This window comes from Lagenorhynchus albirostris, chromosome 10, assembly GCF_949774975.1.
Source record: "Lagenorhynchus albirostris chromosome 10, mLagAlb1.1, whole genome shotgun sequence".
In the NCBI taxonomy this organism is placed as follows: domain Eukaryota; kingdom Metazoa; phylum Chordata; class Mammalia; order Artiodactyla; family Delphinidae; genus Lagenorhynchus; species Lagenorhynchus albirostris.
In genome coordinates, this window is record NC_083104.1 from 95612089 (window position 1) to 95900446 (window position 288358).

Genomic DNA, 288358 nt, shown 5'->3' on the forward strand with positions numbered 1-288358 from the left:
CCGTTCTAATCATCTTTAAATTCAGTCCTTGTTCTCTAGAATGTTATCATGGCTTAGTTACATGCTTTGCTAAGCCCCAATAATGTTTATTCCCTTTGTCTCCATACTCCTTTAAGCTTCTTGCACCTTTACTTGTGTGTAATGCTGTTGTGTGTACAATCCTGGATTCGAGTACCAGCTCCAGCACCTGCAAGACCAAGTTTCATAACATTGTGAGATGCAGCCTCCTTGTCTCTAAAATGGGAGAATAACACCTGCCTGGAGCATTGATGACATTACAAGTGACACATAGTAAGGATGAATATTGGTCCCCTTCCACAATCCTTCTGTCTGGAATCCCCTTCCCTTCTATTTTTCACCTTAGCAAAGTCACTTCAAGGTCAAGAGTAATGTCACCTGTTCCATAAGCATCCCCCGGATCTACTCAGCCCCGAGCTCTCCCCTCTGTGCTCACCTCCTGCTCTTGGTTGTAGCACTTTTATGCCCCTTATGATACGGTACTTTGTGCCTGGTTGTGCTCTTCCACTAGAACATAAGCTTCCTGAGGGTAAGCACCATTTAACTTGCATTAAATTAGCATCTCCAAAGTGCTTCCTACCTCGTTGGTGCTAAATAAATATTTGTTGAAAGTCTGAATGGATCCTCTCTCTTCCACTTAGACCGGTTCCCCGGCATAATTTTAAATAACATATTCACCTCCACCTTCATTACTCTATTGTTCTGCTGTTTGGCATCATCTCTGTTCTAGAGTCTAAATCCTACATCATCTCCTTCAAAAATACAGCAATCCCCAACATACACAGCTCATTCTTTAATTATTAAGGCAATAACTTTTCTACCTTTCGAAATGTTTATAGTCTGTGGTTTCTGAGATGTATGTGGTCTAGTATTATTCTCCAGTTTCTATGGCCTAAATCTTAAGAAGGCCTGCTCCTCTAGGGTAGAAAGTGTGCTTTCTAATTCCTTTTGTATCTTGCATAGTAATGGAGTTGGTTTATACTTAAACTATTCCTGGGTTTTGGATGCCTGAGAGTCTTCTTCAAATCCACTCCTGATTCAGAGAAGAGGGAACACCTGAGGGCAGGTACCTCTGCTTTAACTCATGCCTACACTGCCTTGCACAGAATCTTATGTATGCACGGTTCTAGATGAAACCAATATATGTAAGAGCCTCATGATTTTCAGATGATACAATCTGTAGAGAAAAATATTTTACTACTCTTGCTTTAAATTTATTCCCTGCATATCTTTGGGGCGTTACGACAGCAAGGAGTTACTGTCATTAAAATACATATTCATATTATATATTAAATATATTATATATATATATATACAATAACCTTTATTGAATATTAAATAGATAATTCTCCTAAGTCGTGGGAAGTCAGTTTGGGAGAAGATTCTTATTTTAGGGACATTTAATATCCCATGTTTCGAATGTATAGATGGTTTGGAAACAAAACTACTCCAACGAAAGTCACCTTTCTGGTGTTGCTTGATCTCAAAATGATCTCAAGTCGATCTCAAACTTCACCCTAAAACGTAATGCTAAAAACAGAGAAGTGAAGAAGAGCATGTACTTTGCCCTGAGCACGCATCATGAAAGAAATGTTACCTATCTTGACAGTCTTCCAAGGAAAATAATGATCCCTAATCTTTGTTAAGCCCCACCATTTAAAATTCAGGTCAGAGATCAACTAATAAGAAAAGTGTTGTTTATACCTTTTCCGTGAAAGGAAAATCATGCCTATATTATGAAAAAAGATGAGAAACAAAATCTCTATATAAATATTATCAGTTGATCATCTCATTCTGAAATAATTATTGCTGTAGCCTAAAACTTAAGAGAATAAAAATAAGCTACTTTTGTGCCATTGATTTATGTTAACTCATAGCAAACATTCATAAAACAGATGTACTAATCTGTAAAAACTAGACAAATGACTTTTGTTCTTTTGCTCTCTCCGACACTTCTGATGGTTTCAGTGGATTCATACAAGAAGATATTGAAGTTGTTTCACATTATGGTTTTCACCTGTTTTGATAATAATTTAAAGAGATTTGCTGGGTCCTTGCATTCTAGTTCTCTACTGACCTGGGTCTTTCATGAGAGTACAACAAAATAAAAGTCAAATGTAGTTTCCCAGCTCTCTGGATTACTTGTAAGTAATTTATTCAAGTCATTATTTGTAAGTCATTAATATCTGAGAATGACTTGCTCCTTGGGAAAAGAAGACTCTGGAGAAACAGTTCAGAATTATCCCCTTATGTTTTGCTCACGGGACTATTTCAAAATATAATGGCACAAACTTTGATAATGTTTCTGAGTTAGCTGCATATTTCAAATGCCAGCAAAATATTTGAAAGCCACATGAAGGCATTATAGCCAGTGATACTAAAGATATGTGTACAGTGTAATGAATCTTAAAAAGTCAAGAGTACAAAATAAGCCTATGGTATGTTACGGCATTATGAGATTTTCAAGGGAGGATCCAAGCATATCACAACATTTAGTATTTGGTTAAATACAGGAATTCTTCAAATTAAGAAAATTCTATTTATATAAACTAAAAAACAAACAAACAAAAAAATCCCTCAATGCCAAAATTCTTAGCATTACTTTTGAATTTAGAGAAGTCATATGTACCTAAAATGTGATTCGGAAACAAAAATATGTTTATTATTCTGCTTTAGAATTTTAGGCAACAAAATTGTAATAAGAGGTGTGACACAAAGTTAAAACTTATTTTGAGAAATCTGACAGATAATGGACCTCATTTTCAACAACTCTATTGTTAGAGCAATACAATTCCTATGACAGAGTGTCCAGAATTCTTTTCAAATACATCTTGGAATATAAAGCGTAGTTTTATTGTTTTTGAGAATTTTGTTACTATCTGTGGAAAAGTATAAATGTAAATTGAAGCAAGCATCAAAAGCATCACTGATCTATTACAGCCTACTGGGGCTGGGGCGCATTTTAGAGATCATAATTTAGGTTAGAGCCCGCAGGCCCAGATGACAGGCACTTTTCCCAAAGTCCCAGATTTGAAGCAGGGGCTGGCTAAAAGGAGGACTCCAAATTCCTTAGAGTATTTCCCTCATGCACTGTTGTCTCACCAACTTCGTATTGCTGAAATCTTCACAGCGTAGGCCTTTAAAAACATGAACACGTTGCCTTAATGACGTGCTAAGTATTCAAATTCCAACATTAAAACATTTTTTTCACAAATGAAGCATCTACAACGCTCAGGTAATAATGCAAATCACTGCAGTGGTAATTGTGGGTACCCTCCCCATTTTTCTGAATAAGTTAAGCCTCTCAGGACAGGGAGTAATCATTTCTAAAGAGTCAACTGAAGTAATTTTGAAGTCTGAATTTGGTTCTTCTGTAAATCCCGGACCCCCTGTAGTTTGGTACTGGACAGAGGTCTCCGGGTGTAACGATCAGGGCTGAGGGAAAGAAGAGGCCAGGCTCAAGCCCAGACCTGGGGTGATACCTGAGGTACGGGGTTTCATGCACCTCACCCAAGCCGAGCTCTCCGGACGACTGTTTTGTAACTTAATTTACAATTCCCAGAAGCTGTCATATTCACCCTTAGGAACTTTGCCCATTTCTGTCCGTATGCTATGTATACTTACAGAAAGTGTTCTCAAGTACTGAATCTCCTCATAAGTTAACAGCTACAGAATTACTCCTCACAAGTTGGAAAAATTGGTCACTTGGCTAAATGGATTTCAGTGAGTTTCACACAGCAGTAACACCACTATAAAGCCCCCATTTCTCAAAAATACGGGTGGAGGGGGGCGAGTGTGGAAGGAATGTTAACCTAGGGCTATCTTCCGAATGTAGGTTGCTGGCCCCTACATGACATAAAGAAAGCACAACTAAAGCGATGGTAAAGTCAGTAAACGATATTTTACTGAAACATAACACAGAAACTCTGTCTGAAGTGTAAAGTTACTGTCTTACGCAAGAAGGACAGACCCATTTTCAAAGACTAATATGAATACAATAAATATGGAGCTCACGTACTAATTTATACACAGAAACTCTGTCCCACAGCCATAAAAATTTATATTTAACAGTGCAACATATAATTTAATCATTGGATTTATTTGACAGGTTTTTTTGCTAAACACAAATAACTACCTGGTTTTCATATACATATATAATATATATTTTATGTATATAGATATTCAACAATCTGTACAGTCTCTAAACATAAAACTCCTAAAAGGCACAATTGTCTATACAACATGTACAAAAATGGCTGGAGCTGACACAAAACAACGATTATTGGTCAAAAGTTCATGATTGCACAAAGATTAGTCATGAGTTTATGTCAGAAAAATGTGCTTTAAGGAAAGGAGGGTTTTCAAAGAAACCTGTAAGTGTTCTATAAAAAAAAAAAAAAATTCCAGAAAACCAAAACCCAAACAAAACCCCAAACCCGCAAATAAAACGCCCCTAGGTTGCGATCACGAGCCTGTCCTCGTCCTCGTCGCTGCTCACATCGCTGAACTGCGCGGCCTGCCTCCGGGCCGGGGGCGGGGCCGGAGGCCGGGCCGCGGGTCCCTCCCGGTCCAGGGGGCGAGGCTGCCGGCCGGATGGCGGGGGCCCGGATGCTGGTTTGCCCGGAGCCGCAGGGAGCTCGTGCCGGGGCTTCGGGTGATTCCCGGAGGCGGCCGTCCCTGCGTCCAGGCGACTGGAGCCGTCCCGCCTGGCGTGGTCTCTGGCCGGGGCAGGTGGGTCTAGACCCTTCGGTGCGTTTTCCCGAGGAACTCGGGGCGAGCCCTGCGGCGACGCGCTCCCACCGCCCGGGTGCGCACCGGCGGCCGAGGGCTGCTTGGGCGGCGCCTCCCGGGCTCTGTTTGGGGGAGCGGGCCTCTCGGGGGCTCCCTGGGCGTCCACGGTGACCTGGCCGACGGAGGGGATCAGCGTGGGCAAGGCGATGTTCAGGATCTGGAGGCCCGGGATGGGGGGCGGGGGGGCGGGGCCGCTCTGGGAGGAAGGGCTGGCGGTCACCACCTGCAGCCCCACGGCGGCGTTCAGAGCGAGCCCGGGCGGGCGCACCTGCGGGCCGAGGTTCGCGCTGGCCAGGCCTAAAATGTTGACGGTCTCCATGCTCAGTGCCGGCAGGGGCTGCAGGGCCGGCGGACTCGGGTTCTGCAGGCCCGGCACGCGGATTTGGCCGATGGGAATACAGGGCACCACGCTGCTCAATTCAGCCACTCCGGAGGGGCTGGTAGCGCTGGACACTTCGGCGGTCAAGTCCCCGGGGGTGCCCACAGTTCTGTGAATGACGTTGACAGCGGGGATCGTGAGTTGCACTGGCCCAGCTTGGATGGGTACGAACGTGGAGTATGTGAGGCCGGCAGGGACCGCCTGGATCCCCCCGACCGGAAGCATATTATACGGTGTCCTTGACTGCAGCTGGGAATGCAGAGGAAGGTGGCTGAACAGATGCGTCTGGGGAGAAGGCAGGCCTGGAGGCGGATGGAGAGCGACTTGCTGCTTCGGCTCCTGAGCGCCGGGCCGAGGCGAGGTCGTGCAAGGAGGTGCCCCTGCCGGCTGAGGGCTGCGCTCAGTGCCCCGCGGAGGAAGGCTCACGGATGACGGGCCCTAAAAGACAAGACGGAACGGTCCTTGATGGCAGAGCTTCCTTATTAGTCACTGAGCTAAAATCTTTAGCTCCTGTAAAGTCTATTCCTCCTGAGGTAAAAGTATGTACACTTGTATTTTATAAAAATGATAAGCTTGCTAAAAGTTGTATTTTGATTTAAACAATAAATTTCCAACTTAAAACCTATTACACTCTTCATCTCTTTCCAAAGGTCAGCAACAAGTTTTGTAGAGTACTTTACATTTTTCAAACAAATTTCCTGGATATCATCTCAGTTATACTGAAATTAACCCTGAGAGGGGCCATAATTCTTCTTCCATTGTTGTTGTTTCTATTATTGCTGCCACCACCGGCTCCACCCTATTTTAGAGATTAGGAGTTACTGAGAAATTCTGAGATATTAGTTGGCTATGAGTATCGACTCGGGGGAAGATTAACTGGAGGACTCTCCATTTATGAAATAAAGAGCTGCCATTAACGGAAAGGTCTGCAGTTTTCATTTGTTCATTTATTCTAAGTGTATGAAATGTCTACTGGAAACCAGATTTCCAGCCATTGGCAGGTGTGTGAGCGATTTGGGGATAGAGAAGGTTAGAGCACAGGTGACTAATGTGAGAGTAATGAAATGTTAGTAGAAGGGATAAATCTCACCAATCCTCCCTTCCACCCAAGATTATCATATAAATATTAGCTTTTTCCTGATATATCCGTATTATGGAACTACATTAATGTACATACTAATTTAATTAATGTTACTTAAATAGGAACGTAATTTAATTAAATTATATTAATGTAGGATAGGCTACAGAAATCCAATCTTTTCACAGTCTTTTTAGTTTTCTCCAGTGATACCCAGCAATCCAAAATCTGCCGCATTTAGAAATAAATCCTATTACAATTATCAGTCCATACCAGAGGTAAGAGAACTGTCAATGAGAGAGAAGAACGGATTCCTCACAAGCCCACCAGGGTTTGTAAAAGCAGGAAATCATTCACAGCACACATGGAGGGTGACTTTCCCGAGGCCTGAGTCTGGCCCTGAGCTAGTTCTTGGGCAGGAAGCTTTCCTAAGCTGTCACAGCAATTTGATCATTCAAGCAAAGTGAACTTCTTAATACGTTTTTTGGGTCACATTAACTTTGCCATGGAAACTGGTAGCTGCCTGCTAACAGGGGCAAAATGCAAAATGTTCAGATAATTTAGTGCAAATCCACCACATCGATGCCAGTGGAAGATCATCTCAGAGGAAGCCGGGGAATACGTAGGTCCCAAGACTCACATTCTCTGTTGGCGCACACGTATTTTTTATTCCAAGATTTTTTTAAAAAAAACCAAATAATAACAAATGAGTATACTGTAAATATACTGGTTCTTTTACAGACTTATAATACAATATACAAACTCTGACTAAAATACCTAACGAGAATCCAAAGGACATAAATGTCCTTTGGCCTTAAATCAAACAAAAAAATAAGGTTAAAGAAACTGCCTTAGCTGTAAATGAGTAATTTAAGTGCACTGATTTCTTAAGTCAGTAGGTTCCCCATATTCAGTAGGTTAAACGAAAAGAAAACCACCAAGTTATTACCTGTGTTAAAGCAACAGCCTTTCCTGCCACAGAACTTCCCAGGATCTCTTCGGATTCGGGGTAGTCCACAGACATCTGGTGACACGGGGACCTGGGCGCAGCCTCGGGTGACCTGGCAGAGTCTCCAGGAGCGGCCGCCTCACCCTCGTCCCCCGCAGCCCGCTGCCTGGTCCTAACCGGAGACCCCGGCTTCCCGCCGTAGTCCGACTGCACTGTGCTAAGCACGGTCATCTTGGTGGGCAACGCTCTCGGGAGAACATCCATCGGGTCCGTGTGTCCCCCAGAAAAGCAATCAGGAATCCTGACGTCCTCGTCAGCACCCCGACAGTCCTGGAGGCCGCTTCTAGCCGGAAGGCGCTGCGGGCTGGCCGTGGCCGAGGGGGCTGCCGACAGGACCGACTCGGCCTGGCTGTCTTCATCCTCGTCTTCGTTCTCGTTCTCGTCCTCATCTGGGCCATCGGATTCTTCAAGATCATATCCAGACCGCTCGTAACTGAATCTTTGTTTTTCATCTGATAAAAACAACCGGGAGGGTATGTTACAGAATGTTTTGCAAGTGGTCGAATGCAACCTTTTCTTTTTTGTAAGCTTGGCAATACTGTGAGGAATGTTCAAGGCAAGGGCTCTACCCATAAAAAGGCTACAGTTTAGTCAAGAAGAATGCCATGCGGAGGTCAGTCTGTGCAGCAGGAATCAGAGGAGTGAGGCGCCGACAGAATGGGGCGTGGCCAGGGAGGCTTGTTAGGGATGCAGAACGTGAAATGAACCTCGCGGGAGCGGACAGGCAGAGGGTGATACACAACGAAAACCAGAAATAAAGGCCTCAAATATTATACTCGTAAAACCTGCAAAAGAAAACTGAACTATATAAAGAAAATTAACAAAGAGTTCACTGCAACTCTTTTTCTGAGCTCTTTTTCTCTATATACTTGTTTGTATCTCCCTTTTATTGAACAAATGAAAACAAAACCAAAAAAATGATGGTATTTCATATTTGCAAACAGAATAATTTTCCTTTATATTTGAATAGTAGTTTAGGCATATTTCCACTGTCCTCTGAGTAGTAATATTCTGTAATATTTAATCCTTGTACATTTTTTTTTTTTAAACTGAGAAAGGTACTAAATTTTCCCATCATTTTTTTCTATAATGACTCAACCCACTTCTCACAGGAAGGGGAACATTAATTAAAAGTCATTAATATCAGTCTTATAATGTCATGTGAGACTATGTTTAACAAGGAATATTCAAGATAATCTAGGGAATAGTTTCAGATATCTCATAAGCTCATGTGAAATTGGATTTAAAACCTTATCTATTCAAAATCTTGCAAAATTAGAGGTACTTTCCCTTAGAAAGCTAATAAAGTTTAAAAAGTTAAATGGAGGAGGAGTGCAAAATCTCTACCCCAATTCATTGTCACTGAGCTATAATAAAGAAGGCATCAGACCAAGTTCAACTTAGCTGTGATACAGTCTGCATTTATATGTTCTTTTTGAAGAGAAAAAAACGTAAACAGAAATAATTGATAGGTATATTTCCTGGGTTTTCCAAATGGTTTGCATATTAATTTATTACTCTTTCTATATTACAAAGATAAGTTCTTAGAGAAAAGTCTTGAAGCATCAACACCAACACATTTGAGGATGTTTATTTCTAGGAGATAGAACAGACTAGAACTTTTATGTTTTTTTTTAATCTCAAGCATATGTTACTTTTATAATTAAAACATTCAAACAGAAAACATATACGTTTAGATTCCTTTAATATGTGATTTCATGTCTTTTGATTTATGGGTTCTACTATTTTGCTGTAAAATCATACATAAAATAACACCAATCTATTGAATCCCACCAGATGCCCATGCTGGACGTGGAATGGGTGACTTCTGGGTAGATGCCCTGCCTCCTGCCTCATAGATCCCTCTCTGATACCTTGTCTGATGTTTGAAATGCTAAAATTAGAGAGTCATCCCCCATATATTTTGAATTTGCTACATGAATGCCGAATCAGATATATTTTTAGAGATTTTATTATGAGAAAAAATTTTTCTTTCAAAGGAGAAAGTAAAAAAAATCAAAACAAAACAGAAGAAACCGGATGACTGACGAGAGGGAACAGGTTACTGGAGAGGGAGGCTGATTTCATCAGAGGCCAACCCTGCCGCAAAGTCTGACTAGGGTGAGACTTGCTTTATCGTAAAAGCTATTACTTCTTTTCTTTTCTTTTTTTTTTTTTTAAATAACAGGCCTAACTTTAAATTTATGACTTTCCTTAAACCCATTATAAGGTTGAAGTCCCAGGCAATCTAACAGCCCAAACTCTAGAGACAGTGTCTGTAGGAAGATTTCCTTAAACCCATTATAAGGTTGAACTCCCAGGCAATCAAACAGCCCAAACTCTAGAGACAGTGTCTGTAGGAAGAGAGGAGACACATGCTTGTGTCATCTGGGGCAGATGCAGCAGGACACGGGTCGGGGGAGGTCAGCTAAATGGTTGACAGACTGGTTAGAGCCAAGCGTGGGCTGGGAGGGCTGTGTGACTCCTCTGGGGCTACATTCTCTTGCAGGCTCTATGTCATGAACACCATTCAAGCACTCACAGAAAAGAGCACTAAGTATCCATTGTGGTCCAGATCCGGGGGAGAGCAGCAGCATTTAGGAGGGGCAAGGAACTCCCCCTAGGTCCCTCTCCCCTCTCTCCACTAGGGAACAAACACTTTGTCCTGTGAAGAGGAGGGCAACAAGCATTGCTGCCCTTGGGAGCTTTGGTGACAACTTACTGCAGTAGGGAAAGGGAATGAATAACAGAAAAAACACAGCTCTATTCCTTAAGGAGGGACAAGGTTGCCAGCTGAGTCCACCACAACAGCTGAGCTAGGGAAGGAGAACAAGAGGGCCACAGTCCAGAAACCTGAGAACATGGTGCACGTAGAAGGCTGAGGCTGCATCAGAACAGAGGTGGCATCCCATCCTCCTCTTCACCCCCTAATGCCAAGTTAAGGAGCTTGAAATGAGAGGTAACAGCAAAATACTGCTGGAAGAGGACCAGGAGAAGAATAGAATGTGTAGAGCACCCTCTCTGAGGCATAGCACAAAGGAAACACCTAAAACTGGAAAGGAACAAGCATTTCTCTTATAACCCAACCCCCACCACAAACAAGAAGTGGCTCTATAGGAATCTGAAGGCTTTGGTGCTCTGATGGTAGCCTTAACAACAACAAATCTCTCCAACCCAGTCCAACTCTTGACTAGAAAGGCTCTAACTCCCACACAAATGGCCTTGCTAGGCATAAAAACCATTTACATTAGTCTCTACTGTCTTATGCAAGATGCCTAGCTTTCAACAAAAATTACAAGGCATACAAAAAGGCAAGAAGAAACATACACAGAAGAGGAAAAGCAATCGGAACCAGTCAGATATGATACAGATGTTAGAACTTTCAGAGAATTTAAAATAATTGACCAATATGTTAAAGGCTTTAACGAGAAAGGTGAACAATATATACTACCAAGCAGGAATTTCATCTGTGAGATGAAACTATGAAAAAAAAAAAATGCTAGCAATGAAAAACACAGTAACAATGATAAGAAAAGGAAAAAAAAAAAAAAAAAGAAAAACCAAACCCAAAAAACCCCTGAATTCTATGTTCTATGCTCATTGAAAATAATTTTCAAAGATAAAAGAGAAGTACAGACTTTCTTAGAAAACAAACACTGAGGAGATCCACTGCCAGCAGACCTACTTGACAATAAATGTTAAAGGAAGCTCTTTAGGCACAGGGAATATGGTATCAGATGGGAACTCATATTTACCCCCAAAAAAGAAAAGCAATGGAAATACAATAAATGAAGATAAAATTAAAGAAAATTTTAAGTGCTTGTCCTAAAAGATAATTTAATGTCTACAGTAGTAAAAATGTGCTATATGTTTAGAGCATGTGTAAATGTAAATGGTGTGACAATAATAGCACAAAGGATGAAAAGGAGGAATTGTGAATACACTGCTATATAAAGTCTTTACACTACATGTAAAGTAATGGAACATTATTTGAAGGCAGATGACTAAATTTTCTTAAAAGACACAAGTAAGTCAACAGAGGAGAAAAACAGAACCATAAAAATGCTTAATTAAGGCATAAGAAGAAGGAAAAAATGAAGCAAATAGGAAACAGCTGGTACGATGATAGATTTTATTCCAACTACATGAGAAATAAAAATAAAAGGAAGGGTCTAACACACGAATTTAAAGAGAGAGACTGCTAGACTGGGTAAAAAAGCAAGTCCCAAGTATATATTACGGATGAGAAATCCATTTTAAATATAAAGACATAATAGGTTGAAAGTAAAGTTTGTAGAAAGATATACCTTTAAAAATTAACTAAAATACAGCTGCAAAAACGATATGCTAATATCAGACAAAGCAGACATCAAAACAAGGAATATTATCAAGGATGAACAGGAACATTAAATAATGATAAAAGGGTTACCTTTCCACGAACATATAACAATCCTAAATGTGTAGCAGTGAAACCAGAGCTTCAAAATAAATGAGGCCAAAACAAAAAAGCAATAAACAAATCCACAACTGCAGCTGAAGACTTCAACACTCTACCCTCAGTAACTGATGGAACAAGTATACAGAAAATCAGTAGGAACACGGAAGACTTGAAAAATACTGTCAACCGTCTAGACCTAGTTAACAGTTATGTTCCACCCAAAGAGCAGAATGTGCTTTCCTTCTAAGTGTACGTGGAACATTCACCAATGTGTATATTCTGAGCTGCAAAGCCAACCTCGACAAATTTCAATGAATAGAAATCATACTTACGTTTTTGCTTGAAAACAGAATAACCTAGAAATCAGTTACTGGAAGATATCTGAACAATCCCCCAATATTTCAGAATTAAATAACACATTTCTAAACAATCCATGAGTCAGAAATGAAAGTGTCAAAGAAAAGTTAGAAATATTTTGAACTGGATAAAAACCAAAATATAACATTCAAAATTCGTGGGATGCAGCTAAAGCAGTGGTTAGTGGGAAATTTATTGTATCCAACACTTCTATTAGAAAAGAAGAAAGGTCTCAGATAAATAATCTAAGTTCTCAGCTTTAGAAATTAGAAAAAGACAGTCAAACTAAACTGAAAGCAAGGAGCAGGAAGGAAATAACAGAGGCATCTTTCAAGTGGCCAGTGGCTACGAAGCTATAGCACATCAATACGACGGAATACTGCTCAGCAATAGAGAGGAATGAACTACTGACACCCACAAAAACATGGACAAATTCACATGTATTCTGCTAAGTGAGAGAAGCCAGACCCCCAAAGCTCCTTATTCTGATTCCTTACGTATGACACTCTGGAAAACGTACGAATACAGGGAGGAAAAGAGATCAGTGGCTGCTAGGGGCTGTGGGATGCAGGGGGGAGGTGTCTATACAGAAGTGGCGCAGAGGAATTTTGGGGCGATGGAACTGTTCTCTGTGGAACTGTGGGGCTGGACACACGATTGTACACATTTGTCGAAAACCACAGAACTGTGCACCCTAAGGTGAATTGTAGGGTGTGTAAATACAAACAGAACTAACCAGGATGTGGTGGAAATCTAAGATGAAATGCATGCTGAGACGGATGGCTGAGTACAAATGAACTCCACAACCATGACCTAGGTAACCCTGGCAAAGGGGGTTCTGACCAGACAATGTGAAGGCTAAAGACAAAAAGAGCTGCATACAAACACTACGCTGTGATTGTAAACCTGTTTTTCACAGGTGGGTCAGCATTTCTGGAACTAGTTTATTGGTATGCTAGAGTTGAACAAATAAGTGAACATACTGTAGATGAGAAGGTTTCTCACTGTTGGTGAAAGAAAAAAAAAGGAAATGGAGCAGGCTAAAATAAACTCTGTGGGACTGGACTGGAACTGGAATTATCAGTATGGACTCATGTTCTCGTTTGTGTGTGTGTGTGCGTGTGCGTGTGTGCGCGCGTACACATACACAGATACAGAAATAAACACAGATGTACGTATATGTACGAGTTAGCATAAATATGCATATTTCCCAGCTCTATCCAACGAGAGGGGCTAGAAGCAGTGACAGGTTAGTAGCCAGAAACACACCACCTAGCGGCTAGATCTTGGTTCCTAAATACCATTCTCCAGTAACGTGAACCAGGGGTCCCTGGGGAAATGGTGAACTCCATGGCTGGAACACCTTGGGTATCAAAAAGTAAGGAACTGGGACTCCCTGGTGGCGCAGTGGTTAAGAATCTGCCTGCCAATGCAGGAGACATGGGTTCAAGCCCTGGTCCAGGAAGATCCCACATGCCTAGGAGCAACTAAGCCCATACGCCACAACTACTGAGCCCGTGCTCTAGAGCATACAAGCCACAACTGCTGAGCCCACATGCCACAACTACTGGAGCCCACACGCCTAGAGCCCGTGCTCCACAACAAGAGAAGCCACTGCATATTGAGAAGCCTGCGCACTACAACGAAGAGTAGCCCCCGCTCACCACAACTAGAGAAAGCCCGGGCGCAGCAACAAAGACCCAACACAGCCAAAAATAAATGAATAAATAAAATAAAAATTAAAAAAAAAGTAAGGAACCACTTAAAGAAAAAAAGAAGCAGGATGTTGAAAGGGCATAGGAACGGACCTCAAAGAGCTCTCAATGGTCAATGAGAACTTGAGCTGCACAACAAATAACTGGATTATAACCCAAAGAATAAAATACATAACCTTGAGTCCATACTGATGTAAATGAATGAACGGATGAATGAACGAATGGAGAAATGGTACCTTTTCCTTGCAGAAAAATTCTAATTGATAAATTAGAACACCACAGCAATACTTACCACAGGCAAGATCCCTCAGTGCATAAACAGGATATCTGCAGAGTTTTAAAGTATCTCCGCAAATATGTAATATTTATAAAGGGAACAACAGTAAGTTCACAGTAGCTAGTCCTGGCAGACATCACCTTAGCCGAGTAAAGAAGGTTAACGTGACCAGTAATACACACTGACATGCTGTACCCCCGATATGATGCACTAAGAAAAGCATAACCACCCTATGGCGCCTCCCCAATAATGTATACCCTCAATCCAGCTGTGAGCATATATCAGCAAACCCCAAATTGAGAACAGTCTACAGAAAAACTGATCAGGACTCTCTATAAATGTCAAGGTCATGAAAGACAGGAAAGACTGAGGGGCACGGTGGAGGAGCCACGACGACTAAGTGTGATGTGGGATCCTGAAGGGGAGCCTGGGACAGGAAAAGGACATCAGGGGAAAAACTGGTAAGTCCTATGCTTTAGTCAGCAATCCTGAGCTGACAAATGTTCTTGGTTATGTAAGATGCTAGCACAGGGGAGGCTGGGTAAAGAATATACAAGAACTCTCTCTACTAGTTTTTCGACTTTCTACAAAGACCAAAATAATCTTTTAAAAAATGACATTAAGGAAAAACCTATTTGCCAATGCTCCAGGACCTTTATTTTACTCTACTGACACCAATATGCTGTCTCATTCAGATAAGCCTGCACAATCTCCATCTCCCTGCTGTTCTTATTATACTCATCAAGACTTCTCTTTCTGACAAGCAATTTTTTCTTTCCCATTATTTAATAGGAAACTATTAATTGAAACAAATTCCAACACTTCTCTTGTTTAATTTAAAGGCACAGGTAATTTCTCCAAAATACATCCTAACACACACACACACGCACACACACACACGCTCTTTAAATATCTGGCACTAACACTATTCTTACCTTGTATCTTGTACCTATTTTTGCAGTTCTTATTCAGTTGTACGTATGATGCCTGAATGCCTCTACTCCGGTTCTAGCCATCGAGACTGCGAGAGAACCCAGCTTAGTACTACAGACAGACCAGTGCTATCTGATCATAACTAAAACAAGGACTAATTAAGGACCTGACTTTTTATCAGACAATGATTTAAAAAAAATTTAAAAAGCAGTTAATTATTTTAAAGTGTGAAGCCCACAGCTCAGAAGCGTCAGAGCCAAGATTTAAACCCAGGTCTCCACATTCAGATGTCATATTATAAAAACCTAACCACAGAATGATCTGAAAGAAAGGTCAACAATGAACTACAGTCAATAACCTAGCTTATAAATATGCATGAGTGAGTTGAATATTTACAGGTACAGACATTAAAAGCTTCAAGTAATTATTTCATTTTGAAGAGTAGAACATATAAAATACAATCCCCAAGGAAAATGTAAACTAATAACCTTTGTAATTTCACAACAAATACACTGTATTTTACAGTAAGTATGGAAGTTTAAGAATAATTAGTTATACTATAAATCTTTAAAGTTTTTAATTTTACATATAGATACAAAATTTCAGTGTATGCAACGTATGAGAAGGATTTATAAAGAACACCATACGCTTTTTAACGGGGAAGGGGGTAAAACTACTTGGCTCCCTTTTAATGTTCTTTGGCCTTGATCGTCCCATACTTCAGATCAAGGTTTGAAGTATTCTGGGTGGGAAGACGTACAGGCTGGTGCCCCTGGACCTTTCTTTCTCCCTGGACAGAGCCACATGCCTACAGCTCACAGAGGACTTGAGAAGAGCTGGGATTTCTTTCTGTAGTTTTCCTTCCCCAAGACAAGGACTGAATAATGTTTATCTCTCTACGTGCACTGGGTCGTAAAACTCCTGAAGGGGAAGACCCCTGTCAAAGTTTGGGAACCTGAAAATGAATTTGGGGTCATTACATATTTGTTAAACAGGGTGGATATTCTAGGGTGACCGGAACAAGATACAATGGATAACGTAAATGAACCTAAGACAATGGCAACCTTTTAAAGATGCACAGCACCAAAACAAAGCCCAGACACCTCTGCTCTCTGGATGCGTGCTAAGAAAAGTCCTTTCGTGTTACTGCCCTGTCCCCTTAACCCCTAACCCCCAGCGAAGACTGCTGCTATCCGGTCAGAAGTTGTGCAGGGTAGAAGACCCAGAAAGGAAAAGTGACCCGCCCATGACAAGTCAGCAAGGTCAAGAACACAGACGTGTTAACTCCTCCAGAACCTGCCATTTTGTACTTTGTGATACTGCTTGTTTTGCTACAGCCTGTTACTGAGCATAGTAACTACGACGGCATACTACACTGAGTTCCTATTGTATCAGGGGCTGCCAAACCATAGTTGCTGGCCTCACGCGGCTCCCGCCTGTTCTTTTAAATAAAGTTTTACTGGAACACAGCCAGGCCCATCATTTACATACTGTCTATGGCAGCTTTCCTGCCACACTCACAAAGTTTAGTTGTCATGCCAGAGACTGTGCGGCCCACAAAGCCTAAAATACTGATTATCAGGCCCTTTACAGAAAAAGTTTGCCAACATTTTACTCGTTATGTTTAAACCTAACAGCCACTCGTGACAGCGCTGATACCAAACTCATTTTACACAGGAAGTTAAGAGACTTAAATACAGCTGGAAAGCATCAAAGTCAGAATTTGGAAACAGGTTTTTTTTTTTTTTGTATTTAGGAGTCTTGTCATTACTCCAGTAAGATATACTCTATGACAACTGTTCCTTCCTTGCTTTGTACAATGTAGACTGTACTATTCCAGCAGGGGGAAGGCTGTAGCTCACCCCTCTGCATCCCCCAAGGACCCTAGAACAGGTATAAGGAACCCATACTTACAGAACAAATTCATAAATAAATGGCCTATAAAATTTCTATTTAATTTCTGTCCTCCTAGATACATTCCCAACTCATTATAAATAAAATTTCTACTACTCAGTACAATTTTACATATGTGTAAAATTAATTCTTCTATTTTGTGAATTTGGGAAAAAGAAGGTAAACAATGCAGCAATATTGTTTTTCAAAAGTAATTTATGTCAAACCACTTCCCTAAAGATGTGTTTCAAAATCTGATTTCAGTTGGATGAACCCCAGGCTGCCCTCCCATCGCTGCCCGACAGTGACCCCTGCTGGCTGAGCCAGGAGGGGCTTCCCTCAGACAGGCTCCCCTGGGAGGTCAGCAGCACCTCCCTCTTCAACATTCTGCTACTGCTGTAATTGGTCTGCTTTTGTTTTCCTCATGTTTAGAAAAATTACTCTGAAATCCAGACAAACAAGGGAAACCTGGGGAAAAAGTCTTTTAAAGCATGCAACTACTGCAGTAATGGGTTTTTGTTTAGGGTTTTTTATTAAACTATGTTTTCATCTTAACAACATAATGAGCCAGGGTTTAACGTTTGTTAACTTTAGGCAGTAAACCAAAAGGCAGTGGTATCTGCACTGTTCATTAACGACACACACACTTCTTTAACTGTAAGTCCCAAGACCTATCATGGTTTCTTATTGTGCGTGGAAGTTTCTCTTAAAAGAACTAATAATGTTTTCTGTAAACATCCCAGTGACAAAAACATATTCTACAGGTTTCATTTTGAAAGCACTTCATTTAGAAAAATTCATTAAATTTGTTTTAAGGGTAAACGTGATACAGGTTTTAAATCCTGTGATCTAATGCCATCCTCTTACACGCATCATCCTAAGTACTTAACCTCCAGCGGGAACAGTGTTTCCAGTTGCACCTTGCCACACTGAATGGTTCTCCCAGTCTGGCAGTGGAGGGCACATGTTAACATTCCGAGCAGTCTGTTGACAAAAACATTCTTCGGATCAAGGACATGAAAAGCAAATAGCCAGCAGCATGGTTTTTGACACAAAAGGTGAAAAAGAAAAAGTACTTACTAATACCCCAAGAACACAGGAACGCAATTCCTGAGACTGTATCGTTTTGCACGGCAAGAATACAGGGACACGTGCAGCTGGCTGGAGGGATTAGACTTTTCAGGAACACCTACTGTAACTACAGCTTGAGTTGCTAGTTTTAAACTACACAGAAACTCCTTTGAGATGTCAAATGTCCAAATTTTAATGGCTGCCTTAGATAAATTTATAGTCCCCTCTGCTTAATTCAAAATAAATGTTTCCCAACATCTCTAAATTTACTCCATTTGAAAATTGGAACAAGAATTCATCTGCCGAAGGATAAAATGGGCAGGGCTTCCCTGGTGGCGCAGTGGTTGAGAGTCTGCCGGCCGATGCAGGGGACACGGGTTCGTGCCCCGGTCCGGGAAGATCCCACATTCCGCGGAGCGGCTGGGCCCGTGAGCCATGGCCGCTGAGCCTGCACGTCCGGAGCCTGTGCTCCGCAACGGGAGAGGCCACAACAGTGAGAGGCCGGAGTACCGCAAAAAAAAAAAAAAAAAAAAAAAAGGGCAGCCATACAGCCCACTGTTCTAAGGGCAGTAAAGCATCAAAAAATCAGGGGTCTTTGCTCCTGCATCACAGCTTCTTCACGCTGACCTTTAATAAGCACTCTATCAACCAGGGAACATGCACATTCTGCTGGTGAATGACATTCAGAGTATCAAGTTGGTAGAGAGTAGAAAACAGGTTTAGGACATTCAAAAAGAGAAAAAGATTGAAGATAATACCAGGAAAAGAAATACTGTAGATAAGTAGAAATAAATATACAGTAAACCTTTGATGAAAATAAACAAAACAAGGCAGATATTAAGGAAAAATTAAATATGAACATAGAACAAAAAGACTTGGGACTTTTCCCAGAAAACCAGAAGCTGACCAAGACATTACCGAATGGTAATGAGTTTTCAAAAATAAATATGGTGGGATACTCTGTAGTAACACTGGCCTTTGGAGAGCCTTTAACAAATTTTGTTGAATAAATGAAAGCTCAGAGATGATATTTCTTGATGATTATGTATGTGCTACAGAAAAGATCAAACGACCAAGCCCCCTAATCTTTCCTCTAAACCTTAGAAACACTATCCTTAGGTTTCTGGTTGCTATTCCGCAAAGCCTGGCATTTAGAATCAGGGTGCCCAAATAATATCCTTGTGGGGTTCTTTTCTTTAAAATGTTTACCCCATTTCCCAGATGTCTGAGATAATCAAGGTGTAAATATCTGGAACAAGTTCTTGCATATCCTGTTAGCACTGGCTGTTTAGGTATATGTGACTTTCATATAAGTGTGCTGAATTCAATAGTCCTTCCTAAGGTGCTGTAGGACTCCACTTCTGACAGAACTGCCCTGCTGTCAATGTGAAATATGAAGGTGGCTATCAAAACTACTTAAGGATTTTATTCAGTATCTAGAGAAGACTTAATGTCACAAATTTTCGTATTGATCAAGACGATGTGTCAGTGTACTGGTTTCCCAAGAGACACGTGGCTCCTGTACTTGGCTACTTATTTTTCTTTAATCACCGTTATTTGGTAGCCATCTGTAATCTAGTTGCATAATTAAGTGAGGAACTTCGACTGTGTTTAGGAAAGCCTAGGTGACAAAGGAGATTCCGCTGATAAGAGTTTACTCAGTAATTTCATACTTGCGTATTTCACGTAGTAGATCAGTCACGTCCCTGGATAAATGCAGCCGTGAGGGCAACATGAAAGGCATCGGAAGAGCCACTGGAATCACTACCTTTTGGGACACAGGTAAGAAACTGCTGTGACACCTAACTGCTGGCCAAACCTTAGCATCTTCCTGAATTTTTACGTAGACACGCAGCAAATGGAATCTCAGTGCGGTTTCTAGCAGTGCACTGTGCAGTGGGCTTAACACCAGAGTTACATTAGATTAAGAGTATGAGAAATGACAGTACGACCCTAGGATGCCACAAAAGCACTTGATAAAACTGTTCATCATTAAAGGGAAGAGACAGCAAGTTATGCGTGGAAAGACCCTACATTACACGATGCAATTTCATCACTTATTTTCATTTGTTGGGCCAGGAAAATAGGGAATACACTGTCAGGCAGCCATCTCGAGCTGGCGGCTGAAGTCTCAGAAGGAACCGCTGCCATGAGCCTGATCCCTGAGAAGGGGGAGGCTTCCAGGTGTGATCAGGGAGGCAGGAAACTCCTACGGGCAGGGAGGAAGCAGGGGGAGAGAGAACCCAGCATGTCAGATCACTCGGCACTGACCAGATTCTGGACCGCAAGCTTCCTTCTACGAGCAGATGTACACCTCAAAGATTAAAACTATGATAGTTGAAAATATTCTCCCTCCTATTTTTTTTTAAAGTTAGTCACTACTTCTACTACTACTATATGGCTGATAATCTGTAATTTTCCTTGGAAAATTAAATTGATAGTAAAATGAAACACTTCGTAACACACGCCACTACTTCGTGCAACACCCTTATGGAGTTGATAAGGGCACGGTTTTAAAACATACACGGAAACACTAAGGTAGGAAAAAATCAAGTCCTTATCTTTTATGATAGTCTAGTCTGTGGGGAAAGTTCTACACCTTGGTGCTGCTCAGCAGAAATGAATTCCAGGAGAAATAATGCTCCCTAATTTAATAAATGAAGAGCAAGATTTCTAAATGAGTCATTATACATATATACATACAAAATTGGGTGTCACAAGGGAAAAAATCGTACCAGACTTTCCACCCAAACCTGTATACTCCATCTGGTAGAGAATGAGGGATGCTGAAATGCTGAGGTACTTTGTTCATAAAAACACCCTTTCAGAAAAAGATTAAAAAAAATAATTATTTATTTAGCTGCACCGGGTCTTAGTTGCAGCACATGGGATCTTTAGTTGCTGCATGCGAACTCTTAGCTGTGGCATGTGGGATCTAGTTCCCCGACCAGGGATCAAACCCGGGCCCCCTGCACTGGGAGCGCGGAGTCTTAGCCACTGGACCACCAGGGAAGTCCCCCCCCAAAAGATTTTTGCTCTATCGTATTATTTATTATTGTTGCTGCTGAATGGGACTAACCACTTAAAGAAATCATGCTTCTTTTAGTCATTATTGTCTAAATTCCCACTACAAAATAAAACAGCAGCGGCAGAAAGAAAAAACAAACAAAAGCTCAGCAATGAAAATTCCTGGGGACACAAATTAAAAGCCTACTATTTGTTGTTTGCTTGTTTAAAAAACATTTGAGAAAATAATCCAGATTAAAAGTCAGATGTATATGGGACTAAAGAGGTAGTGGCTTTAAATTACTTTAGATGATACAAGAAAAAAAAAAAAATCCCTCAGACTTTCTTAAAGGAAGGTGCTAAAACTCCCCTGCATAGTAGGACCTGTCCCCCAGCGCCCTGCCCAACTCTCTCATCCTACCCTATTTATACTCCTGATGCCCTATTCCCCTCTCCCAACCTCTGGGCTTTTGCTCAACAACTCCCTCGGTCCAGAATGCTTGCCCTCCTTTATCCCACCCCCTCATCAATACTTTTTCAAACAAAGCAATATATGCATAATTATATTTTGATATATTTCCTTTCTTTTCGTTCTCCTAGGATACCCTTAGTCATCCTTCTGTTCCAGACGAGGCCGTCACTGTCCTTCCCAGATCCCAGCCTTGAGGAGTGAACCCTGCCAAGTCTGAGCTCACTCCAACGTCCCAACATCACAGCCACAGGCGAGGAGCTCCTGAGGGCAGTGACTGTGGACATACTAGACAGTTGCTGCTGTGCTAAATAAATAATCAATCACAAAGAGAATAAACTCTTCTTCTCTGGAACCACTGAAAAATGGAACAGATATTTATCAGTCTGCACAGATCATTACTGAGGATGAAAAAATGGAATCGTCAGGATAACTTAAAATATCTTCTAGTCTTCTGATCTAATAACCAATGAATAAGAAATTAACAAATGAGTGGCCATCATCACCTTGAAAATTCCTATATCGACCACGGCCGAATCATGTAAACACTATTCATAGGTAAAGGCATTAAATATTGTATTACAGCTACCCCTGAATGGTAGTGAAGGAATGTAATGGAAAACTAGTATATCATAGTCTAAAAACAACAATATTGAATGATTTCCTGACAGATTATAGGTCATTTTTTTCCAGTCATCCATTCAATCTACAACTGTTTACTATCGATGGTTTGCTGCTAGCCACAATCCCAGTAAGTGCTGGCGACACAGCAGTGACCACAGGGAGATCGCCGTCCTCATGTCCTATTTTCTAGTTGAAAGGAACAGATGATAAATACACACACTCATCTGTAAGTTGTTAAGTGGTTGTAAGTGCTATACGGAAAAGTAAAGCAGGTCGGGGGCGTGAGTAATGCTGGCAGTAAGAGGGTGAGGTGCTCTTTTCTCTAGGGAGCTTCAGGAAGGCCTCACTGATAAGGTGACATCTGAGCAGAAGAGCACTGAGAGACGATGGGGTGTCTTGCAGCACCTGGTGGGGGGCATTCCAAAGGGAGGAAAAGAGAAAAGGCCCTGGAAAGGGTCCAGCTCGGTGCGCTTGCCACCGAGGCAGGCGATCAGGGTGGCTGTGGCTGAGGGGCAGGGGAGGCGGGAGCGGAGCTGCGTTCCAGAGGCGTGGTGCTCGCAGGGGGCACAGACCACGGCTCCGAACGAGACAGGAAACCGATGGAGGGTTTTAAGCAAAGCAATGACGTAACCTGTAGAAACCACTTTGGCCGCTGTGTTGAAAGCAGGCTGTAAAGAGGCAGGGGCTGAACCATGGAGACCAGTGAGGGGCTACTGCAAGCAACTTAGAAGACGTGATGATAGCTCTGACCAGGGCTGGGAGGAACAGGTGGTTCAAAGCGGTAGGTTGCCGAATACGTTTTGAAGGAAGAGCCAAAGGTTTTACTGGTGGATTGGAGCCAAAGGACACCAAGTATGACTTCAAGGTTTTTGGTCCAGCAGCTGCAAGGATGGGAGAAGGACTCCAGGGAAGCGTGCTTCTCAGAGTCACATAAGGGGGAAACCAGGAGTTTGGGGCACGTCACACTCTAGATGCCTATTAGACATCCAAGTGGAGATGGTGAGTGGAAAGATGGACATGCAAGTCTGGAGCGGATACTGGAATCATCAGCATATAGATGGTATTTAAAGTCGGAAGACTGCATGAGGCTACCTGGGGAGGGAGCACAGACAGAAGAGATGAGAGATTAGAGACCGCAGCCCTGGGCACTGCGTTCAGAGGCTGGGGAGATGAGGAGGATCCAGTAAAGGAGAGTGAAAAAAGAATGCCTAGAATATTCTAGGCTGGTGTTGGACTAGAAAACAGTACACCCTGCGGACACGCAGCATCACACTGTGGGCTTCTGCGCTTTCCTCTCTAAAAACATAGACATCTAAAGAATTGCTAAGCAAGATCCCATCTCTTAACTACCATCAGTTTAACAGAGTGAATCTTCTTCCCGAAGAATAGTAAGATCCAAACTTAGGACAGCAGTCAAGAAAATATAAGTAAAGACAGCAGACTATCAAGGTGGCCCCAAACTAAAACGCGTGTAGCACCAGGTATAGTTAAGGATGTGCAGAAACAGAAATTATCCTAGGCAGCAATTTAAAATGATAAGGCAAAATCAATTCCCTAGGTGTCTACATACAAGGTGGTACTGTTCCTGCAACTCTGGAATACAAACTTAAACAAAACCATGTGCTATGTGTGGATATACACACGTATGTGAAATGAATTGAAAGAAAGCCCCTAAGTGCAGTTAGTGTTTGCCTCTGGGAGGGAGTGTGACGGGCAAGGGCGAGTTAGGGATACTGCACCTAATGTGTCATGCCTTACTTAGCTTGTTTTTTTCCAAAAATACAGATTTATGAAAATACACTTTTCAAAAACACAATTTATGAAAAAGACTTGAAGCAAATGTGAGAAAATATTTATAATCCCCAACTCTGGTGTGAATACCTGAGTGCATGTAATAAGACTCTCTGTAATCTTTCTGTATTTTTAAAAAACATCTCAAAATATTTTTAAAAGCACAAAAGACAATAATAAAGGGAAAACCAGACCATTTGTTTGAAACAGCGTTTGCCACATTTATACCTACATTCCAAGCCTGTAATAAAGCAAAAGTGGAGGAATATATTTTGTTGGCATGTTATAAAGAACTGCGAGGTATGACAGCACTTGGCAAAATCCACCTATGTGCTATAATTTACTATTCAATTAAAACCGTGAAAAAACTTTGAGTATACCACGGATAAGTACAGTAATTAAAAAAAAAAACAACACAGAAAAAACAGGTAAAACTACCTAGAGTTTAATCAGAGGATCTCATCTGAATTGGGAATTAGGCTATCAAGTTTGAGTTATAGTCTAAGACCTGCTTCAAGTGTTTCTGGAATCAGGTGAGAAATAATAAAAATGAACGGATAGATATGTAAGTCCATCAGTCAGCTGGCCAATCTAAACGATGCATGATAATTAATGGAAACTACACTTAATTCTCCTACGTAAATTTGGGATATAAACACTACCTTCCCTTGACAGTTTAGAAGATTCTACATTTTACTTAATTTTGATAAGACTCATCTTCTTAAAGAAGCAAAACACCTAAGAGTATATATTATAATAATAATGCTTTTAACGTTTATACATTTTTCAGAAGTCAGTATTTCATATTATAGCCTCTACTTTGTGCCTTTTCTAGTCTCCGGGTAACAAATATACTCACTGAAAGCGTTACTCATTTTTCCTAGCTTTTTAATTCTGAATTGCTCAGCGTAACAGCAATAAAGCAAATAAATAATAAAGAGGGATTTTTTTTTCACTTAAATAGTTATGGTAGTTAATTTACTGCATGACTACTAAGAGCAGAAAATAAATCAGACTATTTACATTAGAAGTAAATTAATTAATTTTATTAAATGTGTGTCTTTATACAAAGACATCAACACAGAATTCAATTCCTAGCCATTCAAAAATCAGTTTTTAATATGTATGTTCCTAGGACAAAAATTACACATATGTTAATTTGATACTTTTAAATCCTGATACTGCCATCCCCAATATGTATCAGAGCATCAAAGTGTCTATAAAGCACTAAAAACCTCCTTATTGTCCTAAGTTTGTTATGATTATATTTTCCTTCTACTGATAATACATCCACTTATTTCCGAAAATTCAAGTTAAAGGCAATCCTCTCCTTGTGCTTAAAATACGAAATCATATCAACTGTAGCACTTAAGATGTGAGTCACTTCTCTTGCATATTTAGAAACAAATTCAGGCTGATTCATTTAGTGTGTTACTGGTTGTCCGGTGGAATGAAAAGCATTTGCTTTTTTTTAACCTGCATTTTCAAAGATGTCCTCACCATTTTCTCTTTGGAAATTTTTTCTACATCAAACTAGTACATACTAACTAAAACAGAGCAAGCAGGTAAATGTTTAATTTAGGGTGTTTTTCAAAAAAGCAACAGGACAACTTTTTTTTAAAAAACTTATCTCTTGTTGATAAATTCTTGGGTTAAAACAAAAAGTCTTACAAAAAAATAATTCTATTGTCTGACTAGTCGGAACAGATGAACAGCTTAATTTCCCCTCAAAATTGGTTAGAGATAAATACTTCTACTTGTTGAGTTAATATCACTAAGAAAACAACCAGTTAACCTTTTTTCAAAATAATAAACAATTTGGGGAAGCAAACAAATGTTTTATTCCCCAAATATTTCCAGACCAGCTGCCACGAGCAGGGCACTGCGCTGAGGTGCGGGCACAGCGAATAGCACTCAGGCATCAGTTTTACTCATGACACGCTTGAGAATCAGCGAAGAGGTAAGGGAGGAAGCATGTAAATAATAATAAAAAAGTTATGGCAGAAAGGGATTCAATACTCTCAGAGAGTGAACTCTAAAATATTACAGGCGTTGAGAAAAGGGAAAAATTGCTTCCCGCAAGTGGTGTGGGAAGGGAAAATCAGAGAAGGCTTCATGACGGCAGTGGATTTGAGCTAGATCTTGAAGGAAAATAAGATTTTGACCAATGCAGACGGGGAGCCACGTTTGTGTGGGGATTGAGGGTGAGGGCTTTACAGGCAGAGAGCCGGATCAGTGTCATGTAAGCAGGAGATTCAAGCATTAGGGCAGGTGAAAGAGAGAGAGATGAGGGATAAAGGTGAAGAAGTAGGCAGGCATCAGATTATAAAGGATTCTGAGGAATTACTTGAGGTCAAGTAGCTCATATTCTATTTGGTAGGCAAATGGAAACCAATGGAAGACCTGGAGCAGAGGAATAGTATGATCAGACACATGCTTCAGGAAGATTAACTTAACATCAGTGGGGATAGATGCAAAGGAAGGAAGACAAAGGGAAGGTGAGAAAACTGATTAGGAGTCTATCACATAGTATAAATAAGAGGTAATGAAAGGAGGAACTGAGCAGTATCAGTGGGAATGGAAAGAAGAGTATGGATGCAAAGAAAAAAAAGAGTACATTGTAAATAGCATTTATGAAAAATATGGAATAAAGCCTTACCTGATTCTTCTGTATCTTGTTCATCTATTAAACCTACTGAGACGCCTAAATCCACACATTTCTTGCTATGTGTCTTGGACTTCATGTGTTTTGTCAGATTTCCTTAAGGGAAAAGAATGTTTACTAAGCTTACATAGTATTATTTTGCTATTGCATTTGTCAACACTGGCAAATTCCATTCCTATTTCAAGTGAAAGTACAGATTGTGGTTATACAATTCCAATGACTAAAATTTGCTCAAAAAATAATATTGGTGTCTATAGGCTGTAATAACCTTGTTATTGGTAATAATCTCTCTCTCTTTCAAATCTGCCTCCTCAACTTTGATAATGTCTACTTTTGCCTATGGTTACTATTCTCTAGTCCCTATTTATTCCTTAGAACGTTTTATATACACTTAAAGTCCCTTTCAGATTGCACTATGATCTGTGGTTTCTGAATCCTCCACCAGTTGTGTGCGCTGGCTTTCCCTCATAGTACTTCATTTCCTTGCACATTTTTTAGTTTTTATTGTAAACTTATATTCAGCAAGATTGGTTCCGTGGAGTCTTACGTACCCTGGGTTGTAGACACATCTCTATGGGTCAGCCTTCCAATTGCTTCTGCCTGGGACCTTAACAGTTTCATTACACTAATCCTGGATCAGTTTGTGAGGTTTTTTTGGCATGGCACAGGTATAGGGTTTTGCTTTTTAGCAGGTAGCTTTTCCCCCACATGGTCCAAAGTCACTGGACAGGCCAGGAGAGCCATGCTTATTTCAGAGGTCTCAGATGCCATTCCAGGACCAGCATTAGACCCCAGGCCCGTGGGCATATATCTGGCAGCATTAAATCCCAGGCCTGTGGGCATATATCTGGCTTGATGTCCCTATGGACTTTTTTTTTTTTAATATCTGTTCACCATTCTAGTTTGGAGTTTCCTTAGTTTTGGCGGCTGGGAGTCTTTCTTTCTAAATTTCAAGCTTGGCTATGTATTTAAAACTACAGTTGGTTGTTGTACTATAAATAGTAGTTCTGTGTGTTTGGAACAAGAGAAAGAATTTCCTACATTAATTTTACTTCACCATACTGACTACAAGTCTCATAATAGTATCCCTAGAGGTGTGTTTCCTCTGGCAGCTGGTGTACACCTCTGGAAGTATCACCAGATTAACTGGGAACCATTGGGCGTGCTGGCCCCAAGTGATCATTAATGCAGGGGGAGAGCTCAAATTCTCGAGGATACCAAGCAGCTTGAGTAGATAATGCCACACACACAGAATTGCCAAGAAGGGAAAATCGTCTCTTTCGAAAATAAAATCTAAATGCTGAGTTTGGCGAGCAGGGCAAATTAGTATTTCAGAATAAACCTTCAGCAGAGCGAAAAATGTTTGAATCATTGGTCCAGATTTGAGTCTGCAGTAGCTGAAAGACCTGCAAAATTGCACTATTTATAGAGCCTCACCTTCACTAAAATTGCACGAAGCCCGTGGGACTGGTCACACCCGTTTAGGCCAATTCTTGCACTAGTTAGTACGCACAGCATCCCAGAGCTTAGCGCTCAAGGGGTTCCAGTATAAGAGAGGGCCCGGACCAGGAAATGTCTAAGATCCAGCAAACCTTGACCTCTGTGATTCTACAGGTAACGCCCGGCTTAAATGACTTGGCCATGTCTCACATTTACCTTAAATACACTTTAAAAGTAAACTATGAAGCAAATATGGCGAATTATTAACAATTATTAAAACGTGATGGGCATACTGGTGTTCATTATGCAAATATCTACTTTTCTGTATGCTTCAAAATTTTCACATTAGAAGTTATGAAAAATAGTTTTCCCATCTTATTGTAGCTGAAATTTCCACTTATTAGTCAAAACACTTTCTAGTATGATGACAATATTATAAACCAAATCACAAGGTCCACTAATAGTGCTTTCAAAATGCTTTTGTTCCCTAAACAGACAGCCATGAAGGTCACTTGCTTTCTGAGAAGTTAATGTATAATGGTAACTAGGCAAATTTGGGAATATGAGTTTTTAATAAGCATATTTTCTCATAACTTGGGCTATTACTTATTATTAACCAACTTCTTAAATAATTTAATATAAAACAATTTGCATTTCAATATGCAAAGTATGTACATTCAAATGCAAATATCCCCTAGCAAGGCTGTGCATTAACTTAACAGATAAATTTTTCAACAGACTTAATAAACAGTAATATAAATCCTCTGGAAAGCATGAAAGGTTTTGTTTCTGGGTTCCTATAGCTATATATAAAGTCCAGCTTTCTGTGATATAAATGGAACTAAATCCTGCAGAGATGCAAGCTCACTGACGGAGCTGACTGACCTTTAAAGCAGAATAGTGAAAACAAACCAATTAAAATTATTTTGAAAATGCATTCATAAAATAAACCGAGAGGACAAATGATGAAGTACAGATTTACGAGCATTACCATCAGAAGCATCAATTTCTAGGAGGGCAGATCATTCCTTTGATAGTACCATGCTATCTTTGCATACTCCTATTTATATAGCATGCCATTACATCACTATTACCTTCTGTTAATAACCAGACACATTCAAGAATGGGACAACAAAGTAAATCAGAGTAGGGCAAAATTTACAGCCTAATCTAAAAACAAGTCTTTTATTATTTAGCTACCTTTACAAGGTACTATGGAATCTGTTTGACATATATTCATAAAAGGTAGACTTCTACAAGGAAGTGACCATAAAAAAGAGAACTGCCATGCTGAGAATAGGGAAATACTGAATTTCTAATATTTTCTTCACCAGTCTGCTTAGCTAGGGTAGCTTTCTTCAAATAAATATTTATCACATAATTCCAATGAATTATCTGACAAAACAAAAAAGTTAATGTAAATTCAGGTATCCAGCATATTTGAGAAATGAAAGACATGAAAACTGCTAACATATACTGCTCACTCTTCAAAGATCATTATGCCCTGTCCACCATTTAACAAACATTTATCTAATATTTTACATGATGTTGGCTTGAGTTATTTCATTAGGATTAACACTTGATGATTCATAATATTTTTCTTTGCCAAGAAATCTCTGTAGTTTCATTTTTTTTCCACATCAAAGTTTTCCTTCCTTTCTTTGCCCTTACTTTATAAAATTTCCTGATTCCTTTTCCTCCTTCTTTTGAGAAACACCCATTTCACATTATACCTGGATCCTCTTTTATGTGGTTTGGTAACATCATTCTGTAACTGGTAATGTTTTGGTTGTAATATTGGCTCCTGGTCTCACACTGGAAATTATTCAACAGACGGACTTTTCTTAATCATAGGATCAACACCAGTGTAAAAGCAGTAAGTTGGGTTAAAAGATCAAAGCACTTAATCCTATCAAAGCCTTCACACAAGATCAGGAAAATTATCCTGAAATGCACCCTCCGTTTCCAGAAGAAGGTTCTATACCACAACCTAAGAATGACAGAATTAGGGTTCCTTCTGACTTATGATTTCTTGAAACTTTAGAAATATTCAAGGCTACCTGAAGAACAGTTTTGTTTTTTCCCCCATCATTCTTGTTTCAGATTTTACTGGCATTTAAGGAGAGCTAATTTGAAGCTATTTAGTTGCTATATACTCTTTAAATGCCAATAAATACTGGCCAAAATATAGAATAAATTTTGCTAAAGAGTTGATCAATTTTTAAAACAAAAACTGCAAAGACAACCAATATAATCAGAAAAAAAAGCAAATGTTAACTGAAAAGGTATAAAAATAATGTAGTTCTATTAAAAATATTGATTAAATATTTTTCACAGATTTTGTCCTTTCAGACAAATAATTTCATGATTATATTGCTTTGTATTTGCGAGATTCTTACTTTCTAAAGGGTGGTATATGAAATTAAAGTCTCAAGCAAGAAATGTTTGTATAATGATTCATAACAAGGAACCTAATGGAGAAAGCAAACATTTTATGATAGTGTATTTATTCATTATATGTCACAGGAAATTTGTAGAGAGTAAAATTACCTTAACTATAATAAAGGCTTACAATTTAAATAAAAACATATAAAGAATACAGAAATGGTACTAAATATAATTTTAATTACTAGTTCTGAGTTCCACAAACATTAAATAGTACAAAATTTAGAAATTTTTTGAAGCTGACATTCAACAGTACTTCAGTAAAAGAGCTTCATGGGAAAGAAAAAGAAATGGCTATGCATGAGTAAAATTAGATAATAAAACATGAATGTAATCAGTATAACTTTACTGCAGTTATTATTTTAATTTTTTCTTTAATCTTTTAGCACTGAAATGCATCTACAATGTGATCGTGAAAATTTTTTTCTTCTTTAGCTCCAAAGTAAGTATTTTTGAAAACGTGTTAGTCATCATGTTATACAACTCTAATTTGGGAAGTAAAAGAAAAAAGGGCAGTTGCTCCTTTTCAAATGTCATATTTATTACGTATATTCTAAAAGTGTGTAATTTAAAACTTTTTCTCAAGAGGTCTAGAAATATCTAAAGAGATATAAGACTACGATGTTGACAAGATGTAATTTATATTATTCTATTTAAGCTACTGCATCCTTGGTCAAGGAATATGTAAAGTTGGGTCTTAGGTCTACTAACTCAATGCATATAATAAAGGACCATGAAGCGATGTCATCTCATACCTTTAGTCTTAAAGGAGAAGTTACAGTAAGTGCAGTGGTAGGGGCGGACATCTGTATGGGTTCGTATGTGTTTCTTTAACATACTAGGTTTCTTACAACGGATTCCGCATTCTTCACAAATGTACTTTCCTCTTCCCCTGCCTCGGACATATACATACTCTTCATTTGATTTGTATCTAATTTAAAGAAAAGGAAAATGAATAGGGCAACTGGATACTATGCCTTTGAGAAAATACTGATGATTGAAATTCAACCTAAAAAATAAAACAAGGCACAATTTTTACACTCAATAAATATAAATGTTATGCACATGTAAGTAACAGAATATTCCAGCTTTTCACATCGACACAATATTCTAATAGCTACTTCTTATCAAACAACTTTATTCAATACCAGGTTTGATTTTAAAATAGCTCCTCTAAGTGACTGCTCTAAAAGTTTCCTTTATTGTTAAATTCAATCACAGCTACAGGTACTGAAATATTTCTGAGCTTCATTTTAACTACAGTTGGCTTTTACAATTTTTCTCACAACCGAATTCACAGAAGACATCAAACAGGCAATGATTCGTCTCTTTTAGAGCAGATTTTTTCAGTTCACTCCTTACTATGAAGCAACGTGAAACCCAGGGTTCACTCTGAAAACTCAGTGCTCAGCTGCCTCCTAGAACCTACAGTGTTTTCTAAATAGTTCTCATTTTCTTGATCAAAATGGCATTAGTTAACATAATACCTAACATGTATTTTGCCATGAAGATTCTGTTAATAAGCTGAGAAACCTTGCAACGGTTATATAAAATCGGCACTGGTAAGTGTTCATTCACATGAAAGCAAATGTACATTTAAAAAGTAAGTTTAAATGTACATTTAAGAAGGAAAAGTTGTACTTGCCCTCCATCAAATATTTTAATTCTTCTTGGTTCACTTTTGATTAAGGAATTTTCTTTATCTTGCTCACTGTTAATTTCAGAGGCATCTTTATTGCTGAATTCAACTACTGTGGACTTTTGATTACCTAATGCTCTCTGAAAGGGAAAAAAAAAAAGAGAGAGAGAGAGACACTAATTTAATAAAACTGAAAACACAAACATGCTAGTGTTTCACTTGGAAATTAAAACATGGCCGAGTACAGTGCATGCGGTTAGCTTAATGGAAGGCATTTCAAGGACGTAACAGCTTTAAAGGTCATTGCTTTATCTCCTCCTTTATCTGTCTGAATCACAGCAAACTGACACATCGCATGCTACTTAAAAATCCCACCACATTCCACTGACACCCCCAAATAAAGACTCTACAACCCTCCACTCTGGTATTCCACGAGTTTAATTTTAGGAACTTCTTTTAATAAACTAAATATTCTTTCTTATAGCTAACGAACCACTCAGACTACAGTTTAAGTATACTTGTTAAAGAGTTTATTATTTAAAGATGGAAAAGAGCTAGCTACCCCATTATGGTACAATGTCTCATACTCCTGAAAAACATGACTAACTTCCCTTCAGCATCAATGCAGTGTAAAGCTAGAGCCGAAGCTCCATTTCCCAGTATTTTATTTTCCCGTCTCCCATCATTTTAAACCATAATTACGTTTCCTCTCTATATCCTGACTATATCAAAAGTTATCAAAAGTTCCTGAATACTGATAACTGTGAATTATAGGTCAGGTCAAAAGTTAGGTCTTGGCCTGATAATACTAAAATCTCTAGAGAAAAAGTAGTGAACATCAGAATAATAAACAGTGTGTGCTTTTCCTACAGAAACTCTGTAGTGACGCGACCTTATGATTTTATACAACCGCACTATTTACAACCTCTTTTCTCACTCCCCAGCCTACTCTGCTCTCACATATCCTTGTGAGGCAGCCAGCACTGGTGGATCACATCCCAGTGAGGAAGGACACGCGTAGGGTTAAGTCACTTGTCCAACGTCAAGTGTTAACAGCAAGAGCTCAAACTCCAGTCCTCTGGCCAAGCCCAACACAAGGCACAACTTTTCTGATCAAGGTCCTCTTTGTTACAAACTTCCTTTAAAAATTACACCACCAAGTAGAAAGCTATCATACTGCGATGACATAACAACAGTAAGTGACAAGAGAGTATGTGCATCATGGACCCAGGGGCCTATGTGGCCTCGGGAAGAACCTCCTGGGAAGGCCCTGTCCTTCCAAGCCCAGGCGTAAAGAAAAGCTGCTGGCCTGAGTGTCTCAAAAAGGTGGTGTGAAGAGGTAACGACACTGACCCTGACATGTACAAGTGCAACTGTCTCCTCTTTTTCTGGCAAACACATCAGGTTTGGAATACACACATACCCTTCCTTGACATTATACCTCTAACAGTAATCCTATTTCTTACCTTCTTCTCAGTACCAAATTCCCACTTATCTTTTGCTCACTTTCTTGCTATCAAATCTGACTTCTATTCACCAACAAGCTAAATGCCAAAATATTTACTACTTCCTTAGTTCATATGTTTGACCGCTCTATACACTGTATGTTGTTGACACCTTGCTTCTCTTAGAAATGCTTTCACTTTGCCATCGACCTGTTCTCTTCCATTTTGAATTATAAATACATGCACATTTGGGTTGTGAGTTAACAGTCAACCCAGTACCGAGTCCTCCACAGCCACTTGCCCATATAACTCACGTCTCTGGGACACTAGAACCCTTCAGTCCAGAAACCATGTTAGTCTTCATCTTTGTTTGGCCTCTTGCCTTGAACAACTCTCTTTAAAATATCTTCTTCCTTGATCTGTGTGATACCACTTTCTCGTAGTCCCCCTCCTTCCTTTATGAACAATCTCTCTCATCTCCTATGTGGACTTTCTTCATCCACTCAAGCCTTTGAGTAGTAGGGATCTCGGGATCCATTCCAGGCCCTTCTCTCTAAAGGCCTCATTAATTGCACCTATGCACTGAACGATCTCTACACCTTCCGCCCGGAGCTCTCTCCCAGCTCCAAATCCAGATGTGCATTCCCCAAGGCATTCCTACCAAGGCACTTGGTACTGAAGGAGAGCCACTTTTCATAGGTACTTCAGGGACATACATACACGAAGCGCTGTTTAAATTCTCACGCTCAAGTCTCATTTTCCATCTGACTTAGTAGACGTAGAGCCTGAGCATTTAAAAATTAAATTCTGAATGGTTCGGATGCACCCTCCTCCGCTGAGAAAGCATCAAAGGCTCTCTACCACCACGCGTATTCTTTGGTCTTTATCTACGTTTCCAACTTCAAGTTACATCAGTGTTTCAAACTTCCAACACCTTCTAGCCATGTTGGACTCCTCGGGGCTCTTTAAATGAACTAAGTTCATTCTCACTTCCCCATCACTTGGCAGACTATTAAAATTTCTCACTCTTGTTTGCCTGAAAAAAAAAAAATCCCTACTTTTTTTTTTTTCTTTTTTAAAGACTCAGCTGAAGTATCACCACCTTTGGAATATCTTCCGTGTAACCACACCTCCTGCTCAAGCTACTGGCAGTGTTAGAGACTTCCTTCTTTTATTAAAGTTATGGGCACTTCTGTTACCATACTGATCCTGTGATATTTTCTTATTGATAAATAAATATTTATGAACCTGCATTATGTGCTTGTGAGCCTACAGAGATCAAGAACTTAATCTATAATTCTGAATGTCCAGAGTCCAACCTAATACCCTTACCTATTTATTCTTAATCATTTAAGTGATTTTCCCCATTTTATAAAGGCAACAACTCTAATTATAGTTTTATTCCACAAATAACCCCAAATCATCGTTTTACGACCTTACTGTACAAATCCTGACCAAACCAACTTAATTATCAAGTGTACAGTCATTTTGTGAACCTTCTCTCTAGTACTAAGATGATTCTCAGAGCTACACAGGAAGAGAGTTGGGATCAGCACGGTGAGGGGAGGGTGGTCAGATTTGCATAAAACAAGGATGAATGGGTCTCTGCTTATATTTTTAAATGAAATAGAACAATCTCTAGTATCCACACCTCTGTTCCCCTTCATTAGCAGGGATAAAGCATAAACATAGTCTTCTCTCACCTAACAAGAAAATCAAACCTTAGAGGACTCTGGGTAATCTTTATCAGTATAACTCCCTGGGTAAACTTATCATTCTTTCTTTCAAATAACTGTACACTTCGAAAGCACAATTTGTCATTCAAAATTAAAATACAACCTCCCATCGAAATCTTTAAAGGCATCCAGACATGTTGGAACTAACTCGCACAGACTAGTTTTCAAGATAAATGATATTTCAAGTACCTTGCTTAAGCTGCTTTTCCATTTGTTTGAATAGACCAATAAATCTGACTTGAAATGGGTCGTTATTGCTTGACAATATAGAGATTTTCCGGTCTTCTGTTTTGAGTTCAGGAGAGAAAGAGCCACTTTGGTAGGCAAGCTGAGTGGATTTGGATCACTGGCGTTCACGGTCCAGTCGGTGTAGGCCGAAGTTTTTTGGTCGTTCTGGGGCAGGTGCAAGGCCTTCTGCCTCAACAGGTAACACCACGTGAAGCTGGTTGCAGTCTTCAGGCTGGGGAAGGACGGCTGCTGTGTGTCACTGGCTTTACATGCGGAAGGAGTGGTGGCTGCTGGCGGACTCTGCTCTTGGATGTTCGCTTCGTCGCCTGGAGTTTTAACCCCTGGTGACTTCCTTTCTTGGTTATTGTCGACATGTTCCGAAGAAGAAACGTGAGTTTTCTCTGCAGGGACAGCTGAATTTCTAACTGTCAGAGTCAGCGATGTGGCCGACGGGATGCTTTCAAATTCCTGCAATTCTTTTACAGGTTCTATAACCACAGGCTTGGAGTGTCCTGATGACAAATTATCAGCTGGTGAAACATCAGTCAAACGCAGAGCCTCACTACTAACTTCAGGGTGAGAAAAAATATCCTGTTCCAATATCACAGCTTCAAGGGGCTCCGTAGTGCAAACCTGCCTCACCAGAACTGGCTTCTTCTGTTTACTGACTTCATGAGCTCTTGAGCTCAATGCTTCCAACTGTCTAGTATCTGTGGCACAAACGGCTCCATTTTCATCCTTGGCCCGCTTCTGGTGCTTTTCCATGGCAATGTCTAAACTATTTGCTGGGGACAGCATCCTTTTGCTTGAAGCTGAAGATTCTTGCTGGGGGGAGAGTCTACCAACAGACATTTTCTGAGTTACAGGCAAGGATTCTGATGGCGACGAATTTTGGCCCATCTCTGAAATAACGTTCTCGCAGACAAGTTCTCCCTCTGGGTTTGGCAAAGCATTCCGGTGAGCGTATTGCGACTTTGGCACGGAATTTTGCTCTTCGCTGATTGGCACCATACTATGATTAGCCTGGCCAATCGGCTGACTGGATAGATCTTGGGTCACTAGGATCTGCGGCAGAGCTGTGGCTGTGGCGAAACAGTACGCTGGGACCCGACTCTGCAGATGCAAGGGCAGCGCAAAGGACGCCGGCACCTTCGGCACCTGACTGCCGAGAGGCCCGACCTTCAGTGGTGGCAGAGGACACGAATTAGACGTGGCTTCTACTAACTTGGCTGGTAATGTCAACGAGGTCGCACGATGGTTGGCCCCAGCTGGGTCTGAAAGAACTTGCTTTGGCAGAGGATGTACAGCGTTAGAAGTGCAAGGCTGGGTCGAAGGGACCACCTGACACTGAAGTTGGTACTTGGGAGCAAAGCAGTCCTCACTTTTAGAAGATACATGTCCACCGGGGCTTGCATCTGCTTTGACACTCTGTGTAGACACCTGCAGAGACATCTGTGTGTCTGGGAGGCTAAGGGGCACGTGGATTTGATTTAACAAATGGATACCAAGAAGCTGTTGAACAGGAAAGATGTTTGGAGAGTTGGAACTTGAAGTTTCTGCTCGCAGATCCTTAATCTGAGTCTGGGAGTCCAAAGTATTTGCAGGAAACTCAGGTGAAGGTGCATGAGTGAGCTGAGGCCCCTGAAATGGCACTGTGTTCACACCAGGGCGAGCGATAGTTTGGAAAGAGGATGGGTTCCCAGGAGATAGATGACCCTCCGGAATGATGTTTAAAGAGATCTGCCGTATCAGCGGGCCTCTCCGTCTTTCCAAGAGAGGCACATGCCCGGCGACCCCCATGCCAGAAGGGGATGTCGGAGGCTGCAATTCAGCAAGCGGGGCTGGCTGAGGTGGAGTCATGCTTCCACAGTCGAATGATTTACTTCTGAAATCAGAGACCTCCATCGACATTTGCAGGCAGTGAATCTGTTCCGATGCAGCGCGCCTCATTTCCCGGTGACTCCCAGGAACGTTCAGGGTATTAGAGCCAGGTGGAATCATGAGAAACTCCGCTTTGTTCGGAAAATCGATTTTGGGGGAGGCCTCAGTCTTAGAAACGTCCTCTACGTCTAAGGAAGCAGAGAAACTCGAAGTGTGAGATAAACTGCTCTCCCTGCTTAGACTCCTGGAGAGAGTGGAGTCCAAGCTTGACTCGGTTGAGGAGTGCTCGATCTCTGCAAGACGGAGCCGCTTCTTTTTGGGTGGCAGTTTCTCTGTTGGCAGTTTGGACAAGGTTTCGCTCCGCTGAGGCCAACTGAACTTCTCAGACTTCTCCTGATCGTGGCCTTGGCCTTCCGGGTCCCGATCGGGCTCTTCTGTGACCAGGATTTCTGGGACTTGGATGTTGTGCTGCCGAACGAGTCTTGAGGGCTGCCCTAACACGTGTCGCTCACCTGAGATCTTTCTGGAACCTTCCTGAAGTTCCCCTCTCAGAGCATCGGACAGTGCAGGCTCGGCGGGCTGAGACGTGTTCCGGGGCAGGCGGCCTTCCTCTTGGGAAATCCCTCTTATGTGCAGAGACCCGGGCTTCCCTGTTCTCAGCTCCTGGAAAGAAATGGGGGAAGCGCCTTCACAAGACTCCAGCTTGTCAAGCGCACCGGGTCTGCCCAGCGAGTTTGTGTGCTGGATGACGGAGATGCCGGCCCCGTGTCTCTTGGGCTCTGTCCTGTCCTGGGCAGCCGAGCTCACCTGCTCTTCCACGACGGAGGACGGCTTCGGGTCCGGGGGCTGTTCGGGGCCTCTGGCCACGAGCTGAATCGGGGAGCTTTGCAGCTGGATATTTCTAGGCGGCTGGTCACCAGTTATGGCAACGTTCTGCTGAGACAAACTGGGAACCGAGCCCCTCGCGCTCTGAAACCGGAGGCCCTCGGAGCTCTGGGGAGATGCTCCACTTTCGTTTTGCTGAAGTTCGTCGTCATCTCCGACGCTTTTCATTTTCCTCCTTTTTCGTATCTGGGGCGTCTGCTCCCAGACCCCGGTGGCACTGGCGACCCTGTAGTGCAGAATGGGAGGCTGTGTGCCGCTGGGCACCAGGCTGTGCTCGGGGTCCCTCAGAGCTACCTTGGTTTTTGGTCCGTGCAACTCTGAACAGTAAAATTTCTTATGGTTTTCAAAATTTTCCAGTTTCCTATACCTGTTTCTACAGGTCTCACACTCAAACATGGTCCCTCGCCCCTGATGAGACTTCTTCTTTTCCAAGTGTGAACCCGGGGCCGGGGGCTTGCTTCTTGCTGCTGTGGTCTCACCAGCGGGGCTGCCTCCGTGATGGCTCTCGTCCAAGGACTGCCCGGCACCCAGAACATGATTTTCATTTGCTGAGGAGTCTTCTACTGCTGCTTGTCTGACAAGAGTGCGGGGATGTCCATTTTGGGGCACAGAAGTGTTAGGCCCTGGTACGAAGACATCGTCGTAGAAAGCACCAATTTTGTCGTCAAAGGACTGACTTCCTCTCAGTGGGTGTGGGGGAGGGATGATGCTCGCAGGTACTGCTGAGTACCCTGTGGTAGGCATAGAATTACTTCTGGTGATGGGCAGACAGTCGAGGGAAGGTACAGACAGAAGAAACACTTGCTTTGATTTCTCTGTGGGAGTGAAAGGGGACTTTGGTATATCAGAGCTTGAACTTGTTCTCCGTCCCATTGGTTTTAAATCAAACTGGAAAGAATCCTTAAATATGTACGATTTGGGGGAATCGATGCTTCCCCGTCGTGAGAGAGAGGTTCTCCGTGGCTTTACACTATCCAGTTGCTTGTCATCTACCAAGGCTTCGTTGTCTGAGATAAGCTTTGATATCCGTTCCTCAAGCGTTTTTGTCGCCAAAGGTGGGCGCATCTGACCTGGGAGGAGTGACGCTTTTTCACCTGCTGGAAGAGCCGAAGCTGCTGGTGTGCTGACACGAGGTGCAGAAGACCCATTATTCTTGTTAGAGTCCTGCTCTGGGGCGGGCAACGTTCTGGCAAAGGGGGTGGGTGGGCTCACTGTTTGGTCGGCACTCTCAGAACGTGAAAAGTAACCCGAGTCCGTACTTCCTAAACTGCGAGGACTCAGGAGAAGTTTGCCTTGCTGCTCTCGGGAGTAATCGGTGGCCTGCTGCCTTTGGAGCTGGGCATGTACCGTTCCCACGTGAGATTCCTGTTTTCCCTCGGGCTGACTCACATCGCCCTTCTCATGGGACTTGTCATCCATCTCCAGGGAGCACGCCCAGGCTGAGTGGGACAGTATACTGGTTACCTGAAGGTCCTTCTGTTTCTGTGCACTAGGAGGTTCAGGCTTGGAATCCGTAACCTTCGGGCTGTCAGCTCTTAAAGGGGACACACTGATGGGGTGGACCACAACCTTGGGTAACTCTGTCACAGCCTGTGCTTCTGAAAATCTGTCCTGTAGTGAAAAGTCACCTACCACAGGATCTGGATTGCTTGGAATGGAACCCAGTTTAGGTAAAGCTTCCGAGCTGGATACCATCTTCATTATCTGCACGGGCTGCAGGTCCATGGAGCCCGGGTCGTTCTGCCTGTCGTCAGCAGCACCCTCCTCCTCGCTCTCCCCACTGTCTTCCACATCCGAATGGATACTAAGTGCTTTGGGGGACTCGTGAGACATGAACAAGCCGCCAGCATCTGGCTGCAAGACGAGACCCAGTTTGATAGTATGTGCATGGGACTTTTTGTGCTTGTAGAGGTTACTTTTAGTCTTAAATGAAAACCCGCAGGTCACGCAGGGATAGGGTCGCTCTCCAGTGTGGGAGCGGATGTGCTTTAAAAGCACACTGGGCTTTGCACAGGCTCGATTGCAATACTCACAGATGTATTTTCCTTGTTTTTTTGGCTTCTGATCTTTCAGAAGAAGATTGCACATTTGTTCCACGCTGTGATTAACAACAGAGGCGACAGGAGTTGAGTTGTAAACTGGCGTGGGGGGTGACCGCGTGGAAAGGGCGGGGCTCACTGACAGCGGCAAGGCAGCATCCACTTGCTGGTTTGGAGGAGAAACCTGAGTTCTACTGGAGGGTGACGTCACACCTACGGATGACATCACTGCTGCGTTACAGACGTGTTCAAGTTGGGCGTTCTCCTGATTCTGCAGACTCGTGAGTGATCTGGTGAAACCCGAACACGCTGGAAGCTGCTGATTTCGTTGGCCAGGTTTAGAAACAGAGTGTTCGCATGGATTATACGAAGGAGAAACGGCCTGAAGTGCCGCTTGGTCGTTCTTCTGAGCGGCAGACACGTGCCCGGCGTATGAGGTCCGAGGAGGCGGCTGTGATTGGGCAGCCGGTTCTTGCGGGGTCGGATCGGGGGCATCCATCGGGCTGTTGTTCAGGTGAGAAGGGGGTCGTACAGTTTTATTTGGTCTCAGTTTTTCGCTCTTAACCGCACAAGAGGAGCCCTTTTGCGACAAGGTGTTCAGTTCTGGCTCCATGGCCTTCAGTAAGACATCGAACGCGGTGTTTGCATACGAGGAGGGCGGGGGGCTGCAGTGAGAGGAGATACATTCACGGTGGTCAGTCCTGCTTTTACTGGGCAGAGAACTGGAGTCACATTTTCCCTCGGGGACACCGGGCTTGGCGGGGTCGGAGCCCTCCGACCTCCACCGGCGCGGCTCGGATGGGGGCTGCAGAAACGAGGGCTTCTTCGGGGAGACAGCCTCTTGCAATTTAGAGACCTCGGCAATTAGCCCAGGGGCTTCTCCATTGTGTTTGGTAAACTGCTTCCCGTTTTTTACAGGACTGTGATTCTGCTTCTTGTGGGACTCCGCCACACTCTGAAGAATGGCAAAAGATGACTCTTCTGTATTTTGTTTGTGTTTTGCCTGAAGAGGATTTCTCAGTGGGGATTTTGGTATTTTTTTCAGGTGATTCTCGGCTACAATCTTTTTTCGTTTCACACCTTTAAGTGATTCTGAAGTTCCTTTAATACCAGCCTCTAAGATTTCTGTTCAAAGAAGAAAAAAGAAAACCAATTGGTAAAATGGTATGTACACCAACTATGATGTTTTTAGGTTAACATTTCGATCACAAGGGTGTTATGACAACTGAAGAAGGCAATTTAAAGGAAAGCCGGTTTGGATAAAACTGCATTCCTACATTCTGGCAATATTAAGAAGGCTGGCCATCAACATCTGTTGAAACAATCATGCGAAGACCTTAGTGCACATTTCTAGAAGGCTGTGTTCCGTTCTTGACCCCCTATCTCACCACAGTCCTGGAACCTGATGTTTCAAAACTAAATTATCCTCCCCCTTCACCCTTGCAGCTGAGGACCCTACACAATAGTCTTAAGAGAGCTGGCCCACAAAGAAGAAAATTCAACCTTTAATGCTGGGTATTTGTCTTATCACATTTAGTATCTTTTTTTTTTGCGGTATGCGGGCCTCTCACTGCTGTGGCCTCTCCCATTGCGGAGCACAGGCTCCGGACGCGCAGGCCCAGTGGCCATGGCTCACGGGCCCAGCCGCTCCGCGGCATGTGGGATCTTCCCGGACCGGGGCACGAACCCCTGTCCCCTGCATCGGCAGGCGGACTCTCAACCACTGCGCCGCCAGGGAAGCCCTAGTATCTCTTAAAGCAAACTTCTCAGCAAGTTTCTACATAACAGTATTGCTCCAAAATAGGCAATACTGATATTCTTACGAGAACAAAGGTTACTATACAATAATTTTTAGACACAGATACCTCAGATGATCATGGGATATTCACTGATAGAACCCTGAAGAATTGCTAAATAGCAGTTATATCAATAAACAGAAAAATATGAAAGTAAAATAATATACTTACTTGTGGTTCTTCACCAACACAATTTTAAAGTCCTAATGTTGTAATGGCCCTTAGTTTTAAAATAAAAATCACCATTTTAATTGAACAAAATATTCAATGGCTATGTTTCTTTGCCACTAATGACAGGTGCGTAGGTAGACAGACAGAACTTATAACAGGAGAGAAGAGATGAAACTACCTCCATTTCTTGCTGTGTTGAAATAAATCACCATTTAAATGGCATCAACCACCACAATCTCTGTCAAGTGTTGTAGTTTTGAGCAATAACTGCTTTTGCCATAATTTCGTTTGTTTTGATTTGTTGGATCCTCGGGCACGTAAACAAAAATTATTCAAGCTTATATTACTTACTTGTAGAAAAGCCAAATACTCTAATTCCTCATTATTTTCAAATAGCTGTTACAATGTACCTATTAAAAATTCATATTAGACCAAAATGTCTGTACCAAAATAACCGCTTTGCATTAACAGAAGAATTTACATAAAATAAAATATTCTGGTCATCTTGTGACATCAGTTTATGTGATTTCATGTATTAATTTAATTAAAAATTGCATACTAATCCACTAAAGATACATTTACCCACCATAATCAGAAGGGCAAATAAAAGGGTGGGCGGGGTGTCTCATGATGAAACTATTTGAGCTAAAGAAAAATAGAAAAAAAAGTATCATATTGTTGATACCTCTACAAAATGATGTTGAGCAAACCTTTTTTATTCTTCAACCCACTCATTTATAAAATGATGTTTGCCCAGTGGTTTTCCCTCTTCAGGATGAATGCAATAAAGTCGGTGATGTACTTTATGCCTCTCGTTAACTATACAAGAAAGCAGGCAAAACGAAAAATGATGATCAGCGTCTCGGGTGCTTAGTTTCCCTACTCACTTCCCGGGAGCTCGGAGGTGGGTTGAAACAAAAGTGAGAGCCACTAGGCTGTTAAAATAAATACAAAAGCAGAGCCCAGCAGCCACCTGGAGGAACAGCAGTTCCCAACTCAGGCAACTGTCAGAGCAGAAACACAAGAGATTTTTAAAAAATCTGCCCATGCCAAGCCCAACCACCACCCTATGCAACCAGAGCCTTGGGTGGGGTAGATAGGTTTATTTTGTTATGTTTTACATACTTTCTGTAATAAGATTTTATTTTTAGGTAAAGTTATGTGTAAAAAAAAAAAATAAATTAAACAATGGCTTACACTCCAAAGAAAAAAATGCAAAAATTCAACCCACAGCTAAAACCAGAAATACCACATTAAGTTTTTTTTTTTAAGAAGATGTTGTGGGTAGGAGTTAATTAATTAATTAATTAATTTTTGGCTATGTTGGGTCTTCGTTTCTGTGCGAGGGCTTTCTCTAGTTGTGGCAAGTGGGGGCCACTCTTCATCACAGTGCGCGGGCCTCTCACTATCGCGGCCTCTCTTGTTGCGGAGCACAGGCTCCAGACGCGCAGGCTCAGTAGTTGTGGCTCACGGGCCTAGTTGCTCTGCGGCATGTGGGATCTTCCTGGACCAGGGCTCGAACCCATGTCCCCTGCATTAGCAGGCAGATTCTCAACCACTGCACCACCAGGGAAACCCTACATTACGTTTTAAAGGGAACATTCTAGGTATTTTTTTTGTTTTAAGAAGTACAATTCAACTTTGTACTTAAAGAAAATGAAGCTGAAGTGAAAAGGAAGGAATGACTTAAGATCCCTATTTCTTTATAGACATAATTCCTCTAAAGTTAAGAATTTGAAAAAACGCATTTTAAACAGATTTTACGCACCATGTTTCAATCTTAGATGAAGACGGACTCATCTCTCTTTGATGAATGTTTATAACATTTACATTCTATTTGCATAGTTGTTTACCCTTCGTTCTCTATTTGAATTTTAAGACCTGGTGCTAATATACCACTTCTTTCCTTCAAAACTTTGCACACTCCTTTGCTTTCTGGCAATGAAGCTTGTAGAGAGAAGCCTGCTGCCAGCCTGACTGGTAGTTTCTCCTCCTTGAGGTGACTTGCCTTTTTTCTGCCAGCGTATCTGCAAAAACCTTTATTTTCAAAGTCTAATAACATCACTAGAAGTCAGCTCAGAGTTTACCACCGTACAACGTTTCATTTTTTTCCTGGAACACAATGACCTCTAAAAGAAAATTCGTTTATTTCAGGAAAATTTTCTTTTATTATTTCTTCAAATACATTTTCTGGCCAATTGTTTTCTTTGGGGTTGGCTCTTTTACTTTACTGACATCAATTGTCTTTATGGGGTTTCCCTGGTGGCGCAGTGGTTAAAAATCCACCTGCCAATCCAGGGGACACGGGTTCGAGCCCTGGTCTGGGAAGATGCCACATGCCGCGAAGCAATTAAGCCCGCACACCTAGAGCCCAGTAGCCCCCACTCGCCGAAACTAGAGAAAGACCGCGTGCAGCAACGGAGACCCAACGTAGGCAAAAAAAAATGACCTTTGTGCAGGACCACCCTTATGATGATCTAAATCTCTTCAATCTTTTTGTTTTTCTCCTTCGCTCTTTCTAGAATTATCTAACGTTTCTTCCCTTACATCAGTAATTTGATTTTCAGGCCATTAAATTCCTTGCTGTTTCAAATTCGTTTATTGGTTTTGGACTGACGTTGCTTTGTTCTCATTTTGTTCCCTAAGTTCCACATTGCCCATATCATCTCCTTTTACTGTCTCATATTATATTTGAACTGTTGCTTTAATAAATTTATGTTCTTATTAAGTTCAATGCTTAAAAAAAAAGCTTCTGTTTCTGAAGTAATGTTTCCTTTAAGGCTGAGTTTCTGGTCTGTCTTTTCACATTCTCTTCATCACATCAGGCTTTTCTATTGCCTGAGATCATGGGGCATCACAGGGAGTGGCATTCAATGGAGAATATGTTCCCAACAGTGTTTTTCTGAGTTGTGTTCGCTCTTCTAAGATTTGTTGGATCTCCTTTACCAGGGTTCACTCCCCTCATTCAAGGGGTAACGTCCACTCCATCATGGGTGGTTGAAAGGGGATGACCTTCGATGCTGGATTAGTCTCTACAGGCAAGGAGCTTGTTGTTGCTCTTGCTGCTATCAGGAGGGGAGAGGGTGGTGGAGCAGATGAGACCGATGTAAAGAGGGAAGGTGCCAGGCACATCTGAGGTGAATCCCACGTTATTATTCTAGAGGTGGAATTAAGGCAAGTTGCATGGGATCGTTACTCTCCATCCCTTGGCTGGAGTGCACAGAGTGAATGGCTAAGGCTTCCGGCTAGGAATCAGGGATACAAGCCTCCTCTGGGGAACCAATGCCCTGAAGTGTGAGGTAGCAGACCCTTGGGTCTTGGAGAATCATACACTCAGGATAGTTTTTTCAACTCAACTTAATCTTGATTAATTTCAAACCTATCAAAGCGTGACTGGAGTTATTTTCTCCCGCCCTTACAGGAAAGAATGTAATAATCAAACATTGTGGCTACGTCAACAACATACGGTATACAGTTACCATAGGCCATAGAGTTAAGAGAGGGTATAGACCAGAATGCCTCAAAGCAGAAATACAGCTTGGGGTGGAAGATGGGAGGGGAGCAGCTCTTTACCATCAGTGCTTAGGTTTTTCATTACTTTTAAGGGCAATTTGTTATTTTGGTAGACTAACGTGAAAATAAATTAAAGGAAGCAGAAAGAAAGACCGTGAGACAGTGGTGGAAGGTGTACAAGGATGATGCTCACTCGCCCACCTCCCAGTGCACAGGCCTTCCCTCTGCCTCACGGGACAAACGCTGCTTTATAGTTATCACCATGTGATTCCAGAGCTGCTGCTTTTTACCAACACTAGGGCTGGACATCCTTGGGGGCCCATAACCCTCTCTGTGTGAAGGATGAAGCACAACCCTCTTTCCTTACACAGTGAGCATGCACACTCAGACCAGGAAGTGGGTGGGAAAGGCTCAAAATCAAGGTCGACCAACTGCTGAAAATTATATTCTGGTCAGCATGCTGCTGGAAATGGCTGACAATCAGGCAGAAATTCTGAGGCATCAACAGGTCAGAGATCCAAATAGGAATTCATTTAAAAGACACAAATCGCACTTAGAAGAGGGACCAAAATTGGCAGCATAGCCACTGTCAGAATCCCTGACTTGCTGGGCTTTATAAACAAGCCAGCTCTCCACCAAGTAGGAGGTTGAGAACAGCTTGGAGAGATTGCAGAGGCCACCTGACTGGAAAAAGGTGAATGGTTAGGGAAATAGGAGCTAAAGTATGACAAAGGATATTCTCACGTTTGGATATTCTCAAGTATGGTGAACTACAATCTAACAGTGTGTTTAAAACCCTGCCTTGACTGAAGGTGAATATCTTTTTCCAGCTGACTCCAAGACACATCAGTGTGAAAAGCTTCAGATCTCTCTTAGGTCTTGGGGACACAAGGACCACCTGTTTTCTAACAATTGATGGCATACTGTGTCAGAGCATCAAGAGATCAGAGGTAGGGGGACCATTTAGAAGGCCTTTCAGTCATTCATGCGAGAGTTAAAGTGCTACCTTGAACTCACGTAGTGACAATGGGCCTCTTAGCTGATTCTCAAAGCAAGAAAGCCTGAGAAAGGTTTGCCAAAGATTCTGCTGACGTTTCCTGTTCTCTGGGAGGACTGAGCTAGTTTGGGAGGGGGAAAAAACTCAACTCACTTTCCGTTCCACCAAATCTCAAACTCAATATCCATGTGTACAATTATAAATTGGAGCTGCAGAGCCTGGATTAGAAATTTTCAGCAGGAAATGGACAGGCTAACTACGGCACAGCCACTTAACATTATACATCCATGTAAAATAATTACAGAGATTACACAGCAATGTGAAAACTATGACATATTAAGTATATATGCATATTCTTTCCTTTACCTACAGAGAAGTCTGGGCTAGAGGCATAGATCTGGGAGTACGTAGTGAGTGCCGTTTTTATAAAAGTACAGAAATGATAAGCCACAGAGAATAGACAGTAGAGAGAAGTCTGGCATCAGAGGCTTGGGTAATCCCTATAATTAAGGGTGAGCTAGAAACGACAAGAAACAGGGAGCAATAAGAAACGTAAGACAAAATATGTGACAGTGAAGTGCTCAGGAAGCCAGGGTTTAGAGACTTACAAGGAGGAAGATGTGGGCAACAGTGTTAAGTATCACATTCAGATAAACAGGACGAGACACGAGGCTGCTGGGCTTGGGGGGCTGTTATCTCAGAGCAGTCGTCACTTGGGTCCGGGGGGTAAAAACCATATCACAAAAGGGCAAGGAGTGAGGGAGGGCCTGGGGCAGAGCAGGGCAAGCAAATACAGACCACGCGCTGGGAATCTGGCCGTGAAGGGAGGGAGAGAGAAAGGCAGGATGCCAGTACCAGAGGAGAGGAGATCATAGCAAGGTTTCTGTAGGATAAGGGGTGTTGAGTGGGCTTATAAACAGGAAGTAAAAGTCAGCAGAGAGAAAGAGACTGAAAATGCAAGACGGATAACAAATAAATTAATGTGCAATGAAGAACCACACTAGAAGTACAGCAGCCAGGGACCGACCACGTAAGATATGGGAACAACTGATTTCACTTAGCAAGCGACAGAAAGCCACATCCATCTCCAAGTTCTTCCCATTCCTCATGGAATGGAATTCAAACATCTAAGACACCAAAAGACAGCGTGGTCCTCTACCCAGCTTCCCAAGCCCCCTCCACACCGTTCCCCTCTCCTCACTATGCTTCAGCCGTGGTGGGTGAACTCTGATGCCTCAACAGGCCTGTCTCCTTCCTGCCCCTGGGAACTTGGACTCGCCATCTCTCGAAAAGCCTTCCCTACTCTCAACTCTAAATGCTGGGATCACTTTCAACCTTTAAATCCTAACATCAGTGTTACCTCCTGTCTACCTGCCTACATTAGTTGCCCCATACTGCCCAAACCCTGTTTATTTTTCATAATTATGATCACAATCTGAAATGCCCTATTTATCTACTTATATGTTTTGTCTACCTTCTGATTAGAATATAAGATTTATAAGATCTTATGTTTACTATTCATCCCTATACATCCGGCCCTTAATAGGTGTTAAAAAAATATTTGCTAATGAAAGAATTCTCTGAGTAAGAGAAAATAAGGGATGAATTTAATATCAGGCAACCTATTGATATACTTCACCACATCAGGAAGAATAAATGAGAAACTCACATGACCATTCTGAATAAGGGTGAATGATATTTAATAAAATTCAACATCCATTCTTGCCTGAGGATATAGAAACTCGAAAAGCATTGCCCTGACACAAACAGTAAGAAAAAGCCAGAAATATCACAAAAATCAGAACTTCTCTCGAGTCCACCATAAAGCAGAATCACAAAGCAACCAAACAGCCTGAACCCCACAGAGGGAGGTGTGGGCCAGCTCCGCTGGGGCAAGCGGGGAGGAGAATGTGGAGGAAGACATGCCAGCCTCGCGAACGAGTGAGAAAGCATCACCCCGACTGCAACAAACTGCTGGAGGCTGAGCGTGGGGTGGACAGGCCTGGCCTTGGACACAGGGGGCTTCACACCCACAGCCAGGCTCTGTTCTGTAGGCCTCCCCCAGGTGCTCATGGCGGGCACGCAGGAGGGGCTCAGCTGCCACTGCAGAAAAGGCGCCAAGCCCCGGGCCCTGCCTGAATGCTTCTCTGATGTGGAGCAAAAGCCTGAAGGCTTAAGCTGCTGGGAAAAGAGCAGCAGCCTTGGGTACAACCCACTGTGACTTGGGGGAGAGCAGACCAGGAAATCTCTATCCCAGGGGAGGTAGGAAACTGTCCTGGGACCCAAATCCCATTCCCGTACAATGAGAGGTCTGCTACCCTGGGAGAGCAGCAGGGAACACGGAACTGCCTCCGACTGAGGCTGCACCAGGATAAAGAGCAGTCCTCACCTGCCCGACGACAGCCTTGCACGGCACTCTACTACGAGCAGAGGGGCAAGGAGGGGGAGACTCCATATCCCAGCATTGCTATAAGCACAGGGAAAGGGCAGGCCACTGATAGAAGAACTGGAGGCCAGCATGGTGCACTGAAGATAAACACAGTGGACCAAAATCCTAATGCAGCCCCACTCCTGAGCAGGTTGCCTCAACTCCCCACCTGATGACCTGACAGAAGAGCAGTGCCCATTTCCAGCTATTAAAAACTACTGAACTCAGTATCTACTGTGAGGCACGCACTTTCCAAAATTCAATAAAAAGTTAAGATACGTGCACTATCAACCCACTGTCAAGAGACAGAGCAACCAAAAGAACCAGACTCAGAGATGATCCAGATGTCAGAACACTCAGACGGGGAAGTTTAAATAACTATAATTAATATGTTAAAATATCCATGGAAAACGTTGACAACATACATTCACAAATGGGAATTTAAGCAGAGTGGGAGGGTCAACCAAAAACGCTAGAAATAAGACAAAGGAATAGAGATAAAGAAAGCCTTTGATTGGCTCATTAACAGACTCAACGAAACTAAGGAATAAGTAAACTTACAGATAGGCCAATAAAAATAAACCAAACAGAACACAAAGAAGAAAAGTAACATGGGGGGGAAAAAACAAGAACAAAACATCTAAGAGCCACAGGACAATATCAAATGGTCTCATGTATAATTGGAATCACAGGAGGAGAAGAAAGAACAAACAGGGAGGCAGAAATATGTGAGAAATAATGGCCAAGAATTTTCCAAAAATAAACAACAAACCATAGATCCAAAGAGCTTAGAGAACCCCCATGGAATGAATAAGAATAAGAAAGAATGAGGAAAGAATGAGGAAAGAAGGTGGAAAAAAAACAAAAAAGCAATAAAAGTTAAAAAAAAGAAAAGGAGAAAAACCACCTAGACAAATCATATTCGAACTGCTGAAAACTAAAGGTAAAGAGAAAAGTTGGGTAAAGGCACCCAGAGGGTAGAAAAATTATACAGAGAATCAAAGATAAAAATTAAAGCCAAATTCTCAACAGAAACTGTGGAGTGACATTTTAACACTACTGAAAAAAAAATAAACTGCCAACCCAGAATTCTACATCAAAAAATTATAGCTTTCAAAAAATGAAGGCAAAGCAGACACTTTTTTTTCTTTTTTTGCGGTACGTGGGCCTCTCACTGTTGTGGCCTCTCCCGTTGCGGAGCACAGGCTCCGGACGCGCAGGCTCAGCGGCCATGGCTCACGGGCCCAGCCGCTCCGCGGCATGTGGGATCTTCCCGGACCGGGGCACGAACCCGTGTCCCCTGCATTGGCAGGCGGACTCTCAACCACTGCGCCACCAGGGAAGCCCAAAGCAGACACTTTTTTTGGGAAAAACAAAAGCTGAGTGCATTCACTGCCAGCAGACCTGTACTGAAAGGTTAAAACTTTAATGTGGAGCTATACATATAAATAAAGAAATAAAGAGCTCTGAAAATGATAAAAACGAAAGGAAATTTTAAAAAGAATTTTAAAAATGTCATCGCTTTAAAATATAATACGACGTAAAGTTGTAGTGCACAATACAGTAGTTTGGTAGGCGAAATAATGGCTCTGTAAAAGTCCACCCTAATCCAAGGGACCTGAGAATAAGCCCCTTTACGTGGCAAAGGGGACTTTGCAGGTGTGATAAGGTTAAGGTACTAAAGTGGGGAGACTATCCTGGATTATCACAGGACCCCTTCAAACTTAGTCAATTGACAGAAGGGGCAGGAAAGAGATTTGAAGTATGAGAGACTTGACCTGCCATTTCTAGCTTTGAAGAGGAGGGGAACCAGGCTTCAAGGAACACAGGTGAACTCAAGAGGCTGGGAATGGCTTTGAACTGAGAGGAGGAACTCAGGCACACACAAGGATTTAATTCTGCCTAAGAGCAAGGAAACAGATTCTCCCCTAGAGCCTCCAGAAAGAAACATGGCCCTGCTGACACCTCGACTGCAGCCCAGTGAGACCATGTCAGGCTTCTGACCTACAGAACTATAAGATAAGAAGTGTTTCTTGAACTGCTAAGCTTATGGTAATTAGTTAGGCAGCAATAGAAAACTATCATAGGGGGCCACTGGCCACATATGACTATTTAAACTTAAAAACAAAGTCTGTTGCCCCAAAAAATAACTTTCTATGTTCTCTGACCACAACAAATTAAATGAGAAATAAACAGCCGAAAGACATCAGGAAAATCCCCAAATATTTGGAAATTGAGCAACATATTTCCAAATAACCTAGGGGTTAAAGAGGAAGTCGTAGGGGAATTAGAAAAATCAAAACAAACATTCAGAGCACTAGGAAAACATGATAAAGAATATTTACCACACCAATGACAGGCAATACTCAAAATCAAACACGAGAGAAATCCCTAAAGTCTGGGACAACTAAAAGATTCTTGTAATAATCTCTATAATTTTTAATCCATGTCTCCAAAGTATCTAGCTAATACAATAACAGAATAAAAAGAAATAAGATACAAATGACGGTAAGGAAGAAAACAGCATTATTTGCTGATAACATAATGGTCTCCTGGAGAACCTAGGAGAAGTAACTGAAACTCTACTACATCTAACAAGAGTTCAGTAAGTCAGCTGCCCACCCAAAACATACATGTATGAACCTTTTTGCTTATACCAAAAACAGTTAGAAAATACAATGAAAAAATATTCTATTTATAACAGCAATAAAAATAGAAAAATGCCTAGAAATAAATTTAGCACAAAATATTCAAAACATACAGAAAATTTAAAAGTCTTCTGATATGATTTCAAAAGGTACTTACAAAATGAAGAAACACATCATGCTCCTGGAGAGAATCAATATTTTGAGGATATCAATTCTTTCCAAATGTCTAAATTTTATACAATTTCAAACAATTTTTAAGATTTGCTCTTTAAAAAATATGACATGACTCTAATCTTCACCTGGGAGAATATTCTAAATTAGACAATAAAATTCTGAAAAAGAATTATATAAAGAAAGAGATTAAATAGTAAAGTATTTTCTCAAAATTAATGGTTAAGGGCTTCACTTGTGGCACAGTGGTTGAGAGCCCGCCTGCCGATGCAGGGGACACAGGTTCGTGCCCTGGTCCGGAAAGATCCCACGTGCCACGGAGCGGCTGGGCCCGTGAGCCATGGCCGCTGAGCCTGCGCGTCCGGAGCCTGTGCTCCGCAGTGGGAGAGGCCACACAGTGAGAGGCCCGCATACCGCCAAAAAAAAAAAAAAAAATTAATGGTTAAACTGAAAATCCATAGAAAGACTATATATGCGTTTACTATATGAAAAAGTGGCATATTTCAAAATCTTGGTGAAAGGATAATGTAGTTCTAAAATACGCAATGCAGGTTTCACAATGAGACAATAAAGTAAAGTAGATGTTAAGCAGACACCACGTTCCAAAATAAGTTAAATGAATTCAGTTAAGAAATAAAACCACAGAAAGAACTGGAAAAATATGGATAACTATTTAGCTAACTTTGAGAGTGGAAACACATTTACTAAGCAAAACAAACAAACGAACAAAAAACCCAAAAAACAAGCAAAAGAAAAACCACTTTAATATATAAAAGTTAAACACTCTCAGTGTATATAGAAAACACTTCAACATAGAAAAGCAAATGACAGAGAAAAGTATTGCAACATATAGGCTGACAACAAGTTAGTATTCTAACTATAATAACATTTATAAGGGACTCCTAGTAATGACAAATTAAGTAAATCAAAATGATCCTCCCTGAGAACATCAGAATTGTTAAACAAAATATGAACATTATCAGTTTAAAGGCACCAAACCACTAAGAAGGCAATGAAAAGGTACTCGGCCAAGATCTAGGGGAGGATAAAAGTCCAAAAAGTGAAATCAGCATCTGGGGCTCCTTTTGCTCAGAGAGGTTTTGCTTAACCAGAAGGAGCAATGAAAAGCTGAGCAGCTCTTTGGACAATCCAAAGAAGTGAAGGGTATAAATGACAGAACCCAGGGCAGGCCACGCATGGAGTCCCTATGAAAACCTACGTTTCCAGTCGAGATCTGGAAGGGCTTCATTCTAGGAACGCGAGAACTGATGTAGACCAACCTTTGCATGAACTGTAACTCACTTTCAGGGACCCAGAAAATCCACAAATCCCAGACTTGATGGAGTTGATACTGTATTGGCTAGTCCTCCTAGGAACCTGGTAGGAGCAAACTAAAACCTTCTTTGGAGGAAGATGTCATCAACTTAGGCATCAAACTATTTCATTAGTTTTTCAAATAGAATGTCTAACTCATATTCAAAGATAACCAGGCACCTGAGAAGAGAATTCAACATGAAACAACCAACATTACAAATAAATTGACAGGGGTTCAATATATTGGAATTAATATAGAGACTTAAAAATAGACGTGCTTATTTTGTTCAAGGACAAGCATACTGAAAATTCCAGAGGAGAACTGAGAAGTATGAAAAGAGAGACAACATATTTGAAAAGCCAAATATAAATTACAGAACTGAAAAAATACAATCAAATTTAGACCTCACTGGAGGGATTTAAGTTCAGAACGTAACAGCTGAAAACAATAGGAAACTGAGACGGAAGTCAAAAGAAACAACACGGAATAAAGTATTGGGTTGGCCAAAAAGTTCGGTTGGGTTTTTCCATAACATATTATGGAAAAACCCAAACGAACTTTTTGGCCAACTCAATGCTAGGAGACAAAGGAATGCAAAATTCAGGAGCTAGATCTAAAACAAAGAGGATAAATTGCAAAGGCTGGAAATGAAATCTCAGAAGGTGAGGAGATAAATAATTGGGCAGAAGTAATATCTGAGGAGATAAGGTCTAAAAATTTTCAAAAACTAATGAAACACATGAATCTACAGATTTGAGAGTACTATAAACCACAAGCAAGATAAACACAGAGAAATCACACCTATGCAGCACATCGCTATGAAGCTGCAAAAAGTCAGAGACGAGGCCAAAAGTCTTACCAGTAACAGAAAATTTAATTATAAAGACAGATTACCTTCAAACAAGCAATAATTAGGCTCACACGTGACAGCTCAACAGCAACAATGTACTCAGGGAAATAAACTGCCAAGCTAGAATCCTATGCTTCTGTACTCAGAAAAAGTATTTTTCAAGAATGAAAAAGAAATAGACATTTTCTAATAAATGATACTTGAAATAATTTGTCATCTGAAATGTCACAACAGACCTGCACTAATGGAAAACTAAAGACAATTCTTCATATAAAATAAAATTATCCCACATGGGAAACTAGAGATGTAAGACGAAATGAGTCCCAAAGTGATTAATGAGTGTGAAAAATGAAGATGAATAGCAACTGCATAAAAGTAATAAAAGATATATGTGGAATTCAAATACACGATAATAATAGCATGTAAGTCAAAAGCTGAGTACATGGACACACCCATAAGAGAGGAAGGAACAAATGCTGTGGATGCAGAGCCCCAAAAGCTTGGAGCCAGCATCTGACACAACAGCAGCCCCTCGGAGCATCACCATGCTTCACTAAAGGCACATGGAGAGGAAGGTCAGTGTTCTTGCAGCATTGAGTGAAGAATAAGTTTAGTTTTACTAACCAAAATAGATTCAAAGCTTTGACAATATTCCTAATGGGGGAAATACACTACAAAACAATCAGAACATAGCAGCAACTCTGAACAAGAACCTCAGCCCTGAAAAGAAAAGCAGGAATGGGATATAAGTGGAATTTGAGATCAACTCCTCCAAAGTAACAAGAATCATTTAGTCAAGGGTTTACACAATGCAAGATACAACATTAAACTTTTACAGCATAACAAATAGGCAACAGAATACATTTTAAAGAACTGTTCATAAGAAATAGAAAAAGAATTACGGGGTGAGGGAGGGAATCTGAATTCACCATTAACAGGCTATGATGTAGCAAAAAAAAATCAGGAAACAGAAAAAGAATATAGGTTTTAACAGAAAAGGAAAATGTAGGAGAATAAAGACATACTAAATTTTATACATTACAAAATCTTTGTTAAAATAAAAATTTCGTTAAGTTTCAAAAAAAATTAAAACACTATGGGATCGGAGTATAGAGATGGCACACCTCTGTCACCTGGAGTTCTGTATTTTTAAATTCATCATGCACGGGTATTGTTCACATACAAATAAATGTGTAATGAAATACTCAACCCCAAAGCAGGTAGTGAGCAAATTAAGAACCCAACAAATAACTGCTTATTTAACAATAATTTAAAATATAGACCAAAACCTAGCAGATAGAGACAAAATAGGTACTCAAATATTTGTGTTAGTAATCATTCAAAGGCAAATAAATCTGCAGAACTATTTTTATATATAAAAGAAAATTTCTTAAGCAGTCAATATAATTTCAGAGAAAGAATTTTGACTGTAGGAATAAAAAATAAAAACAAAAATAAAATCAGAGATAAATCAAATTGAAAAATTTTTAAATAGAATAACAACTATGTTTGAAAATTTTAATTAAATAAAAAAGTCAGGGCTTCCCTGGTGGTGCAGTGGTTAAGAATCCCCTGCCAATGTAGGGGGACGTGGGTTGGAGCCCTGGTCCAGGAAGACCGCACATGCCGCAGAGCAACTAAGCCCGTGCGCCACAACTACTGAGCCTGTGCTCTAGAGCCTGCGATCCACAACTACTGAGCCCACGTGCCACGACTACTGAAGCCTGCACACCTAGAGGCCGTGCTCCACAACAAGAGAAGCCACCGCAACGAGGAGCCTGTGCACCGCAATGAAGAGTAGCCCCTGCCCACCACTAGAGAAAGCCCATGCGCAGAAATGAAGACCCAACGTGGCCAAAAATAAATAAAATAAATACATTTATTTAAAAAATCAATCTAATCAATAATAAATGTTCTCAGAAAGGAAAAAGGGGGACTTCCCTGGTGGTCCAGTGGTTACGATTCTGTGCTTCCACTGCAGGGGGTGTGGGTTTGATCCCTGGTCAGGGAACTAAGATCCCGTATGCCGCGCAGTGCGGCCATAATAAAATAATAATAATAAAATAAATAAAATACATTTTTAAAAAAGAAATGAAAAAGGGTAGGACATAACAGAAAAAACTATTTAAAATTATAAGAGAAGGTTATACTCCATCTTAAAATATTTGGATACTTGTATAACATATAGAATATAAGAAGTTATAAATGCAATCGACCCAAGAAGGCACAAGCTTGAACAAGCCTCTAATTAAGGAAGAAAATAACAATACGTCTACTGAAGACATATACATGCTCTTCTTCCTTTGCAAACATTCAACTTTCAAGTAAGTTACAGTAAACTTTCATATTAAACATAAGGAAAACCACCCAACACAATCAATTAAGTCCTGACACATCAAAACAGATTTAACATTACAGGCCAACCTCAGTGCATGGCACAGCCATTCCAAAGCCAGAAACTATCCTAGATCCATCCTTCTCTTGTACCCAGTGATCACTGCTGCTTGTTCTTTCACCAAACCATCATTACGCAAATATGTCCCCGGTGGCCTTTGGACAGAAGAAAGCCTGGTTTTAAGTCCTGGCTTGACCACTTACTAGCTATGTGACCTTAGGGAAGCTCTGTCACTGTGCTTCTTCATTTGTAAAACGCACATAATGGCACCTCATAGGGTTGTGAGGATTTTTTGAGATAATACATGTAGAAAGCATGGTGTGGTGTCCAGAACTTCAATTTAAGCTCATTAACATTGCTATTGTTGATGATATTATTATTACCATTATTATCATTATATCATCATCATCGGTTGAATTGTGATACTAGAACACAATACATAAACCAGTATTTTAGCATTCATTTTCTATAATACCAAACTGAATACTGAATAATACTGATGAACACGTGTATTTTAGCTTCAGTGAAACTAAATTTTACTACTCTTCTAATAAAAAATCATAAACATGTATTTTGTTTGATGTCTTAGTTTATAAAAGAGCTTACATTATTCTAATATGTTCCATGTATTAGAATATAAAATAAGAATTATTATTTGAAATAAACTGAACACCATTAAAATAAAGAATATTAAATCAACATAGAAAAATAAAATTATATCTCTTTCAGTAGTATATCCTTAAGAAATTATATCTCTTCAGTAGTATATCCTTAAGACCCAAGGTAACCAAACTGGGTCACAAGTTTATTTTTCTGCTAAAAGTTTCAGCAGCTAAGATGTTCTGACTCTATCTTACTCAAAAGAAAAGAGATGAGAGAGTTCCAAATATATTTCTCTGGAGTGTAGAACCAAATAATCCCCTTCTTGCTACATTACTTAAGGAAATGCTTTAGAACAATTCTATGTTCTTTTGGAGCAATTGTAGTCTTTAAAAAAATTGTTAAAGCAAGTTGTATTTTTGTTTCAAAGAAAGTATTTCCAGTGGGCTTTTATCTGTGTTAGCTTCCTCATGTGTAGATAGAGAATCTAATGTAGAATCCCTTTTATCAATTTCATAGCAATGTTCAGTCTACTTGTTTTGAAAATCTTTGAATCATCTGCACATAAAAGTTTTACTCTACTGACTACCATAGCATCAGAAGGACATTTTCAGATAAGTACAATTTTTGTTATTGATTTCTAATTTCATTCCATTGTGGTCAGAAAACAAACTTTATATTATGTCATTCCTCTTAAACTTACTGATAAAAATTTTTATGGCCTAGGTTATGGTCTATCCCAGAGAATGTGCCATGTACACTGGGGAAGAATGTGTACTCTGCTGATGTTGGATGGAATGCTCTATGGATGTCTGTTAGGGCTGCTGGTTTATTGTGTTGTTCAAGTCTTTCATTTCCTTGTTGACCTTCTGCCTAGTTGTTCCATCCATTATTGAAAGTAGAGTATTGAAGTCCCCAACTATCCTATTGAATTGTCTATTTCTCCCTTCGTTTCTGTCAGTTTTATCTCATATATTTTGGGGCTCTGTTATGTTTATAACTGTTGTGTCTTCCTGAGGGATTGACACTTTCATCATTACAAAATGCCCCTGTTTATCTCTAGTAACATTTTAAAATTTAAAGTCTCTTTTGTCTGATATTAGTATAGCTATTTCAGCTTTCTTAAGCTTACCATTTACATGACATATCTTTTTCTATCCTTTTACTTTCAATCTACTGGTTTTTCCATCCTTTTACTTTCAATCTATTGGTTTTCAATCTATTGATAGTTGTGTCTTTGAATCTAAAGTTTGTCTCAGCATAGTCAGTATATAGCTGGATCTTGTTTTTTTATCCAGTCTGACAATCTCTGCCTTTCGGCTGGACTGTTTAATCCATTCACATGTAATGTTATATATTGACATAGCTGTATTTATCTCTGCCACTTTACTTTTTGTTTTTAATACATGTTGTGTCTCTTTTGTTCCTACATTTCTGCTTTACTGCTTTATGTTACATTAGGTGGTATTTTCTAATATAACATTTTAATTTCTTCAATGATTTTTTTTCCCTATTTTTTTGAGTTATTTCCTTTGCAGTGCTTCAGCGCTTACCTTACATTTTAACTTATCTAACTTAATTCCAGGGAGACATGGAAACATTACAACTATATAGCTCCTGTCTCTTTCTCCCTATTTCTGTGGAATTATTGTTATACATATCATATCCATAAACATTACACTCCAACAATACTATGATATAATTTTTACTTGACATAACTCTGTCTTTTAAAGATACCACTAAGAGAAGGAGAGCAAGTGCATACTTATAGCATTTGTTATTTAAACTTCTTATTTGCCATTTTGATAAGCACTTTCAACCTGACTTTTAAGGAGCACCTCAGAGAAAGTGGAAAGAACAACCTTGTACTTCGAAACAGGTCCTCTTTGGCTATGTTCTAGCCAAGTTAGCAAAGAAGGTAATAGAAAATTGACAACAATCGAGATGAGGTGTTACAAAATAAGTATATTTTCTATTTTTATAACTTGTTCTAATGTCTTATAATATGGTTTGTATGAAAATAGTGAGTTGAAACAAAAGATAAAAATGTGAATGTTGCCAACAAGATAGCTGACATTAATAAAAACCAAATATTCTGATATATTTCTGCAGGTTTAAAAAGATTACCTGGTAGAAAGCTGATTCAGACTTTGATTCAAACAATAAGTTTACAAAATAACAATCATACTTCCCTGACCAAAGAGTAATACAAATTCATATCCTTTTGCTTCGTTTTCATTGAGAAAGATTCCAAAAACCTTGGTGATTTTTCTAAGAAAGTTCCTCAATTCTTCAGAACATCACAACTTCCCACCAGGTTAACGAAAATGTTATATAAACATTATAAACTACACCAAGAGTAGTCTTAATCTCAGTGTTCAGAAAAATCAAAAGAAAGGATTCATTTGTACTAGATGTCCACAGTCTCTACTAAAGACTAAAGAATGAAGCTTTTATTTTTGTTAGAGAGACATACAGAAATGATTTTTATATATCACTGCAGTTATATACAATTAAATTATATAGGTTAAATTTTGGAGATAATTTGATATAATCAAACAATTTACTTCAGATATGCAATCTAGATTACAGCAGGAGAAATAAAATATATCGATTTAAACACACTTCAAAAACAGAAGAAAGTAAGAGTATATATTGTTTCAAAGCCATGCCTGCTGTGTAAAGGAATCCATCCGTACCACACCTCCATCCACCCACCCAGCCATCCATCTTCACTTATTAATAAATATTTGCCAAATGCCTACTGTATGCGCTAGGAACCATAGAAGGTGCCAGTATATGATGTTGGGCAAACTGAACTACAGCATTCATGAGGACACTTGTGTGGCAGCGGTGAGGGGAAGAGCTTAGGGATGAGATCTCATAGGCTGTGCTAGGGAGCTTTGTCTTGTCTTCACACTGAAGAGACACAGGAAGTCATTAAAGAGGTTTGTCAACAGTTACTAAGTGGCTAACTTCATGCTAGGTGGTCGGCTTCAAGAAATAAACACCCATAGCAACACCCCCATTCTTGGTTCCCTTGCAGAGCTGTACTTCCAATACAATCTGTCAAATCCTTTCCACATTAGCTAAACATCCAACTAGGCACACGTTACTATATACATTTGCTCTCATTTAAATTTTCTTCAGTCCTCTTCCTGCCTTTTCTCACTCATCAAGAGAGTCTCATTTTCTTCTTCCAAATCTTTTCTTGAATGAAATAGCTACTATTGTATCCCATGCTTAGTGGTTAGTGCAAAATTCTAAATTATCATCCTTAAAATTTGATATTCTTCTTATATATAGCATAGCCCAACAAAACACACTCTGAATACTGAAACAGTAGCAAAAGAATGCCCTGTTTGGGTGAAATGGTACTTTGTTGTTTCCACAGCTGTTTGCTTTCAATTTTTTTAAGATTTATTTTCTAGAATTTCACACAATCGTTTACCTATCTTCAACTGATTCTGCCTTCCCATTGCTTTTATTTTCTATTCTTTCTTCCCCAGAATTATATCCCTGACTTCCACGCAACACGTGTACTGCTTTCTCTGATCTGACTAAACATGAGAAAAAAGAACAAGTCTCCATGTAGGCAATAAACATCTGAGCCCGCCTCTCTTTTTTTTTCTTTCTTTTGCCCCATACATAGGATACAGAAGCAACGCTGGAGAAAAGCTTAAATAAATCAACAGCAATACACACATTATCCTTTTAAGTCAGCCTGCAACACGATTCATATAAAAAATAATAGAGGCATATGCATGAGGTCAATTATCTAAGAAAGTGAAGATGGTAAATTAAACATAATCTGGGCTTTTCTCCTTATCATTCTTCCATGAATCCCCAAGTGAACCAACAGAATGAGACCCATTTCTTTGGTTTCCACAGTCCTGAGAGATGCTGTCCTCAAAGCAGCTCAAATCCATACATCATAATCTGAACTATTTCATATCTCTCTTGTGAAAAAATGAAGCAGTGGACATAAACACACACTTTATAGAATCTTAAACAAATGTGTTTTGAACATTTTAATCTCCCTGAAACCCTGGGGCACCTTCCAATCAATTATAAAGGCGCTGTGTCCTGACTTAACTGGCAGTGACTTTTTCCATTCCTAAATGGTGCATGAAACCCCTTTGCATCTTATAATCAATAGCATTTTGAAGTCAACAGAATAGGCTATAAAACTGCAAAAGAATGCAAGCCTTTCAATGAATTCTATAACAGTTAATCTTGCTAACTATTTTAGCCTCTAATTTAATAAATGATTACACCATAGAGTGTAATCAGTAAGATTCATAGGAAATATACTGAGGGTTTTTGCCTCTCATAATTTGTAGGAAGCAAAGTTTTACTTTTTGCATTTAAAAACCGTGAACAGAATACTTACAGACATTTATTTTACATAACTGTACTAAAAGGTGCTTTGTTTAATCATTATGCAGATCATCTTCCATAAAGCTGGCACCAGTCTAGTTGCAAAGCAATGATCTCTGGGGATTTAGTATTTTTAAATCTCGAAATATTGACAGCATTGACATATGATACCTTTAACTCATATACATGGCACAAATAATTAAAATAATACTAATTTTCCTGTTACGTGAGCCATTAGCATTGCCTATTACACTAAAAAAGAACACTTCAGGAGACCTGAATATTTAAATTTGAAATTCCAAGTAATATAGCATGAGAAGAAAAAAGAGATGACTTTTTTTTCTAAAAAACAGAAAATCTGCTCCTGTTTTCCCAAGGGAAATTAGTTAGGCACTGCTGTCAGACTACAGAAAACCTCATGAATTTTGATTCTACCAATTCAGAGTTTATGATAATTTGGGCAAGAGCTGAGTTAAACAGGTTCCGTTAAGGTACAGGCTTTTTCTTTCCTATCTATTTCCTAGGGCTAAAAAGAATGGATGATGCATAATAAAAAATTACTGATTAAAGGAATGAACTAATAACAACTTTACAAGGAAAACATGATGATTTTTTGAGCATTTAATATTAAAAAGTAGAATTTATAAATATATTTATTTAAAATAAACAGCCATTGAGCTCTACCGACCACCAGTCCCTCCCATCAGGAAGCTTGCACAAGCCTCTTAGATAGCCTCATCCAGAAGAGAGCAGCCAACAGAAGCAAGAAGAACGAGAATTCTGTAGACTGTGGAACGAAAACCACATTCACAGAAAGATAGACAAAATGAAAAGGCAGAGGACTATGTACCAGATGAAGGAACAAGATAAAAACCGAGAAAAACAACTAAATTTAGTGCAGATAGGCAACCTTCCAGAAAAAGAATTCAGAATAACGATAGTGAAGATGATCCAGGACCTCGGAAAAAGAATGGAGGCAAAGATCAAGAAGATGCAAGAAATGTTTAACAAAGACCTGGAAGAATTAAAGAACAAAGACCTAGAAGAATTAAAGAACAAACAAACAGAGATGAACAATACAAAAACTGAAATGAAAAATATACTAGAAGGAATCAATAGCAGAATAACTGACACAGAAGAACGGATAAGTGACCTTGAAGACAGAATGGTGAAATTCACTGTGGCAAAACAGAATAAAGAAAAAAGAATAAAAAGATATGAAGGCAGCCTAAGAGACCTATGGGACAACACTAAACGCAACAACATTTGCATTATAGGAGTCCTAGAAGGAGAAGACAGAGACAAAGGACCTGAGAAAATATTTGAAGAGATTATAGTCAAAAACTTCCCTAACATGGGAAAGGAAATAGCCACCCAAGTCCAGGAAGCGCAGAGTCCCAGGCAGGATACACCCAAGGAGAAACACTCTGAGACACACAGTAATCAAAATGACAAAAATTAAAGACAAAGAAAAAATATTAAAAGCAACAAGAGAAAAATGACAAATAACATACAAGGGAACTCCCATAAGGTTAACAGCTGCTTTCTCATCAGAAACTCTACAAGCCAGAAGGGAGTGGCACGATATATTTAAAGTGATGAAAGGGAAGAACCTACAACCAAGATTACTCCACCCGCAAAGGATCTCATTCAGATTCGATGGAGAAATCAAAAGGTTCACAGACAAGCAAAAGCTACGAGAATTCAGCACCAGCAAACCAGCTCTACAACAAATGCTAAAGGAACTTCTCTAAGTGGGAAACACAAGAGAAGAAAAGGACCTACAAAAACAAACCCAAAACAATTAAGAAAATGGTAACAGGAACATATATATTGATAATTACCTTGAATGTGAATGGATTAATTGCTCCAACGAAAAGGCACAGGCTCGTTGAATGGATACAAAAAAAAGACCCATATATATGCTGTCTACAAGAGACCCACTTCAGTCTTAGGGACACATACAGACTGAAAGTGAGGGGATGGAAAAAGATACTCCATGCAAATGGAAATCTAAGGAAAGCTGGAGTAGCAATATTCATATCAGATAAAATAGACTTTAAAATAAAGAATGTTACAAGAGACAAGGAAGGACACTACATAATGATCAAGGGATCAATCCAAGAAGAAGATATAACAATTATAAATCTATATGCATAGACTGTATCCAACATAGGAGTACCTCAATACATAAGGCAACTGCTAACAGCTATAAAAGAGGAAATCAACAGTAACACAATAAGGGTGGGGGACTTTAACACCTCACTTACACCAATCATCCAGACAGAAAATTAATAAGGAAGCACAAGCTTTAAATGACACAATAGACCAGATAGATTTAATTGATATTTTTAGGACATTCCATCCGAAAATGGCAGATTACACTTTCTCCTCCAGTGTCCACGGAACATTCTCCAGGATAGATCACATCTTGGGTCACAAATCAAGCCTCAGTAAATTTAAGAAAATTGAAATCATATCAAGCATCTTTTCCGACCACAACGCTATGAGATTAGAAATAAATTGCAGGGAAAAAAACGTAAAAAACACAAACACATGGAGGCTAAACAATACGTTACTAAGTAACCAAGAAATCACTGAAGAAACCAAAGAGGATATCAACTATACCTAGAGAAAAATGACAATGAAAGCACGAAGATCCAAAACCTATGGGATGCAGCAAAAGCAGTTCTAAGAGGGAAGTTTATAGCTATACAAGCCTACCTCAAGAAACAAGAAAAGTTTCAAATAAACAATCTAACCTTACACCTAAAGGAACTAGAGGAAGAAGAACAAAGAAAACCCAAAGTTAGTAGAAGGAAAGAAATCATAAAGATCAGAGCAGAAATAAATGAAATAGAAACAAAGAAAACAATAGGAAAGATCAATAAAACTAAAAGCTGGTTCTTTGAGAAGATAAACAAAATTGATAAACCTTTAGCCAGACTCATCAAGAAGAACAGGGAGAGGACTGAAATCAGTAAAATCAGAAATGAAAAAGAATTGACAACGGACACTGCAGAAATACAAAGCATCATAAGAGACTACTAGAAGCAACTCTATGCCAATAAAATGGACAACCTGGATGAAATGGACACTTTCTTAGAAAGGTATACTCTTCCAAGACTAAACCAGGAAGAAATAAAAAATATGAATGGGCCAAGCACAAGTAATGAAATTGAAACTGTGATTAAAAATCTCCCAACAATAAAAAGCCCAGGACCAGATGGCTTCACGGGTCAATTCTACCAAACATTTAGGAAAGAGCTAACACCCATCCTTCCCAAACTCTGCCAAAAAACTGCAGAGGAAACAACACTCCCAAACTCATTCTACAAGGCCACCATCACCCTGATACCAAAAAAACACAAAGATACTACAAAAAAGGAAAATAACACATCAATATAACTGATGAATATAGATGTAAAAATCCTCAACAAAATACTAGCAAACAGAATCCAACAACACAGCAAAAGGATCATACACAATGATCAAGTGGGATTTATCTCAGGGATGCAAGGATTCTTAAATATATGCAAATCAATCAAGGTGATACACCATATTAACAAATTGAAGGATAAAAACCATATGATCATCTCAACAGATGAAGAAAAAGCTTTTGACAAAATTCAACACCCATTTATGATAAAAGTTCTCCAGAAAATGAGCACAGAGGGAACCTGCCTCAACATAATAAAGGCCATATACAACAAACCCACAGGAAATACCATGCTTAATGGTGAAAAAATGAAAGCATTTCCTCTAAGATCAGGAACAAGACAAGGATGTCCACTCTCACCACTATTATTCAACATAGTTTTGGAAGTTTTAGCCACGGCAATCAGAGAAGAAAAAGACATAAAAGGAATACAAATTGGAAAAGAAGAAGTAAAACTGTCACTGTTTGCAGATGACATGATACTATACATAGATAATCCTAAAGTTGCCACCAGAAAACTACTATAGCTAATCAATGAATTTAGTAAAGTTGCAGAATACAAAATTAATACACAGAAATCTTTTGCATTCCTATACACTGACAATGAAAGATCAGAAAGAGAAATTAAGGAAACAATCCCATTCACCATTGCAACAAAAAGAATAAAATACCTAGGAATAAACCTACCTAAGGAGGTAAAAGACCTGTACTCAGAAAACTATAAGACACTGATGAAAGAAATCAGAGATGACACAAACAGATGGAGAGATATACCATGTTCTTGGATTGGAAGAATCAATATTGTGAAAATGACTATACTACTGAAAGCAACCTACAGATTCAATGCAATCCCTATCAAATTACCAATGGCATTTTTTACAGAACTAGAACAAAAGGTCTTAAAATCTGTATGGAGACACAAAAGACCCCAAATAGCTAAAGCAGTCTTGAGGGGAAAAAAAGGAGGTGGAGGAATCTGACTCCTTAACTTCAGACTATACTACAAAGCCACAGTAATCAAGACAGTATGGTCCTGGCACAAAAACAGAAATATCGATCAATGGTACAGGGTAGAAAGCCCAGAGATAAACCCATGCACCTATGCTCAACTAATCTATGACAAAAGAGGCAAGGATATACAATGGAGGAAAGCCAGTCTCTTCAATAAGTGGTGCTGAGAAAACTGGACAGCTGCATGTAAAAGAGTGAAATTAGAACACTCCCCAACACCATGCACAAAAATAAACTCAAAATGGGTTAAAAACCTAAATGTATGACCGGACATTATAAAACTCTTAGAGGAAAACATAGGAAGAACACTCTTTGACATAAATCACAGCAAGATCTTTTTTGACCCACCTCCTAGAGTAATGGAAATAAAAACAAAAATAAACAAATGGGACCTAATGAAACTTAAAAGCTTTTGCACAGCAAAGGAAAGTACAAACAAGACAAAAAGACAACCCTCAGAATGGGAAAATATTTGCGAACCAATCAATGGACAAAGGATTAATCTCCAAACTATATAAACAACTCATGCAGCTCAATATTAAAAAAATAAACAACCCAATCCAAAAATGGGCAGAAGACCTAAATCGACATTTTTCCAAAGAAAGCATACAGATGTCCGTGAGGCACATGAAAAGCTGGTCAACATCACTAATTATTAAAAAAATGCAATCAAAACTACAATGAGGTATCACCTTACACGGGTCAGGATGACCATCATCAAAAAATCTACAAACAACAAATGCTGGAGAGGGTGTGGAGAAAAGGGAACCCTCTTGCACTGTTGGTGGGAATGTAAATTGATACCGCCACTATGGAGAACAGTATGGAGGTTCCTTAAAAAACTAAAAATAGAATTACCATACGATCCAGCAATCCCACTACTGGGCATATACCAGAGAAAACCATAATTCAAAAAGACACCTGCATCCCCAGTGTTCACTGCAGCACTATTTACAATAGCCAGGTCACGGAAGCAACCTAAATGCCCATTGACAGACGAATGGATAAAGAAGATGTGGCACATATATACAATGGAATATTAGTCAGCCATAAAAAGGAACAAAATTGGATCATTTGTAGAGACGTGGATGGACCTACAGACTGTCATACAGAGTGAAGTAAGTCAGAAAGAGAAAAACAAATATCGTATATTAACGCATATATGTGGAATCTACAAAAATGGTACAGATGAACTGGTTTGCAAGGCAGAAATAGAGACACAGAAGTAGAGAACAAACGTATAGATGCCAATGGGGGAAAGTGGCAGGGGGGAGGAGCTGTGGGTTGAATTGGGAGATTGGGATGGACATGTATACACTAATATGTATAAAATAGATAATAAGAACCTGTTGTATTAAAAAAAAAATAAAAGAATGGGTAAGAGGATACAAACCCCAAAGGAAACAACCACACACACACACACACACACACACACACACACACACACACACACACACTTTCTCTCTCTGTCTCCCTTACTCTCTCTCTCCCTTTCTCTCTCTCTCTCTCTCTCTCTCTCTCTCTCTCTCTGTCTTTCCCACTAACCAGAATTCATCTCACAATTGAAGATAAGAAATATTGGGGATTAACCATACTTTTGGTTAGGTTATAAAAATAAAATAAAAAATAAACAGCCATTAATGCTCATTTAATTACACTATTTCCTGGTAATTAATTTATAAACTAGCTAGCATTATTATAATACTGAAATAATTAAACTGTGTTCCTTTAAAAAATTCAATAGTTCAGACATCTCACTAATATATTACACTAGCCCTTCCATTGACTGTATCCGTGTGAGCTTTCATTTTATAAATTGCTAATGCCTTTCCAAGTTTATAACATTTTAAGTAACCCAACCAAGTTTTGTTTTATTGCACATACTTTCTCTCAGGCTGTTTTAAAACATTTTAATCTTATCTTATATTTAATCTTATCTTAACATTATTCATTTTAATTTAATAAAAATCAGTCCAACTTTTCCAGTATGCCACCTAAAGTTTAGTCTCACTTAGGAAGGACTTCATCATCCCTAATTATAGGAACATGCTCTTATATTTTCTTAAGTATTCTTAGCAGAATTCTTAAGGAAGAGAATGTCACTGGCATTAAAGCATAACCTTATTAACATAAAATACTATTCCAAATGAAACTTCATTTCTTTTTTTTTAATATCACATGTGCTATTTAAAAAAGAAAAAGGAGTGTTTTTCACTCCTTGCAAACCTATTCATATTATAAGGAGCTTAAATTTAGGAAAGTAGGTGAGCAAGCTCTGGCTTTCATATTTACCCACTAATTAGAGTTCACAATCTAGTTTTTTGCTCATTAGTCTATCACGTTCACTTCTGAATTACTCAATCTAGTTTTACATAGGAACCTAACTTCCCTCAAGCTTCCCCAGATAACAAGAGGGTAATTCCAGGCCATTCATTATGCCTATGTCAACAAAAATCCTACTTGTCAAGTGACTCCTTAGAGCAAGCCTGAATATCACAGAGTTATTTCAGCAGGACAGATTCCTTAATGTATTTCTTAAGCCATAAACTGCTTATATCCTTAGGAATGGTAAAATAGATGATTAACTGAAATTATCTTTTAAATAAAAATTTTCTGGTGGCTAGAGTATATAATTTCAGAGTGACGGCTTCTAAAAGGAAACTATAGGTATTATGGTGGTGATTTCAGGATTTTGCTGTTTGAGACAGAATAATATGAAAAAATCCCAATGCAAGCTGACCTAAAATCTCCACCTTTTCCTATACCCATTGTTTGACTCCTATTTTTTCCTGAATCATTACAATATTCTTTTAAAAGGTGATCTCTTTATTCAAAGGCTTAATTTAGAACAGGGCTAACTGTACTACAGATTCAACTATCACTAGAACACAGCTCTCATCCAGTTATGATGCAGAATAATATTAGAATAACACAGACTAGAAAAGTCCTCATGCCACTTTCTGGTTGCAGTCCCTGGGATAAGGTTATTTAACAGGTTTCAACTTCAGCTTTTCCATCTTTGTAAAATGGTGAGTTTATCTGTAAAATGCTGAATTCTAAATTTCTAACATAAATTCTAGGAGCATTTTTATAGAACATTCCCTGAAACTTTTGACTATACTGTATTCAGAAACAGAGAGTAAATTATTTTAGAAATACAAACTGGTTTTAAAAATCAGTTAACATAACAATGCAATTAAGTTAGAAATCACTAACAAAAAAATAAATAAAATCCCCAACCATCCCCAAGGGGAAAAATATTCTATCAAGAGAGGGAAAGAAGAAACCAGCACAGAAATTAATGAAAGCAGCGAACATGAAGTCATATTTAATACAGCTAAAGCAAGGTCTACAAGGAAATCAATAGCTTTAACTGATTCTAACAGGAAAGAATAGACTTAAAAATGAATAAGCCCAGTTTCCAACTTAAGAAATTTCATAACAGAATAAGCTCAAAAAAGAGGAAAAGATAATAAAGAGAAAAATGTAATGAAATGGGAAAGTATGATACAAGAAAATATCAAGAAACTCAGAAGTTGGTACAATAAAAGGGGAGTGAAGCAGACAAACCTCTGGCAAGATTAATCAAGACAGAGAGAAAAGGCACAAATGAACGGTATTAACAGTGAGAAAATGGAGACACAACTACAGATCCAGCAGCAATGAGAGACAGTAAGAGAATACCACGAATGACGTTTTGCCAATAAATGTGAATAGTTAATAAAATGGATAAATTATAAGAAGAATATCTGATTGAAGAGAAAAAAGAAAACTCGAATAATCTCATATTATTAAATACATTGACTTGGTCAACTGATCTATGACAAAGGAGTCAAGAATATACACTGGAGAAAAGACAGTCTCTTCAATAAGTGGTGCTGAGAAAACTGGACAGCTACATGTAAAAGAGTGAAATTAGAACATTCTCTAATACCATATACAAAAATAAACTCGGAATGGATTAAAGACCTAAATGTAAGACTGGATACTACAAAACTCCTAGAGGAAAACACAGGCAAAACACTTTTTTTCATAAATCACAGTGGTATTTTTTTTGGATCCATCTCCTAAAATAAAGGAAATACAAGTAAAGATAAGCAAATGGGACCTAATTAAACTTAACAGCTTTTGCATAGCAAAGGAAACCATCAACAAAATGAAAAGACAACCAACTGAATGGGAGAAAATATTTGCAAATGATGTGACCTATAAGGGATTAATATCCAGCATACATAAACAGCTCATACAACTCAACATCAAAAAAAAAAAAAAAAAAAAAACCTGATTAAAAAATGGGGCAGAAGAACTGAATAGACATTTTCCCAAAGAGGAAATGCAGATGGCCAACAGGCACGTGAAAACATCACTAATCATCAGGGAAATGCAAATCAAAACCACAGTGAGGTATCACTTCACACCCAGCAGGATGGCTATCATCAAAAAGAACACAAATAACAAATATTGGTGAAGATGTGGAAAAAAGGGAACCCTTGTACACTGTTGTGGGAATGTAAAATGGTGCAGCCACTGTGGAAAACAATACAGAGGTTTCTCAAAAAGCTGAAAATAGAACTACCATGTGACCCAGCAATTCCACTCCTGGGTATATATCCAAAAAACCAAAAACACTAATTTGAAAAGATACATGTACCCCAATGTTCATAGCATCATTATTTACAATTACCAAGGTATGGAAGCAACCTAAGTGTCCATCAACAGATGAATGGATAAAGAAGATGTGGAATGCATACACACAGAATGGAATACCACTAAGCCATAAAAAATAATGAAATTTTTCCAACTGCAAATAATATAATTTTATTTTTAAAGCTCAAACTCAGACAAAACCAAAAAGGATATTGTTTGAGAATACACAATTATTTTTAAGAAGCACTAAAATGATGATGCAAACTTAAGAACACTTAAATATCTCTATCAAGCAGATAGTGGGATGAAATGCAGACTAGCATGTAGGCTGATACAACAGCACATATTAGCAATATGCCAGTTCCTAAACTGGGTTTTGGAATCAAAGATTACCATGCTATTCTTATGACCTATAATAATGCATGCCACATATACTGAGTATTATGTATTAAGTGTACGTGATAATATATAATATTACACATTATATATGTAATAATATATGATATATGTGATAATATATGATATTACATATTACATATGTAATAATATATATTATTTATATATTATTTCATGTGTCAAATATTGTGTGATAAAAATTTAAAGCAAAGTATTAAAATTAAAGTTTATTCATGAGACAGCATATAAAAGCTTTCCTAACTGATCTATTTATTTCTTCCCAGTTTATTTCATACATATTCATCACTACATCTGTGACATTCACTATTTATTTTATTTAAATCTCGTGCAATAATTTTAGAAATAGTGTCAGGCACAGTGGATGTTTAGACCAAGTAAATAGTGCTGTAAGGAAGAAAATAAGGACATTATAGAGAACTGTATGAATGTTGCATGCTATATTTATCCCCAAATTGGTTAAAATCAAAATAAATCACATTCTAGTCATCTGACTTTCATTCATAAGCGGAGAGAAAGAATAAAAAAGAATATTACCATAATTTAGTGCACTTCATTATCCTATTGGTGTATAATGAGCCAAGTCAGTTTCTTTGCCACCGTATTATACTAAACAGATGAATCCTTCCTTAAAATGTTAGAAAACAGGAAAGCTATCTTTTTTAATCTACCAATAAGCAAGGTTTGTCTTCCTTAAGAGCCTACCGGTATGCTAAATGCTTCTGAAGATAAATTAGTTACTTGTCCTAATGGTTAAAGAAAGAAGCGGGGGCGGGGGGGGGGGGGAAGAACCTTGAATAGGTTAAGGACCACAGCATCTTCAATGGAGATGAAGCCTTAGAAACATGAGCAATGTAGAAAAAAAGGCAGATGTAGAAAAAGTTAAAATGTCAGGGGAAATAACCAAAAGCATGTTGGAAAAAATAGTGAAAAAGTGGTCTATTCTATATGACTTAAATTAATCAATAAAAATAAATAACTCTAAATTTTTAAAGTATATTCTTCGAAAGAATAAATGAATTTCCTTTCACCAAACAGACAGCTTAGCAAGCAAAGACCTGAGAAATCTCAAGACGTTTATTACTCAAAAATTTTATCTCATGTTGTTAAAGACAAACTGATGTTACTCCTCAATTATATTTTGGAGGAAAACTATTTTATTTTTAATTTGCCCAGAATGCGTATGTAAAACTGAAAGCTGAGTAGAAATTCTAGGCAGTGAATTGCACAGAACAATGCTCACTTGGTATTCATCCTAGGTCTTAAATAAGTGTAGCCTGCCAAATGCAGCCCACTGGACTATTTTCAACTTCATTATCCAATTTCTTTTTCTAGAACCTCTGTTTCATTTCCTCCTTCCTATCAGACATTTAGTTCATGGTTTTTAAAGCTCTTTGCCACAGGGGTAGGAAAGAGGGAAAAGGAAGACAAGAACAGATTTATTTCCCTAACTGAAGCAGCTCTAAACCATCAGTAGATGTGGAAAAGATTGACCATGACAAAAACTTTAAATTGTTAGGTTCTTATAGCCTGAGTGTCTCAAATGCTTCATGATTTCAGCAATGTGGGAAGGGATATTCAGTCAACCTTTCAAAGGAATGGTGTGGCTGTGGTGACTTCTCTGCTCTTCTTAGACTTGTGTTTCTGCAAAGAGTGTCATTAAAGGGTCATATTTGATATGGGCCTCCCAGAGATCCCATGGTGGGTGAGGGGAGAGAAAAAAGAAGGAAGACACTTTAAGGTGTCCGCGCATCACAGCGTCACTACTCAGACAAACCCCAGACAACCCTGGAGACTTCACAGGCTGGTCCAAGGGATAGAGAAGCTGGACAACCGGAAATTATTTCCACTAATGATACCTAGTTAGGAAGCTAACTAGATTTAAAAAAATGACTTTCCATTGGAATCCTACGTAGCTAAATTACTCTGCCAAAATATCCCACTGTAATTAGAAGATACAACAAGGATAAAGCAATAAAAAATCATGAAATCTAAATGCCATAAAGAGAACCATAGATCCTTCCATTCAATTCTACGCATTAACAGAGAGTGTTGGAACTCTACCCACCTTCCTTTCTTCCTCCCCTCCCACAGGCTGTTGTACATCGAAAGCATTTTTTCATATTACCTGGGAAAATAATCAGTATGCTTTCTGTGATGAAAACTGATTTTTGCCTTTAAGCTTTTTATTCTTTACACAAAATTTACCCATTATGACTAGTGAAAGAACAAAATCCAGATAAATAAAAGTTAATCACCTTCCTCTGCCCCTTCTCTCACCATTGCAACAAATCACCACAGTCAACTGAAATAATTAACATTTTCTAAAAGCTGCATAACATCCCAAAATATGAAGGTACTACAATTGATGCAATTATTCCCGGCAATGACTAACAGTTGGGTTATTTTAGTTGTCTTAGGTTTTTGTCATTTCACAAAGAATACTGCACCACGTGAACACACATATGCACACACATATGGGAACACAGTACCATCAGTACTCATTATACTGGTGACTTGATTGCTATGGGACAGTCTCCCAAACAGGACTTTCAGAAAAGCTGCAACCATCTTTCATATTCCCACCAGCAAAATAGTAACATGTGGGAAACAGTTACAGAATATGCTATGCAGTTAAAACATTTCACAAAGCAAAGTCCATAGACTTTTAGGTATCCATCAGTTTAAGGTGATTTTTAACTTTGGGATATGTTTACACTGATTCATTTAGAGAGGCTGCAATAATAAGATATTTATACAGGAATCTCTGCAAGAATAAAGCCTATACTGGGGTTGATTTTAATTTACCTTTTTTTGACACTTCTGCCCCATTGAGTTCTTTTTGTGCTTCTTCAATTTTGTCTAAGAAAAACAGCAACAAAAAATTATGTCAATTCATCATACACAAATAAGAATACAGTAAAACAAATATTATTACTTATAAACAGTACCTGACGCATAGTAATAAATATTTGTTGAATGAATTATTTATGAAACAAATATGTGTAAACTGTTAAAGTAATAATAAAGTCCTTTTAAAAATTATACTTATAATTTTATGTCTTAGTCACAAGGACTACTTACAATTGTTTCCACAATGCAAGTAATTAGTGCATTTTAAATACTGAACCATAGTTTAAAAATGTTTAGCTGAGTAATAAAAGTATGTAAACATAATGCTTTCTTTATGAAGACACACAGATTTTATTAGAGAGATACAGCAAATGCCTACTGGCTTAGAAACAAGTCTAAGCAAAGTTCATAGATAGCCTCAGACCTAAGCCAAACATGGAAGAGATAAAAGAAAGGATGGAAAAATAAAGGAAATGATGGGCTGAAGAGCAGCAACACAATACCCATCACTTTTGCCAACCCTTGATTACAGAATAGTTACCCATGAAGTGTGAGGGTGGAATACTGCATTGAAGAGATACCAGATAAAACTAATGACTACAGAAGTGCTATATATGCACACAGTTTTGAAAGAAGCAATAACTAACGAAGAGCTGGGATGGCTGCCTCAGGAGTGGTTGGGAGAGGGAGGCACATGGGCCCAGAGCCTGTAGGTCTCCCATGTGAGCTTTGAGCACAATTAGATTTTGTAAATAAGCACATGTTCTACTTTGGTAACAATTAATTTAAATTTTATAAGGAGATATATATTTGATGATTTATGACAGCAACCAATTCCAAATTTAATACAGTGGTCTAAGTGCTAATTATAATGGTAAAAGTAACAAAATTCCTAGGGTACTATTTTGTACTGAAATGAGTACAGTAACCATAATTATGCAACATTTTAGATAGTCCCTTGGCATACAGTTTAAATGCTTTCAAAATATTGGTATGTCAGCCATTCATGCCTCCCAGCATCCACCAGCAGCTCCCCAAATGCCCTCTACTGGCCATGGAAGATGCAGCCTCCAAAATGGCATCCTTCCCCAACTAAATAGGGCACAGATCCCACCATGTGCCCTTCAAGCTCTGGTTCTATCTGCCTTTTCCCCATCAGCCTTTCCAGAAAAGCCAGAAATCCACAGAACCTTCGATTTACTGATCAAACTTCTTTCAATTGCATGTTGATCCATCCATCCTGCCATATCAGGGCAGCGGGGGGGGAGCATCAGAATAAAGGAAACAAGCAATGGTTAATCGTAACTAAATCTTCATCCTGACAAATGCACTCCCCACAGCAATGTCCTATGTGCTTCCTGCTAATCACCAGATCCAGGATAAGATTTGAGGGGAGAAGAGACTATCTTTGGAAATAATACAATTTTTTCTCATTTACAAACTTTAGTTATTTCTCCTGAAATGATGAGTGAAATTGGAAACAGTACTGAAAAAAAAAACACAAACCCTTATTAAATGCAGAAAGTAGATCCTGCGCTTAGCAGTACTTTTACTTCAAAAGGAGAATTCCAAACGTATGGGTGAAACCTGGATTAACACAAGTAACAAAAAGACAAGGCCCACTTTTTCAAAAAATAAAATGTACTAAGTACATTGGAGACATTCAAAATGTAAATAAATATTAAATATACAGTCTTTGAGAAACATAAAAATGAAAAGCGCTATTATTTCTCTGCCAGCAGTTTGTCCAAACTTGAGAACCATAAATAATATATACATATATATTATGTATATTCATAGTAGTAATGACTGTTTAAGAGTTTATGCACACATAATTTGGCATTATACAATAAAACGACTTCTTATTAATAGAACCAACTGGGGCTCAAGGCAGCAAAAACTCATGACTTGACATAATGTTTAAAGAATAGCTTCTATTTAGTATATTGAGGTTTGGCCACCTTCTATTTGTACTTTAACATAACAAATTCTTGCAAAAATGACCTCAATTTACATTTGTGTATAAATCAGTAGATTTAGCATATCTAGTGTGTGAGGTATAGGCATCTACTTAAATGCCTTTACCTGGAGCTCCAGTTCAATAGGTAAATACAATCTTCAATGAGAGAGCTTATAATAGCCATTATAAGATTTTGCCTCAATTTTTAGAGAAAGTCCTGTTTATAGTTAACCTATGTTTTATAATTCTCCTGATAAAAGATGATGTTTTAAAGACACTCTCCAAAACTACAGAGAAAGTTCTCATTTATTATATGCTCTCTATTGGTTCAGACAAGGCAATTCACTAGTATTTAAAAGCAACATTTATCATTTTTTTCACTATGACCCAGAGTAAGAAAGATATTTTTACATTCCAACCAATTACACATGTGTATCTTTATTATGTATATACATAATTCAGAAACCAACTTACCCACACTCTAATTTCTATCCTTTCCTAGTAAAAATGGAAAATGCTGCCTTGCTCAAATACACTGATTTCACAACCCACTGCTGGAGCAAACCTGCAGCTTGAAACTCACTGATAGAAAGAGCAGTCCTCAACCAAGGGCAACACTTCCCAGCCAGGACATATCTCATTGTAAGCCCTGATTGGCAGGGGGGTGCGTGTGGTTTATAATGGGATCTCAGATTCTGAGACATCTTCCATCATGCCCTCCCCAGTGTCACTGTTATCTGAGGTAATAATTTCACAAAGACTACACATTCAGAAATAAACAGTAGTTTCTCTGTTGCTTAAAAATAAAAACAGATATATATGCAAAATTGACATTCACACCAGTGGTGAATCTAAAATAAGTAACATATTCTTACTGTAATGAGTTCTTACCGTATTTAAATTAAGATGTAATTCTAATTAATTCAGTTTTTACTAAATACACTTGGAGTTGTTACCTGGAAAAGATCCCAGCAACACATGAATGGATCCATAATTGTCCCTAAGATCCAGAAGGGCCCATGGCTGAAAGAGTGGCAGGCTGAGAGGAAGGGTACTGACAGTGTAGGTTAGATTTTGGTTCTGCAACTATTAAAAATGTACACCTTCTTACAGTTTTTCTTCTCTGGTAAAGCACAGAAACTATTTGTTAATGGTAAAGGCTATGAACAATCTTGTTTAATGCCTTACATATTTTAAAACTTTTGTTTGTACAAGAAAACAATGCAAAACATTTTGTTTTCATCATAGGTAAATAACTGTAAATAAAGAAAAAAATGTTGATTTGTGGAGCATAATCTGAAACCACTGAGCCAAAAAAAAAAAAAAAAAAGTCCTGGAGCCCTTAGGAAACCACCGTTCTTTTGGGGTTCTGGGAAGAAGACTAGATAATTAAAAACAAATCATTTGGAAAAATAAAGCAATCTTCAAATGAGAGCTCACAGCAAGTGCCCGTCTCTGACCCTTCTCACCCTGCGGTGAAGTGGGGGCGATGGGCCTCCTGTACCATCTCAGATCCTCGACACCACTCCTCAAGAGCCCTGCGACTCAGTACATACATCATAGCTTTGGGGACCGACTCATTAAATTGTTAGGATTTGGTTCAACAACTGCTGAGGGTTTTATATTGCACTGAATGTCTGCCTGGTGTCAGGTACAAAAGGAAGAACCAGAAATATAAAGCTAAAAGAATGGCTCCCCTGGAGGACCTTACGGATTATTCTACCTCTTAAACAAGCATTTTAACATCAATTTGACGGTAAATATAAAGCCTGATTCCCTGTGCAGCGAACACAGTTGTCTGTCATCCCACTCCCTCCTCTGCAGCTCCAGCCACACCCCTGGCGCAGGCTCCCTCAGGTCCCTGAGACTCTTCCAGCTAGCTGCCCTCCCACCCCATCCCTTCAGGATGTCACCTCCTCTAGGAAACCTGCTCTGACACCCTCCTCAGAGCCATTGCTTCCTTCTCTGTGCCACCACCCCTGCGTGTAGGATCCGTCTTTCCACAGCTATGTATCTGGTGATCATTAGTAACAACGACAGTAAGGCGGACTGAGTGATTTACTGGCCTAAGAAATGCTGACGATAACCTGGCCAAGTGACACACAGAAGCAAGGGTACATTCTGGAAAAGGGAAAAAGGCGTATCTGCACACAAACTGAAACTGGCATTAGGTGGTTTCACGTAAGAGCCTGGCGTTTTATCTTCCTTAATGTTATAAATGATTCCTACATTTGGGAAATTGCATCAGTGCACTGAAAGCACCTGAATCAACTGTTTATCACTCCATTAGATTATCAAGGAGTTAAATGATCTCTCCCCTAATTCTAGTAGCTCATCCTTCTCTCCTGCTGTTCTGACAGGCACCCATAACTTCTGCTCTGACACCTAGAGGCTCTCCTTCTTCACTGAGCCCTAAAAACATAAAGTGGAAACACTAACAGTAAATTTTACGAAGTAGATCCTAAGGAACTGTAAAAGGCTGAAGAGATACCATCTGATTGAAAAAAGATCACCATATGTGACTGCACTATTTTTACTACTGAATAAACCTAACTCCCATGTCCCTCATCACACGTCAGTACAAGCCCCCTGTTCTCACTGGTAACTGAGAGCTATTTCAATAAGACTAAATATATGACAATGACGTAATGTTAAAAATGCATCCAATACCCATAACCACGTATGCATGGTCGTCTAAATGATGATCCCAATGTTCACTACTAAATCAGCTAAGGAAACCTACCTTTATAAGTAACACGTTTCAACCTGGAAGTTACACATCTTTCCTATCTCTAGACCTATGTCTTTCAGGGAGGCAGACTCTACAATAATGCCGAAAATGATAGTCTAGACTAGTAATATTTCAAACTGAAAAATATTGCTTGAAATAAGTAAAAAAAAAAAAAAGAGAGAGAGACTCAACTCGGCACTCATGAATTTGAAAACTGTGATTTACTAGTAAAAATTCTAGAAAAAAATAAAATTACTCAACTTGATCCAGAAAGAGAAAAACTCAACTAGAATAACGAGGGATGATTGAGAAAGTTACCAGAGAACAACACAGAATTACTTTTTTAGAGGTTAAAGGCCAAGAAGGTTTTATTATCAAATTCTTACCAATTCTGAAGAATAAAGCATTTCCTAAACTATCCCAGAGTACAAGCTAACACAAAAGGTGTTCTAAACCATTTTTAAAAACTGCTATAACCCTGATATCAAAATGTGACTGCAGGGGCAGAAGAATCAACACTCCATACAAGGCTCACAAACGAATATGGATGTAACAACCTACATCCAGAAGTACATTCCACAATTAGAAAGCCACGTCCAAGGAGGGTGCACAGTAAGCATGCAAAGACATTTCAGTATTAGGAAGCATGTTATTATCATTTGTAACAGGACAGGACGGGGGTGGGGGGAAGGTAATTTAAATAATGTCCAACATGTCCTTGATTAAAACACCTATCTCTAGTGTAAACAAAAACAAAACAAAAAACCCTCCATGATAAATAAAAAAGGATATGCTTCATCATATTAACGAAGTGGTATTCTAATAAACACCCTAAAACAGAGAAATTAGCCAATAACCTATCACTTCCTTTAGGAAGCCTTCCCTGGCCCTTCCCCCAGGCCCTGGTCTGCGCCCCCAGCACAGTGTTCTAAGGCCCAGAGCAGCATTCATCACGGGATATTCCGAGAGCCTGCATGCTCACCCGCTTTCTTCATTAAAACTATATCTTATTCAACAGAGTACACAGGTGCTTAGATCACTAGAGCCTCAACACATATTTGTTCAATAAAGGAACTGCTATTGCCATATTTACGGTAGCATTTATGTTAAATTAACAATTACTTGTGGACAATTTTACATGTAAAACAATAAAGGACTAGTTAAAGAACTATGGTACTTCCATACAACAGAATATTATTTAGCCATTAAAAATGTTTTAAAAATACTTACTGATAGAAAAAAATGCTCAAAGTGTATTACGTAAAAACATTTTGTGCCACATAGATGTACATGTACATACACACACAGATCTATAAAGAAACAGGCTCAAATGTAATGATTATCTGAGGGTAGAATATTAACAGTTTTAATGTTATTTCTATTTTCTTCAATTACTCAATTATCTATAATAAATATTTTAATATAAAAATAAATATTATTTAAATTTAATAAAAACTAAAAACCCTAAAAATGTAATCAAATTATTTTTTTAAAATATGTCGGCTGGCTATAGGTTCTAAATTCCAAATTTCCAGATCATATGAAAGACTCTGGGTAGTTTCTAAAACATAAAAACATTAATATAGTGAATGGTTCATTCAGTTCAGAATATATTTATTAGCTCCTGTGGGCTAGCCCTAAGGATACACAAAGATGAATAATCTTACAGGTAGGAACTTATAGAAGTAAATGAGCAATCCCTCTACACGCAGTAACTGTGTGACTAAGTCCGTGGGGTCCTAGGGGAACACTGAAGGGTGTGAATGTGTTTGTCTTGGAAATAGGAAGACTGGTCCTGCAACACCTTCATGGAAGAAATAATACATGGGCTGAATACGCAGAGAAGAAAAGGAGAGATCTTGTCTAGAGGAGGAGGAAATTCAGGGAGGGAAGCATGAGGCGGATGGAGAGGCAAAGACGCAGAAAACAAGACAGAGTCGGGCACTCCCAGCGGTCTGCAGCGTAAATCCGGAGACAACACATCTAAGCACACAGGATTTGAGAGCTACCGTCTTACATAACTGGTTGCTAAAACCATACCACAGGGTAGGTGGAAGCAAAAATATAACTATTCTATGAAGTAATTTGACCATAGGCATCAAGATCCTTGAAACCCGTCTCTGCATTTTAATATATTGATTCAACTACTGGAAATCTAGACTGAGGCTATGAAAGGATGGAACAAAGGCTATTCATCAGAGTACTTTTCATAACAGAAAAAAACCTAAATAACCAATGACACCGGAATATAGCAGATGCTCAATAAATATGCGTCGAATACTTGAGAAATGGTTAAGTAAATTATGGTACCTTCATATAATAGAATATCAAAGAAAAACTATATTATAGGCTTCTAGAAGGACCTACTGAATCAGAAACTATAGAAATGGTGGCCCAGACTGTATAAGTTTTGAAAGCTTTGACAAGTGGTTTTAATGGGCCACCTACCCTCCAGTTAAGACTCCTTGGGATGAGAAGCAGAGAAACCCAAGAGAAAGACAAAAAAGAAAAAAAGAAAAGAATGGCTGAAAAAAAATTAGGAGAACCAAAAACAATTTGGCCACAGAAGTCAAGAAAACAGTGTTTCATTATCAAATCAGTAGATGATGCAACTGATAAAGACTGAAAAAGCTTCACTGGATTGAGCAATTAAGAGGTCCTGGTGATGCTTCCCGGAGCCTGCAGTGGAATGAGAGGGCGGAGGGCAGAGGGCTGAGAAAGTGATGGGACAGGAGGTGGAGGACAGAATAGAGCAGAACTGTCTTTCAAAACACTCAGCAAAAAACAAGAGAGTGAACTTGGGGGCCAGAGAGAAACACACGGTCAAGGGTGGGTTGTCTGATTTGACGTGTTTTTCAAAGATGTTTATAAACCCAAGGGAAGGAACCAATAAAAAGGGAGTAAAGATACAGGCGAGAGTGTGGGATGTGAAGGGCAAGGCACTGAAGAAAGTGGGGGCCAGCGTCAAGTCCGGTCAGAGGGCTGGTTCTGAATAGGGAAACACCCAGGGTGATTCCCTGAGGTCAGAGGGAAGAGAAGGAGAAGGATGTGTTGGGTAAAGTCTGCTGATGAGAAGGATGAGTTAGAGGGAGTTCATATCCAACTTTCACAAGTTTATTGAGGTAAGACGCATGGTTGTCTACAAAGAGTTTAGCATTTATGTTAAGGGGTCTTAGAGACCGGTAAAAATTAGACAGAGTTATTGATGGGAATGGAAGAACTGACCAATATTAAGGACAAATAAAAGCACGGATGAATAGCAACTAGGGATCCATGAATGTAGAAATCCACATTCTTCCTTGAGCCCCTCCCACGAAGTTAGCAGACATAATACAGTCATTATCTGATGCATAGCTACCGGGACCTCTCATAGTTGTCTTTAATTTTATCTATTTTGTCTTGTTTTTTCTTGTGAATTTTTATTTCAAAGGGCATCCTATACTTCAAATCTGCAAATGTAGGTTGAAAGCCATAAATAGAGTGATGTTAGCCAACGAACGCACGTTCAAATATAATCTGATGATACCTAAAGAATATCTGGAAACTTAAAGCCACCAGTTAAAACAATTTTTAAAGCAATCTATTTATATATTTGCCCATTTAAGAATGAACCAATAATGAAAAATTCTACAAGACGAAAAACCTGGTTTCTCTGACAAATAATCTGCAAAGAAAGAGAACTGGAAATGGTACCTATAGATCAAAGAAACATAAAAGACATATCAAACTACAGAATATGTGGACCTTATTTGCCCTAACAAAGTGTTTAAAAACTTGTATCACTGCAGAGAACTGGAAATTTAAACACGGATAGGATAACTGATCATTAATATGATCAGTTATGAATTACTTTTCTTCAGTTTCCTAAATGCATTGTGATTATGTGAAAAAAATATTCCTTGTCTTTCAGAGCTTACATAATAAAAACCTATCAATGAAATGCTATGTCTGAGGTCTTAAAACACTGTGGGAGGGGACGTGCCCAGAGGAGGCAAGGAAACCAGACTGGCTATCAGGTGTGAACTGCTAAACTGGACGATAGGTGAGCAGAGGTTATCACACCATTCTATTTGTAATCATTTTGAAACTCTCATTATCAAAGGTATAAAAAAAGGAGAAAAGAGGGAGCCCAATCTGAAAATTAAAAAAACTAATTACCAAAGTATTCTTCACGTATTGCTAGTGTTATAGTTCAAATAATGATCACAAGCCAGAAACAACATAGAACAGTGGGAAGGAAATGAAGCTAAGTAGCTAATGGCCGAGCACACAGTAGGCCTTTAATCAAGGTCACTGCCCCCAGACATAATTGGAGCCAAGAGGAAATTAAATAATTTCTAAGCTACCACTAGGAGTCCGGTTTGTACACACCAAAGTTGAAAAGGATAATAAAAAGAATAAATAATGATTTCTAGAAATATGATCTCCAGTGTTCTTAATTCCTTTTGGTGGGGCAGGGGGAGGGTAAGAATTTGAAGACTGTAAAGCTTTCCAAGATACAAAGTTAAAAAAAAACAACAAACAGATCAAAAAACAAAACCTAAGGAGCAGAACAATGTATACAGTATACATCTATTTGTGTCAAAATATAAAAATGGGTGTGTTTGTGTGTCTCTGTGTGTGTGGGAAATGATACTTAAATCACTCACTGCTGCTGGCGTTTACAGTCACCCCTGGGGAAAGGGAACCAGGTGAGAAAGACATATATTTCATTGTATTTTTTTACTTTCTTTTCCGTTTGAATCAGTTAACCTCGTGAGATTTACTTTAGATCTGAAATTTAAACAATGATATATGGTACAAGAAGGGAACAGTATTTCAACCAAATTAACCTGGGCATACTGGCGCCTTAGGTTCCAAGTCATTTTGCACCTTTGTGGGCACACACACACGCAGACACACAAACATGCGCACACACGCACATACATACACACACACACAAACCCCCCCCCCCCACATCACTTTTTAAAATAAAATGACACAAAAACTATATGGACACTGTCTTCTTTTGTTTTAAAATCAGAACATCCCCATCCTATTCCAATACTGTTCCAATACTGATCCATCACTTTTTCAATTAAAAAAAAAAAGCTAGTTTACTAAGAAGAAAATGAAACTTCAAAATGTCTCTATTAAAAAAAAATCCATATGATCACTGTGTATAGCCTCTCCTAGGAAGTGAATGATACACACACACAAACACACATGCTCTTTGCACACCATCTCAGGAACGGCAGGATCTATGGAGACCCTAAATCCAGGTTCTGATAGAGACTTGATCTACACTGTCACTGTTCTGCATTCTGGACGAGGATTCAAAGGTACATTTTCACAGTAATAATGAACATGTTTTTATTTTTTCAGTTGTTAAATTTCTTAATTTCTCCCCAAATTATATAACAATGTATCTCTTACTAGTATAAAACTATTTTTATTTGGCCACATGAAAAAAAGAGGGGGACAGGTAGGTAATTGGAACAAATACTGTTCCTTTTCCTCATTTACCAGCCTGATTACATTTAACAACAAGAGTGGAGGAGAGTAGACAAGAAAGAAAAAAGTACTGGTATCAATACATCAGGCATTGTGCTCGGCACAGCACATCTCATTCCATCCTTAGCACCTACCATGTGCAAAGCTTTGAGCTATAGGCAGTGTCTTCCCTTGAGAACCCAGGCTCTAGCGGAGATGAAAATACACTAATGAACTAAAATATATTAGTGTATAAGTACCTCTAATGTACAGTAAACAATGATACCCTCACAATAACAAAAGGAAGAAAGGACAAAGAAGCAAAGCTCTCATACTACGTACCCCACCATAATCAATCTACTTCTGCTCACAATGGTGTACAGTGCAAAGCACTGTAGTGGTGAGATCTCCCACTGGGTGTCCGTCATCCTGGGATAGCAAACTCAGGAACCAAAGGATCAGAGCGCTCTCTGATTCCTCCACCTCACCAGCCTGGGAGGCTTCCCGGAGTCTCTTAACTCTTTTAGACAACCATCTGCTTAACATTATAAAAACTTCCACTGATAGCAAGAATGTATTATCTACTCATTTAGAACTTCTGGCTTCTGGTAAGGGCAGAGCGGCTTATATGGGACTCTCGTATCAACACAATAAAACTATGCACAAAATATTTAAATAAATAAACAGGAAGGTACTGGAGAGTGACCGAAAGCAGGCAAAAATCGGATGGGATTTGACCCTAGAGGGATGAGAAGCAAATGACGTAAGACCCACATTTCGATGACTCTTTCCAGAAGGGCAGTCACCAGTCTGTGAAGAGCACGCCTCAAGTAGAAAGCAGCAGGCATACTGGGCTGAGGAGGCAGAGCGAGAGTGTGGGGTGCTGCAAAAGCTGCAAATTGAGTGGGGAAAATCCCAGAAAAAGGGAGGCCCAGAGGAGAGTCCAGAATCTGGGAACAAGCCCTTCAAGTCTTTCGCTGAGTCTTGAACTGCTTGTGTGGAGGGTGAGACTCCAAGGAGCTTGAGGGAAAGCAAACACAGGCAGGCTGAAAAAAAACTGAGCAAAGTATCAGCGGAAGCTTTCAGTATTGGTACAGAGAACACAGAATTTGGAATTCAAGTCCGGCCACGAGAGACAGGCCAGGTAAAAACCCTGTTATTTCCACTGAAATCTCAGAAGGCCACACCTTAAAATTAACTTCGCATCCTGGAATCAGGGCAAATCAAACAGACGACTCTGAAAACCCTAAAATCCATCTTCTACAAGTTTCAGAAGATCTAAGAGTAACTCAACCGTCTGCTAAAACAAAACTCAGCGATCTTCAGATGAAGACGACAGAATCCAGAGCCTATAAAACATAACCAACCACATTGTTCTTTATATAAGAAAAAATGACTAGGCGTGTGAATCATGAAACTCTGACACACAGAGTGAGAAAGCAGGAAAAAGAATTAGACCTGCACACGACAAAGATGTTGTAAATAATGACAAGAAATTGAAACTATAATATATACAGTAAAGAACTTAACAGAAGGAAAAAAAAAGATGGATTTTGTGAAGGATAAGAGTAGAGGAATTTCAGAAGAAATATAGAAACTCTTAAAAGAATGGAAATAATATAACAAAAGCACAATATCTAAAATAAAAAAACAAATGAAACAGCAAATCTTAGTACCTTCAAGTTATTTCATATTATTTCAAATAAATCTTAAAGTACTAGATTGAAATGATTGTTTTTTAAAAAACGCAAAACTTAAATAGATGATTTTTCCCCCCAATCTATTCTCCAGTACACATTACAAATAGCAGGCAAATTATCAGCTCTGAAAATCTTTTGAAAAGCTGAATGCACTCTTCTTAAAGTTCTTTTTAAATAATTAGTTCATCCTATTAAATACTGGCAAAGTGTGAGAGTTGACATCAATTCCAGGGGAAGTGAAAAGGCTTCTGTGAGGAAAGAGCATGAAGAAAGTTATAAAGTAGAACTAAACATACAGTATATGGGACACCATGAGTAGGTGTTAAATGGCAGAAAGTAAATATGCAGAGTGAGAGGAGAATGTGGTGAAAAGTCCGCATATTGAGTAAGGAATCAGAGAGTCTAAAATGACATGGGAAATTCAGGTTTTGATGGCTGGACCAAAGATGGTACCAGTCTATGTGACACAAAGGCAAATGACCTGCTTTCACCACCATGTATTCACACCTAGCACAACACACACATACAACAGAGCGAGCATTTTATTAACATCTAGGAATCATTCAATCACTTAACTATATGAACAAAGGAATAAAGAACCAAAGCTGGTCCTCTAGGGATGAGAAGTCCATCTGCAGACGTGATACTGAATTTTGCAACATGAGACCGAAGGGATTAGGGCTTATTCCAGGAAAGATGCTTAAAGAGAAGCCAAATAGAACACGATTGACTGGTTAAGGCTGGACATACAGATTTGGAATTGAGTCTAGACTTCTTTTTATTTTAATAGATTCTGGTTTTATCATGTTTGGTCACTAGAGAACACTGAAAGTGCTTTGTTCTCATACTATTTCAAGTGCATTCTGTAAATAACACTACTATCAGTGAAAAGATTAAAAATCGGCAATAAACTGAAAAAGACACTTCTGGGTGAGAATAACTGGGTACCTAAAATCACACAAGAGGTTTGCGTAGAGCCAAACTTTATCAGTTCTCACTAGTAGACGTTTTTCTACGGTTATGGATTTTGCTTTCAATTTTTGCTCCTAACTGCGGGGATTTGGGCAATGACTTTTTGGAGTGTGAAAATCTTAAATTTTAAAAAAGATCAGGTTCAGGTCAGTAGATATTATGTAATTCAATTTTTTGTGGACATGTGTGCATATTTTTAAAAATGATGTTGCCGTGTCTGCATAAACATTTCTGAAAAAGTGACAATGATTATAAATTTTAATCATTATTTATAATGATTAACATGGGTGGTTACTTCTGAGAAGAGGATAAAGAGCAGGGGCAGGAAAAGGGGGAAATGCTCATTTTTAAAACTGTATATGCTTCTATACGAGTTAATTTTTAAAATTAAGTTTATTACTCATATTGAAGAAGATGTATTACTTACTCATTTAAATATATATGTATGTATAAAAATGTATGTATGTATGTATAAATATGGGTAGCCAAATCAAAAATAAAACTTGAATGCCTCAATTCCCTAAAAGTATATAAGTGCTTATTTACTTACATGCTTAAAAAATACATATTATTACTTATGTGTGTGTACATATATATACACACACATATATCTGTAGATACATATGTATACATATGAATATATATGCATACTTTCAGATTCCTTTTTTCAATATTCTCACTTAAACTCTGTATTCTTTCAAATTATTTGATGCCTGTCTCCTCCTTCCAAATTGAGGCTATTTTAACATTTACCAATCAGAAATAATACCATTATAAATATTGCAATCCACTATTCTTTACACTTTAATTTACCCAATTCAACATGTTAAGTCAAAATATTCAGAGGTCAGTTAAGAAGTCTGTTTTTTCAACTCAAAACAGTCCAATCTGCATCCCTTCTGAAGGGTAATTCCCTAACCAGCAAGAATCAGAAGGTAAAAGGCTATGAAAAATTCGAAGTAGGTGGTGGAGGGGAAACAACTAAAGTGAAAACAGACAAAGTCTAACAGTTTTAGTCATCACCCACGGATAACGATCTTTATGGCGGGAATTACAGTCAAAATAAACTAAAACACCCTCACATTCTGTCGTTCATCAAGACTGTCAGGGGCCACTGCTAAGTAATTGTGTAGCACCTTACGCCGTCCCTGCCACTGCTGTCACCTCATTTTACTGTGAGCAATTCTTGTTTTAAGGTCTGACTCCTCACCAGCCCAGCAGGCCCACGAGGGCAGGGCAGGTAGGTGCTAACCACTGAGTCCGCACACCATGCTGGACACACGGCAGGTAAGCTGTCCAATACTCTTAAAACTGGCATCAGACAAATGTCTTAAGTCCTAACCATTCTATACCTTATAAGGCTACTCAAAAGCAGGGAAGAATTAAAATTTGATAACAAGAAAAACAGACCTTAAAAAAAAATCCAAACTCAAAAAGTTTAAATTAACTACATCTTTTAAACAATCTTTATTATCTCTTCTGTGCTATAGGTTCATAATTGGCCTAGAGTAACTTAGTTCCCCAACTTTTCATAGCTTCACAGAGAAAAACAGAAATAGAAGAAAATATACAGCATATAACAATTTCCAATTACTAATATTCTATGCTATAATTTTACATGTAAAAGATATGAACTACTGAGTGACCTAGTTCATTACAAAGACAAAATGTAAAGAAGTGCAGAAATCTATAGGTGGTCACCTGTGTGACCCACAATATTAATGGTCAACCACGAACTTAAAAGTTAGCCTTTTATCACTGGCCAACACATTCAGAAAGAGTCCCTAAACTGATTTTCAGAAACAAATTTAACACTTAGAAAACACATCATTAAATCTGCTGATTACACTATATTAAATTTTATTTTAGGAAAATAAATTATTTGGGAACCATTCACATTACTGTTTGAGGCCATTAGCCTAAATAATCAAATAACAGTTCATACAATTTTGTATACGTCTGCAAGTGCACGTTTATAATGGATGTGTGTGTTTGTATAATATATAGTGTGTATGTATCTACTACCTGGTTTGAAATATACCCACCACTCCATTATATGCGTACATGCACATGTCCTCTATTTATTTGTCTTCGCCATTACCTAGTATAACAGCTCACAGAAGATAATAGCAGCATCGGGCCCTTAGTACAGTTAAGTGGTTACGAACAAACATTTATTTATGACAAATTTTACAATGCATAAAATTCCCAATCTGCAACTCTACAAACCAATCAGTAAAAAAAAAACCCATATGTTTGCAGCAATCATCACGACTGAAACAATGAACAAATGTCATTTTTTCCACAAAGGAAGTACTTGGCTACCTCCCTCACTGGCAAGGACTCTGGCCAAAAATAACAGTGGTTAGGCTTGTGACCTAGTATGTATGGATCTGATCTGGTCAAGCCAAAAATAGCTCTGGTCATTTATCATCTGCAGGCATTTGTTTCAGAGGCTAACTCTATCACACAGAGCAAGTTAGGCAAATTACGGTGAAAACACGCAGAAATATAATTGAGCTTGAGAAAACTTAAAGCTCTTTTCAACATGATTGAAAGCTCTTTTCAATAACATTGTAGCACATGAGAATACCCAGGATACAATTATTTTGGATAGCGAATAAGGTTAACTATTTCTTAAACTCCCTGAAAGATACGTTAAACAAACCAGCAAAACAGAATTAACACATTTACCCATTTCTGGGGGAGAAACGACAAGTTACCTGTCCGTTACCTGTCCGGACGCATCGCCAGAATCCTTCCCCCCCCCCCGCCGAAAAGCTTCTTCTAAGAGGAGAAGCAGCGCTGCCTTTGGGGGGCGCCCACCTGCAGCTTGCCTGCCCCCAGCGCTGCTTCAAACTCGCGGGTTCCTTCTGGGACCCGCCTCCCCATGCTCCCCTCACACCTGCCTGGGAAGCCCTCATCGTCCTTCTGACCCTACTGGGGAAAAATCTATCAATACCACCTAAAATCTAAGTGCTTGCTGTGTACGGGCACTGCTCTAAGGACCGGATGATACTCGCTCATTCAGCCCTCCCCAGAAAGGAGGGAGGAACCGCCCTTGACCTCTGTTTGACAGAGGAGCGAACCATGGGTCACGGAAGCAAACTTCACAGAGCTAATAAGGAGAAGCCTGTCTGCCGCGCTGAAACCCAGGCACGTGGCCTCCAGGATGTGAACTGAACACTACGCTACACTACTTCTCCATATTATTTAAAAGGGTGTCCTGCCTGAGGTGGCAATTCCTCATCTTTCACGTTTGAGCTTGAACACCACGTACTCTTGAAGCCTTTCCTGATCCCCGCGGGGGTCACCACAGTGTGTGCCAACAGCACCCTGGCTCCTCCCGCACGTGTGTGCGTGAGGTTGCTCGTTGCAGGCCTGTATCACCTGCTAAAATCATAAACGCCATGATAAACATCTATCACGGTCACCCAACATCCTGGCCTGCAGTATTTATCCATACCTTCCCAATTTTTCACGACCAAGCTTAAATCCCAACTCTCTGAAACTTCTATGCATAAATCCAGAAAAGCAACACTTTCTTACCTTCCTACACATCCCACAGAAGTTCATCTACTCCATACTACTGTATGGAATAAAGCAGCTATGTAATGGTATTTAATTGTATCCCATTTGCCTGTTGTTACTTGTGGTCTCACTTATTCCTTAAATTCTCGTGTAAATCTCTCTTCCGTCTCTGAGATGTTTAAGCTACCTAATGGTAGGAAAAGGGATCCCCACATCACAAATGCAATCCTAGAGACACAGCACGTGTTCAAACGTGGTTGAATTCACATCCTTCACTAAAAACGTCTCGACTACTTTTACCCAGGCCCACTGGGAGGGAGGATGACAGTGGATGGAAACTTGAGTTGAAAATGTCTTCTCCCAGAGGAAAATGAAGCAGCCAATAACTGACCTAACCGATCAACAGAAGTGGAGTGGGGAAGTGGAGGAGGGGAGGGGGGGCGGAGAAACAAGACTCCAGGAAGCTGTCAGGAGACGCAGCCTCTCTCTCCTCTGGCCCCTTTGTCCTCCCTTGGGCTACAGACTTCACAACCGACAGGCCTCAGTTCTGGCTCAAAAATGAATTTCCATTTTACCGTGGTAGAAATCCCTGACAGACACACTCAGATACACACAATTTCAACAACCTAATTTCGTGGGGGAAAAAAAGGTTTTATCATCACTGCTGAGGAAACGGGCATGACAATCTTGTAATATTAACATTTAAGTTGCAATTACAAGTCAGCGATTTTACTCACTACTATTAACAAAAGTTCATTAAATTAGGCTTATGACGATCTTACTAAAATAGCACCATTAAACAGCCTGTTGAAGTTATCTGCTGTGGAAAGAGAGGAATTCCCATCAGGCTTCCCTCAATGCTGCGCCACAGAAAGGGCCTGGAATGCCCTGCTCTTACCACTTGTTAAACTTGGGGTATATACTGGAGTCACCATAGGGACGCCCTGCTTTAAGGAGTCTGGAAGCTTCACAGTTGTGACTCAAGAAGCAAGATAATCATTTGCTGTCCAAAGAATTGATTGCGTTACAAGCGGCTGCACTTGGAGGAGAAATCTCCGGGGCCAGGACAGAAACCTAGGTAGGGACGGCAGGGGCACGCACGGAGGCATGCCACAGTCAAGCGTGAGAGCTCTCACCTCTCTCAAGAGCACATCTGCTTGGTAAAGCACGGCAAAGCATTCAGGTTTTAAATATGCAGTCATTTGGCAGTCACAGACGCTAAGACTCAGGTTTCCAATATTCATGAAGGTCTAGGACATTCAGTAATTTCTAACTTTGCCAAGAAACACATGTGAGTCCCGTGCACAGCGACGCAGGCACACAGGGTTCGCCGGGCCGGCGAGTCAGCCTGCAGACTGCCCTGCGTCCACTCCTCAAACCACCCTTTGTTGTTACGGGTGCAGGATTCCAGCAAACCCCGAGCCCTCTGATTCTCCCTTTAAAAACCTCTCTAAACTGTCCACTGTCACCAGCGGGTCCAAGCCCGCGCCTCTCGCCGAGACCTCGGCCACAGCCTCCACTCAGGCCTGCGCGCCTTTCATGCCCCTCCCTGCTGGACTCCACACGCAGCCACACCTGCCGCAAACGCCAGTCTGCTCCCTCACTGTATTCTCAGTTACAGCATCTTAGCCTTGTCTATTAGCACACTCTGTAATTACATTATGTTTACTTATTTGATTAATGTCTACATAGCTCTAGCAGTGGTTTTCGGCCAGGGATGTTTTTGCCCCTCAAAGGGTATCTGACAAGGTCTGGAGACTTTTTTGGTTGTCACAGTTGAGGGGGAGGGATTGGCATCTAGTGGGCAGAAGCCAGGGAGGCTGCACACATCCTACGACACACAGGACAGTCTCCCTCAGCAAAGAGTTATCCAGCCCAAACCATCATCAGTGCCGAGGCTGAGAAACCCTGCTTTAAAAGGATACATACTTGTGTGGGTATCCGAGAAAGGTTCAATATTACTTTAATCATATTCTCTACTCCTCTTTTATCCTAGTAATTATTTCCAAATGAAGTAATAAAACATAATTTGGATTACTATCTTATATTTTAATGTGATGAATGATAATACATTATAACAGTAACTACTACCATGGGGGTGAGGGGAAGCAGGCCTCCCATCTGCACTAGAACTAAAGTACTCACATGTATTCTATTGTTAAGTATCTATGAAAAACACCGAGGCACGGAGAGGTGCAACTTCTGCTATCAATCACTTGGCTAAGGTGTGGAAAGCTGGGATTCCATCCCAGGATACCTGGATGGAAAGCTTTTCACACTGCCAGGCTACAGTTTTAACATGCAACAAACAGTGTGGTGGTTAAAAACTTTCATGGGTTCAAATCCTGGACCACCCCCTTCTTATCTCTGTGACATCAAATTACCCTCTAGACATAGCTTCCTCATCTATAAAATGGGTAAAAACAAAACAAAACAAAACAAAACCACCTGCCTCGCAAAGGTGTGTGAGATTCAGAAAAGTCAACAAGTACAAATGTTTAGTACTTAGCTTGTAGTTAACATTCATTAAAAATTACCTATTATTATCTAATGCATATGCAAATATTGTACACCTCATCGCCCTTTGGCTTCCATGAGTACTCGAGAAAACTAATTTTGGTTTCCTGTTGAATAGGTGTACCTGAGAATTAATTTAAAAATTAAGAAAAATAAAGAAAATGTCAACTCCATCAACATCTGTACCTAATAACTTATTAACTTTTATGCCTTTAAATATTATATTTAAAAAGTAAGGAAATCTATCCTTAATATATAATATTCCAAACACAAAATAAGTAGGTTTTAGTAAGCAAAATAAGGTTAACACTTAAGAAATAGTTTATATATACATATAATCTCTACATTTAGTGAACAATTTCTGAAATACCTTAATTTGAATTTGCTACTTTCCAAGTAAATTCAGTAATAAAGCTGTACATCTTACAAATCTTTACAGTAGTACTATGTACCTCTATGTATGACACTATGTCTAGATTTTTACATAAATAGCACTATCTTTATAAAAAAAAAAGACTTGGTTTGGCATTTCCTTCATGGATTTAATTAGGCGATTGGTTATCCTTCTTAAGCTAAGTTGCAGTATGCATTAAGCAATCAGTGACTATCACAGCCGTACAATGTATATTCACGCAAACCATTTCTGACTCAACTACTATAAAACAATCATTCAGATTTCATCGGAAAACTGGGATGTCAAATCAGTTTCTTTATGCTTGGTAAATTTAACGTATTATATGATTTCCTCAAGAGAAACATATTTTTATTTAGAAATATTCTAAATAGCAGCTCAGAGTTTAAGCTAAAATTACCAATCACATTTGTTTTTAAACAAAGGCGTTATCCACAATGACAGCCACGAGAAATCAAAAGACTAATATAATCATCATATTCAATTTATCACTGATGTCAAGAAAACAAGCCAGTAAGACCCCACAAAATGATCATACTACAAACTCATTAATAAGACTTTTCTATTTGACATAAAACTATTCCCAATAAAATCTATTAACAGCAATGACAAAATTCCTAAAATTCATCTCTTAAGATACAAGCACATTTATCTATAAAACACACAACTGATTTTCTTCTACCTGTTACACAGAAAAATTATAACTTTCATTGTTCCATTTTTCTCATATTATCTAGCTACACGGCTCTATAACATCCGTTCACTAATGATTCCAGGTTAGTAACACATTCATTTCTGGTTACAGTCTCACCTACCATATTAGATCTTTCTGAGTGTATTAGTCCCATCAGCATTTATCTGACTTGCTGTTATGTCATTTCTTCTTATAACAAGGGCATACATTTGGTTTAATATGTTTACACTCTTTCCATCAAATCTTGAGTGTAAGGAATCATGAAGGGTGGGAATCCATACAACATTACAATCCTTTCACTTCACATAGAGTCCACAGGCACTTGCACAACCGTGTCTGTCACCCCCAGGGGTCTCTGCACCGTCCCGCTCCCAGCCACGACAGGTCAGCCGCCCCGTGATCTGTGCCGCTGGCATGCCCGAGCTCCCTGCCCTGCGCGCCACATTCTGCAGCAGCAGCGTGGAGACAGAACTGCTCGCACAGGCTGTGGTCCTGGGAGTCCTCCCCCACTACCTCTCCATGGCAACGCAGCTACAGAAAAGCCAGTCCACCTCTTACGCAAATGAAAAGAGGCCACAAATGTCAGCAGTCACAACATTCACCTCTTCCCTTCCTACTTAATTTCCTTCTTAAAGTAACAGCAGTGCATTCTTCTTAGTTTTTATTTCAGAACACCTTCCACCGTTTAATGGATGGGAAAGCAATTTAGGATAATCAGAGTTAAAAATCCATCCGTATGACCACTTACATAACGTAACTGAGAATCCAAAGACGGTTATGATTTGCTGAGGTTCATTTACCGAGGCAGTACCTCAGCGAGTGCCCTTTTGTATCTGCGCATCCCAGTATTTGAGATAAGCATCCTTTAAGATACGAACTATCCTGTAATTTGGCTTTCTTAGAGAGAGACACAGAGAAAGAGAGAAAGAGAGAAGGAGACCAACCATTATGATTACCAGGAAACACTCAGCACTCAATATGCATTGTTTCTTCTGCGAGTTCATATTTATTTAGAAAAATTAAGGTTTGTTTTTACCTTTTGACCAAATAGTCAATTATCTATTAATCATGCTACAGAAGGGAAAAGCTGAACAGATTATCCTTCAATTGCTATCAGGTTTAGCTTATATTGTAATCCAACAGTTTCCTTTCCTAAATATATTTTAAAGAAACAAATATATAATGGCTAGTTTACACCTCATATGGCTACAGAGATTGGAGAACAGGAGTAATTCTTGTCCATAAGACCATGACTAACAGCAACTGATAAATTTTAAAATACCTTATTTTAAAATACATGTTTTAATCCATAGAATGCAACAAAATATCAAATCCTGTAAACTGTCGTCCAACGTGTGATTATTTATTAATAAGAATTCCAACTGAACTTGCATGGAGCAAGCTCCCATTGGTGGTTGATGAAGTATAAAATGTGCTTGCTTTAATATCCTCTAAAAGATGTATTTTCCAAGGAAAAACAATACAACAGAATAATCAGTAAAAAAATTTTAAATACACCCAGGTATGTGGAAACGCTTTTACTGTCTCATGAAAAAGGCAGTTTTAAAACTTTTTTTCTTTTTAAACATGAGGCATTTTCACAAAGGACCACTCTGGGGTGGTCAGTGCTGTCCTTCAACTAGACCGGCCCAGGGTTCTGGAAGATTCCCAAAGGCGAAGCTCTCAGAAAGAGGTATTAGTCCACAGCAGAAGTGGAGTCAAGAGGTCCTGGGCAAAGCATGAAGGTTGAAAACAGCACGTCAAATCGGTAGAACCACAGGCAGGTAGGCATTTAGCCTTTCTGAAGTTCAAGTGTAAAAGAGGGATCACAGAGAAGGATGTGGCTGCGGAAGCAGGCAAGATCGGGAAGGACGAAACGCCACAGGAAGGGTCTGAGCCTTGGTCCTGAGGTATATGGTCAGAGAGAACACGTGACATGATCAGATGAAAAACTACTCAGATGATCACTCCAATTGCTTCTGGTTCTAAATGCTTAGTGGGAATTCCTCCCCCATCAAAAAAAAAAAAAAGTGTGAGATAAGAACATAGGAATACCTATGCATCTCAGTGGAACAGCTGTTAAGTGCACAGAGCAAGCTACTTTAAACAGAGGTGCGAAGTGTTCTTTTTCGAAGCCTAACAGGTCAACCCAGGGTGAACCAGATCATGAGACGTGTGTCAAGAGACCAGGAATCCAGACTCAGCAGCGCCATCACTACAGCACTCTGGAGCTGTGTGAGCCTGGGCTGTCTGCCCAACTGTGGGAGTGACACCCACAAAACCTGGGAAATCCACCTCCAGCCGAAGGGTTCCATTCCAGAATATACTATCCCCAAGTAAGCTCTTGATTCAGGTTATCTGTCTCTCAGGCTAGACTTTACAGGCGAGAGCCATATTCTATTCATTTTTATAAACTTAACATCTAGCAAAATATTTGCTCCATCAGAAATGTCCCAAAATATTTTGAAAAAATACTCTCCAGGTTCCTTTCAGCTATTAAGAGCAACGATCCTAGAATTTTATTTGAGAAGCAACTTCAAAAGAGCCAGCCAGCTTGCAAGTGGGCCTAAAATGTAATTTACGTCACCAATTGCTTTCTTTCACCTTCTTTTGACTATCTGTATTTCACTAAACACAGGACTGGGAGAAGGCTATTTTCAAAAAACTATAATTGTCAGAATTACTTGTAAGCACTTTATAAATGCAGCAAACGAAAATTTTACACAACGTTTTTCAAATCACCAGCAATACTGACAACTAGCACATGCTCCCAGATCAAAACCCCCTACGTTACAGCAGCATTTTGGTTTTAAATAATCTTCTTTCTACAATCCACGCATTTGGCTTATAGATTCTGTAAAAAGGGGAAAGGAATATACCCAGACATCGCAGAGATACGGAGGCATTTTTAAAAACAGACAATAGCTGTGAGAATACATCTGATCATCTGCATTCCTTCCTTCCCACACTAAAAAGACATGACAACCCAACATTCGGGCTTCAGGGAGTTATTAACTCAAAACCTAATATCCTTCACATTTTACAATTACTATGTAATGACTATTGATTGTTAGGAGGGATTCTGAAGAAATACCAACACCCCTCCCATCCTCCAAAAATAAATTTCATATTCACAATTTAATCTATTTAGAAAATATAACTGAGATAACCTCTTAAAATCCCTTTTATGTCTGAGATTGTAGGATGTGCAGGTTAACTTTAAGACCATGTTCTAGACAACAGACTCATAAGCAAAACTACCAGGATGAGGAGGGCAAGGGTGAGCATAAGACCTGCTTTTAAGTTCCTAGATGACTGATCCCCAACCATTTCGACTGTGAGGACCTCTTTTAAACAAAAAATTCTGCAGTTCTCCCAGTGATCGTAGTTATACTTTTACTATCTGGTTGATGTTGGAATCTTATCAATGATAAAAATATACAAAAGTGGGGCTTCCCTGGTGGCCTGCCTGCCGATGCAGGGGACACGGGTTCGTGCCCCTGTCCGGGAAGATCCCACATGCCGCGGAGCGGCTGGGCCCGTGAGCCATGGCCGCTGAGCCTGCGCGTCCGGAGCCTGTGCTCTGCAACGGGAGAGGCCACAACAGTGAGAGGCCCGCGTACCGCCAAAAAAAGAAACAAAAAACAAAAAAAAACAAAAGTAACTCTTAAATGGATCTGTATTTCACTAGTCACAACAGCATCTATATTCACTGATCTAATTAAAATAAAGTAGCACCAAAATACATTAAATGATCAAAAGATCATCACACCAAGTTGGATTTATCTCAATAACGTAAGGTTAGCTTGATATCAGAAAAATCTATCCCTACAATTCACTACACAGAAATAGTAAGGAAAAATATCACCATAGAAGTCAAAACAGTGCTAAAATTGCCTAACAATGCCTACCAAAAGGCCCAGAAAGTTATAATTAGAAGATAATTTCTGAAACTTCATAAATAATATGCACAAGAAGCTAACTGCAACCGTTGTATTTAACTGCAGACTATCGGGAGCATTCCCATCTAAGTCAGAATTTTATCAGTGATACTACTTACTACTTTGACTAGAGGTCCTGGACAATTCAATAAAATAGGAAAAGAAATTTTAAAGAGGCGTGAAAACTGTAAAGGAAGAAACAAAATCGTTTCTTTGCAGTGATGTGATAATCTAATGAGAAAAACCAAGAAAAGCAACTGAATTGTAAGAAAGAGTAAGAATTCAGTAAAGCGGCCGTATACAAAGTCAACTCACAAAAACAGACAGTTTCAATGTACTTTCAAATGTACCACAAGCAAAACCAAAAATAGTACATAGAGAGAGAGATAAGGCAAATGTGGCAAGATGTTAACAGATGAGCATCTGAGTGAAGGAAACATGGGGATTTAAATTTTATTACTTTTAAGAATATCACACTCCTTCCATGCAAGGTTCCGTACAAGATGGGAAGTTTAGGGCTTCCCTGGTGGCGCAGTGGCTGGGCGTCCGCCTGCCGATGCAGGGGACACGGGTTCGTGCCCCGGTCCGGGAAGATCCCACATGCCGCGGAGCGGCTGGGCCCGTGAGCCATGGCCCCTGAGCCTGCGCGTCCGGAGCCTGTGCTCCGCAACGGGAGAGGCCACAGCAGTGCCAGGCCCGCATACCGCAAAAAAAAAAAAAAAAAAAAAAATCTTCCAACGTTGCCCGGTTACCCTACTGGCAGTTTATTTATCCTGTTTTGCCTCCAAATAAATCTGAGGGCATTTAAACTTACTTTCTGCTCTGTATTCTTCACTCGGGCTCTTTATTAACTAATCACTCTAGGTCTCAGCTTTTCTTCCGATTTTTGCACAAGATGGAGGTTAGATCTAATCTGGATCCCTAGAACCTCCCACAGCCTTTCTAATCCAACACATGACTTCTGTTAACTAAATTGCTGAGCAATCAAATGTATAATAAAAGAAGCAAATGTTACGTCATTCTTTCCATGAGTATTCCGCGAGGCACAGTTCCCCTAAATGATGTACTGAGACCTCCACGTCTCACTGCATTACCTTTATAAACAGCACTGGTTTAATCCGATCCTCGTCTTGGGTACGTGTTTATCTAGGTCATTTTGCTCATTTTGTGTTTAACTTACTTTGTAAGCAGGTGAACGCTTTTTAATCATGATGATGAAATCTCATACTTCAAAACCACAATGCTGGCTGAAAGAATTCAACTTATACCCTGAAATTTGTTAACTCAGAGAATATTCCAGCTCAGAAGTCAAATACGCAACCAGAAGGATTAATGATTTCTTCTCCCCCAGACTGGGTATTTGGTGAGAGGAAAACACATAAATAAAGTGTCTGCTTTATATCCTCTGGTTTGTGGCAGCTCCTCAAATCAAGCACAGAGGTTTTCTATTTTAAACAGAAGCCACAAAAGATAATAAAATTAATAAGAATAATTTTAATTTAAGAATCCTCTTTTCTTTCCAGTTCAGATTCCTCAAGTGTATGTTCTAATAGCCCACTGAGACTTTTGGTTTGTAACATTTATTACAACTGTAATTCTATAATAATTTAGGTAATTATTTCATACTATACTTTCCCACCAGGCAATAAGCTCTACACGAACAGCAACCTTGTCCATCTAGTTCTGCATCGTAGTCTGACTACTTGGCATGAAGACACTCGATCTGTATTTCATGAAAGAGTGCATGAAAGTACAACAGATCAAACTGAAACTAATAAAGATAAGTTTCTAAAATAGGTATTTAAAATACAAAGTATTTTTCTTAAAATTATTGCAGGATAAATACAGAAATGGAATATTAACAGTCCTGAATCAGCTTCTCAAATGTTCAGACTTTTTAATGAACAAGAAGCAAGACATATTTGATCAAATAATATGCTATGCCATTAAACCATGTTAATTAGAAAAGTGAAAAAAGAGGTTCCACGATAATGATTAGATTAAATGGAAATAAACCAACCACAGAACAGCATGAGAATGTTAATTATGGCAAAGTCATAGGATGCAATATCATGTTACCATTTGAAACAATGTCTAAAAGGAATACTGATGACATTGAGAAATACTAGCGACAGATACCATTAAAGGGGAGCATATGAGCCTAAATGTGTTTTAAAATTTACACATATATAATTATATGTTCATATGCATATGTGTGTAAATGTGCATGTATATAGTCTGGATACGTGTATACATATACACATAGGAAATATATCAGATGGTTAGTAGTTATTTCTGGATGATACAATTATGAGTGACGACAAGTTTTGTATGTGGATCTTTCAAATTTTCAGCAATAAACATATCAACAAATAATACTTTTTGCTAACTCTACCTACAGAGGGAGAAAGATGGACTAGGAAATTAAAGATGGACTAGGTTCTGTTCTTCCTATCCTAATTTCCACAGCATAAACGTTGGTATCAATCTAATTATTTACAGAGTCATCAGTCAAATGTGTGAACCAAATATATAATACTCTAAAATACCGCACACCGGCATCACAACTGACTAAAGGAGCATCAGATTAAAGTTAACTGAATACAGAGCAGACACTTTATACTTGCTGCTGAGAGCTAAGAGCTCTAAGAGTTTGAAAGCTATTAGCTTTCAAGTATAGTAGTCTCTTCTTGCAATGCAGAAAGAAAGAGAACCCATTTTTTTCTGATTTTAACAAGATGTAGCTCTTATTTCTAATGGGGAATGATGAAAAAGTACACTCTCCTTCTGTTACCCTACTTGTGAGATTCTTCACTGAAAAAAAAAAAACCTTAAATATGGAATCAGCACTATGCATCCACGTATCCATCATAATAGTATTTATTTTGGAAGAGAACGGGAAGCCACCACATAACAGAGCTGTGTGTCTTTATCTCTTATGCTCTTATGTCATCTCTTGTTTTGTGTGGGGTTTGGGAAAACTGGGAAAGGAAAACTGGTGTTTTATTTTCTCTCCAAACATATCCTGGCTGAAGCAGTCCATAACCCTCACACTCATCCCCCTACTGCCAACACACTAGCTTCAGTGAAGCCCTGACCTAGAGCTGTAATAGCCTGAGAATTCCCTACAGGGAATTAGAACATCTCCCCAGGGTCTGAGGACATTTCTATTGGTCTCTTGCCCCAAGACTTGCAGCATCTATTTATGTTTTCTGTTATATCCAAACATTTGGGTGAGTTTATAATTAAGAACGTTTTCCTATGATAAATCTTTTTTTTCCCAGAGCTTATAACACATTTTTATGCTATTTCTCTTATTTTTACCCTTGGTAAACTTTATCTTCTAACTTGACCAGGAGAAACCCTCACTCTCTTCTTTTAAACAAACCATAAATTGATATCAGGAGATCTCAATGTTTAAAGAGCAGAAAATAAAATTTGACTAGACCTGCCATAGAAAATTCCAATCCACACACACAAAAAACTAGCACATTAGAAAGTATTTGTAATAATTTTGTATCTCATTGCAGGCAAATCAGTATTCTAAAACATCATATACTTGAGACACATATCCTTTTAGATTTTCCCCAAAATGGGTATGTGAATTAAAGCAGCTGCACAGAAAGTCTTGTGATCTAGGGAAAAATTATAGCTGTGAAGTATAATAGGCACATGGCCTAATTATAGGAACTATACAGCTTTTCCAATAATGAAAATCAAATTACTTTAAAAACTAGATTATTTTAAATATTATTTTAAAAATGAGAATCCCCACCTCTCACTCCAAGAAACTACTGTTTGAGTATTTGTTCCAAGTCTTCATGTAACATTTCCTAACCATTTTGCATGGTTTTCAACAACTGTTACGTCAACTAAACTTCTACCTAACAAGCAGTTACCTAATCTTAATCTGGTGAAATGAGATCCTTGGGTCTCATTTTAGGACAAGAAAGGAAAGTTGAGGCAACAGTGTGCTGTGGGAATAGTAAGGGTTTTGTTTTCAGACAAACTGAGGCTCCATCCTGGCTCTGCCACCCACTGGCTGTGTGACACCAGGCAAGCAACTCTACTCCCGGCCCCACACCTCAGCTTTTCCATCAAAAAACCAAACCAAAACCAAAACCCCAAAATTAAAGCACACCATCTGCCTCACAAGATGGTTTTAATTCCTGAACGAGATAAGTGATGTAACATACCAGCCACGAGGGGAAGGGCAATATCCGTCAGTCAGCTCTTCCTCCCTTCCTCTCAAATGCACATTTTATAAACTGTCAAATAACTTCACAGGCGTAAGGGTCAGACAATATCGAAACTATCTGATGTACCACGGGCAGTATATTTAGAACATTAATTTTTTAAAATGATGTTTCAGGAAGTTAAAAAGTATTCATAGGGCTTCCATGGTGGCGCAGTGGTTGAGAGTCCGCCTGCCGATGCAGGGGACACGGGTTCGTGCCCTGGTCTGGGAGGATCCCACATGCCGTGGAGCGGCTGGGCCCGTGAGCCATGGCCGCTGAGACTGCGCGTCTGGAAGCCTGTGCTCCGCAATGGGTGAGGCCACAACAGTGAGAGGCCTGCGTACCGCAAAAAAAGAAAAAGTATTCATAAAAATCCACAAATATTACATCACGCTACACAAAGCTACCCCTTGAAGTATGTATCTGTCCACTTTGGGTGCTCCTGGTCAGACACATTTCATTACTCAGACCAGTGCCCTCACTAGGCAAAACAAAATCTAAAGGAAAAGAATAAACAAACACATTCATAATCTGAATGGATACGCCATGGTTTTGTTACCATCAGAAAACAGTGCTTTGTTCTAAGAGGGAAGTTTATAGCAATACAATCCTACCACAAGAAACAAGAAAAATCTCAAATAAACAACCTAACCTTATACCTAAAAGCAATTAGAAAAAGGAGAACAAAAAAAACTAAGGTTAGCAGAAGGAAAGAAATCATAAATATCAGATCAGAAATAAATGAAAAAGAAACGAAGGAAACGATAGCAAAGATCAATAAAACTAAAAGCTGGTTCTTTGAGAAGATAAACAAAATTGATAAACCATTAGCCAGACTCAACAGGAAAAAAAGGGAAAAGACTCAAATCAATAGAATTAGAAATGAAAAAGGAGAAGTAACAACTGACACTGCAGAATACAAAGGATCATGAGAGATTACTACAAGCAACTGTATGCCAATAAAATGGACAACCTGGAAGAAATGGACACATTCTTAGTAAAGCACAACCTTCCAAGACTGAATCAGGAAGAAATGGAAAACATAAACAGACCAATCACAAGCACTGAAATTGAAACTGTGATTTAAAATCTTCCAACAGGGCTTCCCTGGTGGCACAGTGGTTGAGAGTCCGCCTCCCAATGCAGGGGACACGGGTTCGTGCCCCGGTCCGGGAAGATCCCACATGCCGCGGAGTGGCTGGGCCCGTGAGCCATGGCCGCTGAGCCTGCGCGTCCGGAGCCTGTGCTCCGCAACAGGAGAGGCCACAACAGTGAGAGGCCCGCGTACCGCAAAAAAAAAAAAAAAAAATCTTCCAACAAACAAAAGGCCAGGACCAGATGGCTTCACAGGTGAATTCTATAAAACATTTACAGAAGAGCTAACACTTATACTTCTCAAACTCTTCCAAAATATAGCAGAGGGAGGAACACTCTCAAACTTATTCTATGAGGCCACCATCACCCTGATACCAAAACCACACAAAGATGTCACAAAAAAAGAAAATTACAGGCCAATATCACTGATGAACATAGATGCAAAAATCCTCAACAAAATACTAGCAAACAGAATCCAGCAGCACATTGAAAGGATCATACACCATGATCAAGTGGGGTTTATCCCAGGAATGCAAGGATTCTTCAATATATGCAATTCAATCAATGGGATACACCACATTAACAAACTGAACGATAAAAACCATATGATCATCTCAATAGATGCATAAAAAGCTCTCGACAAAATTCAACACCCATTTATGATAAACACTCTCCAGAAAGTGGGCACAGAGGGAACCTACCTCAACATAATAAAGGCCATATATGACAAACCCACAGCAAACACCATTCTCAATGGTGAAAAACCGAAACCATTTCCACTAAGATTAGGAACTAGACAAGGATGTCCACTCTCACCACTATTATTCAACATAGTTTTGGAAGTTTTAGCCACAGCAATCAGAGATGAAAAAGAAATAAAAGGAATCCAAATCGGAAAAGAAGAAGTAAAACTGTCACTGTTTGCAGATGACATGATACTCTACATAGGGAATCCTAAAGATGCCACCAGAAAACTACTAGAGCTAATCAGTGAATTTGGTAAAGTAGCAGGATACAAAATTAATGCACAGAAATCTCTTGCATTTGTATACACTAATGATGAGAAATCTGAAAGAGAAATTAAGGAAATACTACCATTTACCACTGCAACAAAAAGTATAAGATACCTAGGAATAAACCTACCTAAGGAGGCAAAAGACCTGTATGTAGAAAACTATAAGACACTGATGAAAGAAATTAAAGATGATCCAAACAGATGGAGAGATATACCTTGTTCTTGGATTGGAAGAATCAACATTGTGAAAATGACTCTACTACCCAAAGCTATACACCAATTCAATGTAATCCCTATCAAGCTACCAGTGGCATTTTTCACAGAACTAGAACAAAAAAGTTCACAATTTGTATGGAAACACAAAAGACCCCAAATAGCCCAAGCAATCTGGAGAAAGAAAAACAGAGCTGGAGGAAACAGACTCCCTTACTTTGGACAAAGCTACAGTAATCAGGACAGTATGGCACTGGCACAAGAACAGAAATACAGATCAATGGAACAGGCTAGAGAGCCCGGAGATAAACCCACGCACATATGGACACGTTATCTTTGATAAAGGAGGCAAGAATATACAATGGAGAAAAGACAGCCCCTTCAATAAGTGGTGCTGGGAAAACTGGACAGCTACATGTAAAAGAATGAAATTAGAACACTCCCTAACTCCATACACGAAAATAAACTCAAAATGGATTAAAGACCTAAATGTCAGGCCAGACACTATAAAACTCTCAGAGGAAAACAGGCAGAACACTCTATGACATAAATCACAGCAAGATCCTTTCTGACCCACCTCCTAGAGAAATGGAAATAAAAACAAAAATAAACAAATGGGACCTAATGAAACTTAAAAGCTTTTGCACAGCAAAGGAAGCCATAAACAAAATGAAAAGACAGCCCTCAGAATGGGAGAAAATATTTGCAAATGAAGCAGCTGACAAAGGATTATCTCCAAAATATACAAGCAGCTCATGCAGCTCAATATCAAAAAAACAACCAACCCAATCCAAAAATGGGCAGAAGACCTAAATAGACATTTCTCCAAAGAAGGTATACAGATTGCCAACAAACACATGAAAGGATGCTCAACGTCGCTAATCGTTAGAGAAATGCAAATCAAAACTGCAATGAGGTATCACCTCACACCGGTCAGAATGGCCATCATCAAAAGGTCTACAGACAATAAATGCTGGAGAGGGCGTGGAGAAAGGGAACCCTCTTGCACTGCTGGTGGGAGTGTAAACTGATACAGCCACTGTGGAGAACAGTATGGAGGTTCCTTATGAAATACCAATTTACGAGAGTTAAATTTTGTTGCCTTTGTAGAAATTTTTTTCTGAATCCTAGTATCTATTAGAGCCCCAGATGCCCACTCCATTCTCTGCCTTTGCTGTCCTTTACTTAAAATGTGGTTTAGTTTGTATCAGGTTCAAGTTCTTGATTATTTTTCTATTGTAAGTAGTATGATTAAATAATCAGGAGTCAGAATTCTCTTAAGTGGGTTTATGATCAGTACTACTTTAGTAAGAATTACCTTTCATTTTCTGTTTACATTGTTCTTTCTGTTGTATAGGTAACATTTAATAGATTGTTATCCATGATTTCATTTTAAAATATTTTATTTATTTTAGTTGATATGATGCCTATAAATCATATAAACATTTGAAAAGGTAACAAATATAGAGTAAACTGTTAACGTAAATAGTTGGCGTTCACTTGCTTTTATGGCTTATTATCTGAAAGCAGTTGATAGATTTTACATCTTTGATATAAAGCACTGCCATATTTGTATTTTAAAGGAAATTTAGACCTATTATGTATAGCTCAGATTGATGACATTTTTCCTAGTTTGTCTTTGTATGTTTTATTTAGATTTTGCTTTTCTGAGCTGTCTTTTTAACTTCTAGCAAATTTTTTTAGTCATCTTTTATATACTTTTACCTCCATATGAAATAAATAAATGTTGTCCTTGTTAAAAACAAAAAAAGAAGACAGTGCTTTACTCAGGCACGCTGCACACCTGGCAGGTAGAGTTTCCAAAGGTGCCCCAACCCCAGAGGCTGCTTCCCAAGCGAGGAACAGCTGTGCGGCCCCTAGGGCGGGGCTGGCTGAGCACACACGCTCCGCTCACCGGCAAGTCCCCCCACGCGGTATCTGAACTCATTTGGAAAGCAGAGAGGACAGTTCCTCCTATAACTCATCTGGGCAAGTTTATAAAAAAGGCCAATTTTCAGAAAGCCACAGAGGTTCTCTCCCGAGGCTGCCGAAGTGTAATTATGGGCAAGGATAGTGATGGAAAGAGAAGGGAACCACAGGAAAGAAAGAGCCACTCGGGAAGGGTTAGGAAGGCTAAAAACGGACAACAACAAATAAAGGCTTCGGTCCCTCTGATGAGGTGACTTCAAAAATACGGACTCATGCACTCCTCCCCAACATCCTCCCTTCCCGCAGGAAAAACAGACAGACAGACAGACAGAACCAAAAATGGTTATAGTCTGCATGTTAACATGTAAAGTGTAACTAGGCTCGTTTCCTCTCCTTTGGAAATACAAAGCATGGGTCAGCGTACACACGTATATACCTACATTTTTTATATTTTACCTATAAATTATATAATATACACACAGTAAAGACAAAAATGGAAGAAACAACCAGAATATTTTTGAATGGCTACTTACTGCACGGGGAGGACACAGATGAGAGCTGAATTTCTTTGACAGTAGTAGCTTGTTTTCTAGATTACACTTGGGAACCACGTAAATGTTTTATGTAATTACAAAAGAAAATTTTAAAATAAAACCATCCCTAAAATTCAAAGACAAAATGTGATGAATGAATTTCAGGATGTACTGAGTTGTGGCATAACCATACACAGAGGAACAAGCGATATCAAGAGACAATACTTCGACGACATACCCCTAGTGATAGGTACCCTAAGGAAAAAGGAAAATGCAAAACCATGTTGATGGTGGTGTTGGCGTTATTATTCTGAAACTATCCTGGGTACATCGTGGGATAAAGCAAGTATGTAATTCTACCATTCCAGGAGTCACTGAGAATCAGGTTTCTCCTTGTGAGAGAAAGGAGATACAGACCCAAGATCAAAGAGGAAAAATAAAAACCCTACAGTCATGATTTTTGTCTTAAACTATATACATGTAACTTGTGTGTGTACACACACACAGAGTCTGCCGAAGAGGCCTGGGAACAACGGCCAGCCCAGCAGCGATGAACACACCCGGCACCCAGCCTGTGGTTCCCAGAGACTCCGTCTTCCACCGCATCTGGGGGTCATCAGCAGAGTGTTTCAGCTGCTGGAGCCCAAGAATAGGAGCACAGCGGACGGCGAAGGATGAGCAGAGACTGGAAAAACCGAAGGAACACAGTCTGTCGGATGAAGCACGTAGCCCTGCCAGGCCAGAGGGTGTGAGGTGAGCGCACTGCAGCGAGGCTGGTGGAGGGGAAGAACGTGGGACAGCCTGAGCAAGCAGCTCAACCCAAAGGGAAGACGGGAGGGAGGGAGGGAGGAAGGCAATCCAGATTCAACGAATACTCACCCACCCATTGTGCCGGCTCCTTTGAGGAACTGTAGTATTCAATCCACATCTGTGGCAGGCAGGACCCTTCCCCTTCACAGATGAGGATGCTAAGGCGTATCTATCACTCGGACAGTAAGTGGGGAAAACGAGGATCCAAGCCTGAAGATTCCTGAAGACAGGGCTGCTCCCCCTGGGCTGGTGGACCAGGTGCCCTGCGTTCAGGGCAGATAATGGGGTCACTGTTCGCACAGGTTAGAGGCGAGAGGCCCAGGCAAGCTGATGGGACAGGAGGCTTCAGGTTTCTCAGGAGCTGCAAGGCCACAGACACTGAGGGTGTCCTGACTTACACCCTACACCAGGGAGCTCACTACACCCAGCGACACCCCATCATGAGCATCCTCCCAACGAATGCCTGAGTTTACACCCTCATTTTAATGTCACAAACCAGGTCATCAAATTTCAGTTTTCTCATTATAACAGTTACATGTTAAAAAGGAAGCAAAATTTCACAAAAGAAATGTTCCCTCATTACATAATAAAAATTGTTGAAATCCCAAATAGGGCATGCTAGAAAAAGGAAGTTTATTCACTAGAACTACTCAAACTTGCTGGGAAAGTATATACTTCTTAGTTAGATAACAACAAATTTAATTTGTTTTTACATAATCCTGAGTCATCTGTAAATCATACTTCCATCTTTTTTTTTTTTCCTACATATAAGTGGTATTTGTTACCCGAGGGAGCAGACAGAAAACTATCTTCTTTAGCTACTTGTGTCGATTTTTTTAACAGAGAACTGGGTGAAGTTTATATATCAAAAAGCACTTCCTAGGTTTTTAATAGTCTATATAGTCAGTGAAAGAGAAGCAATTCAGGCACAGCAACCGACATGATGGTCTGTGAAAAGCCTTACACACGCTCCTCCGAAGGCAGAAAATGAGCACGGTCACCCCACAGCTGCCTGAGGACCTCAGATACCACTGGCTCCTCTACCCCAGGGTGATGACCCGCCCACCATGGGAATGGGGGGGGGCACAAAGAGAGCCTCTGCTCTCAGTGAGGGGTGTGCACCAAAATCGCCTTTCACCTTAAAGACAAATGGATTCTGCCACAGTAAGTATCATGAATCCCCAACATCCATATACTGAAAAGATTCCTATATTTTAGCACCGGTTTCAAGGGTGCTCCTATTATTTGCTAATCTAACCCCATAATGAATGCTATGGTTATAAATGGTTTTGAGAGGATCACCCGCCCCCGAGCCACACACACCTGTTTTTGTATTCACACCTCTGCCACCCTCCTTTGGACAACCAGGAGTTGGCTATTTGTTCGAATCCAGAATCTTATTCACAATGGATAGCTATCTTAACATCCTTTTACTGACATTCTTGTTAAAATGCAGTAAGCAGCCAGTAGGCATCACATAAACACTTCAAGGCTTGATTCTGGTTTGAACTGAGCAGACAGAGTAGTGCTGAGAAAATAATACAAAAATGCTCCCAAGCAGGGAACTATACTCAGTATTTTGCAACAACCTATAAGAGAAAAGAATCTAAAAAAGAATATAAATATATGTATGTGTGTATATATATATAACTGAATATATATATATATATATATATATATATAAGTCACTTTGCTGTACACCTGAAACTAACACAACATTCCCAGTACCTGGGAAGAAAGCGTCACAAAGCAACCCCGGGTGCCGGTTTCTCAAAGACTGAGGACATTTTTATTTAAATAATATTAGAAAGGAGAAAACTCTGTTTTTAACTTCTAGAGTTCTTCAACTCAAACGGAAAGGTATTTTGAAAAATAAGCATTCTGGTTTGGACCCTGCACATTGACTTTCCAGATAGAGAGGGTATCCAGGTTCCATTAACAACAGATTCAGATGCATGTTTTGAAACATGCTGTGAATCACAAGTAACATCTTGACGACTAAGAAAAAAACAGCAGGAATTTTGGGAGGGATGGTGGACATCTCCGGTTGGAAGTAGTCCAAGAGCTGTTTGTAGAGAGAGGAAGTATTGGGAATATAAGCCACCTCTTCCAAGTACTAAATGCTCATTTAATGTCTGGGTGACAAAGTTCAGAAAAGTATGATCATAATTCTTTATTAAAGCAAGTTTTCATACCCTTATGGAAAGAAGTGGAAAAATGTGGACTCTTGGGCCTCTGTAATGTGCTCTTTTCAGGAATAGTGTTGAGGTGCCTTCCACGGCTAGTCACATGCTCTGCACAGCCCACCTGCCCTCACCAGTGGACCCCGAGGTACCCAAAATTCGTGACTTTTAAGGGAAACAAATAACTGCCCCGAATGGGGGTGCCTGCTTAACAGAGAGCCTGGGAAAGGCTTAATACATCCATGGGCACAACAGCTGGTAAGAAAAGGAGGTCCCAGGTGTATCATGACTCCTAAACGGGAATGTGAAGGGTTAGTCGGCCTCAGAGATAAACTCAGAGGGTCCCTGCCATACCCCCAACTACACGAACTGCTCAGTTACTCAAGTTCAATGAACCCAAGATGGGGTCTGAAACTCTTTCCCGGCTGGCTCACTGAGACAACTCCGAGTTTCCCTCGGCTGCAGGCGGAGAGAGCAGCAAGTTAAAAGGTCACCTCCTCGGTGCATCCACAGGAGTGAGGCGGCCCGCGTGGAACGACCCACAGCTCCATGAATTTAGGGGTGGAACCAGAAGGAAACACGCCCTCAGACTCCGCCCCCAAGCAGAGGGAGGGAAGGGCAGCCTGGGCAACAGCGATCAGCGACGCGCCAGATGGAGAAAAGAGGTCTGGGGGAGACGCCCTCGTCTCTAACAACCCGGCCCGCCCGGCGTCTGAGTGACCTGGGACAGGTTACCGCCACTGCCCAGGGCTGTGAGGAGCCTGCTTCCTCAGCACAGCGCCCGCACAGGGTGGGCAGCAACACGACCCAGCTCCTTCACTCTCCAGGGATGCCTCCCCAAACCCCGCTGCACCCACCGGCCAACCGCGCAGCTCCCTGAATCCTTTGACAATGATCTTGGCAAAGTGCCTCCAATTGTTTAAAGCTGCACTGACTCTTGGCATCCTGGTACATCACTGGATGAGGGGTATACTGTACACCAGTACATCCCCAAACTTAAATCTTATAAGACGTACACATATCGCATAGGCATTCAGGGTTATGTCACTACTGTGTCATTTATCTATTATTGCAGAAAGTACCTGAATAGCACTTTATGCACTTAGAAGCGTGGCGGCAGTAAGATGAGGGACCAGGCCTCGGGTGGGGCGGACCAGGACTCTTCCTCCTGTCTCTGCTCTGCCACTCAGGCTCTCCGGGGCCTGTGGCTTCTTCCTCCTAAGCACCTCAGTTTTCCTCTTTCTCAAACAGTGACAAGCAAGTATGAACTTGCTACAAAAATTTTTTGTAGGATAGAATGAGGTAATAAGATTAGGACAGGTCTAGAAATACAGTAAGAACTCAATAAATGTTGGCCACCATCCCTAACAACATACACAAAATATTATTACCATATGGTTAATTTTTAAACTACTACTCAAGTTTAGAATATCTACGTGTTTGAAAGTACATTTTTAAAAATGTAACACAATCTGAAAGTCTATAAAATCTACAGAAGTAGTTCAGATACTCAGAGCAACCAAGGAAAAATTTTTCTAGTTTCTATATGGCTACAATTATTTCTAAAAATCTCCTAGTGAATCCCGGGTAATTTAAATTACTATATGTATTTCATCTCTTGGGTCAATGTTTCACAAAAGATACTTAACGTTCTTTTGAAAAATCACATTCATTTATAAAAAGAAACATCAAGTATTAAGAATACAATTAACTGCCGATTTCCAATTGGTAGAATTTAAAAGACAACTATAAAGCAGGGCTTCCCAATTTCTGCAAATGTTACAATCAAATTTTTACTAGGGATGTTTGCACCACTACAGGTGCTATAGAAAGCATTTAATAGGCATGCACTGTAAAAATCATAATGCATCTTTAATTGTTGTTTGAGAGGTGATAAAGGTGATAAAGGTAATAAGGTGTAAAAGGTGCAATGAACACACCCTCTGAGGCTCAGGTGGGTCAGTCTCCACTGACCACGGGACACTCTCCCTTACCAAGCATTAACTCAACTTGAATTTACTGAAGAAATTAAGGGGCTAGTCCCAGTCCCTGCCTGCTGCACAACCCCAGGGGTCACCATCCCCACGGACTTCTGGAGTTGACAGCACAGTATCCCTGGGCCACCTTTCCACTCTGACAGCACCTTGAAAAATGCGCCCAATTCATGACACGTTGAAGGAAGTACACAAACCAAATAAATCTCCCTTAACATGTCAAATCGATTCAAGCATGCTCCACCTTCCTTCCAGATTAATCGAACCTGCCAGGAACCAATTCTAATGTGGAGCAAACCTGCTCCTCCCTCTACCAGGCAATTCACGGGACCCTCCCAGGACCGGGGACCAAGCTGCTGGTCTGAGACGGATGACGACTTTATTTGGATCCACACACACATATTCACACAATCTAACTTCTGACCAATGGTAGGTATAAAAATGCTCAGGGGACGATCAGGGTTAGGAACAGAGACGAGTGTGCCGAGAGCCACACAATGTCTCATCGCCCTGGGGACCTCCCCAGTCTAGTTCCTGACAACTCTCCTAAATAGACACAAAAGCCCTAGAACCAGAAAATAAACGCTCCATAGACGCTGACAGGTAAGCCTCAGAGCGGAGGCTCCAAAGGACGGCAGAGGAGGGATGTGTCCAGTCGGCTTGGAGGAAGGAGGGGGGTATGGACAGGGCAACTGAAGCTCCACTGTCTGGAGTCAGAGATGTGTGGTCTGAGAGGGCACTAGCGGGGCTGGGGGCTCAAGCTTCTGGAGGTACACTTCAGTGACCCCACGGAGGCCCTCATTAAAATGCCACAGTTCAACAGAAAATCTTTTTGTTTAGAAATTCAAATATAGAGTCCCTCCCATTAGGGAACACAAACCTCTTAGATAGCCTCAGCCACCAGAGGGCAGACAGCAGAAACAAGAAGAACTACAGTCCTGCAGCCTGTGGAACGAAAACCACATTCACAGAGAGACAGACAAGATGAAAAGGCAGAGGGCTAAGTACCAGATGAAGGAACAAGATAAAACCCCAGAAAAACAGCTAAATGAAGTGGAGATAGGCAACCTTCCAGAAAAAGAATTCAGAATAATGATAGTGAAGATGATCCAGGACCTCGGAAAAAGAATGGAGGCAAAGATCGAGAAGATGCAAGAAATGTTTAACAAAGACCTAGAAGAATCAAAGAACAAACAGAGATGAACAATGCAATAACTGAAATGAAAACTACACTAGAAGGAATCAATAGCAGAATAACTGAGGCAGAAGAATGGATAAGTGAACTGGAAGACAGAGTGGTGGAATTCACTGCTGCAGAACAGAATAAAGAAAAAAGAATGAAAAGAAATGAAGACAGCCTAAGAGACCTCTGGGACAACATTAAACGCAACAACATTCATATTATAGGGGTCCCAGAAGGAGAAGACAGAGAGAAAGGATGAGAGGAAATATTTGGAAAGATTATAGTTGAAAACTTCCCTAACATGGGAAAGGAAATAGCCACCCAAGTCCAGGAAGCGCAGCAAGTCCCATACAGGATAAACCCAAGGAGAAACACGCCGAGACACACAGTAATCAAATTGGCAAAAATTAAAGACAAATAAAAATTATTGAAAGCAGCAAGGGAAAAACGACAAATAACATACAAGGGGGGGCTTCGCTGGTGGTACAGTGGTTGAGAATCTGCCTACCAATGCAGGGGACACGGGTTCGAGCCCTGGTCTGGGAAGATCCCACATGCCGCAGAGCAGCTAGGCCCATGAGCCACAACTACTGAGCCTGAGCATCTGGAGCCTGTGCTCCGCAACAAGAGAGGCCGCGACAGTGAGAGGCCCGCGCACCGCAATAAAGAGTGGCCCCCACTTGCTGCAACTAGAGAAGGCCCTCGCACAGAAACGAAGACTCAACACAGCCAAAAATAAATAAATAAATAAATAAAAGCTGAGCTGATGTCCTTCTTAAAAAAAAAAAAAAAAACATACAAAGGGACTCCTATAAGGTTAACAGCTGATTTCTCAGCAGAAACTCCACAAGCCAGAAGGTAATGGCATGATATAATTAAAGTGATGAAAGGGAGGAACCTACAACCAAGATTACTCTACCTGGCAAGGATCTCATTCAGATTCGATGGAGAAATCAAGAGCTTTACAGACAAGCAAAAGCTAAGAGAATTCAGCACCACCAAACCAGCTCTACAACAAATGCTAAAGGAACTTCTCTAAGTGGGAAACACAAGGGAAAAAAAGGACCTCCAAAAACAATTAAGAAAATGGTCACAGGAACATACATATCGATAATTACCTTAAACCTGAATGGATTAAATGCTCCAACCAAAAGACACAGGCTCGGTGAATGGATACAAAAACAAGACCCGTATATATGCTGTCTACGAGAGACCCACTTCAGACTTAGGGACACATACAGACTGAAAGTGAGGGGATGGAAAAAGATATTCCATGCAAATGGCAGTCAAAAGAAAGCTGGAGTAGCAATACTCATATCAGATAAAATAGATTTTAAAATAAAGAATGTTACAAGAGACAAGGAAGGACACTACATAATGATCAAGGGATCAATCCAAGAAGAAGATATAACAATTATAAATCTATATGCATAGACTGTATCCAACATAGGAGCACCTCAATACATAAGGCAACTGCTAACAGCTATAAAAGAGGAAATCGACAGTAACACAGTAAGGGTGGGGGACTTTAACACCTCACTTACACCAAGCATCCAGACAGAAAATTAATAAGGAAGCACGAGCTTTAAATGACACAATAGACCAGATAGATTTAATTGATATTTTTAGGACATTCCATCCGAAAATGGCAGATTACACTTTCTTCTCAAGTGTACACGGAACATTCTCCAGGATAAATTACATCTTGGGTCACAAATCAAGCCTCAGTAAATTTAAGAAAATTGAAATCACATCAAGCAACTTTTCTGACCACAACACTATGAGATTAGAAATAAACTGAAGGGAAAAAAACGTAAAATACACAAACACATGGAGGCTAAACGATACGTTACTAAGTAACCAAGAGATCACTGAAGAAATCAAAGAGGATATCAAATATACCTAGAGAAAAATGACAATGAAAGCACGAAGATCCAAAACCCATGGGATGCAGCAAAAGCAGTTCTAAGAGGGAAGTTTATAGCTATACAAGCCTACCTCAAGAAACAAGAAAAGTTTCAAATAAGCAATCTAACCTTACACCTAAAGGAACTAGAGAAAGAAGAACAAACAAAACCCAAAGTTAGCAAAAGGAAAGAAATCATAAAGAGCAGAAATAAATGAAATAGAAACAAAGAAAACAATAGGAAAGATCAATAAAACTAAAAGCTGGTTCTTTGAGAAGGTAAACAAAATTGATGAACCATTAGCCAGACTCCTCAAGAAAAAGAGGGAGAGGACTCAAATCAATAAAATTAGAAATTAAAAAGGAGAAGTTACAACAGGCACTGCAGAAATACAAAGCATCCTAAGAGACTACTACAAGCAACTCTATGCCAATAAAATGGACCACCTGGAAGAAATGGACAAATTCTTATAAAGGTATAACATTCCAAGACTGAACCAGGAAGAAATAGAAAATAAGAACAGACAAATCACAAGTAATGAAACTGAAACTGTGATTAAAACTCTTCCAACAAACAAAAGTCCAGGACCAGATGGCTTCACAGGTGAATTCTATAAAACATTTACAGAAGAGCTAACACCAATCCTTCTCAAACTCCTCCAAGAAACTTCACAGGAAGGAACACTCCCAAACTCATTCTATGAGGCCACCATCACCCTGATCCCAAAAGCAGACAAAGATACTACAAAAAAATAAAATTACAGACCAATATCACTCGTGAATATAGATGCAAAAATCCTTAACAAAACACTAGCAAACAGAATCCAACAACACATTAAAAGGATCATACACCATGATCAAGTGGGGTTTATCCCAGGGATGCAATGATTCTTCAATATATGCAAATCAATCAATGTGATACACCATACTAACAAACTGAACAATAAAAACCATATGATCATCTCAATAGATGCATAAAAAGCTTTTGACAAAATTCAACACCCATTTATGATAAAAACTCTCCAGAAAGTGGGCACAGAGGGAACCTACCTCAACATAATAAAGGCCACATATGACAAACCTACAGCAAACATCATTCTCAATGGTGAAAAATTGAAAGCATTTCCTCTAAGATCAAGAAAAAGACAAGGATGTCCACTCTCGCCACTACTATTCAACATAGTTTTGGAAGTCCTAGCCATGGCAATCAGAGATGAAAAAGAAATAAAAGGAATACAAATCGGAAAAGAAGAAGTAAAACTGTCACTGTTTGCAGGTGACATGATACCATACATAGAGAATCCTAAAGATGCCACCAGATAACTACTAGAGCTAATCAATGAATTTGGTAAAGTTTCAGGTTACAAAATTAACGCACAGAAATCTCTTGCATTCCTATACACTAATGATGAAAAATCTGAAAGAGAAATTAAGGAAACACTCTCATTTACCATGGCAACAAAAATAATAAAATACCTAGGAATAAACCTACTTAGGGAGACAAAAGACTTGTATGCAGAAAACTATAAGACACTGATGAAAGAAATTAAAGATGATACCAACAGATGGAGAGATATACCATGTTCTTGGATTGGAAGAATCAATATTGTGAAAATGACTATACTACCCAAAGCAATCTACAGATTCAGTGCAATCCCTATCAAATTACCAATGGCATTTTTTATGGAACTAGAACAAAAAATCTTAAAATTTGTATGGAGACACAAAAGAACCCGAAGAGCCAAAGCAGTCTTGACGGAAAAAAACGGAGCTGGAGGAATCAGACTCCCTAACTTCAGACTATACTACAAACCTACAGTAATCAAGACAATATGGTACTAGCACAAAAACAGAAACATAGATCAATGGAACAAGATAGAAAGCCCAGAGATAAACCCTCACACCTATGGTCAACTAATCTATGACAAAGGAGGCAAGGATACACAATGGAGAAAAGACAGTCTCTTCAATAAGTGCTGCTGGGAAAACTGGACAGCTACATGTAAAAGAATGAAATTAGAACACTCCCTAACACCATACACAAAAATAAACTCAAAATGGATTAGAGACCTAAATGTAAGACCAGACACTATAAAACTCTTAGAGGAAAACATAGGAAGAACACTCTTTGACATAAATCACAGCAAGAACTTTTATGATCCACCTCCTAGAGTAATGGAAATAAAAACAAAAATAAACAAATGGGACCTAATGAAATTTAAAAGCTTTTGCACAGTAAAGGAAACCATAAATCAGACGAAAAGACAACCCTCAGAATGGGAGAAAACATTTGCAAATGAATCAACGGACAAAGGATTCATCTCCAAAATATATTAACAGCTCAATATTAAAAAAACAACTAACCCAATCCAAAAATGGTCAAAGACCTAAATAGACATTTCTCCAAAGAAGACAAAGATGGCCAAGAAGCACATGAAAAGCTGCTCAACATCACCGATTATTAGAGAAATGCAAATCAAAACTACAATGAGGTATCACCTCACACCAGTTAGAATGGCCATCATCAGAAAATCTACAAACAACAAATGCTGGAGACGGTATGGAGAAAAGGGAACCCTCTTGCACTGTTGGTGGGAATGTAAATTGATACAGCCACTATGGAGAACAGTATGGAGGTTCCTTAAATAATTAAAAATAGAATTACCATATGATCCAGCAATCCCACTACTGGGCATATACCCTCAGAAAACCATAATTCAAAAAGACACATGCACCCCAATGTTCACTGCAGCACTATTTACAATAGCCAGTTCATGGAAGCAACCTAAATGCCCATCGACAGATGAATGGATAAAGAAGATGTTGTACATATATACAATGGAATATTACTCAGCCATAAAAAGGAACGAAATTGGGTCATTTGTTGAGACGTGGATGAATCTAGAGGCTGTCATACAGAGTGAAGTAAGTCAGAAAGAGAAAAACAAATATCGCATATTAACGCATATATGTGGAACCTAGAGAAATGTTACAGATGAACCGGTTTGCAGGGCAGAAATTGAGACACAGATGTAGAGAACAAACGTATGGACACCAAGGGGGGAAATCAGTGGGGTGGAGGTGTGATGAATTGGGCGATTGGGATTGATATGTATACACTGATGTGTATAAAATTGATTACTAATAAGAACCTGCTTTATAAAAAAATAAAATTAAATTAAAAAATTAAAAAAATAATAAATTCAAATATAGCCAAATGAGTAGAGTTACAAATATAATAATATCAAAAAAGATCTCAGTTAATGAGTTCTCATCTAAACTCGAGACACACCGCATGGACCTTGAGGCCATCTAGTTGGCTTGGACTCTTTCACCTGTTGTTAGGTATCAATTAAAACCATTACTAGCTAGCTGTTGGTATAAACATCTAAACTATCAAATAATCAAATTCAAATGTTAGACTATTAAAAATTAATCTCAGTGTATATTTTAAGCAACTCTGTTAATGGCAAGTCTATATAACACTTAAATTTAGTAAGTATATTCAAATACTTTTCCCCAAAATATTCAAAACATGTCCAAACTGAAAATTTTCCAAGTTTCTAAGACAACCTTAAACATATTCAAACTGAAAATCCACTCTTGCTTGTCTTTACCCTGAGAATGAAATATTTACACTTTGCAAACCACGCCCGACCCCCCACCTTCTTTCTAAGCCGCACTGATGGAAGATCAAATCAAGGGGCCTCTCCATTCAGCAGCGCTCCCTCCTGTGCTGATTACAATCCTACTTGTCATTCGAGCCACATTATGAGACAGTTAAAGTGTGACATGTCTGCTAAGATACCCTTAATCTTCAAAAGTTTAAAACATACACATTCTCTGTCGAGCAAAAAGTTATAAAAATTGAGTGTTTCTGGCTTCTTAAAGAGCTTGAAACAGTCCGTATATTGAATATATTAATACCTTTTCCCAGTTTTCATATTTTTTTTCCTAGAAAGAACAAAACGAAATGGTGTGTTCCAGCCTCAAAAATCTATGGAAAATTTAAAGCAATGGCCAGCATTTAAAAGTTATATAAATCCACTTATTTCTCCACAAAAGACAGAAAGAAGGCAAGAATCAGATCAACGATCCTTCATTATGCGGTAGAACTAAACTCTTAAAGAAAGAAAATGATTTAATTTAAAATTTTTCTTGTCTTGTAAGAAGATTTAACTTCTGTGAACACCATAAAAGATTTGCACCACCTGGTGGAAAAAGCAAAGATCCAAACACATTAAATCTCTTTATTATAGAGTGTTTCTTGGCTGCTCTGGGATCAAAGGCCCTTTTAGGACTCCGATGAAAGCCGTGGGTCCTCTCCTCTCCGAAAGCAGGCACGTGCATGCACACTCAGAGCAGGTACAGACTCAAACACACAAATCAGAGGCACTTTCGACAACCCCTGCATCCAGGAGTAGAAAACATTCATCTTTCTTTTTGTCTGTACCTCCCCTTAGTTGCTCAGCATCTGAATCCCCACCCCATGGTTGGGGAATCCACCAATGGGTGAGGTCCTCCCTCCCCTCTCCAGGGCTACAGGGCCAGGTGCCTTGCCTCCCTGACTCAGGCTGCAGGAGCCCACCATGGGCTCCTGGACGCTGCACCCGCTGGGGCGCTCGTTCACAGGGCCTCCCCACCAGGCTCTGTCCAGGGTCCAGGAGTGCCCCGCGTAGCAACCTCATCACGCTGCTCCTTGCCGTGACCTTGCAGGTTCTGGCTGCACACACAGCTTCCCACCTGTCTTTTAAACACAGCTACCCACTTGTGTGGGTGATTATGTGAGCTATCCAATATCCTTCCAACAAATTCCTTCACTGACTTGGAATGTGCTTCTAACCTTTGCAATCAGGAACCCTACTTTATCATAAGCCTATGCCAGCCCTCCGCCCACCCACAATCAACTGATCCTATGGCCTTTTTACCAACTTGGAGCCAAAGGAAAAAAGAAGGCCTAAAGAGCTATTGGAAATGAAGATAAGGGAGAGAGGGCGACCAGTCCCAAAATGCAAGAGTATGGCTGTTGGAACTGAAGTGGGATTCCTACAATCCACCCCAAAGACAGGCTTGTTTACCAGGATAACCTCCATATCGCTCTAGCTGGTATTTGAGGCAACAGGCATGGTTTCAATCAAAGGTGACTGGCAAACATCTAATGAAAGAAAACTGGTAAAGAAAAGCTAGGTGGTATAGAAGAGAAAGATAATGCTCATCTGTCTTTAATCAACAAAACAAAGATGTGTGTCTTCTTCCCATTAGGGGTGACATATAGAGACATGTACATCATTCCAATTTGAAAAAGGCAACCCTGAATTTCAAAATAATCTCATAACTTTTTTAGTTGAAGTAGAAAAAGACAAGTCTAAATCCATTTAGTTTAGAATAATGTATAACAAAGATCCAGAAATGATAAGGAATTTGCCCAAGGACACACAGCTAGTTTCTGGTAAGAGTTAGGACCAAAGGTAACAACATTTCTTCTATGGGCCCGTTACCCTGCCAGGTATATTATATATGGCATCTGTTTTAATCCTTATCAGAACTTGTGATGTATGTATCATACCCATTTTGTAATGCAGAGAATGAAGTTCAAAAGTTAAAGGTATCATCCACCTGATGAGGGTCATGAAAGGCAGAGTAGAGATTCAAACGTCTATTTGTTAATTTCTATAGTTCATCCTGGTCCCTTCCATTCCTGGCTTTGAGATTTGAGGGATTAGGGGGTGGGGAGTTCTTAACATTTTTTGTGTGTTGTATACAGCTTGGAGTCTAGTAAAATCTATAGACTTCTTCTCAGAATGCTTTTAAATGCATAAAACACATAGGTTAATAAAAAAAGAAACCAATTATATCGACTATTAAAAAAATTCATTTTAGAAATTATGAAGATGTTATAGAAGCGCTAACAGAGCATGTAATAACTATTGCTATTTGCCTTCAACAGAAAGGACATCAATAGCTCAAATCATTAAAACATAATGAAGTTGCCCGACATTAACGCCTAAGAGATATATCATGTTCCTTAATCTTTTCTATATAGGACACTTTTAAAAAAAGAAAAAGAGTAAATGTCAGAATATATTAGATATTAATGTTGAAGAATATTTTTTAAAAAACAGTGACACACTCACTGCCTATTGCATACACAAAATTCCTTCCTATAATATCCAAAAAAGCTCATTTCCCAACCACTTAAAACCACATGATCCACAAATATGTTTTAATTTAGCTGTAACCGATTACTCAGCAATAAACGGTCAAAGGGAATACACTTTCATGCATCAGGAGTCAGAAAATCTAATTTTTGCCACTGATTCACCTACAGTCTCAAGAAAATTATCAGGGCTCAATATAGGAATGACCACGACAGTAAATACACAAAGAAACTTACACGGACGAGTGAGTATATTTTGATTCTGTGCACTTGACGGTATTTAGCAAGTAGCCCGACAACCAGGAGTCCAACACTTATGAGCATGGGGCACCACTAACAACACAGGTTGCTCATGCTCTACTCAGAAAGAAGAGCGAGCTGGGAGGTGAAAGTGACGCAGTCCTTTCCAACCCTCGCGACACAAACACACCCTCCTTGGCCCAGTCCTCCCCACCCACTGCATGCCCTCTGCACCGCTCGTCACTGTTAAATTCACCCTGGAGACAAGACGGTTTCTGCATATGTACGCATCCCCCACGAGCTGCACATCACACCTTCACCTGCACCCCTGAAACCTACTCCATGTCACCAACAGCAAATGATTACACCTGTTGCACACAACCTCAGGAGACCTAGGTGTTATTTTTTTAAATACCAAATGCATTGGTAAATAAAAATTATCTCTATCCCATTTTCACTTTTTATTACTGAAAGTAACTTTTCCACATATTACTTTATCATTTCTAGTTTCCTTTGTCCATTTACCTATCATAGTTTCTTACGTATTAGAATAAGCTACCTTTAACATTAACCTTGTCTATCAGCTCTGAGATAAATATTTTATACTTTTATATCTGTCATGCTTTTTATTTGAATTCTAACTCTTCAAATCTGAGACTGTAATCTCTCCAGAGGTCTCACATGTTCTTCTACATTTCCTACTTTTCTTTTTTTTAATATATTTTGACTTTCTACATGTCCACTCATTTAAATGTTGACTTGTGGGGTGAAGTTTCAGTACCTTCCCTCCCAAGCACCTTCTCAGTTAAACCCAACATCATTTTTAAATGATCCTTCTCTGTTTGTGTATACGCATTCATATGTGTATGAAGAAAAATTCCAAAATTGTAAATGTTAGAAAATAAGATGCACTTTAGAAATAGGTTTTAACACCAACTTTGTTGATATACACACGAGTCCACAGAGCAAGGGATACATGAAAAGTAAAATGTGCTGTATGTAATTTTCCACTGAAATTACAGTCTCCTAGATTTACTTGTAAATGGGTCCTAACACTCTACTTCTCTGAACTGTTCTTATTGTTTCATTAAAAAGGAAGGGAAAAAAGCATGATTGCAATCATGCCCATACATTTGAAAAGGATAAGGCATTATTTAAGTACTACTTTGTCGCTACTTTCTCCTATAGGCAGAATTCTGCAGAACAAATCTGGGTACTCTTGGAAAGATTAAGCTGTGATTCCACTGAACAAAATATACTACAATTTATTTTATTTTTCAAATAACTTGGGAATATACTGAACTGCCTTCATTGTCACTGATTAAACTCACAGATCAATCTGAGCCAGGGCTACATAGTGTCCGGACTCACACACAGATAGACTCTGCTACACACACGCACACACACACACACACACACACACACACACACACACACACACACTCTTTATGCAACTGAAAAAAAATAATATCCACATCCATGAGGTGTCAGTAGTTCTTCATACATTTGGTACCAAGGGCTTGATTCACGCAAACGGTATCGAGTTGTTTTTCCAGGATATTTTTGTTGAGATCCTGCACTTACAGGCTTTTCCAGTGACAGACATGTCAGGTCAGACGCCACATGCAACCTGGCCCATCAAGGGGAGGAACCACACCAAGCACCCAAGCTATTCTCCGTAACCACGTCTCTCACCACGGAATTCCTCTTTCCTCTCCTTCAGGCTCCCACAATGAAAGGAAATTTTAAAAAAAGAAAAAAAAATACACACACACATATATATTTATATACACATATATGTGTGTATATGTATATTCGTATGTATGCAGGTTTTATGCACTAAAAGGGGCTTGGAGAATTAGTTCGATCTGGACACAGGAGGTAAAGGGAATTCTTGGGGTTCAGGGGTAGCTTCCCCTCTGAACCAGAAAGCACTGCCTCCCTTCCCAGGCTCCCCCCAGCAGCTCCAGGGGCCCACGGCACTGACCACTTTGCACCTGTCTGCACAACTGGGGGCCGGTCCGGCTGCTCCTCTTGAGCCATGGGGGCTGGGTCCTACAGGCCAGGGTTCCTCTGGAACCCGCCACAGTGCTCAATGGGCCAGCACCTTGCACGCCTATTCATCAAATGTTCACTGAGCACACAGGACAGAACATCCAATCTACACAGAACAGAAAGTCTAAACTTTTACTTCATTTAATAAAACTCTTCTAAAATTTTTATCACAGACACTGTTGCCAAAAATATGGTTTCTAAAGCCTGAAGGGAAAAAAAGTAATCATTTTTATAGACCTGTCTCCAGAGACACGCTTGTACCAGTGTTTAACAGGAAGGACATGAATATATCACTCTGTCCTTTACCCCTGCAACAGATACGGATGCTAAAGGACCATTTCATGTTTACAAAGTCCATTATTTAACTCTAGAACTTGGGCTGTATCACGTATGTCACAGGCATGTATGGGTTGTTAAATCAGAACTCATTCCAGACAGCACACAGCTGCATCTGTCAGTGGGAGGGCACTGCCTATACAGTGCCTGCCTGAGCCTGTCCACCCTGTGACCAGCGGCTCCCTGACTTCACTTGACCATGAGGGAGCTCTGAATCCTGATTTTCTGAATTTCTAAATTCTGCAATGTCAATATTGAAAAATTTATAGTTATCCAAGTAGTTTATTTTCAAGAATTACTCTTGATAAACACATTATCCATACAAACATTCTTCAGAAGAAAATTAAAGAATTCTAAGAAGAGGCAGTGTCTAGAAATTTAATTTTAAAAAATTTAATAGAAAGTATTACAAAATATCCTGGCATAAGGTCCTCTGCCGGAGTTAAGCAGAATGTTAAGCAAGAGAATTGTTAACTTCTCGGTTCTGTGAATCACATGAAAGTATGGCTGCTACCAAGAGGATCTGGATATGCCACAGTCCAATCACATCCTCTCTAAAACCAAAGATGACACTAAAACCTGATGGAACCAAAGTCACCACTTCCTCCATATTAACAAAAATCTCACAGGACAGAGCCTCTGAGGTTGAACAGGGTGAGCTCTGATCCAGGAAGATCCAAGAAAATTTCTCTGTAAAGGTCTTTGATTCTCTCTACTAGAGACCTTGCTTTGCCCTTTCCAATCATGTCCTGAGAATGTCTAGATAATGATCCACTTTCTTTCATTTTATAGACCTCCCCACAAGACAGACACGCTTATATATATATATATATATATATATACACACATATATATATGAGCTCATTCACAATAAAGTGGCTGTAAAAAGTTTCATGGCACTTATAAACACATAAAGTTTAGATTTTAGAAAGGAAATCACTATGAAACACTGGGAACATTTGGATATCTGGAAAAAGCATTCAACCAAAATGCACTCTGAAAAAAATATACTGTACATTTCAATTACCATATAAATACCAAAATTATTCAATAAAAGGAGAAGAAAACTTAAGAAGCAAAGCTAAGTAAAGCAAGAAACAGATAATCTGATAAAGAAAAACCTACCCAAACTACAAGCACAAACCTGCTGGGTAGGAACAGTAACATTTCCTGGATACCTACTATGTACCAGATCTTCTATCTGTATCATATTTAATCTTCACAATAACTCATCAGATAGGTACAATGAGCCACAATTTAAGGTGAGGAAACATAGGCTCAGAGGGATTAAATAACATTCTGTAACTCAAGGACCTAGTAAGTTATAGAATTAGGAGTCGATCCAATTTCACAGCCCCAAACTTGAAAGCCCTTGCTTTTCCCCCACCACCACTAAATCACACTTTCAGTGATAGAAGCTTTGATATAAAAGCTATCAGTGGGCTAATATTTATATGAGTAGTATGGATTTAAAATATGAATAATGGCTGCAATAGTATCCTAAAAACACAATCATCTCCCTTTTCCTATCGTTTAAAAAGCACTTAGATTTTCAGCCAGTTAGCTGGGTCTCTATGAGCAGTCAAGTAGAAGCTGGTTAAAACACATTGTGTGACTTGCCCAGGGCCCAGGGCAGGGCCTGACACAGGGGGACACTCAGAACACCTCCAGAGGAAATGCGGTGTCAGCAAAATGAGGAGGTCGATAAATTCTCTTCCTAAACACAACTTCTGAAGCAAGACAAAACCTCAAAACAACCAGTTCAGCACTCTGGTAGTCAATGAAAGCCATACACAAACAGAAATGTTTCTTCCTGAAAAGCACTGAACTTCAGGTAAGACCAGCACAATGCAAGCCCACGGCCGTTCTGCTCCGGCCGCTCCTGTCCCCCTGCCCTCAGCTCCTAACGATGCAACAGTTTAGCCAAGGGGTGGGTCAGTTGAGAAAACCAACAGCTTCACTGCCACTGCAGGCGAGGCTCATTAGATACAGGGCACTGTCAGCTAAGGAGGTGATGCCATTAGCAAGAGAACACAAAGGCCTGAGCTCAGCTAGCCTGAGGCTGAGGTCAAGGGAGGGTCAAGGAACAGACCAGCAGACTAGCCAGGATTTCAAGGGGAGTTCTAGGAGGTGAGGCAACTCTCCACAGACATCCCAGGCTGACCAGAGATCCTGCACACGCATCGCAGGTGTCGGAGTGGACACGTCCCCCCCCGCCCCACATCCCTTGCTGGCACCCACACACAGATGCGAGGGGGTCTGGCTGAAAGTAGGAGTTGGGCAGACAGGACAATTGCCTGGAATCTGAAGGTGCTCCTTGCCCACACATGGACCCATTGGCACAGAGCAAAAGCAGGTCAATCTCTGCTCAGGCTTTGGCTGAACACAAAACTATGCTGCCTCAAGGGTGACCCCTGGGGAGCTGGGCTTAAAAGTAATAACAAGAGGGCTTCCCAGGTGGCGCGGTGGTTGAGAGTCCGCCTGCCAATGCAAGGGACGTGGGTTCGTGCCCCGGTCCGGGAAGATCCCACATGCCGCGGAGCGGCTGGGCCCGTGAGCCATGGCCACTGAGCCTGCGCGTCCGGAGCCTGTGCTCCACAGCGGGAGAGGCCACAACAGTGAGAGGCCCGCGTACCCCCAAAAAAAAAAAGTAATAACGAGAAAAGAAACAAAAAGACAAGCTGAACAGAGGCACCAGCAGTCACACAATGTGGGAGAGAAGGCTTCACAGATTGACTGCAGGCAAGTCACTAAACAAACGATTACCGAATAACAACTCTTGAGAAGACAAGAATTAGAATCCAGAGTTGCTACAATCTATTGTCTGAAATGTAAGATATTCAACAAAATACTTGGAGACGTGAAAAGAAACAAGAAAGCAAGACCCATACTCAGGGGAAAAAAAAAAGCAGTCAATAAAAACTATCCCTACTATCCCCAAATGTTGGATTTAACTGGTCAAGACTTCAGAGTAGCTATTATATGAAATATACGTTCAAAGAACTGAAGGAAATCATGTTTAAAGAATTAAAGTATTATAACTCAACAAATAGAGACTCTCAAAAAAAGAGATATAAATTGTAAAAAAAAAAAAAAAGAGAACCAAATGGAAATTCTGGCATTGAAAAGTACAATAAATGAAACGAAAAACTTACTAGAGGGGTTCAACAGCAAATTTGAGCTAGTATAAGAAAAAATCAGTACAGTTGATGGTAGCTCAAAGGAAATTAACCAATCTGAGGAACACAGAAAAAAGATCAAAGAAAAATAAACAGAGCCTCAGAGACTTGTGAAACAACATCAAGCTTACCAACATATTTGTAATGGGAGAAGAGAAAAGGGTGGAAAAAATATTTGAAGAACTAATGGCCTACAACTTCCCAAATTTGATTTAAAAAAAAAAGAAAACCATTAATCTTCACATCCAAGAAGTTCAACCAAACTCCAAATAGGATAAACACAAAGAGATCCACACCTGAACACATAGTACTCAAGCTGCTCAAAGCCAAAAACAAGGAGAAAAACTTGAAAACAGCAAGCAAAAAATAATACATCACGCAGAGAAAACCAACACAATACACATCTGATTTCTCACCAGAAACAATGGAAGACCAAAGGCCATGGGATGTCCAGAGTGCTGGGGGGAAGGGGAGCTACCAGCCAAGAATTCTATAACCAGAAAACCACTCTTCAAAACAGAATGAGAGGGCTTCCCTGGTGGCGCAGTGGTTGAGAGTCCGCCTGCCAATGCAGGGGACACAGGTTTGTGCCCTGGTCTGGGAAGATCCCACATGCCGCGGAGCAGCTAGGCCCGTGAGCCATGCCCGCTGAGCCTGTGTGTCCGGAGCCTGTGCTCCGCAATGGGAGAGGCCACAACAGTGAGAGGCCCGTGTACCACCAAAAAAAAAAAAAAAAACAGAATGAGAAAAGAAAGACATCCCATGACTTTTCGAAAAGATAAATGTATTACTAGAAGATCCGCCTTGCAAAGATGCTATATGAGTCCTTCAGGTTGAATGGAAATGACACAGACAATAACTCAAATCCCCAAGAAGAAACAAGGATTGCTGGAAGTGTAAATAAGATGCTATTAATATTGTTTCTTACATTCTTTTTTTTCTCATTTCTTCCCTAAATTCTTTAAAACATAGAAGATTGTATAAAGCCATAATTTAACACTGTATAACTGGGTTTACAACATACAGGGATCACACATATATGACAATAATAGCATAAAGGGAAAGAAAGAGACAAACTGGAACAAAGTTACCATTGTTCAGTTAGCATGATTCTCAAGTAGACAGTGATACATTAAGACGCATATTATAATCTCTAAAACAACCAAATGACTTGGTCAAAGAAATGGACTCAAAATGATAATAATAACAACAACAATAAAAGCAACAGAGAAATCAAAATTGTACAACTAAAAAATATTTAACACAAAAGAAGACAGTGACATAGAGAAAAACAAGATTATGAGACAAACAGAAAAGAAATAACAAAATGGCAGACTTAAATCCATCAGTAACAATAATTACATTAATGTGAATGGAATAAACACCACACTCAGAAGACAAACTGTCAGACAGGATAAAAAAGCAATTCCAACAACATGTCCACAAGAGATATATCTTAGGTTCAACAAGCCAAAGAAAGGTTCAAAGTAAAAGGACAGGGAAAGATATACTACGCAAATAGCAACCCTAAGAGAACTGGAATCGGAGATAATTGTATCAGGTAAAACATGTTACCAACTTGACCTAAGTGGCATTTAGAGAAACTCCAGCTAACTGCAGACTTGGGGATGACTGCTTACAGCAACATTATTCACAATAACTAAAAAATGAAAACCAACTGGTGAATGGGTAAATCAAATGGGATCTAGTCGTACAACAGAATATTACTCAGCAATAAAAGGTAACAAAAAAACAGATACACGTGAAATTCAAACACATCATGCTAGTTGAAAGAAGCCAGACATAAAAGTCTGTACATTGCATGATCCCATCATATTAAATGTCCAGAAAAGGCAAACGTAAAGAGCCAGAAAGCAGACCAGGAGCTACCTGGGGCCAGGAATGGGAGCGAGGACTGACTACTAAAAGCTCAGGGAAATTTGGGGCGTAGGATGGACACGTTCTATAACTGGATTGTGGTCAGGGTTGCACAGCTCTATAAATGTACCAAATATCATTGAACTGTACACTTACAGTGGGTGAATTTTACTGCATGTAAATTATACCTTAACAAGTCTGTAAAAAAAATATATTGTATAGTGGTTTGACAGAGGCAATTATAAACTACTGTCTGGAGACTGACAAAGGCACTCTTTCCACGAAAGAGCATCAAACACAAACAGTGCAAACTCTGGCTCATCCAGGATGTTAGTGTGAATGTTAGGCATGTAACTTATCACTCATATGGCATTAATTTCATCAAAACACAACAAATCAACTTAAACTATCAACAAATAAGAGGCCAAATGATGCATTTAACCCTTGTCACATAGTCACACATCTGCTTATGTATGTTAATTGAGTATTACTTACATATTCACTCATCAGATGTTTGCACAGCTGTCTGAACTTGCATGTGTAAGCCATTACGGTCTTTAAACGTCGTCAACTATAAATTTCCCAGAAGACAGGGGCAGAGCTGTTGAACTCCACAGTGTGTCCCACACATCACAGCAGGGCCTGCAGAACTCCAGACAGAGGCTTCTGGGTCACTTCATGACCCTACAGGCTCTTCCTTTCACCGAGAAAGGCAACGCGTTAACAGTTCCCGATTCTCAGACCATTTTTGAGCCATGTGCTAACATCAGCCGGTACCAAAGTAAAGAGACTAAGGTTCCAGTGTGTTTGTGGAGAACTGACAGTGCTTTCAAAAGCATTTCTCAAACTACTCAAATAGTTATTATGAACTCAATCGAGCCTATCCTTAACATAGAGTATTTAAACTTAAGCAAAATAAAGTAAAATGAAACCAGAACACAAAAATATCATTTCCTCTATTCACCCCCATCCTACTCACTATCCCAAACCAACAGAAATAAAGAATCACTTGGAGATTGTGTTGTAGAGAATACTGAGAATTCAGACCCACCAGGTATTAATCATGTTCTCAAACACCCAAGCACAAAGTGTAATGCCTCACGTGTTAGTACAGTCATTGCTCCGACGACCTGTCCCATCCTTAGGTCCGCTCACAAGGGGCAGGACTGCCTTTTCAAGCCCATTTTTCAGAAGGCCCTCCCCTCAGAGGCAGCTCTGCTTCTCTGCAGAACAATCCTTCACAAGATGTACAGCATGGGAAATCGTTGCTTATGGTATTTTTCTACGCTGTGAGTTAAATACAGTGGTGACTACGGGAACAACACAATCACAGAAAGGACAGTGCTCTGCCTGACAGAGCAGCTGGCTCCCTCCCTGACGACCCAGGCCTTTTGGGTGGGGACCCACGATCTTGGCATCAGAACATCAAGAACAACAGAATTTTTCTGGCAAGACCAACTCAGCCTCTAAGGCTCTCTTCACCCTAGAACCACAAGCAAAGGGACTCCTTCCCAAACAGATGTGAGGCGGCAGACCCACACGTGCTAACGCAGCAGCTCTGGGCCCCCCTGCGATGCACTCCGACAGCGGAACTCTACGGAAAGACGGAGCTTTCTGACTTACTCCCAAGCAGAAAGGGCTTTATAAATAAATAATCTACTTCTCCTCCAGCTCCTGGACAGGGGTCAGCAAACGTTTCCTGTAAAGTGTTAGATGGTAAATATTCTAGGCCTTGTTCAGCCATTTGCAGCCCCTCGCTTTCGTAGCAGGAAAGCAGTCAGACAACATGTAAATGAATGGGCATGGCTCTGTTCCAGCAAAAACGTTTACAAAAACAGGTGGAAGGCTGGATTTGACCACTGGACTGTAGCTTGCTGACCCCTGCCTGGAATAACAGCTGTTTACAGCGAAAAAGGAAATTACAGATCAACATCACCCTGCCCCCGACCCCTGCCTACTCCCATGCCGTGTTCTCAATGAAGACACGAAATTCAAGTTAGTTGCTCGAGGTTACACATTAGTTTTTGCTGGTTTGTTCGTGTGCATGAAGATAATTTTCTGAAATAAAAGAGAGACAGAAGCAGGCGGGGAGAGAGAGAGAGAGAGAGAGAGAGAGAGAGAGAGAGAGAGAGAGACTCATTCTTTTAACCTATCACCCTACCTCCTGGATATCAACAAATCATACGGACCTAGGTGGAGGCGTTTTTGGATGTTTTTTTAAATACACTTTTTTTGAGCAGTTTTAGGTTCACAGCAAAATTAAGCAGAATGTACAGAGATCTCGCATATATCCCCACACATGCTCAGGCTACCCCACCAGCATCATTCTCCACCAGATGGTACATTTGTTACAAATGACCAATGTACACATCACATCACCCAGAGTCCATAGTTTACATTAAGGCTCACTCTTGGTGTACAATCTATGGGTCTGGACAAATGTAGAGTGACAGAGTGACATGTATTCACCATTACAGCATCATACAGAAGAGACTCACTGCTTTAAAGACTCTCTGTGGAGAGGTTGTTTTTTAATTTCAAAGTGTTATAAAATTGTCCCTAGCCTTCTGTAAATATTCAACTTAGTATAAAAGAACTCAACTGGGTAATTGTACAATTATCATAAATAATTGGAAGTACACATATCAAATCTAAAAAGTTTCCTCTCTTCTTCTTCATTAAAGTTTCAAGTTCAGTGAGAAATCCACTCTCATCAGGCAAACTAGACCAACAACCACTTCTGTATCGTTTCCCCCCATTCTTCAAAAGCCTCAAAACTTACTTTCTCTGTCAATCTATCCTTCTCTTCTTTAAAACCCATCTCAAATCTCTGCCTCCTTTCGGTTTTCAAGGAGAACAAAGTTAACTTCTCCAAAAAAGTATATTCTGATTGCTTTTATCCCACTCAGATTTTTTTTTTGCTCCATTTTCCCTTTGAGAATTCCATACTGCTTGTACCGTACTCATCTGAAATTATATACGTGTTGCTTTATATTACCCTTAGATCTTTTTCATGTGTTCTAAAACTCTCTGAAGGAGGGTAACAAGTTTGTTGTTCACTGTTAAAATGAAAGACTAATAAAATCTCCTAACCCTGATCTCTCACCCCTCAAAGTGGTTCTTCATTTGCCCTTTACCTACATCTGCAATCTGGATATAGGTCCACATATATCTAAAACAGTACATCTTTTCTATATTCTTCTGTACCTACTGCATGAGAAAAAAAATATAAAATGTTTTGTTCTTTATTTTACTCAGAATTTTAATGTTGTCATTAATTTTCCCAGAAATAGTTTCTAAGCCGTTATGTCCGAAATTTCAACCTTTATGCCGAAACTCCCGTTTAAATACTGCCACTCTCCACCTTAAGCAAGATATCTTTACTTTCAACTACATCTTACTAAGCAAATCATGTAAGTAAACATCTCCGATGGAACAGCTATACTTTCCCTCTTGAAGAGCTTGGAAATTCCCTTGATTGTTTGTCATAGCAAATCCAACTTGGACTACGGTCTACGTACACAACTCCAAAATGGATTTCCAACAGTTAAAGACTTAGAGGGGGGAAAAAGGTTCTTCAAATTCTGACCTGCTGAGTAACCTCAGCTCTATGTGCTAAGCTTGACAAGCTTTATTTTGTAACTGGGATGGAGAGCATTTCTAAGCTCTTACTCTAGTCAGGAAAGCTCTTTCTGCTATCAACATGAACAAGCATAATCATGACAGTTAAGAGCAAAGGCACTGGAAACTCCTAGCTGTGGGACTCTGGGCAACCAGCAACTTCTCTGTGCCTCAGTCCCATGCCCATGAAATGCGAGCAGTAACAGCAGCCATCTCACATGGTTGTAAGGATTAAACAAACAAACAAACCTGCAAAAAGCTCTTTGAATACAGCCTAGTACACAGACCTGCGAAGAGGCTAGCTCTTTTCTTTTTTTTTGCGGTACGCGGGCCTCTCACTGTTGTGGCCTCTCCCATTGCAGAGCACAGGCTCCGGACGCGCAGGCTCAGCGGCCATGGCTCATGGGCCCAGCCGCTCCGCGGCATGTGGGATCGTCCCGGACCGGGGCACGAACCCATGTCCGCTGCATCGGCAGGCGGACTCTCAACCACTGAGCCACCAGGGAAGCCCGCTAGCTCTTTTCATCATCATAAAAGTGACATGGCACAACCTCCCTCTTGCTACCGGCCCACAACAAACTGTAACTGTGGGAAGCAATATGATAAGAAAAGATTTTAAAGACCATTCCACAAACATCATCTTGAACAAGACACAAATGAGCTGCTCAAGATCAATTCCCCTAAATGTCTCTGCCCAACTTTCTGATCTGTAAAATGAGGAAGATGAACTAAATACCTCAAAGGTCCGTCCTTCCCAGCTGTAAAACTTGGATAATTCTCTTGGAGAAGCGTATGAGAGACTAGCAACTGGAGAGATAACTCCTTGGCACTGTTAAACCACCTTCCAGGTCCCTGTGTAGCAGCTCAGTTCATTTTTTTTGATTTTTAAACTATCAAACACTGCCCCATTGTAGCAATATGTTTAATCAACTTCTATTTGGATACTGTAACATTAAGCGGCTACATGCTGACTGTACCTTTTTCTTCACTGGAGAATCTGAAAGAGTTGGAAGATAAGCATATATAAATAAGCACACTTCAAAATACAAACCTGTAAATATGTTTGAGCAAATTCATACTCTAATCATATAAGCACACACAAATAATATACACACATGAACACCTAAGTACAATAAAAATCAAGCTTTGTATCAATTAAGCGGCTCTAACTCTTAAACTACTATGGTTCCACCTCACATTTTGTGAGTAGCCACTCACAGTAGCCAACTGTTTTGTGATCACTATATATTTTCTGAATAATTTTGCATGGCAGCACAGCCTCAGAATATTTTCTAGAACAAAATTCATTATAGAAAATGTCTAAGAATCTTCTGAAAAGTCTTCATTTTAAAGTTATTTTAAAAAAAGTTTAAAGTTAACGCAATATTGCACCAACTATAAGCTTTAAGTCTAATGGTCAAAAAGAACTTCCCTCTAACATAAAGATTTGAGTACTGAGAAGAAAGGACCCTAACTGGTGATAAGTTTTTGTGCTATAGACGGCTAACAGTATTACAAACATCCAGTGCTTTATAAGAACAGCTTTGCATCATTTGTAATTCGCACATTGTTAATAGCACATTATTAATATGCAAAAAATAGTTTAACTGTTTTAAAAGAATTCAATACATAAATGAAAAACTAAGGCACTTAATTTATTCATAAAATATTTTTTCAGATAACACAAGAGTCAACTTTAGCCCAGACTTACTCACGTTACACCGCATTCTAAATGTGCAGCTTTAACACCTGTGTATGTGACCAGGGGGGTTATGCATAGTATGTATTTTTCCAGTCTATGGTAAGACAAAATTATACCTCATCAGAACATATTTTCTGCAAAGATGTTCTAAAATAAAGTCATTACTCTGATTAATCATATTATTACATCTTGTATTTGCTTTTGAAAAGAAAAAAGCATTTGGTTAATGTTAATAAGCATTCAAAAAGCATCAGATAAGCTCTCAACAGGAGCCAAAAAATAATTATCTGGAATAAAAAAAAAAAACAACGGAGGCTTGCTATATTAAGTCTATTCTTCTATTTTTATCCTCGTCAAAATAAATAATATCATCTACTTATACAATAGTTCCTAATAAATAATATCATCTACTTATACAATAGTTCCTAATAACTGCAACTGCTTTTTCACCTTTGTCATCAAAACTATATTTTAATTTATTACTTACTTTATTTCTAGCTACAGTCATATATAGAATTTTTTTTTTGTAAGACATGGGGTGGTTCTCCCAACAAAATTTCTAACTTCTCAAATCTTAAGGCTGTGCTAACCTAACATTCAAATGTGAAAAGCAATGCATAAGCAGCTGGAATTCCATCTGAAAATCATCAAAATTAAACCTATTCTACAGATAAGCTCAACAAGATAATCCCCACATAACAAGAAAACATAAAATTATATTCACAGTAAGATTTTACAAAACAATCACTGGAGTAGGTTCATACACTGAGAGCAAATGAAAATATTCGCATTAATGAGATTACTTCCGAAATCCCAGCTGGGTTCCTGCGGTCTCACACAGGAGGGGGCCAGGGGATGGAGAGACGGTACCATATAGCGATGACCAGAGCACGTCATTTCTATCCCACGTGACAGTGATGTCAACATTTTTAACAACAGTTCAATTATAATAGAATAGAAGACCTCACAATCAGTTTCCTGAGAACTCCATGCAGACAGAACAAATAACATGTTTTACTTCATTCAACACTGTCAAAATATGAGGCAAGGTTTGAAAGAGTTGAGCGGCAGCGCACTGGCTAAGAACTTCCCTCCCCAGATGACTGTCCGCACTGACCTCTCTCCCCCAAATCCCAAGCCTTGAGGAGTCAGGACCAGGAGGCGGCACATCAGTAAACAGTGCTGAGCACAGAGGCAGCCTCCTTTATGCAGTTATCAAAATGCAGTTAGAGGCTTCACATAGGGATTCCTCATGTCCTCTGTTTGCAAAGAACGTGTAACTCAAGAGTTGGACATAAACCAGTTTTTTACCAAAAGTAACAAACAGGTCTCTGGACTGAGTGTCTATCCAGTGTCAGGCATTGTCCCAACTGCCTACACTTGCCATAACCTTCACACACTGTCTCTATTTTACGAGGAGGAAACCAACACTCCCAGCTTGCCCAAGGCCACACAGCTAGTCCGTGACAGCTTAAAGCCCAACTCTTTACCATTATATTAACTAAATGTACCAAAGGGATAAACTCTAGGAATCCAAACGGCAAAACCTCACATAAAACAAAAGTTAATAATAACTACTTGGTTTACCTGTTTAAGGCGATTCAAACTTTATATTAGAATAGGTTACTTAATCAGAGGTGACCAAATATCATAAGAAGCATTTGCTACTTAAAGTTCAAAAACGTAAGCAAATTTCATGAGTACAAATCATCTTTAACCCTCTAGTTGGCTAAAAAGCTAACACGAATGTTATTTTGTTGAGCACAGATAGAAGACTAAAACAGTCTCTTTTGACATAATTTATATCCAGCTAAGATGACAGATCTGTAGAATAATCATGATGCAATTACAAAGTATAATAAGGCACCTGTAGACACAAGCAACAGAAGCCCACTGTATACGGGGGCAGTGGGGGGCAGAGTACAGGGGGAGAAGAGAGGAGGAAAGGGGAAAAAAGTCAAAGAAGTGGTGAAATCTTCTTTGGCAGACACACCTCCCACACAGAGTAAGAAAACAGAGTAGAAGTGAGGAGGGGGAAGAGATACTTTCCAGAAAGAAGAGCAACACAAAAATGCTGGGTTTGCACGCTGAGCTCCTGAAATGGCAAATGACTATCCAACAGATACACAGGAGAACAAGAAGGCCAGAGCGAGGCAAGTGTGTCCCAGCTAAACTCACGGCTTTGGACCTTATCTTCTAAGGCGATGGGCATCCACAGATCCCACCTGTGGATCTCAGCTACGCTCTGATCACCCTCCCAAGTGTTACTTCTCACATTATAATAAAGCTGGCTCTCAGAGGGGAAAAGAGCTCTCGTCTTTCACAATGTGTTCAGAGCCAAATGCACTCAACCAATAAAAATGAAAAACAGCCACACCAAATTCTCAAAATACATTTTGCAAAGGTTAATACTTAGTATTTTCCACACTGATTTCCAATCCTAAGGCCGATGACTCTCTGAAACCCTAGGCCCAAATACAACCCAAAATATGTGACACCCATTTTTTTTTCCAAAGCTTTGAAACTTTCACAGTGACGAATGGCAAGGCACAAAAACAGCCCTTTATCTTAAAATGACAGATGGAGCCCCTGCAAGTCCCCAGTTCCTCCATTCCACGTTACCCAAGAGTCCCTGCGAAGACCTGGGAAGGAGGCGACGGGTAGGGAATGACTGCTGGGGAGGAAGGCGCCACCCTGCTGCACGCTCATATAGACCACACGTGGAGCTGGGCCTGGAGTTTGCCACACGGTGGCCAAGAGCCCCTCTCCAGGGAACCTTCAGAAATGCCTATTCAACCTCACGAAGGAAATGTCACTGTTAGACGCTACCCACCCACAGTGTGCAAGTGGGCACCAAAGACAAAGGTGGTTTATGTGGCCAAGGGTGAAGAGACCAGAACTCGGCAAACCTCACTCTCACAAACTGTACAAGTCACCCATCAGCTCTAACTCTGACTCAGTTATGCCCCAAATTCATGTCCTGCCCTTAACATACCAGTTCCTCTCATGCTTTTCCACTAAAGAACCTCTAGCATCAGAGGTGTAAACTCCGCCTCCTATGGGAGCACAGCCTGCGTGCCTAATTTAAATCCGTACTAACTTTGTATGCTCCTCCAGGATAGAGCCCTGCATGTATTCTTTCTACACTTGTATAATACTTTAACACGTGAATACACACACACACACACACACGTGCGTGTATACATATGTTCCCCCAATCCTTCCACATGCCATGGAAGCATAATAAACATATGATTTCAGATTTAAGGATAAAGCTTTAATTATTGACTTGATGACCAAGCACAAGACAAATTCTTCACAGGCTCTTTTCTAAGGAAGACTAAATAGAGGCAACGTGTTTAATGGAAACCCCTAAGATGACAGCACACAGAGTAGCAGCGAGGAGCTGGTCTTCTGACTGCGTCTCTCCCCACGGCATAATAATAAATATGCCACGGCATAAAAATAAATAAATTCACATATGAATTTATTTATGAGATAGCTCTTCTACAAGACAAAGCCGTGGGTCACAGGTAAAGCCAAGCAAACATGATACTCCAACTGTATCACACAACTGAGATACAAAATACAGTCGTCCCTCGGTATCCACGGGGTGTTGGTTCTGGACCCCCACGGGTACCAACATCCACGGACGCCCAAGTCCCTTAAATAAAGGCAGTTGGCCCTCCGTATCCAGGGGTTGAGCTTCTGAGGATTCACCCAACCTGTGGTTGAGAAACATCCACATATACATGGACCTGTGAAGTTCAAAACTTGCCGTTCAAGGGACAACAGTAAATGGTAAAAAATTCATTTTAGTACCTGTTGTTTCCCTGCTTACTTTAACCCCCAAATTGCGCCTAGGGATAGAGTCCTCATACATTTTTAGAAGGAAAGAGGAAACTGTAAAGGTGTTCTTGCCTTTGTCCTTTGCTTACTTGGGTTTTCCCAATGGGAACAGCTTGGCCCTCACCCTTCTCAGCTGAGTGAGCTAACTGGCTCAGACACCACCCCTTCCATGAAGTCCCCCCTCCCCCGTGCCTGCCGAATCTGCCCATCCGCCCACACGGCTTTAGCAAAGTTGCTTTTGTCATCTTGCGCTAATCTACTTTGATCCTTTCTTTAGTGGCTGAGAGTTCATAACTGCCTTAGTCAAGCAACTTTTTAGACTCTCACCAATGGGCCAGAACCCAAGTTATTACAAGTTCTCTTCAAAAACTTTCAAAACATCTTAATTTCAGAAAACAAGCAAGTTTTCCTGCTAAAATTTTTCACTTTGCATACTAAATTTAGACCCAGACTTTGTGATCTTTATAATCTGACTCCTCCCAATTCTCCCACTCCAATCTCCTCCCTCCCTCCCTCGTCTCCCCTCTGAGTAGAGCTTCTCATGCTCTGGTCATGGATGGTAACTTAGAGGAGCTTGGATTCCCCAAGTTGCTTCACAAGCTCCCACCCCAAGATGAAATGCACTCATCCTGTCTTGTCAGCTTCCTAGGTAATCTGTCAGCCTTAAGAACCCAGTTCAGATGTTATCTTTCCTTCCCACCCTGCCCCTCTCCAAACCAGCCCCTGCAAAATTGGAATGTAACATGATCCCCAAACTCCAGTGTCATCTCTAAACGTCTGCTCTTCCCTCACTACCTTCTCTTTGCAGCGTCCATGTCTGATTATCATTTCATCCCTGCCACCTGGAATGGCAGCACAGGAGGGTGTTCAACAAATACCTGCTGGACTTCCCTGGTGGCACGGTGACTGGGAATCCACCTGCCAATGCAGGGGACACGGGTTCGAGCCCTGGTCTGGGAAGATCCCACATGCCGCGGAGCAGCTAAGCCTGTGCGCCACAACTACTAAGCCTGCGCTCTAGAGCCCATGAGACACAACTACTGAGCCGACGTGCCGCACTGCTGAAGCCCGCGTGCCTAGAGCCCATGCTCCGGAACAAGAGAAGCTACCGCAATGAGAAGCCCGCGCACCGCAACGAAGAGTAGCCCCTGCCCTCTGCAACTAGAGAAACCCCACGCACAGCAACGAAGGCCCAACGCAGCCAAAAATAAATATAAATAAATAAATTCACAAAAACAAAAAACAAGTGCCTGCTGAGTTGTACATTTATTTGATACAGAAAGGAAAAGTCTATGGCCTAAAAATCTGCATTTCTCTGGATAGCCATGTTATCTAGAATATAATAAAGGATATATTTTAAATATGAAAAACATTTAATGTTTATGACCTAATGAACGATACTTTCAGATCAATCATGCATTCATTTTTTCAGTGAGTATCTGGGCTCCTAATTAGCTGCCAGGGGTTGTGCTGGGCTAGGGCCCCTGCCAGCCCCAAGGCTGCCTTAGAGCGTGCAGATCCATCGGAACAGGGTACCCTCTCTGGACAGATGAATTATAAAAGCTGAGCCCAGGACTCCAAACGCCCGCCTCAGCTGGCTGTGAGCATGGAGCCATTGCCTACAGAAGTATATGAGAGAAAGTCCGACTTCGGGGGCTCAGATTCTAGTAAAAGAGACAGGCAAATACAGTCAGTTTCCAACATTTTCTATGTGACCCTGAAAATCAGACTTCGACATACGACACTTAACACACTCCATCTAAATCCTCATCTCATTGAACACTGGTACTAAAATCATCAATTTGAACTCAGGCTGAGGTATCCACCTGTGCTAGCAGAGAGTTCTAGTACGCTTAGGTAGGAAATGAGCACTGTTTGCAGATTCAAGTAGGCCACGTAATTGGCCACATTTTCACTTACTGCCTTACAGGGACTGGCCAAATTATTTCACCAAGGAACATTTTCAATTAAATTTGTCTGATTTTTAAGTCATTTCTTACCTTGCGTGTGCTTGAGAATATTTTTTCTGTAATTGTAAATATTTCATAAGATACTTTACTCAGTTTGGAATTATTTGCTTTAACAGTTCTTTGCTTAACACTGCTACACACTTTTACCTACTAAGTTAAATATAAAAGATAATTACCGTTCCCAGTGGATAAGGTACATTAGAATAATACAAATCTTTTAAAACAATAAGCTAAAAGAAGCTGACTTTCCTAATATTAAAATATCTCTTCACATTTAAGAGGAAATGCTGATTTTTTTTGTTTTATATGAAATGTATATCATATACATACACATTTTTGACCAATTGCTTCCCTATGGAAAATAAATCAGTATACCTACTTCCTGAGTAGTCCTGCAAACAATGGTCTGAGTTAACGTCGACTACAACTGTCTTCACTTCTTGTTAATCTAAGGTATAGACTGGTACAAAAATAAATCTCAAAAGAAGTATGGGGGAGGGGTGAAAAAAACTAATTCATGGTGATCCAGTTGGCAAAGAATATCCAACCATTTATTTCAGATTCCTCATTCCAAACAAGGTGCCTGTTAAGAGACAGTGAATCTCAGACTTTAATATCCACACTAATGCTTGGGAAGGCACTGTAGTTTTGTCAGATTCAATTAATTCGTTCAACAAATATTTACAAAGCATCTCCTGAGAGACAGAAATTGTGCAGGGCAAGAGGAAGTGAACCAGAGAAACAGAACGGGGTCCTGGAGCCGCCGGACCATGGAGCAGGGTCACCATCTAACAAGCTGCCATTCCTGCCACCAATGAGATACTTGATTAAAGATTGACTGTAAACCCTACTTCTATCTAATGCAGAGCCCTACCTCTTAGGTTTCTGGGATGAATCTGTTTAGTTCGAGGCATCTTCTTTGATTCAGGGGCCCCTTTTTCTTCTTAGAAACTGTAGGAAGAGCAGGTCACAGAAAGGCAGCTCCATAAACCCAATGTCCATCAATTAATCCATGTGCTGAAAAAGAAAAAAAAAAAGTCACATTTCACTACCTTTTACTACCTTCAAAGGAAAAAGACACTTCAAAAGTTATGGCTGAATACTGCACTAGTCTAAACTCAACAAAATCTCAACTAATCTAATCAAGCTGAAGGCCACTGCAGAAGGTTACCTACTAACTTTTAATTCGATGTAGGACACATCATTTTGCCACTATCTGGGCTTTCCCGTGAAAAACACAGGGAAAAAAAATCACTGTACCTTTAACAAAAAAGAGTGAAAAAATTCAGTGAATTGTGTTTTAAAGCAACATTTCCAGGTACAATTAAAGTACATCAGGCTATAAAAGGGTTTTGCTGTATATAGTACAAGTCTGCCCGTTTATAAATTCTTTAGTGCATGGACCATGTCTCATTCATTTTGTCTTACTGAGTTAATTCAATTAATACATGTGGTTGCTATTGAGGCTGTTCCCCCATTATTCCAGTTCTCTCTTCTAGGCTCCTTTAGGACTGTTCTTTCTCCCTTCCGGTGTTTAGCTAGAATGCGTGACCAGTTCTGGCTAATTACCTGTGAGTGGAAGAAACAGGCATCGCTTCCAGGGTGGAGCATTTAGTTATCAAAGCCAGATCCCCCAGTGCTCTTCTTCCTCTGCCATGAGACAGGCACTGTTCTAGACAGCGAGTCTGACAACACAGAGCTGAGCTCCCGCCAACCCAACGTGATCATGGAGCAGAAACATAAAGGAGATCTTTGTTGTTTTAAGCACTGAGGTTTAGGAGTTATTTGTTACTGCAGCATAACCCTGTCCTGACATACACATTTTAAAAACAGCGATTTGAAATACAATGTGTCAAAACAGTAAGAATCCAAAACTTAACCATCTCTTTCCCCCATGAGATCCTCAAGGACCCCTGAGCTATAAAATCTTAGCTTTAACTTCCTGCAATAAGGCTGATAAGCAAAGCCCATGATGATGATGTTAAACATGAAATTATGTTTAATCACTAAGCAAAGACACAAGAATGGAATAGCAATGCTTTGTTTAATACTTTTAAAACATCCAGTACTACAGAAAAAAACAAAAGCACCTACTGTGTGCCTGTGTACTTCCTACACATTACCTAATTTAATCCTAATGATAACTGCTTAGGTAGCTATCATTTATCCATTTTAAAGATAAGAAAATTAAGACAGGAAGAGGTTAAGGAACCTGCCCACGGCCAACAAATAAGAAATGTGGCACCACCTGACTCAGGTACTCTCAACGCTTATTTCCTGGCTGGAAATAGTACCTGCTCTGGGGGTTTTGTTCAAGAGGCTGTATAGCACAACAAGTCATGACTATATATTTCGGTGTCAAATCACACTGGGTTCAAGGCTTACTGTGTGGCTTTGTTCAAGGTACTTAACCTCTCTGAAGATCAGATTTCCCAACTGTAAAACTAGGATATCGTATCCACCTCATTGGGTTGTAAGAACTAAACAATTCAGGTGCTTTGCTCACTGCCTGGCACACGGAAATAACAAATATTAATCCTCTTTAAGAATGCCTATATGGGACCATAGGGCTGTATCTAATAACCAGTATAAGGTTTTAGAAATTTATGGTTTCAATACAGCAGAGAAGAAGCAGAAGGAAAGAAGGCTATGATTAACTTTAGTATTTTAACCCCGATAAGGCTGCATGTGGGCACTGCATAAAAAATATTTGCAATTTTTTAACTGCATGGTAAAGAATATGAAATATGAAGGTTCAATACCGTGTACTTCATCTAGCACTGTGCTAAATGGTCTATAAAAGATATAGTTCCCCAACTCCCTGCACGAAAAACATCCACCATCCAACTGACGGAGCTTCCGATTCAAGAGAGAATGTAGAGACGTCAGGGCCAAATAAACTGTATGAAGGCTTAACTCCCAACTTAACGCTTTTAAAAGGTCACGATATTTAGAAGTTTTTAAAGCGACAACTCCGACTGTAATTCAATCACGTGACACCACAAGATCCGGAGCCTGCACAGAAAATATGCAAATTCCCAATCAGTAACAGCTTTCCGCTACCCTGTTCTCTGCCTACCCACTGTCCCTAGCTGTCCATCCCATTTTTAAATCCTTGTAGGGGGGGAGTGAGTCTTTCCAACGACAGCAGCACTGTAGCGATGAAGACGAGTGATGAACCGTTCCTTTACGGAAAGAAATAAATACTACATGGAGCAAAAACATGACACGATCAAAAAGCGTAAAGACAGTTAGTTGCAACGAGAAAAAACATGAATGAATGTGGAGGGCGGAGCCTGGGAAAACCCCTCCGCAACGCTGCACTGAACAAAGCGCTTCGCATGCCAGGAGGAGGGGGGAATGGAAGTGCCAGCTCAGGAAGGAGCCCAGAGTGAATGCGGAGAGCAGGAGGAGGAGGACGAGGCGAGGCGAAGCGAGGCGAGGCGAGGCGAGGCGAGGCGAGGCGAGCGCGGCAGCCCTGAGACTCCTCCTCGCCGCCAGCTCCGCCGCCGCCCCCTCCCCTCTCCAGCAGCAACTCCTTCGCCAGCCCGACCCCAAGGCGAGCCGGAGCCGACCCGCGCCCAAACCCACCGCCCTCTTCCCAACTGCTGCAGGCGCGTACTCCCAACCCGGAAAGAAACTACCCAGGTGGCTGGGAGTAAACAGGCACTTAGAGCAAAGAACGAAAGGAAAAGCAAGCCACAAAGCCGGGAGGTTGGGAAGCCGAGGCCTGGCCTCCCTCACCCCCCACCGTCTTGCAGAATGCGTCTGCGGCTGGAACGCGGGCGGGGAGGCTGGGTCCCTCCGTACCTGCTCGGCTCGCAGGACCGCAGCTCGGGCCGCTCGCGCGCGGCGAGGGAGCCCAGAAGTGGCAAGTGTCTCCCGCACGCAGCCATCCCCTCTGCAAGGTCTGCGGTTGCACACACACGCACACACACGCGCGCCCGCACGCCCCCCGCCCGCGGAGAGGGATGTGGTCCTGCCCCCCACCCCACTACGCCGGTCCCCCGCCGCCCTCCCAGCTGCAGCGCCCCCGCCGCGGAGCCCGCGCCGAACCTGCTGCCAGGACGCCCGGCGGGGCCGCTGCCGCTGCAGCCGGCCCTAGAGCTGCGCTGCTGATGGCGGCGGCCGCAGCTCGAAATCTCCTCGACCCCCGCGCGGCGGCGGCGCCTGGGATCCCTCCTTCACTTGACAACCCCAAACACAAACATAACCTCCTCCGGCTGCTGCTCCCGGTCCCCCCGGCTCCGTCCCCCTCCCCGCCGCCGCCGCCGCCCCCAGCAGCAGCCACACTAAAGGCCAGCGACTGGCACTCTCACCACCCAGCGCTGAAATATTAAACAGGGGAGCCGGCCGGGGGGCGGGGGGGCGAGCGCGGGGCGCGCGGGCGGGGGCCGCAAGCGCCGAGAGGGAGAGGCGGCAGCGCTCGCCGGCGCCCGGGGCCGCGGCATGATCGCCGCCGCCGGGGAGGGGGCGTCCGGGGGGCCGGGTGGCGAGGCCGGGAGCGCGCACCGCGGGAGGCGGGGCGGGGGGACCCCGGGGTCTGGGGCGAGGAGGGCAGGCGCGGGCTTTACCTCTCCCCGGGGCAGAGTAGGGCACGTTTAGAGTCTTTAGGGGTGACGGGAGGAGCGCGGGCCGGGTGGCGCGGGGTAGGGAGGGCGAAGGTCGGAGGCTTTCCCGCGGGTAGGCGGGGCAGCAGGGGATCCCCGGGGGCGGGAGGCGGGGAGGCCGTGGGCTGCGACGCGGGGGCGGGGGAGGGGGCGTCCCCCGGCGGGGACCAAGGCGGGGTCTTTGCGGGGGGAGGGGCGGGGTCACCCCGGGGGCGGAGGCCCAGCGGGACTGGCGCCGCCGCTTGCCCAGCCCTGCCGTGGGGTAGGGGTAGGGTGGGTGCCCCGGGTCCCGGCTCGCTCGGAGCCCGGAGTCCCGGGTCTCCCTGGCGGGGCGGGCCCGGGACCGCGCCTACCCCCGCTGCCCGCCCGCGGCTCAGCCCCGCCCGGCCGCCGCAGGGACGGGAGGGGGGACGGAAGGAGGGGGCGGTGCGGCCCGAGGGGGGAAGGGGCGGGGTCAGGGACGCGAGGGGCGGGAGCCCGGGGTCGCGCCGGTTCGGGGACTGGCGCCCGGCGTGGGCGGAGGGGCGGGCCCGCCGGTCACGCGGCCCAGGGAAGGCCTAGCCGGGTCGCGCAGTTGGGGGCGGTTGGTCCGGGAAGAGGGGCGGGGACGGGCGGGGCGATAGTTTCTCTTTACAGTCTCTTTACTTTTTAAAGCAGGATGTGGGCCGGCCCGGTGACGTCATGGGGTCTCCCAGCCCCGCCCCCCACCCGGGCCGAAAGGGGGAGGGGAGAGGGAAAAGGGCGGGCCAGGGTGCGGGGGGACCCCAAGGGGGTTTCCTCAGCAACGCGTGGAGGGAAGGGGAAAGTCATTGTGAAACTTGAAACTCATTAACTTTGAAAAACAACTTTATAAAAAAACGGGAGGGGGGCGGGGTGTTGAGTTGAAGGGTGGAAGGGGACATATTTTTAACCCTGAACTGAAACTACTTTTTGGTGGCGGATGTTCTATTAAAAGATTGAGGAAAGCCAAGGTTATTCCAGAGGCCACTGCAATGCCCGCTGGTGGTTCCCAGAGCCGGAGCAGCGAGCGCAGTTAACCCTTGCCGGTCCGCCTGACAGCTTGGGGCAGGGAGGAGAGGGCTCTTTGGGGTCAGGAAAAGGGGGTTGCGGGCCTGGGCAGCGACCTGGCCACAGGGTCGCAAGGAGGAGAGAAAGGGGGAAGAAGGAGTAATTACCATAAGCCAGAGTTTGACCCCGGCTGCTAGAAAGCAACAGAGGAAGCAAGGAGTGGAAATCTATGGAAAAGAAATCAGGAGGGGCTGCACCAGGGTAATGATGCAGGTTTTCAGGGTTAGACCTAAATAAAGAACGTTAGAAGTTTGGGGCTCAGAAATTCCACATGTACACCGAAACAAGCAGGCACAAATGACTGGTTTAAGTAGCCACGCTGAACTTGGGAGGAATAAGGTGAAAGAACAATTTTGATGCAGAAAAAATTCTCATATACAAACCAAAGTGCTTTCCCCTTTTAAGGAATAAAAATGCTGAACGACCGTACACCCACTCTGCTGGCCATCTGCGCAAACTTGAATTGTTTTGTTCCCTGGGGCTTCCATAAAGAGATCTAGGTTTTTCCTCCTAGGGTTGACCCCTAAAATTCCCCTGAGGAAATCCTACCTCTAGCTCATTTGAGCTAAGAAAAGCTTAATGCACCAGAATGCGAATGATTAAAAATGGAATACTCAATAATGGCGAGCTTGTAACCAAAAATAGTGTCACGTAAAGGGGGGAATATGCCCATTAAAAAGTAGATTTGGTCATAAAAGCGAAGATCAGCCAACAACTGCCTAAATTTGAAATAATGTTTAGCACACTATGCTTCCAACCTTGCAATGAAATAATGCAATTTTTTTCATTTTCGATGTGATAAAATCATCTCTGGTATGAAATTAAATGACACTTAATGGACTGCAATCACAAAACGTATGTAAATGTAACTTTACAACTTGAATTAAAAAAAAAATAGTGGGAATCAGCCGCATAGCACAGGGAGATCAGCTCGGTGATTTGTGACCACCTAGAGGGGTGGGATAGGGAGGGTGGGAGGGAGACACAAGAGGGAGGGGATATGGGGATATATGTATAGCTGATTCACTTTGTTATACAGCAGAAACTAACACAACACTGTAAAGCAATTATACTCCAATAAGATGTTAAAAATAAATAAATAATTTAAAAAAAATCCATTTACATGTGAAAGTACACCTAATCTGTCAGACGATAAAGATTAAGGTAAGGCTGATGATAACTGACTCTACTCTGTGTCACCTGCTAAGTCAAAAATGCTAACTGAATACATTTTTAACCCAATAGTTGTTACCATAACAAATACATAGTGTGAACACAAGGTTTATATGGGATTTGGCATTGCTGTGAACTCTCTAACAAATTAAACATGCAATTTGGAGTTGTAATAGATTAATTTTGTCATTTCAGTTTGTTAAAGAACTTTTTTCTTAAATAGACTATTCACAATTTAACTATCTTGAGCATCAAATTAATATTAATCTTTTTTTGGAAATATATATAATACCGAACATTTTCCCATTTTCAAGTTCCCAATTTTCCAAGTGCAATTTCTTTTCCTAATTCTGCCTACAATTCTAAATTCCTAGTTATCAGAATGCAGGGGAATCCAACTAAACTATAAAGTAGCTAGTTTCGGCTTTAATTATTTTATGGCAAATTGAATACAATTTCTCAAATTGTATCTTATAAAAAAAAGAAAAAGCTTTTCCCCAAATTCCGTTTAACCACAAGATAAATGGGAATGGTAAACAGCAGTTTGAACTGTCAAAAATTCTGGAACACTGGGGGAGGTGACCCTACTCTGAAAAAGAAAAAAAAACAAAGAGGGGGCTCCTAGGGCCCCCTTCCTCTCTGGCTGCGCCCTCCCGGATGTGTGAGCGCTCTTGGGGAGCGGGGTTCACGCGAGGGCAGTGTCACAGAGAGGCTCCGCACACATTTTCCTCGCAGGGCAGTTAGGGGCCAGCACAAGTCCTCCGCGGGGCTTCGTCGGGGGACCCCGCCATCCCGCCGCGTCCACGGGGCTCCGCGCCCCCGCCCGCGCGCCCCCTGCCCCGGTTCCCACGCGGCCGCCGGGCCCGCCCGGCTCGGGCTCCCCCCTGGCGCGGCCCCGCGGCCCCGGCCCTCCGCCCAGCGCGCGGCCCGGCAGCGCCTCCGCCACGCGGAGATCCCGGAGGTTCCTCCCAGCTGTCGGCCGGGTCACGCCGCCGCCCGTCCCTCCCCTCCACCCTCCGCCCTCCGCGCGCGCTGGGCTTTCCCGTCCACCGGCCGAATCCCCTCCTCCTCGGGGCGACCCGGCGACAAAACCTGCCCCGCACTCTCTGCCAACTGTGCCCCACGCCCGGGCTCTTCCCCAGCCAGACGCCAGACAAAAGAGCCGAGGGAAAACTTACCCGAACTGCCACGCCAAACTCTGATCCAAAGCTTCCTGGGTTTAACTTTTAATTTTAAAAACAACAAAAGCAGAAACCAAAAGCCTCCTAGGTTGGAAGTGGGCGTGAGAGGAAATGCTAGGGGGAGGCGCTTCATTCCCTCGGCTGCTTTTGCCCCCCCCTTTTCTGGCCCCTGCCTGGGGCTTTGATGTTATCTGGTGCACCGCCTACGTTGGGTTTATACCGTGGGCTCCGCGCCGAGAATGATACACAGATATTTGGCACTTTACGTGCTGGTTTGAAGAGAGGGAAGCAGGTGGTCACGGTAAAGTATTCCCACTTCTTAGCCCGCAGCGAGAAGGGAGCATTTGCCCCGCTTCCCTTTGTTACCTGGACTGAAATGAACAATCCGCCTATCTAGTAATCCTGGAGCGCTGGACCATGTGGCATTTTCTGTTAGACACACAGAAAAGAGGCCTTCTCAGTTAGATTCATTTTCCCTCCACTCAGCACAAACTTAGAACAAGGTGGTACTGTGCGTTTTCTGAGGCTTTGTTTGGTTTTTAGATCTCAGTTTTGAAAGTAAATATTATTTCCCTTCTTAGACCTGCAGCCCTGAAGAGACAAGATACCTCTGAAGAAAAGAAATTCTGTAATAACATGCCTTTTATATACCATTCTTACAGGTCATAATCTCCCAGCACCCTCCCCTCCCTTTATGGAAAGCTTGTAACTGTTGATTTTATCTTCCTTAACTGGTCACTAGCAGAAACTGGATATATTTTTACATTAGATTAGCAGGCTCAGGACCATCACTAACAAAGCATGCTTTTTTTTTTTTTTAACAGATCAGTAATCAAGAAATAATGCAGTCTAACACTCAGCCCTCAGCCCTATCTGTCCATCCACTTTATGCCAACACCAACCTGTGTTCAGACCTTGCCCTCTGGGAGTTTACAAATTAATGGAGACAGAATAAACACATGGAAAAATACCTAGAGGGGAAAAGATACAAGAAGCAACTTATAAACAGAGCCAATTAAAGTTACACAGTTACTTACATGATTGCTGAGAGCTTTCTGGATTGGGTGGAAGGCAGGATTATCAGAGAAAGTTCCATCCTGAGGGTGAGCTCTGAGTAGGATTTTGAAGGAGAGAAAGTTCGTGATTTGGCAATAGTCTGAGAATAGCATTCCAGGTAAGGGAAATAGCTTGAAGGTGAGACAGCAAGTAAACTGTGTGTGATGGTTTTTCTGGCTAGAGCAGAAAGTCAAAGTAAATGTGAAAAAAAAAGAAGGGTGGCCATATAAATGCAGCCTGCAAACCAGGGCACTATTGAGAGGAAGTGGGAGGCCGTGAATAACTATACCCTGATGAGAGGCATTCACCTCTCCAGTCCCGGCCAAACAGGAATGGGTTCTCTGGTAGTGACCTGTGAAGACAGAATGGGCTGAGAAAAGCCTTCTTGGGCATTCTTAAGAAGGCAGTAAGACATGATACTGCATGTCATTTGGAGACATCTGGACCGAGAAGGATCTTTTTAAGGAAAATCATTGTTACTGATGGATTTAGGATCTGTCATAGTATTTTTATGGGCAGTAGTAGTAATGGTAGTATTTGTATCAGCAGAAATAGCGATAGCACAGATCTTCCTTGATTTACAGTACTGTTACGCCCAGTAAACCCATCGTAAGTTGAAGATATCGTAAGGCAAAAATGCATTTAATATACCTAACCTGCTGAACATCAGAGCTTAGCCTAGCCTACCTTAAACGTGCTCAGAACACTTACATTAGCCGACAGTTGGGCAAAATGACCTAACCCAAAGCCTATTTTAAAATAAAACGTTGGATGTCTCATGTAATTTACTGAATACTGTACTGAAAGTGAAAACCTGAATAGTTGTATGTGTTTGGTTCTTTACCGTCTGGATGGTGTGACTGCCTGGGCGATGTGGTTTGGGGCCACGGCCCAGTATCATAGTCACGCGAATTCGTAGCCTGGGAAAACATCAAAATAAAGTAGAAACTTAGAAGTATGATTTTTATTGAATCTTGCTTTTGCACCGTTGTATAGTGAAAAAATATACAGTACAGGACTGTCTGTAGTGTCTGTATCAGCAAAAATAGTAATAGCAGCATTTGCATGGGCAGGAATAGTAGCATTTGTATGGGCAGTAATAGTAGTATTTATATGGGCAGTAATAGTAAATAGCATTTACACTGCAGAAGTTCTTATAGTAGTATTTGTATCAGCGGCAGGAGGAATACAGCAGTAATGGTGGTGGTGGTAATTGACAGTTACTGAGAGTTTATGACTCGCCATGCTTTCCTGTATAAACTCATTTACTCCCCCCCATAAATCCATACCACAGATGAAGAAAGAGAGGCTTAGAAATGCTAAATAATCTGCCTGCAGCCATAGAGCTAGTAAGTGGTAGTGCTGTGATTGGAACCCAGAGGACACTGAGATGCTAAAGCTTAAAGATTATATTTTCTGAAAAACATTACAATAACTCTATAACGTTGTACCTCCCTGAAACAAAGACGAAAAGGGAATGAAAAAAAAAAGTCCACTGTTTCACACAGTTTTGAGAACCTGGTAGATTGTGTGGTGAAAATGGGGAAGTTGGTATGGTGTGATGCTTGAGGGGAAGAAGAGAAAATGGCTTTAAATGTAACCATGTCAAGGTTTAAGAACAATGACTTAATCCACATTAATGCCCATATTGATACCATTAACCTTACAGGATACGCTATTACAAGGAACTTAGTCTCTAACTTCATTTAAAAGCACCTAGTTTGGGCTTCCCTGGTGGCGCAGTGGTTGGGGGTCCGCCTGCCGATGCAGGGGACACGGGTTCATGCCCCGGTCCAGGAAGATCCCACATGCTGCGGAGCGGCTGGGCCCGTGAGCCATGGCCGCTGAGCCTGCGCCTCTAGAGCCTGTGCTCCGCAACGGGAGAGGCCACAACAGTGAGAGGCCCGCATACTGCAAAAAAAAAAAAAAAAAGAAGCACCTAGTTCAATGCCAACTAGTAGAAGAGTTTAATGAGTATTATTTGGTGTCCTATCTGTTAAAGAGGTGAAAAAGTACTAGAAGTGATTGATAGAGGTGATACTTGTGGTTCCTAAAAGAATTCCTCATAAGCAATGTTGACAAGTGCATACTAGGGAACGCTAGAAAGAGCCAACAGCATTCAGTTAAAACAATACAACCTTATCCATGACCTAACAATGTGGAAAAAAACCATATTCTTAGTGAGGAATGGAGAGGAGAAAACAACTAGTTAGTAATACCCCTACTACACTGGAGAGAAGTCACCAGTTCCAGGATTTACTACTAATGAGCAGCGTGTATTAAGCATTTGCGGAGAAAGGCAACCTATGATTAAAAGCATGAACTTGGAAGCCAGCCAGCCTGAACTGAATCCCAGCTGTCCCAGACGCATAATCTCGGGGGACTGGTTTGACATTCCTGATCCTCGGTTTACGCATCTGTGAAGTGGATATAACTGGAGTCTTCATAGAATTATCACGAGGATTAGATGAGTTGGTATTTCTAATGTGTTTAGAATAGTGCCTGTCATATAGTTATAAATATATATATGTGAGTGTTGACCAATTCCTTATTGCATGGCCAGCACTCTACTAAGTGTTCTTTAACATTAATTACCTTTTAAATATTGAAAAGAGTCTCTGGAGACTGGGGAGGCCTGATACCTAAATGGAACATGGTGCCCTGGATGGAATCCTGGAATAGAGAGAGGTCATTAATGGAGAAATTCGGTAACATCCAAATAAAGCCTGGAGTTTAGTTGATAGTAATGCACTGATGGCATTTTCTTGTTTTCGATCAAATGTACCATAATAATATAAAAATGTTTTCAATGGATGAGACTGGATGCAGGTATGCAAGAGCTCTCTGTACAGCCTTGATAAATTTTCTGTAGATCTAAAATATTCTCAAATAAAGGTTATTTTAAAAATAATAACTGGCAGCTGCAAGGTGTTGTTATCCACACCTTACTGATAAAGGAACTCAGGCTTAGAGAGGTTAAGTAACGTGTCCAAGGTACAATCACATCTGGCCTTCCAGGGACTCCCACCACCTGCAGCACAGACCACCTCCTGAAGCCCCGCACCTGCTGCCTCCTAGTCAGTCTGAGCTTTTCTTTACACTCTCACCTGGAGCCGTCGAGGCGCTGGGAGAGCACGTGGCGCCTAAACACTGTTCTGCAGCAGATAGTGTTTTTTTTCCAAGTTACCTTTCTCCTCTTTGAGATTTAATTCCCACCTTGATGGTCTATCTAGTAGAACCTGATTTCACGTTTAATATATATATATATTTTTTCAGGTTTAAAAAATATATTTTATATCTCAGGTTCAAAATATGCCGGGTTATTAGGTTATTCCCGGCATATTTTCATTTTAATGGGGGTTATATCTATAATTATGGAATTTCAGCATCAACACAGGGGTACACTAGGTGTGTGGGCCAGGCTACAGGACAGGATTCAACACAGCGTTTAAGCAGTTCAAGTTTCCCTTGGATGTCATTGATTATAAGTAACCTTTTCTTCCTGTAAATAAATTGCCTACACCACAACTCCAAGCCTACCAGCTTTAAGGCGCCCTCTTTCTCCAACACATGTCCACTGCCCGTGTATACTTACCTGCTACACTACCTTCTCTGCCACCCCGAATCTTGTCAGCTCCCAAACTCACCAGGTTCTGGCTTTCTACATATGTTGTCGGGCTCTAAAAAGTTTTCTCTACATGCCTGCTCCTTGGATGAAGTTTTGGAGTTTATCGGTATCTTCTTTTCATAGCAGTTCCTGTTATGCCGAAATGTCTATGGGTATCAGAGCAGCAGGGCCCAGGAATCAAGAGTCAAAGTCCACAATGGGACAAGTCAGAGAAAGAGCAATAGGCAGAACTGACTGTATAAAAGCCAAGGAGAACAAAAATAATATTAGTACACAGATAAGTGACCAGCAAGGAAATGAACGACAAGAGTTAGCCACTAATAAAAGGACAAGAACAGCTCATGGTAAACTTTAGCATACTTTTTAAATTTCCGCTCTTTTAATTCTGCAGGAGGAGATGGAGCTTAATTTATAGTGGAAGATAGGAAACGGAACAAGGGCTATAAGAGGTCATCCAGGGCTTCCCTGGTGGCGCAGTGATTGAGAGCCCGCCTGCCGATGCAGGGGACACGGGTTCGTGCCCCGGTCCGGGAAGATCCCACATGCCGCGGAGCGGCTGGGCCCGTGAGCCACGGCCGCTGAGCCTGCGCGTCCGGAGCCTGTGCTCCGCAACGGGAGAGGCCACAGCAGTGATAGGCCCGTGTACCGCAAAAAAAACCCACAAAAAAACAAAGAAAGTCATCTAAATAAGGCTGTGTGTGTGTGCGTGTGTGTGTGTGTGTGTGTGTGTGTGTGTGTGTGTGTGAACATCGGCCAGAGTGCCCATCCTAAAGAAGGTGTAGATATTATTTGTAAGATTTTTTGCTACTCGTGGATTACGTACACACGAGGTTCAGTAATTATAAAAAATACTGATGCAAGCAGGAAATCTTGGCACACTCGTGGTATGTAGTCTCCGAGCAGGAGTAACACGACACACATTTGTCTTCCACTTGCTACTCATACAACTGTCGTTCCCAACTGTTGTGGAACCTTCTGGTTGCAAGATTCTATCCCTCACATAGTAACAAGAGAGTCAAAGCAGTCCCTCCCTGAGCTCTGATCACACAACAGTTTCGTAAGCCTGCTCTCTCAGAAAGTTCCATGGTCCACCCCTGTGGAACAAATAAAATGATTTCCAGAAAGGTAAATCAGACATTTCCCTAACAGTAGATCTTTTCTTATTTGTCATATTCTAAAGGCATAGTTTTCTATTACCCTAAAGTCTGTTTGGGGGAAGGAAGGTGGCTAGCTTCTGAATTTTCTTCAAAAATATATATTTTTTACTGTCTCAATAATCATTCCTTACAAGTATCTATTCTGAGCATCTGATGATCTTGTATCCATTTTGGTACCATTAAAACAAAATCACACATTTCTTTTTTCACTCAAATCTCTGATGAAATTTCTTATTAAGAAACTTTTCATTTTCTTAGGAAAAAATAAGTCTTGTCCCAAACCAGTTATTATTCAAAAAAGTTTCCAAACACAAGTTATTTTATGACAGTGGTCTGTGATTCATATTCCCAAAAGGCCAAGCTGCCAACCCGCAACAAATCACAAGAAAATATTTCATTTGTGTCTGTTTTCACAAATTCAAAGAAAGCCAGAATAAATTTGGGCAGTACTTACAAAAGAAATTCTGGGATGCTGCAGAAATATTAGCAGATACTCATGAGTATGGATTTCTTGCTACTAAAATATCCTTGAAGCTTGCTTGATTTTTCTGGTAATGTAAAATATATGGTAGTACTGAGATGTCATCGTGGGATACCGACCAGTTGTGTAGCAGATAAATCAAAGGAACCATTCTTCTAGGTTAAACTAAAGATCTCAGATAACGGAACGAAATATTAGTTTTTCTGATCATGGCCAAATTACTATTTAGACGCTTTGCCAATTAGCAACCTAAGATTAATGTGCTAAAGCTTTAAGGAGCATTTTACAGTGTCCTCATCTGTAAAATGGGGTGATAATCATAACCTACTTTCTAGGGATGCTTTACAAAAGAGCAATGAGTGCTTATTAAGTAATCTGGATGTATCCACTTCTACAAAAGTATCTATCTAAATAGTTCCTTCTCTTTATCCATCACAGTGTGTAATGTCTTTTATGTTATTCTTCCATGTCTCTTCATTGTATCCTCCTTTCTTTCTTTGTTTACATAGTACATAATTGGATTCCTTTTTAAGTAAGCATTTATTTCCATACTTGTAACTACTTGTCATTCTACTGCTCTTCTTTGCTCCTGAATTTGAAGTGAATGGCTTATTCTTAAACCCAGGACAATATTATTTTTAGGTTCTACAAAGTCTGTGAATTGGACATTTGCCCTCTTAAATTCAATTACAATTACTCCTGTTAATATTTACAAGTGCACTGAATTCTCTGGATGAAGATTACTGCATAGTCTCTCTTTTTCTTCTAGTTTGTTTTGACCTGACATCAGGCTTCTCGAATATAGATTCTCTGACTAATTAAAATCAGACTTATCTCTTTACAACCACCCATAACCCACAATTTTGACATCATTTCCAACCACATTTTCCAATTCCCTCAATTTTCTCTTAACCAACACCCTCCTGCCTGTTTTCCCAACACTAACTCCCTTTCCCCCCACATTTAGAAGACTTGGGATTTCATCATTATCATCCTAAGATGTAGAGGTCCACTGTGATACATTAAAAAAAATTTTTGCTCCCTCTTTTATTCAAAAGATTGCTAAAGATGAAAAGCAAGTACAGCCTATATTATGTTTAATAAGAAGCTTCTCCATAGTAGATTAATTCAGTAGTACTCCAGTGTTGCCAATATTAACATTGGAGTCTGGGGAAAGAACACAGTTGTCCATTGTGAAAACAACTTGGAAAAGATAGGGCTAGAGTCCAAACATTCCCAGCTTCACTTAATCAGGCACTAATTATCTCCTAAAAATAATGCTTCGATCATGTAACTCCTTGACTAAAGAAACCCAGTAGCTCCCCTCTAACTACAAGATGCAGCCCATATTCCCAGCTGCCTTTCAAACCACAGTGTGATCCAAGTGTACATTTCCAGCATTATCATCAGCTGCTTCCCTAAATAAGGTCTTCATTTCAGCTAAATGTTTCCACTTGCTGTTTCTGCAATGAGTTTGATGCTTCCTTTTTCCCCTATTTCCAATCAATGTCACTACAAGGAGTGCCCGCCTTCCTCCCCTTTGCTCATCCAGACCCTGCCCATTCTCTAAGATCCAGCTGGATGGTAGCCTTCCTGTGACCACTCCATGAGATGGGCCGATAGACTCATATAAAATTGGCATACTCTCAGTTAGGTAGTTGATCATGTCTGCAACACTAAGTGCCATTGTTTAACTTTTTTTAGGTTTCTATCTTCCGGTCTAAATTGTTTAGAATAGACAACTCTTATAATTCCACATACACCCCCCTTTAGTCTTCCTTACTAATTAATTAATAAGCGACTCGATGTTATCCATGAAGCATCCTTACAGGGAAATGAGATCCACGGGCTATTGCATTTTGTGTCCAATACTTTATGTGTGTGTGTGTGTGTGTGTGTGTGTGAAACATAGGTAGGTAGTGACTTTCATCATTAACATTGATGCCTCATTGGGTTTTAGTTTTTACCTGTGAAGTGACTGTGCTGGACGAGCTCAATAAACTCCACTCTAGGGTAAAGAATCTACAGTTTTGTTGGTTCTACTTCAAAGACTGGTGAATTTTCTAATCAGGTACTTTGTGATAATCATCTTTAATCGTGAACCTCACCTTCTTAGACTTTCTTTAATACAATTAAAAATGGTAGATTAAAAAGCTATGGGTTCCACAGAATGGTACAACACAAGGAGTGAACTCGAGTGTAAACCATGGACTTTAATTAATAATACTATATCGGGCGTCCGCCTGCCGATGCAGGGGACGCGGGTTCGTGCCCCGGTCCGGGAGGATCCCACGTGCCGGGGAGCGGCTGGGCCCGTGAGCCATGGCCGCTGAGCCTGCGCGTCAGGAGCCTGTGCTCCGCGACGGGAGAGGCCACACCAGTGAGAGGCCCGCATGCCGCAAAAAAAAAAAAAAAGGCTTTGCTTAGACTCAGTTTCTCAACCCTGTGAATATCCTGTTTCCACTCTTAAGGTTTTCTCTTCCTTTGTTCCACTCAATTTATCCTTCCTTAATGTATTGCATTGGTCAAAAAATTCATTCGGGTTTTTCCATAACATCTTACGGAAAAAACCTGAATGAACTTTTTGGCCAACCCAATATTTAGATATCCTTGAAAGTTACCTGATACCCTTTAGACAACAGGTAAAGGATTTTTAAAATGTTCTGATTTTACTAATAAGGAAATTGACATTCATAAAAGAATTTCTGACTTGTCAGGATTTTCACACACATTAAATGACAGAGACAAGTTTTAAACTTAGATTTTCTAACCCCAGACTTAGTATATGTACATAAAATCACGGCAAGCTTCTTCAATAACTGTTTCTTCCCTTCTACTTTAGTGGCTACTGTATATTATTTAGTCCTTTATTTCTCATTTCTTCCCAACTAGCCTGACATCTCTCATGTTTCCAATTTATCCTGAATTCAGCCATCAAAATTAGAACTCTGAAAATCTTCTCTTCAAATATTTTCTTATTCCACACAGTCTAAATTTCTTAACATGGCCTCAAGGCCCTCTGTTACCAACTCTTCATTTTTCTTTCCAATCCTATCAAGCCACTCATTGGGCAAATGTTTATTGGGTATCTATTATATGCCAGGCAATGTTCTAGGTGTTGAGAATACAGTGATGAACAAGACCCACAAGTCCCTGCTCCCTTGGAGTTAACACTGTCATTCCTTGTTCTCATTATATCGAGTAATTTGCAACCATTCCAACTGGTTGAAACATTTCCTTTCTTTATGATTTTGCTCATGTTAGTATTATCTTATCTACCTCTTTGTTCAGTGTTCAACTCAAATTGCCACATCCAACAGGAAAATGTCCCAATCTGTTTCTTTTATACCGTCACATGTAGTTCCCCTACCACCACATCTTTTTTTCATTTATTCATATAAACATGTAAAAACTTGTTTCACATCTTTCCTATTGTTTTCAAGCAACATGAGGAAGGAAATCATGTAGTATTCCTTCCTATTTACCTTTTCCATGGTATCTCACCTGGTACTTTGCACAAGCAGTCGTTCAACAAATGTTCATTCACAGCATCACTGTATGAATGAATGAAGAAGTAGGGAGGTATGGTCTTCGTCAGATAAACGATCCACTTTAGCCACATCTTCAGGAATAATTCACTCAAAGATTTCTGGAGTATATTTTTTAACGTGAAATTTTTTTTAAATTAATGTACAATTTTTCATCAAAGTTTAAAGTTTAAAAAGTCAAATATTATAACGCATGCTATGAAAAAAAGCAGATTTCGATCATCTCCATTCTCATATTTTCCCACTCCTTAGGCACAAATATTCTCAATCCTTCTGGCCAATTCTTTAATGTTGACATTTGTAACTATAAGTAAGAAATGCACATTGCTAATTTTTGACCTTTCAATTTAGACTCATCTATTGACTTCTCACTCTGAAACATGAGCCTTTATCTCTATCACCACCACTCTATCCTGCAGCACGAATGGTTACAATGGCCACCCCCCTTTTTGCCCCACAGAGATTATCATTTTGCTTGGACCAAAAGTGTTTACATATACATTATCACATGACTACATGTGTTATTCTGAACACTATTCACAGCTAGACCATATCACATACTACAATGCTGTCTCTTTTTATTTCCCCGGTGAAAATAATTGCCTAATTCGTGCCTTTGCTTTGTATTTGTTAATTCATTCTAAGATGGGTAAATGCCACCTTAATACATTCAAATTTACTCAGTACAGTATTAATTTGGTCTTAGTGACTAGCTCTGTCCTGCAGCTTCTTGACTTGTGTTCTGAAGAGTGACCCCAAGGCCTGATGTGTCACTGTTTTCCTGGGGGATCCCCTCTACCATCATCCTGGGGATTGCCTTCCCCTGGTTTCTCAACTGGGGCACCACCTCCTGGATCTCTTGACTGCCTTATTTGGGTGGTGCCCACCCACCAGGGGGCTTCCTAAGAAAGGATTCATAGAAAACAGAACTTTTGGAGACTTAGAACATCTGAGAATGTCATTATTCTACCTTCACACTTAATTTATAATTTGTCAGGATAAGAATTCTAGGATGGAAAAGATGTTTGCTCAGAATTTTGAACGCATTAATTCATTGTCTTCTAGCTTTGAGCATTACTGTTGAGAAATGTCCTGCCATTCTGAATCTCGATTCTTCTTATGAAATCTCTTCTTTCTAGAAGCTCTTGGTATATTTTGTATCTCTAGAGTTCTGAAATTTCACAATGATGTATCTTAGTGTAGGTTTATTATTATCTCCGGTGCTGGGTTTATTTTGATCTAAAATCACATGTCCTTGTGTTTCGGGAAGTATTGAGTTATTTCATTGGGCGTCTTCTCTTCTCTGTTTGCTCAGTTTTCTGTGTGGAACTCCTATCAGACAGGTGTTTGACCTCCTGGACGTGCCCTCTAGTTTTCCTATCTTTCATCCTTTATTTCCCATTTTGGCTCCACTTCTGGAAGATTTTCTCTACCTTATCTTCCAATTCTTCTATTGAATTTTTTATTTCCACAATTCTGTTTTTAATTTCTATGGGCTCTTTACCCCCCAAATATTCTTTTTCTAAAATAGCATCTTTGGGCTTCCCTGGTGGCACAGTGCTTAAGAATCCGCCTGCCAATGCAGGGGACATGGGTTCAAGCCCTGGTCCAGGAAGATCCCACATGCTGCAGAGCAACTAAGCCCATGGGCCACAACTACTGACCCTGCGCTCTAGAGCCTGTGAGCCACAACTACTGAGCCCACATGCCACAACTACTGAAGCCCACGCGCCTAGAGCCTGTGCTCCGCAACAAGAGAAGCCACCGCAATGAGAAGCCCGCGCACCGCAAGGAAGAGTAGCCCCCGCTCGCTGCAACTAGAGGAAGCCTGCATGCAGTGACGAAGACCCAACGCCACCAAAAATAAATAAATAAAATAAATAAATTTATAAAATAGCATCTTTTTCTTGTCTTCTACATGCCATAGCTTCTCCCTGAGTGTATTAACATTAGTTTTCCAGTTTTATTCTCCCCGCAGCCTCTGTTTTCTCCCATTGCTGATTATTTGTTTCAGCCTCTCTCACAGGAGAAGTAGATCCTGGTGATCCTTGTCTGGATGTTCACACAGGGACTGCAAACTGAAAGCTCAATACATGAGTGTGTGACTAGTGTTTATTCACCAGGGACTTCACTGTATGCTGACCTGGCTTTGCTCTTCCTGGTGGAGCCCTCAGTGTCAGTATTTTCAGATCTTTTCTCTTACGCTGGTCAAATTCTCTAGAGAAGACTTCAATCACCTGCCTGGACGGATGTGCGTGCGTGTGTGTGTGTGTGTGTGTGTGTGTGTGTGTGTGTGTGTGTGTCCACCAGTGTTTCAGACCAGAAAAGGAGAAGGAAATCCTAGCACTCAGTATGTAAGCTCAATCCTGCTGTTTTTAGGACTGTACCCTCTGCATGTCTGTCTGCAGGAAATCATTTTCTCCAGTCACCTGCTGGGGTTGGCAGTTGACCTGTTGCATGGAACAAGGGAGGGGATCTGGAGGTCCAGCTCCTCCTTAAACAACCTCACTTGCAACACAACTTCCAGAGGTATCTAATGATGCCCATTCCTGGATCTTTATTTGAAAATGTTTCCCCCAAATCAGGCTACTTCTCAACTTTTCCCATAGCTGACTTAGAATTTAGCTTTCTCAGATCTGTTCCCAGCTTCCAAATTTTTGTTGCTGTTGTCTTCATTCTTGTTTCTTCTGTCTTCATAGATTTGTGCCTTTCAAAATGTTATTGTCATTTGAGTGGAGGAAATGAGCTAAATGCTAATGGTTAATCTTGGGGAGGAGCAAGATAGGGGTATAGGATTAATTATGATGTTTAGGATATATTGTACAGCACAGGGAAATATAGCCATTATTTTGTAAAAACTTTAAGTGGAGTACAATCTATGAAAATACTGAATCACTATGTTGTACGCTCGAAACTAATATAATATTATAAACCACCTATACTTCAATAAAAAATAGATAAATTAAATACCATCGGGCATCTATTCACAGTGGAATAAAGATCCAGATTAGTTTTTAATAATGAATTATTTTTTAACATGAGCTTTCATAAAAACAGAACTTAAAGAAACATATTCTTGTAATTCCCTTTGGGTGGGGGGAATCTACTACGCAGTTAGCATAAATGAGTAAAAATTTACGAAAAAGAAACAAGTTTACAAACTTTTTTAAAACCAAGAACATATTTTTTTAAATCTTTAATTTTTGATAATAGTTTAAAAATACACCCTGAATCTTGTTTTAGTTAATTCGTTCCCTGTTAAACTGGGCCTTCTGGGTCTATGGCCTTTAAACTGGCTGGCATTGCTATTCTAAAATATACCTGTGCCTACGAGGTTCCTGTAGGTTAGTTTTTGCTGCTGAGGAAACTGCGATTACTAGCACTGAATTTCAATAACTTCCTGCAGGCAAACACCTGGAGGCAATTACCTGTACTTGTCTGCCAGCAGACACAAATATGCTTTAGAACCGAGAAACTATATGTCTGATTTTTGAAAAAAAAAAAAAAAAGACCAGCTCCTTTGTGTAATGTTTAACTTGTGTCTGAATGAAATGCTAGGTTATTCAGTCTTAGGAATTTTATCCTCTACCCTTGTACATGCTCATCAATCCATTTTTTTCAGCACGGAATTTCCAGAGACTTTCTACTACCCTTACCCTCCATCTGATGCCACAGCTCTTTTGCTCTTAACAGGATATGGGTCAGTGACAGTGGGTGAAGAAGGAAGAAAAATCAATAACCTACTTTCTAATGGAAAATGACAGCATTTTAACTTGAGATGCTTTAAATAACAGACTTCCAAGTCTATTGAAAAAAGGTCAGGGTTCAGGAAGGAGTTCAGGAACATGTCAAATTTTATCCTACTTTATTTTAATATACATGTGGACTCAGTATTATTTAATATACCTAGGGATGGTGTCTAGAGACAATCTGGATGATGACCACTATTTTAGCTAAAACATAAAAGTTTTGCACTTGAAGGTAAATGGAGATTTAATTACACCTTTAGAGGTATCAGAATACCATCAAAATACTTTTTAAATGTTTAAAATTATATGTACTGAAAATAATGTTTGAATATATTTTTATGATTTTATACACTACTGCAGTCAGGGTAGATTATTAAATCCTTATGCATGCAAGTATATCTCAGTTATTAATCAGTGTAACTTCAGAGTTCCACTTCTTTCTGTTTTTATTATTTTTTTAACATCTTTATTGGAGTATAATTGCTTTGCAATGGTGTGTTAGTTTCTGCTTTGTAACAAAGTGAACCAGCTATACATATACATATATCCCCATATGTCCTCCCTCTTGCGTCTCCCTCCCTCCTCTAAGTGATCACAAAGCACTGAGCTGATCTCCCTGTGCTATGCGGCTGCTTCCCACTAGCTATCTATTTTACATTTGGTAGTGTATATAAGTCCATGCCACTCTCTCACTTCATCCCAGCTTACCCTCCCCCCCCACCCCTGTGTCCTCAAGTCCATTCTCTACATCTGTGTCTTTATTCCTGTCCTGCCCCTAGGTTCTTCAGAACCATTTTTTTTTAGATTCCATATATATGTGTTAGCATACGGTATTTGTTTTTCTCTTTCTGAGTGACTTCACTCTGTATGACAGACTCTAGGTCCATCCAATTCACTATAAATAATTCAATTTCATTTCTTTTTATGGCTGAGTAATATTCCATTGTATATATGTCCCACATCTTCTTTATCCATTCATCTGTCATTGGACACTTAGGTTGCTTCCATGTCCTGGCTATTGTAAATAGAGCTGCAGTGAACATTGTGGTACATGACTATTTTTGAATTATGGTTTTCTCAGGGTATATGCCCAGTAGTGGGATTGCTGGCTTGTACGGTAGTTCTATTTTTAGTTTTTTAAGGAACCTCCACACTGTTCGCCATAGTGGCTGTATCTGCTTTTATTCTTATTGAGACAAAACTAAACATGATTAACAAGCTCTGAAGCTTCCTTTTTAGCATAATCAAATTTCAACAAAAATTTCATTTCTTTTTCTAATTCCTCTTTCTATAATCAGTCTCATTTTTACACTTAAGGTATCATTTTACTTTTTTAATCTGTTTTTTCTTCCTAGAGCCTTTAACCCTTATTTTATAGATATCCCTAACAATTCAGTTCCCTCTCACACATTTTCCAATTTCTACTGTACACATTATCAATGCACAAAGTTTGTGTTTTGTTTACCATAAGGCCTTCCTAGAGCTCCTGTCAGAATATATTGTTGCAAGGCAAATCATATTTTCCATCATTTTAGTGTTATAATTAGCTATTGCATTCTCAAATGAGGATTTGATGTTAAATAAATCAAGAATGTGACCAACAATAGGTTGTGAAAATGAAACTATGACTACAACTCTATTTAATGACTTAAAATACAACGGTGTTTTGTTCCAAGCCCTTCAGAATTTTAGAATTGGCAGGAAACTTAGACATCAACTTTAACACCTGAATTTCACAGAAGAGAAAATGGAAGCTAAGACTTAGCGACTTTGTTGGGTCACATAGCTAGTTCTCTACTTCCTGCTTGGTCTTCTGTCAACCTTCATGTTGCCTCCTAAATATAAGATCTATAGACTGTGATTTAAGCTTCCTTCTTCAGTGTCTGGGCTGAAAGAGCCTCCATCTCCTCCCACCCCATGCTGAAGCCATTTCTTAATCCAGATCTTGCTTTTCCTTCAAGATCAGATGACTCTCCTTTGACGAATCATCAACTGATTCCTACTTTCCACTGAATTCCTGTGGAATTCACACTTCCAGATGGTACCCACCAATTCTGAGGATGTAGTACCATTACTGAAACATTATTAAAATAATATTACCAATATTAAAATATTACCATATTAAAATACTTGCCTTACTCCCTCCTAGCCCACCTCTTCCTTGAGGAAAGCCCTCATTGAGGCCATACTGAGGAAATATCTGATTTATTATAATTATTTTTCTAGCTCTTAAAACTATACCACAAGTATTAGGCATTCAGTAAAACTTCCTGGCTTGAGTGAGTGGCCCCAAACTTTTGTCAGACTTTTCTACTGGATTGCGTTGTAGAGATAACTCAGGCTTAAGGGGCTTGCAGTACAAAGAATCATCATTTGAAAGTTTCTCCTATTTTTTTGTTCTTTTGTTTGGATGTCCCATGCTCTTACATTCCCTTGATCTTCCTAGCACAATAGGTCAAATCAAGTAGATGTACTAGTTCATGCTATGGATGTGTACATGGAGGGCCATGGGCTTTCTGAGAGGCCACAATGCTATAGAAACAGCCCTCTGGCCCACTGACTTTCTCCTGATTACCACTTGATTACTGCTAGTTGAGGATAAGGCCTACCATGGTTTACGGATCACCTAGCACCGTGTAGTCTTAGCAGGTCACTGAAACTCCCCATCCACCTGACCACCTCCCTACCTGACCGACTGCTGGATGCCTAAGCCTCCAAATTAAAACATGAGAAAATAAATCCAAACTTTTTTTTTCCTCCTTTCTTCTGAGTCTAAAAGGTTTGAATAGGGATTTGTGCTTGTTAGCTTTTGCTGCATAACAAACCACCCCCAAATTTAGTAACTTAAAATATTTCTTTAGCCCACAATCCTGCAGGTTTGCAGTTTGGCTGGCTTATCTAGGTGATTATTCTGGTCTTGGCTGGGTTCACTTATGGGTACCATCAGCTACTGGGCTGGCTGAGGCTGGTTGATTCAGTAAGGCCTCAGCTGTGATGCTTCCTGGTCTTCACGTGGCCTCTCATCCTCCAGCAGGCTAGCTGGCTCTTTATTTGGTGGTTCTGCCAAATTCAAGAGAAAGAACCAAAATGCACAAAACCTCTTGAGGCCTTGGCTTGGAATTGGTATATGACCCTGCCATATTTTGCTTGTCAAAGAAAGTCAAAGGCCAGCCCAAATTGAGAAGTAGGGAGACAGACTCCAAACCTTGATAGGAGAAGTTGAAAAGTCATATAACAAAAGGCTGTGTACTCAGTGAGAGAAAGAGTTGCTTCCATTTTTTATACAGTTGAGCAAAGCAACCCACAGAGCTTCCAATAAAACCCATCTAGACTACCAATACTGGACAAATAAAAAGACCCTCCTCTATAAGGAAGAGTTAAAAAGAAACAGTAACAAATCACCAGACATACGAAAAGACTTGGAGGTTCAGAAAAGGGGATGAATTGACGAGCGAGTCTCCTTTCTTCCTTACCAACTTCTTTATTTACTGCAAGAAACAAAAGCCTACTTTAAAAATCTCTGCTCTATATTCTCAGTATGATCTGAGAGTACATCACATCTATTAAAATAAGAGTTGGGCTTCCCTGGTGGTGCAGTGGTTGAGAATCTGTCTGCCAATGCAGGGGACACAGGTTCGAGCCCTGGTCTGGGAAGATCCCACATGCCGCGGAGCAACTAGGTCCATGAGCCACAACTACTGAGCCTGCGCATCTGGAGCCTGTGCTCCGCAACAGGAGAGGCTGCGACAGTGAGAGGCCCGCGCACTGCGATGAAGAGTGGCCCCCGCTCGCCGCAACTAGAGAAAGCCCTCGCACAGAAATGAAGACCCAACACAGCCAAAAATAAATAAATAAATATTAAAAAAAAAATAAGAGCAGGTAGTAATAAAAAGGGAAGAGTCTGAGAACAGGACAAATAAAATGAAAGTGTTGTAATGTTCGTGTATTTTCCTGAAAAAGAATAAAAGTTATAAATTAGTATTAGACTTTGATAAGTCAAGAATGACTGCTCTAACCTCTAGGCCAATCCCTAAAAGAATAATTAACGAGTGTACTGCTTCCAAACTAGTAGCGGAAAAAGCAAAGAATAAAAATAATTAGTCCAAAAGAAGTTAAAAAATGGAGGCTAAAAAGGAACATAAAGTAGATAGGACAACTAATAAAGCACTCAATAAGACAGTAGATTTAAAAGAATATATTAGTAATTACATCAAATGGAGATGGACTAAATGATCCAATTAAAAGGTAAAGATGTTAAACTGAATAAAAATGTAACACTCAGCTGCTTAGACAAAACACATCTAAAACGTAAGGGTATATAATGGTTGGAGATAAGATGATAGAAAAAGATACACTATATAAACTGTCACCGCAAAAAACTAGTGTCCCTAGATTGACATCAGTCAAATGAGACTTTAAGGCAAAGTCTAATCTCTTTACTAGATATGAAGAGATGCACTTTAATGATAAAATTTCAATTAACAGGGCAGATACAAAAAAATTTAAGCTGACATATACCCAATATTGCTCCAAAATGTGTAAAGCAAAATTGGCAGAACTGTAAGGAAAAACAGGCAAATCTTCCAATGTACTCAGAGATTTCAGCATGTCTCTCAATGCCGGATAGAACAAGCAGACTAAAAGTCCGCAAGAATATAGAAAATTTGAACAACACAATCAAAAAACTTGACCTGATGAACACATATGAAACACTGAGATCAAATGACTAAGAACACACATTCATTTTACACACGTGGAACATTTGCAAACTTGACGATCTAGTGGGCCATTAAGTAAGACCTGAGACACTTAGATTGAAATCACACAGTGAATTTTCTCTAACTCAGGGCAGTTAAGTGGTAACACAACCCAAAAAGATAAACCGAAAAAACTTATGTGTTTGGAAACTAAGAAATACAAAGCTATGTAACACATGGATCAAAGAAGACACCACAATGAAAATAAAATACTATGTATCAAACTTGTGGGATGAAGTTAATGCTATATTTAGAAAGAGTTTTACGGCTTTACATACATTAATTAGAAATAAGAAAGGCTGAGATCAATGAGCTAAACATCTACCTTAAGAAGTTAGAAAAAGGAAAGGTAAGTTACATGAAAAGAAATACAAAAGGAGGTGGAGTTGAGCAGTAATAGTCATGAAGAAGACTTTTTTGGTAACTGTGCAAACACAAAGATCATATCCCTGCCCTTTCCTTTCTCCAATGAAAAGGACACTCAGTTGACTGATTCTAGGGTTGGAAGATCTGGCTTTTAAAGAACCTTGATTTAAACAAGCTCGTTTTTGTTTAACCTTTGGTAGAAGGACAAGAACCTACTCTTGAGGAAGTAGATAAAATATGTCTAGGCTACCCCAAACTCTACCTATTTACCCTGCTCTGCCCCAGCTGTACTGGACTGTTTAACTGTGAATGAATGATAAGGGAAGGTGAATCTTCTTTCCAAAGACAGATTTGGGTTGGGTCTTTCCCCAAAGCTAAATAAAAGCCTTTGGATTCCCAGTGTGTCCAGTGCAACACTGGATGCAGTCATCACTCTTCAGCTTCTGGATTTCTTAACTGTTCCCTAATGGCCCAAATTCCAAAGGTCACTGAAGAAATCCAAGCAGAGTTTCAAATTGCTGGATGGAGTCCTGCCCTCCTGGAGCCTCTCCGAACGGAGATGCACTGCAAGAGATGAGCTCACACCAAACAGGCCTGATGTGGGGTGGGCTGAGGGGAATGCACAGCAAGCAGCCTGGCCCGTGATCCCAGGGCACCATGGGCTCCATAGACTTCCCTTGAAGGTGTTCTTGTCCCTTGCTGTCTTTACTGTCCCAATGTCACTCTCACTCCATCTCCAGAGCCTCTCCCTAGAATTTCCAGGATAACTGAATTTTAAAAGTATATTATTTATTCTCTAATGTTATGGGGCCCTTATTTTCAGAATCTTTTTATATTTAAATTTAATCTTTTGCTAAAAAAATAGTAGTGCAATAATAAAAGAGAAGATATTAATGATAAAAAAAATACAATAAAGAAAATCAAGAAATCCAAAAGCTAGTTCTTTGATCAAGGATAAAAGAGAGAAGGGAGAAATAACCAATGTCAAGTAAAAAAGATAAAATTATTTATTTAATCCTGAAAAATGTCAATGATTGTAAAAATGTTAAGAACAACATTATCCCAATACTTTTGAAAATGTAGATGAAATAGACAAATTCCTAGAGAAAATATGAAATAGAAGAAGAAATAGAACATCTTTGCAATTCTTTTTTTATTAAGGAAATTGAATCCATAATTAAGAGCCTTCCCATAAAGAAAACTCCCAATGATTTAGGGGGAAAAAAAGACATTAATTTTACCAAAATTTTATAAAGAATAGAAAAAGGGAATATTCCTCATTTTATAAGGCCAAAACAACCTCGATCCCAAACAAAACAAAACAAAACATAATGAGCAAAAAATTACAGGCTAATCTCACTCATGAACATGGAGAAATGTAAGTTCATCTTTAAAGAAACTACTCATAGACTTAAAGTAGGTTATATACGTTCCAAATGTTAAGCAGGGGTGAAAAACAAAATTTTAAAAAAAAGGAAAAGTTCAACAGAAATATTCCGGAAAAAGAAAAGTGGAAGATATCAGATATTAAGCAGAAAACATTAAACAAGATGACAGAAACAAGTGAAATTCTATTAGTATCAAATTAAAAATGTGAGTGGATTAAACTTTTGTTAAAAAGAAAAAAAACAAAGATTCTCAAATTTGATAAAAGACAAAATGTAATCTTTTACTGTTTACAAGACACCTAAAACACAAGGATTTTACTGGGGGTAAAAATAAAATGGTAAATGTATGCTAGGCAAAGATCAATATAAGGACTACTATTTGGCAATAAAAAAGGCATAAAGTACTGATAAAAGCTACAATATGGATAACCTTCAAAAACATTACGTTCAAAGAAGCCATACAAATTGTATGATCCCATTTATATGAAATGTCCCAAAACAGGCAAACAATTTGAAACAGAAACTACATTACTATTGCTCAAGACTGGGGATGGGAAAGGGGAATGATGGCATGAGGTTTGTTTTTCGGATGATGGCCATGTTTTAAAGTCACATTTTAGAGATGGTTGCACAACTCGGTAAACATACTAAAATTCATTAAATTGTATATTAAAACAGATGAACTTTATGATATGTAATTATGTGTCAATAAAACTATTCAAAAGTATCAGTTTAAGATGTTAAGTATAAAGTGAGATCCAAATAAATTATTTTATACTGATACAACGAAAATTTTAGTCAAACTTTTATATGCTAAGCTAAATAGCACTGCATATTATACACATAAAGAATATTAGAAAATTTTAACTTCAGAGAAAATTGTGGGATTCATATCTATAGCATGATTCCATTTAAAAAACCTTGATACTTGTTTGTATGTATTTGTTAGAAGAGAAATGTGGAAAAGCATACCCCCAAATTTCTAACATTGAGTTAATACTTCAGGAGGATAGGAGGGGAGGGGCGGGGGTAAAGACGTTTCATTTTCTATGATCTCTTATTTAACTTTTTCAATGAGCTTTATTACTGTTGTAATGAAAATTCTCAACTCAGTCTTTGAGTTGAGGAAAGCAATAACATCAAGTAGGCAATGATGTAAGAATAAATAGGAAGAACCTAATAATATCATTAGTAATGATGGCTTAATGGATATAAATAAAACCTGTCCCTTAGAAAGAGTGTGTCCCTGCTTTTCTAGTGCCCACAGAATGGCAGGACATTCTTATCAATTATGGTGAATCGGGTCCCTGTAGTGATCTGGTAGGAGAGAAACCCTGGGCTTGTTGAGTCAATGCTCTTTCCCCCAGGCTGGATGTTAGGTAACCAAGGATCTCCGTGACCTACTTCCTACTGGTACAAAATAGATTTAAAAAATAAAATAAAGGTTTCTTTTATAATAAGTTCATAGAATTTTTGAGTAGGTGTGTTTGGAAAGCTTGTATTTTTGTTTCCTTTAGCAAAGCTGATTTTGAGAATATTCATGCCATGTATAGGCTGTATTACCTTCCAGGCCAGGCCAGTCTGACTCTGGTCACAGCTGGCAAGGCATTATCTACAGGTGGGTGAGATGACTAAGTAGTACAGTCAGGTCTGTGGTACGAGTCATCAAGACTTAACCCCATTTCTCCATCCCCTAACCCCACTGGCTCCAAGGTAAAAACAGAACAGCCCGGCACACACGGAGGATGTCCACACTGCTGTTCTTCTTGGCTTCTCAGCCAATTGCCAGAGTGACGATTCCAAGGAAATCGGGGGCTTATCCTGTCCTGTTCGGGAAGCAGAAGAAACCATTTTACCGTTGCTGATTGTGTTTCTTTGGGGAATGGAAGTTTTCTTTGAGGGTGATCTCAAGAAATTATAGTAAAGCTAATTTGCTATTGATCTTGAGAGCTTTTTTGTTAAGAATTATGCCCTACCTAGACCTAGTAAGAAAGGACTAGAGATTAAATACAAAATCCAGGACCCTTCCCACCAAACCCACGACAACCAGTTCCCCAAATCAATAATTGAAAACAATCTTAATAAACTCCCCAAAGCAGAATGGTACAGATAGATTTTTTTAATCATAGTGCTATAAATGCAACCAAAGATTTAAAATTGAAAATAAAAGCCAAAATCCTCCTTCTTTCTCTAAGTCCAACTGATTGAAAGTATTAAAACACCTATCTAAATATCATTTGAGTCAAAAAAAAGAAATCAAATGCACTATATAATTACAGATTTAAACATTATGAATATAATTAGACATTGACCGTAAGGAAAACATTTATTACCAATACAATGAAAGCTATACTCTAAGTGAAAATATAATCATCTTAAATGCTTTCCCCGCAGATTTACTGGGGTATAACTGACCAATAAAAATTGTATTTAAGGTTTCGAATGTGATGATTTGATATGTGTATACATTGTGAAATGATTACCCAATCATGCTTATTAACACATCCATCACCCAACATAGTTTCCATTTTTTTTATGTGGGTGGTGAGAACACTTAAGATCTACTCTCTTAGGAAATGTCAAGTGTAGAGCATAGTGGAGCCTCAGAACTCACTCATCTTGTAAATGAAGTCCTAAATATATTTTGATCACTAAACCAGAAAAAATGAAACTAAAAAAGTATTTAACTCACGAAGCTAATATAGCTCACCACAACTAGAGAAAGCCCACACGCAGCAACGAACTCCCCACACAGCCAAAAATAAATAAAATAGATAAATAATTTTTTTAAAAGAAGCTAAGATCACAATAAAATAAACTTAAGAAAAGGAACACCAAATAATTATTAAATATAGAAGTGTAATAATACATGAAAAAAGAAAATCGATCAGTACAAAAGACCATTTCCTAAATAGTCCAAAAGAATTGATAAATACCTGACCAAGTCATTTGAGAAAAACAAGAACAAAGTTACAAATGCCTAAACTTAGTAATGATAGAGAATACTCAACTACAGATTAAAAGAGATTTAATTTGCATTTAAGAGTGAATACTCTGTTTTCTCTCGTGTGTTGTAGATGTATCCTTAAGAATGATCCACAGTGTTCTGCAAATAAAATATTGGAAAATTTAATTTTAGGTATTTTATCTAAAAACATGAAAATAAACTTTCCTAAAGCTGAAAGTAGTATATAACAGAGGATCCTCACTTGATGCGTGTGTCAGGCCTGTGTCTCCCTGCTGGGCGAGAGGAGGCGAGGATCTCGCTGGGCTGAGGCGCTGGCGTCGCTGCCTTTGGTTTTGCTTCACTTTCAGTGTACTAGCACAAGCCTGGTTAATATATACTTAGCTAAATGGGGTTCGGACGGGATTGTTTAAAATGATAGAGTCTTCAGAATTCTCTGAAATGAGATGAGGAACCACCATGAATGTCTTCTGTTTTCCACTGAGATTCCCCAATTATCTTTTGGAAAAGTATTCAAAATATGTGTTTTATTAACAGATGGTCTATCTTTTAAAAAGGGCACACAAGGTGGATAGTTTAAAGGACTCACTATGCAGAGCACAACTTTGATATATCTTCTTACTTAGTATAATATGGATTCCCTTCTTCTTATCTCCCCTTTCGAAAGAGCCTTGTCCTACATTACAAAAGAAGGTTGAATTGGTCAGGACGCTCTGGGAAACAAGCCACCCCAGGATTTCAGTGGCTTAAAACAGAGATGTTTATTTCTCATGTACGCTGTACATTCAACCAGGGAAGTTTTGGGTCTTTGTATCATGTTGTTCTTACTCTGTGACCCAGGTAGTCATTGGATGGAAGGTTGCCAATCATCATGGCAGAAGGAAAAGATAGCTCTGGAGGGTCTTGCAGTAGACTTAAATGCTCCAGCCTGGAAAGGACATACATCATTTCCCTTTACAATGCAGTAGGCAGAACTAGTCCATTGGTCTCATGGAGTCTACCATGAGCCTAGAAGGTAAAGAGCTTGGACACGTTCAGCGAACAGCAGTAACACTATCATGGGAGATCTACCCCTCAGTCCTCCTGAACTTCAGCATGGTGGTGTATTGTCCCATAATGAGAGGAAACTTCAGGGCACCACACCAAAGGACTTCTGGAAATACCATTTTCTTGAAAGCCTCCTTTCATGATTAGTCCATGGATCAATAAAAGTCCATAGGGCTGCTAGTCTTTCCCGCTCTCATACATAGTTCCTTTTAAAAGTACAGCTGGTGGGGCTTCCCTGCGGCTTCCTTGATGGCGCAGTGGTTGGGAGTCTGCCTGCCGATGTAGGGGACGCGGGTTCCTGCCCCGGTCCAGGAAGATCCCACATGCCGCGGAGCGGCTGGGCCCGTGAGCCATGGCCGCTGAGCCTGCGCGTCCGGAGCCTGTGCTCCGCAACGGGAGAGGCCACAACAGTGAGAGGCCCGCGTACCGCAAAAAAAAAAAAATTTGCCCTTGGTAGGTTGTTCTGAGACCCAGCGTTTCTGGGAGAGGGGAGTGAGGGTTATTTCCTTTTACAATCTTGCTCCTTACTTCTCACAAGGATTGTCACGAAGTGCAATGCGCCCTGAGGGAGAGTTTAGTGTGGACAAAGCAAAGGGGACATTGATTAGACATATGGATGCTACAATGACTGTTTCTTTTTTCTTTCATTTATTTAAACACAAGCAATTTTCTTCAGCTGCTCCCAACACCCATCCCTAGGATGTGTCATTGACTGGAAAGAGAAGCATATTCAAAGAACAACATAGATTGATAGTACTATTTGCTTTTGAAGTAATTGGGGTCCACATTTTTCAAGTTATACTGTATTTTCTTCTTTTTAGACTTGGTATATATTATTCAATTATTGATTAAAACTTGTTTTATCAACTCATGTCCTAAAAATACTTTTTCATCGTCTACATTTTTACTTTTTTCCACCTCTTATTAAATTTCAAATTAATAGGATAGTTGCTAGAATAATTAACTTCTAGGAGTATATAAAACTTCTTTCATTAAATGTAGAAAATGGTTGCTCATGAGGTGAACAAAATTAATAAAGCTATTTTTGTATTTTTACACATGACTTTTAGTTAATTATTGCAAAAGTGAAATGTCAAATTCCTTACATGTATGCACACAATATTTAATAAACACCATTTTTTATTATATTTCTCCCTTCACAATAACATCATTTTAGCTATACATTGCACTGCATTATTAGATGTTAAAATATAAAAAATAGTGTACAGATTTATTCTTACTTTTTAACTTATAAAGCAGATAAATTCATCATATTGAATCTACACAATTATAACCTTAATCACTTTTAGTAAACTGTATTACAAAATGTGTTCCAAAATTTATTTCACAGTGGTTTTTAAATAACACTCTTTGAAATAAATATTAGCATATTTCTTTGAACTGAAAAATGCAGTGAGTGTTTTTATGATGCAAGCTAAATCTGATTTAGTTGATAGATTTGAAAATGAGAAATGACTTAGCTAATTAGGTTTCAGAGCAGACATTTTCCATAGGTTGAATGTCTTAAATCTACAGCTCTAAAGACATTAATAAAATACATAGTTAAAGATTGTGGTAAATTTTAAAAGATCCTTATAAAACTCTTGCACTGGAAAAGATTTCAAAATAAAAGAGAATTTGTTTGTCTCACTCCTTTTACTAAAATGAGCTTTTATTTGAAGTATAACATACTTACAGAAAAAGTGCACAGATCATGAATGTACAGTTCAGTGAATTATCACCAAGCAAACTCATCTGCGTATCTACCACCTGAGTAAAAAAACAGAGCATTTACCAGCATCTCAGAAGCCTGCCTTATGCTTTTCTTAATCTACCAACACATTTTAATATATTATTTTGAGCAAAGTTACCACAAAGCAAAAAGTAAACCCAATATGAAAACAGACAACAATAAAGAAGCAGCTAAGAGATGTGGTAGACTAGATTATTGGTTAGCAAACATTCACTCCTCTACCCCAGGCATCCATGACAATAATATTCATGGTCACCTGATTTTCTTTGGCCAATGGAATGTGGGCAGAAGGGGCAGTGTGCCAACTCTGAGCCTAGGGTTTAAGATGCACCACCTGCTTCTGACCGCTGACATGACGAGGTCATGCCCACTGTGCATTCATACTGGATTCCAGGAGGAGAAACACGGAACAGACCAGAATTGACCCCCTGCGTGAACCAGAGCTGTCCCCATTGACCTACATACTTGCCAGGGAGAGAAATATCTGCTTTTTGTTATATGCCACTAAGACTTTGCTGGCTACACAGGAAAGGCTGACTAATATAATCATCATTTGGTAGATCTGAATAAAGCTTAAGTGAATGAATTCTAATGACTGGGTAACATATCCATTCTTTGCTTTCAACAAAGTTGAAGAATGAATTAGAATCATCAAAAGATAATTAGAAGTAATTTCATCAGTAGGTGACTTTTTGGCATATGATCCAGAAGTGGTTAAATAAATAGAGCAGCATTGCACTAACAAAACCTCCATTCCTATCTATTTATATGAACAAGGTTTCTCAGGGCTCACATACAGAAACATGAAACACATGAGCAGAACTGATGTTGAGCCCTGTCTCATTCAAGCCATAGGCAATATTTATCCATGGATACATGAAAATAACCCAACCTCATTCTTGCCATTAAGAGTTTTTTCCCAGTAATTAAAAAAATGTTGTTTAATGATTATTTATGGAAATTTGTAATATAGTTAAGTTGTTCTGACCAATTATGTACTACTAACAATTGTAATGATAGCTCTATCCAAGAGGCAATTAACACTTAGAGCCTTATGTTCACAGGTAATTACAAAATTAAACATTCAATTTATATGCCTATTCTTTATTGGAGAAAATAATGGTGATTAACATAGAGTTTCAAAAATAAACATATATTAAAATAAATGCTCTGGGGGAGGAGGTAGTGGAAGGAGGATAGTAATACAGGGAGAAAAATGATGAAGTACAATTTCCCATTGTTAAATAAGATCTGATTCATATTTTTTTAAATTGAAGTACAGTTGATTTACAATATTGTGTTAGTTTCAGGTGTACAGCAAAGTGATTCAGACACGTATGAAAAAAATTTATATATATATATATTTTGTATTATTTTCCATTATAGGTTTTTACAAGATATAGAATATAGTTCCCTGTGCTATGCAGTAAATCCTTTTTGCTTATCTATTTTATGTACAGTAGTTTGTATCTGTAAATCCCATACTCCTAATTTGTCCCTCCCCCCCCTTTCCCCTTTGGTAAACTTTGTTTTCTATGTCTGTGAGTCTATTTCTGTCTTGTATATAGATTCATTTTTATTACTTTTTAGATTCCACATATAAGTGGTATCATATATTTGTTTTTCTCTGTCTGACTTACTTCACTTAGTATGGTATTCTCTAGGTCCGTCCATGTTGCTGTAAATGGTAATTTTTCATTCTTTTTTATGGCTGAGTAATATTCCATTATATGTGTGTGTGTGTGTGTGTGTGTGTGTATATATATATATATAGCACATCTTCTTAAACCAATTGTCTGTTGATGGGCACTTGGGTTGTGTCCATGTCTTGGCTATTATAAACAGTGCTGCTACGAACATTGGGGTGCATATATCTTTTTGACTTAGAGTTTTCCTTCTTTCCAAATATATGTCCAGGAGTGGGATTGGGGATCATATATGGTAGCTCTCTTTTTAGTTTTTTAGGAACCTCCATACTGTTTTCCACAGTGGCTGCACCAATTTACATTCTCATCAACAGTGTAAGAGGGTTCCCTTTTCTCCATACCCTCTCCAGCATTTATTTATTATTTGTAGAGTTTTTGATGATGGCCATTCTGACCGGTGTTGAGGTGATACCTCATTGTAGTTTTGATTTGCATTTCTCCAATAATTAGCAATGTGGAGCATCTTTTCATGTGCCTATTGGCCATCTGTATGTCTTCTTTGGAGAAATGTCTATTTAGATCTTCTGCCCATTTTTTGATTGGGTTGATCCATATATTTTAAAAAATGGATGGTGGTAGATATCAAATTATTATGCTATTCGGATGCCATTAGATATGATGTGATTTATTTTTTAAATGTTGGTAGTTACCAAATGCCACAAATCATATATTTGCAAACTTATGAACTTTTGATGGAAACTATAAGATGTCAACCTGAAAATTGGTGGGATTTCACTTCCTCTTAGAGGACACCTGAGATTTAAATTTGAGAACACAGATTCAAACTATCAGTGAATCATGCATGTTTCCTTTATTGAGACAAGTATTCCAAATTCGCTGACCATTTCTGCAAAGGTAAATGGCCATCAGTTGTATCAACTCAAAAGTCACTGAAAAACATATTAGCACAATCTACCACTCAAAAGTAAAAATGATGATGTCTTTTCAAGGAAATAGAAAGTGACTGCTTTTGAAAGAAATTTCTGCTATGGAGACATCATTTTGTAGAATCAATGTTTGGAAATGTTTCTACCATTACGTAATTTTGTTGCTGAAAACAGAATTTGTTACTTATAATATTTCTTATATCTGCATACTCTCAAAACTTGGACACAAAATGACCTAACATGCTTTAAAATATTCAAAATATACAGTCCCAGTGGTTTGTAAATTCATTTGTTAAAAATATAAAAATTCAACAACTCTGATTATTTTAAAAGACCAACTGATTGGCTTCAGGAGAGGTGAACATTTCCTAATATTTTAACCAATACCTATATAATTGTATATAATTAATTCAAAAAGATGAATATAGTGATTTAGTAAGCTTGTCAATGATGTACTTATTTTTTTTCCAATTTGGACTGATGTGTTTCTGTGAGGTATCTTTGTAGCTAGGACAGTTTTTTAAAAATAAATATCAAAATAAATTGAATTTAGAATAAAGATATTTGATCACTGTATCACAAAGTGTTAAATCAAGATTTTTTTTTAAAGTCTATTTAATCACATAACTTGTACTAAGATATTAAGCCTACTTTATGCTGGAGGCTGGGGGTGGTGGTAGAGGAAATGGGGACGTGTTGGTCCAAGAGTGCAAACTTCTAGTTGTAAGATGAATAATTCTAGGGAGCTAATGTACAGCATTGCGGTTATAGCAAATAATACTGGATCATATATTTCAAAGTTGTTAAGTGAGATCTTTTTTTTAAATAGATTTATTTATTTATTTATTTATTTTGGCTGTGTTGGGTCTTTGTTGCTGTTCATGGGCTTTCTCTAGTTGCGGCGAGCGGGGGCTACTCTTTGTTGCTGTGCGGGGGCTTCTCATTGCGGTGGCTTCTCTTGTTGCGGAGCATGGGCTCTAGGCGCACGGGCTTCAGTAGTTGTGGCACGTGGGCTCAGTAGTTGTGGCTTGTGGGCTCTAGAGCGCAGGCTCAGTAGTTGTGGCGCACGGGCTTAGTTGCTCCACAGCATGTGGGTTCTTCCTGCACCAGGGCTCGAACCCGTGTCCCCTGCATTGGCAGGCAGATTCTTAACCACTTCGCCACCAGGGAAGCCCATTAAGTGAGATCTTAAATGTTCTTACCACAAAAAAAGAAATGGTAATTCTGTGATGAGATGGAGATGTTACCTAATAATTTTGCAATATATAAGTGTATCAAATCAACACTTGTACACCTTAAATTTACACAATATTATATGTCAAGTATACTTCAAAATAGCTGGGGAAAAAAGGAACTATTTTAGAGGAGCAAAAAGGGTTTTTTTTTTTTAATTCTTTTATGGAACAAAAAAAGTGAAAACTGTTTCAAAATAGTTTATTTCACCTTTATCTTACCCTTTAAATTTTTCTATTACCAAGTTTGTTTTATAATGAATGTAATCCATGAGTAAAGTGGTAAATATATACAATTCTTAAATAAGTAATTTGTGGTGCTTACTGAAATATTTTTAACTGATAGGGTACATGGACAAAACATTGGGAGACACTTCATAAAACTTTATGCAAGTGAGTTAGAATATCATGATGAAGTACATTGTCAGCATGGAATATATAAATAACCAAAATTGGCTCAATATGTTGAAGATCCACCATGAATAAAATTGAAAAAGATGATAATTAGCCCCCAAATTTGCCAAAACCAGATGATTTTATAGATGTTATTTTAGACTCTGAAATTATAGAGTTCTTCTGCAATTTAAAATATCCCAGAGAATAAAGGAAGATGGAAATCTTCCCAGTTTATTTTAACCTTATACCCAAACCTGATAAAATTATCACAATGAAAGAAAACTACAGCTAAATTTCACTTATGATTACAGAGGAGAAAAAATTCTAAATAAAATATCATCAATTCAGATGTATTAAAAGAACAACAAATTACTACCATAGTAGGGTTTATTCTTAGGATGGTTTAGCAAGAAATCTGTTAACGTAATAGATGCAAATGATAAAAATAAAATGATTATATCAAAAGATATCCTCCAAAAGTGCCCAGTTTAGTTCAACATCCATGGTTGATAAAGTATTTAAGGAAACTAGAAAAAAATAATTCCTTCAACATTTCATACATATGTGTGAGTTCACATACATACATATACAAACATATACACAGATACACAGATACTTAGAAGGATCTCTCTCTTTCTCTCTCTGTCTATCTCTCTGTTTCAGAAGCATTCCTATAGAAGTCACAAATACTTGACGTAAACAGTTTATTACTATTTTGTGATGTTGGAATCTTAGCCAATATAATAGAAAAGTTAAAAAAACTGTAAAATATTCAGATGAAAGAGTATCACTGATATCAATGTTTGCAGCTGGAAAATTCTCTAAATAAACAAGAAAGTTCAGGAAAATGGTCATTTACAACACACACACACACACACACACCGACATATTAATTACAAAACTGTTTTCCAATAATAACCAACAATAACCAAGCAGAGAGCCCTTCACAACAGCAACAACAAGAGTAAATCATCTAGACGTATACTTAGTTAGAAATACATAGGATCCACAGGAAAACACTTACAACATTTTCCAAGGAACATGGACAACTACAAAAAATAATGCTCCCAGATAAGAAGACTCAATATTAAGATATCAGTTTTTGCTAAATTAATTACAAATTTATCAGAATTATAATGAACTTTTTATAACACATGACTTGAGTGTTTTCAAAATTCAACTAGAAAAATAAACAAACTGTAATAACCAAGAAAGTTTTGAAAACTAAGAAAGAGATGAGATTTTATCTCATATTTTTCAAAATAAATGATCAAAATATAATAATTAAAACAGTGGTACTGGAATGAAAGAACAATGAACAGAATAAGAATCCTAGAATTTCAAGCATACTTAAGAATTTAACATATGCTAAAGTGACTTTTGTTAGCAACAGGAAAAAAATACATATTATTTTAAAATGATGTTGAAAAAACTGATTAACCGTTTTGAAAAAAAGACAAATTTCCCACCCCGTACCATAATCAAAAATAAATTCCTGATAGATTAAAGGTTTTGAATATAGAAAATCATGTTTATAGTCAAGAATTCTCCACACGTGATACAAAGGTTGTATCCAAGTTTTGTGACGCTTCAAGCTTAATCAATTTTAGAGTTTTCATTAAACAAAATAATGTAAAAATGTGAATGCAAAATTAGGAACAAAAATGAATACCTGTATGAACAAGAAAACAAAATTGATAAATATCATAGACATCACAAAATCTGGAAAAAAATAAGATTTTTATTAATTAACTGCTTGACACAGTCTGTAACACCTTTCTCCTACATTTTTTTGGCTGTATTGCCTCTTCATATGCCAATAACTTTTTAAATGTCATTTTCTAAAGAAAGAAGAAAAAGATAATCCAGTCTTTTCATCATGGCCGATCAGAGAGCTTTCCTTAAATTGATAGGTTAGAAAAATTTCTTATAGCTTCATAACTCATAATGGATAACATCATGCAAATTTTTAATATTGTTGAATTTGGGAAAAGCTTTAACAAGTTTATTTCATATATAAATTGGAAGGCATGGGATATTTCAAGGTTTTTTCTGTAGGGTATAATCTTAAAACACTTTTTGAATTGGTTACACTCATTTAACCAATTGTACTTGATGGCATTGTGGTGTCGTATTATGTTATCGTCTTAATGTTAGTATTTCCTATAGAAACAGCAAAAAACATAAATCTTTTTTCCAATTTGTTAATATTATTCACTTCTCTTCCTTAACTGGAACAACCCTAGGGCTTATTCACTACTTCCATTTCTTTGTGTTAGTGAATTATGTTTTTAATATTAACTGAGTTTTTTAAATTACAATTTGCTTCTTAATGTCAGAATAATTTCTATTGATATCATACAGAAATATACAACACATAATTTTATTGCCTGGACTCTTAAAATTACATATTCTGCATTATCAATTTTTAATTATTTATACACATTACCAGGAGAAATTTTCTGTTATGACTGGGCATCGCTGAGAACCAAACTCGGTGCTTATCATTTTACATGGAAGGATTTTCCACAGACTCGTTCCTGGCTCTGTACATTTCAAACATATTGTGCCTATTCCTGGAAGCCATTCCTACAGAGACACAGTAGCAGTAACAAAACTATACTGAGAAATGAGAGCAAACCACATAAACACATTGAGTTCTGCTGAGCTCAATGTGTCCGGAACTCCACTTTCCTTGGTTGGATTCCTAAATGTACATAGTCTCTATGACTGCATTTTGACATGAAGTTTAGTGTATGTAATGGAGAGGAAGTGAGAGTGAAAAGAGACCGAATATGATTAATGCATTTGATTTTTGATAAGTTTTATGACCATGTTAACATATTATTAGGTTCCCTTCCAGAATTCTGAAAAGGACACATATATGTGAGGAGCCTGAAGCTTACAGCTTCACGGCAAAGCCTTCTCTATGACAAAAGGCAAGCCAGTAAAGAACGGTATTCATCAGTTAAATAACACAAGCATTATAAATAACTGTAAGTCAAGTATGCCATTCATAGTTATAAGGCAAATTTCAGATGGGAAAAATTTTTGCCACCTATATGACAAGTTATAATTCATATCATAATATAATATTGAATATAGATCATATAATTCAGGAGAAAACACATCAATTAAAAATGAACAATTACTTCATATAGATTACTTGTTCTCCAGTTTGATCATTTGATCATATCTATATTCATCTATTTGTCTATCTAAACTAACGCGAACATAAGAATTTTAAAAGATCTTAACAGATCTTTAGATCTATTGTATTGTATCATAATAGATTATAATTATCTCTTAAAAAAATAAAGGTATGTTGCCTTTAAAACTTTAAATTACTTGAGATATTACTTTACTAATTATTTTTCCCCAGCTTTATTGAGGTATAATGGACCAAACTGTAAGATACTTAAAGTGTGCAATATGATGATCTGACATACACATACATTGTGAAAGGATCCCTCCCATCGACTTAACACAGCATCACCTCACATATCTACCTTTTTTTTGATGAATGCATTATTTCTTGAGCAACGTGTATAAAGTAATTGGTAAACCCTGTATAAAGATGCTTGAACTCATTATTCAAAAATGATGTATAGAAAATTCTGAGTTTTCCAATTAGTCAATTTGAAATAAAGAAAGCCCGTTATCGTATACAAAACAACACATCGAAATTGAAGAGGAAATGGACAAGGTCACATAGAGAGAATGACAGAAAATGCAACTCAGGAACATGTAGAGAAAGACAATCAGAGACTGAGAATTGAAGCAAGAACAGGTGTACACCAACCAAACTCGTTACTGTGCTGTCCAGGCTTGGCCAGGAGAGGTGTGTCTGATGGCAGAGGGAAGACCTGGCCTAACCAACAGTTGTCTTGTGATAGGTATCAGAAAGATCCTCATACAAAAACTAAAGGGCAAGTTTTGGAAAAAGACAGGACCTGAGCTGGGATAAATGGTAGCATGCCAGGAATTATTTTCTTTTTCCTTTCAACTATGTTTATTTCTTTTCCTGATATTTGCTTTCTGTAAATCACTGATTCCTTCCCTTGGTTTTCTCTTTTTACTATATATCCTTTGGTATATTGTAGGGTGTACAACTGCTGAGAGGTAGGGAGTTGGAGTAGGCCTCTCCGATATTTCATTGCCCACCATCACTGGTCTGATAATGCTGATGGTAACACTTTACCCCACAGGGGGTTGACAGGTTTGAAGAATGAAGAACACCAGCCAAGTTACCCTTAATTAATTCAATTAGTTCCATCCCATTCCACAAACGCTTATTGAATCCATGAAGCGTCAGAGCCCTTGCTGGTTTCTGGGGGCACGTAGGGCAGGTCTCCCTGTCCACGTGACGGTCACACACAATAACCACAGTCCCGTATGATAAGAACTATAATGGAGACATCTTGTCAGTGATAGGACACCTCGGATGAGGGAAAGGGAGAATGCTTTCTAAAGGGCCGTGGCTGAGCCGTATGGTAAAAGAATAAGGTATCACATGCCCACGAGGAGGGAGAAAGGTACACAGGAAGTGGAAAGATGGAAGCGGATGATCACAATGCACTCAGGGAATGTTCTAGTGTGGATGAAACAGAAAACAACGTGAGCTGGTCTTACAGTCGTCCGGAGTGGTTATCCTCTTGACTCTACAGAAATCAAGGGCACACGGAAGCCACTTTCAGAAAATCAGTGGAGGGCAGAGAACAGTCTTTCCTTCTCAGAGTGAAATTTCTTAAACCTGCATCTTGTATCTTGGGGGGAGAGGAACTAAGGCAAGAGGAGGACTCTGTCATTTTCTATCCAAAACCTTTTGGGTTGTTTCTTTGCCTTCAGAATACAGTCCAGCCTCCTGAACTCAGTGTACAAGTCCCTTCATAATGTGAGACTAAGGTAGTATCCACTTGCTGTTTTTTCCAGATTTATCACGGCATGAAAAATCATCATTTCAAGAACTTCTTGGCAGAAACTAAGGTAAAAAATAACTTTTATATTTGAACATGCTTGCCTTTAGTAAAAACATCCAATTCAGAAATAACATGTAACAAAAGTTGCCTGTTTCAGAAGTTGAGGCATTTGAAAACTTCAGACTTCACAAGTGACTGAAATTGGGAATGGCCAGGACAAAACCTCCAGCCCACCCTCCCTGGAGGCAAGAGCCAGGGGCTGAGCGCTCGCAACTCGCAACTCTCAACCCACTGAGCAGAGCAAGAGCCCTGTTGCTGTGACAGGTCCCCTGGAGCACTGTGGTTGATGGTGATATTGAGAAAAGCCTATGTATTGGTTTGTGCGTTAGCTTGGAGGCCAAGAAACATTACTGAAGATTTGGTAAGAAGCAAATCAAGAAAAAAGATGACTCAGTAGAGAGCTGAAGAGATAAGCGGTTACTTTAGCTATAGCCCTGGCAGCAACTTAAATGTGGTCGGAGGAGCAGTAAATAGACGGTACTCTGAACACAGAGGAGATGACAACCTTCAATGAAGACACAGAACAGCTGCTTCGTACTCTGAGGGGACAAACAGCCACCTGTACTGAACTACAGACACAGTGTCCTTTGGACAGGAGTAATGTGTGACTGTGTGTGACTGTGTGTGTGTGGTTTGAATGACTACATTTCATTTTATAACAATAAGTCAAATGCCCCAGATGCATGCTAACATCAGTGACTTTTTCAATTTTAGGGCCACTCTCAGGGCCATATATCCCACACCGTCTTCGTTGTCATTGACAACAACTCACAGATAAGCTCATTATTATCCCCTAAATCCTTGTTCCTTGTGGAGCGTTCCCATTCCCTTCTCAGCAAATGGCTCCACAATCTACACGGAAACTTGGACTAGAAACCCAGAGTCCTTCTAGATCTTTCTCTCTTTTGTACCTCAACTCTAACCTCTGGACTATTTTTAACTTGTTTTCTATATACATATTGTTATCTACTACTTTCCATAAAAAAACTGATACCATGTCTTCTCCATTGGAGTGTAGGATCACTGAGAAAAAGCCTAATTCCCATTTTTGTTTGTCCAATGCTTATGCATTGCCTTAAACGCACAACAATAAACGTTTTGTGAGCTGAAGTAATATTTATATACCTTTAAGAGGGTTCATTATATACTACATAATGTATTTAAGCACTCAAACACTTTCACATTATGTTTTTTATAAAGGTCAAGGATTTAAAATGTCAATACTCAAAGATCAACGAAACTGGTCTCTATGTATGGCTTGTTCCCTAATGGCTGTGCAGAGTTCAGTTCTACGGGACTCTTTCTGGTGCTCTCGTGAGCTCTCCTCTGCTAGGCTATAGGCCACATGGCCACATTCACTGGCAGGTAACACCCCACAATGTCATCCTAGCCTGTGGATGGTGCCCCCTCAAGTTGGGATGTGTTCAGACCATCGACGATCTCAAACACATTCATTCCAATAATTACTCAACACTATGCATAAGAGGGCAAAAGCTAATCAATAACTCTAGGCTAGGGCAAAGGGAAGTGCTTCTAGGTTTATATACCAAATTTCTCTGTTAACATATAATAAGTAAATTATAATCCTTGGGCTCAATAATCTTCTGTTCTAAAAATAGATGAAACAGACACACCTAGAGACAGGTAAGAGTGTAGCCAAACAAAATGAATATTTCTGACTTCATTCCAATGGAAACATTCCAAACTAAATTAGAAACTCCTAACTCTCTTCTTTCTCAAAGCTTTGTTGTTGTTGTTGATTAGTTTTCATGGACAGAAAGAGAATCATTGGTTTTAATTTTACCTTTTATCTTTTCATCCCATTCTTCCTCCATCATTCTTTTTCCTCCATTATTGTCATGGCAGAAAGAGATTAAGTGGAATTTCTCAGTGCAAATGAGGCTGTGGTTAATTTTCCATCTCATTTTGACTCTTTTTTTTTTTAACTTTCATTATCACTTGGAACCATCATTTATTTTCATTAATTAATTAATTAATTTCTGGCTGCATCGCATCTTCGTTGCTGCTCGAGGGCTTTCTCTAGTTGTGGCAAGTGTGGGCTACTCTTCATGGTGGTGTGTGGGCTTTTCTCATTGCGGTGGCTTGTCTTGCTGTGGAGCACAGGCTCTAGGCACACGGGCTTCAGTAGCTGTGGTGCATGGGCTCAGTAGTTGTGGCTCGCGAGCTCTAGAGCGCAGGCTCAGTTGTTGTGGTGCATGGGCTTAGCTGCTCTGCCACATGTGGGATCTTCCCGGACCAGGGATCAAACCTGTGTCCCCCGCATTGGCAGGCGGATTCTCAACCACTGCACCACCAGGGAAGTCCCCATCCCTTATTTTAATTTTCGTTGCCTTTGTTCCATTGTTCATATTTCCCCCTTGAAATAAACTTATTTTGAGAAAACAAAAGCACTAAATATCATTCTGGAATCACTTTATTGTATTTGGTTTGAGTAGTTGAGTCGCTTGTGAGTTTCTTGAGCCAAACTTCCTGTGTTTAGCATAGATTATATACAGGATTCCTGAAACAAGAAAGCATGTCCCCTCTCATCCTACATAAAGTTTTGGATGCCACGTTTCTGTAGGGTGAATTGCACATGATGCTTATTAAAGGTAAATGTGCAACAGGGTATTTGCTTGATTGTTTATGATTGATTAACTTATAAATAATTAATCAGACCAGAACCAGCTGTATTGGAGTGTAACAAAATAATGTTTTCATGATTTTCTGATGAGTTCATTGTGGTCTGATGAAGTGAAATATTTCTTTAATAAAATCATTTTTCACATGCATTTACTGTTTTACTTTCCCTTGAATGCTTGGTTTAGCTCAGTAGTAGTCCACATGGGAAATACACTGTATAACCACTTATGGTGCTCTAGTACCAATGAACAGACACCCATGGGTGGCTTCCTCAGAAAGAGAGGAAACAAGCTGCCCTTTAGATTTGTTCAGCTTGCATTTCATTTATTCTGTAAAGAGCCAACAATGACACATACACCTAAGTTCCAATTTAATTTATGCTGTTTGTGGTTTGAAATTTCACAGCGTCTGTTCTGTTTACCAGGGCCTATTGTACAAGGCTGGCCAGTTCCTTTTCAATCCCAGTACCTCCATTCTCTGGTGAATTATCCCAGAGTCATATTTGCCCAATGTCCCATCGTCAAGGCTGTTCATCCCTTGATACTCCAACAAACATCTGGTATGAGGATACAATTCGGTTAAAAACAACAGCAGCAAAAACAACAAACTGGGCAGTAGCTGGCTTGCAATTCCACTTTCATGTTTGTCAAATGTCTTAGTTTGGGTTCCCCAGCACAGCTGAGATAAGAAATTGGGGGTTATTTATGGAGTCATTGCAGAAGGTACAAATGAGGGTAAGGTGAAAGGGAGAGATCGAGGAAGAAGAGTGCAGGGGGAGAAGTAATTTATCCCCTTATTTCCGCCCGAGTGGTTGAGTTTCCCCTGGGGGTGTTACATCCCCAATATTTCCAGCCGCCCTACATGCCAACTGGACAAGCTGGCGCAGTTTGGGCATCTGAGAAAGTCTCCGGCGGACCAGCTATGAGAAGCTGTCAGGAGCCCAGGAACTGATCACTGCAGATGCAGATGAGCTCAGGTACACTGAGGATAACAACCTTCCTCACAAAAATCTTGGGATTATGACGACTACTTGGAAGTCATTGCACAACTGGATGTTAGCTTAACAAGGGCACTCATCTAAGAAACACCTATCCTGTCTGGAAGGAAAAAGATAAGGGATTCGGCAGAGAAGACCCATTGCATCCCTGGCAAATGACAGACACTGGGGAGAAGCAGTGTGGTCTAGTGCCTAAGCTCAGGGCTCTGACCACTTGGCCGTGAACGCCGACTTGAACACTTGCTCCCTGTATGACGCTGGGCTAGTTGCCTAACTGCTCTAGTCCTGTGTCTTCATCTGTAATATGGAACTAATCCTAGCACTAACCTCTCAGAGCTGTTGTGAGGACCGACAGAGATCTCAAGTATGAAGCTCTCAGCACACTGACCGGCACACTCACGTACATGTTAACTATTATCATGATGACAAAACAAAGTGCTTTGGCGGCTTCTCAACTGAAGGAATGTGCAGTTGAGGAACTGCTGTTAGGGACTTGGGGTTATTATTAAAAGCATATTTAAACAATCACAAAAAGACAAAGACTGTGTGATTGTACTTATTCTACTTACATGAAGAATCTAAAGAAGTCAAATTCGTAGAAGCAGAAAGCAGAATGGAGGTGGCCAGGGACCGGGGGAGGAGAAATGGAGAACTATTGTCAATGAATACAGTTTCAGACTTGCCAGATGAAAAAGATGGGGAGATTGGTTGTAAAACAGTGTGAATGTACTTAACACTACTGAATGGTATACTTAAAAAATGGGTAAGATGATAAACTTTATATTATGCATTTTTAACCACAATTAAAAATAAAATATTTTTTAAAAGTGTAATGTTGATAAGCTCTATCATTCATCATTTAGATGTTTTATCTATCAAATGAACCCACAGCCTGTTGCTCTTATGGGGAGGACATCTACTTCATCACTGAAATCTAGAAGACATATTTAGAGTATCCTTATTTTTAGAATCCATGTCCCCCAAAATGCCACTTCCTTTTGGACTCTAGCCAGTAAGAAAGCTTTACTCCCTGCCAAAGACATCAAAGCATTTGTTTCTAATATAAACACTGCCTCTAAACAGCAGGCTTCCAATAGGGACAGGAAGTTACAAGAAAAATGTAATTCAGAGGCTTTGCCAATCAACACAGATAACTGATTTCAGCTCCATGGGGGTAGATTCAATTTTCTGATTGCAAATTCAAGGATGGGGAAAGCCAATTCTCTAAGAAGAAAGACCGTTGTAAAAAGGAAGATGTCATACAAAATCAACAAGTGTAGTCTAGGAGCTGCACTCTGTAGTTTCCAGGGTGAGAAGCCTCATGATACTCTAAAAAGCTAAAGTGGCTAAGGAAGGAGTTATTTCAGTCATGACCTATTTACTAGTATGCCCACTCTCAAAGAATGTTCTCTTAGGGCTTTTTGCAATTGGCAAAGTCACAATGCTTTCATAGATGGGGCCGAACAATCTCTTCGATGATGGTAATACTGGACATTGTCCCCTTTCCCCAGGTTCTGGTCCTTCGCTGCAGAATCTAATTTCTTTACCACTCTTTTAAATCTAGGGACCAGACACTGGGATACAACCATGCCTAAATTTTAGCATCTTGTAGGATTTTTCCTAAGCTGACTTCCAATTTAATAAATTGTCTAGAATCCAGACCCCAACTTCTGATACTAAAGTCAAAATATTAATCAGGGCTTCCCTGGTGGCGCAGTGGTTGAGAGTCCGCCTGTCGATGCAGGGGACATGGGTTCGTGCCCCGGTCCGGGAAGATCCCACATGCCGCGGAGCGGCTGGGCCCGCGAGCCATGGCCGCTGAGCCTGCGCGTCTGGAGCCTGTGCTCCGCAGCGGGAGAGGCCACAACAGTGAGAGGCCCGCGTACCGCAAAAAAAAAAAAAAAAAAAAATTAATCAAACATTGCTGAGGTACATGGAATTAGAAATTTTAAAAGTGGGGTAATTTTAAGAGAGACTTCTTATGGACCAGGAAAAAAATCATCTTTGTCTCCCAGTGGTTTATATCTCTCTAAATGACTTAAATCTCTGCCTCAGTTGGCTGTATTACATTAACACTAAAAAAATGATCTCTATTATAATATTTTGTTGTTAAGCTCTAGTCAGACCATCTTCTCTTCTAACGCGTTTGTGCAAACAGGGTATATTGATAAGTTTCCAGCTTTCACAGTTACAATCCTATTCTTTCCCTGATTTTTTTTTAATTGAAGTATAATTGCTTTACAATGTTGTGTTAGTGTCTGCCACACAGCGAAGTGAATCAGCCATATGCATACACACATCCTCTCCCTCTTGGACCTCCCTCCCCTTCCCCCACCCCACCCAACTAGGCCATCACAGAGCACGGAGCTGAGCTCCCTGTGCCATACAGCAGGTTCCCACTAGCTACCTATTTTCCACATGGTAGTGTATTTATGTCAAATCTAATCTCCCAATTCATCTCACCCTCCCTTTCCCCTCCGTGTCCACACGTCCATTCTCTACGTCTGCCTTTCTATTCCTGCCCTGCAGATAAGTTCATCAGTACCATTTTTCTAGATTCCACATATATGCATTAATATACGATATTTGTTTTTCTCTTTCTGGCTTACTTCACTCTGTATGACAGACTCTAGGTCCATCCACATCTCTGCAAATGACCCAACTTCATTTCCTTTTATGGCTGAATAATATTCCATTATATATATGTACCACATCTTCTTTATCCATTCATCTGTTGATGGGCATTTAGGTTGTTTCCATGTCCTGGCTATTGTAAATAGTGCTGCAATGAACATTGGGGTACATGTGTCATTTTTTTTAATAGATCTTTATCAGGGTATAATTGTTTCACAATACTGTGTTAGTTTCTGTTGTACAACAAAATGAATCAGCCATATGCATACATATATCCCCATATCCCCTCCCTCTTGAGCCTCCCTCCCACCCTCCTTATCCCACCTCTCTAGGTCATGCAAAGCACCAAGCTGATCTCCCTGTGCTATGCTGCTGCTTCCTATTTTACATTTGGTAGTGTATATGTGTCGATGCTACTCTCACTTCACCCCAGCTTCCCCCTCCCCCCACCACGTGTGCTCAAGTCCATTCTCTATGTCTGCGTCTTTATTCCTGCCCTGCCACAGGTTCATCAGTACCATTTTTTTTTTTTTAGATTCTATATATATGTGTAAGCATACGGAATTTTTTTTCTCTTTCTGACTTACTTCACTCTGTATGACAGACTCTAGGTCCATCCACCTCACTACAAATAATTCAATTTCATTTATTTTTATGGCTGAGTAATATCCCATTGTATATATCTGCCATATCTTCTTTATCCATTCATCTGTCGATGGACACTTAGGTTACTTCCATGTCCTGGCTATTGTAAATAGTGCTGCAATGAACATTGTGGTACATGCCTCTTTTTGAATTATGGTTTTCTCAGGGTATATGCCCAGTAGTGGGATTGTTGTGTCGTATGGTAGTTCTATTTTAGTTTTTTAAGGAACCTCCATACTGTTCTCCATAGTGGCTGTATCAATTTACATTCCCACCAACAGCGCAGGAGGGTTCCTTTTTCACCACACCCTTTCCAGCATTTGTTGTTTGTAGATTTTTTGATAATGGCCATTCTGACCAGTGTAAGGTGATACCTCATTGTAGTTTTGATTTGCATTTCTCTAATAATTAGTGATGTTGAGCATCTTTTCATGTGCCTCTTGACCATCTGTATGTCTTCTTTGCTGAAATGGCTATTCAGGTCTTCCACCCATTTTTTAATTTAATTGTTTTTTTTGATATTGAGCTCCATGAGCTGTTTGTATATTTTAGAGATTAATCTTTTGTCCATTGTTTCATGTGCAAATATTTTCTCCCATTCTGAGGGTTGTCATTTCATCTTGTTTATGGTTTCCTTTGCTGTGCAAAAGGTTTTAAGTTTCATTAGGTCCCATTTGTTTATTTTTGTTTTTATTTCCATTACTCTAGGAGGTGGGTCAAAAAAAATCTTGCTGTGGTTTATGTCAAACAGTGTTTTTCCTATATTTTCCTGTAAGAGTTTTATAGTGTTTGGTCTTACATTTAGGTCTTTAATCCATTTGGAGTTTATTTTTCTGTAAGGTGTTAGGTAGTGTTCTAATTTCATTCTAGCTGTCCAGTTTTCCCAGCACCACTTATTGAAGAAGTTGTCTTTCTCCACTGTATGTTCTTGCCTCCTTTGTTGTAAATTAGTTGACCATATGTGCGTGGGTTTATCTCTGGGCTTTCTATCCAGTACCAATGATCTATATTTCTGCTTTTGTGCCAGCACCATACTGTCTTGATTACTGTAGCTTTGTAGTATAGTTTGAAGTCAGGGAGCCTGATTCCTCCAGCTCTGTTTTACTTTCTCAAGATTGCTTTGGCTATTCGGGGTCTTTTGTGTTTCCATACGAATTGTAAAATTTTTGTTCTAATTCTGTGAAGAATGTCATTGTTAGTTTGATAGGGATTGTATTGAATCTGTAGACTGCTTTGGGTAGTATAGTCATTTTCACAATATTGATTCTTCCCATCCAAGAACATGGCATATTTCTCCATCTGTTTATGTCACCTTTGATTTTTTTCATCTGTGTTTTATAGTTTTCTGAGTACAAGTCTTTCTCCTCCTTAGGTAGGTTTATTCCTAGGTATTTTATTCTTTTTGTTGCAATGGTAAATGGGATTGTTTCCTTGATTTCTCTTTCTGGTTTTTCATTTTTAGTGTATAGGAATGCCAGAGATTTCTGTGCATTAATTTTGTATCCTGAAACCTTACCAAATTCATTGATTAGCTCTAGTAGTTTTCTGGTGGCATCTTTAGGATTTTCTATGTATAGTATCATGTCATCTGCAAACAGTGACAGTTTTACTTCTTTTCCAACTTGTATTCCTTTTATTGCTTTTTCTTCGTTAATTGCCATGGCTAGGACTTCCAAAACTATGTTGAATAAGAGTGGCAAGAGTGGACATCCTTGTCTAGTTCCTGATCTTAGAGGAAATGCTTTCAGTTTTTCACCATTGAGAATGATGTTTGCTGTGGGTTTGTCATATATGGCCTTTATTATGTTGAGGTAGGTTCCCTCTATGCCCACTTTCAGGAGAGTTTTTAATCATAAATGGGTGTTGAATTTTGTCAAAAGCTTTTTCTGCATCCATTGAGATGATCATATGGTTTTTATTCTTCAATTTGTTAATATGTGTATCACATTGATTGATTTGAGTATATTGAAGAATCCTTGCATCCTTGGGATAAATCCTACTTGATCAGGGTGATCAAGGATCCATGATGATCCTTTTAATATGTTATTGGATTCTGTTCGTTAGTATTCTGTTCAGGAATTTTGAATCTATGTTCATCAGTGATATTGGTCTATAATTTTCTTTTTTGTGATATCTTTTCCCGGTTTTGGTATCAGGGTGATGGTGGCTTTGTAGAATGAATTTGGGAGTGTTCCTCCCTCTGCAATTTTTTGGAAGAGTTTGAGAAGGAGAGGTGTTAGCTCTTCTCTAAATGTTTGATAGAATTCACCTGTGAAGCCATATAGTCCTGGACTTTTGTTTGTTGGAAGATTTTTAATTACAGTTTCAATTTCATACTTGTGATAGGTCTGTTTATATTTTCTAATTCTTCCTGGTTCAGTCTTGGAAAATTGCACCTTTCCAAGAATTTGTCCATTTCTTCATGGTTGTCCATTTTAATTGGCATATAGTTGTTTGTAGTAGTCTCTTATAATCCTTTGTATTTCTGTGGTTGTGTTTTCTTCTTTTTCGTTTCTAATTTTATTGATTTGCATCCTCTCCCTTTTTTTCTTATGAGTCTGGCTAAGGATTTATCAATTTTGTTTATCTTCTCAAACAATCAGCTTTTAGTTTTATTGGTCTTTGCTATAGTTTTCTTTGTCTCTATTTCATTTATTTCTGCTCTGATATTTATGATTTCTTTCCTTCTACTGACTTTGGGTTTTCTTTGTTCTTCTTTCTCTAGTTGCTTTAGGTGTAGGGTTAGATTGTTTATTTGAGAATTTTCTTGTTTCTTGAGGTGAGCTTGAATTGGTATAAACTTCCCTCTTAGAACTGCTTTTGCTGAATCCCATATGTTTTGGGTTGTTGTGTTTTCATGTCACTTGTTTCTATGTATTTTTTTACTTCTTCTTTGATTTCTTCAGTGATCTCTTGGTTATTTAGTAGCATACTGTTTAGCTTCCATGCATTTATGGTTTTTACAGTTTTTTTCCTGTAACTGATTTCCAATTTCATAGCGTTGGGGTCAGAAAAGATGCTTGATATGATTTCAATTTTCTTAAATTTTCTGAGGCTTGATTTGTGATCCAAGATGTGATATACTCTGGAGAATGTTGTGTGTGCACTTGAGAAGAAAGTGTATTCTGCCACTTTTGGGTGGAATGTTCTATAAATATCAATTAAATCTGTCTGGTCTATTGTGTCACTTAAAGCTTGTGTTTCCTTATTTATTTTCTGTCTGGATGATCTGTCTATTGGAGCAAGTGGGGTGTTAAATTCCCCCACTATTATTGTGTTACTGTCGATTTCCCCTTTTATGGCTGTTAGCATTTGCCTTATGTATTGAGGTGCTCCTATGTTGGGTGCATAAACATTTATAATTGTTATATCTTCCTTCTTGGATTGACCCCTTGATCATTATGTAGTGTTCTTCTTTATTTCTTGTAACAGTCTTTATTTTAAAGTCTATTTTATCTGATACGAGTATTGCTACTCCAAGTTTGTTTTGATTTCCATTTGCATGGAATATCATTTTCCATCCCTTCACTTTCAGTCTGTATGTGTCCCTCGGTCTGAAGTGGGTTTATTGTAGACAGCATATATATAGGTCTTGTTTTTGTATCCATTCAGCCAGTCTGTGTCTTTTGGTTGGAGTATTTTATCCATTTACATTCAAGGTTATTATTGATATGTATGTTCGTATTACCATTTTCTTATTTGTTTTGGGTTTCTTTTTGTAGGTCTTTTTCTTCTCTTGTGTTTCCTGCTTAGAGAAGTTCCTTTAGCATTTGCTGTAAAGCTGGTTTGGTGGTGCTGAATTATCATAGCTTTTGCTTGTCTGTAAAGCTTTTGATTTCTCTGTTGAATCTGAATGAGATCCTTGCTGGGTAGAATAATCTTGGTTGTAGGTTTTTCCCTTTCATCACTTTGAATGTATCCTGCCACTCCCTTCTGGCCTGTAGAGTTTCTGCTGAGAAATCATCTGATAACCTTATGGGGATTCCCTTGTATGTTAATTTTTGCTTTTCTCTTGCTGCTTTTAATATTTTTTCTTTGAATTTCATTTTTGTTCGTTTGATTAAAATGACTCTGACAGAGGTTTTTTGAGCTTGGATCTTGCCCAAACTCTCCAGTCCTGTATTTACTGGAAATCTCTTGGCTTATTTTCACTGATCCCATTCAGGCCAATTCATCTACTTTCACTTTTAGAGGGGAATAAGTCCTCAGGATACCTCCTTTAAAGATTTTGAGACCATTTAAGACCATTCTCCCCCAGAGCAAGACAGCAAGGAAACTAGCACAGTCATAAACCAAGAGTATTGTTTTGTTGCCTTTGGCATTTCTGGTATTTAGCACAGTGCCTGAAGCACAGTGGTGGTGGGTATGCTGGATGTGTCTTTACTGCTGCTACCATATTCACAGAGCTCACAAAAATCCCTGTTCACCATCAGTCCTTCTCTATAATGAGTGCCCACTAGACCATGGATGACAGAGCAAAGAGAAGCAGATATCTCTAGCACTGTGTATAGTGCCTGGTATGTAGTAGGCACTCAAGAAAATTTACTGAATAGAATTAGTATAATTGTCATGGATTCAGGGCTGCCTCTGTTAAACAATGGTGGAGCCATCAGGAAACAGCAAGACAAGGTTAATGCAATTGAAGTCACATGAATTCTAATTCTAACTCTGTCACTTTACTAGGGATGTAAGCAAAGATAAGTCATTTATCCATTCTGAGTCATCTCCATTTCTGCATCTGTAAAATTGAAATGATGGTACCTAATCTTATAAAGTGGTTGAGAAGAAAATGCCTATGCAAAGAACCTGTGATGATACTTGGTAAGATGTAGAAACTCAATAATTATAAGTCCCCCGCCCTAACTTCCTGTGGTTTTTCTCAACTGTCCCGTGGTCCCCAATCTTTCCAGCCCCATTATGTTGTTGGACCCTGGTAAGCCAGCTCAGTGGCTCTCAGCATTGGACAGCAATTAGTTGGATAGCAATTACTGCTATTACTGCTATTACTGCTATTCTCGTTCCTCCTGCCAGGCCTTCATCCAGCCCTGGCCTCCCTTACCCACTCATAGAATATCACAAATGGAGGCGCTGTGTTCTTGTGACTGCGGGTGTTTCCTGCCCAAGCTCCACCTGCCCCTTCTTCATACCTGGCTGATCCTGGCAGTAGTGAGCGCCTTGCTATGCCATTGCCTCGGATCAGCACTGTCAGCTGCTCTACCTATAATCTACAGGCTTCTCCACTGGGCCTATTTCTAGCATAGCCCAATGGGAATGAAAAGACCCTATAACTTTTGAATTTTATAAATATCTAAAGGTCTATTTCTAGACATGGAACTTAAAGAATTTCTGTCATTTCGAAACATCAGATATCCAAGGTAAAGAGAAAAAAATGTGAATTTGCAACATCCAGTATCATCATTTTGGGCTCTCACATCAATGCTGTTGGTATTAATTCCTTTTAAAGTAAGGAAGAGGTGAGCCTAATTCAAAAACCAGGGCAGAAGTTCCGGCTTTGCAAGGGTACTGCATATCTGCAGCGTTTTCCTTCCATAAAACTAAGCCTTGACCAGTCCCACCTGTCTCCCCCACCCCCAGACAAACAGGAACCCAGTATGCTTGGTACAGATTGGGATTCAGAGTTCTAAGAACATTAGCCTGGTCCTGGAGTGGGAAGTGGCAGGAGCGGGTTGGTCGTTGCAGGTAAGGGACTAGTTTAGTCCTGGTGTGAAAAGTGCAGAATCAAGAGCGACTCAAGGAGTAGCAGCCTCCACGTGAGAAACCAAAGCCCAAACACATAAAATGTCCATCTCGGCTAATAGTCAGAGGAGCTAAGGTAGAGGGGGTGCTGTTAACTAGGGAAATAGGACCACAGGGACTGAGGGTTTGGAGTAGAGGGCAAAAGGTGGGATCTGCCTTTCCCAGAGGCTGCAGGGATATTCGGTAGCTACTTTCTACAGGCTACCCACCTTGTCTGGGAGGGCATTCTATGGCCTATTTGCCAAGCACCCCTTGTTTTCAGCCAATGGCATCTGTATGTTTTCTATTGCTGTGTAACAAATTATCACAAATTTAGAGGCTTAAAACAATACCCAATTATTAGCTCACAGACTGTAGTTCAAAAGTACAGCACGACATAACTAGGTTCTCTGCTCAGGGTCTCAGAAGGCTGAAATCAAGGTGTCAGACAGAGTGAGTTCCCATTTGGAGGCTCTGGGTAAAAATCTGCTTCCAGGTTCATTCTTAGTGTTGACAGAATTCATTTCCTGTGGTTTTATAACTGAGGTCTCTACTTCCTTGCTGGCTGTCAGCTGGGGCGGGGGGTCACACACAGTTCCCAGTAGCTGCCTGCAGTTCTGAAATAAGGCCCCTTCCATCTTCAAGTCAGCAACAGCATGTCCATGGACTCTTTCTTGTGTTTCAATTCTCTGACTCTTCTTCTGAGACCAGCTGAGGAAAACTGTCTGCTTTTAAAGGGCTCATGTGACTGGGTCAATGCCACCTTGATGATCTCCCTTTGTGAAGTCAATTGTGCCATATAACATGACCTCATCATGGGAGTAAAATCCATCATCTTCATAATTCCAAGGATTATGCAGGGGTATATGTACACTGGGGAGAGAAGGAGAAATCTGGGGGACCATCTTGGAATTCCACCTATCACAGCATCTCATGTGATTTGTTTCATCAGTAAGATGCTTTCATCTGTTATTGATTAACGAGCCTGGGCTACATTCTGCTAAACAATTATACATTTATTTCTTTATCAGTGGTAATTTACCCTGCTGTTCTGAATTTGCGTTTTACCGCAACATCCCAGCTATCACTGAATGTATCTATTTCCTTTTGAGGGATGATGGAGGAGATCCAGGCCAGTGCATTAGCCAAGAAAGTCAGGAGCTGGGCCTGAAAGAGCTGGAAATAGTGCAGGTCATGCAACTCTCAGGAGCTAGTTGCTATGGAGAGGAGTCCTGGCCAACGTTAGTAGGGAGTATTGAAATCCAACCAGGGAAACAGGATCCAAGTGCCAATTCTGAAGGGCCAAAAGATGACCAAAATTTGAGATGAAGACCAAGGGCAGGGGCTTGGTAGCATGGAAATGGAATAGAAGTAGCTTAGAAACCAAACACAGAGAGGGTCCTAGCTGATTGCTTCAAATGCCCCTGTGGTGTTTGTCTTTCTGAGACAGTCAAGGTGAAAACGTATGTGCCCTTTGCCTTCTCATGAAGGAAAAGGTTGCCTACGGAACAGAACTCTGAACACATCAACAAAGGAGCATTTGAAGTTACCAAAGGACAAGTTCCACAACAACATTTACTTCTGCCTGCTCTGACCCTGTAAAGGCAGCCAGCCCTTCGACAGCATCACAGCAGTACATCAAGTGTTACAGGCAGCACATTTCTGCAGTGTTACTGCCCTTCACCACAGCTGAACTAGCCAAACTCCTCTGTAAAGATGGCCGTTCTTCTCCTGCACTAAATCCCATCTGCTCTGATCTACTCCAGCAAGTCTCTCTTCTCTCTCTTCCAACATCATTTCCCCTTCCACTGGGTTCCTTTGCTGTAATTTCTTCTCCCTGACAAAAGATCCCTCTTCGCCTCCTCTCTTACCTATGGTCCTGTTTGTTTGCTCCCCTTTGCAGCAAAACTCTTTGAGTTATTGTTACTTGCTGTCTTCCAATCCTCTCCTCCAGTTCCCTCGTTACACATCCAACCAGGCTTTCATCCCACAACCCCACTGAAATTCCTCCTGTCGAGGTCACCAGGGGCCTCCACGTTGCTAAATACAATGGTCAGTTCTTGGGGCTCTTTCGACTTGATGTCTCACCAGCATTTGACACTGTAGATCACTCCATCCTGATACGCTTTCCTCACTTGCTTTCCAGGACTCCACACTCTCTTGTTTATTCCTTCCATGCTCCTAATTGCTCTGTCTTCTTCTCCTTTGCTGGTTCCTCCTCTTCTCCAGGCCTCTTCCAGTTGGGGTGTTCCAGGGCTCAGCCCTTGCCTCTGTCTCCTATTCACACTCACACTTTTGTTGATCTCATCTAGTGTCATGGCTTCACCCTCTACATGCTGATGGCTCCCACAGCATATTTCCAGAGATTTGTTATAACAAATGCCTACTTGACATCACTACTTGGATGTCGAATAAAGACATCAACATCAACATATCCAAACATGAACTGATCTTTGCCACAAACCCGCTCCCTCTCAGTCTTCCCATCTTAGCTGATAATAGACTCCATTTCTTCTTTCACTCCCTACATCTGATTGTTCAGAAAGTATTTTCGGCTCTATCTGCAAAAGATATTCAGACTCTTATCACTTCTCACCACCTTCACGGCTACCACCAAAGTTGAGGTACCATCATTTCTTGCCTGAATTACTCAATAACCTCCAAACCAATCTCACTGCTTCTGCTTTTGCTCCCCTATAGTATTTTCTCAATCCAGCAACTGGAGTGATCCTTTAAAAGTGAGGCAAGTTCACATCTCTCCTGTGCTCAAAACCCTACAAAGACTTCATCAAATGTTCGTTGAGAGAAATGTTGGGATATGGAGACGAAAAACATAAAACAAAGTTCCTACCTCCATGGAGCTTATCAACTTCAACAGTCACCATCTATCTCAACCAAGAAATTATCTAGTTCAGAGTTTCTCCATCTCAGCAGTATTAACATTTTGGACTGGATAATTCTTTGTTTTGGAGGACTGTCTTGTGCATTGTAGGACATTTAGTAGCACCCCTGGGCTCTACTCACTAGATGCCAGAAGCAGCCCGAAGTTGTGATGACAAAAATGTCTTCAGATCTAGAGAATGAAAACACAAGCTACATATATATTGGGAGAAAATATTTACAAAAGACATATCTGATAAAACTGTTATCCAAAATATGCAAAGAACTCTTAAAACTCAACAACAAGAAGACAAACTACCCAATTAAAAAATGGGCAAAAGTCCTGGGCAGACACCTCACCAGAGAAGATATACAGATGGCAAATAACGCATATGAAAAGATGCTCAGCACCATAATGCATTAGGAAATTACAAATTAAAACGACAATGAGATCCCACTACAACCTATTAAAATGGCCAAAATCCAAAACGCTGACAACACCAAATGCTGATGAGAGTATGGAGCAACCGGAACTCTCATTCATTGCTGGTGGGAGTGTAACATGATACAGTCACTTTGGAAGACAGTTTGATGTTTAAAAAAAAACCTAACTATACTTTTACCATACGATCCAGCCATCATGTTCCTTGGTATATATTTACCTAAATGGGTTGAAAACTTCCGTCCACATAAAAACCTGCAAATGGATGTTTATAGCAGCTTTATTCATAATTGCCAAAACTTGGAAGTAACCAAGATGGCCTTTGTTAGGTGAATCGATAAACTCTGGTTCAGCCAGACAATGGAATATTATTCAATGCTAAAAAATAATTAGCTATCAGGCCATTAAAAGACATGGAGGAACCTTAAATGAATATTACCAAGTGAAAGAAGCCAATCTGAAAAGGCTATATACCGTATGATTCCAACTATATGACATTCTGGAAAAGGTAAAACTATGGAGACAGTAAGAAGTTCGGTGGTTTCCAGAGGTTATGTAGGAGGAGGGATAAAGTTGTGGGGCACGAAGGATTTTTAAGGCAGTGAAACTCTTCTGCATGATACTGTGGACCATATGTACAGTGGATACATATTATACCTCTGTCCAAACTCACAGAACGTACCACACCAAGAGTGGACCTTAATGTAAACTATGGACTTTGAGTGATAATGACGTGTCATTGTAAGTTCATTGATTGTAACAAATGTACCACTCTGGTGGGGGATCCTGATCCTATGAGAGGCTGTGCACATGTGGAGGTGTGGGGTATGTGGGAAGTCTCTGAGCTTCCCACTCAATTTTGCTGTGAACCTAAAACTGCTCTAAAAAACAAAGTCCATTAAAAAAATATAGTATGTTTAACAAAAATGTTTCCAGACATTGCCAAGCAAATTTGCCTAGGGTGGAGAATCACTGATTTAGGTATAGACAAGTGAATAAATAGCGATCACAGATAGTGATCAGCTGATGAAGGAGATAAGCATGTGATACATAGGTGGTCAAAGGAGGTTTCTCTGAGGAGAGAAAAGATAGCTGAGACCTGAATTCTAGAATGAGTTCACCACAGAGAGGGCAGGAGAGCAGGCATTCCGGGCGAAGGAAGAACACTTGCAAGGGTTGTGAGGCAGGAGAGAGCTTGGTATGACTGAGGTACTGAAAGAAGAATAGAGTGACTGTAGAACAGTGACGAATAGGGCAGCAGGAGACCAGGCCAGAGAGGTGGGCCTGAATCATATCCGGTTGAGCCTTTCCATCACGGTAGAGAACTGGGAATTTAAGCTGACGGTGGTAGTAAGCCTGAGACAGTTTTAAGTAGAGGAATGACATTATCTTATTTTTAAAATGAGGGGTTTAAGTTGAACCCTTGGGGGTGAAGGTCAATTTTGTGTCTCTGTGGCTAGGCTATGGTGCCCAGTTGTCTGGTCAATCACTAGTCTGGATGTTGCTCTGAAGGTGTTTTGTAGATGTGATTAACATGCACAATGAGTTGACTCTAAGTAGATTACCCTCCATACAGTGGGTGAGCCTCATCCAATCCTTTGAAGGCCTTAAGAGGAAAAAGCGAGGTTTCCTAGAGTGGAAGAAATTCTGCTTTAAGACTCAAACATAGAAATTCTGCCTGAGTTTCCAGACTGCTGGCCTGCCTGTAGACTGTGGACTTGCCAGTCCCCACACCTGCTAAAATTAAACCACTTTACACATCCATCTATATATCTCTACATCTCTCTCTCTACTATCCTCTACCTCTATCATCTCTACCTCTATCCCTAACCCTATCCCTATCTCTGTCTTTCCTGTGGGATTTTCCATATCAAGGCAGGTCTAAGGGAAACCAACTTCCAGCCTCAAAGCTGGTCCATGAAAGAGACTGGCAAACCTGCAGCATCACAGACTCATCTAACATCTAGTTATTTCAGCGGTGGCTAGGCACAGTTGTTCCTTACACTGGGTCTGCATGTACTTTAGGCGTGTGATCATTTATTTATCCATTCAGTCATTCAACGTATTTCTTCGGTATCTGGTATTTGGGGGGTTTTAGTTTAGGTCTTCGAGGGTCAGAGTAAACAGGAGAGAGATAGTCTCTATTTTCATAAAGCTTCATCCTAGTAAGGGTGATAGGTAGGAAAGAAGTAAACTGAAAAGACAAACAGAATGATCGCAAGTTGTGCTAAGTGCTGTAAGGGAAGCAAAAGAGAGGCTGGGATAGAGGTGTGCATAAAGAGCAGTCAGGGAGCGCATCTTCAATACATAAGTTGAAATCTAGAAAACAGGAAGGGATCGTCCACGTGAAGGGTTGAGGAAGCACTCCAGGCAGAGGGAGCAGGATTAGAAAGCATCCAAGGGAGGAAGCAGCTTGTCACAGCGAAGGGTCTTGTGGAAATAAACAAAGACCAACCAAAAGACAACAAGTGAAGGCCGTTTATTCAGAGCTGGCTATAGCCAGGCAGTCAGCCATTGTCACGTATTTTGGCAGAGATTCAAAGGCTATCAGTTATTAACAAGTCTTGGTTGTTTTGGTCTGCCTGTTGAGGGATTATTGTTTGGTTTCCTGGATCAGTTGTTCTGATCCAGAGAGTGGTCTGACTCCCTACCAGTCTGATTTACAGATAGCAGGCTGGCTTCCTGGGCTGGTTACTGCAGGCTGTGGGTCAGAGTTCTATTTTTATACACGGTCTGGCTGTTATCCATTTGTATATTCCGTCTCTCAGTCTGAAAGCACATGAGTGTACTGGGGCGTCCAGAGTGTGGGAAAGGGGCTGCTGATGAGACTGGGGAGGTGGCAAGGCCCAGATCACACACAGCCTTGTAAACCATGAGTAGGGGGCTGGATTTCCTTCTAACGTAATGGAGAACCATTGAAGGGTTTTGAATAGAGGAGTGAGGTGACTGGATGTATGTTTTAAATGGAACACTTTTACTGCTGTGTGCTTCACAGATTGGAGAGGGGGACGTACAGAGAACAGGAGACTTTGTAAGAATTCAGGCCTAAGACGATGGTGATGGTGCCTCTGTAGCATAAGTTATTTGTGGCCAGGAATCTTTTCTGAGCTGCAGTTATCATCTGGATATAATTTAGCTACCTGACTCTCTCCTATGGAGAGCGATGGACAGAGCTAAACAAGGGTTGAGAGTCAGGTTAACTTGATGGTTATACTTTCTACTGTAAATTAATGAGTTGGCTTTGTAATGTACACATAAACCTGACATGGTTTACTCAGTACGAGTCAGTTGTTGATCACCATGGGTGCACTGATAAAATTATTTCTAGACCCAGTAGTGAGGAGCAGACATGGCGGCTATACTGAGTTCCTAACACACTCTCTGGGCAGCCATCTGACTTCCCTAGAGGAGGCTGTATCTATTCCTGTATCATTTCTATCTTTAAATCACACAGATAATCATTATTTCTATCAATCTTCATCTTCATCTTGTTTGGTATTTTCATCCCTTCAAAATATGTCTGGACATGATTATTCTAGCTTGTTTACCTATTCATTTACTGAATGAATATTTATTGAATTTAATGATGCATACCAGGTACTAGGTGAGGCACTGGGAATATAGAAGTGAATGAGGTAGACATAGTTCCTGCCCTCTTTGAATCTATATGGTGGGGAATATGTACATTAAATAGGCATGTATTTGAATGAACATATAATTACACATTTCTGTAAGCACTGTGAAGAAAAAGATCAGAGGCCAATATGGTGGAGGGGGGTTTATTTTAGATTGTGCGGTCAGGGAAACATCTGTTGGTAAATATCGTTGAAGTTGCGGCCTGAATGGTGAGAAGTAATCAATCAGGCAACAGTTTGGGGAAGGAGAGCATGAGGGCCCTGAGGAGGGATGCAGGGAGAGAAAGGAAGCAAGACCGGCTTAGTGAACAAGGAGAGAGACTTACAATGAAGATGGATGGGTGGGAGAGGGGAGCATGGCAAGTACCTGCTGTCTTGAAGGTCACAGCAGGGCAGCCCTGGTAGGTAAGGAGTCCTAAACAGAAAGGGACAGGACTATTTGAGTTTTTAAAGGCTCACCCTAGTTGCTATGTGGATGGGTTGGCAGGACAGGAGTGCAGGCTGGGGAAGGGTTAAGAGGTCATTGCAGCCGTCCTGGATAGTGGTGACACCAGGATGATGGCACTGAAGGTAGAACACAGAGGGGAGATTTGAAAGCTATTTTGGATGTTGAATTGATGGGATTATGTTTCTTGTGGTAATGAATTGGATGTGGCAGTGAGAGAGGGGAAATATCAAAAATGACCTCTAGTTTCTGGTTTGAACAACTGGTTGATGGCTGGAAAATTATGTTTCTATATTTCCTCCATAGGTTTACTTACATTACCAGAACTCAAACAATTGTTTTAAAATGGTGTAACTCATAGCCTCATCATTCATTCACGGCTTCTCAGGTATCTCCTCTAACTTTGTTTTGGTTGTATAGTCTTACTCTTTCATATCACCCAATAGTTTTTTTACACCTGGCTTTGTAGACCTTATATCTTTTTTTTTCTTCTTTATTCATCCTAACATTTATTTCCATTAAGTATAAGAAATACATTCAGGTGAGTAAGTTTGTTTTGCTGTTACCATTCTAATTTAGTGAACTCTAAGAGTGAGGCTGTACTGGTCCCCAGAGTATACTGTGTGAACAGCTAGGCTATTAACTATAGCTGGGGAGATTCCTGACCTTCTTCCTGATCTCATACTCTGAAATAAAGATGCAAAAATATTCCTTCCAACAAATTATCTGACCTATAGCTCAACCAGTTGTGTTTAGGAGGAAATCATTCACATTCCCAACCTTTACTATGAAAATCTATGCTTAGGTTAATCTCAGGAATACATATTTTTGGTTGAATATTCTACTTCTGGCCCATTTTTTTTCTTTTAAGTGTGACCTTAAAAGTTGGACAAAATAACTATTTTACATTAAGCTGCTCTAAATCTTACGGAAGCTTATTTTTTCACTTTATATTTTTAGCTACATATGTCATAAATGAATATATTCCCAATGTACAAATTCAAACCAAGAATTATATGAAACAGCTACAGGTAAAATATGTAAATTCTCTTTCATCTATCTATCTATCTATCCTCTATCATACTCTTATCGATTGCTATGCAACCTGCTGCTACACATAAAATGTCTTGAAGATCTTTCCATGTTTATACATCAACACTACCTCATTCTTTTTTAATAATTGGAAAGCATTTCAATGTCTGCATGTTCTATTATTTTTTAACCATTCCCCTTTTAAAGGATGTTACGACGGTTTCCAAGGTTTTGCTGTTACAAATAGTTCAAATGTTCTTTTGTATACATGTTTCTTGTGTACACATTTATTTTTGATAGGTTCATAGAAATTAAATTGTTGAGTCAAAAGATATGGGCATTTCATTACACCAACGGTCTATGTGAGTTCTTGACTTCACATCTATCTAACCATTAACACTGTGTATTAATAGTCTTCAAAAATATTTGCCAATTTTGTGAAGATAAACCATTATTGTTTAAATTTTTATTAATTCCTTTATTTAAGGGGTTGAGCATATATTTTTGCCATTATCCTTTTTTTGTAAATTGCCAGTCATATTCTTTTCCCACTTTTCTATTCAGTTGTCTTTTTGTTTACTTATTGGAACTTGATATATTTTACATTCTAATTCATCATTTTTATACATGTAAATGTTTTCTAGCCTGTCCCAATTCTTTAGTTTGTTTATGGTATCTTTTATCATGCAAAATTTTTAAGTTTTATGAAATTAAATCTTTCAAATTTTCCCTTTATTGCATATAGATTTTCTATCCTGTGTAGAAAGGTCTTCTCTCATATTTTATATCAATATTTTTATAGATTAAAAAAGTTAACTCTTTATTAACTCTGGAAATCTATTTTTGTACGTGAAGTTGCTTAGAGAACTAATTCCTATTTCTAAAACATGTAGGCATTTAAATATTTGTTGAATGAATAAATAATCCTAATTTTTTCCCAAATGGATTCCAATAACCCAGTGGAAATTACTGACAAAATAACCTTTTCTTCACCAGATTAAAATATCATCAGTATCATCCATTCTCATGGATGGATGAGTCTGTTTCTGGTCTTTTGTCATGTCCATTGATCTCTTCTTGTCACACCACTTCTTATCACACCACTTTAATTACTTCTGATTTAAAGTTTGTTTTTATATTTGTTAGCGCAAGTTATTAAAATTTCCTTAGATATTCTTGCATATTTTATCTTTTGGATGAACTTTAGAATTAGCTTATGAATCCCCATAAAATTCTGTTGGGTTTTTTTAATTTGAAACACATAGGATTTGTAGATTAATTTGAAATGTTTATTCTTTATTACTCTTGTCATAATACTGTCATTATAATTAGAGATGTTTGGTCCTAATTTCTGGAAAAATAAGAATTCTTGTCTTAATATTGGTGATTAAGAATTACTTAAAATAAGTGGAAATATATATACGTGTGTGTGTGTGTGTGTGTGTGTGTACTTTGCATCTTTAAATGTCTCTTAGTATGGTGTTTGGCACTGAGAGGTCATTCAATAAATAATGAATGTCATTATCATTTAAAATCTGTAAATTTCTACAACTATGTCATTTTTCTAGCTTTTAAAATTAGAATGATTTCAGACCTACAAAAAATTTGCGAAGAGTTTCTATATATCAATACCTTTGCCCAGCTTCTATAAGCATTTTACATAACCGTAGTACAATTACTGAAAGGAGGAAATAACATTGATACAGTACAATGAACTACTCCACAAGCCTTATTCAAATCTCACCAGTTTTTCCACTCATGTCAAGTTTGGGGTCCAGGATTCAGTCCTGAAATCAACATGTCATTTAATTGTCATGTCTCCTTAATCTTCTTCAATCTGTAACAATTTCCCAATCTTTGTTTTTCATGACCTTGACATTTTTGAAAGGTGCTGGTCATTCTTTCGAATACCTCTTAATTCATATTCATCTGATCTTTTCTCAGGATTAGATTGGGGTTATTTATATATCTTTGGAGAGAATGGAGAAGTGATTTATGCCCTTCTCAATGAATCATATCAGGGAGTTCATGTTGTGGATATGTCTTATTACTGAGGACGTTAACTTTGACCACTTGATTAAGGTGGCATTTGCTGCTTTCTCCACTGCAAAATTAAGATTTTTCTCTTTTTAATTAATAATTGTCTTGTTGGGAGATACTTTAAGGCTATGTAAATATTCATCTCAATCTCTCACCATAATTTTGCCCACTCATTTTAGTATTCTTCCATGGCTCTTGTGTTTGCCTAAGTTGGTTGTATTCTATCTACCTCATTTCTTTCATATTAATTAATTAGAATTCTACTGTAAAGAAGAGTAGTCTCTTCTCCACTATTGATTGATTGGTTGATATAAGTATGGACTTGTGGATATTTATTTTAGTCTATGGGTTATAATTTGATACTATTATTATATATTTTGTCACTCAAATTATTCCAGCTTCGGCCACTGGGAGTTCCTCCAAATTGGCTCCTGTGTTCTTCTGACACGGCCGCATCATTTTTTAAGCACATCTTTACTTTTTGGCACCACAAGATGTTCTGAGCATGTCTTATACGTTCACTGCCACAGGCCTGGAATCAATATTTTCTGCAAGGAGCCTTGGTTCCTTTTATTAGAAGATAGTATTTAGAACCAATATCTGAGCTCTAGGTATGCTAATTGCTACTGGGTTGTCATTGCTTCTAGGCCCTCTCAGCAGACAGAGCTGGGAAATATGTCTGTATACTAATCTATGCATGTGCACATATCTATATTTCTTTGTCTATCCATCAGTATATATATTAAAAACCATGAATTCATACTAACACCTTCAGTTCAATCCAACACCACAGAGTCTATTCTTTTCTTTCCTTTACTTATTTGTAACTTTTCTTTTTCTCCAAAAGTGAAAAACGTCACTCTCATTATCCACAATATATTTATGTATTTGTTCAATTCTAGTATAAACGTAAGTAGTACTACAGACTTTCTCGGTTAGAAAAACTCTTGGATATTATTTTGTATAATTCCCTCATTTTACAAATAAGAAGATCCAGGCCCCTGGTGATTAAGTTGCCAAAGGAAAGAAGCAAATTACTAGAAGAGAAGAATTATAAATGTTAGGATTTAAAATTTTAATACTGTGTATATATCACTGGAGGGTTTAGAAAGGACAGGAAATGTAATGTCAGGTAACTGCTAAGAAGAAGCATTAACTCACTTTTTTCCCCCACTACTGATATACAAGTAAAACCATCCTGGCTAAAAAAGTGAGACATTTGGTCAGCATGGCTTGTGTATATATTATGGCCAAAGGCCAGCAAAACAAGACACAATACTCATGTGGTGTTAAGACAGCCTCTGGAAAATGGAAGAACCAACTGTTCTATTACCAGGTCTAATTTCTACAATTATGGATACAGCCAAGTCCTCAGAGATTATTGAAGTTTATAGATCTTATTACATGAAGTAGATGTAAAGGAACGATTTTACTTCTTTCTGTTATGAACGTCATCAATATTTTGTCTTTTGTGACTGTATTTCAGTCACAGGAACTGAAATTTCTAAAGTTGAGATGAACAGACTATTAAGCCTCCTGGAAAACCACTTGTTTGTAAGCCTGAAAATTGACAATTATATGCCACATGTTGAAAACCGATCATCAAACCCCTTCAGTGTTTTGTCTCCTCTCTGTAATGGAGATTTGAGATGTCTGTGTTACTGATCCCTCAGAGTCTTGGTTTTTCTTTGAGCAGCCCAGTGCTAGACTTGAGAAGAGGAGGAGTTTGCCCTCATCGTCAAGATGGCAATGGGAAAGATGTGCCACCTTGGGAACTGAAACATGGGCTTCTTTTTCTGTAAAACAATGTCACGTGTGATGGTCAGGGTCTAAGGTTCATTAGTAATACAATATATGTATGTTGTACGATAAACCTAAATTCCACATATGTTAATTTTGCAGGCAAATATTTCCAAGCAATCAACTTGGAACTGAACTCACATGTTGGTGGCACTCTGTCGAGCTCTTGTGTCTACAGAAGGATCGAATTGCTAAGCACTGTATTTGTTAATTATTAAATCCTTATTCAGACTCTGAACACATTTCACCCTGCCTTGGCTAGAACAAGCCCTCGGAAATGGCAAATTGAGTCACTGCCTTGGGCTTTGATGAGCTAAGCAAAGCTGGTGAGTAGGATTCTTATTCTGTGGGAAGAACATAGGAACCCAAGTGAAGTTAAAAAACTTCATGCATCTACAGTAATCTCACAAATTATCTTCAAAGCAACTACTTCTTCCATTTCAGACCTCTGTAGTTGCCCTTCTAAATTTTTTTCTCCTTCCATTTGTTCTTGATATATATTTTATCTTCATTTATTATCAAGTATTTAAATGGAGATCAGTGTGTAGAATGATTATAACCAAGACCACACTCTGGGGACATGAATTAGTCACATGCTTTTACCTTGTTTCAAGATGTTTATAGATATTAAATTAAGAGACGTGGGAAGTATGCACTTGAGTGATTTAAGCAACTAGAAATTATTTCTGAATTGTCTGATTGAAAAAGAGATCTATAAAATTGCCATCTCACAAAACATTGACGGGTTTACTTCTTAACTAATCATGAAACAAAAAGTCTTACCATGGAAGGAGCAGTAGCATCCTCAAAGATGATCTTCATACTGCAGAAGACATTATGATAAAACTTTTTTAGAAAATGTACTAATTTTTCATGTTTGAATTCTTACTGAACTCTTTTTCTTAGTTATCAAGGGCAAAAATATGTCTCAGAAGATGTCGTTACTTTCAACCCAACCAAGTCAAAACATTTATAACAAAAGAAATAAACTTGCGACAAAAAACAGATACTTTTATTTTGAGGAATCAACCAAGATGAGTTGTGGAGGGTGATGAAGAACTGATTCAAACACATATATTTTCACTCATGGTGAAAAAAGAATAGTCCCCAGAGTATGTCTAAATGACCTTCTGAAATGAGTCCTATAAATCTTATGGTACCTAATTTTTGATCCACTTCACATTTGAAATGAGAAATTAAGTTAGAATAAAAACATCTGTAAAAACAGTTTACCTGTTGATGGAGTATAGATCCTTAAAAGAGCTAGAGCTGATAGGCCACAATTAATTGAACATATTCAGGAGGAGACTGTTTCAAGTCCTAAAAGGAAAAAAATTTTGACCTAAGAATTAAAATCCTGGGGCTGAGAAATCAGGTGAACATTCTACATTATTTTTTTTTCATATAATCTTGTTTAGAATGTTTCTTAGAAATTTTCTCTTCTATAGACCTAAGTGAGTGAACCTTAAACAATTTATATGAAAAAGGACTTGCCAAGATTCTAACATTTTAAAATAAAACCTAATTCACTATCATAATTTTTCCATATTTTAAAATGGTGCTCCCTGTAAATATGAATACACATGCAGGGCTAAAATGATCTATGAGAAAGCACTCCTGAATCTGGATGTATAGTCTTGGTGGTTCAAGTGATTTTTCCTATGAGTGTTATATTTTTATATGTGTTTATTTTAATGATAGTCTAAAAAGTGACTATTCAATAACATCTGGATGACTTTTTTAATAACCAAACATCCTATGTTAACCTAGTGTTTCTATGTATATTTAGGACCATATTAGAGCCAAGTAGTTCTGCTTTGATTGTTAAAAGCAACTGAAGACAGGCCACAGATGATGCATTCTGGGCAAGTGAAGTCCAAGTTGTACATAGGAAGGTTTCTTGAGAAGTGGGGCTAGGACAGAATCACCAACAATCTACAATGTAAAACTTGAAAGAATCTAGCACCTTCTCATTCAAGATGGTGGACAGAGCTCAACTGAGAGCCTATTAAAATGGCAGTAACGGAGTTGGGATAAAACACCGTTCTCAATCTTCAAAAACAGAATTAAGGGGCAACATTGAAGTTAAGATATTTCAACAAAATTTGGAAAATTGTATGAAGAGCGTTGACTGATGATGGAAGGCAGAAGCAGCTACAACCTAAAGTACATACAGATTAAGGTAAGAAGAAGGCAGGGAACAAGATATAAGGCTGAAAATAGGGTGATCAACTGTCCAGTTTGCTTAGGACTGTCTTGATTTTAGGGCTGAAAGTCCCATGTCCCAGGAAACCCCTCAGTCCCAGGCAAACTGGGGAGGTTGGTCACTCTAGCCAAAAGTATAGGGTGTTATGTAAAGTTCACATATAGATTGAACTGCTTTCCCACTTCCTCCTTCCAGAATCATGCATTTAAAGAGAAAAAAGAAATACACTAAACTGGGTTGGTCTCTGACTTTTAGATGTTTGGATAATTTTAATTGGTTTTATATCCCGTGGTATTTTATAATTTTTAAAAAAACTGTAAGATACAGATCTATGATATAAATTGTACTTTAGTTTTTATAATAAAATGTAAATGCTTAATTATGTACAATTTTATTGTCTGTGAAATGTACATATTTATTATATAAATATAATAAAATGATTTATAAATAAGTACTTATAAAATATAAAGCCATCAAAACCTTCAAAATCAGGGAGAAAAGCAATCTTGTGTCATAGCAGTTAATCATACAATCACGTTAAAGCAGTGATTTAGCATAACAGCACGTGCAACTTAGCAAAATTTTAATTTTATTGATGCATTTTTCATTTTTATTTAATTACTACATTTTTCTAATTTTATAGATGGATTCAAGATATAAACCCTAGGGACTTACATTTACTTTTATGTACATGTTTATACTTACATATACTATAAATATTTAAATAATGTTAGAAAAAATTTAAGTATATACTGAACTGTGTGAGTTTTTTTTAAAGGAGCTTGTGCATTACCTAAGCTTCAGAAAATGAGGCATGTTTTTAGGTTTGGGATTTCAATGAATTAGGGTAAGCGGGCAGCTGCTCAGTAAAATGATCTGTGCTGCTGGGAGCTTACACACTTAGTGTTATTCTGACTGCTAGGTACTGTTTAAATAGTCATGCATTAGTTTTCTTGCAAACTTGAAGCTATTTTAAGAAAATTAAGAGTAATGTAGTTACAGAAACAAAATTATAGTAAGGTATTATACAACCTGCTATGGACTGAATTGTCTTCCCCTAAAATTCTTATGTTGAAGATCTAACTCCCAGTGTAACTGGATTTGGAGAGAGGGCTTTAGGGAGGTGGTTAATGTTAAATGAGGGCATAAGGTGGGGTCCTAATTTGATGGGACTGGTGGCCTTATAAGGAGAGGAAGATCTCTCTCTCTCTCTCTCAGCCATGTGAGGACTCACCGAGCAGGTGGCCATCTGCAAGCCAGGAAGGGAGTTCTCAACAGAAACCAAATTGGTTGGAACCTTGATCTTGGCCTCCTAACCTCTAGAGCCGTGAGAAATAAATTCTTGTTGTTTGAGCCGCCTATTCTGCGGAACTTTGTTATTGTAGGGTGAGCAGAGTAACACACCTTCTTCAACAATATTTTCAATAAGCGTCTAGGACTAGGTTTAAAATACTTCAGATCCAGCTTCTACACGTCCATATGCAATTCACAGATGACAGCGTGGGGACCAAACTGTGATGCGGGCAGAGTTGGCTTTTGGAGCCATGAAGATCCAAGTTCTTTGACCTCTTGTTTCCATTGTATCTCATTCCCACGTCCCATGAAAACAAGTGGGGCTCTGCTACCGACAATTTCCACTTAAGTACAAGTAGCTTTCTAACACTGGGTTTTCTTTAAGTCTCTTAACTCCAAATTTATAATGAAGGACCTGTCCAATATATGATATTAGGATAACAAAATGGTGGGTGTAAAAAAATTTTTTTTCACAAGCAGGGTGTTTATACCATTTGTTATCCTGAAATACCACTCTTACTTACGGGAGGACTTCAGGTTAATCCATGGGTTGTTTTAGAGTGATGGGGATACTGGGGTGTCAGAGGAAATGGTGCTTACTTCCATATGCAGCTCTCCCCTTGCTCCTCCTGGAAGAATAATCTCGGGTCTGGTCCAGCTGCATTTATTGAAAGCCTATTAATTGGAATGACTGGAGTGTGGAGGTGTTGCTCGATGCTTCCTCTATTTACTTTCTAGTTCCAGCCTCAGGATTCAGAGACTGCTTTACTGTGTAGAAGTCTCCCTGCACTGCCACATTTTTTTCACCTTTTTTTCCCAAGCACAAGACCAACCACCTCCTTTTACACTTTTCTTCCCTTCTTCCCTAAGACTCAGATTCCATCAATTAAAAACCCATTTTAGTTAATGTCCCCTCTTATCTTTCCTTTCCTTTTATTACCGAATGGAGCTATTACAATTTTTCAAGGATCAGATCACCCATTGCCTCAAGCCCACTGACATCTCGGACACTAGAAAATGGCCCCCTGAATGATACTAAACCACGATGTTCTTGGGAGAAAAGACTAAGCCTTACTGATTTCTCTAGACCCAGTACTATGGTACAGAGCTTGTGGGAAATATTTGTTGACAGACTGTTTGAATGACTGATGATTGAATAAAGTACATGGGTGGGAAACAGACAGATGCTGCCTGAAGACCCTCAGGAGTGAGGTAGAAGTTGGAGAGATAAGAGAATGAGTTAAATATGAGGAAACACAACCTCTCTGGAACATAAGGTACTGTGGGTGAACAGAATGTTAAGAGCTATAGAATCACATCAGACCCCAGGTTTTTTCAGGAAGTGTGGATACGTATGGATGTGTGCACACATCTACCTATGGATTATACTGTACATGATATGAGAGAAATGAGTATACAAGAGCAACCCTAACAAAATGAGAAGAGATAGACTACAAAATGCAGTTTAGATGAGTTGAGTTGTATTGATTGTAGCCACTTAAGCATCTATTAATCTTGAAGCATAATATCATTTATGTAAGTTAGCAATTTTATTGTAATTGATAGAACACTAAGCTAAATTCAGGAATATGTGAGTTTTATCATGTATTATGTAGGTAGCATGGTTTTGTGCCATGAACTTAAAAATTTATATGGATAAAACTGATGATAAATTTCACATACCACAGTGCCTGACACCTAGTAAGTCTAATTATTTATTGTTAAGTGAAGTTGTAGGTAATCGTGCAGAAATCTTCAACTGTGGAATTTTAGTATCAATGAACTAATTATATGCTCCCTTATATCCCTAACAAAATCACTTTGAAAACATTTACATTAGAATAGGTACATTTTCCAACAAGACTTTTATTTTTGTGTTCTTCTTGTCTATAACAACTCCATATACATATTTGTAATATATACATTTTTAAAGGACAAAGCCTGATGATCAGCCTAAAGGATAAGTTTGATTATCATCAACAGTGGCCCAAAAAGGGTGGAGATTTTAAAAATATTCAACAGAATATTTTTGCAGTGTGTGTAATATTTGTTGGTCTTTCCAATTTAAATCAGAGAACAAATATCAAAAGCCTACTAAATGAAAGGTGCATATAAGATCATTCCTGTGCTTATCTGGGTAAAGAGACTTAAATCCATAAAGAACTAATAATAAATAATTGCTAAATGTGAAGGGCTGGAGGTTCAGATTGGAGAGTTGGACCTAGGTCACATCTGAATCAAAACAGTGGAAGGTCCACACTAAGCTAGGAGAATAGTTGGATTCCAGCCAGCATGAATGGGTTGACAGACACCCAGAGTAGGAAGTATACTTTAAAGGCATAGCACTGAATCACAGAATTTAACATCCTCACCACCTTCCTCCTTTCTCCTAGCAGATGACCTTCCTTGTACTATATGCCACAAAGAACAGCGATTACATGGGAGCACCTTCAGGGTCTTGTCTATTAGGATCATTCTGTGTTCCAAACAGAATGAAAAAGACCCACACCTAGATATGTAATGATAACATTTAAAATTTTTCATAGATAAAGAAAACAAATGCCATCAGTATGAAAGCAGAAGAAAAAATTCCAGGTAACATACTGCACTATGTTCTCCAGAGCAAAAGAACAAATAAGATGTATATATATAAACAGACTTATTCTAAGGATGTAGCTCACATGATTAGGGTGGTGACCAGTCTTCAGGACAGCTGATGTTTCACTTTTAAGGCAGTCAGGCAGAAGAATTCTCTCTTACTCAGGGGAAAGTCAGCCTTTTTGTTTTATTCAAGCCTTCAATCCATCGGATGGGGCCCATACACATGAGAGTATCCAGTCTACTGATTTAAATGTTAATCTCATCCAAAAACATCGTCACAGAAACACCCAGCATAATGTTTGACCAAACATCTGGGTGCTCCACTGACCAGTCAAGTTGTCATAAAAAACTAACCATCATATATCCAAAGGCCAACCTCATAATTTTTCTCCGCTATGCTGTGTATCAGAAGACAATAGCTATAGACTAGTGAGGGAAAAAGGTTGTGGTCCAAGAATTCTATATCATAACAAGATGTCATTCACATGTGATGGCAACAGAAAGGATATTTTAGTTATGCAAAGGCTTAGAAAGTCCCCCTGTAAGTGTCCTGATAAACCTGCTTAAAGATGTATTCTAACCAATGAAGACGCAAAGAAAATCCAAAAACTCAGCAATATGAAAACAGAGTGAAAAAAGGACTATATGAAAAAATATTACAGATAAATGGTTAATGTTCTTAAAGGTACAGAAAAAGACTTTGAACATCCAAAAAGCCTGACTTTCCCCTAAGAATGGAACCAAATCTTCAAAATAAGAAAAAAAAATTGTCCATAAGGCCCTAAAATGATATTTAATGTTATAAATAATCAAAGAACGGCAAATTAAAATAAAAAGCCATTTTTATATGTCAAATAAGGACAATTTAAATGTTGTTAACCCTCAAAGATTGTGAAGCAAGACCTCTCATTCACTAATTATGGGAACATCTTTTTTGGAAAGAAACTTTGCCAAGTGAATTAAAACTCATTAAAAATGTTCCCATCTTTTTACTCAACATTTCCATTTTTAGCAATTGATCTTAAAAAATTAATTCAAGGTATGCACAGAGATGTATGCACAAGGATACTCATGTGAGGATGAAAGATTAGAACCAACCTAACTTCCAATACAAGAATGATGATTTATAAGGGCCCATTTGTATAAGGGAATGTTATGCAGCTCTTGAAAGCCAAGCCTAATTAATGAACTGATACATCACTTGCTCTACAGTATTGTATGCAAAAGACAAAATATAAGTTAGTCCAAATAAGTAAGATCTCAATTTTGTTAAATATACTCAGAGGGAGAGAGAGTTACATATATACAATGGAATATTACTCAGCCATAAAAAGAACAAAATAATGCCATTTGCAGCAACATAGATGGACCTAGGGATTATCATACTAAGTGACGTTAAGCCACACAGAGAAAGACAAATATCATATGATGTCACTTATATGTGGAATCTAAAAAAAGGTACAAATGAACTTATTTACAAAACAGAAGTAGAGTCACAGATGTAGAAAATAAACTTATGGTTACCAGGGGCAAGAGGGGGAGGGAGAAACTGGGAGATTGGGATTGACATATACACACTACTACATATAAAATAGATAACTAATAAGAACCTACTGTATAGCACAGAGAACTCTACTCAATACTTAGTAATAACCTATATGGGAAAAGAATCTAAAAAAGAGTGGGTATATGTATATGTATAACTGATTCACTTTTCTGTACACCTGAAACTAACAAAACATTGTAAATCAACTATACTCAAAAAAAAAAAAAGAAGGAAGAAAAGAAACTGGAAGGCTATATACCAAGATGTTACCAATCCTTAATTATAAGAAATAGAATTAAAATTATGTGGGCTTCCCTGGTGGCGCAGTGGTTGAGAGTCTGCCTGCTAATGCAGGGGACACGGGTTCAAGCCCTGGTCTGGGAGGATTCCACATGCCGTGGAGCAACTAGGCCCGTGAGCCACAACTACTGAGCCTGAGCGTCCGGAGCCTGGGCTCCGCAACAAGAGAGGCCGCGATAGTGAGAGGCCCGCGCACCGCGATGAAGAGTGGCCCCCGCTTGCCACAACTAGAGAAAGCCCTCGCACAGAAACGAAGCAAAATAAAATAAATTAATTAATAAACTCCTAGCCCCAACATCTTCTTTAAAAAAAAATAAAATAACGCTTCTTCTTTGCATTTTTCGTATTTCCCAACATCTCTTCAGTGAACTTTTATTAAAAAATCAAACAAGGGCTTCCCTGGTGGCGCAGTGGTTGAGAGTCCGCCTGCCGATGCAGGGGACACAGGTTCGTGCCCCGGTCCGGGAAGATCCCACATGCTGTGGAGCGGCTGGGCCCGTGAGCCATGGCCGCTGAGTCTGCGCCTCCAGAGCCCGTGCTCCGCAACGGGAGAGGCCACAGCAGTGAGAGGCCCGCGTACCGCAAAAAAAAAAAAAAAAATCAAACAAAAGTTATTTACCAAAGATCATTTATAAAAAGTTTATTAAGATTTTATTTTATTAAAAAATACAGCAAAGATTATTTATAAAAGCAAATAATTTGTCCCACTGATAAACCTATAAAGGAGCAGAGATTATTTTACACTGTTACTGAACAAGGGATGAGAGTGTAAATTAGCAAAATTTTTGTGGAAATTAATCTAGAAATGTATAAAAAAATAGCTTCAAAGGAGTTTATTCTTTTTGATCTAGCAATTCAATGTACTGGACTCTATCTTAAAAGCATAAAAAAAAATGCACTGAAAGATTTAAATACTTAGATGGTAACTGCAAAGCATTTGAAACAACCGAACTGTTAACAGTAAAGGAATGGTGAAATAAAAAATAGTGGATTAATTTCTTGTAATACTGGTCACTTATTAGAAATCATGTTGTCAAAAATTATTCAGTGACCCTGGAAGATAATCACAGTATAATAGGAAGTAAAAAATACAGGCTACAAAATTGAAATAGGATAAAAATTTTTAAATATGTAAATAATACAAGAAAATACTCTAGAATATATTTAAGTAGTCCTTTCTGGATAGTGAAATTATACATAATTAAAAAAAATCTTCCAATACTGTCTACTTTTTTTTTTTTCAGTATGTGGGCCTCTCACTGTTGTGGCCTCTCCCGTTGCGGAGCACAGGCTCCAGACGTGCAGGCTCAGCGGCCATGGCTCACGGGCCCAGCCGCTCCGTGGCATGTGGGATCTTCCCAGACCGGGGCACGAACCCGTGTCCCCTGCATCGGCAGGTGGACTCTCAACCACTGCGCCACCAGGGAAGCCCAACTTTTAAAAGCATATATGTAAAAAAAGAGCAAGACCAAATATCTAACAATGTTCAATGGCTTAAAAAGTATCCCCAAATTCCTTACCATGTCACATGGGCTCTGAATAAGCTCCAGACGACTTCCCCACCACCATCCAATGGTACTTAGTACTATAACCACACTGCTAAATCTGCAGTTTTCTGAGCAAGTTGGGTTCTCCTGTTTCATGCCTTTGTGTTAAGTTGTTTTTGCCTCCGAGAATAACTTCCATTCTTTCAACCTTCTGGTTAATGGTTAAATAAACACATTAAATATCAGATTAAGTATCACCTTCGAGGGAAGCTTTCTAGATCCTTTCAGATAGATAAAATGTCCTTAGTCTCGGCTCTAATATTGCACTTTCTTCTTCTCTTTCAGCACTAATCACATTGTCTTAAGATTACTTTTTTGTCTGCTTCTTTCACTAATATGTAAAAAACTTGAAAAAGTAGGATGAGGGTCTTCTGTACATCCTATAGCAGCTTGTAGGTACCGCATGTACTCAGTTATAGGAACTCAATTAAATAGTTTTGAATTAATGGATTACTGATTACCCATACTTTAAATTCCTAAAAACATAATCCCCCATCAGACCTACCGCCAACAAAAACAATTCACAAGGATTCATTATTTGACTAAAGTTTCTTACAATATGCAGTGTACAGGTGTTGTCAGCTTCTTCTCATTAGCTTTTGGCCTCTGTCTCCTTGCTCTGTTTGGGGCCCCTCCAAGGTCAGTGCCAGGAGAGGATGGGGCATGAAGGTCGTACTTGCTTAGTACTCGGATCATCTCTGTGACTTCCAGCTCTCATAGATACCAAATGCTGACTCTTTCACTTAAGGGTTGTTCTTTGGGATTTACTGGAGACTCCCTGCTCCCTGCCAATCCCCACCTATCTCTGAAGATCACTCATCAGTTCTCAGCCTGGTGATGGCTTTTCTAACTGGCTACTTGCAGTCAGGCCCTTCCCTCAGCTCCTGCATCTGATGATTTGTTTCCAGCCTCTATCATGCTAAGATTATCTTGTCCCTGGCAAGACATGCTCTTAGGCAGAATCCTTTTAAAGATAACCCATGGCTTGACCTTCTGTAGGTTCCACATCTGTCTACAGGACACACACACGTAACTTTCTCGCTACAGGCAAACCCCTCCTGTGACAGTCCTCTTTACTCTGGCAGCCCAGTGTTTGCCTCTTTAGCCATAGCCTCTTTCCTAGAGAATGAGTCAAGTTAGTCTCTGTTATTCTCTGACGAGTCAGATGTTAGTCTCTGACTCTACCGCACTCCGGGGTAACCGTGCTCTTCACGTGGTTCTCTTTCAGGCAGCAGGGAAAAACAATTAGCAGATTTTAACATTCTGCTTTGGTCTATATCTCTGTAGTTCAGAACGATTGTGAAAGTAAAGCCCTTTGGTTATGGTTAAGAATATACAAGATTTCCTGGTGGTTAGTTAGTGGAAATGTATGGAAAGAATTAGATTCACTTTACCAAAGGCAAATTCAGAACAGAAACCCACAGACAACAATTTATTTTTGAAATAAAAGGGAAAATGATAACGCAGTAGAGATGGTACTTATCATATGTTACCTGGGCTTCTGTGCCTTTTCCATCCTCTCTTTCAATTGCGCTGGGGCTATGTGACTACTTCTGGCAAATGAACTGAAGGCAGTTAAGAGTGGTGGAAACTGTCCACGCTCTTTCTTCCCCTCATGTGACTCCACGTTGAGAAAGCAGCATCACGAGATGGTGAAATGCCCATTATTCTTCATCTGAATGGATCTGTGGAACAGAGTTCCCTTCCAGTAAACACTGGATATATAACATGAACAAGAAATAAATCTTTGTTGTGCTAAGCTATTAAAATATGGGGGTTATATGTAACCGTGTATATCTTATCCTATCTTGACTAATTAGAGTAGAACTAGTGAATTCGTCTTCATTCTAATAGTAATTAGCTAGAATTTGACCTGTTTTCCTTCCTTGTGTTTACATTGGCTTCCTCGCATTTTCTTTTCCTCCCTTCCTTCCTCTTGAGATTGCATTGACTTATCTTTTTCACCTTCATGGTTTTCTCTCAGAAGTCTCATCATCAAGACCCTTCAAACTCTTACGAACCATTCCTGATCATCCTGCCACAGTGTTTACCATCTCTTTTTCATAATGCCTAGACGTTCCTAGATAATGCCTAGCTAATTCCTCATCAATCCGTTGCCTTCTTTATCTTGTGGACTACACCACACAGCTTTGATTATTTGCTCAGAAACGTATCACTCAGAGACCTATTACTTATGAATGTAATCTGAACTCTCCTTAGGCTGACATTCAGGGTCTGTTATATCAGTTTTGATGACTCTTTGCAGTTATAACTATTGTTATTTCCCTACAAGTCCCTGCTGCCTCAAATCAGGTTGATCCTCCCCCATAAGCTACATCATTTTATGCCCTTGCTCATATCAGATGCTCCCTGCCAGTCTATCCAAACTCTCATCCCTCAGAGGGCACCCCCTTACTAGGCCTTGGTGGTCCCTCTTTCTTCTGAACCCCTTGTATGTACATCTAAAGTGCTTACTTGATTACTTAACTGTGTGCTGCTTTTTCACATTTTAGGGTTCCAAAACCTGCCAAGGAAATTGTGGTTTTTGTCTTTAATAAATCCTTATAGATGTCTGCATTCAGACTCTAAGGAATAATCATTTCATCAATCTTGTACTTTAATAATAGTCCCAAGAAATAAAGTATGTAAATCAAATCTAATTTTCTCATCTTAAGCATCAATCAACGATTTGGAAAAAGTAGAAGCCTGTAAAACAGTGCTGAATGGTAAATGTTCATTACAACGTTCTATTTATTATTTTAATTATGAGCATAGTTTTTCTTTTAATTGCTCTATTAGATACCTAAAATTTCAACCTTGTCAAAATAGTTCATGAATTGATCTCTCTGAGTAAAGGCAAGGCTACGAACTTATTTAAAATTCACTTGTATCATTGTCAAGTTACTAAGAGAAAAGTGTTCTTAAAGTAACCAAATGCTATGGGTTGAACTGTGCACCCCAAAAAGATGTGTTGAAGTCCTAACCCCCAGTCCCTCAGAATGTGACTTTATTTGGAAAGAGAGTCGTTGAAGATATAATTCATTAAGAGATGTAAGGTAGGCCCTCACATTGGATTAAGGGCCCTTAAGGTGGGCCCTTAATCCAATATAACTGGCTTCCTTATAAGAGAGACATACAGAGAGAAGATGGCAACGTGAAGACAGAGGCAGATACTGGAGTGATGTCATCCAGCAAGCCAAGGGATGCCAAGGATTGTCAGCAACAATCAGAATCTAGGAGACAGCCATGGAACAGACTGTCCCTGGGAACCCTCATAAGGAACCAATTCTGCCAACACCTTGGCTTAGGCTTCTAGCTTCCAGAACTGTGAGAGAGTAAATACCTGTGACTTTAAGCCACCCAGTTTGTGGTACTTTGTTAAGGTAGGCCCAGGAACCTCGTATTCCAAGTACTCAACATAATTCCATTTAAAATAGATTCTCTAACACAGGGGCCAGGAACTATGCACCAAATCCTGGCCACTTCTTGTTTTTCTGAACAAAGAATTATTGGAACATAGCCATGCACATTATGCTTTGTCACGCCTGCTTGTGTGCTCCAATGGAAGAGCTGAGTAATCGTGGAGAGACTCTCTGTCTCTCAAAGCCTAAAATATTTACTGTTTGGTCCTTTATAGAAAAAGTTTGTCAATGCTTGCTGTATCCTACTAAGCCTTTAATTAAAAGACTAAACACATCTAACTCCAGATTTTTATTTAAACTTCAAGACTGAAATCCATTCTTATTCTCTATATTAGTCAGGGCAGGCTGTGCTGCAGTAACAAACATCTCCCAAATCTCAGCATTTTAACATGGTAAATGTTTATTTTTCACTCACATAATATCCACTTGGGTCTGGGAGACGCTCAGTGCAGTGATTTGCAATGTAGGCTGCTTCAATGTCTTCACTTCATACTCTTCTGTCAACCCTGCAGATTTGGAGAGACTGGAGAACTGCTCAAGATCTTTCATGCCCCTGGCTAGTAGTGACACACTTCATTTCCTCTCACACCCATTACACGGCCCTAACTGGGAAAAGCTGGAGAACAAATAGAATATTTATACGCATTACTGTCTCCATCATACTAACACTTCGATAGTGTATTAATCACATAAGATTAGCACTTCAGTGACTCCTGGAACCAAAAATATATACTCTTATTAAATCAATATTGTTGAAGAGTCACAGATGAGTTCTACTTATAATAAGGTAATTCCTTAGGAATCTCTAGTTGCCATTCATAAACCTGTGATCTTTATAAACAGTGGGACTGAGATTTTGTGAAACACCATAAATAATGTGGTTTTTTTTCTTTTGCCGTTGCCAGATAAATACCTTGTGCAATTTACAGTGCATTAAAATTTACAACTCAATGAAGAAACATAAACATCTGAAAACATGCAGCCTGGACACCAGGCTGCACATGTGTTTAGGCACTATTATTAATCTCTGCCATCTTCATTCATCTGGAAGGAACTGGCTCACACTTTGGTCATATATGTAGAAAGAGAAATTACGTATGTAGTTATGTAGTTTTTTCCATATGGGTGTGTAGGGTTTTTGTTGGACACAAGCAAGTAGATTAAAGAAAATGAAATAGCACAAAAAAATAAATCTTTGTAATCCCAGCTACTACTGGAAGAGCATCAAGGAGTGAAATGAGGGGTCAGGAGGGTGTTAATCTACCCCTTGCCCTGTAGAGAGTCATCAACAAAAGACGGCAGTGGGTGCTTGGGAGGGAAAGAGGCTTGAACAGAGTTTATAGCCTTGGTGTCCCGATACCACGACTGCTGTGCTTGTTCCCCTGTGGTGTCAGGGCCTGTTTGGGGGTTCTGAGGACAAGTTGATTCCTCATTCCCCTGCCTGCCTGCCTGCCTGCCACTGGGTACTCTCCACTCCTTCATGCCCTGTCCCAGTTTGTGCCTCCGCCGGGTTGGGACTGCTCTCTTGTTCTTCCCGAGGGCCAGCATGGCAGATCTGGAAGGGACACTGTGGTTCCTCCTGCAGTATTTCTCCCACTCTCACCAGCATTCCTTTGCTATGTAGCCCAGGGGGATGGATGGGCTGCTTCGTGAGCTTTGCCTTCACTTAACAGGTGCCTTTTGGTTTGCCCACTGAGGTTGATTATTTCCTTCCAATCACCTTGGTGACATCTTAGTCCTGAGGTTTATCTGAAATGTGATTGTGGCTGATTGATTGCTTCTAGACAAGTCGATGTAGCTATTTAAAAAGTTAGTGAGAGGGCTTCCCTGGTGGTGCAGTGGTTGAGGGTCCGCCTGCTGATGCAGGGGACACCGGTTTGTGCCCCAGTCCGGGAGGATCCCACATGCCACGGAGCGGCTGGGCCCGTGAGCCATGGCCGCTGAGCCTGTGCGTCTGGAGCCTGTGCTCTGCAACGGGAGGCCACAACAGTGAGAGGCCCGTGTACCGCAAAAAAAAATAATAATAAAAAATAAATAAATAAAAGTTAGTGAGAGCCAGGGTTTTTGTTTTGTTTTGCTTTGAAGATAGTCAAATCAGTTCACTTAAAAACGTAAGTGTATACTCCAATTTTCCTCATAAAAACCTCAAAAGCATGGTGTAATCACTTGAATTATTAAATGATATAAACATACTTATCAGGGCAAAATGTAAATAAAACCAAGAAAAGAATGTCCTGGAAAAAAGCAGAACTTCAACACACACAGAACAGTCCTGTGTGATGATAACACGTAAATACGCATTAAATCTATAGCCACCCACTGTGTATTCATGTTTCTCACAGAAAGAGGGCTTTTAAATAAAATTAAATTCTGTAATCAGTACTGCAGTACAGATTTATTTGAACCACTGAACTCAACAGGTTTTTAAAAAATGTATACATTTATGGAGCAAAAAAAATAATTCAGTGTTTTTAGCAGTAGATGAAATTCGTTACACTTACATGAATTTGACTAATCACACTTGCGTCATTATAAGAAATCAACCACTTCCCAACTCACAAACTAACTCATGTCAATACTGGAATCTACAGGACCAAAGTTGTATCTCTACAGTTCGTAGACACCTGTTTGCATTGATTCCTACAATAATCTCATGAGGGAGGTATTATGATCTTCGTTTTGCAGGTTAAGAAACTGAGGCTTAATAGAGTTAGTGACCCCCTAGGAGCACAGGACAGTGAGTGATCCTGGAGACTGTCTCTGACTCTGAAGTTTCAAGGGGCTCAAAGAAATAACAGGAAAAACAACATGACCGCCCATTCTTAATCAGCGATCAGAGCTCTTAGTTAATCGAAATGTTTAGCTATTTTCCCCATTTGAGTCTTCATAAATGGCTCTATTTACTCAGGTACAGCACTGCTTGCTGGAAATGCCTCAGACCTAATGTCAGTGTTCACTCTAGGGATTCGCCCACCTGACTTCTCCAGGTATTTTGATCTTGTCTTAGGTAGGTTTTATTAGTAGAGGACTGGGGCAGGCTTTTGATTTACTTTGGGCACATTTTATGCGTAAACTTTGTAATCTCAAAAAGAGTGAAATAACTAATCTGATCATTTCTAATGAAAAAGGCTTAAGGAAGTATCATTTTGGAAAAGATTAACTTTTATTTTGTCATAAGATTATTTGATGTTTTCCATTTTTTTCAAGTACCTAGTGTATGTAAAAACAAAAAAGTAATTTTTCTATGGAATCGATGTTAATTATCTCAAGAAAAATGTATAGTTATAATCAGAAAATTTCAGAAATGTAATAAAATAATAATAAAATGTTTATTAGTATCTAAAATATATAAAAATCTAGGACCCAACATCTTTGAATCTACAAGCCCAATTTCTGATGTATCTTGGCAAATTTTTCTTTAACCTTGGCTATCAGGAAGCTTAGAGTCTAATTTACAATCTAATTTGCATTAGCTATAGGTTAATGCTCTTCTCCATTTCTCCTGCAAGATTTTACTGATACTTTGAGTTTTATGTTGATGAGACACGTTTCAATTATAATTTGCCTCAATTTTATTATGGAAGTTGATGTGATTTGTTTAACATTATTTCAGTGTTTATTGATCACTTACTGTCTATTAGATCTGCAAATACAAAGGTAAGTAAAACATAGCTTCTACTCTCAAGCAAATTATGAACTCACAAATAGAAAAATAAGTAAATATGCAAATAAAATACAAACATAGGTCCAGAATCCTGCCTGAATCAAATATATACTAGCTGTAAAGAAATGAACAGATTCCCCATCTCATAACAGGGTAGGTACTCAATAGATATTTATTTGTTGAGTGAGTGAATAAGTTAATGCATGGCTGGAAAAATAATAAAATATAAGATATAAAGAAATGATTAAAAATAAAATTTTAGAGAAAAAATGTTATCAGATGTTAAAAATCTGGGAGAAGATATAACTAATTCTAGGGAGATCTCAAGAGAGACAGACATAGAGTTCTCATGTGCTCCTTGCCCCACAGTGTCTACATGGATGAGCCCTTGTGGAGTGCAGACCACTTCACGGTGCCCCAGGGTCCCTCCCTACCTCCCCGCAGTGGACATAGGCTAGGATCCCTGTTATGCTGTGGACCACACTCACCTTGAGCATGTGATGTGAAATCTGGAGAGAACTCTGAATAACCCAGAAGAGTTCATCCTCAGGTCACATTCAACTAGGTCACTATATATGGCACTGGTGCACAACCTTTGCTATTCCATGAGGACCTACCATGCGAAAGATCCTTTGAGATGGGTGGGGGAAGATAAAAAGAGAGATAAAAAGTAATTCGTCCTCAGGTGAGGCACGGATGGTTCTGACCCTCTGGATCACTAGTGTTGCATACTTTTACAAAAGTAATGATGTCTTCCAGATATGTGAAACATACTAAGAATTGATTTGGAAAGAAAAAAAGTGTTTACGGAAGATGTCTCAGATGCTTTCAGAGTATCTACTGCTGAAAGCACAGGAAAGGTTATTTACTAAATAGAACTGATGTAATCGAAAGCATATTCTATCTTCCAAAAATGAGCAAGGGACTTCTTTCTCAGCACTAAGGCAATGAAGAAGGAATTATGCATTTCCTTAGGCATTCTATAACCCTGCAGTCCATCTTCTGAAAGACCTGTACAAGGTAAATAGTTTTTTTCTTTTCCTCTCTTTTCGTATCTTATCTTGAGAATGGGGAAGGCTGAGGCAAAGAAAGCAAAGCGCTTTGCAAAGGCGCTAGAGGTGGGGCTAAGCTGAGCTCCTCCCACCCTGCTTGTTATCAAAGCTGCCTACGGTCCAAAAAGTGCTCTTTGCCACACAGATTTCAACTTGTAACTGTGCTGCACAACTTGGGTAAGACTGGCTAGAATGGTCCAATCTTGTTGGTGCAACAGAAATAAGTGAAGGTTGAAAGTAGTCAGGCAACCAAAAATCATCCCAATAAATCAGGTTTTACCCTGTCCACCATCCCTCCCAAATTCATTAGGCCTTTGCTGAAATGCAAGCTTATCTTAAAAACCAACAATATGTGAATGGCCTAATGTTCACAGGTCATTCAGGTACAGAAACAGCCAAGGAAAGAGATGCCAGGTCAAAAGCTTCTTTGAAAGAAACTTGAATTGAGGACAACTGGAAAGATCAGAGAGGGTTAGGATTTAGCCCCTGGCTATACCTCAAAACTATTTTGCACTGAAGCTTCACTGACTCTAATTTGAGGCACTAACTAACAGCCAAGGAAAGATTAATAAAGGCCATAAATACTCTTGGGTCATTTCTGAATGGGTTTTTTATAACGTGCCCAGCAAAGGGTAATGGTAGATAACCAGGCTGAGCATCTTCTTCCTCTGCCTCCTGCTTCCTGCACCCCGAGCTGGAAGAATACGCAGACACGGGCTTTCTTCTTTCAAACACCCTCTGTAGGTGAAAAGGCTTTCATTTACATCTGAGTTTTTCCAGGCTCACTTTAGTGCCTATTTACATGATCTTTTTAGGTCTTATTTATGTGATCACTCTTTCCGGCTTTTTAAAATCCCTCTGTCTATATTTTCTGAGTCTTCATCAGAGCCAGACTTTTGGGGACTTACCAAGTCTGCACTGGCTTTTGACTACACCAAAGCTTAGGGCTGGCTCTAAGCAAAATTGTGGGTGGAAAATGATAGTTCAGCACTCTTGGGCCCTCACTGCTGGAACTTCCCTCTTCATCTCCCTTTCTTTCTCTTCTTCTCCATCAGTCACCATGCTGAACCCAAATACTCCCCCCAAGGCTCTGTGGCACCCGCCTCTCCTCTCCTTGCTGGACCCCCGTGTGCCTGGGCGCCCCACCCTGGTCTGACTTCACTGGCAGGTGTTGGGAGCTACCCCAGCCAAGGGCTTCCCTGTATCTCAAGGCACATGCTACCTGCTTTGCACTCCTGGGTGGAGGGGATGCCCTCACCAGGGACCCTCCTCTCCTTTCTGGGTGCCCGGCACCTCAACAGTGGTCTGCTGGAGACTGTATGCCAAGGATCACGGGGAGTGATTGTCAAAGAGAAGCGACGTGCTCCTCTCAGCCCTGTGCTTTTGATTCCTTAGGTCTGGATTGGGGCCTGGAACCTGTACATTTAAAATGTGTCCCAGGTAATTCTTATGCAATCAGAAATCAGATACATATTTTGGACTGCTGCTTTTAGTCCCAGGAGAGCTCAAACAGGATGAGGTTTAGATAGTCAGACAGAGGTGAAAGCCCTTTGGTGGCATTTGCTTAAACAGCTAAAGCTTCAGGACCCAGAGCAAGCCTTTTCCAAGCAGCACTCACTTGGGGGCTGAAGGCCCGCCACGCCCCTTCTACTTTGTTGACCTAAAGGGAGCTATAGAGGATGTTAGAGATAAATGGGGTGGAGAGTAGCCCGGGTGCAGCCAGCTGATAGTCAATCAAGAGGCTTCTACATGGAAAACTCCTCTCTGAGTCACTGAACACATCTTTTTGAAACATTGCTTTGAAAAATGTTTTGGAGGGAGAATGTTTCCAAATTGACAGCAATGTACCCACCTATTTGTATATAGTTCAGCCCTTCTCAAACTTTTTGGTCTCAGGAAACCTACGTTCTTAAAAATGATCAATGACCTCTAAGAGCTTTTTAAAGTGTAGGTTGTATCTACCAATATTTACTCTATTAAAAATTAAAACTGGGAAAAATTTTTAATATTTACTTAATTTATTTAAAATAACAATTATAAACCATTTCATCAACATAAGTAATATATTTTTATGAAAAATAACTGTCTTTTCCAAAACAAAAATAGAGAGGGAGAAGAATAGCAATGTGTTCTGTTTTTACAAATCTCTTATGTCTGGCCCAAGAGTAGAGAGCTGGATTCTCATATCTGCTTCTGCATTCAGTCAAATGAGATGATTGCAATATCACAGGTCATATAGCCTTTGGGAAATATCACCATAGGCGCACCATGAAATTTACAAAGGTGAATAACATCTTGGTATTATTATCAAAAGAGCTTTGTCCTTGTGGGTCCCCTGAAAGGTTGCAGGGATGCTTGGCACACACTTTGAGAACCACTGGATAGTTTGTCCATCCCTTTGCATCTTGATTCTTGGTTTTCATATGGACAGGATTTTATGTAGAGATATACTGGAATATTTTTCTTTGTGAACAAAATTTACCGATAGTGGTTCTTAATACTGCTTTTAAGAACGTTTAAAAAGAAACATGTTGTTGAAGCTGCATATGAATAGTCTTCTTCTGCAAAAGTTTGTGTGTTAAATAATCTTCACGAATTGAATTTAGTCTCATGTTTACTCTTTCTAGGCAACATTTTATTTCAAAAAGCCTGCACCTTACGGGAATAAAAAAAGGAATCTAGGAATTGATATGGGTGGTGGTAGCAGAATGTGTGACGCTGACTATCTGGGGACACGATTCACTTTGGGAAACGGGCAGCTTTGATGAGTCATGGGATGGTGTGCCATGTAGAGCAGCTGAATTCAGCTTGTCAAATAAATGTCAGATACTGATGAATGTCCCTTATGGAGTGTGCACTGAAGATTATGTATAAAAAGGTAAAAGAAGCCTGTCATTGACCTTGTGGATAATATAAAGATTGTGTGAGAACAAGTATGTGTGTGTGTGTGTGTGTGTGTGTGTTGAAGGGTGGTGATGTAGTGGTATGCAGTACTGTGACATATTCACAGATAAGACCTTGCAAAGTGGGACGTATGGGTTACATCTCTGTGTAATTTGCTGTTCACAGTTATGTCTGCCCCACCGTAGCCCATAAATGTCTGGAAAGGGTTAAAAAACCTAAATTCCATGTTCCCTCACTGAAAGCGGGGCTGTGTGTCTGAAGATATAGTCCTGAAGCAACATAAAGGGAGTCAGTGATCTTTGTGAAGTGGGGGAGGTTATTTTTTAAATTACAATAAACATTTTACAGAGTAAACATTGTAGGATAATGAACTTCCTTAAATTCCAACATGCCATGGATTTGTATAGTTGCAGATTAGAAATAACAACACATGCAGCTCTAGAAAACCCAGCACAATACTCAAAGTGTACGCAATGAGTTAACTGTGTGAAAAATCCCTGTACCCATTGAGCTACTTGCCCAAGGAAATGACTATTTCAGTCCAGAAGAGCATAGAGGGTAGACCAAGATAATGGGGAGTTAAAATGACAACAGAAAATGAGGATGCAGTTAGGACCCAGCTGAAGACTTAATCATTCTTGGGTAAGGATTTTGCCAATGGCATAGTGCAATATACTTTTTTTTTTTTTTTTTGCGGTATGCGGGCTCTCACTGCTGTGGCCTCTCTTGCTGCGGAGCACAGGCTCCGGACGCACAGGCTCAGCGGCCATGGCTCACGGGTCCAGCCGCTCCGCGGCATGTGGGATCTTCCCGGACCCGGGCACGAACCCGTGTCCCCTGCATCGGCAGGTGGACTGCCAACCACTGCGCCACCAGGGAAGCCCGCAATATACTTTTAAACTTAACAGTTTGTATTGAATGTGGATTATCAACCGTTACTCACTTCCGTTCAGTTTATCGAGTACACACTACTTGGTTTACGTAATGCATTAGATATGGGGGACAAAGGTGCATCAGATGTCCCTCCTGCCCTCAGGGAGTGCAGGTGCAGTAGAAAGGAAGGACTACAAGGCAGTGCAGTGCTACAGCAGTGGGAAGCTCAGAAAGGTCAGAAAGTAAAGGAGCTACCTGGTTCAGCTTGGAGTTAGGCTGGCAGACAAGTGGGGAGAACTGGAGGGAGGATGGCCAGATTGAGGGACAGTGGGTACAGTCAGCTGGGGTGTGGACAGCCTGCTGGGGCTTTTACTGCAAGTAAGTTAAGCTGCTGGTGCCTACGGTATGGAGCAGTAGAAGGAGTGGAGGGTGTATGGGGCAAAATCGGCAGGATAACTGGGACATGTGGCTGGGGGATAGGTAGGAAGGGGCTTCCTGGGGGCCTGGGGAGTCTAGCTTGTGTGCCTGGGTGAATACTGACGATGCGACAGGATGAGGCAAGGAAAACGGAGCAGGAACAGGGGAATGTGATCATTATTTTGGTGTGTTTACGAAGATTTGTGATAAAGTAACTCTTTTGATCCCTTACATAAAAGTTAACTAAAAGCAGATCTGAAAATCAAGTATGATGAAGTCAAACCAGAGGCTCCTCTGTTAATAAGGTAGCATTATTCCCAGAGAATTAAATTTCTAAAAGTATTTAATACTACTTACCTTTGAGATACGATGCTTGATATTTCTAGGATGTAATTCTTTTGTTTTTTTTTCTCTTTCACAACTGAATACAGTCAATCAAGGTTAAAATCTAGTGAATAAAGAACCAAACTTTTAGCAGGCCTGGCAATCTTCATCTTCATCTCTATTGTATTAAGTATATGAGAATTAATTTATGTATCACTATCAAGGGTATCTATTTTCATCTGTATTTTAAAGTTTATTTATTATTCTTTCATTCATTTGCAGTAAGGAGAACACTTCATTTTTTTCTTTCTGAACACTGCCTTGCTTAGGTATTCTTTTTTAAAAAGAAATTATATATTACACATATATATTTATATAGATACAGGTAACATCCTCTATGTACCTAATCTCATTTCCCTCCTTTTTGCCCCTGAGATAACCACTGTCCTTAAGTTCATGATTTTGTTTCCCTTGTACATTTTTATACTTTAATGACAAATCCTTGTATGCACGCTTATTATTATTATTTTTTGCTTTATATAAACGCTATGGCATTGGGCCTACCCTTCTGTAAGTTGTTTTTCTTACTCAAATATTGTATTTCTGATATTGGTCTATATTAACCCATGTAGTTTATTCATATTGACTGCTGTATAATATTCCATTATATGAATATACTAAAATGTTTTTATACATCTAATTTCAGTACTCTTTCCAATTTTTACTATTTTTAAATAGTAAAAATAGCTATTTGAACATTACAAAATTAGCTTTAATGAGGATTCTGGTACGCATTTCTTTAGGCACGTGGGCTAGAGTTTCTCTAGGGCATACATCTAGGTGTTGTATTGCTGAGCTTAGGATACAAGCATCCTCAACTTGACTCAGTATCATCACATCAGCTCTGATGTGGTTGATCTAGTTATACTCCCACCGGAAACGTATGAGAGTCCTCTTGCACTTAGAATGGTCAAATATTAATATTTCACCAGTCTGATGGCCATGAAAGCTTACTGATTCTTCACCTATTCTTTCCTGCTCCTTCAAGCAGCTTTCGTCCATTCAAAAGAGTTTTTTTTCCATCTGAAGAGAAAAACACACACACAACAAACAATGCAGGCTAGTATGTTTTCAAAACTGACACTTTCTCTCACTGCTAAATGCAGTGTTCATCTTAGTGTTCCAATGCTATACAATGCATTCTTTTTATGACCGATTATTGAAATAATATGTCTTTCTGGGTACAAATAGCTACCTTCCAATGAGGCTTTTGCATACTTCCAAAAGATGGGAAAATGTATTCTGCAACCCCTGCCTTCAGCTAAATATATGTATAAGCCTTTCTTGAAGCATCATTTACTGCAACTAATTTAAGCTAGGATATATTGTGCAAAGTTGGAGAACAATAAAATATTCAGGAATCTGTTTTATAGTAAGTTGAATAACTGTAATTAAGAAGAGTTTTGAAAATATAACGGCCTCAAAGCACAACAAATGGCTACTGAATGATAACCAAACAAACTTGAGGCAGCTACATTCAGAGTAACAACAGCTACATCAGCGGCATAGCAAGTAAATGTTCCTAAAAGAAGAGGGGGCTATTTCTGGTAACTTTGGGCTGTAAAAAAATCTTTAGGTCAGACAATAAGGAAAAGAACCTTTGGTGAGGAAGTATTTGTTGTTCGCTTCCCCCAAGCTAAAGTTGCATACATGGGTAACAATTTATCAGCAGTTGCATATTTAATTCCAAGAAAAAAAAAAATCACAAGCATTAAATGTATACACATGGAAGATACCTGCATAATTACCTGCACAGGAAATAAGCTGATTTAAAGCAAAAAGTAAAAACCTTAAAATAGTAAAAAATAACTACTGGGCATTTAATTAATTGCCTTTTCTAAAAGAAAGGCAGAATTAAACATTAAACAGTAATGTAATTCTATTCCTTGTTAAATATTTCAGTAAAAGAAACTATAATTTATAAAATAAAAAGCAAGATGAATACCCTGAAGTAGTTACAGTAGTTATGTGGTGTTCACCACCAGCCCTACCAATATCATTACATAATTCACACATATGCAAACACATAATCTAATATACCAACATCATTACTGCACACGTGCACGTGTACACACACACACACACGTACACCAATGTACCATGATATTTTGGAGGGAAAAAGCAAGGAAATAGATGCACAAATTCTCACACTACAAGACTGATACAGCTAGAATGGTGAGCTAGTTTATTCAATTACCATTGTGTATCCACTAATACATTACACAACTTACTTCAGACCATTTTTTAAAAATTGCTAATTAAGTTTCATTTCTTGATATTTCATCCATGTTTCAATCTGCTTATCTTATTATCCACCCTTCTTCCTCCCCCCTGCTTGTATCATCCATCTAAAATTATTTTTTTAAATAATCATTATACTTTTATAATATTATACTTTTTATTTTCTATCATGGTACATTTAAGTCAAGTTCTAGCCTTCCTAGGAAGAGATTTAATATTTTCAAGGTCAAAAATATTGCCTGGTATGCTAATGTGAAATCTATGTCATAATGCTCAAAAATACCTTCTTTCAATTAAAAAAATTGAATCTAGTGGTTTAAATTCAAAATGAAAATGAAATGTCTTCCATGGACCCTTCACATATGATATTTAAAATATACATATATTTTATCCACAAAGAATTTTTATATATGGTTATGACAGAACAGTTTTGTCTAACTTAGCTAATGTCCTACTGGTCAATCAAGTTTCTGTAACTAGGTGTGCTTTAGAATAATTTGTGTAGCATTCATAAATGTATTAAATACACACATACACATATGCATTTATATATGTACATATCTATGAATCTGCAGCCTATGGCCCAAATTAAATGTTTCTATAAGAGTTCCTTATGTGGAAGAAAATGATATTATTCCTTGTTTCTCTTTTAGACTTCATGAAATGTACAAAACAAAAAGTTACCAAAGTTTCTCATATAATTAAAATAATAATATGTTTCTAAAACAGCTCTAATTTGAAAAATGTATACTGTTTATAAACTTTAAGATCTGTTTTTACACGAAATTGAAGAGCTAAAAACCTAACCCCCAGAAGAGAGAAAAGAGACTAAAAACTAAAGGATGAGGAAACAGAGTTATAAAAATACCCAATTGTGTAATTTGAGAGACTGCCATGAAAATCAAGTGAAACCAGGAAAATCCACAGAGAAGCCTTTAGAAAAGATGAAAACATCCCAGCAGATGAAAATTGACCACAGTACTAATATAGCTTAAGCTTGAGAGCCTCCACTTGCAGGGATCTCAGAGAGTTCCAGAGCAGCAGGGTGTTCCAATTGCCTAAATGGGTCTCTGAAAAAGGGGAGTCAAATCTCCAGGTCTCTGGTAATTTGCTGTGATTTCTTTTCTGATTCTAATAAATCTTCACTTTTTTCTTAATTCTGTATTCATAATTTTGTGTCCTTTTACTGACTGGGCTTGCCTCATTGGAAGGTAGCTATTTGTACCCAGAAAGACATATTATTATCAATAATCGGTCATAAAAAGAATGCATTGTATAGCATTGGAACACTAAGATGAACACTGCATTTAGCAGTGAGAGAAAGTGTCAGTTTTGAAAACATACCGCAGACCGGGGTGAGACCGGGTGGCTTAAACAACGAAAAATTGTTTCCTATAGTTCTGGAGGCTGGACGTCTACGATCAAGGTGTTGGCAGCATTAGCTGTTTCTGAGGCCTCTCTTCCTTGGTTTGTAGATGGCCTTCTTCTCCCTCTGTCTATGCATGGCCTTCCCTTTGCACATGGCTGTGTCCAAATTCCCTCTTCTTATAAGGACAAGTCCTTTGCGTTAGGGCCCCTCCCAAAGACCTCATTTTAACTTAATTACCTCTTCAAACACCCTGCCTCCATCTAAGGTCACATTCTGAGGTACTGGGGGTTAGAACTTCAACATATGAATTTGGGGGGGGGGGGACACAATTCGGCCCCAAACACCAGATTTAACAAATAAAACTACAGAACTCCCAGTTAAATGTGAATTTCAGGTAAACAGTGAGTGGTTTTTTTTTTTAGTATTTGTATGTCCCATGAAGTATTTGGGACATATAAAACAAAATCATTCATTATTTTTCTGAAATTCACATTTAACTAGGAGTCCTGTAGTTTACTTGGCAACCCTATCCACATTACATAGGCTTCAGGCAGGGAGAAGTATTCAATGAAGAAGAAATACTCAATGAGGAAAACCTAAGAAATCATTACAATGCTTTTACTTTAGAATAGAAAGAAACCTAAGGAATCATTAGAATGCTTTTACTTCAGAATAGAAAGAAACTTCAAGGAACCTCAGGTGTAATCCCTTTGTCTAGAACTCAGCACCTTGGAGGCCCAGGGTTACACCAAGGCTGGGAGTCCTGAGGCTTCACTCACAACCCAGGCCAAGTCCTTCCTGTGCTGAGAAAGTTAGTGGAACCTCTATCTGCGTGATCCCTCCAGGACAGCTTCCAAAAGCAAGCTGAGTCAACAGGGGTGGGTTTGGCTCTCGCCTTGTCTGCTCTCACACTGACACACCACAGCATCCCTGGCCCTATCTGACTGTACACCCATCTCCCCACCCCTAGCTGGAATACACTCTGGGATCTCCCCAGGCCCCTGAGATCCGCTATACTTGAAAGAGGCTGTGGAGGACTGGTTCTGGGTTGCTGTTTCCACCACAGCAGTTCTTCAATTTTAGAGCCCTTTGAGAATTCAGTGAAAGCTATGGATCTTGCAGCCCCCCAAACTCACAAATGCACCAAGACAATTGTGCGTCTAAGTTTAGGCAAATTATAGCACCCCCGAAGCCCCAGGTTTGGACACACAGGTTAAGCACCTCTGCATTATGCCGTGCTTACACACAGGTTGGTTGCTGCCCCACCAAAACAGTGAAGTGTGCGTGTGTCCCAAGGAGCCCAGGACATTCACCCCCACGATGGGGTGTGTCTCGGAACACAACACAGTCATGGAGGCGGGGAAGCATTACAAGGCACTTCTGGAGCTACTAAGTTGCATTTTTAATAAAGGCAATTCTTAAGAAACCGGAGAAGTTCTCTAATGAGCTTCAGGCATCAAGAAGGGCTGACTGGGAAAAATCTCTGTGTGTGGAGAAAGTTCCCGGTACTGCTGAAAGCACATCATGTCAGGAAGCCCCCATGCAGGCTGCTGCTAATAATGAGAAGGACAGCAAGCATTCAGTGCGTGCTTGTAATGTGAGGCACCATGCAGCGTACGTTGACATCACCTCTGCGAGGCAGGTACTACTATCATCGTCTTTATTCAAGTGGGACGATGGAGGCTGAGAGTTTAAACAACCTGCTCGAAGTCCAGCAGGTCGGTTCCTGGGAGGGTATGAAGCCACCTTACTGTGCGCTGGCTTCCATGAGCAACCCCCATTGTCCTTGGAAGGAGCGGTTACAGCTGCCTGGGTTTTGGACAGCAGGCTGCCGTGTCTGCTCTGCCCACTTGCCACCCTCCTTTTTTGTCCTCTCGGCAAACATCTGGCAGGGGGAAAACTCCAGTGGCTGGTTTAGGGCTTAGTTCTCAGAGCATTTGGGAGGAGGTTTAGGGAGATGCTCCAAAGCCTGGTCCAAACAGAAGAGTTTGGGTCTACTTCTTAGAAGGTATGTGGAATTGACACAGTTTCTTTTCCTCCATAATTTTCTTCAACTAAAAAAAGAGATGTGTGTGACTGTCTCAGTGACAGATGTGAGTGAACAAGCCCTAACATTTCATGACCATTTTTTAAAAGAAAATCACATACATCCCATCCTTTGGAGCAGTGACCTAAACCAGCTGTTTAGGAGATAGAACATACTAAGTGAACTGTGAGTTGGCTTGATCATCTAGACAACAATGTGATCCACCAGTAAGGCATCTCCAGTCCAGCCTCACCGAGCTAACCCATTTTTCATCTTTCTCTCTCCTCCCAGGCAACAACCTCACATAACTGGCTCCTCCCCTACAAGGGTCCTCTGCAAGGATTCCTGCCTTGTGTAAGCAACAGAAAAACCCAACCTCTACTCGGGGTCCTCACATTAAAAAAAACAAAACAAAACAAGTTTTAACCCTCCTCTGTCCTTCGGGGAATTCTCACTCTGTTTATGATCATTCCAGTGTACACATGGTGAATTTAAACTATTGTGAGTTTAATGTGGTCTAATGAGCTTTGCTTAGGAAAAAACTGGTCTTGGGTCACAGAACCACATTCATTGCTGTCACCAGCCAGCTTTTAATTACATGCTTTTGATTACCAGGGCAACGAGGGGAGAGACTCGGTCCTCTGGGTGACCTCATCGCCACCAATGGAAAAACAAGGAAAATAACAGGCATTCCATCTTAGATGGAGCATTACTTTTATCCAGTAGGACAGCACAAGAATGACTTTTTCTTGATAATGTTGCTGGATGGCAACTGTTTCCTAATTGACTCCTGTCAATTAGTGAACCACTTGAGAAGAGACTAAATTCTCTTCTTTGTAATTCTTTGCTCTGGTAACACACATACAACACACACACACACACACACACACACACACACATGCACGCACTCACATTCCACACTACCTAATACACTACATTATGCTAAATTACGATTTCTTCTTCCTTAAACCCACTGACATAGAAATTGCAAATGTTTCAGGAAAGAAACAGGCAACTTAGAAGCTTCAATGGATCAGGTGTAGGGAAAAAGATTTTAATCTCTAGGGAAGCAAGGATTTGCCTTGGACACTGAGATCACAGTTGGCCAACTGGAAGGACTAAGTTTTGACAACAGAAGCAGTAGAGAGCTCTGGATTCAGAGGAAAGGCAAAAGCCCCAGTTTGTCAGAAGGTCTATGGGGTCCAGGAAGCGAGAGTACCCAGCGCAGCCAGGCTGCCGGGGCCCTGCCCACACCCCTGTACCTCTGCCACCTCAGCACACACTGGCCAGACATCCACAGGCCAAGAGAACTTGTATTTCTTTTTCTGAAATGATCTCTAAGTAAGTGAAGCCTGCTTTGCCCACCTATGAAACAGGCCAGAAGTGCCGAGAAATAACACCCCCTAAGAGCAACTCTTACCCAATGACCGACCAGAGCTGGTACACATGTCAGGTAGCCGAGCTTCCTAAAATGACGCCCAGCCGCTTTGTAAAACAACAGTGTTTATTATTGTTTCTCATGACTCTGCGGGGGAGGAATTCAGGCAGGGCTCAGCCAGTTGGTCTTCAGCTCTAGACGGCCTTGGGGCCCTCGTTCCATTGCCTTCAGCTGGCAGCTAGAGGGCTGCAAGGCCAAGCAGGCCTCCTTTAAGTGTCTGGCACTTGGATGCTCCTCTGAGTGGCTTCTTTCTCATTATCCACACGTCTCATTATTTAGCAGATGAGCCTAGATTCTTTACAGGATGGCAGCTGGCTTCTCAGAGAGCATGAAAATCGAGGTTTCTGGGTCTCTTACTGGCTCAGAACTTGCCTGGCCTCACTTCTACTACCTTTTGTCGATAAAAGTAAGTCACCAGCCAGCCCCAGTCTGAGGGGAGGAAAAAGAGACCCCACCTTTCGTTGCGAGGGAAGGGGAGGCCTGCAGGGCTGGGAGGCCATCTTCCACGGGGGTGAATGTCTAGCTCCCTCACCTGTCTGAGCTGCAGGTCGTCAGGCTGGGTGACGGGCAGGTGACTCCGCAGCTTGAGTAAGAGTGTGGGAACTCATATGGCCCCCCTTAACTGCATTTCCTGGGATCACCTCCCAAGTAAACCACTTGAACTCAGTGCCTTTGCTCAGGGACTGCTTCTGGGGGAACTCGAACCTAGACACTGGGGATGGAGGATACCGAAGGCATAAATACCAAGTGCTCCTATTTCCAGCTGGAAGCTGAGTGGGAATAGGGGGCAGATAAGAGAAACTTAGAACAATTTTCTCTTTCCCCCTAGTTTACAGCCTTAGGATAAACCCAGCAGGTAAGGAACTTAAAAGAAGAAACATTACCTGTGTCTCCTTGTCTCCCTGTGACAGCATCCTGGGCACCGGAACGCTGGCAGCATCCTCTCCACAACCAGCTTTGGGAACGGCACGGTGAGTCACTCTAAAAAGCCGTGCAGATTCACTACAAGCCCTGCTCTTATGTATCTTTGGGTTGAAAAAACGTGTCTCCTGGGATTTCCCTGGTGGTGCCGTGGTTAAGAATCCGCCTGCCAATGCAGGGGACACGGGTTCGATCCCTGGTCTGGGAAGATCTCACACGCCATGAAGCAACTAAGCCCGTGCACCACAACTACTGAAGCCTGCGTGCCTACAGCCCGTGCTCCGCAACAAGAGACGCCACCGCAATGAGAAGCCCACGCGCCGCTAATAAGAGTAGCCCCCCGCTCGCCGCAACTAGAGAAAGCCCTTGCACAGCAACGAAGACCCAACGCAGCCAAAAATAAATTAATTAATTAACAAAACAAAACAAAACAAAAACTCGTCTCCTGTCCAGAGCACAGTGACTAATAACTTAGATGTGTGATCCTTATGACAGGGGCTTCTTTTATTGTTTTAATCTCTGAATTGGGAAATTTAAATAAGACCCGATTGTACTATGCTTAAGAAATTGTTGTATTTTTCATATTTGAACAAAGTTTTATATAAGAAATGAACTTCAATCTTAAGTAAACTGGCTCTGAGTAGATTCGGATGTTAGCTCTCAGGGACTTTGTTCAGTCCCCAGCTGTGTTTTCAGTGCTAGAGCCAGGTGCTGGTACAGAGTAGGCCCTCAATAAATACTTGCTGGGTAAATGAACCCCTGTATTCTGGGGAGGGGTGACTAATGACACAGATAACACTTCTTTAGTTCCTTATCACTCCCCTCATCATTTTCCAGATAATATAGTAGGGAATAAAGGTATGCGAAATAGGAATAATTATTTTCTGGTACTGATGGGTGACAAAGTATAGAAAAAATGGACATCTACATTATTGAGATACAGGAAACAAACTACTAAATATTTAATGTAAAAAGTTTGAAAGTAAAAAATTAGAAAAGAAAGGAAGAGAATATTTTCAAAAACTATACATAGCTAATACAAATCTAAAAGGAAAGTTAAGAACCACCACTGTTGAATAGATTCATATTTTCTTTGACTTCGATCATTAGGATTCTACTCTGTTAAGTTTAATTCACTTTTCGTAGGAGAAGGGTAACTGTCATCCTGAAATTGCATAGCAGGAAAAACTAGAAGTAATATAGGAAGAAAAAGTGAGAGTGAGCTTTAAAAGATAAGGATGATATATATTTCTCTCAAGTAGTTCAAACCCAATATAAATCGCAGAGTAGGTTATTCTACTTTGGGGCCCCTCTTTCCACCAAATTCTTTCTCTTGACTCTTCTTACTTCTTGAGTATTTGGCCTTTGTCTAGGGTCCCATTCATTCTATTATGATTCATTGAATATTATCGAATACTTACTATGTGCCAGCCAGTGGGCCGGGTGGGAGCTGCTGGGAGTACAGAGGTGAGTCAAACAGAAGTGATCTAAGTCTCGTAGAACTTACGACCTGGAAGAGAAGGTAGAGAATAATCACAACTATGATATTACACAAAATAGATACCTACAAACTGCGATAAATATTGTGCCTGGTTAGGAGTTGCAAAAGTCATTTGTCTCCTTTCAACATTTAAACAAACTTGTATTATATACATACTAAATTAAACATTATGTTTTATATATTAAAACATTAAATACTTTTTAAAAAACAGTCTTGGCTATACCTACCTACCTGCCATTATAGTTCCCGGACAGGCCTAGCCAGGTAGCATCCAAAGGACTGGCCATTATCATCCAACTCCATCAAAATATCTTTACTGTATCCCAGTCCCTGGGTCTTCCATATTGTGATAATGGAAACTATGATAGGTCATCACTGGCCGATAAAGAGCTATTTTGTTGACCTTTATCCAGAGAAGCAATAACATCAACAAAAAGAAATGAATATTTACAGGACTTTCAGGTTTTAGCTGAGAACCAGCCAAAGGTTATTTTGAGAAGGGAAGAACTGTCTGACACCCTTGAAATAACATCATTCAAGTCGATATGGACTCAAGCCTACCTGCAAGACTTACACCGTAATGCAAAACATTCCTTTAGTGCTCCCGCTGTACATTAAGTAATATCTTTGTGGTCTGAAAAGAGACAACACGGGCTTCCCAAAGGATTTGCTTATGTGATTTTTCTGAGGGTGATCTCTCTCCACAGTAGTTTCTGTACAATGAATGTGCCAAGGCATCTTAAGGGAAGTATCACTGCCTGACAGAGCTCGGCTGCAGACTTTGGCAGCATCCACGGAAGAGAGAGACATTTCACATTTATTCCTTGGAAATCCCGAGGCAAAAATATTCTTTCTCCTTCCTTTGGGCTCTGTGAAATATCCTATTTGACTTCCTCTCCAGCAAGCTGTCTAATTCACACTTTTAAATTCACCTCTCACATCCATTTCCTCCAGAAAGCTTTTCCTGGGCCAAGATAAACTCTCCTGAATTGTGTTAAACTGTGCTCATTACTCCAACATTGCAGTTCTCAGATGTCATGTGTTATTTTCCCCACAAAAATGGCCTTACTCTCCCCAATGTGATCTGCTTGCAGATTTAATTTCAGTTTAAAGTTCACTTACTACTGTTGTTTCTTACGGTGCTGAACACATATTGCTACTCTCAATAAATTGTAAGTTAATGTTTTTGCTATCACAAATGATTATTGTGCAATTCACCTGTCATCATCATTATCATCATCTCTGAATGGAGGTGTAATCACGGGAACCCTTCCAAACTCCTCAGCCTCATCTGTGCTCACATAGAGTTTCTTATCATATTCTTTTCTTTTTAAAAGCTTTATTGTTTTTGTAAAATTGCTGAATGTTCGTTGTTAAAATTCAAGCAACATGGAAATACATAAAGACAGTAAAAATTACTCTAGATTCTGCCACTCAGAGGAAACTATTATTAAAATTTCAATGAACATTCTTCCAGACATTTCTCTATTTTATATACACATGTCGATATATGCATATTGTTTTATATCAACAGAGCATAACTATTCATACCTACTCTTTTATAAATTTTACTTGTAGTCAGTATTGGATATCTTTCCATGTTAATACGTTTATAAATAGTCATCATTTTTAATGTTTTCATAAATCCTTACACATATGTCCTATATATAATCCTTTGCTGTAAATACTTAGTTGTTTTGCAATTTTTTCTAATCTAAACAATGCTATAGGGAAGACTCTTGTGCAAATAACTTTTTGCACTTGTGGTATATCTCCTTGGGGTAAATTCCTAGAAGTGAAAATATCTGGGGTCAAAGAGTATACACCATAATACCTCTTGATACATATTTTGATACTCATTGACAACCAGTTCTGATCAATTCACACCAACAGCATGTGACAGTTTTCTACCTCGTCCTTTCTCATAATCTCATCACCGTGCCTAAGAATATTTTGGGGGAGCTGCTGATTTCCGAGCTGAGCGAACGATAAATTGGCAGCAGTTTTAAGACATTGCTTTTCTTGTCAGCAGTGTGGAGGTTATCACCTTCACTTCTCTTGTCACTATTCTGCTCCTTTGTTTTCATCATGTGAATGAGATGATCTCACTGAATTATCACACACAAGTATTTTATGACAGTCAATTTATGTGAGCACCTGAACCCCTTATACAGCATAATTCATACTTGATACAAAGTGGCAGTTGCTAGCAGATTGCACTGGCTTTTCTTTAGAGAAGACAATTGCTCAACAGAAATCATTCTGAATCAATTAATGGAGCCACAGCTCAGCTGTAATGCTGTGACATTCTGACACCAGGAAAAAGGAACTATTTGTGCATCCTGTGTCATACCTTTGCCCATGTAGTTTTACATTGCTGAGCTCGTTTAGGCCATTAGGTCCCTGACAGGAATCTTATCCATCTAACACCCTCAGCCTGCCGCAGTGGATTTGGGAAACTTTTCCTTTGATTTTTATCTGCTAGAGTGGGTGTAGTGAATTTAAATATATATATATATATATATATATATATATATATATATATATATTTCTGCGATAAGAATATAATTGGATGAGTGTATAGTAATTCATGAAAAATAAAAAATCTACTTCTGGTGTAATTATGACCTTGGGAAATTAGGATATGTTAATTAGCTATGAAATCTACCATAAGGGTCTCAGAAAAATGGGATTTGAAAAAATATACAGGAGTAAAGAGATATATTTTTAGAAATGATGGTGGGGATTACAGTACAGGACATAAACCAGGGTCTCACAGTTCAATGGGTTTTTCTCCCCTCTTATGTCAGATCCAGTGTCTTCTTAATCACTGGGTTCGCCTATACAACCTTGAAACTAATCTTTATGTTCTTATAGTCCAGCCAACTCATCTCTATGGACCATCCACAGTCCCAGTACTGATGTCTGGGTAGCCCCCTCAGAGACTCTGAATTCACTGTTCTGGAGTGTGGTCTAGGGAGCAGCATTTTTAAAAGGTGACATGACATCAAAATTAAGAAAAACTGATTTCGATGAAGAAAGACACGCAACATAAATGATTAGATGCAAAGTATTTTTGAAATTCTTTCAGTTTTTTCTGTATCTTATCCAATTCAACCAGTTAAAAATCCTCCCATTACTCAAAATACATACTTTTACATTTAAAAGCAGCTACATTACCCATAAATTAAGAGAAGAGAGTTTTTACAGTGATAGGAAACTATTACATAGGTAATTTTCCTGTTGCTACTGCTGACAGGATAAATCTAGGGTATGAGTTCTCAAACTTCACTACGCGTATGAATCACCTAGGGAGTTTATGGAAACTGAGATTACCAAATCAAACTCCTAGAGATTAGGATTTCGAGGCTGGGAGGGAGCCCGGTAATCTGCTTTTGTAGTATGCACCCCAGTGATTCTGAATTCCAGGGATCCTGAACCACACTTTGCAAACACTTAATTGTAGGGTCTACACCTCCTGCAAACTGGATCGTGGTTCCCCATTTGGCAGACTTTCTGAAGACTTGGAAGAGCAATTTAAGAAACGTGAAAAGGACTTCAGTATGCTTTCTTTCGTTTTCAGCAGACAGGCTCATACATAAATTCTCACCTATTTTTAGTAGCCTTCAGAGAGCTGCCTCAAGTTCACTGTCAAGGAAGAATTACATAGAGAGAGGAAAAAGAATCATACACAGCTCAAAGTTTAAAAGGGTAGAGAATATGAGAATGAAGGAAATAATGCAAACAAATATGGACAGGTAAATGGATTAGAAGAGATACAGAAAGAGGGAAAACAAACGTTTCTGTTTTATTTGCCCATGGCAGGCAGGAAGGTAAAGTTAAACATAACTCAGATGTTTCAGGGGGCACACAACTGATGAAACACCCATTCAAAACTGGCTTAAGCAAAACTAAATGTATTGACTCAATTACCAGGAAGGCTGATGGGCAAAGGTAGCTTCAGGCATTACCTGCTTCAGGCTTTAAGAATGTTACTTTGCTTCCTCCAGCGGCGTTCTGACCCTTGAATGAGTCCTAATCCAGGCAGCGTGTGTTGCTCTCAGTAGACCCAGGCTTTCTCCAGATGGCTGAAGCAGCTACAAGTGTTAAATCCTCATGCCATTAAACCTAGTGGAAAAGAGAGTCTGGCTTTCTATCTTTCCCAGTAGACTCAACAAAACGTATTATTGGCTGTGAATATGAACCAGTCACTATGGCCAGGGCATGGAATTCACTTACTGGCCTAAAGGCCAATGAGACCCCATCACCGGAGCTGGCACAGGACTCCACTCCATTTGGAAGCACACCAACTTTGCGGGAGGGGAGTGATTTTTCCAGAGGAAAGTCTGTTAAGCAAAGAGCAGGCAATGTATGTGGTCTACTTCGTGACCAAAAACCTTGACAGTCCATTGGACATAATGTTCACTGCAAATCGTTTTCCCCATGGCGGTCGGTATACCTTACACATGGAACCATCTCTGAGAATTTAAGGAACGGGAACTACCGCAAGACTTTTCCCGCACCATAAAGGGTGAGGACTGAAGTAAAGGATTATGGGCTGACAACTCATCACTGTAACTTGGTTTTGACCTCCCAGAGCGAATGTGGGGTTAATTAAAATTTAACAAAAGATAGAACTTACAATAACTAAAGGATTCCTGTTCCTCAAACCCCAGAAAATATAAACTGGCATTTCCATTGACATTTTCAAGCATAATGCGTGCACAGAAGAGTGAGAAGTGATTATTGTGTCAGAGAAGAGTTTACAGAATTCCCACACATTTCCTGCTCCCTCAACCTCCCAACTTCCAAAGTGTTTCCAGAAGACAATTCAAAACAATGCATCTTCCTAATGTATTTTCAATGAACCACTTTAAATAGTGGCTACAGTACAAATCACATTTTTATGGGTTTCTTCATGCACTTTGGCTGTCATTTCGGGCCCTTTATTTTCATCTTGTCTGAGTTATTCTCGTTGGTTTTAAAATTTTCCTTTTGCTGACAACCTCTATAGTTAGGAGTTATTTGTTGAATTCTATTATTATTTGTTCTAAAAATGATTTATAGAGACAGAATATGTAATTATTTATACTTATTAGTACATTAAGACACAACAAGATAAAAATAAATGAGAGTGATCTAGTAAAATAGGAATAAGCATCAGGAAAGTAAAACAAAATCAAAGGCGAGGTCGGTCTACAGTAGGTGGGCCACTAAGATTGGCGCAGTTTTCAGAAGACCATGGATATGACTGTGAACTTTCTAGCAGCCATCAGAAAGAGAGGAAATGTGATTATGTACCTGATTCATAAAATGCTTAAAAGCTCAAGACACAACTTTTCCTGCTACTACGTCCTGAAAGAATTTCCTCCCAAGGGTCCTTGCCGAGAACTTGTGTGATGATTCAGTGGATGGAGTCCTCGGTTAGACCAAGAAAGCACATCCAACACCAAATTTCACAGGTTTGTTTCTCACAATGCACGTACAGGCAGGTTAATGCCATAATCTCAAAAAACGGTCTATTCAAAGAAGTTCTATGATGCTATGGGAAAGGCAAGAAGAGTAGAGTTCAACCTTCTGATGGTCTGGCTTAATCCTGGAGAAAGTTTAAGTTACTTATAGGACAGAATAAACTGCAGGCGAACCTCAGTAAATATTATTTCTCTTCTGGAACTTTTGACTGCGTTGAGTAGCAGTAATTTTGAGGTTAGCTATATTATTAATCTCCTGATAGAAGTCCTGGAATGTCTTAATTATTAAATATAAACCTATGTACTTTAAAAGACAGCCTGGTTGAGGGGTGGGTTGCTATCTTCTATGAACTTTCAAAAGTCTGTTGGAAAGCTAGCTACCTCCAGTCTACCTTTGTGAGGCAGAGTACTCCCTGAAAATATTTTGGGTGCCAAGTTTCTTTCTATGGATATGAACTTTTTGACAAACTTAAAAGAAAATTTTTTTGCAATTCATGGACTTTAAATTCAGTTTACAAATATTATTCTACTTTGTAAGTCTAGCATACTTTATCAGTTACTTGGAAGGGATTTTTGAATTCAGTTTGGTTGTGTTTAAAGACTTAGCTAAAATTTTCAAACCTTCAAACATTTTAAATTGCATTTATAAATTTGATGTGTTTAATTTTGTCTTAAAGTACATGTATTTCAATTGTCCCGACAACTGACACTGGACAGATGAGATCGACAGCAGGTTGTTAGTCCCATATACTCACAGACTGAGGGAGGAGAACACTGTACACCATACAGGGCCACGGGGATGGGGGGGTGGGGTTGCAACTGGGAACAGAGTGAAAACTAAGGGCTGGAGGCAGGCTTTGTAGTATCAAGAGGATGAGGTGCCCCTCTGGTTCCCACAGGACTATGTGGTTAGTTGGAATAATTCCACAGCTGGCAGGGAACTGAAACCTGCTACTCAGGGATATGCAGGAACTACAGCTGTTCCCCTAGATAAGGAGGGTTGCTTGGCTAGGGGACTTATTGAACAATAGCAGAGCGGGGAGGGGAACTTGTGGTTAGACCAGATGAGGCCTTCTCAGTTTCACCAGATGTCAAGGCAGCACATAATATTGGGCCTTAATCGAGGTCCCACACCACAGTTTGATTATTTTAAATTTATTGAGGTTTGTTTTATGGCTCAGGATGCAGTCTATCTTGGTCTGTGTTCCATGGACACTTGAAAAGTGTATTCTGCTGTTGTTAGGTGAAATGTTCTATAAAGGTCAATTAGATTTTGTTAGTTGATAATATTGTCAAGTTTTTCAATCCATGTTGATATTTCTATCTATTTCTACTATAAATTGTTGAGACAGAAGTGCTGGAACCTCCACCAGTAATTGTGGATTTGTCTCTTTCTCCTTTCAGTTCTATCCAGTTTTGCTTTACACATTTTACAGCTTTGTTGTTTGGTATGTACACATTTAAGATTATTATGTCTTCTCGGTGGGGTGAAACTTTTATTATTATAAATATCCCTTCCTGTCTGGTACTTTTCTTTGTTCTGCAGTCTACTTTATCTGACATTTATGTAACCACTCCTGCTTTTTTTTGGTTAACTTTTGCATGATATGTACTTTTTACATTCTTTTTACTTTTAACATGACATATCATTACATATGAAATGACTTTCTTGTAGACAGTATATAGTAGGGTCAAGTTTTTTTTTTTTTTTAATCCATTCTGCCAATCTTTGTCTTTTAATTGGTATAGTTAGACCATTTACATTTAATGGATTATTGATTTGTTAGGTTTCAGTCTTCCATTTTTAATTTTGCTTTCTGTTTTTTCTCTTTGTTTTCATTTTTTTTTCTGGCTCCCTGTGTGTTACCTGTACATTTTTAGAATTCATTTTTATTTATTTATAGTGTTTATGAGTATATCTCTTTGCAAAGATGTTTAAGTGGTTACTCAAGGTATAAAGTTATAGGGGAATTCCCTGGTGGTCCAGTGGTTAGGACTTAGCACTTTCACAGCTGAGGGTATGGGCTTGACCCCTGGTCAGGGAACTAAGATCCCACAAGCCATGAGGTATGGCCAAAAAAAAAAGTATAAAGTGATATACACATAACCTATTTCACAGTCTACTGGCATCACTATTTTACCAGTTTGAGTGTGAAGTATAGAAACCTTGCCTTTCTTTACATCTCCTTACCCCACCCCATTTATAATTGTCTTAAATATTTCCTGTACATGCATTTAGAACCATATGAAACAGTGTCATAATTTTTGTTTCAGTTCTCAAACATGATTTAGAGAATTTATACATTTTGGGGTACTTCTGGGAAGGGGAGGATTGCATTACTGCTCCCCATGTGACCTCCACCGACAGCATGGTGGAGAATAGCCTCATTACCACTAAGTGGTGGTGAAAGTCCTGATTCTCCACTAGGCCTCCTCAGACACCACCCCATTAGGAAGAAGGAGGAGTGCCTTGTTATACAGGATGGGGATGAAAGTCCAGGATCTCCACATGGTCTACACTGATACCCCAAGAAAGGCACTCATTACTGCCCACTGGAGATGAAAGTCCTGGCTCCCTATTCAACTTTCTCTGCCACTACCCTTGCAGGAGGTTGGGGCATCTCATTACAACTTGACAAAGAGGGAAGTCTAGGTTTTCAACTTAGGCCTTGCTGGTGTGGGTGGGATGTGGCCACAGATTTTTTTTTCCACCTTGTGATGTTTGACTCTAGCAGAGTGGTTTTTTTCCTAAAACTTTTCTATCTTGCTAGACTGTCCCTTTTCTTGTCCTTTGGCTCAAGAGATTACACTTTTGTAGGGGTTTTTTGAAATCTGTGTTTGTTGACATCTCTGGGTTGTTGACTTCTATAGCACCCAGTTTGGGACATATGGGGCAATGTAGGGAACTTAATACAACATCAATCCTTGGGTGCTGAGGTTCCTAGCTTGTCTGCCTTTTTCTCCCTACCTTTTAGAGTCTTCTTATGTTTGTTTCATGTATAATGTCCAGGGTTTTTAGTGGTACTTAGTGGGAGGAACAGGGAAAAATATGTCTACTCCATCTTTCTGTGAGTGGAAGTGCCCCTATCAAGTCCTTTTGATTCTACCACCTAATTAGAAGAAATCCTTGACTTTCATGAGCATTGGGCTCCCAAGTAAGAAGTCCTTAATTCTTGAACACATAATAATTATATAGTATACTAAAAAATATACCTACTATTTTCAACATATTTTATAGTACTATGTATTATATATACAAAATACAATAGAATATACTATAGAATATATTTTATCTCACACACACACACACAACAATACAAAATATACTATTGTGGAAGCCATGAGGTGCTGCTGAGGTCTCCTGCCATGGGGAGCATAATATGTGATGGCTCCAGCTGCCACCCTCTGGATCCACCACCACATGCACCCCAAGTTCATGCTTCCTGTGGGCCACTCCCAGCCAGTGACTGAGCATAATGGGGATACTAATGCAGGCTCATTCCTGAGATCCTTGAGAGTTCTCTGATTGGTGACATTGATTCAAAGACTCTTCAATAGTCTGACTGAATCCTTCTTGGAACTTTGCTGCATTCCAAGACTCTTCCTACTCAATCTGCCTTCCTTGCTCCCTCCTCCACAAGTATCATACCTGCATTGTGGTCTGAAGGCTTTGTCTGCCTATTCTGATTCCCTCCTCCTTTCTTCCTCACAGGCATTCTCCTCATGAACAGCTAATCTCACCTTAACATATATGTTTTGGAGGACCCAAGCTAATACAATCATCAGGTGTTTTATATATCTAAATCAATCTATAATCTAGATCTAGATCTACATATAGATATAGATGATCTATAGATATATAATGCTATATGATAGATAAAACTTTGTATATAAATACATGTGTTATGCAGGACAATTTGATAACTACCAATATCACTGATATGGCAGTTCTGGAGAAGGGGGTGGGGTAATGTAGCTTACCAACAGCCAAGTAACTATCTCTCATATATCAAACCACAGTATGGCTCAAATTCATGACCCTGCAACAGTACAAATTCTCATGTCATCAAACTTCACAGTTAATCATGGATTTTTGAAAGAACAAAGGCCTACACAGTATTGCCCAGTAGAACTTTCCACAAAGGTAGATATGTCCTATATCTTTCCTGTCCAATAAGGTGGCCACTAGCTAAGTGTGACTACTGAACACCTGAAATATGGTCAGTGTGACTATGGAATTTTTAATGTTACTTAAAATTTTAATGTCACTTAATTTTAATTTATTTAAATTTAAGCAGCCACATGCGGCTAGTGGCTACCATACTGAAGAGTGTGGGCTGTAGTTCCCAAATCCTTACCCTACCTCCATCCCAATAATTACTGACCGAAGTCAGGCCTTCATGTTCACATGTCTGGACTATTACACACAATAGCTTTCTAAATCTTTTCCATGTTTACCATCTGGCCTTTAAGTTGCCACCAGGGTGTTTGCTCTAAAACACAAAATTATGTCAATTCCCTGAATAAACGGTATCCCAGAGGCTCGGGACTGTGACTTACTCAATTGCTGCATTCTCTCCCTTCCCCCTACACCTAGCACTATAGATACCTGGCAGCTTTTAGGCCTGATAAATGTCTATTGGGAGAAAAAAAGAACATATTTTGACAGTGGGTCATTCTGGAGATAGCTTGCCTTAAATTGCCCTATTTTGGGGAATTGAGGCTCATGTGGCAAGGTAATAAAAGAGTATTTTGGGAAGGTGACCTAAACAGGTGCCTCCCCCATGCCCTCACCTCCACTCCCGAATACATAATCTTTGTGAGACTTATTACATGCTGGTGAGCAAGACCTCTTGCCAAGCATTCATCCCAGTGAATTACCAATGCAGTGGTCAGGGGAAGAAACACATTTCTGCACCTCTCCCAAACATGACCCTCTGTGAAACACCATGGATAAATGCTAAGGAAATAAGATTCTCAAGAAGGGAAAAATCACGTTTGCAAAATATTAGATGCCATTCTTCAACCCAGCAAATCATTTCCCTAGTAAACCTATTGTTTTCCTTAGTGAAGCTTTTTCTTTTTTCAAAAGGCAAAACATGACTCAAAAGAATACTGTCAATAGCAAAGCTTATTAATTTAAGTGTGATCTTTGCCAAAAAAAATATTTTGAGTATTAGCAGTATTTCCATGTCTCAGGGACAAACACACATACAACCAGCCTTGAATGTAGGTTTGAATACAGAAGTTCGTCAGATTAGCACATACATTTTCTCTCCTCCTCCCCTACCCTCCAACATCCTCCTGTTTTCATTCCATCGGTGGGTGTTCCCACCAGACAACACCCCCTCCCTCCAATCACAGTCTTCTCTATAGGGGATGTACTTGGTTCTCAGTTCAGTGAACTCTCCCGTTTCAGGGAGGAATATTTAATTGCAGGGTTTCACGTTTTCAAAGAAAATGTTTAGACTGGGAGGGATCAGCCATATTAGAGAAATGTGGCTTGCTCAGAAATGAGTGGCATAAATCCCCTGCCTTTCGCTGGCAGGGATCTCAGGAAGAAACTTTGTATGCTATTGAAATAATCCGTATTTGATTATTTTTTTCCAAACAAGTGCTTGATTTTCTTGGAATTCAGTTGTTAGGCTTAATGCATGGTCAAATAAGTCTACAATTGCATACGTGGTTCGTGTGCATGTGATGGGATAATCCCATAACTTGCTGTAAAGTCGGCTCCTAAATATTTTTGTACACAGCAATAACATTTAATTATTTGGTAACTTGCAATTATGACTCTGACTGCTCTAAATCCTTTGCCTTGCTTTATCATGAGTGACAAAGTTGTACTGTTTTTTTTTTTTTTTTTTTTTTTTGCGGTACGCGGGCCTCTCACCGCCGTGGCCTCTCCCGCCGCGGAGCACAGGCTCCGGACGGAGAGGCTCAGCGGCCACGGCTCACGGGCCCAGCCGCTCCGCGGCACGTGGGATCCTCCCGGACCGGGGCACGAACCCGTGTCTCCTGCATCGGCAGGCGGACTCTCAACCACTGCACCACCAGGGAAGCCCCAAAGTTGTACTGTTTTAATTCAGCTCGGGCATGAACGATGATTTATTATTATTATTATTATTGCTATTACTATTATTATCCTTTCCTCGACCAGAGGCTAAGGAAGTCACTTGTCTAATAAATCCAACTACAAATGGCAGGAAGCAAGATATTACTTGCAGGGGCCTGTTTACTGGGAACACACCAATGTGAAGTGGGAGGAAACAGTACTATCTGCAATTATACATCAAGCTCTCATTTTCCATTCTGGTACATCAACATTCAACCAATAAATCTCACTTTCTTGTGCATTTCACCAGCTTTATGCTTCAGTTCAGTGAGCAGAATTCTCCAACTTGGCCTCCCACCATCAACTTTTTGTTGTAGCTGCATAGCAAAGCTCATTTTATCTTCCTCCTTTAAAAAGGCCCCGTGGAAGTTCCTTTCCCCATCTGTTAGAAACCGGATGTGCTCATTGGCAGGCTGAAGCATATAAAGCAGCCATGTATACATTCATTTCCAATGTGAGTATTTTTCCTTGACACGTTTTGAGGAGAGCAAACTGGGGCAGATTAATGATCTCCTTGTCAATGAGATAATGATGTAAAAGGCTGTAATAAGTACATATTTGTAAAATCTCAGCATACTTGAAAAAAGCCAGATATAAAAGAGGACATACCGTCTGATTGCTTTTGCACAGAGTTCAAAACAAGAAGAAAACAAGCAAAGCAGGTGTTAGAAGTCAGAGTAGTGGTTACTCTGGGGTCTAGACTGGGAGAGGGCATGAGAGGGGCTGCTGGGTGCTGAGCGTGTCCTGTTTCTTGATATCTGAATTATGGTTACACAGGTGTGGTCTCTCTGTGAAGATGTTTTGAACTGTACACTTACAATATGTGCACTTTCTGTCTGTAGGACACACTTCAACCAGAGGTTGACATTTACACTAAACCACACTAAAAATATGCTAAAAGTGTTCTTCATACAGTGCTTCAGAAGAGTTAAGTATTTGAAGGTTTGGATCTAAGAGGACCTGCCTTTAGAGCACAGGATGTTCTTGCTGTTTTTCCTCTTGACCATGTCTCATGACCGTTAAACACCAAAACGAAACACTCTAAGTGACCAGTGACAGTTCTTTTTCTGAGAACATAAGCCGACTGCTTACTTCCTTGGTACCCAAACATGAATAAAATGCGATGAATTTTCTAAAAAGTACTCCATGGCTCAGGGAGCTCCAGGAATAAACACCAGGGCCTCTGCCCACCCAGAGAGCCATTTTAAAGAGTACTCCCAGCCACCCCCAACCCAACTGCTACCAAGCGGTTGAGCTCAAGGGGAAAAACCCACGCGCACTCCAAAACCCGAAAGCAGGAAGTCAGAAAGCATGGGTAATGGTATTTACTCAGAGCCGGATTCACATCCTACTTAACTCCACGGGAATTCTCAACAGTTGGTCTTGACAACTCTAGCAATTCTGAGCTTCATTAACCTATTTGCAGGTGCTCGGCTTTCTGAGCTGCCTGTGCTCAGAGAAAAAACATTTTCAGAATTCTCTGGTGCAGCCTGCCCCCTCAGTTCAGAGGTAATTATGACATATTTCAGGGCTTTTAGATAGGAAATGAAAGCTTTGGGTGATTCTGAAGTGGCGAGTTTTAAAATTAGTAATCCAATCGAACATTTAATGTGAAACGCATTGTAACTGGAGAGAGACATAGTAGGTAAACAGTCTTCTTGAATGACGGGGCAAACCTGCTGAGGCTGCTATTTATGAAATTAAGCTGTGCTAAAAAACCCAACTATCTAAACCATTGAGAATAGACAAGAGAGAACCAGAGCATTTCTTCATGTCCTTCCTTTATTTCTTAGGACATATGTCTGTACTTTTCTGCTGAATTGCAAAGTGGGATTCCTGAGCTAAATTGTTCTGTCCAATCAGGCTAAGCCCTAGGGAGCAGGGCAACTCTTGTTCAGTGAATTCTATTATGGGTTGCCTTAGAGAATCACAGTATTTCTAAAATGCAAGAACTGCAAAATATTTTGCTGGGTACACTCCTTTTGGAGACATTTTAGGATTTGTAAATTTCCCTAAACTCTTTTCCTCGTAAAAGAAGCCTTGAATTCACCCTTCATAGTTGGGGTCTCTGCTATACCATAACTTTGTTATAACAACATCTTTCTCAGGATTCACAGGAATGAGCTTCTTGGACACAGGCCAAGACCAGCCTGCCTTATGCTAACTTCTGTGCTGCCCAGAGAGGAGTTGGAGAGTCTCTTGGCTATCAATCACCATTCTGCTCTAGTGTCCAAATACGTCCTTACTAAGAATCACCTTACAAATAACCTCTCTCTCAGGAATATTTAAGAGCTAACTCTTTTGGTATCTTAAAGTACAAAGTTTTCCCTGAAAGGGTATGGGTAGAAGCTTAGACTATCCAGGGCAAATGATCAGACCATATTTTTGTGGACTTGGAGGGAGGGTGGTCAGTCATGCTCTCTTTTCTTGGAGGGAAGATGGATTCTATTTCTTAGCAGAGCAGGGGCTGGGGCACACGTCTGCTGATTCTTATTCCAGAGATGTTGCCACCAGATCAGACCCCATCTTGTCATATATATTTATTGTTGCAAAACCAACCTATATTGATCTTCTGAAAGCTGGAATAAATGATCTACAAATCCTGACCAGTCACAGGATTACTGGGGTTAAATGTAGTGACAGGTATAAAGGTAGCATTGTATGGAGGCTTGGCATTTTTCTGCTAATACCCTGCAAAGATTCCTTGTTGGATTAAAAGAAACACTGGAAAGCTAGGAGGCTATTCTTTGCTGCTATGCCTTCATGTTGGTCTCTCAGTGCTATTTTATTAATCTAACACTGACCCTACATCCTGTTCAAACAGCTTTTAATTTATTTAGTAGTAATGAGTAAAGTTAAAGTAGATGGAGAAATGTTTACCTCACCAGAAGAGATAGCTTTTGTTTTGTTCTAGAGGACAGTCTGAAAGAGACTGCATCAGAAGGAGTATAATTTGACTTTGATGGTTCAGATGTAGCTTCCATTAAGAAAAGTTCAGGGTCCATGTGGAGGGGAAAATAACTGTGTATACCTGGGGCTGCCTAGCTTAGAAAGAGGAGAGAAATGCAGTGTGTGATACTGTGATTGAAGACTGAATGCCTAAGGAAGATGGCTGCCTACTTAGGGGCCAAAAGACACGCCTGGCTGAATGAATCAGCTATTCCCACCTACCTGAGCTAACTGCCTCATTTGTGACATGAACTACAACTTTTGGGTCTTTGGCCGCTTGTAACATAGACTGATTATTCTCTATCCTTTGGATCAACTGAATACTTAGACCAATCTAAAGTAACTTGGACAAAAGGTAAATTAACCATTGCCTTCAGTTCAAACAACTTTTGTTTGAACAGACAAAACCATTCAGCTCTCTCAGCATAAAACCCAAAGTCCTTATAAAGACCTACAAGGTGGCATGTAATCTAGCCTGGGTGACAGCTCCCCTCACACCGTTCCCTGCTCACCCTGTCCTGGCCACCAGATTCTTTTTAACTTTAAGAATACTCTCAGATAATTATTTCTATTTATTGTATGAAATATAAAATTAGACATCATGAAGTACTAAAATTACTAGATTATTAAAAATTTGCTTAAATTGTTTTAAGTACCTAGGGGTAAGACAGGAATACAGACACAGACCTACTGGAGAACGGACTTGAGGATATGGGGAGGGGGAAGGGTGAGCTGTGACAGGGCGAGAGAGAGGCATGGACATATATACACTAACAAACATAAGGTAGATAGCTAGAGGGAAGCAGCCCCATGGCACAGGGATATCGGCTCGGTGCTTTGTGACCGCCTGGAGGGGTGGGATAGGGAGGGTGGGAGGGAGGGAGACGCAAGAGGGAAGAGATATGGGAACATATGTATATGTATAACTGATTCACTTCGTTATAAAGCAGAAACTAACACACCATTGTAAAACAATTATACCCCAATAAAGATGTTTAAAAAAATAAATAAAAATTAAATTAAATTAAAAAAAATTGTTTTAAATACATTTCAGATAGAATGGCCAAATATTTTCAATGTTGGCTAGATGTTAAGATTTTTTTAAATAATGTATTTCAGTTTGCTATTATTAGCAGAGATGCAGCTTAACATCCAAAAAAGGGGAAAGTACATTGAAGAAAAATAAATAAATGAGTTCAGAAAATGAAAGGATTGTCTTTTGGCTGGAAGTTACAATGTTATTTAGGCCAGTCAATGACTTGTTATGGACATACCTCTAAACTTCATGTGGTAACAATAAAATAAAAGCCACTAAACACACACATATGTATAAATATAAATAAACTATATATGTATATAAAAATTCTTTTTCTGGGTATATTGATTACAAACACAGTAGACTTAAGTCTCATATTTCATCATCCAGAAAATGTCTCCAAATACCACGAAAAGACCTCGAGAGAGTCATCCAGAACGTCTGATTACCTGCAAGTGCACCTTGGATGTGTTCTTAGAATCGTGAGCCATCTAACAAATAGCATATTACCATCAACTGAATCGTTTAAATGATTTCTGAGGCCATGGTAGTGACCTTCAAAGGAACATATTATATATTTACTTATTTGTATTAATCTCTCTATATATGTATGAGACAGTTTGACCCCTTTCTGAGTATTAGGGTAAACACACACGCATCTGTAGATAGATATATAGATAGAGATATGTGGACATGATTATATAAATATTAGGACACACACACACACACACATATAGAGATATGTGTACATGAGTATATTACTTTTAGTTGTTACCTAGCAACAGATTGGCATATGATATAACAGCTTTTAATTCAAGCAGCCTGTGAACATAATACATAGATGTACATAACAGAGAATGCAAATTATTTAAGATAATAAATTATTTATGATGATTTCAATAGGTAGTTACACTTTATTGTGTTATAAAATTAACATTTTTATTTTTTACCTTAAAAGGTATGATGAGGTCTTTCAAAATATAGTCATGTGCTTACTTCTAGCATGGCAGTCATTGCCTAATATGATTGACAGCTTTCTCAGTGCCTGACTCATAGCTGTCATTCAATTTGTGCAAAGAAAGGAGAGAAGGAAGAACGGAAGGGAGTGAAGAAGAGAGAGAGAAGATAGAAAAAAAAGAAAAGAAAAAAGAAACGAGGGAGAGATTCCCAGAGTGAACAATTTGGGTGTCTTGTTTAATAAAAGGTGAGAGTCTCATGGCTAATAGAAAACATAAAGCTATTATCTTATTCTGTTACTTTTGAGCAGCAAATTTTCCAGGCTGTGTTGTCAGTAGAAAACCCAAGTGAGAAGCACACCGTGTTCTTCTTCACCGAGACTTACAGACTGACTTCTGCATTAAACTCAGAGTACACAGAGAATCAAATTAGAATGAACCAAAGGCCACTGAAACAATCTCTATGAGGACTATAAAAGAATTCTGGAAGGACAGCCTAAAGCATGACTTCAATTTAATGGGACAGCTAACTGGTGAGCACTGTGGCATCAGGCGAGCAAATCTGGTATAGGATGGGCATCATGTGCTGGAAAGGCATTGCTGAGCCCACTGCTCAGTTTTCAGTTACATCCTTGTATGGGTGTGGTTCCTACTTAATATTACTATACTGTGGCAAGTAACTGGACAGGATAAAGCAGGAGTGACCCAGTCCGGCACTTCATGTATACAAGATGCTTTCACTCTGAATTAGATAAGTCTACCACAGCCTTTCAGGAATTGGGTTGATAAAAGCAGTTTTCACAGACAAGGGAGGCATATCCTGGGTTCCAAAGGCCAGTATGTCAGTGATGAAGGACCCAGGCAAGGTCCCTGGGATATAAGGAGTCAGGAACCCGGCAGATGGTCTGTGTGACAGCAAAGGGAAGCAAGGCAAGACTCCACTGTGAGCCAGAAGCAAAGCCTCCTGGTTCCTCCAGGAATCTTCCCGTGGTCTTGATGGCGCATAAGATGGACCCTTGCTATGAAGGCAAAGAGGCCTACATGGCCAGTGAAGAGTGAGACCACCAAAATGAAGCCCTTCTGAAAATTGTATTGATGGGATCATCTTTCAAGGTGAAGATGGGGGGAGCTATAGGAAGAAGGGGAAATTAAGCTACTTCTAAATTTGTACACTTTTTTCAGTTTGTTTTCAACCCAGAACTAGTAAGATGTAGACCCTTCCACAGTCACAGAGAAGCTGAACCAGATGCAGCCCTATAACAGCAATTCTTCATGACAGTTCTCTTGCTTTGTAGTTGGTCCAGCAATCAGACTTGTGGAAAGTAGACCACGTAGTTCTCCCTCCTATTAATAGCAGGTCTTCTTTCTACGGTACACCTTCAACTCTTTAAGATGTATGGTGGTATCCCATTAGAGTATAGGCCAAATTCCACTGCAGCAAATTCTCAGAGATGTCCAAAAATTTGGTTGCATCAAATATTTCTTGAAACAAGAAAGCTGAAGATCGAGAATCTTCTTATGATGAAGGCATCTACCTTGACGTCATTTGACCTGTGTTAAGTTTGTGATTAGGCAAAGAAAACCTTAAAGATGCTATTTTATGGCATCATTTATTGAACCTGCCTAGATTTAACTTTATTCTTCCTGCGTTCAGGGCTGGCACTTTGACTGCAGATCAGATTTTCTTTGCAGTTTTTTTTTTTTTTTTTTGGGGTACTCAGGCCTCTCACTGCTGTGGCCTCTCCCGTTGTGGAGCACAGCCTCCGGACGTCCAGGCTCAGCGGCCATGGCCCACGGGCCCAGCGGCTCCGCGGCACGTGGGATCCTCCCGGACCAGGGCACGAACCCACGTCCCCTGCATCGGCAGGCGGACTCCCAACCACTGCGCGACGAGGGAAGCCCTTCTTTGCAGTTTTTTCAAGCACTGACTCTTGCTACAGTGTTTGGGTTTCAAATATTGCAAGGGAAGGCTAAACACAAACAAACTGTCTCACCAATTAAATGTCAGAGTGTGGTTTGCTTCCTGAAACTCAGCGAGAGGATCCAGAGGCCTGGGCTCTGTGCCCAACTTCTCCAGTGACATTCAAGGTAACCTTGGGGGGAAATGATTTAACTGTTTCCTGCCCCGTGGGCTGTGAAACTTGGGGACACAGCAAACATATCCCTGATGTTTGTAGGTTCTTTGCAGATTTTTGGCCGATGATTGCTTGGAGCTGTCTGGGGTTCTTCTCTCTTTCCTCTGTCCACTTGTCTCTATGAGCACATGAGGTCCCCTGGGAAAATGGGTGCTAGATAGTAGGTAGTTCTGGTATTAATGGCATCAGTAACAGCATCGTCTTCCAGAAAAAAAAGCAACGAGTGAACATAAACAACGCTTTTTCTTGTACTTATCATTTTCAACCCATTTGCAAAAATATCTATTTTTTCCTGTGAAATAAGCCAAGCGTGCCCAGGGCATGTAAAAAGCACCATTTCTCCATCTCCTGTAGTATCACGTAGTGAACTGGACAATAACTTGAACTAGAGTCAGACTGCCTGCGTGACCTTACTTTGGCAGGTTACTCGACATCTTGTGCCTCAGTTGCTCCTTCTTCAGTAAAACTGTCCAGGAAAACTGTATCCACCTCCTAGGCTTTCTGTGAGGACAAATTAGTTACACATTTAAAGTGCTTGGAACCATGCCTGACACTTAGTAAGAATTTGATCAATGCTAGCCCTCATTGTTGCCATTCTTGTTGTCATTAATATGCTTAGTCCTAGGAGAGAGCACGTGCTGCTAAATTTTGGAAAACAAAGAAGAATTGGTTGTCCAAGGTGGAATAAGAAAGTCAGTTACAAAAAAGAAAAGTGTTGCTTTAAGTCAGAAGAAGGTTGGAAGAGGCAATGGATCTTGGTTAATGGCGCAGGAACCAATCCATGGTTAGATGCCCTCCAAGAATCATATGGGCAATGTGAGGCATTTCATGATATGTATCACCTAACTCTGTATTCAAGGCAGCAAGTGTCTTCTGCATCGCTGAAAGCAGGAAACTCAGCTTCAAGCAGGAGAAAAGGTTTAATCCAGACCAGGGCTGTAGCCTAATCAGGCGGGTGCCATAGACGTAGTGAGCCAGGCCCACTGCCATCAGGTGTCTGTGCAGCTGTGTCCAGACAATGGCCGAATGTGTGCCCTGCTCCAGTTAGATGAGGACCGGTTGTGGGGACTTTGCTCCGCAGTATAGCTGCTCTCCCCACAGCTTGACTCATAACCCTAAATATCCCTTCCATGACTGACACTGCCCATGCCTCAGGCAAACGCTTCTCAACAGCTCTGTCCCATGTCCTTGAAACAGTAGGTGTGTGTATCTGTGGAGATTTGGGGGTTCCATCCCTGCTACCGACAAATACTGCTTTTCTCTGTAGGGAGAATTTAAGTGCTGGAATAATTTGGGGGAGAGAAAAGACAAATTAATGAACCTGTCAAATTCTTCTATTCTCGCACAACAAAACACTGTTTCCCAGGGTTGCGTAGTATCCATTTTCTTACTTCTGCTCCAATTTGTGGTTCTGGAGGTACTCAGGAGGTACTCAGGTACTCAGGTTCTGGAGGTACTCAGGAATTAGCAAAGCCTTTTCAACAGTTGCACACAGAGGCTATGAGACACTTTTCTATGTTAAACAATTCATATTTATTTATATGTAAATGGGTATAAATTTATATATAGGTCTAGATGTAACCAGGGCGCTATCAACCAGGGCAATCTGGGTGCGGGGTGCTCTGTTGGCAACTTAGATGGATTTTTTTTTAACCATTTTTTGTGAAGTGTAGTCAATTTACAATGTTGTGTCAGTTTCAGCAACTTAGATGGATATTGAAAGCTAGAATTAATTCTAAGTAGTTTTTATAAAAGTACTTACTACATTTAAAAGGTCAATTTTATTTAAATACTTTTTATTAAAATGTAATGTTGATTAATCATAATTTCTATTTAAATAATTTTTATTTTACATTTTGGTTTTATAAATCATAACTTCCCTTCTTTTAATTTTGACAGATAATTTTAACTATTTTAGAAGAAAAATAAAATATATGAAAATAATTTTAATCTTTCAACTTAAACATTTATTTCAATTTGTTTTCAGATAAAAATATATTGCTATTTTGCATACATTGCACATATTTCATTTTTAGTCCATTTTAATCAATTTTTAATCCTTCGGTTTATTCCTGACCATAGAACAAATTATATAAAAGTTGTTACTGTAACAACATTATTAGTGTCTTTGCTGAAATGAAGCCAAAATAATATATAGAATACATATATAATAATGCATGAATTATATACGATACCAAGACATCCACAATAATAGAATTTCATTTTCTTTCATATTTCTTTTGATATTTTAGATGATAATGTTTAGCCATGTAAAAACCATCACTTTGCACATCTTCTTTTATCTTGTCATCATGAATGTATATTTGTTAAGGTAGAAGGCTAGTATGGTCAATTCTCATTATTCATGGTAGTTTTTTTATTCTATGAAGTCCCCTAGGACACTGACTTAGTGAATACCAAACTATTGCCCTAGGGGAAATAGATGGTTAGGTTTCTGTGAGCCTCTGGTCACAACATTTTCATCAACCAATTGATACATAACCTTGCTTTATGTGTGTTTCTGTTTAAAGACACTTTATTTACTATATATTATTGATTCATTAGCATTGAACTTACTATTGACACCCTTACAACTCATGCCTGAAAAAAGTTCATCAAACACACATAGTTGAGGCCCATCACGGCCTTCTTGCACTTAGAACAACAGATAGCACTTTAGCACTATGCTTGAAAGCCATTTTAAATAGTGAAATTATCAACAGAAAGCATAAAAATGTGAAAAACATGGCATTAAATAGACCATGAAAAGAACACTTGTTTACAGTATGAGAGCTGAAACAAGACAGCAGAGTGTCACCTTGTTCAAGCTCAGCTGGGAACGCGCACGTCAGGCAGCTCAAATTTTTTGCCTCTCTGTGTGTGTCCATAAATGACTGTGAAAGCATTCTGAGCACTGATTTGGGGTTACAAATAAATTTTAAACAGTAGGCAAATTAGCAAGTACAAACTTTGTAAATAATGAGGATTGGACATATAATTTTATGTAATAGTTTTTTGTGCTAGCTTGACCTAAGATTTTAAGTGTTTAGTCAATCTGTATATAAATTTCTGTTTGTACTCTTTGGCCCCATAAAAGTGAGGAATGGGACTGAATTAACAGAAAGTTCCTAGATAGGGAGTTATAAAACAAGAGAGGCGGTGGGGGAAGAAAGGACTCAGTGTGTGGGTAAGTGGGGGGCACGTCCTGAGAAGATCCTGGTAAAACTCTTTATGTATTACTACTACATGATAACAAATGACTAAATCTCAGCATTCAGCAACTGGAACACAGCATTTGTTGCTGAAGTTACATATTTTGGTATGTTTGATAAATTCAGATGAATATCGTAGAGAGATAATTCATTTTAGCATAGAGTTTTTAAAAAGAGATTACTTTAAATGTTAACAAAAATCTGCTGTGGCCAATGCTCTAACAGAAAGAGTTTTAAAAGAACCAAAAATTCACTTTGTTGGTTTTTTCAACCGCATCATAAATTTCAATATTAATGCATAGGTCTCTTGACACCAGTAAAATAGGAAGGTGTTTTGTACTTAAAACAGGGAGACATATATTTGTTACTGCATTTCAGATAATTAGAAGCAGTTTTATGCCACGGGCTGAGACAAAATGATTCTGGATGCATGGAATGGACAGAAGAGATTAGGCAAAAATAACTAGAACCAGACAACTCTCTAGGAACGGTCTCCAAATCTGACCCCAGAGAACCCCAATTTCTCAGTTGATAGCAGTGCAGAAAGAGAGTTGCAAATCAGCTAGCTGTTTAGCTGTTTAGCAAATCTAAACAGCTAGAGGATGTCATAACCATGATAACCATGGATGAGTGTGTGAGTGTGTGTGTGTGTGTGTGTGAGAAGAGAGAGAGAGAGAGAGAGAGAGAGAGAGAGAGAGGGAGACAGAGACAGAGAGGGAGGGAGAAGATGGATAGTAAAGTCATCTATAGACCTTTTTTTGCTTTTGGTGTCTGTGCTTTTGGTGTCATATCCACGAAATCTTCTGCATGTCAAAGGGAATAATCAACAGAGTGAAAAGTCTATCTACAAAACAGGAGAAAATATTTGCAAATCTTCAAATACCTGATAAGGAGTTAATACCCAGAATATATAAAGAACTCCCACTGCTCAAAAAACAACAACAAATCAACCTGATTAACAAATTGGCAAAGGACTTGAATAGATATTTCTCCGAAGAAGATATTCAAGTGGCCAACAGCATATAAAAAGATGTTCAGCATCACTAACCATTAGAGAAATGCAAATCAAAGCCACACTGATATCACCTCACAATCATCAGGAAGATTATATATATATAAAAAAAGAAAATAACAAGTGTTGGTGAGGGTGCGGAGACATTAGGACGCTCGCGCACTGTTGGTGGGAAAGCAAAACGGTGCAGCCGCTATGAAAAACAGTGTGTTAGTTCCTCAAAAAATTAAACATAGAATTACCATATGACCCAAAATCCCACTTCTGGGTGTACACTTAAAAGAATTGAAAGCAGGATCTTGAAGAGATATTTCCATATCCATTTTCATTGCAGCATTTTCCACAACAGCCAAGAGGCGGAAACAACTTAAATGTCTATTGACAGATAAATGAATAAACAAAATGTGGTATATAAATACTATGGAATACTATTCAGCCTTTAAAATGGAAGAAAAGCCCATCATGCACTACATATTGGATGAACTTTGAGGACACGATGCTAAGTGAAATAAGGCAGGTACAAAAAGACACTGGGGCTTCCCTGGTGGCACAGTGGTTGAAAGTCCACCTGCTGATGCAGGGGACACAGGTTTGTGCCCCGGTCTGGGAAGATCCCACATGCCGTGGAGCGGCTGGGCCCGTGCGTCCGGAGCCTGTGCTCCGCAACGGGAGAGACCCCAACAGTGAGAGGCCCACGTACCGAAAAAAAAAACCAAAAACAATTACACCAAAAAGACACTGATTCCATTTATATGAGGTATCTGAAGCAATTAAACTCATAAAAACAGAAAGTAGAATGAAGTTGCCAGGGTCTGCTGGGGGAGGGGAAGATGGAGCGTTGTTAAAAATAAAAGTCATTTTTTATTTTGTTATTAAAAATAAGAGTTTTATATAAAAAAGATACAAGTCATCTGTAAATGACTAGGTAGTATTGGCCCCCCTTCCATCCTAATCTTTATGAAATGAAATACATCCAGAAATCTCCTTGACCCTTAGACAAATTTTCCTTATATGAGGGAAGAGACAGTTTCAGTCAATATAATAAAAACTGAGTCATTGTTTACTGGGGATGGTCAAAAACAGGCTAAAAGGTCAGTTGGTAGGAAACTTTTATGAAGGATTTAGTCACGAATGGATGATGGGAATCTGCGATCTTTAGATCAGCATCATCATCTATAATCATTCCGACTTTAAGTTTTTTCCTTCATTTTTTGGTGTAGTATTCAGAAATTATCTTCATACTAACTTATTGTTCATAATGACATCAAAGCAATGCCAATTTATTTAAAAGAAATTTAAAATTGCTATACAATCTTAGTCTGCAATGTCTTGCTACCAACATAATACTGTTTTCTTCAGAGAGAACATCCAAGTACTTAGTTAGGTCCCTGTTATTTGGAAAAAAAAAATTCTTTTGGCCGCGACACACAGCTTGTGAGATCTTAGTCCCCCCACCAGGGATTGAGCCCAGGCTCTGGGCAGTGGACGCACGGAATCCTAACCACTGGACCACCAGGGAATTCCCTCTGGAGAAATTTTAAAGCAATACCAGTAATTAGAATTCTTGGCTTTCTTCAAAATAGTGACATTAAGATAATCTAAAGTAACTCTCACTCTTGGAATAAATTTCATGAAGCTAATTTCTATGTGTCAGGAAAATATAATCCTAAGAAAGAATGAGGAAAAGTTCATTCAACTGGCTCTGCTTAGGAATCTAATGGCTCAGGTGGGTCATGGTTAGTTCTTTACTATTTCCCTCATCCTTGGCAATATTAGTTACCTATTGCTGCACAACAAATTACCCCAGAACTTTGTGGCTTAAAACAACATTATTAATTCACAGTTTCTGTGGGCCAGGAAATCCTGGTCCATAGCTTAGCTGGGTTTTCTGCTTCAGGCTGCAGTCAAGGGGTAGCTGGGGTTGTTGTCAACTCAAGTCTTGACCGGGTAGGATTTGCTCTCAAGGTCACTTACGTGATTGTTGGAAGGATTCAGTTCCTTGTTGGCTGTTGGATAGAGATGCCCTCAGTTCTTGATATGTGGGTCTCTCCATTAGGGCAGCTCACATGGGAGCTGGAACTATCAGAGCCTGAAAGAGAAAGCCAGGAGATGGAAGTCATAGTTTTTTACACTTAATCTTGGAAGTGCAACCCATCACTCTTGCTTTATTCAATTCATTAGAAGCAAGTCACTAGGTCCAGCCCACAGTCAAGGGGAAGGGATTATACAGGGCATGAGTACAACTGGGAACCATTTTAAAGACACCTACCACACCAGCTTTTACACAGACGTGTTTTACTTGGGCTTACATTTCTATCTGATCTCTAAAGAAGGTAAAAGACTTGTACGAGGTAAGTGGAGAATCAAAGGTATATCCATGGAAATGGGCTACAGACCCAATGCATGCTGAGAAAGGAGAGCTTGTGGGATTCAGGAGTTACTGGAATTCTAGCCATTGAAAAAATACGGTCCCATGGAGAAGCGTTCTCAAGGCCTAGAGAAGAGACATGTTGTTGGAAGGGATATATTAATGGTTTTTAAATGTCTTAAATGATATCATACAGAAGAGAAACTATATTTTTGTTTTCTGATTCCTGGAAATACAAACAGGACCAATGGGTGGAAATTACTAAGAGGCAAATTTCCAAACTTTGTAAGGAAGTATTTTCTGGCCAGTGGAGCTGTTGGTCAGTGGAACGGTGGAACAAATCTGACTGCTACAGATTTGTTCAGGTGGAGGCTGGGTAGCTGAAGATAGAGTTGGGGGTAGAGGTGAAATTTGGAACCCTATTCCTGCTGTCACTCTCTCTGGGCCTCAGCTTTCCTACCAGGGGAGCTACCCACACAAGGGAAAACCACCAGAGGAAAGGAGGGATTGATTTGTTAATGGCTGAGCAAGGACACCATCATGCTCTAGGCAGAGTTGCTTTGACAAGTAATCTTGGAGCACGAGGCATACAGTAAATGAAGCGGTCAGCTTTCCCTTCTCTTTTCCCCAGTAGATGACTGAGACTGTAGGGCAGGTGCAAAGCATTTAATTAACCAGCCCCACAAAGACCAGAATCGAGAGCACTTCTCTGGAGGCCAGAACCGGTAGGTCTACACATTGAAATGAGGGAAATATAGATCTACCTTATTCTTAACTGTTGCTGCTTGGTGTTCTGGTGTGTGGACGTTTAATCAATCTACAATTGATGAAAGTGCTTTTAAAATATTGAAACAGAATGAAGTAATATTTGCATATAGAAATAAAGCAAATTACAAAAGTGATCCAAAGGGAAATTCCAGATCTTTCATATGAATTTATTTATTGATCTTACTAGGTAATTAGGTAATATATTTACATAGTTCAAAAGGCATAATTTTGAGTAGTGTCACTCTTACCCCTGCACCTTTCACCCGGGCTCTATAGGTAGCTATGTTTCATTGTGGTGAATATATGTAACATGGATTTACCATCCTAAGTGTGCAGTTCTGTGGCATTAAGCACATTCACGCTGTTTTCAGTAGTGTCACTCTTAGCCCTGCATCTTTTACCCGGGCTCTATAGGTAGCTATGTTTTATCGTGGTGAATATATGTAACACGAATTTACCATTCTAAGCGTGCAGGTCTGTGGCATTAAGCACATTCCCGCTGTTTTGCGACCATCAGCACCATGTATCTCCAGAACTCTTTCATCACCTCAAACTGAAACCATTCATTAAACCATGAGTCCCCACCCCACCCCCCGCCCTCAGGCCCTAGCAACTTTCTCAGTCCCTATTCTGCTTTGTGTCTCAATGAGTTTTTGACTATTTTAGGAACCTCGTCAAAGTGGACATGGCATCATGTCCCTTTGTGTCTGGCTTATTTCAGTTAGCATAATATTTTTAAGGTTCATTCAGGTTGCAGCTGTGTCAGAATTTCATTCCTTTTTAAGACTGAATAAATTTCTACTGTGAGAATATACCACATTTTATTTACCCATTTATCCATCAGTGGACTCTGGGTTGTTTCCACCTTTTGGCTACTGTGAATAAGGTTGTTGTGAGCACTGGTGCACAAATAACTGTTCGAGATCCTGCTTTTAATTCTTTAGGGTGTACGCCCAGAAGTGGAATTGCTAGGTCATATGGTAATTCTACGCTGAATTTATACTCCTCACTGGCAATAAAAGAGTTTCTGTCATTTCACATAGTTAACATGGATTTCAGATTTTTGCTAATCTGCTAGATGAAAACTGATAACTCAGTATTGTTGGAATTTGCATTTCCCTTATTACTAGTGAGGCTAAGCAACGGTTCATGTTTAAAGCCTTTTTTATTTTTCTGCAAACTTCCTATTGATATCCTCTGGCCATTTTCTACTGATTACTGGCTGTTTCCTTACAGCCATCTAGGAACTCCTTATATACGTGGGAGATTAGCTGTTTGTGAAATGATTTAGAAATGTTTGTCCCAGTTTGTCATTTGTCTTGTGACTTTGCTTACCATTTTTTACACTGAAAAAATACTGACTATTTTTAGAGTTGAAATTGTTTATCTTTTTTTTGGTGCCTGTATTTTGAGTCACAGTTAGAAAGGGCTTCTGAGTTCCAAGGTTATAAAGGATACTGTCTATATTTTTTTTTAGTACTTTAATGGATGATTTTTCTTTTTAACCTTTCACTTCTAGACCACCTTTTTGGAGTTATCTGGAATACAGTGAAGATACAGATTCTCTGTATCATTTCAGATGGCTACTGAGTTGTCCCCAAAACATTTGTTAAAAAGTCCTCCCTTACTCCAACCATTTGAAATATCATCTTTACCGTGTACTAATTTTAGGATGCATTTTGGACTATGTTTGAGTCTCTGTTCTTTTCATTTTGTCATTCCGTATTCACACCAGACCACCACACTGTTTTAATTATTGAAGTTTTATACGGTACTTTAATACTTAGCATGAACAATAACTGCTCTTTTTTATCAGAATTTTTCTGGCCGGATGTCATTTTCATTTGTATCATTTTATATCTGTAAATTAACTTTGGTGGAATTGACATCATGATGTTGAGTCTTCTAACTTAACACATTAAGTCTTTGTTTTCACTTTTGTATCCATCAGGAATTATTTAAAAATTTCCTCATAAAGATTATACATGTTTATAGTTAAGTTTCTTGGTAATTTGACTTCTGTTATTTTTATAAATATTTATACTTTACACTTTGTCATTTTTATACTTTATTAAGGCAATTTATTTCTGATATTTTCTACTAACTTACTGAGCTAATTTATTGTTTGCAATAGTTTTTTTTTTTTCCTTAGAAGATTCTCTGGGGTTTTACAATTAGATAAACATGAGATCTACAAATACTGATAGTTCTTAGACCTCCTTTCCTATTTACACCTCTAATATATTTGTCATATCAAATTGCACTGTTTAATGCCTCCAGGAAAATATTAACCGTAATAGTTAAAGGGGATCTGTATCAAGTTCTGTAATTCTATATTTCTTGAATTACCTATTTCAGACAGTATCTATTGATTTCTATCATAAAAAATTAAGACTTTTGCTTAAACACACTATCTTGCTTCAATGTACTGTTTCATGACTATCTTTTGATTAGTCATGTTATCCTTTATTGCCAAACAGTAACCTTTAATTAAGTCTTACATACTTTGTTAGATATTTATTCTAAAAGAGCAAGTATTATGAGTATATAAATGCTATGCTATAAATGCTATAAATAGCATTTATAGCTACTATAAATGCTACTATATATAAAATAGCATTTATAGCTACTATAAATGCTATTATATAAATGCTAATAAATGTGCCACTAATTTTTGCTGCTCCAAAGAGAATGTCCAATTAACAACGACTTGATTCTTTTCAAATTTGCCTCCAGCCTCGTTCAACCTCTTCTAGGTCACACTTCATTGTTATTCTGTCTTATGGCTCATGTTATTCTCTTTTGAAAATTCCTTGATGTCTGAAGTAACCCCTCAGATAATATTTTCATATGGGATGTATGAGTAGTGTATTTTTTGTGTCATTGCATAATAGGAAATGTTTCTATTTTATCCTTGTGCTTTACTGATCATTTGGCTGGGTATATAATTCAAGGACCACAGTCAATTTCCATCAGAACTTTGAATGCTTTGCCACCTTGCCTTTTAGAGTTTCCTGTTGCTACTGGAAAATCTGATACCAATTTGATTTTCATCCTTTGGCATGTGGCCAGTTTTTCTGCCTCTCTTGGGAAGTCTTTAGACTTTTCTATTAGTTCTTTGGAATTCTGACATCGTTCATCAATTTGGATCCAGGGGTGGTTTTTGTTGTTGTTGTTCATCCACCTATTTAACCCTCAGCAGATAGTTTTGATATGAAGACTTCTAACTTTTTTCAACTCACAACAACTGTGTAAAGTATCATTATTATTCCCAATTTACAAATAAAGTTTAGAGAGATAAACCGATCTGTCCCAGGTCACTGTCTGGTTTCTCTACTGTGTTATACTCATAGTGACTTAAAATATACCTGAATGCCATACTTGAGATTACTCTTGGCACAAAGTATAAAACACTTTGGTCTTAGATTTAGAAAGCTGAATAGCTGTTGCCTTGAAATTTTGGTGTCCATGACAATAAATGATTAATAAATTGATAAGTTCATATTTGTAAATTCTATTTACTATCTTTAAAAATGAGAAATACTTGAATAGTTACATCCCCATGAGACCCTCCCCTGACTATACTTCAAGAAAATCACTTCTTCTGTAGGGTCTTAAACATGAGAAGGAAGTAGAAGTAGTAGAAATAGGATTTGCTGGAGAAAGCAATAGGATTAATAGAATTTGGGGTTTCTCTTCTAATCAAACCTTCCCTGTTGGTAGAGGGAAAAGGTAGGCTAAAATATATATTATATATGTCAAGAATTCATAGCTGATTTTTAAAAAATGAATTAGAACAAGAAACTGATAGAGGGCACGTGCTCTCAACATGTGACAAATCATCAAGAATTTATGAGTCATAATGTTTTCAAGCCAGGGAGCTCCCCAAGGTCATGGTGCAAACCAGTGGTAGAGTAAATAATAAGTATTTTTTTTTAAATATCAAATTCCTTCCCCATCATATCAACTGAAGACATTTCCTTGCCTCATTTCTCCATAGGCAGTCAGGAAAGTTGCCATGACTAATAAGGAAAGCACCAAATTCCCTTTCATCATACTGAGCTTTTTGAGCCATAAGTAATACGAGCTAGAGTCTCCCACTCCAACTGGTGGTCAGCCCCCTGACTAGACACACGCAGAAAGAGGAGATGTTGTATACTCAGAGCAAAAGGATCATAAACCCAAAGACCACTGGTAGTCATTCTGGTATTATTATGGGCGGAATTCTCTACTGGATGGAATAAAACGTAGTGTCATGATACACAACCAAGATATTCTATACCAGGGTCCCTGAGTCTCGGCACTATTGAAATTTGGGGCCAGGTAATTCTGTTCTGTGGGAGGCTGTCCTGGGCATCGCAGAATGTTTTGCAACACCCCTGGCCTTTACTCACTAGATGACAGTGGTGAGAACGACAAACGTCTTTCAGATGTGCCAAATTTCCCCCCTGGTGGGAAAAACTGCCCCTGGTTGAGGACCACTCATATGTACAGATTCAACAGAAAACGTTTTTTAGTAAATAACTCTGGAAAATACATAATAAGTTTTCTAAAATACATTCTGCTTTTCACACTGAAGTCTTTGAAGAGTATGTGTTAAAACATAAACATTTCAGGCTCTGGAAAGAGGCAAAGAATCTTTATATAAATACAGTGAACTGTTGGGACCATAAGATTGCAATACTGAAATACACAAAATAAAATTCTGTGTGTGGCAGGAGAAATAATTTTCTGAGCAGATTATTAATCTCAGCCTGTGTTACTAATAACACAAACACGTGATTAATCTTTCTATTCATGCCTTTATGCTACATAATGTCTAAACATGATTTGAAAAAATATACTCTTACTTTGGAAATAGAACAACTATTTGTAAAGATGATTCAGTCAGCAGGATGCTCTGGTTGGCGCTCCCTAAATTCTATTTTTGTTGAGAGGAGCGGCTGCCTTAAAAAAGAGACACTGAACTTTAGAAAGCGTTAAACCAGTTTTGCTGCACATTTTTGCTTGAATAAATTTGCTTAATGGTCATAACTTATGCCCTGAAAAACAATCTTGTGCCAAATGTTTGGAAGGTGAATGAAGGAATTACTCAGTGGAACCAGGAGGCTGAAATAGACAACTTCCAGAGAAGCATTTGAAGTTTTTGACTGTTGCCTAATACTGATATTGACAATGGAATGTTGCCTAGGATGCCTATAAAAGGAATTTTCTGTTATTTTAACACTGACCCAATCTATCTTTCCTAGATGGGAGCACAGGGGGGCGGGGTGGTGAGGAAGCAATAAAATGTAAAAGGTTCCTAGTGAAAGAAGGGGAATCTTTAAGTGAAAATGGCTGTTTGTTAAGTTCAAAGCTACATCAAGCTTTCTAAGAGCATTAGTTCCTTACATATAAAAAAGTGGATGCATATGCATATAAAAGTATATACATATAACATACATACATATACATATATTACATACATATATATAACATACATACATATACATATATAACATACACACACACATATATATATATATATACATACATATACACACACACGGGTGTGTATATATTTGATCACTTTAACAATACCTAGTGCTGAAAACCACCATTACAGAGCACCATGGAAGATGGACATCGTTTAATTTGTGGGGTAATGGGACTGTGAGTAAAACTGTTCTACTTGTTAATTAATACTTCGATAGCACTTCCGTAGTGCTATCTGCTAAGTCAGTGGGTCAGTCAATTCATCAGTCACCCAGTCGGCCTCAGAGGGCCTGCAGGTCTGTAGGAGAACAAGGCTCCTGAGCTTCCTGAAGGAATATGTGTCCAAAGCTTATTTGGGGAAAAAACCCACCAACCCAGGAATCAGGATTAAAAGTCTCTTCTTTGGCTGGCACTTCGGAACATTTATTAGAGACTCCTTTTTAGAGGAGGGATAAACAAGGAATATGTATATTCCCCAAGAGAATGGAGAAACACAAAAGGCACCTTTCTAATAGCAGGACAAAGAAGATGAGAAGCAAAGTAAGGAAGAAAGCCAGCGCGAAATGAAAGGAAGGGGTGCCTGACAGAAGAAGTTCAAGGCTGTGATAAACTCCAAAGATTCCATTTTCAGTCCTCTGCCCTGCCTAACCTGTTAGAAAGGGAAAGGGCATCCTTTCCTTCCTCTCAGCTCAGAAAACAGAAAATTCAAAAGGAAACTTGAAATGTAGCAGCAGCAAAGGTTATACTCCTTCTTTCATAATATAGTAGCTTCAAGTGAAGCCTTGTGAAGGAAATCCAGAAATGTTCCTAAAAATAAATAAATAACATTTCCTTGAGATGTTATTGCACCAAGGAAAGTAGACAAAGGAAACAGTGTGTTTGATATTGGTCTTTCAAACTACTTGAAGAACCCTTCAAGCTGTCTTCTGCAAGCCAGGAAGGGAGAGCACCTCACTTCCCTGCCCCCGGGAGGTGGAGGACAAGGGAGGAAGGTGATTCACCTTCATCTCTTAACCCTGCTCCCTCTTCTCATTCACACCCACTCAGCACTGCTGCAGCAGAATGCAAGGAATTTGATTCTCTCTGGAAACCCCAACTAAAATGCATCTGTTGGGGCTTCCCTGGTGGCACAGTGGTTGAGAGTCCGCCTGTCGATGCAGGGGACACGGGCTCGTGCCCTGGTCCGGGAAGATCCCACATGCCGCGGAGCGGCTGGGCCCGTGAGCCATGGTCGTTGAGCCTGCGCGTCTGGAGCCTGTGCTCCGCAACGGGAGAGGCCACAACAGTGAGAGGGCCGCGTACCGCAAAAAAAAAAAAAGCATCTGTTTTACAAACCTCTAATATCCTAGGTGTGAAATGCTAACTATAAATATATGAAGGAACGGATGTAAAATGTTTTTTAAACTAAAATGTGCTATGCAAAGTAGAGTTATTAATATCAGGAATAACCCACCTAAAAACCTGATAAATGAAAGTTTAAATCTGCCTCTTATCGTTAGTGGGAAATGCTTCTGAAAGAAACCCAAAGATGCAGCACATTTTCTATGTTCATGTCTTTGGTGATTGTTTTCAGTCATGCAGTCATCTGGATATTCAACCATGTAATCGATTATCCACATCTATAAATAACTTTAAAAAATCTTTAGGTCAACAGAATTCTCGCTGGTCCTCCCATACCTCCTACCATTCCCACCCCATCTCAACCCACCACTTTCTCTACACGATTAGGTTAAGAGTAGATTCCATCTTTGACTAAAAAGAGAACAATGCTCAGATTCCCTCTTGAAAATACTTTGCGAATCAAACAAACAAATATTTCAGGAAAAGCAGAGTATAGCCTATGACCTACCAGTTTTTTACTGTTATAAACCCTTCCCAAACTTAGCGGCTTAAAACAACAATCATGGGCTTCCCTGGTGGCGCAGTGGTTGAGAATCTGCCTGCCAATGCAGGGGACACGGGTTCAAGCCCTGGTCTGGGAAGATCCCACGTGCCGCGGAGCAACTAGCCCCATGAGCCACAATTACTGAGCCTGCGCGGCGTCTGGAGCCTGTGCTCTGCAGCAAGAGAGGCTGCAATAGTGAGAGGCCTGCGCACCGCGATGAGGAGTGGCCCCCACTTGCCACAACTAGAGAAAGCCCTCGCACAGAAACAAAGACCCAACACAGCCATAAATAAATAAATAAATAAATATTTAAAAAAAAAAACAAAAAACCCAAAAAAAACCCAACAATCATTTATTAGCTGATGATTCTGACACAGCAATATGGACTGGGTTCAGCAGAGCAGTTCCGCTAGGCTCATCAGGGCTCACTCATTCACCTTTGGTCAGTGGGCAGGTGGTGTCGGGGCTGCTTGGTCTAGGATGGCCTTACTCACATGTTGCTTATTGGTGCTCACTGTAGGCTGGTGTGAGAAGCTCACTGGGTCAGATGTCTCCAGCAAGATAGCCTAGGCTCACGGCAATTTCTGGATTCCCAGGGCAGTAATAGAGAAAGCCCTGACAGGCAAGTACTCTTCAAGCTTCTACTTTGGTCAAAGGAAGTTCGGTAGCCAAGTCCACATTCAAGAGGTTGAGAAATAAACACTTAATAGGAGATGTTGACAAGTCATATTGCAAAAGCATGTGCACAAGGAATGAGAAAAGATTTTGGCCATTTTCTGCAATTTACCACATATGGTTACTGGCGTATTTTTTTTAAATGGAGGCTAGAAGGCCATTAGAAGTTCTTTCCGGCCAATCTCCCATCAAAAGATTGAATCAACAATATATCCTAAGTGGTGTTCCAATCATTGCTGTGATTATTGTAAATCCCTTACTTATAATAAAATGTGATTGTATCTACATAACGTCCAGCTATTTGTCTCAGCTCTACCTGTGAGACGAGACACATGGACCAAGCAAGGTCTCACTTTCACATGACATCCCTTCTGACGGGAAAAATGGCTGCCTTGGCCCTTGGGCCATCCCTTTTACAGGCTGTTCATCTCAGGTCCTTCCACTGTTTTAAACTGGATATGGTTGTAACACCTTAAATACTCTACTTGCTCTCCTCCACCTTTGCCTCAGCTTGAAAATCGGATGCCCACCTAAGCCAAAGCAGTAGGCCAGATGTGATCCACCAGCATGCAGAAAAGGGGACTGTCCTTTTCTTCAACCCACATTCTTTACTTCCATTAAGGAAGCCTTCGATCACTCGTTAACTCAGATTGTACGGGCAGCCACAAGTTTCCCCAACCTATATACAGATACTGTTGTGGAAGAAGATACAGATCCGTATATTCTTGTTAAATTTCATTTGACTATATTGACCCCATTTTTCACTATTGCTGAGTCCTTTCGGGATCCTTATAATGGCTTGCAAAGTATTTTGATGACACAGATGAAATCCATGAATTCAGTCAATGTGCTTTCTGGATTTTAATTCAAGTGTTGGATAAACTACTGAAGAGAACAGGGTTGAGGACAATATTCTAGGGGAGGCCACTAGGAACTTACTTTGCAACTAACCGGCGCCAAGACAATTGGTCTAATGGTGCCGCCGTCTTTTGTCAACCTTTTATGTGTCTACCTCACTCCAGTGTGGAGCAGTGAACACTTTGTCAACTTCATCACTAAAATCTAGTTACATGGTGTCTATCTCATTCTTTCATTCACCAGACTAGTTAACTTGCCCCACAAGAAGTGAGATCAGTGTGATTCCTGGTGAAAACAACTTCTTTTTACCAAATCTCCGTAAGACAGTCCTAATTATTTCTGAGATTGACATTAATCTCACAAGTCTATATTAAAAACCATGGTACTTATCTGATTTCCTTGTACTCTTCCTGTGCTCCACAGTTTATTCCCCAAAGAACACTGACAATGGGTTCAGATGACTCTTCATTAAGCTGGCTCTCTATCTCCTGGGAAATATATTATTCTTCTATGCTAACAGACCCAGTTATTGCTCATTAGGCAGCTATATGTGCTCTTTGCTTAGCTCAGATATCAAAATGCACACACAAATTCATCACTCCATCCAAGTTGCATTTATTAAACACCTACTATGTCTTAGGCACTGGAGCCTTTAGCTAGAGGGCCATTTGTGAATGAGCATGCCTAGAAATAAAGCCAAAGAATTGCTTTTTATGCCATGCTTTGGCGTTTGGAATTCTATACAGAGTGGAGATCTGATGACTAATTTCAAAGTAGGAAAGTGAGATAATCAAATCTTTAGAGATCTTGAAATAGATCTCTCTAGAAAGAGTTCAGAGGATGATGTAAGGATGCAAGTGAGAGGACTCTTGTAGTAAACTAAGAGTCATATAGTGAAAAGCTGAATTAAAGCAGTGGCAGTGGAGACAAAAACGAGACCCACTCAGCAATGGAATACATTTAAGGATGGAAAGATCTTAGCAACTGATTGAATGAGAGTGAGAAACAAGGTTCTAGGATAACTGTCCTTAGCTTCTGGCTCAATTAATTGGATGGATGGTTGGACATTTACTAAGAAAGGGAATAGGTTATTGATTTTATGTTACCATGTTCCGGGTTACACGTATTTTATTAAATTTGAATTATTTTGAGAATTTCCTAGGTAGTCACAATAATTTCCTATGTCTCTTTTTTTCTTACTACTTGGCATCTCTTGTGATTGTATAATCAGGTGAAAATATTCTAGAATATCCTAAAACTCTTGAATTATTTGCCCCTTTAGTATCTCACTTGGTTGATATAGCTTAATATTTTTCTTAGAAATTCTGAAGTCTTTCACTTGACCATCTTCTACCTTCCTCATCCTGGTTACCAAGAATTCACTTTCTCTTAAAGTTTCCATCACATTCACTTCACCAGTAGATTTCTCTAAATCTAAAGAAGATATAGATTACCTCCTTCCTAACTTTCTAGGACAGGAAAAGCAGCCAGTCTGGAATTTCTCAGACGCTGTGCCTTTTTGCTGAATGAGGTTTAGAGCTGTGCTGATGCTTAAAAGTCCGTCATCACTTGCTTATGCTCCTTGCTTTTATGTCAATTTTATGATTTATTTCAAAAGCACATTATCCATTCCCTACACCTGGCCAAGAAGTCTGTGGGATACAATTCTATCACTTATCTATCTGGGGGGAGACACTGGATCAGACTTTTAGAATTTCAGGCCGAGAAAGAACTGGAGATCCCACCTACTGCTCCCTTTGCAGTTAAGTAAACTAAAGTCCAGAAAGATTATGTGATTTGTGTAAGCCTGCACAACTGGTTAGTCAGGGGCATAGCCAGGGCTAGAACATATGTCTCCTGATGTTTAGCCAAAATATGTATTATGTTTTTCCCTTGGCAGAAAGTCAGACACTAGGACTTAAGTAAAGAATTTAGGGTATTCCACGTCCAGCACTGCAGGAGCCCAATGACACACTAAGAATATAACATAGAAGTGTATGATTGTGTGATGCTGTGAAGATGTCCTTATATAGTAATAGGTAGATTCTTGGGTACTGATGTAGCCAGCTACATTTTTCAGTCTAAGGAGCCCACAGCTCTTTGACCCAACAGCTTTCCTAGGGGTTCTCAGAGGTTGCACTGACCACTGGAGAGAACTATGTGAAAACCCATGGTAGCATTGAGAGCTGTGTCCACTCACTGCGTCAGTGATCGTGTCCGTTTCCTTTGGCCCTGCTTTATCTGGTTCAGTAGTAAACTAAAAGAAAGTGAATCAAGCCCAAGTTTTTATCCTTGTTCATATCTAAACTTGAACCAGTGCTTTGTGGTCAGGTTTGTTTCAGGGGAGTTCCGGAAAGTCCCCTTTTACAAGTGCTCCCTGGAAGCAAGGTACCAACTCTATCTAGCAAAAAAATAAAAAATAGTAAAGTAAATAAATAAAAATAGCTCCAAGAGAGAGAGGGGTCCCATAGAGCCTGTGCCTGGCAAGGCTTTGTGTAGAAGCCATGGAGCCTTCAGCAGGTGGGGGTGACCCACAAGGTGATCCACGTGCCATGCTCCGGCCTGTCACTGGTTGCACTATGAGTATTGCCAAACGAGCTGTCACACCCAACCAGGCTGCAAGGGTGGCTTCCAACCACTGTTCCTGAGGAGAAAGAGCTCCATCTAGAAGATACCAGCCCCCCCGCCTGAAGGAGATGTTGTAACTGACTCTGACAGGAGAGCTATGAGTTGGCCATGCCACTGGAGATCTCGGTCCCCAGAGGGCCAGGAAATAATGTCAGCATCCAGTATCAGGATGTGATGCCAGGAATCATACTGATTGCCCTCTGTTGAAGCTCCTTCGCTCTGGGACATTGGAGTATGCTTGTGGGACCAGGAAACACTATGGCATTTCCATGTGCCCTCTGCGAAACAGACAGCAGCCATTGAGTTTCCATCCTTTAAATGTTACTTCCCCATTAGGACAACTGGAATGAAACAAGCTTGGCTCTCTAATATGAAGAATTATCCAGATTTGGGAAGGGGGGAATGTGACACCTCCACCACTTCCCCCACCCTCACCCCGTCACCTAGGATGTTCTTGCTGTAAGCGATTTGGTATTAGAGCCAGTAATTTGAAAGTGAGAGTGGAAGTGGGAAGCTAGGGTCCTCAACTCTTACTTCCTGCTCTGCTGTTGGCTTATAGCCCCATCAAAGGTTCTCCGACAAAGACATCTGAATCCAGATGCCACAAGCCACCTGCACCATTGGTAAAGGGTTGCAATACAATATTTTTCCTTTTTAAAGTGAATACATCATTTTTTTAATGTTGAAGACGAGAGATAAATGTTTGTTACTCATCCTTCTACCTCACAATAGCGTTTTAGTTCTTTCAAAAGACACAATATGACAATACCATACACATTGCAAATTTATTTCTTCAAGCTTGTTTTAATCTCTAAGGAACTATTGACCATCTCAGGTTTACCAGTAGGCTGCTCCAGGTCTATGTCCACATAACCTGAACTTGTGAAAGTATTGTATTCTTTCATTCTTTCTCAACAGAACTGGTCCTGCCGTTCAAGTTCTTTGAGGCTGTAAGGACAACGCACCCATATATCACATAACTGTAAAATGAAAACTGATTTAGAATATCCACGGAAACATGAGGCAGAAGGATAATTTTCCATCCATTGTCACTTTGGGCTTTAGTCCTTTTCATCCTGGGGTCTGCAGTATATTTTAGATTCTACCAAGATTGAAATCAGGGTTGCTAGTGAAATCAACTTGAGCTCAAGTGGCCAGACCTTTCTTTGCTCACCTTGTACTTGAACTTTCCCCAAAATTAGTCAGATTAGATGATCTCAGTGTCAAATACTTTTATTGGCTGGTTGATGCTGACCACCTACCTATAAAGTAGCAGATATCTCTCAAGGCTAGTGACTTTGGCAGCACACTAGTTCTCATCCAATTCTAATCAACTGTGTCCAGAGAACACATGTAACTGATTTTACTTCTCAAGCCAAGGATTTGTGCAAGTCAGAACCACTGAGACAGGACAAAGTATTTAGGGCCATTTGTTCTTAGAAGAGGGTGTGTCACGCAGGCACATCTGACTTCATGAGCTCTTCCATGGTGCATCCACTCTCCCTGCATCCCGTGTGATCACCTGCGTCATTCAAGACCAGCTGCTATTTAAGAATCCCCTAAGCCTAGACTCCAGAAGTGACGTCTATGATTGCCAAGTCTGCTCTTGCTATACATTTTGAAAAGAAGGTCATCAAAGGATTTACCTTTTAGAGCACCTCTCTGAAGTCCTGCAGAGAAAGTTTCAAATGGGCTTGTGATTTCCCAGATGAAAGAGATAACAGAAGTGCAAATTATGGCATTAAATGGGAAAGAAGAACACCAGAAGATCAACTGTAGTTTGGGGGGAAATTAAAACTAAGAACAAAGGAAAGGAAATTAAATTCAGGTCTATTCCTTGAAAGGATGGGTTCTGATTTTGATCTTGAAAAAAAAAAGTTTTCGAGGAAAAGCTGTTTCCAGTACTATCCATCTTCTAACCTTGTATAACATCTTTCATCTACCGAATGATTTCGAGGGAAAGAGGGAGTTGATGGTGATGCAGCAATCGTTAGACCTAATATTTAAGAATAACGAGCTTGTTTATATAAAATAATGGCAGTTCTACAAATCTAGGTCAGTGCGAACAAAGAGCAAGAAATATAACTTGCAGAAGTATAACAAAATAGCAGCAACAAATTTATCATTATTATTCTAATGTTACTCTTTTGCCTTTTATCTCCTTTCTAATGATATAATGTTTCAATTCAGGTAGAAGATATAAACTGTGTAGGCATCAGGAGCAGTGCTGTCATAACTGAATTATTTCAAGAATTATTGTATGGCTCTCCCTCCTTTCCTCTTCTTTTCAGCCTCTCTGGGGAATTCCAGGAGGGACCCTGTCAGCCAGGTTGACAGTTATATGTAGTGGAGTGATAGTTTAGGCTGCAGGCTGGCTTTGCAAAAGCGTTAGGAGTCGATGCCCTCATTAATGAAAATCGAGACCATTTCCCTGAAAGCATTTGCCTAGGAAAAATAAAAAATTTTTTAAAAATTCAGCATTGGTCTTAACAAATAGAAGAAAAACACAGTTTGCCCTAACGGTCAGAGCACAGGGTTGCAAGGCCGAAGACCCATTCCCCTGCCTCTGTTTTCCCAACAGTAATGCAGATAATATCACCTGCCCTGGGTCTCTCCAAAGTGTAAAGAAATTAAATAAGGTAAAAAAAGTAATGATTCTCTGGAAAATTTTAATTAACATACAGTTAAGAAGGGTGAACAGCCATAAGACGTCTGTGTCTGTAAGACTGCAAGCGATCTGTGAGGAAGAAACCCATTCTGGATGCTGGAATGACTACAAGTAGCGCCAGCCTTAGGCCAAGTGGGAAGCAATGAGGCATTATTTTGGGTGTCACTTCTGGAAGGCCTCCTAGTGAGCGCCGCTCATTCCACTCTGCCCCGCCGCACACAGATGCAGCAGAGTATCTCCCACTCATCGGTCACCACTTGTCCCTGTTGCCCTTTAAAGCTGTGTTTTTCTCATGACTCTTCAAAGCAATTTGAAGATGTCGTGATAATGGTTTCACATGTCATTCTCACCCGGCCCTTCTTTTGCATCTTAACATGGAACAGTGTCTTAATCCATAACAATGACTCTAATGACAGAGATCTTGGGTTCCTATTCATTCATTCATTACTGTGTTCTTCAAGTTTTTGATCACTGATTCAACAAATATTTATTGAGTGTTGACTATGTGGCCAGGTAATGTGCTAAAATCAGAAATGGGACTGAGAACGAGAGGAGCATGGTCCGGGCCCCCATTAAGCTGACTTGGAAATAGACGTCCAGATAGAGACGGTCCATCCGTGTGATGCAGGCTTTGCCAGGGCAGCCTGCGATGCTGTGGGAAGCTTCTAGGTCTCGGGACAGGCTGTTGTGGGAGACTCTGGGGGCAGTGTGTAGGTTTTGGATGCCTACTACCTAGGAGAGTGATGTATTCATCTATAAATAGGGCTGGTTTTGTTCAGAAGAAACTAACTGGGAAACGAGAAAAAGTAGTGGATTGGGAGTCCAATGCCCTAAGTGGAGTCTCAGTTCTGCTTGACCAATTATGTGTCTCTGGAGAATTCACTCAACTTTTCTGAGCCTCAGTTTCCTCCTCTGCAAAAAAACAAGGGCAGAAGAGGTGACTTCTGTGGTCTTTATCAGTTTCATACTTTTACATCAAAGTATTTGTCTAATACCTCAGTTAACCCTTTCAAGTCTAAAGTCCAAAATGCAGTTTTCCCTGAATATTTCCAAAGGGTGAAGTTCATTGTCTACCTATTTTTTCCAGTAAATTTATTTCTTGGCCACTGATCACTGCTGTACTTGTAATTTTCTTGGGAAATCTGATGTAAGGGCCTTGCTCGAGTGAATATAACCCTGGGTTCTCTGTTGCTGTCCCACAGGCACTGAAGAATAGGCTGATAACCAACTTGGGAAGCTTAACACAGCCAAGCTCTTCCTGTCAGATGTCTTATCATATCAGGATCCGAATGCCTAGGTCCATTGCACATGGCAAATTTAATGCACCTAGCCAAGGGGTGGGAACTGCGAAACACTAAAGGAAATAATAATTCTAAAACAGAAAACCACACTTTGTCATGCAAACTTTCCTTGTTATCCAGCTTTAAAAAACATGATCCTAATAGAACCAAATCCAAATGACAACTCCTCTCAGGCCTATCATTATAAAAAGGAAAGGCACTTTAGATGTCATTTGATCCAATGCCTACACTCCAGAGATGAGGAAAGTGAGGCTCAGGTGGGATAAAATGTTTTGGCCAAGAACCCTCAGCTGGTTGGAAGCAGGCCAAGACCAGATTTCAGATTCTCTGATTCCCAGGCTCTGGGGCTCTCTGTCTCCATCACCTTGTTACCCACCCCAGATTGCACCATTTGTCTTTAAACTGTACATATTCCAAAGCGACCCCAGTCTCTCTTGCAGTCTGCTCTGGTTCCTCACTTCTGGAGAGGAAGGAGGATTTCCTTACTCATCCTTACATTTACCACCACGTCTTCAGGTCACTTAGCACTCACTCTGTGGGTGCCTCCCTTGCTGGACGGCCTCTGTTCCCGGTCTCTGGAAATCCCATTTCTTTTACTGTCTGGCTTTTTCTTTCTTTCTTTTTTTTTTTTTTTTGGCCTAACAGTGTCCCTGCTTTCAACCAAATGCATCCAAGTTCAACACAAAGCAAGAGTGCTGAAGAACCAGTCAGTTAGGAAAGTTGTTTCCTCACCATATGTTATTTTTTGTGTTTTCAGGCATCTCTTAAGATTTGGATGCCATCTCTGTGGAACAAATGTCAGAGCCATCAGTGGAGTCATGAAGGCCAGAGACAGTCCCCTGTGCTCAGCTGGTAACGCCTTTGGTTGAGTTGGGGCCTGGCCCAGCCCTTTTAATGTTTCCCTGCGCTTAAGAGGGCATGCTGAAAGGCAGGCACGGAAGGTGACCAGCCTGCAGCCTGAGCTACAGCACCAGCTGCCTCCTCTAACAGTGAACGGTCCACCCACAAGAGGGTAAGTGAATGCTGCTCCACCTGTTTTTTCCACGTACAAGGGGCACAGATTTTAACTTAAATGATTTCTGGAAAGTCACCCTCATTTTCTGAGAAAGAGAAAATGTGGCCCTGGTTTGCATTCTCTTAAGAAGAGGAAGCAGCAAATACTTGGTACATACATTATGGAAAACAAGTCAATAAACTACAACAAGAAGAAGAGAAATGGATGACCATACTGATCCAAACAGAATAAAGACAGTTTCCACCCCCGCCCCCCAAAACACGCTTACTTGCAGGAGTTCTTAACTAATCGGGATGCGGACGTTTCTTAAATACCTACTGAATGACGCTACACTAGCAGTTTTTGTGATATCTGAATTCCAAAATGAAGGTGGATTTACAAGTAGAAAAATGTGGTGCTATCTAAGCAAGAAGAGAAAGCAAGCAGTAATGTATCCCATGCATGCTGTGACACAGTGTTTCCAAAGGCCAGGTCACCCACCTGTTGGTTATTTTAGGAAGGGGGATTCTGGCAGCTGCTGGGACTCTGCCATAAATAACTTGTGCACCAATGTTCTAACACTGAGCCCTTCTCGTCACATCATTCTAAGAGACCTTGAATTTGGAAATGCCTCAGGTGACCGTCCTCTCCAGAGCCAAAGAAAATGACAGAGGCTGCTTGGTGGCCACCAGCACTTTCTTCCCATTAGCCCTTGCCACTCACAAGCTGGCTATTGGCTTCAAAGGACTTTCTGCTGTTGGAGGGTCAGAAGAACAGCAACTGCACAAGAATAATCACTGTGACCATCGAGGTCATTTACATAACTCTATTAAATGATTAAACCCACCCACATTTCAAAAATCTTCCAATAGCTCCTCATTACCATTAATTTTAACCTCAAAAACCCTAATCTTGGTATCTGAAGCTCCACCAGAGTTCCCAGCCTCCAGCCTCCTGAAGGCGTCGCCTCCTTCTTGATTTGCACCTGACTCTTGGTCCACCGACCAATGGCTTTCTTATTACCAAGATGAGCTCAGCATCGCCTTCCTCCCCAAAGGCCTCCCTGTCACGCATACTGGAAGAATCTGAAGCTGGATGTGCATTATACACCCATATGTTAGGTGTGTATATGTATGCATGTGTTTTCTACGCCATGGCCATTTGTAGGTAGGCTCACCTGCCCAGTGCTAGAGAAAACTCGAGTCATTCAAAACCATGACATGAATGAATCCACCCTTAAGACTAGCATTAAAACAGCAACACAAACACCCATATCCAAGTGAGAGCTTCAAGGCTGCCCCAATGACTTGCCCTGACAAGTCAGCAAAATAAGGTTCTTTCAGAAGGAGGCTCAAGTACCTTTTATTTATCTCTCTCTTTTTTTATTTTTGCGGTACGCGGGCCTCTCACCACTGTGGCCTCTCCCGTCGCAGAGCACAGGCTCCAGACGCGCAGGTTCAGTGGCCATGGCTCACGGGCCCAGCCGCTCCGCGGCATGTGGGATCTTCCCGGACCGGGGCACGAACCCGCGTCCCCTGCATCGGCAGGCGGACTCTCAACCACTGCGCCACCAGGGAAGCCCTATTGATCTCTTTTTTTTGAGATATAATTGAAATATAACATTATATTAGTTTCAGGTATATAACATAATGATTTGATATTTGTATGTATTCCAAAATGATCACCACAGTAAGTCCAATTAGCATCCATCACCACACACACAGATTTTTTCCTTGAGAACTTTTAAGATCTACTATTTTAGTAACTTTCAACTACACAATATAGTATTAATAACTGAGTCACCATGACGCACACTGCATCCCCATGACTTATTTATTTTATAACTGGAAATTGGCACCTCTGACCACCTCCAACCATTTCACCCGCCCCGTCTCACACCGCCTGCCTCTGGCAGCCACCGCTTTGTTCCCTGTATCTGAGTTCTTTTTCTTTTTTTTCATTCCACATATAAGTGAGATCATACGGTATTTGTCTTTCTCAGTCTGATTTATTTCACTTAGCATAATGCCCTCTATATTGTTTAACTCTTGGAGTTGGAAAACTTTGTTGCTAAAACCCTTTTCAGAAAAAGAAAAAATGTGCCAATGTACAACAATTTGGGGGCTTTGACTGGCATGTTTCTCCCAATATGGACATTTGCAGATAAGAAAACCAAAACACAGAAATGCCTTTACATATAAGCTCAGGTACCATTTATACCCTGCTTCTGTGAATAAGATTTAATCACTATATATCAAATCTTCAATGAGATTCATATCATCTTTAAATTATCCTAGTACAGAGTCTTGTCCTTAAGAAGGTACTCAACAAATGTTTGTTGAAGCAGTCATGGAGAATTTAGCTCACAGGAAATCTAAGTGATTATCAACAAGCATAGCAGACCTTAGTGGGAACCGTTGCTTGCTATTTGATTTCCCAGTAGGAAATACAAATTCAACCTTACCTTGGCTTTCTTCTTCCATAGATTTCAGGAAGATCTTAATGGCTTTGGAGTTTCAGGTTCAGCCTTTTTTTAAATTGCTTTTCTTTTGTGCTGGACATACATTTACAGCTTTAAAAGATACTAAGCATATTCACACTACCATTCTACTTGACTTTATATAAGAAGAGAATTATGGTCATGGAAGTGTTTTTCCTATTAACAAACTGCAAGGGAGGATTTTCTGATAATTGTCTGGTTAACCAAGGGTCAGTGAAACAGATTAACTGTGCCATTGACTCTTGATATCATAGAAACATGTGTACTTCTGAACTGGGGTCCTACATCTTTTCTTTCTAGGAGCAAACAACTAATTTCCAAAACTGGTTTTAAGTAGTATTTAACAGTGATAGTCATTATTTCTGGCAGAATTTTTGATGTTGTTTTGCTTTCAATTAGTTCAAATTAAGTGCATCTATTCCTTGAGTAGAAGATGAAAATCCATGAATAAGAGCAATTAGCATCAGTTTAGTTTGAGCGTTTATGAGGCAATCAACTGAGAATCCCATGAAAACTTGTCATTAGACCGTGAGTACCATATCCCTTGTTTTCGTTCTTCCAATGTCTCTTCTAGACACAGACACGTATGTTAATGGGCTTCTACACACCACTTATAGAACGGGATGGTTCCCATGGAGTGTTGGGCTTTCAGCAGTTAAGGGAGGTAGAACGTAAATTGCCAGTTTGGCTGCACCAAGTTAACAGTTCTGAGTAGCTGCTATGAAGGTAGTGCAGACCCTCAAAGTACAGACGAGGCGCTGGGGACCCTGACCACAGCCCTCTGTGACCTCCTGCCACCTGCAGGACTCTTAAGAGGCAGAGACTTCCAAGATACTTTCCCCTTTGTGGCAGCCACACCTGACCTTCACGGAGTAGAGGTCCTTGTCCTTGTGTCTACCTGGATGACAGATCGCCAGCAGGACCAGAGCAAGGGGTACTCAACTCAATGCAATTAAAGAGTCAGTTTACTGAAATGTCCAGATCACCAACTCACATTCTCACACCACCGATTCTACTGAACTACACAAGGACAGTGTCTTCTTGTCCAGGACAGTACTTTAGCATCCAGTACAATGTCCGCTGCAGACAGGCTCTCAGTAAACAGACTTCAACCGGATGACTTGCACGAGCTGTCGGGGTTAGGAGTAAAGAAACTCCAATATCTTATTTCCACAGCTGCTAAAGTTCCCAGCTGTCAGGTCCTTAAGCTCCAAGGTCAGCCCTGGAAGGGCAGCTGATGGAGGCTGCAGTGTTCACCCAGGCTTATGCTTAATCTTTGGCCATTCCCTCTAAGCCTGTCGCTGAATGGAGCACCTTCTAAAACCTTCCACAGATATCCGTGCACTTAGAATTGTCCAGTGCTTTCTGCTAAAGCTAGCGTTCCTTGGCTAACGCTGCAGTGTACTTTGGCTTGCATTGATGTCTATGCCTAATGTGGTAACATGGTTAAATGTCGGCTCACATCTTCTTTTATCTTAACCTTTTTCAGGACCCTCTTGGGAGTTTACTATTTTATGACTTTGTAAAAGCCACTTGATTTTCCTCTTTTACTAGTGGTGAATAGGGTGAATAGTGGTGAACAGGGGATATTTCCTCATTCACATCACTCAAGCCAGAGTAAATACTCATTTTTAGTTGTGTATTTAAGTTATACTATAGGTGCGAATCCAGAAAAAAAATTTTAAGTTCAAATATGTCTTTAATAGTATATAAAAGTATATATGAGGAATTTATATGAGAAATACTATGAAGCATCTATCTAGTGATTTAGTCAGACAACAGAAATCAGAGAACCATTCAGTACGTCTATACACACTAGAATAGCGTGTGATCTTTGGCGAATCGGTGTCTCAGTAACTTTTTGTTGCAAAGGTGACTAACCATTTAATCATTCTTATGGTTAGTAGATTAAGACTACCCTTTGCCCACCTGAGAGCTCTGCTCTGAAGAGAAGCCACTGTGCTGGGTCCCAACCCATCGGGCTCTATGAAGACAAGAACACTTCTGTCCTGTTGTTTAGTGGGAACACGGTGCACAATGCCTGGCCCGATGTTCAAGGAATATCTGTTGAATCAGTTAATGAATGCTGGAGGTGCTCTGTATGTCTGAGAGATCCTCCCTTATTCTACACAGAGTTACACAGTCTGTTCTACTCAAACAAGTTTGTTGTGGATTCTGTGGGAAGGAAAATAATGTCAGCACAACAGATTTTTTTCCCCCAGTGAATAAGGGAACAAAATTTTTTTGTAGTGTAAACAGGCAAATACAGACATCAAACACTATTAAACAAAATTCAATTGTCTAATTTAGTTCAGTCAAATTGTTTCTCACTTTAAAAATCAGAGAACACTTCTTATTCACTTGGCAGTCACTTTCAACACTTCAGAAGAAATGACTACATTGACAGAAAGAACCTCAGAGAAACGCATAGGGAAATAAAATAATTGAACACCGGCACATCAAACTGACTTAAAGAAACTATTGCCTATTCTTTCCCACACTGTGCTAATTTACTGTTCTAATCGCCTAGAGTATGTATTCAGCAAATATCATAGCTGCGTGTGTCACGAGCTTCATTTTCCCCGACACTGACCTTGGATTAACCCTTCACCTTTCACTCTACAGCTAATTAAATCCAGTGACATTTCGGTGAGACACTCTCCGCTGAAATATTTAATGAGGGTCTTAAATTCCTTCATACTTGTCCCAACCGCTATATGCCTACCTCCCCGTCGTACATCTGCTTCAGTGTCACAATATTGTGTCAAAAAACTGTAGCACTGCCATGGTAACATCATAAACCTGTCCCTCGCCCAACTCTTCAAGGAGTTTATAAAAACGCAGCTGTAAAAGTTGGCCATCGGCTGTGTGAGCTGGGTCTTTTATGTGTGCTAGTTAACTTTTTTTCCCTTTCTTTCTTCACCACTCCCACTCCAAAACCACTCATTTAAAAATATTTACAAAGTAATTTAACATTTATTTAGCCATCAAAGAGGAAATTGACATTGAGCTCAAGTTCACTTTTCTTACTACTGTACTGCTTTCTAAGGTTAAAATTGTCACTTTTTTTTTTCCTTTTTACCATCTGGGTAAGCTCAGCTGAAATCAGGAGTTCTTTTTTCATCCCCCTCTCATTTCCTCTTTCTTGGAAGTCTTCACTTCCCTGAGTTCCTCGGCGAGAGCCCCATATATAGGAAAAACACAGAGGCATTCAAGGGAAAGGGAGCAGGCATGGGAGGAACAAATCATTCCAGCACATTAATCTGCATTTTACTGAAACCCACTGAAGTCCACTTGAAATAGGGTGAAGTTGTTCCTTTTATTTTTTCTTCACAGCTAGGTTACCTAACGTATCTGTTTCTCCATTATCCCTAATGGTCCCCCGCGCCCCAGCAGTTTGGGCACTTCTGTGGAAATCCCATTCATCCTCAAGTTTTAGATAAGGTTGAGTGAGGTTATGTCACTCAAAGTGGACAGAGTTGACACAGGGAACTCTGCATCTCCTAAAGAAAGGAAGATTTTTAAGTGTTTTTTTTCTTTTTCTTAAATAAAATCAAACTTGTGAGGCAAAGAGAGAAACCAAAAATCCAAGAAACAGTCAACCAATATCTACTGGAACTATTTTGGGTTAGATTCTTTGAAAGAATATAGGTATATAAGTACAGAAATGTTAATTATATGACATTTGATAAGTT

At 39.8% G+C, this 288358-nt stretch overlaps 1 protein-coding gene and 1 long non-coding RNA gene across 3 annotated transcripts; one reads left to right on the plus strand and one right to left on the minus strand.

The window, feature by feature from the left end:
- Positions 1–3900: 3900 nt before the first annotated feature.
- On the minus strand, positions 3901–148017 carry HIVEP1 (HIVEP zinc finger 1). Of its 2 annotated transcripts, XM_060163689.1 has the most exons (11): positions 144471–144490; positions 143953–144083; positions 141466–142911; positions 140771–140913; positions 73836–73889; positions 35409–41377; positions 32045–32178; positions 31155–31330; positions 26509–26610; positions 7216–7727; positions 3901–5626 (listed from the first exon to the last, which is right to left on the minus strand). In XM_060163689.1, exons 4-11 carry the CDS (start codon positions 140808–140810, stop codon positions 4472–4474), a joined length of 8142 nt encoding a protein of 2713 aa, XP_060019672.1. In that variant the 5' UTR covers positions 140811–140913; positions 141466–142911; positions 143953–144083; positions 144471–144490; the 3' UTR covers positions 3901–4471. The 2 variants fall into 2 exon arrangements, with proteins under 2 accessions (XP_060019672.1, XP_060019673.1); XM_060163690.1 differs by lacking the exons at positions 141466–142911; positions 143953–144083; positions 144471–144490 and adding an exon at positions 147926–148017.
- Positions 9274–21897, plus strand: LOC132527710 (uncharacterized). The gene is made up of 4 exons (XR_009543053.1): positions 9274–9396; positions 14409–14523; positions 19650–19741; positions 21566–21897. It is a non-coding gene; the product is annotated as an uncharacterized LOC132527710 (long non-coding RNA).
- Positions 148018–288358: the final 140341 nt, after the last annotated feature.

Excerpts from the sequence above, each read along its gene's own strand:
- HIVEP1 (XM_060163690.1), bottom strand. The coding sequence starts at position 140,810 with ATGCCTCGAACTAAACAGATTCATCCCAGAAACCTAAGAG. Across the intron at positions 32,179-35,408 it reads GGAAAAGCAGCTTAAGCAAG|AGAGCATTAGGTAATCAAAA; the intron begins GTACTTGAAATA and ends TTTCCCTTTCAG. Across the intron at positions 26,611-31,154 it reads CTTCTCCTTTAAGACTAAAG|GAAATCTGACAAAACACATG; the intron begins GTATGAGATGAC and ends TTTTCCCTTAAG.